General features: G+C 37.2%; 5 protein-coding genes and 2 long non-coding RNA genes across 7 annotated transcripts; 3 read left to right on the top strand and 4 right to left on the bottom strand.

Moving 5' to 3' along the window:
* Positions 1–10641: 10641 nt before the first annotated feature.
* Positions 10642–12528, bottom strand: LOC131802620 (transcription elongation factor SPT6-like). The gene has a single exon (XM_059122988.1). It carries the CDS (start codon positions 12505–12507, stop codon positions 11686–11688), a length of 822 nt encoding a protein of 273 aa, XP_058978971.1. The 5' UTR covers positions 12508–12528; the 3' UTR covers positions 10642–11685.
* An 8290-nt stretch (positions 12529–20818) lies between these two features.
* Positions 20819–23642, bottom strand: LOC131802675 (transcription elongation factor SPT6-like). Its single transcript, XM_059123077.1, has one exon. The coding sequence runs from the start codon at positions 21608–21610 to the stop codon at positions 20819–20821; it is 792 nt and encodes a 263-aa protein (XP_058979060.1). The 5' UTR covers positions 21611–23642.
* Positions 23643–35883: 12241 nt separating this feature from the next.
* Positions 35884–209614, bottom strand: LOC101901381 (transcription elongation factor SPT6). The gene is made up of 6 exons (XM_059122916.1): positions 209458–209614; positions 160040–160124; positions 114302–114507; positions 53634–53750; positions 53422–53579; positions 35884–40549 (listed from the first exon to the last, which is right to left on the bottom strand). The coding sequence occupies exons 1-6, from the start codon at positions 209494–209496 to the stop codon at positions 35920–35922; spliced, it is 5235 nt and encodes a 1744-aa protein (XP_058978899.1). The 5' UTR covers positions 209497–209614; the 3' UTR covers positions 35884–35919.
* On the bottom strand, positions 49478–51641 carry LOC131802588 (uncharacterized). Its single transcript, XR_009342276.1, has 2 exons — positions 50924–51641; positions 49478–50891 (listed from the first exon to the last, which is right to left on the bottom strand). It is a non-coding gene; the product is annotated as an uncharacterized LOC131802588 (long non-coding RNA).
* LOC131802586 (uncharacterized) lies at positions 72010–81797 on the top strand. Its single transcript, XM_059122917.1, has 2 exons — positions 72010–72434; positions 78217–81797. The coding sequence occupies exon 2, from the start codon at positions 78308–78310 to the stop codon at positions 79481–79483; it is 1176 nt and encodes a 391-aa protein (XP_058978900.1). The 5' UTR covers positions 72010–72434; positions 78217–78307; the 3' UTR covers positions 79484–81797.
* LOC131802589 (uncharacterized) lies at positions 113730–114024 on the top strand. Its single transcript, XR_009342277.1, has 2 exons — positions 113730–113820; positions 113882–114024. It is a non-coding gene; the product is annotated as an uncharacterized LOC131802589 (long non-coding RNA).
* LOC131802587 (uncharacterized) lies at positions 147809–149378 on the top strand. The gene is made up of 2 exons (XM_059122918.1): positions 147809–148577; positions 148641–149378. The coding sequence occupies exons 1-2, from the start codon at positions 147839–147841 to the stop codon at positions 148754–148756; spliced, it is 855 nt and encodes a 284-aa protein (XP_058978901.1). The 5' UTR covers positions 147809–147838; the 3' UTR covers positions 148757–149378.
* Positions 209615–288358: the final 78744 nt, after the last annotated feature.

Consider the following 288358-nt stretch of genomic DNA (forward strand, 5'->3'; position numbering starts at 1 on the left):
ATTTATTTGATCATTCCACACGTCTGAGCAATTTTAAAGAAATTCTTGAAAATGTCGATATACCAAAAATATTGATTGTCCATAAAAATCTGAACCAATAAGTCTATAGCAGAATGAATGATGCAGAATGGCATACGCCAACATCAGAATGACATTGTTTTGATAGTAGGATCTAGTGCGATTCAATTCAAACACATAAATTTGAACTGACACTTAGTATCCAAATTAATTTCCTTGCAAGCACATGAACTTGAAGGAAGCCGCCTAGATAGTAATTAAAACTCTTGGTTTAGTCACTACAAAAGACGACTGAATTTTCTTTATTTCTGGCTGTCTTTATATACATAATTTCTTAACATAATTAATTAAAATGCTATTGATAAATGCTGATATAAATTAATTGTAATGTAGGTCGGCTACTAGTAGACATTAAATGCTATGTAAGCAAAATAAATAAATGTGTTAAAGAAACTTAAAAACATTGCAAAAGTGAATGAACCAATGGCCAATGAACTAAAATAAAGAAAATTAACTGTAACAATAAAATAGTCCAAATATGTGATATAATAATGCTGTATAAGCAGTTTAAAACTTATAAATATGTAGGTGTGCTTGATTTTTGTATTTATTGTTTGTTTTGGTAACTAAATCTAAAGTATGTTTATAGAACAATAAAAAAAAAATATTTATGTATGTTTTAACATTCTCCGCCGCGTTGACATTGTTCAATGAGTGCGCCTGGGTTGGATGCATGTGGGAATGACTCCATTGTAACATCGATGAGATCTTATAGCTGGTGTAGGTATGAATTGAGATGGCTTCTTAAATTTTGTGTGGATCCTCCAACTCAGCAGGCCAAGTAAAATAAGAATGCAGCAAGCTAAAGATGCGTAGCTAACTGCATGATGATGTTGATTTGATGAGTGTATTAATTGTGGTAGGTGTTTTAGAGTTGATTCGTGCAACTGTTTTTGTATATTATCCAATTCTTCTTTATGAATCTTGTAAGAGGTGGTATTGGTATTTGTTGAAACCTTTTCAATTTCCTCTTGTTGACTTATATATTGAATGCCTTTCAATGTATGTATGTAAACTACTGGAAGCTGCAAAATGTCCATGTATCGTAACAAATTTGTTTTTTATTACGCAGTTAGGACCAATTTCCATTATTCCGGAATTTTTAATGATGATGAGGTTGGTTTCAGATCCGCATACCATTGAAGATTCAATATCGGCTGTAGTAGCAAAGATCCATTTATTTTGATGATGTAATTGACTCCAAACTGCTGTTCCAGTAATTTTGTGAAGACGGCAATTGCTAGTTGATTGGTTATTGAAGATATTGATCTCGCAAGGGTTAACAAGTGCATTTTTCTTGAGCTTTGACTGCTGATTTCTGCAAATATATACATCATCGTTTGGTTTGAGGCAGCTTGAAATATCCTCTGATTTGACAAGAATATATTCTTCTCTATGTGCATCGGTAGATATGTATTCCGTTTCTGGTTGAATGGCGATTAAGGTGTCATTTTGTATTGTTGGAACTGCAACTATTTTGAACAACTCAAAAAACTGTTGGTTAACTAAGGGTATCTTCACTTCAAAAATGATTTCATATTTTGTAACTGCCCCTTTGACACTCATAAGCTTATAAAGTTGAATCAAATTGTCACCTGATGTTGGCAAAGCATGTGAAATTGGAAGATTAGCCTTAATGACACTAATTTCTTCTTTCAATTGATGAGGAGCCAATAACAGGGGACTTATTTTTCCATGATGAGTATCAGTAAGTACATTAATGATTTCGGCCTGTGTTCTCTGTAGATTTATTGCGGATAACATTAAATGCGTTGATAGAAGTCCAAACAGTTGAGAATTTTTGAATTGGGAGGATTCTTCAGCTATATCGTTATTGTGTTTGTCAGTCATTTTCAAAATCTCCCGTATTTTTGATGAGTGTTAATCTCATCCTGCTTTATAACATTAATAGTTGAATGAATTATTGAAGTCTGATTTTTCAATAGACTGATTATGTGGTCCTTTTCGCCTTTTGCCTGGTTGATAGTCTGTGACATTTCTTCCGCATAGTCCGTATCAAGAACGCCAAAAAGTAAGTGCGCAATATTCCCAATTATGTTGAATGGAGATCTTTTTACACGTTTGTTGATGAATAATTCTTTGTCTTGTAGTAATTCATTTTTCGTCTGCTTCAGGTTGTTTACAAAAATGTTGCACATCTCATGCTGATGCATTACATGGCACATTTGCTACAACGTTTGTAAGCCGGATGCCAATGACTCTATTTCCGAAACAAAGAGATTTAAGTCATAATATACTAACATCTTCCATTCTGCCGTATTCAGTTTCATTGTTCCTAACCCTTCAAAATATAATCCCGGATCATTGTGAAATTGTGTAACTTTCAAATTGTTGCACAGGACCATAGGTATTAGGAACAATGTTAATAATACTGATAGTATTATAGGACTGTTTGCAATTCTCACTCTTTTTGCCGGAATGACATCTCTTCCATGTTCATCTGTTACCGATTTTTTCTTGTAGGAAATTGTGCTTTCTTGAGTTGTAGCTTTGTCAATTATATCATTATCATGATCTTCTGGAAACAGTGGTGCTAGTCGATGGATTGGGTTGGGGTTTTTATTTCAGCAACTCTTACAGCTCCGTCATCACCGAAAAATACGTTAAGAACTCTCCCTAATGGCCACTTCATTGGAGGTAGATTGTCTTCCTTTATAATGACCATATCTCCTTTTCTAAGATTGGACATCTTTTGCCTCCATTTGTTACGTTGCTGGAGTTCTTGTAGGTATTCTTCCGACCACCTTTTCCAGAATTGGTGCTTAATATGCGAAATTAACTTCCAGTGTGTTATCCTGGATGTTTTCGAAGTTTCTGCTCTACTATCTACCTGCGAAGTTAGAGCTTCGCCGATTGGGAAATGTCCCGGCGTCAATGCTTCAAGGCAATCTGGATTGTTTGAAAGAGGTGTGAGCGGACCCGAATTTAAAATAGCTTCGATTTCTACTATTATTGTCTCTAATTCTTCATGAGTAAGTGTTTCCGTTGAAACACTACGGACCAAGAGACGTTTTGCGGACTTCACTGCAGCTTCCCATAAGCCTCCGAAATGCGGAGCTCTTGGTGGAATGAAATGGAACTGTATGCCCTTGGAACTTGCAGCTGATAAAAGTAGCTCTTGCGCCTTGTCCGAATATAAGGTTTCAGATAATTCCTCTAAACTATTTTTGGCTCCAACAAAGTTTGTAGCGTTATCGCAGTATATATTTTGGCAGTGACCTCTGCGAGCTATAAATCGTTTAAGAGCGCCAATGAATGATTCGGTTGATAGGTCCGATACGAGCTCTAAATGAACAGCCTTTGTTGCAAAGCAGCAGAATACAGCGACATAAGCCTTTGACCTGACCTTGTAATGTATCCAAAATGGCCCACAGTAGTCGACTCCAGAGTTGATAAATGGTCGAGCAGGAACTACCCTTGTTGCTGGCAAATTTCCCATTATTTGTTGATACAGTTGTGGTCGCGCTCTATTACATTTTATGCATCTTTGAACAGTAGACCTTGCTGTTATCTTGCCTTTTATTGGCCAGAATCGCTGTCTTATTGCGTTTAACAGGGCTTGAGCTCCACAATGTTTATTTTCTTCATGAACTGTCTTAAATAGCAATTTCACCAAAGGATCATTATAAGGCAATATCATTTGGTGTTTCGCATCCATTTGTAGCATAGCATGTTCCAATCTTCCTCCAACGCGAAGAATGCCTTCATCATCCAAAAACGGTGATAAACTGCATAGCGAGCTATGCTTATTAATCTGCTTTTCAGCCTTCAATGCGTTGATATCAGCTGCAAATTCGGATGATTGTACGGCTTGAATTATTCGACGAAGGGAATCGTCTAATTCGTTGGAAGACACTGCTATATGTTGAGGCCGGTGTGCCTTTTGCATACGTGCATTGCTGGTGAATCTAAGCACGTATGCCAAAATTCTTTGTAACTTCCTGAATGAATTTTTGTGCTCGATCATATGTATTAGATGCATGTCAGAAGCTACTATTGACGTCGTAGCTGCAGTCTTTAACTCCATGCTATTTGTTATATCCTCTTGCGGAGAGAATTTGGTCGGCCATAGTTCTTCCTTTCCATGAAGAAAAACTGGACCATGAAACCATAATCGGCATTTAGAAAGATCAGCTGGCGAGAGTCCTCGGGATAAAATGTCGGCAGGATTTTCTTTTGACTTAACGTGGTTCCATTGTTCTGGCACTGTTAAGTTTTGTATGGTGGATACCCTATTAGCCACAAAAGTCTTATATACGTTGGACCTTGATTTTATCCAGGCGAGTACTATTTCAGAATCAGTCCATAAAAACATCGGATTATTCTGAAGCCTTAGGTCATTTTTCACCCTGGTAGCCAGTTGAGCTGCTACCACTGCGGCACATAGCTCTAATCGTGGTAGAGTTTGTTTTTTCAAAGGAGCTACCCTGGATTTAGCACAGATCAGACGTACAACGACTCGTCCATTTTTTCCAATAAAACGAATATAAATAGCCGCGCCAAAAGCTCTTTCCGATGCATCGGCAAACACATGCAACTGGATTTTCGTCGGGATCTCCCCACAGAATACATGTCGCGGTATCTTAAAGTTGTTGAGACCTTCCAATTCCCTTCGAAATGTTTTCCAAGTGGCACAAAGTTTTTCGGGTAATGCTTCGTCCCAATCTAATGTATGTTGCCACGGCTGCTGAATAAATATTTTTGCCTTCACCACAATCGGTGCAAGTAGGCCAAGCGGATCAAATAATTTTGCTAGTTCAGACGTAACTACTCGTTTTGATAGGATTTCATTATGATCAATGTTCGTTTTTACACAAAATTGATCTGCTTGCAGCATCCAATATAATCCCAACGTCGTTATTGTTTGAGATTCGTTGAGATCCAGGTTCACTTCTCAATCGCTATGTGGTATGTCCTTCAGCAATCTTGGTGTATTGGATGACCATTTCCTTAGAATGAAGCCGTGTTGTTTCAAGATTGTTACTAACTCCTTTTGTATTTCAATAGCTGTACTTAGGCTATCTGCACCGCCGAGACCGTCATCCATATAAAAATTATCTTTCAGCATTTGTGAGCCTAATGGATAACGCTCCATGTTCTCGTTTGCAATCTTTTGTAAGCATTTTGTAGCCAGATACGGTGCTGAACGTGTCCCATATGTGACCGTATTAAGTTTGTAATAACTGACTGGATGGGATGGATCCTCTCTCCAGATAATTAGCTGATACCTTTGATCATCGGGATGCATTAAAATCTGCCTGTACATCTTTTCAATATCGGTTGTGAAGACGAATTTTGGCAATCGAAACCTCAGCAAAATAGAAAACAATTCACTTTGTACGATTGGTCCTGTATACATTAGATCATTTAACGATTGACCAGATGAAGTTTTCGCTGATGCGTCAAATACAACCCTAAGTTTTGTTGTTGCACTATCGGGCTTAAGAACACAATGATGCTGAATAAAATATTTAGGATTTGATACGGTACACACGTCAATCTTTTGCATGTGTCCTAATTGTTCATATTCTCGCATAAATTTAATGTACTGACTTCGGATATCTTCCTTCTGTAGAAGTCGGCGTTCAAGGCTCATAAATCGGTTATAAGCCATTGCATGTGATTTCCCCAATGCTGTTGGAGATTCTTGAAACAGAAGGCTGACGATGAAACGACCATTCTGATCCGTCTTAACATGTTGATTGAAGTGAGATTCGCAAAGGGTTTCTAATGGAGACATGACCTTTTCAGTTGATTTCACTTCCTCAAGTTTCCATAATTTTTCGATAGCTTGTTCCAGTGATGTTTCACTAAAAATTGCGCATGTTAGCGCTGCTGATGTGTCGTCCGTTGACGATTGTTGAATTAAACCACCTACAATCCAGCCAAGCGCAGTATTTTGGAGTATGGGTTGATGACCATTTAGTTTTATTGTGCCTGGTTGCATTAAACTGAAGTAAAACTCAGCTCCGAGTAAAATGTCAATTTTTCCTTGAACGTTAAAATTAGGGTCTGCTAATCTAATATTCTTGGGAATTTGCCAGTTTTGTATATCCAAATCATGATTTGGTTGCGGAGGTATAATTGTGGGCAAAACAAATGCTTCCAAATTTGTGGAAAATTCAGAATTGCTTGATAACATTTGTATGTTTACCCGATGATAAGCCTTCTTCTGAATCCTTCCGACTCCGGAAATAGATAAAGAGGCATCTGCTGTTCTAAGTGACAATTTTTGTATGAGTCTTTCCGTCACAATGTTCACTTGCGAACCCGAGTCTAACACCGCTCTAAATTCGCCTGACATACCGTTAGTCGCTTTGATGATGACTCTAGCCGTTGCTAGGATTACCCTTTTCTGATCTTCTGCTGATGCCGAAGAAACTGCAGTAACGTTGACTGGTGCGATATCGATTTTTGTTGGTGGTGATTGATTTGAGGCCTTCGGCGACGGTTGAGACTTTTTTGGCAAATGTAGCAATGTATTGTGCTTATTACTACATATTTTGCAGTTGCCAGAAAAACAAGTTTTTGCTGCATGGTCCGATTTGAAACAATTTACACACAATTTATGTTGCTGTATCCATTTCAATCGCTCACCTTCTGTCATTGCCAAGAACTTCTTACAATGAAAAATTGGATGGGAGTCGTTCTTGCATAGTTTACAACTCCTGTGATCCTCCACTGATGTTACGGACGAAACAGTTTTGGTTGAACCCTTGTGAGTAGATGCCGCTTTTCCAATCGATTCCATTGATTCAAATTGCAGTTCCAAAAATGCAAACAGCTCTTTCATAGTAGGAACTTCCTTCGGTTTCGCCAGTGATTGCATGAATCGTATGTACAGAGCGTGATCCAATTTCTTTGTGATCAATTGAATCAATAGAGCATCCCAAGACGTTGTGTCGATTTGAAGATTGTTGAGGGCTAGCATGCATTCCTTTGTAGTGTCATGCAGAGCCTCGATGGAGGCCGTTGATGAAGTTCCATTTGGTTGACTCAGAATCCGCTCTACTAGAGTGGAAACAAGAACCCGCTTATTGTTATAACGTTCTTGCAGCAACATCCATGCCGTTTTGTAATTATCCTCTGTCAAGGATAGATACTGATTAGTTTGCCAGCCTCGCCAGACAAATTGGTTTTAGATACCACATTTTTTGAACACTTGGAAGAGACTGTTTGTCTACCATCTCCAAGAAAAGTTCATAGAACTGACGCCACTTCAAACAATCCCTATTGAATTGAGGAATTGTTACCTTTGGTAGTGGGAGTGAACTGTGTGCTATAATGTCACTCCCTAATTGAGGTGCAATGGTCACGGTTTCGCTGCATTTGTCTTTCAAGACTGCTAGTTTTATTAAGTTGTCTTGTACCGAATCTTCCAGTATATCGTAGTTTTCTTGACTTAATCCAATTTTCGATGGATCTTCAATCTGCTGCAATATTTCATCGTAGAGCTCCGTTATTTGATTCCATAGCTTTTTTATAGTATCTTCTTTGATGCTATAAAATTGCTTCGGCTGTTCCGCTTCGATTGTGCCCAAGCCTTGCAAGTGACGACTAAGGGCACTCATTCGAGCATTTATCATTCTGACAATCCCATCAACACGGGAAGGTATTTTGTCTACTGCGACAACTTCAGTCGATTTCTCTCTCAAGGTGGGAACTGGCTTACTTTTGGCTGACCTCAGTTTCTTCATATTCCATTGTTGAGCTGAACTTCTCTCCAATCGTTCTATATAGATTCCGAGCATTATACGGATCATTCTCTGACAATGATGGATCATCGCGAATTCTGTTTTCTGCCTTCTCAAAATTCTGCCATAACAGCCTTAGTTCATCAAGTTTGCTCTTGTAGAACTCTTCCGTTCTCCTTTCAAGAGGTGCCTTCTTTATAGTAGAGACGAATTTTTCGAAATTGCTGCCTCTTTCTTCTTGCTGAGAAATAAGCTCTTGGACGTTTGCCATTATTGTTTGTTGATTTGTCAGCGAGTAGCAGCAGTTGTTGTATGATGATTAGTTACAGGCAATTTCCTCCTGGTTTTCCTCCAGAGCTCCAAAAAGGGGGTTTTTGAAATTGGTACGCGTGCGTTACGTCCTCACACCTTGTGGATAACGTCACCAAAAAATGTTTCGGTTTAGTTACCGTCAGGACCACGTCGGGGTCACCAAAAAATGTTTTGATAGTAGGATCTAGTGCGATTCAATTCAAACACATAAATTTGAACTGACACTTAGTATCCAAATTAATTTCCTTGCAAGCACATGAACTTGAAGGAAGCCGCCTAGATAGTAATGAAAATTCTTAGTTTAGTCACTACAAAAGACGACTGAATTTTCTTTATTTCTGGCAGTCTTTATATACATAATTTCTTAACATAATTAATTAAAATGATATTGATAAATGCTGATATAAATTAATTGTAATGTAGGTCGGCTACTAGTAGACATTAAATGCTATGTAAGCAAAATAAATAAATGTGTTAAAGAAACTTAAAAACATTGCAAAAGTGAATGAACTAATGGCCAATGAACTAAAATAAAGAAAATTAACTGTAACAATAAAATAGTCCAAATATGTGATATAATAATGCTGTATAAGCAGTTTAAAACTTATAAATATGTAGGTGTGCTTGATTTTTGTATTTATTGTTTGTTTTGGTAATTAAATCTAAAGTATGTTTATAGAACAATAAAAAAAAAAATATTTATGTATGTTTTAACATATATATATATATATATATATATATATAAATATATGGATCTAAATAGAACAATAAAAAAAATATTTATGTATGTTTTAACACACACACACATATATATATATATATATATATATATATATATATATATATATATATATATATATATATATATATATATATATATATGGATCTAAAGCTAAAACTGTAGATGCATACGTTGCAATAAGCATTTTGAAAACACTCGAATTTCAGTATTCTCTGAACAAAGAAAAAAAATTTAAATCGTATGGTATCATAGCCCTACCTTGATTTTATTGTTCTATGGCTACTGCTACCAATCGAGAATACAAACGAAAAACGTACAACAAACAAAAATAAATCAGTCAGCACGATCTACCATGATCTAGTTGCCATTATTAAAACTGATATGTCAGAAGCTCCAACATCATGTAATAATAATGTACTTTACTCGTGGTTAATTTTATATGAAATTGGAGCATTTGGAAATTGAATTAAAACGTAAAGCGTGAGCTGAAGCATTTAAATATGAATATTGCTTTCCAAAGTTAGGGTAGACAAACAAAAACCCAAAAATTGATAATTAAAAAAAAACAGAAGAATTAACAGATAAATGAAATAAGGCCCAGATCTAACCCAAAAACATTACATAAGACCCACGTGTATATGAATTACAAATTTTGAAAAAGACAAAATATTATTACACACAAAATTACAACCAATGTATGGACTTCTAAATAATATATGTAAGCAAAATAAAACATATCCACTAAATACATTTAAAAACTAAATAGTTCTTATAAAAACAATATATTCTGAAGTTTAGCAAGATGAGTTGAGTATTTGTTAGTCATTGGTAAGTCACTTTTGGGGTCACACAAGTCTGATGGCTCAGAAAATACCATGGATGATTGTAAAAGTCATATGGGTAGTTAAAAAAACAATAGAGGTTAACATCTAAACCTTACTTAGTGGAGACTGTATTTGTATTTTTTAAATTGATATGCCAAAGGTGCTATATATCGAAATTACACATTCCGGCGGGATAAGCCGCAGTTTAAGACCTCAATACCATGTCCGCTCAACTAGATTGTTACAAGGCAAGGCAAGGCAACTTCAGCCATGAATGTCAATATTTAATAGTAGTTACACTCTAAGGCAAATTTCAAAACTGCATATACCGCAGCATTGCCGATTTTTAAAATGCAAATGAAGGTTTTTGGTTTTGAAAAGGGTTTTTGGCAGCACTGGTGCAAATAAATAAATCTAACCAATCACAAAATGTTTTTAATAAGTAAAATGCGACTGATGATTGCATACCGCTAAGCCGAGGATGGCGGCATTTTTCATTCATTTAATATAATCCATTATATAGAATACATCTTTCCTTTCGGGCTGTTCCTATTTTTAGATTGTTTTTATGAATATTTATGTGAGTCATGGTCTTAGCCACACTGTCATGGTTTTAAGATGTATCGATAATAACACAATAAGTCTTCAAAATTATTTTATCTTTTTGTTCACATATTACATTTTTTTTCAAATATATTTCTGCTTTTATTAAAGTTATCCTCCAGACCTGTGGTGCTACATATGGTTTTATAAACATTTATAAAACACTTTTTAGTCTTCGCTGAGAGGGGTTAGCAAAACTGTTGTTGCGCGAGGATAGAGCGCCATCTACCAGCACAGAAGTCCGCATTTATTGTCCGTTATTGCTTGTTTTCATAATTCTATTTATAGCAATGTTTGCCAAACCCCGTTTTAACCTTTTTTGGCTTTATTAAGTGGGATATTCTGTAATACAAATAAATAGAAGTAGTACACGTTTTTAATGTATATTTCTTTATTTGATACAAGTTAGTTTTCATCATATAAAGGAGTTGAATCGCCTAAATTCATAGAATGTGGTGAGGTATTCGTACGCGGAGTACTTCGAATAGACCGAGGACTTCTTGTGGTGTATGCAAGGAAACATTTTGGGCGTATCATACCCAGCGTTGCTTATTCTTGATAAAGAGTTAAGCTGGGAAGTGGACACTGGAGTGTTTGTCACAATAGGGTCAGAATAATGATCTTTAATCCATTTAAGTAGGCCATTTAGTGAATCAATTTGCCCTCTAAAACGAAACCCTTCTGGAATTACAGTTATGTATTCATGTCGGCTTTTGTTTTTGGGTAAGTATGATAGCAAAAATTTTCCAGGATAATTTGTGGATGCTGAAATAAAATAGTGTATTTTTCTGGGGTCTTTTGTTTTTTCTTCTTTCAATAACTCTTCCATCTTGTCCTTATGTCCGCCTCCTGTATCACGATAGTACTTATAAGTGAGTAGTTCTCGAGCACAAGCTGCCATGGGATTAACATGTCTTGCTATAATTTCATCCAAATCTTCAAACTCTTCGTTTCCAATCCATAGCCTTTGGCCTAAACTGAAGGCGTTTTCTTTGCCTTCCTCGCGAACATCTATGTGCTGATAAATATCATTTTTTACTTTCCACGTTACAGTTAAGTGATCTGAACCTTTACTCGATGGTCGAACAATTACTTCGCCCTGATCCATATTTTCCATTATTTTTACAACTTCGGCATAAGATTTGTTATGAAAAGAAGGATGTATAATTACCCGCTTTACATATTTTTGTTTTGTTCTAACTTGTTTCTGATCTTTTTCTTTAGAGTTGTCTACTTCTTCTTGCTCATAATCATAAAATGGATCTCGCCTTGGTCGCCATTCGTGATTTTTGTCCATTAGATCAGAAATCTTTGATGAACAATCAACTGAAAAACGATCGACATCTATTTTGATAATTCTTACATGTATTGCTTGACCGGACTGAACTCTTTCTTCAGGATTTTTAATGTGTTAATCGGATAATTTTTTAATATGTATAAAACCCGACAGACCATTGTCGAGACGAAGTTTGACACCAGTAGCTTGGCCAGGACAAGCACCAGCATCGAAATTATTCCAAACTTCCGATAATTCTGGAAAATCGTCTGTTAAACAAAAAGGACATTGCCAATTACCGGTCTCATCATTTCGAACCGGATTTGCTTGGTCTAATTGTTCTCCTTGTGGCTTACGATGAGAAATCCCTGCAACCGTGGCTAACACCATTTTTCCAACATAAAACGATTCAGGTGTTTCTTTAGTTAACATATCGAACAGTTCTTCAGAATTTGCTGAGCGATATGGAATTCTGAAGTCTTTGTACAATGAATTCAACTCAGATCTGATATCATATAGTGTTATGCTCTTGTTTCCGAAACCTTGTCGTTCGAGCCCTACAGCAAATGCATCAAGATCGAGATCTTGTGGTCTTTCGGGGCTTTCTAAAATTTCTTCTAACGCACCGGCGGGATTGGATTCTTTGTCGTCATATTCCATTGCATCAATTGCCATTTTTCGAGCCCATTCATATGTTTCCGGATGTACTCGAGATCCATCAAGAACCTCCACATATGCTTCTGTACTATCACCAAGCGAGCTTGTATCAATTTTTATAAATCCAGAACAGTTTATAAATACTTTGGGACCTAGGTGACATAATGTCATTAACTGAGTTCTGTTTTCCAATCTTTGATTTGTCTGTTTAAGAATTTTTATTAAGGCTAGCCCTTTTCTTGGACCAAGTCCACATAGGAATTGTACCATATTTAATGTGTACGAATTTTTTACAGCCATATTTATGTCCACACCTACCTCATAAGTTTGATTTATGAATTCTATGTAAAGGTATTCCAGGAGTTCCTTTTAAAACTAATCTTGCAACTAGTGGTAACGCGAGCAGAGTATTCCTGCATCAATACCGCAGAGTTGGGGAACCGGTATTTTGCGAACAAGTGAAACGGAAGGCACTTTTGAAATACCATTGCATTCGCTTAATAAACCAGGTCGTCCGAGCAAATCATTTTCGGATTCGAGTGAACAAAAGAATAAAAATTGAAGAGATTCGATTAAATATTGATGGTGAAATGATTTTACATGCCACACAAGTTGTATTGCAAACGAGGGGACAAAGAAATGCCTCAAAATTGCTCAAAGAAATAGGAAGCTCAAAAACAAAGGCTAGTAAGAATAGAAAAGCCTATTCCAAGACCAATGAAACAATTGCTCCTTTGACCCCATCCCAAGCACTCAAAATGTTCGTAGAAGCTGATCGAACAAGACGACAATATGAAATAATAAGGGCAACTAACCCGAAGCATTACCCTTGTTACAACCTTTTGTTGAAAGCAAAACAAGAGTGCTACCCACCAAAGGTGCTCTTGAGTTTGGCAATTCGGTATTGCACGCAGAAATACGTATTTTTGAAAGCATTCTGCATTTGGCATATAAATTGCCCGTGAAGAAATATGGAAAGAAAAGGACACAGGAAGAAATAGCATTAGAAGAAGAAAGGAAAAAAGAAATCCAAGAAAGATTCCGCGTGGAAACTGTGCTGTTGGTGGGCATGCCTAAAGTCAATTTTGATAATACCAATGATAGCAATACGAGTAGGAGACTTTTTAAAACACAGGATTAGTGGCGGACATAACAGGCATTAACCATTTAAAATCTTATTAGAGGCGACTTCAAGTGGACACAAAATAAATACATCAAAATTCAAAGAATATGCCTTAAACACCGCGCAACTGTTTGTGGAATTATACGACTGGCATCCCATGACTCCATCAATGCATAAATCACTATTACATGGAGTAACCATCATAGATAATGATAATAAATAATGTACTGCTTCCAATCGATCAATTGTTGGAAGAGGCTGCACAAGCTCGAAATTAACATTTTCAGTCATACAGACAGAATTTTTCAAGAAAATTTTCAAGGGAAGAATGCAACTGTGATGTTTATCAAAGATTGCTTCTTACTTTAGATCCACTCATAAGTAGTGAAAGATCGTTAAAGAAAACTTCACACAAGATGTTTTCCAGTGAAGTTATAGAACTATTAGAACCTGCCGAGCTCCACACACAATCATGCATTGAGCACGAAGAAGTCGAGATAGAATCATCTTTGAATAAGACAATTTAATCTATTTTTATTTATTTATAATTTATGAAAATAAAACGTGCTTTTGTTATAGAAAATATGTTTTTCTTGTTTACTTTGTTAAATTAATACATAATTTTTTTTAGAATAATATATTTTAAAGCCATTAATGTCCAAACATATTTTTGGCCGCCTAAATGTTTCAAATCGACCACTGTGCGTCGCTTCGATTCAAAAATGGTATTACGGAAAGGCTTGGCGTTACATATCTTAAGTTCAAGTGAGGATGAAGAGGGGAATGTATTAGTAGTGCAGCGGCGAGTGCTAAGACAGCAAACAAACATATTTGCATTGTCTGCTCAAAGTATATATTTCAATTAATTTAATTAAAATATGTACTCAGTGTGTTCTTTTAGATTTTCAAATTACTTCAGATTTAACAAGGACTGTTTTCAGCATGTGCTAAAAGAAATTTCGCCAAAGTTGCCAAGTAGGCGCTGATACAAAATACAACCACTTCACTCGGAGACCTTTTGGTCCATTGTGTTCATCCTGATTAGGAAGAGATAAAAGTAGACTAAAGATAGGAGAAGAAATAAAATAGCTATGAGTGAAGAAGTAAACAAGTAAGTACGAAATTGTATAGAGAATGGAGAGTTTAAGAGATTTGTGTCTACGGCGTGTTAACACATCGTCTTTAGTCACTTTAGTCGTTTGGCTGGCTCAGTGTCGGAGAGGGAAGATAAATCCGACAGTATTCGTCAGCAGATTCATTTCCAGGTATGTTACAATGTCCAGGGACCCAACAGAGTTGAATAAACGATTTAGTCTTTTCCAGAGCATTCCTGCAATCCAGAACCGCCTTAGATTTGATTGTTCAAGCCTTCAGGGCCGCTTGACTATCGACATATATAGTCACCGGTCCGTCCAGTTCATTGACTCTATTTGCCAGCAACTCTATGGCCTTCCTGACAGCAAAAATTTCTGCCTGAAAAACACTAGAGTCGTTGTTTAATTTGAAGTATCGTCGGATATTTAGACTTTCACAGCAGACTCCGGCCCCCGTTCCACTTTCCATCTTTAATCCATCAGTATAAATAGCTATCCCGTAAAAGGTGGAGTATCACGAGTCCAAATGTCTCTGTTAGGTATGTGAATATCAAGTGGTTCAAAGCTGTGCCTAGGTGATATATAGTCACTAGTTATAGCCTGATTTACTATACTATCCACATACTTGATAATAGCGGAGTCTCCGAATGGTTGACCCCGCCATTGACCCAGCTCATTGAGCCGCAGGGCACACCTAGCAGCTTGTTCCTCTACGAGTAAACCTAACGGTTTTAAATTGAGTAGGGTATATAGTGCGGATTGGAGTGTGTGCTTCTGTAATTAGTAGCGATGCAACTCTTTGGACTTTATCAACGCATTTCCTGAAGGTGGTTTTCCCTAGGGAATGCCACCAGAAAATCCCCCCGTAGGTTAGAATTGGTCGGAGGACAGACTCATATAACCATTTGATTATGTGTGGCTTGAGACCCCAGCTTTTTCCTATGGAGTTTTTGCAATTAAGCCCTCTTCGCTCGCTCTTCGATGTTCCTCTTCCCAGCTTCTGGTCTAGGATGGTACCGAGGTATTTAGCTTCCGAGGAAAAGCTTAGCAGAACATCATCAAGGATAGGCAGCGAAAAACCGGTATTTTCCGCTTCCTTGTGAAAAGTACCAGCTCAGTTTTTGATGGATTCACGCCAAGTCCATTGCAGCGTGCTCATCTCGAAAGTTTAACTAGAGCTGCTCCCTGCATAAGATCTGTAACAGTCTGCGGAAATTTCCCAGCAATCAGCAAGACAACATCATCGGCGTAAGCCACGACTTTGTCCTACCTTCTTCCAGTTCGATTAGAATTTTGTTTATCACCAAAAGCCAGAGTAGTGGTGATAGAGCCCCTCATTGCGGGGTGCACCTAGTAACAGATTTCCTGACAGAACACTCCCCGATGCTTGAGTTGATGATTCTGCTGCTGAGCATGACATCAATGCAATCAATTAGGAGTGGTGGTATACTATGTTCTACTAGGGAACTGTGAATTGCATCGAGTGTGCTCTTAGGTCTAAAATTAAATTAGCCGGCTTAACTCCAGTGTAGTAAAAACTCTTCATTTTTTTTTTAATTTTTTTTTCAGTGGTATGTATTTTTAACCTCATTCCGGGATACCATTTTTTGGGGACGGACCTGTAACCCTAATTTTTGACCCGATAATCCGGGTCCAAGACCGGATCCACTTACCCAATATATTATGATGGGCCTTCATGTGACCCCATAATGTGGATAGGTATTTTCATAAGCGATATAGGTATAACATATATCGGATAAGTGGATTCGGTTTTGAACCTGAACTTTCGAGTCAAAAATCTGGGAATCATATTAATAGTTTCCCGGAATCATGGTAAAAATACCTTCCTCTGGAAAAAATTTCGAAAAAAAAAAAATCGAAAAGCTTTTACTAAACTAAAGTTGTTTCAATTGGCCACAGCAGCATTGAGGTTTTCAGCATTGGGATCTTATTAGACCAGTGTCGGAAATGACTTCAATATTTCCAAATTGTTTTGCTGTTGTTATTTTCATGGTCAAATGTCAAATACAAAATTTTTTAAAATATCAACGTCGACTAAAAAATACAACGTCGTCACAATTTCTTACGGACAGATAATGCTGTAAAAACGACTTCACATCGACAATGAACGACAAAAAACGACAACCCCAATACCATTATTGTCGCCTCGACTTCATTTTGCGACGACGTCGACAACCGTAATAGGGCAGATTAATAATCTTAAATTAAAAGTCAAACAGCTACAAAAAAAAAAAAATAATAATAAAACAAGACAAATTTCATAACATATTTAGAAATTGTTATAAAAAAACATTTTTTTATATTGTTATAGCATACAAGAAATAAGTGTTAAGTCCGCACTATAGAGACTCGGGAAACAGGTACCAGTTCGCATGTGTGGCTGTCAAAAGCATTTATTCTGATGTCACGGTCGATTAATACGAGCGGAGAGCGACCATCGGCTGTTATGGCGGCCCACATCATCACCATGGCCGGCGCTTGAGTTCTGGTGGCCAACCGAAGGTGCACATTTTCATCTGACCTCTTTGGCAAGTAAACACGATCATTTTGTTTGTTTACAAACTGCTGGACAACGAATGTTTTCTCATCGGAGAAATTCGGCAGTTCACCACTTTCGGCCAGGCGAAGCAACTCTTTAGCTCATTTGAGTCTATTTTCTTTCGGTTGCGGTGTAAGTTCTTGCACTTTTTGGAATTTCATTGGCTTTACCCCGAGCTCATTTTTTAATATTTGCCGAACGGAATATTGCTATATGTTCAGCTCACGAGCCATTTATCGGCCACTGCGATGCGGGTTTCGATCAAGTTGCTTCTTTACTTTTCGAACTATTTCTGCTGATGTTGCTGTTTTCTACCGCAGTGACAAGCGATGGTACGAAACACAAAAGATTTATTCACATTTAAATGCTGGAGTGTTCTAACGATAGCCACTTGTGGCTTGAATTCCATTATGAATTACTTTTTTTTCTGCAAAATTCTCACCAAAATTGTACGCTTGTAAACTATATAATGAGCTGTCACTGGAATAAAAGCTGTCGGACGAGTGGCTTAAAAATGACAGCAGTTTGAAGTTGGTTGTAGTTTTTTTCATCTCACCCTGTATATATATATATATATATATATATATATATATATATATATATAGATCCAAAGCTTTAATTCGCTACAAAAACTGTAGATGCATACGTTGCAATAAGCATTTTGAAAACACTCGAATTTGAATATTTTCTGAACAAAGAATACACACACATAAACAAATAAAGTTGACATATTAAGCCAAGAAAAAAAATTAAAATCGTATGGTATCATAGCCCTACCTTGATTTTATTGTGCTATGGCTACTGCTATCAATCAAGAATACAAACGACAAACGTACAACAACCAAAAATAAATCAGTAAGCACCATCTACCATGATCTAGTTGCCATAATTAAAACTGATATGTCATAAGCTCCATCATCATGTAATAATAATGCACTTTACTCGTGGTTAGTTTAATATGAAATTGGAGCATTTGGAAATTTAATTAAAACGTAAAGCATGAGCTAAAGCATTTAAATATGAATATTGCTTTCAAAATTTAGGGTAGACAAACAAAAACCCAAAAATCGATAATTAAAAAAAAAAACAGAAGAATTAACAGATAAATGAAATAAGGCCCAGATCTAACCCAAAAACATTACATAAGACCCACGTGTATATGAATTACAAATTTTGAAAAAGACAAAATATTATTACACACAAAATTACAACCAATGTATGGACTTCTAAATAATATATGTAAGCAAAATAAAACATATCCACTAAATACATTTAAAAACTAAATAGTTCTTAAAAAAACAATATATTTTGAAGTTTAGCAAGATGAGTTGAATATTTGTTAGTCATTGGTAAGTCACTTTTGGGGTCACACAAGTCTGATGGCTCAGAAAATACCATGGATGACTGTAAAAGTCATATGGGAAGTAAAAAAAAAAAAACAATCGAGGTTAACATCATAACCTTACTTAGTGGAAATTGTATTTTTTAAATTGATATGCCAAAGGTGCTATATATCGAAATTAGACATTCCGGCGGGATAAGCCGCAGTCTAAGACCTCAATACCATGTCCGCTCAACTAGATTGTTACAAGGTCATGTGCAACTTCAGCCATGGATGCCAATATTTAATAGTAGTTACACTCTAAGGCTAATTTCAAAATTGCATATACCGCAGCATTGCCGATTTTTAAAATTCAAATGAAGGTTTTTGGTTTTGGAAAGTGAAGATTTTTTTTGTTATGTTTTTGGCAGCACTGGTGCAAATAAATAAATCTAACCAATCACAAAATGTTTTTAATAAGTAAAATGCGACTGATGATTGCATACCGCTAAGCCGAGGATGGCGGCATTTTTCATTCATTTAATATAATCCATTATATAGAATACATCTTTCCTTTCGGGCTGTTCCTATTTTTAGATTGTTTTTATGAATATTTATGTGAGTCATGGTCTTAGCCACACTGTCATGGTTTTAAGATGTATCGATAATAATACAATAAGTCTTCAAAATCATTTTATCTTTTTGTTCACATATTACATTTTTTTCAAATATATTTCTGCTTTTATTAAAGTTATCCTCCAGACCTGTGGTGCTACATATGGTTTTATAAACATTTATAAAACACTTTTTAGTCCTCGCTGAGAGGAGTTAGCAAAACTGTTGTTGCGCATTTATTTATTGTCCGTTATTGCTTGTTTTCATAATTCTATTTATAGCAATGTTTGCCAAACCCCGTTTTAACCTTTTTTGGCTTTATTAAGTGGGATATTCTGTAATACAAATAAATAGAAGTAGTACACGTTTTAAATGTATATTTCTTTATTTGATACAAGTTAGTTTTCATCATATAAAGGAGTTGAATCGCCTAAATTCATAGAATGTGGTGAGGTATTCGTACGCGGAGTACTTCGAATAGACCGAGGACTTCTTTGATAGTCTAGGGGAGGCCTGACTCGATTATCTTCTACGTACTGAGGCGTTGGGTGAAAGTAATCAATGCTTGGTGGCGGCATACAAAAATTCGCGGGTCAGATAGATTCTGCTCTACTCTGTGGTATCACAGGATTCACTCGTTTACGCCTCGCCCATGAATCTGAAGCTATTTGCCATTCTAAGCTCTCATTCGTACGCTGTGTTCTGTGATTTTTGTTGTCAAATCGTTGTAGATTTCCATACCTAGCGTCTTTTGAATTTCGATCATTGTGTGATTGATTGCCATAGGTTAAATGTGAAGTCGAAGAGCCTGGGCTAGGTGTATTGCTGCCGTATCGAGGAGTTTGAGATGAGTGGGGAGTGGTATAAGGAGTCATAAATGGAGTTTGGCCACTTGGAGTGTATGGTGTGTTAACATATCCACCATGAAAACCCGGTGTGCTTGAAAAATGTGGTGTATGCATGGAAACATTTTGAGACATTTGTTGCGAAGTTCTTGAATCAGTTACTCTGGGCGTATCATACCCAGCGTTGCTCATTCTTGATAAAGAGTTAAGCTGGGAAGTGGACACTGGAGTGTTTGTCACAATAGGGTCAGAATAATGATCTTTAAACCATTTAAGTAGGCCATTTAGTGAATCAAAAATTTGCCCTCTAAAACGAAACCCTTCTGGAATTACAGTTATGTATTCATGTCGGCTTTTGTTTTTGGGTAAGTATGATAGCAAAAATTTTCCAGGATAATTTGTGGATGCTGAAATAAAATAGTGTATTTTTCTGGGGTCTTTTGTTTTTTCTTCTTTCAATAACTCTTCCATCTTGTCCTTATGTCCGCCTCCTGTATCACGATAGTATTTATAAGTGAGTAGTTCTCGAGCACAAGCTGCCATGGGATTAACATGTCTTGCTATAATTTCATCCAAATCTTCAAACTCTTCGTTTCCAATCCATAGCCTTTGGCCTAAACTGAAGGCGTTTTCTTTGCCTTCCTCGCGAACATCTATGTGCTGATAAATATCATTTTTTACTTTCCACGTTACAGTTAAGTGATCTGAACCTTTACTCGATGGTCGAACAATTACTTCACCCTGATCCATATTTTCCATTATTTTTACAACTTCGGCATAAGATTTGTTATGAAAAGAAGGATGTATAATTACCCGCTTTACATATTGTTGTTTTGTTCTAACTTGTTTCTGATCTTTTTCTTTAGAGTTGTCTACTTCTTCTTGCTCATAATCATAAAATGGATCTCGCCTTGGTCGCCATTCGTGATTTTTGTCCATTAGATCAGAAATCTTTGATGAACAATCAACTGAAAAACTATCGACATCTATTTTGATAATTCTTACATGTATTGCTTGACCGGACTGAACTCTTTCTTCAGGATTTTTAATGTGTTAATCGGATAATTTTTTAATATGTATAAAACCCGACAGACCATTGTCGAGACGAAGTTTGACACCAGTAGCTTGGCCAGGACAAGCACCAGCATCGAAATTATTCCAAACTTCCGATAATTCTAGAAAATCCTCTTTTAAATAAAAAGGACATTGCCAATTACCGGTCTCATCATTTTGAACTGGATTTGCTTGGTCTAATTGTTCTCCTTGTGGCTTACGATGAGAAATCCCTGCAACCGTGGCTAACACCATTTTTCCAACATAAAACGATTCAGGTGTTTCTTTAGTTAACATATCGAACAGTTCTTTAGAATTTGCTGAGCGATATGGAATTCTGATGTCTTTGTACAATGAATTCAACTCAGATCTGATATCATATAGTGTTATGCTCTTGTTTCCGAAACCTTGTCGTTCGAGCTCTACAGCAAATGCATCAAGATCGAGATCTTGTGGTCTTTCGGGGCTTTCTAAAATTTCTTCTAACGCGCCGGCGGAATTGGATTCTTCGTCGTCATATTCCATTGCATCAATTACCATTTTTCGAGCCCATTCATATTTTTCCGGATGTACTCGAGATCCATCAAGAACCTCCACATATGCTTCTGTACTATCACCAAGGGAGCTTGTATCAATTTTTATAAATCCAGAACAGTTTATAAATACTTTGGGACCTAGGTGACATAATGTCATTAACTGAGTTCTGTTTTCCAATCTTTGATTTGTCTGTTTAAGAATTTTTATTAAGGCTAGCCCTTTTCTTGGACCAAGTTCACATAGGAATTGTACCATATTTAATGTGTACGAATTTTTTGTATGTATTTAATGTTGTATTGCAAACGAGTGGACAAAGAAATGCCTCAAAATTGCTCAAAGAAATAGGAAGTTCAAAAACAAAGGCTAGTAAGTATAGAAAAGCCTATTCCAAGACCAATGAAACAATTGCTCCTTTGACCCCGTCCCAAGCACTCAAAATTTTCGTAGAAGCTGATCGAACAAGACGACAATATGAAATAATAAGGGCAACTAACCCGAAGCATTACCCTTGTTACAACCTTTTGTTGAAAGCAAAAGAAGAGTGCTACCCACCAAAGGTGCTCTTGAGTTTGGCAATTCGGTATTGCACGCAGAAATACGTATTTTTGAAAGCATTCTGCATTTGGCATATAAATTGCCCGTGAAGAAATATGGAAAGAAAAGGACACAGGAAGAAATAGCATTAGAAGAAGAAAGGAAAAAAGAAATCCAAGAAAGATTCCGCGTGGAAACTGTGCTGTTGGTGGGCATGCCTAAAGTCAATTTTGATAATACCAATGATAGCAATACGAGTAGGAGATTTTTTAAAACACAGGATTAGTGGCGGACATAACAGGCATTAACCATTTAAAATCTTATTAGAGGCGACTTCAAGTGGACACAAAATAAATACATCAAAATTCAAAGAATATGCCTTAAACACCGCGCAACTGTATGTGGAATTATCCGACTGGCATCCCATGACTCCATCAATGCATAAATCACTATTACATGGAGTCACCATCATAGATAATGATAATAAATAATGTACTGCTTCCAATCGATCAATTGTCGGAAGAGGCTGCACAAGCTCGAAATTAACATTTTCGGTCATACAGACAGAATTTTTCAAGAAAATTTTCAAGGGAAGAATGCAACTGTGGTGTTTATCAAAGATTGCTTGTTTAATTTAGAATTGCGTTAAATATTGCTTTTTATTGACCCCTGGTTTGGTCCTTAATTATTCGTTAAAATGTACGCGCTACGGTTTATTGCAACCTTGTGCTAGCGCCTTTGACATTTTAACGAGTAATTAGTTGTCACTTGCTATGCCGCCTCCTTTAGACATCAAGTAGTATTTCGCTGTCATTCGGACAGACAACACTCGCAATATCGTTTGCACCACATATCGTTGTGCATAGAGAGGCATATTGTTGCCAAACGTAATATTGTTACCCACCAACCAAACTAGCAATAAATAGTTGACTTATAATAAGAAAAAGTCTTGTTTTATTTTTTATATTTCCCCCCTACGGTCCACTGCTCGAGGCATTCGGCGTTTCACTCCCATCGGCGGAGCCCCTCTGAGCTAAACATTGGTCAATTCGAGCCAGATTTGGATCATCGCTTGCGTATGGATACTTGGATCCTGCATAAATGTACAGTCTATTACTCCTGCATTACAAGGTACGTATAGTGCAGTGTTGTTTTTAAGTGAGCTCGCGTTATTAAATTACCGCGACACCAACAAAACATCGGTTTTGTTTGGGTACAAAGGTCGTTTTACAACGTCACCTCTTTCCCTTTTGTTTTGTTTCCCGCCAATCGTCGGCTTCTAATTTGGATGCTTGTATTCGGCAGCATCAAAATCAAAACAAAACTCAAAAATAAAATTGTCGCAAAAATCGTTTGCTAATTTTCTTTTTGTTTTGGTTCATTTAAAACAACAAAACATTCAATATTTCGTTGATACCAATAAAAACTTCGTCAGGTATTGTTGTTGCTAGCTCTTAGTTTGGTGTGCTTTACGCATAAAACAAAGATTGCAATATAATTCTTTTTGTTTGGTCTGTCCGCTTTAATATTGCATATTTTTGTTGTTACATTTATTCTCTTTTTCTCGTTGTAACAACAGTCAAATTCATTTTCTGTTTTGTTTGTCGCAAACAACAACAACACCGTTTGAACATCCACCAACATCACTGCATGTTTTGTCGTTGTTCTCTGATCACCACTTGTTGTTTGTGCTTTGTTAGATCAGTGAACGAACATAACAAACGAAGGAAGAATATTTTTGTGTATTCCTCTTTCTGTCGTGTCCGTTAGGTTGAGTAGCTACACTACGTTGGTCGGTCACCTCTATTTGTTATAGTAGTGGGTATTGAGTGTAAAATTAAAGTTATTATTAAAGTTAAAATAATATAAATACTATAGTGTATTTAATTTTTGTTGTTGTTTTCGTACTTTTGAAATTTCATTTTGACTAATTAAATAAATATAAATAAAATTGTTATTTTATTTATTTCTCTATTTTCTCCCAATTTGGTTCGGTGTTTCTTGCTATAATTATGGCCTCCTCTCCTCTACAAATTTTCATAAAAGCATCTGACGCTCTGACAGAATTTGGTGCACAAATCGGTGCACTAAAAGGTGACTATTTAGATATTAGTATATTAGAGGAAAGGAAGAGCAAGCTAGAAAAGTTATGGCAATCGGTCAATAAGTCGTTACGAAATTTAGAAAATTCAGAAAATGTTACTAAAGAATATCTGCATTTGGCAGAGTGTAAATATGTTTCTATTAACATTTACACAAGTGCAAGGACAACAATCGATAGAATAATTATAAAAAATCGTTGTACCACAAAAAATTTGTTTAAAAACGCGGATAAAAATCAAGAGCAATCGGCTCAATCTCTTTTGGTTCCTGAATCGCAGGAAAATATTGCCGCAAGTATTTCTTCTGGTTGTGATATCGTTCACAATATGGCATTGCCCCCAATTGATATTGATATTTTTGAGGGAGATTTTTCTTCTTGGCCTTCCTTTCGGGATTTGTTTAGCGCCATTTACATAAACAACTCTCGTTTGAGTGATGTCGAACGCATGTTCTATTTGCTTAATAAAACTGCTAGAGAAGCTCGGGAAATCGTTTCGCAGTTTCCTCTAACTAACCGTGGTTTTGCTTTCGCATGGAAAGCATTAAATGATGAATACAACAATATTCGATTATTGGTTTATCATCAACTAAAGTCGTTGCATAATCTTCCAATTCTTCTCAAAGAAACTGCATCGGGTCTAAAAGAGATCCGACGGGGAATAAACAGTTGCATATTTTCAATGTCGACCTACAACGTTCCCACAGATCAATGGGATCCGATACTGGTGTTTCTTTGCCTACAACGTTTACCTAAAGAAACGCAACTGCTTTGGGAACAAGGTATCAAAAACAAATTGGCTTTCTTCGTGGAAAGATTTAGACACCTTTCTTTCAGAAAGGATAAACACGCTTGTGTGTTTGGAAAATTATAGCGACAAATCGATTCCTTCGCCTAATTCTAATTCGGTTAATACTGCTAGGAATTCTCATTTCAAATGTTTATCTTCCCCTTCAATTGGAAAATCATGTCCCTTTGCCAAACAATTTATGCAATGGTCGTGGCGCTTTACAAATGCAAATCTATTTGCGGGGGACAAATTCTTAAATTTTGAACAAAAATTAAGTCGATGGCATTTCTCTCGACAAAGAGGACATGATGCTTTACTTTGCTGCTGCTGATGCTGCTTTTTTGATGTTTGCTTTACGTTTTAATTTGTTGAACAAATCTTTGGGGAATTGTGAGGTTTTGTTTGTGAGGTTTTTTTGCAATATCTGCTGAAATTTGTTCCCAATAATAAATGCGCCTTGCGTTGGCATTATCCCAGGAGAGTTAGCCGTAATAACCATTAAAAACTGTTTTTCACCATGAGTTGTAAACAGCCCAAATGGCCCGCAGACAGTTTGCATTAAAAATTATTGTATGTGGGTACATAGGGAGACTTACACTTGACGTCAAATATTGCAAACAGTGACGCGAAACCCATAGCTTTCCCTATACTGATAGAGTCTGGTTTTTGTTTTTTGCGATTTCCTCTATTATCTGCCAGCGACACACCGCCAACCAACAACCAACCACAACGAAGAATTGCAATCTTTTATTGTTGCTCTTGCTCTGCTGGCAAGTTGCAAATCTTGTTTTGTTTTCATCAGCAGGCAGATCACTTGGAGAACTTTTATGAAATAATTGCCAGCCAGCCGGGTGGATGGATGAACGTAGGACCGAAAGAGTCGGCGGGAAACCTGTTGAATAATTGCATGACATGGCGACAATTTGAACAGATGTTAGAAATGAACATTTTTTTTTAATTTCGTTCTTGTCATTTTATCGAACAATCGATCCATAAAGGGACATAAACTAGTAAATTGTACTAGTAAAAATAGTTGTTCGAAATGTGGTCAACGTCATCACACGTTATTACATCGCGAGTCATTAAAACCGAATAGTTCGATTCCGGTTTTGACTCCAAAAGCTCAGGCAAGCTCGTCAAAATCGTTGTTGTCAGCTGAAGCCCCAGTTTTTCGTCCCTCAATATGTACATCCTCCACATGGGTTGGAGTCGAAAATTCAAAAACTAAATTTGTTTGTTTGAAATCGCTTAACAAAATGTCGAAGAGGAACCTGATTAAATTCATAAAAACCAATTTATCAGATGGAAATCATAAAGGGAAATTAAAATCTGTAAACAATGTTGTAAAACGACCTCCGCATGAAATCGGCCTAGCGAATATCGTTTCGGGAAACACGTAGCTCGATTGAAGTCCGAATCTGTAACTGCAGGTTCATCTGCGGCTTCAAAATATTACATTTCGTGTAATAATATGCTTGATTGAAGTCCGAATCTGTTACTGCAGATTCATCTGCGGCTTCATATTATCGTTGTAGCGGAGATGGATCCCGAATCTGTTACTGCAGATTCATTTGCGTTTCCATTCCCTACATTTTGTTCGAATAAAAAGCTCACGCTGCACTATGCATCCAGTACCTACCATCGGAACTAAATTAGATTAAGTTTAATTGTGTTGAAACATGCTTTGATGTTTCAAGGGGGTCGGCATGTTTAATTTAGAATTGCATTAAATATTGCTTTTTATTGACCCCTGGTTTGGTCCTTAATTATTCGTTAAAATGTACGCGCTACGGTTTATTGCAACCTTGTGCTAGCGCCTTTGACATTTTAACGAGTAATTAGCTGTCACTTGTTATGCCGCCTCCTTTAGACATCAAGTAGTATTTCGCTGTCATTCGGACAGACAACACTCGCAATATCGTTTGCACCACATATCGTTGTGCATAGAGAGGCATATTGTTGCCAAACGTAATATTGTTACCCACCAACCAAACTAGCAATAAATAGTTGACTTATAATAAGAAAAACTCTTATTTTATTTTTTATATTTCCCCCCTACGGTCCACTGCTCGACGCATTCGGCGTTTCACTCCCATCGGCGGAGCCCCTCTGAGCTAAACATTGGTCAATTCGAGCCAGATTTGGATCATCGCTTGCGTATGGATACTTGGATCCTGCATAAATGTACAGTCTATTACTCCTGCATTACAAGGTACGTATAGTGCAGTGTTGTTTTTAAGTGAGCTCGCGTTATTAAATTACCGCGACACCAACAAAACAATCGGTTTTGTTTGGGTACAAAGGTCGTTTTACAACGTCACCTCTTTCCCTTTTGTTTTGTTTCCCGCCAATCGTCGGCTTCTAATTTGGATGCTTGTATTCGGCAGCATCAAAATCAAAACAAAACTCAAAAATAAAATTGTCGCAAAAATCGTTTGCTAATTTTCTTTTTGTTTTGGTTCATTTAAAACAACAAAACATTCAATATTTCGTTGATACCAATAAAACCTTCGTCAGGTATTGTTGTTGCTAGCTCTTAGTTTGGTGTGCTTTACGCATAAAACAAAGATTGCAATATAATTCTTTTTGTTTGGTCTGTCCGCTTTAATATTGCATATTGTTGTTGTTACATTTATTCTCTTTTTCTCGTTGTAACAACAGTCAAATTCATTTTCTGTTTTGTTTGTCGCAAACAACAACAACACCGTTTGAACATCCACCAACATCACTGCATGTTTTGTCGTTGTTCTCTGATCACCACTTGTTGTTTGTGCTTTGTTAGATCAGTGAACGAACATAACAAACGAAGGAAGAATATTTTTGTGTATTCCTCTTTCTGTCGTTTCCGTTTAGGTTGAGTAGCTACACTACGTTGGTCGGTCACCTCTATTTGTTATAGTAGTGGGTATTGAGTGTAAAATTAATGTTATTATTAAAGTTAAAATAATATAAATACTATAGTGTATTTAATTTTTGTTGTTGTTTTCGTACTTTTGAAATTTCATTTTGACTAATTAAATAAATATAAATAAAATTGTTATTTTATTTATTTCTCTATTTTCTCCCAATTTGGTTCGGTGTTTCTTGCTATAATTATGGCCTCCTCTCCTCTACAAATTTTCATAAAAGCATCTGACGCTCTGACAGAATTTGGTGCACAAATCGGTGCACTAAAAGGTGACTATTTAGATATTAGTATATTAGAGGAAAGGAAGAGCAAGCTAGAAAAGTTATGGGAATCGGTCAATAAGTCGTTACGAAATTTAGAAAATTCAGAAAATGTTACTAAAGAATATTTGCATTTGACAGAGTGTAAATATGTTTCTATTAACATTTACACAAGTGCAAGGACAACAATCGATAGAATAATTATAAAAAATCGTTGTACCACAAAAAATTTGTTTAAAAACGCGGATAAAAATCAAGAGCAATCGGCTCAATCTCTTTTGGTTCCTGAATCGCAGGAAAATATTGCCGCAAGTATTTCTTCTGGTTGTGATATCGTTCACAATATGGCATTGCCCCCAATTGATATTGATATTTTTGAGGGAGATTTTTCTTCTTGGCCTTCCTTTCGGGATTTGTTTAGCGCCATTTACATAAACAACTCTCGTTTGAGTGATGTCGAACGCATGTTCTATTTGCTTAATAAAACTGCTAGAGAAGCTCGGGAAATCGTTTCGCAGTTTTCTCTAACTAACCGTGGTTTTGCTTTCGCATGGAAAGCATTAAATGATGAATACAACAATATTCGATTATTGGTTCATCATCAACTAAAGTCGTTGCATAATCTTCCAATTCTTCTCAAAGAAACTGCATCGGGTCTAAATGAGATCCGACGGGGAATAAACAGTTGCATATTTTCAATGTCGACCTACAACGTTCCCACAGATCAATGGGATCCGATACTGGTGTTTCTTTGCCTACAACGTTTACCTAAAGAAACGCAACTGCTTTGGGAACAAGGTATCAAAAACAAATTGGCTTTCTTCGTGGAAAGATTTAGACACCTTTCTTTCAGAAAGGATAAACACGCTTGTGTGTTTGGAAAATTATAGCGACAAATCGATTCCTTCGCCTAATTCAAATTCGGTTAATACTGCTAGGAATTCTCATTCCAAATGTTCATCTTCCCCTTCAATTGGAAAATCATGTCCCTTTGCCAAACAATTTATGCAATGGTCGTGGCGCTTTACAAATGCAAATCTATTTGCGGGGGACAAATTCTTAAATTTTGAACAAAAATTAAGTCGATGGCATTTCTCTCGACAAAGAGGACATGATGCTTTACTTTGCTGCTGCTGATGCTGCTTTTTTGATGTTTGCTTTACGTTTTAATTTGTTGAACAAATCTTTGGGGAATTGTGAGGTTTTTTTTGCAATATCTGCTGAAATTTGTTCCCAATAATAAATGCGCCTTGCGTTGGCATTATCCCAGGAGAGTTAGCCGCAATAATCATTAAAAACTGTTTTTCACCATGAGTTGTAAACAGCCCAAATGGCCCGCAGACAGTTTGCATTAAAAATTATTGTATGTGGGTACATAGGGAGACTTACACTTGACGTCAAATATTGCAAACAGTGACGCGAAACCCATAGCTTTCCCTATACTGATAGAGTCTGGTTTTTGTTTTTTGCGATTTCCTCTATTATCTGCCAGCGACACACCGCCAACCAACAACCAATCACAACGAAGAATTGCAATCTTTTATTGTTGCTCTTGCTCTGCTGGCAAGTTGCAAATCTTGTTTTGTTTTCATCAGCAGGCAGATCACTTGGAGAACTATTATGAAATAATTGCCAGCCAGCCGGGTGGATGGATGAACGTAGGACCGAAAGAGTCGGCGGGAAACCTGTTGAATAATTGCATGACATGGCGACAATTTGAACAGATGTTAGAAATGAACATTTTTTTTTAATTTCGTTCTTGTCATTTTATCGAACAATCGATCCATAAAGGGACATAAACTAGTAAATTGTACTAGTAAAAATAGTTGTTCGAAATGTGGTCAACGTCATCACACGTTATTACATCGCGAGTCATTAAAACCGAATAGTTCGATTCCGGTTTTGACTCCAAAAGCTCAGGCAAGCTCGTCAAAATCGTTGTCAGCTGAAGCCCCAGTTTTTCGTCCCTCAATATGTACATCCTCCACATGGGTTGGAGCCGAAAATTCAAAATCTAAATTTGTTTGTTTGAAATCGCTTAACAAAATGTCGAAGAGGAACCTGATTAAATTCATAAAAACCAATTTATCAGATGGAAATCATAAAGGGAAATTAAAATCTGTAAACAATGTTGTAAAACGACCTCCGCATGAAATCGGCCTAGCGAATATCCTTTCGGGAAACACGTAGCTCGATTGAAGTCCGAATCTGTAACTGCAGGTTCATCTGCGGCTTCAAAATATTACATTTCGTGTAATAATATGCTTGATTGAAGTCCGAATCTGTTACTGCAGATTCATCTGCGGCTTCATATTATCGTTGTAGCGGAGATGGATCCCGAATCTGTTACTGCAGATTCATTTGCGTTTCCATTCCCTACATTTTGTTCGAATAAAAAGCTCACGCTGCACTATGCATCCAGTACCTACCATCGGAACTAAATTAGATTAAGTTTAATTGTGTTGAAACATGCTTTGATGTTTCAAGGGGGTCGGCATGTTTAATTTAGAATTGCATTAAATATTGCTTTTTATTGACCCCTGGTTTGGTCCTTAATTATTCGTTAAAATGTACGCGCTACGGTTTATTGCAACCTTGTGCTAGCGCCTTTGACATTTTAACGAGTAATTAGCTGTCACTTGTTATGCCGCCTCCTTTAGACATCAAGTAGTATTTCGCTGTCATTCGGACAGACAACACCCGCAATATCGTTTGCAGCACATATCGTTGTGCATAGAGAGGCATATTGTTGCCAAAGGTAATATTGTTACCCACCAACCAAACTAGCAATAAATAGTTGACTTATAATAAGAAAAACTCTTATTTAATTTTTTATATTTCCCCCCCTACGGTCCACTGCTCGACGCATTCGGCGTTTCACTCCCATCGGCGGAGCCCCTCTGAGCTAAACATTGCTTCTTACTTTAGATCCACTCATAAGTAGTGAAAGATCGTTAAAGAAAACTTCACACAAGAAGTTTTCCAGTGAAGTTATAGAACTATTAGAACCTGCCGAGCTCCACACACAATCATGCATTGAGCACGAAGAAGTCGACATAGAATCATCTTTGAATAAGACAATTTAATCTATTTTTATTTATTTATAATTTATGAAAATAAAACGTGCTTTTGTTATAGAAAATGTGTTTTTCTTATTTACTTTGTTAAATTAATACATAATTTTTTTTAGAACAATATATTTTAAAGCCATTAATGTCCAAACATATTTTTGGCCGCCTAAATGTTTCAAATCGACCACTGTGCGTCGCTTCGATTCAAAAATGGTATTACGGAAAGGCTTGGCGTTACATATCTTAAGTTCAAGTGAGGATGAAGAGGGGAATGTATTAGTAGTGCAGCGGCGAGTGCTAAGACAGCAAACAAACATATTTGCATTGTCTGCTCCAAGTATATATTTCAATTAATTTAATTAAAATATGTACTCAGTGTGTTCTTTTAGATTTTCAAATTACTTCAGATTTAACAAGGACTGTTTTCAGCATGTGCTAAAAGAATTTCGCCAAAGTTGCCAAGTAGGCGCTGATACAAAATACAACCACTTCACTCGGAGACCTTTTGGTCCATTGTGTTCATCCTGATTAGGAAGAGATAAAAGTAGACTAAAGATAGGAGAAGAAATAAAATAGCTATGAGTGAAGAAGTAAATAAGTAAGTACGAAATTGTATAGAGAATGGAGAGTTTAAGAGATTTGTGTCTACGGCGTGTTAACACATCGTCTTTAGTCGCTTTAGTCGTTTGGCTGGCTCAGTGTCGGAGAGGGAAGATAAATCCGACAGTATTCGTCAGCAGATTCATTTCCAGGTATGTTACAATGTCCAGGGACCCAACAGAGTTGAATAAACGATTTAGTCTTTTCCAGAGCATTCCTGCAATCCAGAACCGCCTTAGATTTGATTGTTCAAGCCTTCAGGGCCGCTTGACTATCGACATATATAGTCACCGGTCCGTCCAGTTCATTGACTCTATTTGCCAGCAACTCTATGGCCTTCCTGACAGCAAAAATTTCTGCCTGAAAAACACTAGAGTCGTTGTTTAATTTGAAGTATCGTCGGATATTTAGACTTTCACAGCAGACTCCGGCCCCCGTTCCACTTTCCATCTTTAATCCATCAGTATAAATAGCTATATCGTTAAAAGGTGGAGTATCACAGTAGACTCCGGCCCCCGCTCCACTTTCCATCTTTAATCCATCAGTATAAATAGCTATACCGTTAAAAGGTGGAGTATCACGAGTCCAAATGTCTCTGTTAGGTATGTGAATATCAAGTGGTTCAAAGCTGTGCCTAGGTGATATATAGTCACTAGTTATAGCCTGATTTACTATACTATCCACATACTTGATAATAGAGGAGTGTCCGAATGGTTGACCCCGCCATTGACCCTGCTCATTGAGCCGCAGGGCACACCTAGCAGCTTGTTCCTCTACGAGTAAACCTAACGGTTTTAAATTGAGTAGGGTATATAGTGCGGATTGGAGTGTGTGCTTCTGTAATTAGTAGCGATGCAACTCTTTGGACTTTATCAACGCATTTCCTGAAGGTGGTTTTCCCTAGGGAATGCCACCAGAAAATCCCCCCGTAGGTTAGAATTGGTCGGAGGACAGACTCATATAACCATTTGATTATGTGTGGCTTGAGACCCCAGCTTTTTCCTATGGAGTTTTTGCAATTAAGCCCTCTTCGCTCGCTCTTCGATGTTCCTCTTCCCAGCTTCTGGTCTAGGATGGTACCGAGGTATTTAGCTTCCGAGGAAAAGCTTAGCAGAACATCATCAAGGATAGGCAGCGAAAAACCGGTATTTTCCGCTTCCTTGTGAAAAGTACCAGCTCAGTTTTTGATGGATTCACGCCAAGTCCATTGCAGCGTGCTCATCTCGAAAGTTTAACTAGAGCTGCTCCCTGCATAAGATCTGTAACAGTCTGCGGAAATTTCCCAGCAATCAGCAAGACAACATCATCGGCGTAAGCCACGACCTTGTCCTACCTTCTTCCAGTTCGATTAGAATTTTGTTTATCACCAAAAGCCAGAGTAGTGGTGATAGAACCCCTCATTGCGGGGTGCACCTAGTAACAGATTTCCTGACAGAACACTCCCCGATGCTTGAGTTGATGATTCTGCTGCTGAGCATGACATCAATCCAATCAATTAGGAGTGGTGGTATACTATGTTCTACTAGGGAACTGTGAATTGCATCGAGTGTGCTCTTAGGTCTAAAATTAAATTAGCCGGCTTAACTCCAGTGTAGTAAAAACTCTTCATTTTTTTTGTAATTTTTTTTCCAGTGGTATGTATTTTTAACCTCATTCCGGGATACCATTTTTTGGGGACGGACCTGTAACCCTAATTTTTGACCCGATAATCCGGGTCCAAGACCGGATCCACTTACCCAATATATTATGATGGGCCTTCATGTGAACCCATAATGTGGATAGGTATTTTCATAAGCGATATAGGTATAACCTATATGATTGAATGACTTCAATATTTCCAAATTGTTTTGCTGTTGTTATTTTCATGGTCAAATGTCAAATACAAAATTTGTTAAAATATCAACGTCGACTAAAAAATACAACGTCGTCACAATTTCTTACGGACAGATAATGCTGTAAAACGACTTCACATCTATTTTCTTTCGGTTGCGGTGTAAGTTCTTGCACTTTTTGGAATTTCATTGGCTTTACCCCGAGCTCATTTTTTAATATTTGCCGAACGGAATATTGCTATATGTTCAGCTCACGAGCCATTTATCGGCCACTGCGATGCGGGTTTCGATCAAGTTGCTTCTTTACTTTTCGAACTATTTCTGCTGATGTTGCTGTTTTCTACCGCAGTGACAAGCGATGGTACGAAACACAAAAGATTTATTCACATTTAAATGGTGGAGTGTTCTAACGATAGCCACTTGTGGCTTGAATTCCATTATGAATTACTTTTTTTCTGGAAAATTCTCACCAAAATTGTACGCTTGTAAACTATATAATGAGCTGTCACTGGAATAAAAGCTGTCGGACGAGTGGCTTAAAAATGACAGCAGTTTGAAGTTGGTTGTAGTTTTTTTCATCTCACCCTGTATATATATATATATATATATATATATATATATATATATGTATATATATATATATATATATATATATATATATATATATATATATATATATATATATATATATATATATATATATATATATATATATAGATCTAAAGCTTTAATTCGCTACAAAAACTGTAGATGCATACGTTGCAATAAGCATTTTGAAAACACTCGAATTTGAATATTTTCTGAACAAAGAATACACACACATTAACAAATAAAGTTGACATATTAAGCCAAGAAAAAAATTAAAATCGTATGGTATCATAGCCCTACCTTGATTTTATTGTGCTATGGCTACTGCTATCAATCGAGAATACAAACGACAAACGTACAACAACCAAAAATAAATCAGTAAGCACCATCTACCATGATCTAGTTGCCATAATTAAAACTGATATGTCAGAAGCTCCATCATCATGTAATAATAATGTACTTTACTCGTGGTTAGTTTAATATGAAATTGGAGCATTTGGAAATTTAATTAAAACGTAAAGCATGAGCTAAAGCATTTAAATATGAATATTGCTTTCAAAAGTTAGGGTAGACAAACAAAAACCCAAAAATCGATAATTAAAAAAAAAAAAAAAAAAAAAAAAAAAAACAGAAGAATTAACAGATAAATGAAATAAGGCCCAGATCTAAGCCAAATACATTACATAAGACCCACGTGTATATGAATTACAAATTTTGAAAAAGACAAAATATTATTACACACAAAATTACAACCAATGTATGGACTTCTAAATAATATATGTAAGCAAAATAAAACATATCCACTAAATACATTTAAAAACTAAATAGTTCTTAAAAAAACAATATATTTTGAAGTTTAGCAAGATGAGTTGAATATTTGTTAGTCATTGGTAAGTCACTTTTGGGGTCACACAAGTCTGATGGCTCAGAAAATACCATGGATGACTGTAAAAGTCATATGGGAAGTGAAAAAAAAAAAACAATCGAGGTTAACATCTTAACGTTACTTAGTGGAAATTGTATTTGTATTTTTTAAATTGATATGCCAAAGGTGCTATATATCGAAATTAGACATTCCGGCGGGATAAGCCGCAGTCTAAGACCTCAATACCATGTCCGCTCAACTAGATTGTTACAAGGTCATGTGCAACTTCAGCCATGGATGCCAATATTTAATAGTAGTTACACTCTAAGGCTAATTTCAAAATTGCATATACCGCAGCATTGCCGATTTTTAAAATTCAAATGAAGGTTTTTGGTTTTGAAAAGTGAAGATTTTTCTTGTTATGTTTTTGGCAGCACTGGTGCAAATAAATAAATCTAACCAATCACAAAATGTTTTTAATAAGTAAAATGCGACTGATGATTGCATACCGCTAAGCCGAGGATATCGGCATTTTTCATTCATTTAATATAATCCATTATATAGAATACATCTTTCCTTTCGGGCTGTTCCTATTTTTAGATTGTTTTTATGAATATTTATGTGAGTCATGGTCTTAGCCACACTGTCATGGTTTTAAGATGTATCGATAATAATACAATAAGTCTTCAAAATCATTTTATCTTTTTGTTCACATATTACATTTTTTTAAATATATTTCTGCTTTTATTAAAGTTATCCTCCAGACCTGTGGTGCTACATATGGTTTTATAAACATTTATAAAACACTTTTTAGTCCTAGCTGAGAGGGGTTAGCAAAACTGTTGTTGCGCATTTATTTATTGTCCGTTATTGCTTGTTTTCATAATTCTATTTATAGCAATGTTTGCCAAACCCCGTTTTAACCTTTTTTGGCTTTATTAAGTGGGATATTCTGTAATACAAATAAATAGAAGTAGTACACGTTTTTAATGTATATTTCTTTATTTGATACAAGTTAGTTTTCATCATATAAAGGAGTTGAATCGCCTAAATTCATAGAATGTGGTGAGGTATTCGTACGCGGAGTACTTCGAATAGACCGAGGACTTCTTTGATAGTCTAGGGGAGGCCTGACTCGATTATCTTCTACGTACTGAGGCGTTGGGTGAGAGTAATCAATGCTTGGTGGCGGCATACAAAAATTCGCGGGTCTGATAGATTCTGCTCTACTCTGTGGTATCACAGGATTCACTCGTTTACGCCTCGCCCATGAATCTGAAGCTATTTGCCATTCTAAGCTCTCATTCGTACGCTGTGTTCTGTGATTTTTGTTGTCAAATCGTTGTAGATTTCCATACCTAGCGTCTTTTGAATTTCGATCATTGTGTGATTGGTTGCCATAGGTTAAATGTGAAGTCGAAGAGCCTGGGCTAGGTGTATTGCTGCCGTATCGAGGAGTTTGAGATGAGTGGGGAGTGGTATAAGGAGTCATAAATGGAGTTTGGCCACTTGGAGTGTATGGTGTGTTAACATATCCACCATGATAACCCGGTGTGCTTGAAAAATGTGGTGTATGCATGGAAACATTTTGAGACATTTGTTGCGAAGTTCTTGAATCAGTTACTCTGGGCGTATCATACCCAGCGTTGCTCATTCTTGATAAAGAGTTAAGCTGGGAAGTGGACACTGGAGTGTTTGTCACAATAGGGTCAGAATAATGATCTTTAAACCATTTAAGTAGGCCATTTAGTGAATCAAAAATTTGCCCTCTAAAACGAAACCCTTCTGGAATTACAGTTATGTATTCATGTCGGCTTTTGTTTTTGGGTAAGTATGATAGCAAAAATTTTCCAGGATAATTTGTGGATGCTGAAATAAAATAGTGTATTTTTCTGGGGTCTTTTGTTTTTTCTTCTTTCAATAACTCTTCCATCTTGTCTTTAAGTCCGCCTCCTGTATCACGATAGTACTTATAAGTGAGTAGTTCTCGAGCACAAGCTGCCATGGGATTAACATGTCTTGCTATAATTTCATCCAAATCTTCAAACTCTTCGTTTCCAATCCATAGACTTTGGCCTAAACTGAAGGCGTTTTCTTTGCCTTCCTCGCGAACATCTATGTGCTGATAAATATCATTTGTTACTTTCCACGTTACAGTTAAGTGATCTGAACCTTTACTCGATGGTCGAACAATTACTTCGCCCTGATCCATATTTTCCATTATTTTTACAACTTCGGCATAAGATTTGTTATGAAAAGAAGGATGTATAATTACCCGCTTTACATATTGTTGTTTTGTTCTAACTTGTTTCTGATCTTTTTCTTTAGAGTTGTCTACTTCTTCTTGCTCATAATCATAAAATGGATCTCGCCTTGGTCGCCATTCGTGATTTTTGTCCATTAGATCAGAACTCTTTGATGAACAATCAACTGAAAAACGATCGACATCTATTTTGATAATTCTTACATGTATTGCTTGACCGGACTGAACTCTTTCTTCAGGATTTTTAACGTGTTTATCGGATAAATTTTTAATGTGTATAAAACCCGACAGACCATTGTCGAGACGAAGTTTGACACCGGTAGCTTGGCCAGGACAAGCACCAGCATCGAAATGATTCCAAACTTCCGATAATTCTGGAAAATCGTCTTTTAAACAAAAAGGACATTGCCAATTACCGGTCTCATCATTTCGAACCGGATTTGCTTGGTCTAATTGTTCTCCTTGTGGCTTACGATGAGAAATCCCTGCAACCGTGGCTAACACCATTTTTCCAACATAAAACGATTCAGGTGTTTCTTTAGTTAACATATCGAACAGTTCTTCAGAATTTGCTGAGCGATATGGAATTCTGAAGTCTTTGTACAATGAATTCAACTCAGATCTGATATCATATAGTGTTATGCTCTTGTTTCCGAAACCTTGTCGTTCGAGCTCTACAGCAAATGCATCAAGATCAAGATCTTTTAGTCTTTCGGGGCTTTCTAAAATTTCTTCTAACGCGCCGGCGGGATTGGTTTCTTCGTCGTCATATTCCATTGCATCAATTGCCATTTTTCGAGCCCATTCATATGTTTCCGGATGTACTCGAGATCCATCAAGAACCTCCACATATGCTTCTGTACTATCACCAAGCGAGCTTGTATCAATTTTTATAAATCCAGAACAGTTTATAAATACTTTGGGACCTAGGTGACATAATGTCACTAACTGAGTTCTGTTTTCCAATCTTTGATTTGTCTGTTTAAGAATTTTTATTAAGGCTAGCCCTTTTCTTGGACCAAGTCCACATATGAATTGTACCATATTTAATGTGTACGAATTTTGTACAGCCATATTTATGTCCACACCTACCTCATTAGTTTGATTTATGAATTCTATATAAAGGTGCTCCAGGAGTTCCTCTTTTGACAACTGATCTTGCAATGAGTGATAACGCAAGCAGAGTATTTCTTCATCGGGACCACAGAGTTGGGAATACTCTAAGAGAGGATCCTGTATTTTGCGAGCTAGTGAAACGGCCTGCTTAAGTAATGTTGGATACTCCTTAAAATCAGATGCTCCCTTTTGCGAGTTCGCGTATATTTTTGCTAGTTCATTATCAATTATTTCTACAGAAATATTTGGAAATTGATCCTCATCCATTAGTTCCTTAATTATTTCTTGAACATCAGATTGAATCATTTGCGCTTCTCTTGATTCTCCTCCAATCGCTATCACATGTGGCCTTTTAGTTCTAATAAACTCTTTTAAATTATTTAAATCAGATAATTTTAATTCCTTCTCTTCAGATCTATAAGACGATTTCCTTTTTAAAATATGTGGCAATCGTAAATAATCACTTACATCACCTTCTGGTGTTGTAATTGCGCAAAAAGCAGCCTGTGAGTAATCGGGAACATATGCAAGGCCTAGAGAGCGAATACCCTTTGCCGACCCCCAATCATCGAACGTATACTCATCTGTAAAATCGGGTCTGAAAGGAGCAACTTTTAACCAGTTCGACAATTTTTTACAGCAAGTTCTGAGTACAAAATCTTTTGCCTCGGAAAGAACGATTCGCTTCAATTCCTTTTTTAAGTCAGGAATCACCATTTTCTTAAGAGCTAACTCAACGCATTCACCGCGAAGTGCATTCCATTCTTGAACAGTTTTAGAAAATTCGTCACGTTGATAAAGTTGTTTTGCTTCGTCTATATAAGATCCTGAAGTGTTACCTTCAATTTCATCAGCAATGTTTAGAATTAAAAGATTGTCTTCCTCCGCCATAAAAAGTCTAAGAAACTGTTCCCCAATCAAATCTCGAATTGGTTTATTTTTTAAGTATTTCATAGGATAGCACGGATGATTTTCATCTATCTCTTTCATTCCTTGCTTTGTAGGCCGGACATTAATTTTTGCCCGCTCAAAATAAACTTCGCGAATTGTTTTTCGAAGCAAAGGTTCCTTTGACAATTGTCTTGCAACAACAAATTTAGCTGCATGGATAACTTCATCTATGGTCATAAATTTTGGACATAAGTATTGTTTTGCTAGATCTGACGGGCTGATTACTTCTTGGTCAACTTCATGACGCTGATAACTATCTCGAATGTTTTCAGCAAACTGTTCCGGTTGCAGTCCGAAATGTTTGGCAAAGCCACATATCCCAGCTCTGCGACACATAGAATACGGTCCCGAGTCCTTAGCCTGCTTTAAATGTTCTGGTTCTTGCATATCTAATTCTTCATTATCCTCTTCATCGGATATATGATCAGTTTCTTGTGCGTCTTCATTGTTTTCTCGCCTTTTTCCAACTCTTCGTTGTTTTTTTAGTTCTCTTTCCTTTTTTCTTTCCTCTTCCTGCATTTTGGGTATTTCATGGGAATAGTACAAAAGGAAATGTAAATGAACGTCTTTTAACTCTTCCATAGTTTGTACATCTCGAAGACGTTCAAAGTCGTCATCTTTAAGAACTCGAATGTCCTCCGGTAAATCTGAATCGGTTTTTTTCATTATTTCATTAATTTGGTAATTCCGCATCTTTTCAAATAAGATTAATAATTTATTTTTCCTATTTAACAATTGACACCAACGCTCATCAAAATAATACACTTTCCACAAGTCATCTGTGGACAACTCAGGCTTGACGTACTCCTTGCGATAAAATGATATAAATGGTACCTCCAATTGTTGGTTTCTTATGAATTCCAAGGCTTGCTTTATCTTACCCACAGTACTTGGTGGTTTCCTGTTGGTTTCCCGATTTTTATCATCATTATCATGTTGCGAAACTGTGGGTAAACAAAATGCTTGCTTGTATATCCACTCTGCTTCGTTATCTAGTTCTGGAGAGCCTTCAGGAACAGGAACAACAGGAATTTGTCTTAACTGCATACGCTCAGGAATGTCAGTTTTCCGAATTTCATTATCTAGATCTGTAAAGTGTCCTCTTTTTAACTCGCTTGGTTCATACAAGTCAAATATAGTTTTCTTCGGCAACTTTTTAGTAGATTTTTTCTTCACTCTACCCCGCTCATCTTCTCCTGCTTCTTCATCATATTCTTCTCCTTCCGAATCGTCTTCATATTCGTCTTCTTCATACTTGGAAAAATCGTCATAATCAAAATCTACACCGAAAATGTCCTGTCCTTCTTGAAGTGATCTAAAAAATAAATAGTATTAAATTCATCAATGTATAGTTTAAATACATTTCTTACAAACTTATGTAGATAAAACTTTGTTTCATATTTTTGGTGTGTTTGTTTGTTAACTTTCTCATCATACAAAATAACTCATATGAAAACGGTCGTGTGATTTTTTTCCCGCCGCCTTATGAACATATGTATTATAAAATATCGAGAAACGGAAATAATATGAGATTTTTTATATAAATTTGAATGTGGAGATACATCCGAAACTATTTACAGATCATCATAACATTGGCATATATTAACGTATTTCAATAGCGATTATTTGTACCCATTGAATTTTATATTTTTATAGATTACAATGTCAATCTGACTACATATTACGTTTATCACTTATTATAGCAACCTACTACATTCTCGTGGTGGAATCAAAAGTTTCTAGAATTTGTTTAAGCAGAATGTGTTTTTATTGCCAGCCATGTTTGCAAAATAGTTAGGAAGCCTGATGTTAAAATCTTAAAAACTGGTCATCTGTAGCAGAAGCACCCAGCCTTCGGCCAAATATAGGGACGACGAGAAGTTTCGGGGAAGCCTAAGCTCTATCTAGCCTCAGAGACGGGTAGTATGATTGACCACATATTTAAATATGAGACTGGTAAGGGAAATAGGCAATGAGGTACTCATATACAAACTTACACCACGTAGCATAGGGTATTACTAACACATATAAAAGAGGTCAGTCCCTTGAAGACAATTTTTTCCGAATTTGTCTAAAAAATGGTATTTGTAATTTGTAATGAGTTTTACATTCGGTGGCGGAACATTATATATATGTCCCCGTTTTAGTATAGTCCTCATATAACGGTACCTCTCGGTGTGTGTAGTTCGTAATAGGTATATATATATATATATATATATATATATATATATATATATATATATACATATATATATATATATATACATATATATATATATATATATATATATATATATATATATATATATATATATATATATATATATATATATATGTATATATATATATATATTGATTGAGATTTATATTCTAATTGTGCCTCTTCGTGAGAGTTACATCGAAAAGGACAGGATTATCAGTTCGTGAACTGGAATAATTAATTGAGAACGATTGGTCTACTGATGAAAAAACATTTTGTACTATTACATTTGTACTCATTAACGCCGACGGGTGTGAAAACGCACCACCACCTGCACGAGCAAAGGGTAGAGATGGAGGGGGGATTTGGAATTTTTGTGCGCGGAATATGACTGACGTTATGGCATCCTACACTAAGTTTCAAAATGGTTAGTATCTTTAAAAATCAGTGGTGAGGTCATTGGTCTCTCCTTCAACTGATGCTTCAATTTAAGCCAATAAGAGAGACTTAGGAAGGAATACCATAATGACGAATTTTTAGACATCAGTTACATATATTTCCTTTAATATATTGATAAGGTTTTGGTCTATTTCAGATATAAGGGCTAAACTGCCAATCAATCTTTATGTATATTTTTTATTACTTGCGTTCTGCTTCCTGGTTAGCCGCTAGTAATTTTTTCTTAGATTCCTCCGCTACCCACAGAGCACACTTGACTTTCCCCTTCAAAACAGAGATAATTGTGAAGGCATCTTCCTTTTCATTTTTATGTGAAATTGAGGCAACATCCATTTCCTTAATATCACCTCCTGTTTCTCTCATTTCGGTTACCTCTGCTTCGCGCTTTTTCGTCCATTGTCCAATTCAGATGTTGTGTATCTGAAGTCTCTTCCTGACTCAGCATCCTTTTATTTGGCTTATAATTTAATTGGCCTATAGGCTTTGTATATATATATATATATATATATATATATTTACTCAGACTGCTAAGCAAGAAGTGCAGCATGTTTGCTTGCTACATGAGTGGAAAGTTACCGAGCTAAAACTATAGCTGCAATTGTTCCCATACAGAGGAAATTTATTTATTTATTTATTTTTCTATGACAAGTATACATATATATGTATATATGAAAGCACTAAATTAATCTACCATTAATAAAATTTGGAAGCATTACAGTCCCTCACAAAAGAGATCAATGTCGCTAATTTCCATGGTGAAATCTGACCTACAACTTGCGGTAGGTTTATTCACAGATCACTGATATGCAAAGGCTATGACTTCCAGTGGGGGCGACGATACTGAATATTATAGGCTTTTTCAAGACGAGGAGGAAACAGAGACGGTGGAGCACTTACTATACTACAGTCTAACTCTTTTTGGTGTCTCATGGGTAAGCAAGTTCTGCATGACATGTCTTCATTCTTCAGTTAGCTAGAAAATTAATATGGCTAAATACGACACATTAATCTCTTCTTCACTTCATTACTAACATTAATACTATTTCTTCTTTAATTTTCTCATTCTTGTTCTCGTCTCTTTAAATGATGCCCCATCAACAATGTGGAACTCATATGTTAATAAGCTAGATTGATGCAATGCTTAGCAGCAGAGTCATTCGTCCCAGTAATCGTGAGGAAATCAGTAGCCAATGGAACACCGCAAGGTGTTGACACATAGTTAAAATCTTATAATAAAATATATTTTTACTATGAATGCGTTGAAAATTACTTAAATGCTACGCCCCAGCTGCTAATTTAATGAATTTTTTGTGTGCGAAACTGGACATGTATACATATACAAATAACACTAAAAAAACTATGGTTCGAGCCGTCTAAAAAAATTAAAAACCGAACCAAAGTTCCAAGTTAGTGTGAACCACTACACATAATCACAATTAATAGGGCCATTAAAGAAACTAAGAAAATGCTAACTTGCTATCAAATCCAACTCATCCTGAACATCAATCTACCCACAATCATTCCAAATCCTAAAGCATCATAGCAATGGCATAAGGAAAAAAACTATGGAATTAACAAATTTCATGCACAATAACGAAATCCCAATATCTGCAATTCTGGAATCAAAATTAATATCGTAGTACAGGTTATCAAGTTATGACCCCAGGATTCCCACTCCCACGACTGAAATAGGTTATAGGATTAACCATCACCGGTAGAAGCTGCTTTACATTTACTCTGGGCTACCATCAGGAGCCTTACACGGACAAAGTACATACCGATTGCTGATTTGAAATTTAAATAAAACACATGTCAAGTTATGAAATGACCAAAAAAATATTTATTGGTAGATATTTACCACAGGACCGCACAGACTATGGCGATGAGAAGGGCCTGGCGCTAGCCACCCACTTAGTTTCCGAATCCTGGAAAATGGGCAGGGTGGTCCCGCTACTGAAGCCTGGCAAGGATGCCAGCAAAGGATAATCATACAGGCCAATTTCACTTTTGTTGCCAGTAGCAAAGGCTCTCGAGGCCTTACTCCTCCCCAGTCTCAGAGGAAGCTATTCAGTTGCTAACCATCAACACGGTTTCCGTCCACTAAATAGCACTACAACAGCATTGCGCGCCATATCCACACATATCAGTCGAGGACTCAACCAGAACAGGCCGTGCCACAGAACAGTAGTGGTGGCTCTCGACCTATCAAAGGTGGGGTGATATCTCCGAAACTGTTTAACATCTACCTTTCCGGAATTCCGCGCCCTCCAGACGGCATCGAGATCGTAACTTATGCGGATGATTGTACGATCATGGCGTCGGGTCCTGTAGTTGATGACATATGTGTCAGGGTGAATAACTATCTCGCGGAGCTTGCTGCCTTCTTCCATGCGAGGAATAGGAAAATATCCGCCACTAAATCGACGGCCACACTATTTACCACATGGACTGCGGAGATGAGAACACAGCTGAATGTGCAGGTCGAGGGGCACATTATTCCGACCACCAACTACCCCAAAATCCTTGGGGTCACATTCGATAGCATGTTCAAGTCTTCCGCGCAAGCTACAGCTATTTGCGATAAAATGAAAAGTAGGAACAAGGTCCTCAAGGCGCTAGCCGACAGCACTTAGGGTGGGGATAAGGAAACCTTGTTAGCCTCTTATAAAGCGATAGGTCGGTCTGTGGTTAGCTATGTGGCTCCAGTGTGGTCGGGGATAAGAGTGCAACGCAGTGGAAAAGTATTCAGACCTGCCAGAGTGCCGCCCTGAGAACTGCAACAGGGTGCCCCTCATGACTCCTGTGGACCATTTACATGAGGAGACGAAGGTTCTTCCCTTACGTCAGCATAATCATATGCTTTCGTTGCAGTACCTGCTTGGGTGTTATCGTAGGAGTCACACTAACCACCATATGGTGGATAGAACTCCCCCACCCAGGCGTGTCAGGAAGGACCTGCATGATCTAGAGAGAGAGGTCCAGCGATATAAGAGAGAGCCCCTCATCAGGCTATCAGGCTGTGTTTTCGTAACACTATAGTTACAAATTTTACATTTGGCAGCTGGCATATCTGTAGAATATAGCAAACAGCATGGCTGACTCGAATATTTGCATGGTGTTCTCCAAAAATGCAGGACATCGAACCATGACATCGTGAAATTGTGTGTCATTTGTGTACGTGTACTTAAGTTGAGAGAGAGAGTGTGTGTAGTGCGTGTTACTTTCGACGGTGAGGATGTGTTTTTGTGTGTTGTAATTCTGAAGTAACAAACACGGCATACATATGGAAGTGAGTACGAAACCAATAATTAAAAAATATTCTTTAAAATGACGTAGTTGAGGGCAGAGATATTAAGAAAATTTATCATTTTTTTTCCTAAGGATTGACATTTTGGATTGTTTCGTCAATAACCACGAAATGTGAACATTTTGTGTGGACCAATTCGAAGTACCTTAAATATGTTATTATTCGCCAAGAAATACTTTATTACAAAAAAAGTATTTTTTCACATATCGGAAAGACTGGTAGCGATTGCGCTTTGCCTTCATTTCGTGTTTTTTTTTTTTTTTTTTGCAATTGTTTCATTATTGTTGTTATTTTTATGGTAAAACATTTTTGTATGACACACTATTCAACAACCCCTTTTATTGGTCATTACCAGAGGGCTGCAATGAGTATGATTGAGTAGGCTTGATCACACACAGTGGAAATACAATCAAGCTCAATCAGTCGGTCAGATGCAACATGTTCATTCGAGTCACTCAAGCCTAACGAAAAAGTTGTGATCAAACATGTATTGATCGAAGTTTTGTGATCGCAATCAAACAGCTCACATGAGTTATTTGTTTACGAACTTATGATGAATTGTTCATAACGGGTCGATCATCTATAATGAGTCTGATCGGTTTTATTTATCCTAGTTAAGTGAGTGATTTGATTTGATTAAAACACAAATGTTCGAATTTGAGCGAAATCATGATTGTAATTTTACTAAGGATGTCATAACTAAAAGATGTCCCCATTAAAGAAATTGGTGCAAATTATATTTAATAAGCATACAATTTTTCCTTTTATTTGGGTTTTTGGTATGCTAGACTTCAGTAACTTATTTGGAAAAAAACAAAATTAATTTTTTTAATAAAGAAACACATCATTGGTATTTAGAAAACTAAAAATGTTTAAATATTTTTTTTTTAATTTTACAATATTGGTCAAGATTTTTCACAAACTTCGACCTTTTCGTTTACCTACACCTGTGTAGTTTCTACTTGCAACAATTTCGGTCGCACTATCACAATATTCTTCCATTTCAAATATCAAAAAAAGTCAAAATAAACTGTCCCAACTTGATTAAATGGTTGAATGAACAATGACGCTGAGCGAACTCGATTCAAAGAAGACAATCACGGTTGTGATTGCTCATTTACATTCATGTGTTCGATCAACTCATGCTGCTGAACACATCAAACCGTCTCGAACGCTCATGTTTGATTGTGAGTGAAGTGATTCAAACTGAGCGTTCGATTCGATCAGAAGCGAAAACGGTCATTTCATTCAGATCAAACTAAACGACTGCATCAACAAAAATCATGTAAGAAACGGAGTATGCTTGAATTTTTGATACTCGTTGCAGCCCTCTGGTCATTACATGTTATGACGAAGGGTTTGAGTCTGACCGACATGACGAGACATCGAGCATTTGGTTGGATGTCACGTATTGTTATGCGTTTGATCAAACAGGGCACAACATGACGAGCGTTTTCACTCCATGGCATAAATAGAGAAATATGTCACACTTGCAGCCCTTTAGTGTATACCAGGCAGGAATCTTTGCCATAAATCTATTTGCAACTACACTGGTGGCCAAAACTAAAGCAACTGAAATTATAAGGAGAATAAATGCTCTGTAACTTTTTTAAAAATTATCAAAATGAGAAAGTTTTTCTAGTTTTAAATTAGGCACTTTATTCACTTTTTACAAACTTAAAACAAAAAACCAAAATTAATGTTTATATAAAGATAAAGTCAATAAACCGGATATTGGCGTGGACAAAACAAAAGCAACTCTTTTGAACATTCTTATGATCGCTGCAATTTCAGTTGTTTTAACTGTTATATTTATCGTTTTTTCTTCCCTCAACAATTTCGCTTGTCAGAAATCATTTCTGAAAATTTTTTTTTTTTACAAAAACATGGGTTTTTTGTGTTTTTTTAAGTACTACTCAAAAAAGTTTAAAAATGGCTAGAAACAAATACTGTACTGCAAATTATCAGTGTCTATGAAAACAAGCTATCGCAGAAAATGATTTCCGAGAAATATTTAATAAATATTTCTGTGATTTCTCGTATACTAAGTCGGTTTTATGAAACTGGATCAGTAGTAACAGTCTGTAACGGATGAAGGCCGGGAAAACTTCATCCCGTTCTGATCAACAAATTGTAAAAGAAATAAAAAACAAGAGTTCAACTGAATTGGTGAGAGAGCTCGAGATCAGTGCGTAGACGAGTAGTAGCGGCTGCCCTGCATGCCCGTAAGCCATCAAAAAAACCATTTATAAAAAAAACAAGAGTTCAACTGAATTGATGAGAGAGCTCGAGATCAGTGCGTAGACGAGTAGTAGCGGCTGGTCTGCATGTCCGCAAGCCATCAAAAAAGCCATTTATAGAAAACAACGGAAAGCTGGGATGGCTTTCGGAAACGATAATATTAATAGGAAAGCAGCTCAATGGAAAAACGTTTTATTCTGGGATGAGTCTACGTTTAATATTAAAGGCTCAGACATGAAAAATTTTACGGTAAGAAGACCAAAAAAAAAAAAAAAAAAAAAAATTAAAGACTCAAGCCGCAGTGTTGCAAGGGTACAGTGAAGCATGAGGAAGTGTTAAAATGGTGTGGCGCTGTTTTTCTTTCTATGAACTTGGACCTGTCCATGAAATAAAGGAAGTTATGGATCGGTTTGTTTACAAAGATGTGTTGAACATCACGTTGTTCCTTTCCGCTGAGGAAAATATTCGGCTTATTTGGGCGTTCCAGCATGACAATGATCCCAAACATGCATCAAAACTTGTCGAAGATTGATTGCGGGAGTCAAAAATCGGTGTTTTGTCATGGCCAGCACAATAATCTGACCAAAACTCCATAGAAAACCTTTAGAGTATCGTAGACAGGAAGATCAAGGTAGATTCGGAAAGAAATAAACACAACATTTTCCAAAGAATTCAGGGTGCCTGGAAAAGCATACCCAAGGATCGGATTGAGCGTGTTATAGATTCAATACCTCGTAGGGGTGCAGCTGTTATCAAAAATAATGGATGCTATCGACTACTAGCCAAAATTGGATCATTTTAGTTTTCCATATATTATTTTTCATTCAATATTATTTTTGTATTTTTATTTTTAGTTTTTTAAAAGTGAATAAAGTACCTCATTTCAAACTGGAAAAATAATTACAATTTGTTTATTTTTGTAAAAGTTACAGGGCATTTATTGTCTTTGCGATTTTAGTCGTTTAAGTTTTTGCCACCAGGGTACATCAACGGTGACTATAGACGACGATAGACGGGTGGCCCAGAATGCGCTAAATTCGTTTACTATGGCAGTTTTGGAATGTAGGAAAACTTTGGCAAAATCTAGGTCTTCCAAATAGCAGAATGTAGATCCGAATCTATAGACATTGAAGTTGAGAATTCTATTAGACCACCTTTTTGTCAATTTTTTCGTGCGATAAATAAACATTTCTCCCGGAGGTTTCAACAAAGCTGGTTAGATGAGAGGAGGTATAATGTCTAAGAATCTTTCGCTCATCCTAATGGCGAAACCTGATCTAAAACATGCACCGGGATGTGTAGGAATCTGAAACGGTCGAACATTTACTCTGCCACTTTCCAACTCTCATCAATGTGAAAAACAGGCTTATGGGAGAACGAATAATACACAATCTATTTTCATTCTCTAACACAGAACCAGCAGTAATTTTTCAGTTAGCCAGAAGATTATAGGGACTTAAGACGACACATAAATTCTTACTCGTCAATTAAAATGTATTATTTATTTTTCCAATCTGTTTTTATGCCCTCCACCATTCTATGGAGGGTATGTTAACTTTGTCATTCCGTTGGTAATTCCTCGAAATATTTATAATATACCCTACAAAGTATATATTTATAGGTAAATTTCCATTTTTATTGATGTTTAATATAACATCTTGTTTACCAGAATTAAAAGTAGTATTCATTTTCATTTATGCCTCTGTATGTTCGGCAAAATATATAATATTCCTTAAATTGTCAACATTAATAAAACAAACCGAGTTTTTTAATTATGAAAGGATTCATAGTGCATCTTCATTTTGGTTATGACCTTTATCGTTGATATTTGTAAGGTGTAGTCGATGCACCAGTATCCAAAAATCCCATGCGCATCAATTGATATAGAAAAATTCGGGAATTGCGCACTTTTTAAATTTAAAATAATCTTATCATAGTGAACTATGTATATTTCGTGATAGCAACATTTTTTGCGGAATACATTACATACTCTTGTATAATTAACCAAAAAAGTCAAAGAATCAAAAAAATATATATAAGATTTTTTCGAGCTTTAGGCGTCATTGCAAGTTTATTTTTTATTGATTACAATAAAGTGTTCCCAATATTTCGCGTTTTCGAAATTTAATATGCGACTAGATTCCGTCGGTTTTTGATACCAATGGTAAATTTTATGTTTTAATTGACATTTTTGAAAGTCGTCAATGAATCTTCTATTGAACTTTCCCCCATAAGCGGGTACAGCAACGAAAGCATATGATTATGCTGACGTAAGGGAAGGACTTTCGCCTCCTCATGTAGATGGTCCACTGGTGTCATGAGAAGGCACCCTGTCGCAGTTCTCAGAGCAGCGTTCTGGCAGGTCTGGACATGCTTCCACTGCGTAGCACTAGTATTCGCAGACCACACTGGAGCCGCATAGCTGACCACAGACCGACCTATCGCGTTATAAGAGGTCAACAAGGTTTCTTTGGCCGCACCCCAAGTGCTGCCGGCTAGTGTAGGACCTTGTTCCTACTTTTCATCTTGTCGCAGATAGCTGTGGCTTGCGCGGATGACTTGAACATGCTGTCGAACGTGACCCCTAGAATCTTGGGATAGTTCGTGGTGGGTATTTGATTCCCCTCGACCTGCACATTCAGGTGTATTCTGTGGTAAAGAGTGTGGCCGTTGATTTCGTGGCGGATATTTTCATATTCCTCGCGTGGAAGTATGCGGCAAGTTCCGCGAGATAGGGGTTCAGCCTTTTACATATGTCATCGACCACTGGGCCCGACGCCATGATCGTACAATCATCCGCATACGTTACGATCTCAATGCTGTCTGGAGGGCGAGGAATTCCGGAAAGGTAGAAGTTAAACAGTTCCGGAGATATCACCCCACCTTGGGGAACTCCCTGTTTCACTCTACGGGCTTTTGACTTCTTGTTCCGGAATTCCACGTACGACTGGCGTCCACACATATAGTTGATTATCCAACGTTTCAAACTTGGCCGGAGGGTAGTTCTCTGCGCGTCCTCAAACAGTGTGGCATGATTGACCGCATCAAATGCCTTTGTTAGGTCAACGGCTACCAACTCTGTTCTGTCACACGGCCTGTTCTGATTCAGTCCTCTAATAATGTGTGAAAATGGCGTGTAATGCTGTCGTGGTACTATGTTGTGGACGAAATCCGTGCTGGTGGTTGGCAACTGTATAGCTTCCTCTAATGCTGGGGAGGAGTAAAGATTCAAGACTCTTAGCTACTGGCGACAAAAGCGAAATCGGCCTGTACGATTCGCCTTTATTGACATCCTTGCCTGGCTTCAGTAGCGCCATTCCATTTTCCAGGTTTCGGGCACAATGTGGCTAGCAACAAATTGAGAACTTTCGTAAAGTACTCGACTCCCGGCGTATCCTGCTGCTTCAACATTACCATTGAGATTCCGTCCGGGCCCAACGCTTTGGATGACTTAGCGTTACGGATGACATTTGCAACATCACCCATCGTACACTGTGGTGGTTCCTCCTCGGCGGGAAGAGATTTGATACGACGTAGTACTCTTCGCTTCGCCCTATCGCTCTCGGGGTGCACGACAAATTGTCGGTTGAAATACTCCGCGCTTTCGTAAAGTACTCGACTCCCGGCGTATCCTGCTGCTTCAACATTACCATTGAGATTCCGTCCGGGCCCAACGCTTTGGATGACTTAGCGTTACGGATGACATTTGCAACATCACCCATCGTACACTGTGGTGGTTCCTCCTCGGCGGGAAGAGATTTGATACGACGTAGTACTCTTCGCTTCGCCCTATCGCTCTCGGGGTGCACGACAAATTGTCGGTTGAAATACTCCGCGCACCTCTTCGGATCAGTCACCGTTACGTCGTTAAAAGTGACTGAGGTCATATTATCCTTTTTCCAGGGTTCGAAAGCGACTTAACCCTTACCCACAGCTTACTCATATCGGTTCCAATGTTGCAACACTTCAGATGGTCTAGCCACTTTTTTTCTCTTATGCTCCTGTACCAACCGGTTGACTTCCACTGTCAAATCACTGATTCTAGGATCGTTGGTACGACGGAGATCATGGTTAAGGAAAGTGCGGCGTTCAGAAGTTATGAAATCGGGCGACATGCTTATGGAGACGATTATCGAGAGATGGTCTGAGCCAAGAGAAATTACAGGTTACCAAGTCACGGCATTTATCAGACCGGGTGACACTATGGTTATACATATACATACTGGGTTTGCAGCCGCTGGCCAGAACTGGTATCTTGTTGTTTCGGGTCAATCCGGTATCGTACAACCCGCTGACGTGGGATTGCTAATTTGGCTATTAAGACGTTCATCTAGTACTTGCAGTTCTTTGTTGTTGTATTCCAGTTTTTTTATGTTTTTGTAGTTTGTTTATGTTTGCTGAAGATGCATTTGATAATTGCGAAATATTGGGAACACTTTATTGTAATCAATAAAAAAAATCGCCAATGGTCTAAAGCTCGAAAAAATCTTATTATTTATAAATGAAATAAAAAAGTTCGACAAACTACCACTTCTCACGGTGATTAAAAATAAATAATAATAAATTTGTTTTATACTTTTTTTAATTTTTTTATTAACTTATATCATTTGAGTTTCCTTACAAAGCCTAATGTACCTTAATGTACCAAAAAGCATTTTTGAAAAAAAGTAAAAAAGCATTAAGTTTGTCCGAGACTAAAAGTAAGTAAAAAAGTTCGTCATTTAACCCTCCCCTATTGGGTAAAAACAAAACATTTTAATATAAAAGTATCTGAATTTAAAAGTGTTCCGCTTTAAACTAAAAATACCAGTAAGAACGGTTGGGTAATGCAGATATATCTTCTTAAATGCCAAATGTGACTAGGATTATAAAAATATCGAACATCGGTGGGTATCGTTATTTGTGCGCTATAGGAAAACGTGGACCTAATATTCAATGTTCTGCAACCGGAGCTAGAACCGATTATGAACTCCAAAAACTAATCCGTGGGATAATATGGCTACAATTATCAAAATACCAAATTTCGGGAGGTACAAATGCCAATTTTGGAACAAATCCATAAAAAATGTGGCGAAAACAATCAAAATACCGAACATCGGGAGGTACCGTTTTATAAGAGCTATACGAAAACGTGGACTTATATGTACAATGTTACGCCGAAACATAGCATTTTATAGACAAATCCATGAAAAAAATGTAGCGAAAATTGTCAAAACAACGAATATCGGGAGGTACCGCTATATGGCGGTTATACCAAAACGTGGACCGATATATCTCATTTTCCTAAACATTTTCCAACCTAAACACAATACAAATTGTTGTGCCATATTTTGAAGCTCTACGTTATTTAAACAGTCGGACGGACGGACATCGTTAAATCGACTTAGACTTTTAAAACTGGAGGGTATATAAATAATAATAATAATAATTTAAAAAATAATAATAATTTCAAATTCGTATTTTTTTTAATTTAAATTTTGCAACAAATTTACATTTTAGAACATTAAATCAATAACACGCTTACGTAAAGGCTGAAGAAAATATCGCATCTGTATCGACCAGTATTAGTGATGACCATCAACTATCCTTCAGACTACTTTTTGTATGGAAGCTCATGGATATAATGACGATCCTGCTTCAATTGACAAATTGGAAGACAACAGTGAAACAATTATTCGTGAGTTACCGTCCGAAATGTTGAAGAGAGAATGCTGAATAATACTAAGCGGATGGACCATTTTAGGTGCACCATTTGTTTGAAATAATCTTCAAATATTTAATTATATGGATATTTTTTTTTAAGAACTTTCCTAGAGCTCTTATAATAGAATAAGAGCAATTGTAACTCTAGCGCACAGCATCCATTTTTGTGAACGCGAATAGATTTGAAACCAAATTTTTGTCCCACATTTTTTTTGTTAATTTTTTTACGATTTAATTGTCCAAGCAAATAGAAATTTATCATGTATCGACTACTTACGCATCTGTAAATATTGGTTTTCTTTTTTTCTTCTTTTCAGCAATAGGGCGCCCTTCGTCATCCACAATAAAGTCATCAGCATCAGAGTCAGTTTCTTCCTCGTCTTCTTCGAAATGTTCAGGTTCTCTATTGCTCTTTTCAGATTGTCCTTCCGCATTCTAAAGAAACAATTTTGTAATATGTTTAGTTAATTTATATTTTTCTATACACACCTCGTCGTCATCAAAGAGTTGCTCTGCGATAGCTTCCCTAGCTAAGCCTTCATCTACGTGATCGTCTTCTCCATCGCTCTCTTCCTCTTGTATTCGCCTTAATCGTTTGAAACGTTTCTATGTAATTAAAAAATTGAATCAAATATGTCAGTGCATATATTAAACGCCATTGCTTCAGCAGTTCATTTAATAATTTTTATTGAATGATGGCTGATACGGTTAAAAAAGGTCATATGAATTTTAAAGTGCTTCTAGGTACTAACTAAAAATCTGTAACCAATGGAAACTTTGCTAACTAAATTCGGCGTATTACTACACATGCGCCAATGTCTGTCTAGTTGGTGCGCGCGAGAACTCTCTATAGCAGTGTAGTTCTGGTACCTCTCCGAAAATTGGCTGGAAATTTCATTAAACATAAATTTTATTCATGCTATGCAGATTCAAATATTTCTGATAGATTGAATGTGGGATATATTAACCCACATCTTCGGGTAACTTCCCCACAATAGGTAATAATTTTGAAGAAGAAAAATAATAATTTTTAAAAATGAGAAATTAGTGTCAGATTTTCTTAAAAATTTTTTGTACCTACCCAACAAAAGTATGTAAATTACCAGCAGCGCGTGTTGACATTTTTTGACGTGTGTGTTAAAAAATGTTCTATGTTTCGGTTCGGTTAAAAATATGTGATAGGAAAAACCTCCATATTCCTGTTGACTTTACTTCAGATAATTCTGACAAAGGCGAGTTTATTTTGGGTGATGAAAGAACATTCTTTATTTTTGGAGCAGAACATTTTTCGTAAATTCATCACCGTGTCGTCCTCTGTAATAGGATGCTAATAATGTAAACAATTGAATTTCTATTTGAAGCATTGTATACTTACAACTTCCATTTTTATACCCTCCACCATACTATGGAGGGTATATTAACTTTGTCATTCCGTTTGTAACTCCTCGAAATACTCATGTCAGACCCAACAAAGTATATATATTCTTGATCAGCGTAAAATTCTAAGTCGATTTAGCGATGTCATTCTGTCTGTCTGTCTGTCTGTCTGTTGTAATCACGCTATCTTTCGAACGATATGAGATAGAAGGTTAAAATTTTGCACACATGTGTATTTTGTCAGTAGGCTGGTTAAGTTCGTAAATGGGTCATCATGTCGGTCCACGTTTTCGTATAGCACCCATATAACGGTACCTCCCAATATTCGGTATTTTGATGATTTTAGCTACATTATTAAGCGAGATTGTTTCAAATTTCGCATTTGAAGTTCGCAATAGGTTCTACAGCATGTGACACAAAATTGCACATTCAGGTCCACGTCTTCGTATAGCACCCATATAACGGTACCCCCCGATATTCGGTATTTTTATGATTTTAGCTACATTATTCTCCGGAATTGTTTCAAATTTCGTATTTGAAGTTCGTAATAGGTTCTACAGTATATGACACAAAATTGCACATTTAGGTCCACGTCTTCGTATAGCACCCATATAACGGTACCTCCCGATATTCGGTATTTTGACGATTTTAGCGACATTATTCACCGGAATTGTTTCAAATTTCGTATTTGAAATTTGTAATAGATATTAAAGCCTTTGACAAAAAATTACTTACGCAGGGCCACCTCTTTGTGTAGCACCCATATAACAGTACCTCCCGATATTCGGTATTTTGATAATTTTAGCCATATTAGTCTACGGAACTGTTTTAAATTTCGTATTTGAAGTTCGAAATAGGTATTACAGTCTATGATAGACAATTTCCTATGCAGATCCGCGTTTTCGTATAGCTCCCATACAACGATACCTCCCTATATTCGGAATTTTAATACCCCCACTATACTATGGAGTGTAAATTAAATTTGTCATTCCGTTTGTAGCTTCTCGAAATACTCAAGGTAGACTTTACAAAGTATATATTATAAATCAGCGTAAAAGTATCACAAGAATATAAATTATGGATCTGCATACAATTCTTAGTCGGTTTAGCGATGCCCGTCTGTATGTGTGTTGTACTCACGCTATCTTTCGAAAGATGATGTAATTTTGCACAAGTGCTAGTATGTAGGTTAAGTTCGGCCATGTTTTCATATAGCCCCCATATAACGGTACCTCCTAATACTGGATATTATGCCATTATAAGCCACATTTTCTAACGGTTTTTTAAACTTCATTACTTTGACTTCGCAATGGGTTCTACCTTTTGTGACCGAACATTGTCTATATAGGTCCATGTTGCACTATATAGTCATACCTATATTCAGTATTTTGACTATTTAAGCCACTTTTTCTTAGACACCTGTTCGATACTAAAATTTTAAAGGTTTTCATTTGTGAGACATCACTTTGTTTGTACGCCCTATAGCCTCATATAATTGTCACCACATAAATTTGCTATTTTACTTTTCAAATTTTGCCACAATATTCAAAGAAATTGTTTTAAATTCAATATTTTTTACCTCCAGTGGCAGAACATTAAATAGGTCTAGATATTCGATGTTTTTGTCATTTGTCAAAATAATAGCTGATTAGGTTAAAAACAGGTTCTACAGCATATACCCTTTGTTTAGGTAAATTGAACATTTCGACCATATTCGGCGAAAGTCGGTCGAAATTTGAAAAGGTTACCTGTAGCATTTATTTGTTTCGTTCGACAATATTTTCATAGAACCCTTTTATGCAGGTATACGACAATTAAATGCATTGTTATTGTCAGTAAATCTATTATTTCCAGGTAGAAGTATTAATAATTAAATGTAGGTAGTTTTTAGATAATCCTTGTTTAAGCCTAATACCTGATAATTACTATTAGGCACTGTCTACCTGCTAAGTATCTGTTCAAACATTATTACCTGAACACATTATATGTTGTATTTTGCCGTGTAATTGACCACCTGTATCGTCAAATACTAATTTTGTTTTGATCCTATTGTTAGGTAAAATTTTGAAAGGATTGTATATATATGTATGGATTTTTAGTTTGGTGTTTAGTAGTAAACAGCTCGACAGATAGAACACAGTTATAACCACGTTATAAAATATGTCACCTCAGAAGTTAAAGGTTAAGCCAACAGGCTCGTAGGCAAGATGAAGTGTATAGAGAAATAGAGCGAGAGAGTGATGTTCTCAACCGTCAAGTTCGTCGGCAGGATGAAACCTTCAGACAACTTGAACGGGATACTTTTCGTCGTTCCCAACGTAGACGTAATGAGATCTACAGACAAACCGAACGTGAAGTGGACTCACAACGTCGTAATGTTCGAAGACGCGATATAACTTATCGTATAATTGAACAAGTCCGTAATACTGAACAACGCCGCGAAGCGCGACGAGTTGCTAATCAGGACTTTCATGAGCAGAATAGGATTAGACATGGTCGTGTCTTAATTCATAGGATGAATCCTTACAACCGTGAACTTGAAAATAACCGCCAGTCCGAGAGAAGTGCTAATATTAGACAAAATCTTTCCCCAGAATCCCGCAGGGAAATGTTACAAACCGATTCCATAAGACATAGGTCAAGACAATTGAGCGAGTTCTACGAGACAATCAGGAGGGGTCCAACATAAATTTATATTTGCTGCGGAGGGCTTTGGTTTAATTCCCAAATTAAAAATATCAGTAGGATCACATTATTGCGGAAATATCTGAAGTTTTCTTCCTTGCTTCAACATTTCCATCAGAAAATAATACATATAAATTTTGCAATAAATGCCACAATATTCAAAGAAATTGTTTTAAATTCAATATTTTTTAGCTCCAGTGGCAGAACATTAAATAGGTCTAGATATTCGATGTTTTTGTTATTTGTCAAAATAATAGCTGATTAGGTTAAAAACAGGTTCTACAGCATATACCCTTTGTTTAGGTAAATTGAACATTTCGACCATATTCGGCGAAAGTCGGTCGAAATTTGAAAAGGTTACCTATAGCATTTATTTGTTTCGTTCGACAATATTTTCATAGAACACTTTTATGCAGGTATACGACAATTAAATGCATTGTTATTGTCAGTAAATCTATTATTTCCAGGTAGAAGTATTAATAATTAAATGTAGGTAGTTTTTAGATAATCCTTGTTTAAGCCTAATACCTGATAATTACTATTAGGCACTGTCTACCTGCTAAGTATCTGTTCAAACATTATTACCTGAACACATTATATGTTGTATTTTGCCGTGTAATTGACCACCTGTATCGTCAAATACTAATTTTGTTTTGATCCTATTGTTAGGTAAAATTTTGAAAGGATTGTATATATATGTATGGATTTTTAGTTTGGTGTTTAGTAGTAAACAGCTCGACAGATAGAACACAGTTATAACCACGTTATAAAATATGTCACCTCAGAAGTTAAAGGTTAAGCCAACAGGCTCGTAGGCAAGATGAAGTGTATAGAGAAATAGAGCGAGAGAGTGATGTTCTCAACCGTCAAGTTCGTCGGCAGGATGAAACCTTCAGACAACTTGAGCGGGATACTTTTCGTCGTTCCCAACGTAGACGTAATGAGATCTACAGACAAACCGAACGTGAAGTGGACTCACAACGTCGTAATGTTCGAAGACGCGATATAACTTATCGTACAATTGAACAAGTCCGTAATACTGAACAACGCCGCGAAGCGCGACGAGTTGCTAATCAGGACTTTCATGAGCAGAATAGGATTAGACATGGTCGTGTCTTAATTCATAGGATGAATCCTTACAACCGTGAACTTGAAAATAACCGCCAGTCCGAGAGAAGTGCTAATATTAGACAAAATCTTTCCCCAGAATCCCGCAGGGAAATGTTACAAACCGATTCCATAAGACATAGGTCAAGACAATTGAGCGAGTTCTACGAGACAATCAGGAGGGGTCCAACATAAATTTATATTTGCTGCGGAGGGCTTTGGTTTAATTCCCAAATTAAAAATATCAGTAGGATCACATTATTGCGGAAATATCTGAAGTTTTCTTCCTTGCTTCAACATTTCCATCAGAAAATAATACATATAAATTTTGCAATACATGCTATAAAATTGCTCAAGGCGGAAAAATACCTTCAATATGCCTTTCTAAAGGATTACATTTCCCAGAAATACCAGCTGACCTTCGTGGTTTAACACAGTTAGAAGAGCGGTTCGTTTCACCGAGAATACCCTTTATGAGAATCGTTTCCCTAGGATACAATCGCCAATGTTCTGTAAGAGGTGTCGTTGTTAACGTACCAATTCAGTTAAATACAACTGTAAATATGCACACTGAAGTTGTGCAAGTTCACCTTAAGCGTAGACTACAATACGAGCATAGTTTCATGACTGAAACGATAAGAACAGCGAAGATTTACGAAGCCGCAAGATATCTGGTAAATACGGAACTCTACAAAAAACACAACATAGTTCTTTCTAGCGATTGGTTAAATAGCATGAATAGTACAGAAGAACCCTTTATTTCTAACGTTGAAGATCTCGAGTTAGTATCGCGGTTAACCAATACCAACTTCATACAAGATGATGTGGATGAAGTGAATCCACAAGAAACCTTATTGGATAATAATCCTGTCGAGAATTTACCATTACAGAGAATTTCCATTGCTCCAGGTGAGGGACAACGACCATTAGATATGCTCTTGGATGAGGATTCTGAGGAACTGTCCTATCCTTCAATATACTTTGGTGTTAAAAGAAATTGCAGTGCTACTATTGGAAAAATTATAAAGTCTGAAGTACGGCGATATGACAGACGATGTGCACGTGTGGATAAAGTCTTATATTGCTATAAAAAATTAGAATTTTCCCGCATTAAAAGTAGCATTCCCACATGCTTGAGAAAAAAGTTGGAAAAAACAATTTACTGCTGCAGAAATTTTAGATGATCAACTTCCAAAACCTTGTGCAACATGACGATGGCTATCATATATTGAAAGGCGTACGATCGTCACCAGCTCATTGGGAAGGGGAAAAGAGAAAGGTTTTGGCCATGATTAGACAGTTTGGACTCCCGACATTTTTTATAACTTTATCCGCAGCTGAATCCCAATGGCCGGAATTAATCGTTATATTAGTAAAAATTTTGGAAGGAAAAGATATTACTGAAGAAGAAGCAATATCTTACTCAACCCAGAAAAAATATGATCTCATCCGATCAGATCCAATAACATGCTCTAGGTATTTTGATCAGAGAATAATACATTTGTTTAAATTTTTTAGGTCCAATGATGGAATATTTAAAGAGCATTATGTTATTAAACATTACTGGTGAATAGAGTTTCAACAAATAAATAAATTTATATTTTCTGCGGAGGGCTTTGGTTTAATTCCCAAATTAAAAATATCAGTAGGATCACATTATTGCGGAAATATCTGAAGTTTTCTTCCTTGCTTCAACATTTCCATCAGAAAATAATACATATAAATTTTGCAATAAATGCCACAATATTCAAAGAAATTGTTTTAAATTCAATATTTTTTAGCTCCAGTGGCAGAACATTAAATAGGTCTAGATATTCGATGTTTTTGTTATTTGTCAAAATAATAGCTGATTAGGTTAAAAACAGGTTCTACAGCATATACCCTTTGTTTAGGTAAATTGAACATTTCGACCATATTCGGCGAAAGTCGGTCGAAATTTGAAAAGGTTACCTGTAGCATTTATTTGTTTCGTTCGACAATATTTTCATAGAACCCTTTTATGCAGGTATACGACAATTAAATGCATTGTTATTGTCAGTAAATCTATTATTTCCAGGTAGAAGTATTAATAATTAAATGTAGGTAGTTTTTAGATAATCCTTGTTTAAGCCTAATACCTGATAATTACTATTAGGCACTGTCTACCTGCTAAGTATCTGTTCAAACATTATTACCTGAACACATTATATGTTGTATTTTGCCGTGTAATTGACCACCTGTATCGTCAAATACTAATTTTGTTTTGATCCTATTGTTAGGTAAAATTTTGAAAGGATTGTATATATATGTATGGATTTTTAGTTTGGTGTTTAGTAGTAAACAGCTCGACAGATAGAACACAGTTATAACCACGTTATAAAATATGTCACCTCAGAAGTTAAAGGTTAAGCCAACAGGCTCGTAGGCAAGATGAAGTGTATAGAGAAATAGAGCGAGAGAGTGATGTTCTCAACCGTCAAGTTCGTCGGCAGGATGAAACCTTCAGACAACTTGAGCGGGATACTTTTCGTCGTTCCCAACGTAGACGTAATGAGATCTACAGACAAACCGAACGTGAAGTGGACTCACAACGTCGTAATGTTCGAAGACGCGATATAACTTATCGTACAATTGAACAAGTCCGTAATACTGAACAACGCCGCGAAGCGCGACGAGTTGCTAATCAGGACTTTCATGAGCAGAATAGGATTAGACATGGTCGTGTCTTAATTCATAGGATGAATCCTTACAACCGTGAACTTGAAAATAACCGCCAGTCCGAGAGAAGTGCTAATATTAGACAAAATCTTTCCCCAGAATCCCGCAGGGAAATGTTACAAACCGATTCCATAAGACATAGGTCAAGACAATTGAGCGAGTTCTACGAGACAATCAGGAGGGGTCCAACATAAATTTATATTTGCTGCGGAGGGCTTTGGTTTAATTCCCAAATTAAAAATATCAGTAGGATCACATTATTGCGGAAATATCTGAAGTTTTCTTCCTTGCTTCAACATTTCCATCAGAAAATAATACATATAAATTTTGCAATACATGCTATAAAATTGCTCAAGGCGGAAAAATACCTTCAATATGCCTTTCTAAAGGATTACATTTCCCAGAAATACCAGCTGACCTTCGTGGTTTAACACAGTTAGAAGAGCGGTTCGTTTCACCGAGAATACCCTTTATGAGAATCGTTTCCCTAGGATACAATCGCCAATGTTCTGTAAGAGGTGTCGTTGTTAACGTACCAATTCAGTTAAATACAACTGTAAATATGCACACTGAAGTTGTGCAAGTTCACCTTAAGCGTAGACTACAATACGAGCATAGTTTCATGACTGAAACGATAAGAACAGCGAAGATTTACGAAGCCGCAAGATATCTGGTAAATACGGAACTCTACAAAAAACACAACATAGTTCTTTCTAGCGATTGGTTAAATAGCATGAATAGTACAGAAGAACCCTTTATTTCTAACGTTGAAGATCTCGAGTTAGTATCGCGGTTAACCAATACCAACTTCATACAAGATGATGTGGACGAAGTGAATCCACAAGAAACCTTATTGGATAATAATCCTGTCGAGAATTTACCATTACAGAGAATTTCCATTGCTCCAGGTGAGGGACAACGACCATTAGATATGCTCTTGGATGAGGATTCTGAGGAACTGTCCTATCCTTCAATATACTTTGGTGTTAAAAGAAATTGCAGTGCTACTATTGGAAAAATTATAAAGTCTGAAGTACGGCGATATGACAGACGATGTGCACGTGTGGATAAAGTCTTATATTGCTATAAAAAATTAGAATTTTCCCGCATTAAAAGTAGCATTCCCACATGCTTGAGAAAAAAGTTGGAAAAAACAATTTACTGCTGCAGAAATTTTAGATGATCAACTTCCAAAACCTTGTGCAACATGACGATGGCTATCATATATTGAAAGGCGTACGATCGTCACCAGCTCATTGGGAAGGGGAAAAGAGAAAGGTTTTGGCCATGATTAGACAGTTTGGACTCCCGACATTTTTTATAACTTTATCCACAGCTGAATCCCAATGGCCGGAATTAATCGTTATATTAGTAAAAATTTTGGAAGGAAAAGATATTACTGAAGAAGAAGCAATATCTTACTCAACCCAGAAAAAATATGATCTCATCCGATCAGATCCAATAACATGCTCTAGGTATTTTGATCAGAGAATAATACATTTGTTTAAATTTTTTAGGTCCAATGATGGAATATTTAAAGAGCATTATGTTATTAAACATTACTGGTGAATAGAGTTTCAACAACGAGGATCTCCCCATCTACATGGCATATACTGGTTAAATAACGCACCCAAATTAAACATTTCTGATGATGCTACATTCCAACTAGTGGTGAACTTCATTGACCGCTTCATTTCTACTGATTCGTCTTCTACTGACATTCAAAACATTATAAACGTTAAACGTCACAACCATACAAGGATTGTCAACGTGAGGCAAGAGGTCAACAATTTTGCCGCTTTCGTATTCCTTATTCTCCAATGCCTGAAAAACAAATATTGCTCCCACTTCCTGAAGATATTGATTCAGATGAATTAAACCTACATAGGGAATTAAACCTAAAATAAGTACATTGCTTAACGCAAATTTATCAAATGATGAAGTAGACGGACTTCAAATTTTTGATAAATTCTTATCCCACAGATGCATTAACTTAAATAGAGAGGCATACATAATGGCTATAAGGTCATCCATTAAAGAACCACAAATTTTCTTAAAAAGAACATTTAGGGATAAAGCAATCAATGCATATAATCCAGATATCTTAGCAATGCAAAATTCTAACATGGATATTCAGTTTGTCTTAGATGCATATGCATGTGTATCATACATCGTTAATTATATTAACAAATCGAACAGGGGAGTTTCGAGACTGATGCAAGAAGCTATGGCTGAAATTAGAGAAGGCAATTATTCCGTAAAAGACAGGCTTCCACAGATTGGAAATAAGTTCATTAGCGCATCTGAAGTATCAGCTCAAGAGGCGTCGTATAATATATTAGGCATGAATTTGTCACAATGTAGTAGTGCTGAAGTCTATATTAACACATTTGCACCTGAGAAACGAGTACGTATGATAAAATCGAAGCAAGAGTTACAAAATCTCGAAAGAGACTCAACTAATATATTTAAGACAAACATACTGGATCATTACATCCAAAGACCCGAAAATTAAAGAAATCACGCTATCAAGAAGAAGAGGATGATTTCTTTGAGAACGATGATACCAATTTGGATCAAGCTGGTGCCCCCATCCGACTAAAAAATAATTCGGGATACGTGTACAAAAGGAAAGCGCCCGCAATTATAAGATTTCCTTCTTTCAAAGTTGAAACAAATAGGGAGGACTATTTCCGATCATTGGTTATGTTGTATTTTCCGTGGAGAAATGAAGTAGATGATTTATTACAAAATGACAATGAAAATACTTGTCTCACCCACAAGAGCACCATTGAAGAAAACCGATCACAATTTGAGTTATATAAGGAAGGAGAACTTGATGAAATATTGTTACAAGTACAAGATGAAGATAATGCCGAAAACAATGACATTGCTGATAACACCTTACCTTCTTATATGCTGGATGATGAGTTTCGTGTAACATGAATACAATAATGACCGGATACTAACGATAATAGTAGATTTATAAAGTTAACTCCATTGGTCAGTGAAAGAGATCTTCTTGCGGACATAAGATCTCTAAATGTTAAACAACGTGCTTATTTGCATCATGTTTTACATAACGTTGTGGAAAAAAAACTTTCTATGAATACATAGGTGTAGGAAAAAGCCGTTTATTAAGAGCAATTTTCCAATCTGTCACCCATAGACTTAATTCTATTCCTGAAAGTAATCCAGAAATGCCTAAAGTTTTACTGACGGCGCCAACTGGGAAAGCTGCATTTGGTATTGGGGGATCAACTCTACATGCTCTGTTCTCCCTGCCGGTTAACCAATATTCGGGAGAACTTCGGCCACTTAGTAGGGACATAGTTAACACAATAATTTCAAAATTAATAAATGTAAATTTAATAATAATTGATGAAATATTAATGGTAGGATCGAGGATGCTAGGTCACTTGGATGCTCGATTAAAACAAATATTTAAGAGCACTAATCCATTTGGTGGTATTTCAATTATTGTGTTTGGCGATTTCAAACAACTTCCACCGGTAGGCGATAGATGGATTTTTAGTGAAAATACTTTTAATCCTTATGGACTAATTGTTGGTTCTAGGTTATGGGATCTTTTCCAATTTTATGAGTTGACGGAAATAATGCGTTAAAGAGAAGATTTAAGATTTGCGCAAGCGCTTAGTAGAATGTCTAATGGGGAAATGACGGCTGAAGACGTTGATATTTTTAAGTCACGAATTGTTAGTGACGTGAAAGATGTTCCAAAGGAAACTATTCATTTGCTTCTATCCAATGAAGAGGTTGAAAACGACAACATTATAAAATTGAATCAAATAGCTTCAGAGGCTTTCTATTCGAAAGCACAAGACGTTATAAAATGCAACACTTTGAATCCTGACCAAAGAATAAATATCCTAAATAACGTTGCTAAATTTAGGACATCTGAGACACAAGTTCTTTGTTTTCAATTACAATTGAAAAAATCCGCAAAATACATGGTAACCATCAACATTAACACTGCAGATGGTTTAGTAAATGGCGCAATAGCAGTTTTGATGAGTATTGATTTCGAACGTAATTCATCAAATCCAAAGACACTCTGGTTGAAGTTTTCAGATGAAAATGTCGGAAGAGAAACTCAACGAAAAAAGCCTCACAGAACAGAGCCATCCTGGACTCCAATTGATAAGTGTACCAGATCCTTTCAGTTCAAACGAAATGATCAAAATTCAATAGAGCGTTGCCAATTTCCTTTGGTCGTGGCCGAAGCTATGACAGTTCATAAAAGTCAAGGTGCGACTTATGCACAGGTTGCTGTGCACACTCGTAGTCAGATGAACGGAGCAGCCCTTTATGTTGCATGCAGTTGAGCTACAAATGCGTCTGGGTTGTTCATATTTGGATCCTTCAACCCTCCCAAAGCTTTTCAAAACTCAGACCCAGTTAAAATAGAACTGGAAAAGTTAAATAACAACAAGAAATTAAAGCTAAATTTTGATTTTATTAAATCTGAAGAGAAAGAAATTAAAATCTTTTTCCAAAACATCCAAAGTTTCCGCGCCCATAAAGAAGACATCAGTACAGACTACAATCTCATCAATTCCAATTTCCTTTGTTTTGTTGAAACATGGACTTTCCCTGGGGAATCCTGAATTGACAGCGTAACAAATGGGCAAGAAAATAGGAGAAACAAAAGTGGAATAATAATATTCAGTCGATCTAATATTGCAAAAGACGTAAGAATTATCTTAAAAAGAGATTATAGCCAGGGATCTCAGACTTTTCAAATCATTGCTCTAAAATACAGAGAGATAATATTAATGATTTTATATAGAAACTCTTAATTTTTAGAAACGACCTTTCGTCAATTGCTATTCGAGTCACTGAATGAAATAAATTGGCAACGAAACGAAAAAATAATAGTTATTGGTGACTTTAATATATGCAAGCGAAGAGCATAACAGATACACTGTTATGTGCGAAAGGAATTTTTTCCCTTCTAGACAAAAATGTGCGCACAACAAAGCATGAAACTCAAATAGATTGGGCTTTTTCTAATATACCACATGATAATATTATTTGCAAGACTTATTCGACTGCACATAGCCACCATGATGGCATAGTAATCGCGATGTAGGGAAAAACGTGTACAAATATTAAATATAGTTTTTAGATAATCCTTGTTTAAGCCTAATACCTGATAATTACTATTAGGCACTGTCTACCTGCTAAGTATCTGTTCAAACATTATTACCTGAACACATTATATGTTGTATTTTGCCGTGTAATTGACCACCTGTATCGTCAAATACTAATTTTGTTTTGATCCTATTGTTAGGTAAAATTTTGAAAGGATTGTATATATATGTATGGATTTTTAGTTTGGTGTTTAGTAGTAAACAGCTCGACAGATAGAACACAGTTATAACCACGTTATAAAATATGTCACCTCAGAAGTTAAAGGTTAAGCCAACAGGCTCGTAGGCAAGATGAAGTGTATAGAGAAATAGAGCGAGAGAGTGATGTTCTCAACCGTCAAGTTCGTCGGCAGGATGAAACCTTCAGACAACTTGAGCGGGATACTTTTCGTCGTTCCCAACGTAGACGTAATGAGATCTACAGACAAACCGAACGTGAAGTGGACTCACAACGTCGTAATGTTCGAAGACGCGATATAACTTATCGTATAATTGAACAAGTCCGTAATACTGAACAACGCCGCGAAGCGCGACGAGTTGCTAATCAGGACTTTCATGAGCAGAATAGGATTAGACATGGTCGTGTCTTAATTCATAGGATGAATCCTTACAACCGTGAACTTGAAAATAACCGCCAGTCCGAGAGAAGTGCTAATATTAGACAAAATCTTTCCCCAGAATCCCGCAGGGAAATGTTACAAACCGATTCCATAAGACATAGGTCAAGACAATTGAGCGAGTTCTACGAGACAATCAGGAGGGGTCCAACATAAATTTATATTTGCTGCGGAGGGCTTTGGTTTAATTCCCAAATTAAAAATATCAGTAGGATCACATTATTGCGGAAATATCTGAAGTTTTCTTCCTTGCTTCAACATTTCCATCAGAAAATAATACATATAAATTTTGCAATAAATGCCACAATATTCAAAGAAATTGTTTTAAATTCAATATTTTTAGCTCCAGTGGCAGAACATTAAATAGGTCTAGATATTCGATGTTTTTGTTATTTGTCAAAATAATAGCTGATTAGGTTAAAAACAGGTTCTACAGCATATACCCTTTGTTTAGGTAAATTGAACATTTCGACCATATTCGGCGAAAGTCGGTCGAAATTTGAAAAGGTTACCTGTAGCATTTATTTGTTTCGTTCGACAATATTTTCATAGAACCCTTTTATGCAGGTATACGACAATTAAATGCATTGTTATTGTCAGTAAATCTATTATTTCCAGGTAGAAGTATTAATAATTAAATGTAGGTAGTTTTTAGATAATCCTTGTTTAAGCCTAATACCTGATAATTACTATTAGGCACTGTCTACCTGCTAAGTATCTGTTCAAACATTATTACCTGAACACATTATATGTTGTATTTTGCCGTGTAATTGACCACCTGTATCGTCAAATACTAATTTTGTTTTGATCCTATTGTTAGGTAAAATTTTGAAAGGATTGTATATATATGTATGGATTTTTAGTTTGGTGTTTAGTAGTAAACAGCTCGACAGATAGAACACAGTTATAACCACGTTATAAAATATGTCACCTCAGAAGTTAAAGGTTAAGCCAACAGGCTCGTAGGCAAGATGAAGTGTATAGAGAAATAGAGCGAGAGAGTGATGTTCTCAACCGTCAAGTTCGTCGGCAGGATGAAACCTTCAGACAACTTGAGCGGGATACTTTTCGTCGTTCCCAACGTAGACGTAATGAGATCTACAGACAAACCGAACGTGAAGTGGACTCACAACGTCGTAATGTTCGAAGACGCGATATAACTTATCGTACAATTGAACAAGTCCGTAATACTGAACAACGCCGCGAAGCGCGACGAGTTGCTAATCAGGACTTTCATGAGCAGAATAGGATTAGACATGGTCGTGTCTTAATTCATAGGATGAATCCTTACAACCGTGAACTTGAAAATAACCGCCAGTCCGAGAGAAGTGCTAATATTAGACAAAATCTTTCCCCAGAATCCCGCAGGGAAATGTTACAAACCGATTCCATAAGACATAGGTCAAGACAATTGAGCGAGTTCTACGAGACAATCAGGAGGGGTCCAACATAAATTTATATTTGCTGCGGAGGGCTTTGGTTTAATTCCCAAATTAAAAATATCAGTAGGATCACATTATTGCGGAAATATCTGAAGTTTTCTTCCTTGCTTCAACATTTCCATCAGAAAATAATACATATAAATTTTGCAATACATGCTATAAAATTGCTCAAGGCGGAAAAATACCTTCAATATGCCTTTCTAAAGGATTACATTTCCCAGAAATACCAGCTGACCTTCGTGGTTTAACACAGTTAGAAGAGCGGTTTGTTTCACCGAGAATACCCTTTATGAGAATCGTTTCCCTAGGATACAATCGCCAATGTTCTGTAAGAGGTGTCGTTGTTAACGTACCAATTCAGTTAAATACAACTGTAAATATGCACACTGAAGTTGTGCAAGTTCACCTTAAGCGTAGACTACAATACGAGCATAGTTTCATGACTGAAACGATAAGAACAGCGAAGATTTACGAAGCCGCAAGATATCTGGTAAATACGGAACTCTACAAAAAACACAACATAGTTCTTTCTAGCGATTGGTTAAATAGCATGAATAGTACAGAAGAACCCTTTATTTCTAACGTTGAAGATCTCGAGTTAGTATCGCGGTTAACCAATACCAACTTCATACAAGATGATGTGGATGAAGTGAATCCACAAGAAACCTTATTGGATAATAATCCTGTCGAGAATTTACCATTACAGAGAATTTCCATTGCTCCAGGTGAGGGACAACGACCATTAGATATGCTCTTGGATGAGGATTCTGAGGAACTGTCCTATCCTTCAATATACTTTGGTGTTAAAAGAAATTGCAGTGCTACTATTGGAAAAATTATAAAGTCTGAAGTACGGCGATATGACAGACGATGTGCACGTGTGGATAAAGTCTTATATTGCTATAAAAAATTAGAATTTTCCCGCATTAAAAGTAGCATTCCCACATGCTTGAGAAAAAAGTTGGAAAAAACAATTTACTGCTGCAGAAATTTTAGATGATCAACTTCCAAAACCTTGTGCAACATGACGATGGCTATCATATATTGAAAGGCGTACGATCGTCACCAGCTCATTGGGAAGGGGAAAAGAGAAAGGTTTTGGCCATGATTAGACAGTTTGGACTCCCGACATTTTTTATAACTTTATCCGCAGCTGAATCCCAATGGCCGGAATTAATCGTTATATTAGTAAAAATTTTGGAAGGAAAAGATATTACTGAAGAAGAAGCAATATCTTACTCAACCCAGAAAAAATATGATCTCATCCGATCAGATCCAATAACATGCTCTAGGTATTTTGATCAGAGAATAATACATTTGTTTAAATTTTTTAGGTCCAATGATGGAATATTTAAAGAGCATTATGTTATTAAACATTACTGGTGAATAGAGTTTCAACAAATAAATAAATTTATATTTGCTGCGGAGGGCTTTGGTTTAATTCCCAAATTAAAAATATCAGTAGGATCACATTATTGCGGAAATATCTGAAGTTTTCTTCCTTGCTTCAACATTTCCATCAGAAAATAATACATATAAATTTTGCAATAAATGCCACAATATTCAAAGAAATTGTTTTAAATTCAATATTTTTTAGCTCCAGTGGCAGAACATTAAATAGGTCTAGATATTCGATGTTTTTGTTATTTGTCAAAATAATAGCTGATTAGGTTAAAAACAGGTTCTACAGCATATACCCTTTGTTTAGGTAAATTGAACATTTCGACCATATTCGGCGAAAGTCGGTCGAAATTTGAAAAGGTTACCTGTAGCATTTATTTGTTTCGTTCGACAATATTTTCATAGAACCCTTTTATGCAGGTATACGACAATTAAATGCATTGTTATTGTCAGTAAATCTATTATTTCCAGGTAGAAGTATTAATAATTAAATGTAGGTAGTTTTTAGATAATCCTTGTTTAAGCCTAATACCTGATAATTACTATTAGGCACTGTCTACCTGCTAAGTATCTGTTCAAACATTATTACCTGAACACATTATATGTTGTATTTTGCCGTGTAATTGACCACCTGTATCGTCAAATACTAATTTTGTTTTGATCCTATTGTTAGGTAAAATTTTGAAAGGATTGTATATATATGTATGGATTTTTAGTTTGGTGTTTAGTAGTAAACAGCTCGACAGATAGAACACAGTTATAACCACGTTATAAAATATGTCACCTCAGAAGTTAAAGGTTAAGCCAACAGGCTCGTAGGCAAGATGAAGTGTATAGAGAAATAGAGCGAGAGAGTGATGTTCTCAACCGTCAAGTTCGTCGGCAGGATGAAACCTTCAGACAACTTGAGCGGGATACTTTTCGTCGTTCCCAACGTAGACGTAATGAGATCTACAGACAAACCGAACGTGAAGTGGACTCACAACGTCGTAATGTTCGAAGACGCGATATAACTTATCGTACAATTGAACAAGTCCGTAATACTGAACAACGCCGCGAAGCGCGACGAGTTGCTAATCAGGACTTTCATGAGCAGAATAGGATTAGACATGGTCGTGTCTTAATTCATAGGATGAATCCTTACAACCGTGAACTTGAAAATAACCGCCAGTCCGAGAGAAGTGCTAATATTAGACAAAATCTTTCCCCAGAATCCCGCAGGGAAATGTTACAAACCGATTCCATAAGACATAGGTCAAGACAATTGAGCGAGTTCTACGAGACAATCAGGAGGGGTCCAACATAAATTTATATTTGCTGCGGAGGGCTTTGGTTTAATTCCCAAATTAAAAATATCAGTAGGATCACATTATTGCGGAAATATCTGAAGTTTTCTTCCTTGCTTCAACATTTCCATCAGAAAATAATACATATAAATTTTGCAATACATGCTATAAAATTGCTCAAGGCGGAAAAATACCTTCAATATGCCTTTCTAAAGGATTACATTTCCCAGAAATACCAGCTGACCTTCGTGGTTTAACACAGTTAGAAGAGCGGTTCGTTTCACCGAGAATACCCTTTATGAGAATCGTTTCCCTAGGATACAATCGCCAATGTTCTGTAAGAGGTGTCGTTGTTAACGTACCAATTCAGTTAAATACAACTGTAAATATGCACACTGAAGTTGTGCAAGTTCACCTTAAGCGTAGACTACAATACGAGCATAGTTTCATGACTGAAACGATAAGAACAGCGAAGATTTACGAAGCCGCAAGATATCTGGTAAATACGGAACTCTACAAAAAACACAACATAGTTCTTTCTAGCGATTGGTTAAATAGCATGAATAGTACAGAAGAACCCTTTATTTCTAACGTTGAAGATCTCGAGTTAGTATCGCGGTTAACCAATACCAACTTCATACAAGATGATGTGGACGAAGTGAATCCACAAGAAACCTTATTGGATAATAATCCTGTCGAGAATTTACCATTACAGAGAATTTCCATTGCTCCAGGTGAGGGACAACGACCATTAGATATGCTCTTGGATGAGGATTCTGAGGAACTGTCCTATCCTTCAATATACTTTGGTGTTAAAAGAAATTGCAGTGCTACTATTGGAAAAATTATAAAGTCTGAAGTACGGCGATATGACAGACGATGTGCACGTGTGGATAAAGTCTTATATTGCTATAAAAAATTAGAATTTTCCCGCATTAAAAGTAGCATTCCCACATGCTTGAGAAAAAAGTTGGAAAAAACAATTTACTGCTGCAGAAATTTTAGATGATCAACTTCCAAAACCTTGTGCAACATGACGATGGCTATCATATTGTAACGCCCAAAAGTCATGCTTTCGTTTTTGGGGTACATTATTATTTTAAAGACCATTTTTACTTACTTATGTTATATACATCAACTATGAATTTTATTTTTTTTGTTTGAAAATGAATTAAAATATTTAAGTTATGAATTAAACTAACAGCTACTCAGGGTCATGTAATTTAAATGTATTTGAATATTAACGGTCACACAGGTCCCCTAGTAGAAAGAAGTATACTTAAAATACAACATTGGAACCCCTGGTGGCAAATGGCGGAACTACGCAAAACTGTCAGATTGGGATCAGCTGCTGTCATGAGAAAGCAACAATCGTTGTCCAGCCAAAAAGGTATAAAAGGAGACGCATTTCACACAATCGGGATCAGTCTTCTGTTGATGGCTGGTAAGTCAAGTGTGATTGGGAGGAAGAAAAGGCGCGCAACCTCGGTTGAATTGAGTCTTAGTAAGCCAAACAATAAGCCTTGACTATTTGTGGAGACTGGACTGGACTGAACGCAGGGTCAAGTGAGGGTTGTAGCAATACTCCCTATTCTTCGGGCTGCGTTGACGGCGACTGAACGCAGGGTCAAGTGAGGGTTGTAGCAATACTCCCTATTCTTCGGGCTGCGTTGACGGCGACTGAACGCAGGGTCAAGTGAGGGTTGTAGCAATACTCCCTATTCTTCGGGCTGCGTTGACGGCGACTGAACGCAGGGTCAAGTGAGGGTTGTAGCAATACTCCCTATTCTTCGGGCTGCGTTGACGGCGACTGAACGCAGGGTCAAGTGAGGGTTGTAGCAATACTCCCTATTCTTCGGGCTGCGTTGACGGCGACTGAACGCAGGGTCAAGTGAGGGTTGTAGCAATACTCCCTATTCTTCGGGCTGCGTTGACGGCGACTGACGTACTCATCGGGCTGCTGCTGTGCCAAAGCTGCCGCCACCCGATTCGTCGTGCGCGTATTCATCAGGCCGCCGCTGTGCCAAGCTGCCGCCACTACTACTCGCCGCTGACGTATTCATCGGGCCGCCGCTGTGCCAAAGCCGCCGCCACCCTATTCGCCGCTCGCCTATCCGTCGGGCCGCCGCTGTGCCAAAGCCGCCGCCACCCTACTCGCCGCTGACGTATTCATCGGGCCGCCGCTGTGCCAAAGCCGCCGCCACCCTACTCGCCGCTGACGTATTCATCGGGCCGCCGCTGTGCCAAAGCCGCCGCCACCCTATTCGCCGCTCGCCTATCCGTCGGGCCGCCGCTGTGCCAAAGCCGCCGCCACCCTACTCGCCGCTGACGTATTCATCGGGCCGCCGCTGTGCCAAAGCCGCCGCCACCCTATTCGCCGCTCGCCTATTCATCGGGCCGCCGCTGTGCCAAAGCCGCCGCCACCCTATTCGTCGCTCGCCTATTCATCGGGCCGCCGCTGTGCCAAGCTGCCGCCACTACTATTCGTCGCTCGCCTATTCATCGGGCCGCCGCTGTGCCAAAGCCGCCGCCACCCTATTCGTCGCTCGCCTATTCATCGGGCCGCCGCTGTGCCAAGCTGCCACCACTGCTACCCGTTTATTAACATTTCGACTGAACTTTGTGATTTAGTGTTCTTCGTAAAAAGTTCTGAACGTGATTTTATTGTGTTTAGTGTAGTGTTTAGTGTTATTTAAGGAAATAAATTTATAACTTTTTAAGAAAATATTTTTGCTTCGCTCTCTCTCTCTCTTTATGTCCTAACAAATAAATTTTTGTGACGACTCTGGCCCCCGCTGAACCTACCCCAGCTTCAAAGTGAAAACACGTCGTCACAATGGCGCCCGAGCAGGGACTATAAAAGAGAGAAAGAATAAATAAATGAGTGAACAATAATTAGACAAATACAGATGAAAACCCAGTGAAAAAAAAACAGTTAAAAAAAAAAAAAAAAAAAAAAAAAATGTCAAACGAAAAGACAATGTTGAAGGTCTCCTGGGCCTATATGCTAAAGCAAGAAGACTTGGTAACATATCTTACTGAATTCAATCTTGATCCAGTTGGAAAAGTGGACGATCTCCGAAAAAGATGGGCTAAATTTCTCCACAACGACCATGAAGCCGATGTATACAGACGGCTTATAGAGTTGCAGAACAAACATGAAAGTACCAGTCCGACCAAATCGCCGACATTGCGAGCCGTCACAAAACAACCCCTTATAACCGTAACACCGTGTGGAGCAGAAGCAATAGTATTATCCCCAATAAAAACAGAGTACGCCCTTCCCCACATTTCCGCGGAAAGGTCACATGGAGAGTCAAGCACAGGGGTAACAAACGATCAAAAAGTACAGAAGATGTCGCCAACAAACCCCGAATATGGATTTCAAAAAGATTCTCCGCCCAAGCCATCCAATAATTCGTCGTTACTCGTAATTCTCGACCAAATCCGAAAATGGAATATTACTTTTGAAAATGGTATGGACCCTATTGGATTCGTAGAACGTGTAGAAGAAATGGCTGAAATGTACATCGTGGAATTGAATCAAATAATTAAAGTAATGCCAGAGTTGTTACGAGGTAAAGCTTTAATCTGGCTAAGGAACAACAACCGACACTGGACTACCTGGAACGAATTTAAGAGTGATTTTCTGAAATTCTTTTTGCCACCGAGATACTTTGAGAAATTGGAGGATGAAATTAGGAGAAGGATACAGCGTAATAAGGAGCCGTTTAAGGAATATGTACTCTCTATACAGCATCTTATGCAGCACACCAATATGACCGAAGAACAAAAATTGGAACGAATTTTTAGAAACGCGCATTCGGATTATCAATGGTACATTCGCCGTAAAGACTTTGCCACACTTTCGGAATTGATCTCCTTGGCAGACGAACTCGAAAGCATACCAAATAATTCTCGGTCAGAACAGCCTCGAAATCAACAAAACTATAATCGACGTGCGGACAACTCTAGAAATAACCTGTATTGCACCAATCAAGGTGACCAAGTGCTAAACGAAAGCTCATCCAATCCAGAAACGCAGCAGGATGAACCCCCGGCAAAGAAGAGTAACCAGAATATTACATCATTGCAATGTGAAGAATATCGCCTTACTGCAACTGTCTTAATAGAGGGGAAAGCTATTAAAGCAACTGTCGACACTGGTACCACTAGCTGTTTTATAAAAAGAGAATTTGCGAAAAAAATCAAGAAAAGGTTTACTTATTCACGGCATGAGGCAAATGTTATCCTCGCAGACGGCACCACGGTGAACATCACAAGATCAACAGTGTTACCTGTTACATTTGGAAACCAAAGCTCAGATGTTACATTTCTCATCATGCCGCAATTCAAGGAAAACATCATATTGGGATTGGAATTTCTAAAACAGTTCCACACGACCATTCACTGCGCCGGTATAAGTGTCAAATTAAGTAAGCCAACCACATCAACGGAGCATTGTACCGTGGCTATAGGAGAGGAAACCCCATCAAAAGAGGGAATAGATACAATGACAGCTACGAATAATGTATCCCCCAGACCTAAATTCTTAAACGATGAATTGAGTAAAACGCAATGTGAGATCGTTGAAAATTTTCTGGCACAGGAACTCCCTAAGTTCCAACAATTAAATGGCCTATCGTCAATAGCTGAACATAAGATTGTAATGACCGACGATCGACCCATTAAATTAAGATATGCTCCGCGAAATCCTGCAATGCAAGCCGTGATTAATGCCGAAGTGAGAAAGCTCGAAGAACGAGGATGTATAGAGCCGTCTACAAGCCCATACTGTTTCCCCATCACATTAGTCAGAAAGAAAAATGGGAATTGGAGAACTTGTATGGATTTTCGCCAATTGAATAAACGTTCTGTTCCAGATGCCTACCCTTTACCCCGCATCGACACAATACTGAATCGACTACGGGATGCCAAATACGTGAGTAGCCTGGACCTTAAAGACGGATATTGGCAAATACCTATGGCGAAGGAGAGCAGAAAATACACGGCCTTTGCGGTAGCTGGTAAAGGTCTATATCAGTGGAAAGTGATGCCTTTCGGTTTGCATTCAGCACCGGCAACCTTCCAACGGGCATTAGATAGTGTGATTGGGCCTGAAATGGACCCCCACGCTTTTGCATACCTTGACGATATCATCGTCATTGGAAAAACGTTTGAGGAACACTTGCGGAACTTGAGAGAAGTGTTCAGAAGATTGCGATCAGCTAACCTGAGAATAAACATTGAGAAATGCGAATTTTTCAGAAAAGAAACGAAGTATTTAGGCCATGTTGTGAGTAGCGAGGGAATAAAGACGGATCCAGATAAAGTTGCCGCAATAGTGGAAATGAAACCTCCAACATCGGTAAAGGAGGTACGAAGATTTCTTGGAGTAGCATCTTGGTACCGAAGATTTGTCCCACAGTTTGCAACAATTTCACAACCATTGACTAGTCTTCTTAAAAAGGGAAAACATTGGAAATGGGGTCCCGAACAACAAGAAGCATTCTCAGACCTAAAAGCAAAGTTAACTGAAGCCCCCGTTCTGGCTTGTCCGGATTTCACAAAGACGTTCATATTGCAAACTGATGCCAGCAACTATGGCCTTGGAGCAGTTCTAACACAGGAGTTAGATAACGTGGAACGTGTCATAGCCTACGCCAGCAGACATTTAAAACAGGCTGAAAAGAACTACTCAGCGACTGAAAAGGAATGTCTAGCCATACTGTGGGGCATTAGACACATGAGACCCTATTTAGAGGGTTACCAGTTTATAGTTATTACCGATCATTTGGCCCTAAAATGGTTAAATTCTATTGAAAGCCCTACAGGTCGACTCGCACGTTGGGCTCTCGAGCTACAGCAATATAATTTTTTGATCAGATACCGTAGAGGAAAACAGAACGTTGTGGCGGATGCGCTTTCGAGAACACCTTTGGAAACGTTAGACCTAGCCACAGTAGAATATGACACCAGTCCGTGCCCATGGCTAGAAAAGTTGAAGGAAACCATAACCAAGAATCCGAAGAAGTATCCAGACTATACAATCATTGAGGGAAATGTTTATCGACATTTTCCCAAGCAAATAAACGATGAAGATTGCACACCATGGAAGCTGTGTGTGCCCACCGGATCAAGGATTCAGGTCCTTAGAGAAAATCATGACAGTGTCACCGGAGGTCATTTGGGAGTGCGAAAGACTAGCAACAAGGTGGCGAACCGATATTTTTGGCCTGGTATGTTCCAGGACATCAAACGTTATGTCCAGCAGTGCGAATGTTGCCAAAAATATAAAGTCAGCCAACAGAAACCAGCAGGGGAAATGTTGATAAGAATCCCGGAGGAACCATGGGCCACTATTTGTGCGGACTTTGTAGGACCCCTACCGCGATCTAAGCACGGTAACTCAATGCTACTCGTTATTATGGATAGATTCTCAAAATGGACGGAGTTGGTTCCATTGCGGAAGGCTACGACAGAGGGATTAATAAAGGCATGCAGAGAAAGAATTATTTCTAGATATGGGGTTCCAAAAATATTGATAACCGATAACGGAACCCAATTCACTAGCAACCAATTCGAAAAATTCCTAGCAGAAATGGGTATAAAGCATCAACTTACGGCTCCTTACACCCCGCAAGAGAACCCTACTGAAAGGACAAATCGGACAGTGAAAACAATGATAGCACAAGTCTCGAAACAACATAATACATGGGACGATATGCTGCCCGAAATAATGTTAGCCATAAACACTAGTGCATCAGAATCCACTGGATATTCGCCGGCATACCTGACACAAGGAAGAGAACCGCGACTGCCCCAGGCATTATATGATCAGCTCACAACAGGAACTGGTGCTAGAATAGTCTTACCAGAAGACCGTGCCCAGGAGTTGAAAGAAATATTTAAGATAGTGCGTCGAAACTTGGCAAAAGCATCTCAAAACCAGCGGAGACAGTACAACCTTAGACGACGAGTTTGGAAACCAAAGATTGGGGAGCAAGTTCTAGTTCGTCTACATCCTCAGTCGAAGGCCGTCGAAAATTTCGCCGCCAAACTAGCGCCCAAATACGGAGGGCCGTTTGTCGTACAAAAATTCCAATCTCCAGTAATCGTTGTAGTCCGAGGAAAAGACAACATCACCCGCGTCGCGCACTTAAGTGAAATTAAGCCTTTTTATGAAGAACAAAATTAAATTGTAGACATAGAAGTAGAATGTTGATTGTAGTTCCACTTACGTTTATGTGATGCCATTTCATTATAATTTCTTATTTTATTTTTAGACATTAAATTGACAATACCCAAACTAATCAGTGTCCTAATATAAGCCCATACTTCAAAGACCATCGCAATTCTCAAAATTTCAACATCACGATGGAGCAAGATAGCCCCAACACGAAAAAATTCAAACGGGCGAAGGAGAAATTTCGAGCTCATCTGGAACAAGTCGAGGCTCAAAGGCGAAGGACAATATTTTTAGACGAAGGTCCTAGTACCAGCCGAAAGAGGAGAACAAATCAATACCGTAAGCCCAATCCGAGAAAGGGTAGCAGTCAATCCTCATCGCCCCAGCACCAAATATTTTACCGAATGTGCAGCACAACCCCGAATGACGTTCCACAGCAAAAGTGTAACACGACCGAAAACAACAGCGACGATATCGATGAAACTGACTCTTTGAACGAGGAAACCCAGCCTAGTAGTGACGTCCCGCGTACACCAACCTACGCCCCGTGTTTTGGTTCGCCAAATAGCTTTAAGCCGGCTTCCGATGTGCTCTCAACACCCACTTCAAGGTGCTCAGAAATGCCTGCTACACCGGGTAAAGAATGGTGTCGTGACTCAGATGACGCATCAACTCTTCCTCGGCCCAATATGGAGGAGTCGGATGAATCTCAATCAAATTTCGAAATGGATGAAGAATGTCGGCGTATGTTTTACGGTTACTTAGAAACCTCAGTGACTCGGCGAGCACGGTCACCCTTATCCTCGAATAATTCCTCGCTGGATGAGTCGGATAACGAAGATCAACGTTCCTCGTCTCCGCCAAAAAGGTATGGACTGGGATTTGTCCGTCAGAAAGATAGCCAATACAAATATCTCGGATTTCGCTGTTATGAGAGAACAGTTACTGTGCAGCTTTTGGTCCCCGACTCCGGGGAAAATCCAATATATGAAATAACCAACCCACCGCCGGATAATCATCGTACGCCCTCACCCACACCCGCGATAGGGGAAGAGATCAACACCGAAGATATCCATTCAATATCCAACACCTCACACAAACATGAGGAGGTTCCTACTTCATCCTCACATGCTTTCGCACATTTAGAAGAAGACTCCAGATCGACCGCAAGTAGTTTTGTGACAGTTTCCGAAGATCCTAGTTTTGAGTGGTGGACCCAATGGCAGACGCTGGTTGGTGTTCCTCCATCATCACCGCTATATAACATAACCGAACAAGCAAATCTGTTGCATAGTGATGACGTACAAATTCCATCGCAATCCAATGCTGCCGTCATATCGGACGATCACAGGTCCCCAACGTGAAGGAAGATAAATCATTACCAGGAACGCCGGGACACGTTGTCGAACTGTCATCACCATCGATATCTTCCCGATCGTCATCCTCATCCTCATCAGCCTCGTCGTCTTCATCATCATCCACAAGCCAAACGATGACACCTCAGCAGCCAACATTGTGTAGCAGTCAACCTTCCACCGATGAAGTGTTTATACCCAGTAAGGAGAATAATAGCACACCAAGTACAATCAAATTGCCAGTCACTGAAATCCCAACTGAGTCAACGCCATCGTCCTCGACAGACAATCCCGTGAACGATAACACATTTCTCGAACTGCCAAATTATCCCGAAAACCTACAAATCCGTATCGAGAAGTTTAAAAACAATTGGAAAAAGGGACACAAACTGAAGCGAATTGTTAAACAAGATGGCAAGCAGTACCGCATAATAATATCAGCAGACGGGGTAGTGAAGGTATCTCTCCGAACTTCTGCAATTGGTCTCTAACATACCTTCCTATTCGACCGAGATATAGTCGAACTAAAGTGCCCATGTCGGAGAAATAAAAGGTTACATAACACCCTAGGGCTTCCTGGCTATTGAAACCCAATAGCAATAGAGAAAGCAAATCAAGGAATCAAAAATCAGAGGGAGGAGGAGATGCCATGTAACGCCCAAAAGTCATGCTTTCGTTTTTGGGGTACATTATTATTTTAAAGACCATTTTTACTTACTTATGTTATATACATCAACTATGAATTTTATTTTTTTTGTTTGAAAATGAATTAAAATATTTAAGTTATGAATTAAACTAACAGCTACTCAGGGTCATGTAATTTAAATGTATTTGAATATTAACGGTCACACAGGTCCCCTAGTAGAAAGAAGTATACTTAAAATACAACATTGGAACCCCTGGTGGCAAATGGCGGAACTACGCAAAACTGTCAGATTGGGATCAGCTGCTGTCATGAGAAAGCAACAATCGTTGTCCAGCCAAAAAGGTATAAAAGGAGACGCATTTCACACAATCGGGATCAGTCTTCTGTTGATGGCTGGTAAGTCAAGTGTGATTGGGAGGAAGAAAAGGCGCGCAACCTCGGTTGAATTGAGTCTTAGTAAGCCAAACAATAAGCCTTGACTATTTGTGGAGACTGGACTGGACTGAACGCAGGGTCAAGTGAGGGTTGTAGCAATACTCCCTATTCTTCGGGCTGCGTTGACGGCGACTGAACGCAGGGTCAAGTGAGGGTTGTAGCAATACTCCCTATTCTTCGGGCTGCGTTGACGGCGACTGAACGCAGGGTCAAGTGAGGGTTGTAGCAATACTCCCTATTCTTCGGGCTGCGTTGACGGCGACTGAACGCAGGGTCAAGTGAGGGTTGTAGCAATACTCCCTATTCTTCGGGCTGCGTTGACGGCGACTGAACGCAGGGTCAAGTGAGGGTTGTAGCAATACTCCCTATTCTTCGGGCTGCGTTGACGGCGACTGAACGCAGGGTCAAGTGAGGGTTGTAGCAATACTCCCTATTCTTCGGGCTGCGTTGACGGCGACTGACGTACTCATCGGGCTGCTGCTGTGCCAAAGCTGCCGCCACCCGATTCGTCGTGCGCGTATTCATCAGGCCGCCGCTGTGCCAAGCTGCCGCCACTACTACTCGCCGCTGACGTATTCATCGGGCCGCCGCTGTGCCAAAGCCGCCGCCACCCTATTCGCCGCTCGCCTATCCGTCGGGCCGCCGCTGTGCCAAAGCCGCCGCCACCCTACTCGCCGCTGACGTATTCATCGGGCCGCCGCTGTGCCAAAGCCGCCGCCACCCTACTCGCCGCTGACGTATTCATCGGGCCGCCGCTGTGCCAAAGCCGCCGCCACCCTATTCGCCGCTCGCCTATCCGTCGGGCCGCCGCTGTGCCAAAGCCGCCGCCACCCTACTCGCCGCTGACGTATTCATCGGGCCGCCGCTGTGCCAAAGCCGCCGCCACCCTATTCGCCGCTCGCCTATTCATCGGGCCGCCGCTGTGCCAAAGCCGCCGCCACCCTATTCGTCGCTCGCCTATTCATCGGGCCGCCGCTGTGCCAAGCTGCCGCCACTACTATTCGTCGCTCGCCTATTCATCGGGCCGCCGCTGTGCCAAAGCCGCCGCCACCCTATTCGTCGCTCGCCTATTCATCGGGCCGCCGCTGTGCCAAGCTGCCACCACTGCTACCCGTTTATTAACATTTCGACTGAACTTTGTGATTTAGTGTTCTTCGTAAAAAGTTCTGAACGTGATTTTATTGTGTTTAGTGTAGTGTTTAGTGTTATTTAAGGAAATAAATTTATAACGTTTTAAGAAAATATTTTTGCTTCGCTCTCTCTCTCTCTTTATGTCCTAACAAATAAATTTTTGTGACGACTCTGGCCCCCGCTGAACCTACCCCAGCTTCAAAGTGAAAACACGTCGTCACAATATATTGAAAGGCGTACGATCGTCACCAGCTCATTGGGAAGGGGAAAAGAGAAAGGTTTTGGCCATGATTAGACAGTTTGGACTCCCGACATTTTTTATAACTTTATCCACAGCTGAATCCCAATGGCCGGAATTAATCGTTATATTAGTAAAAATTTTGGAAGGAAAAGATATTACTGAAGAAGAAGCAATATCTTACTCAACCCAGAAAAAATATGATCTCATCCGATCAGATCCAATAACATGCTCTAGGTATTTTGATCAGAGAATAATACATTTGTTTAAATTTTTTAGGTCCAATGATGGAATATTTAAAGAGCATTATGTTATTAAACATTACTGGTGAATAGAGTTTCAACAACGAGGATCTCCCCATCTACATGGCATATACTGGTTAAATAACGCACCCAAATTAAACATTTCTGATGATGCTACATTCCAACTAGTGGTGAACTTCATTGACCGCTTCATTTCTACTGATTCGTCTTCTACTGACATTCAAAACATTATAAACGTTAAACGTCACAACCATACAAGGATTGTCAACGTGAGGCAAGAGGTCAACAATTTTGCCGCTTTCGTATTCCTTATTCTCCAATGCCTGAAAAACAAATATTGCTCCCACTTCCTGAAGATATTGATTCAGATGAATTAAACCTACATAGGGAATTAAACCTAAAATAAGTACATTGCTTAACGCAAATTTATCAAATGATGAAGTAGACGGACTTCAAATTTTTGATAAATTCTTATCCCACAGATGCATTAACTTAAATAGAGAGGCATACATAATGGCTATAAGGTCATCCATTAAAGAACCACAAATTTTCTTAAAAAGAACATTTAGGGATAAAGCAATCAATGCATATAATCCAGATATCTTAGCAATGCAAAATTCTAACATGGATATTCAGTTTGTCTTAGATGCATATGCATGTGTATCATACATCGTTAATTATATTAACAAATCGAACAGGGGAGTTTCGAGACTGATGCAAGAAGCTATGGCTGAAATTAGAGAAGGCAATTATTCCGTAAAAGACAGGCTTCCACAGATTGGAAATAAGTTCATTAGCGCATCTGAAGTATCAGCTCAAGAGGCGTCGTATAATATATTAGGCATGAATTTGTCACAATGTAGTAGTGCTGAAGTCTATATTAACACATTTGCACCTGAGAAACGAGTACGTATGATAAAATCGAAGCAAGAGTTACAAAATCTCGAAAGAGACTCAACTAATATATTTAAGACAAACATACTGGATCATTACATCCAAAGACCCGAAAATTAAAGAAATCACGCTATCAAGAAGAAGAGGATGATTTCTTTGAGAACGATGATACCAATTTGGATCAAGCTGGTGCCCCCATCCGACTAAAAAATAATTCGGGATACGTGTACAAAAGGAAAGCGCCCGCAATTATAAGATTTCCTTCTTTCAAAGTTGAAACAAATAGGGAGGACTATTTCCGATCATTGGTTATGTTGTATTTTCCGTGGAGAAATGAAGTAGATGATTTATTACAAAATGACAATGAAAATACTTGTCTCACCCACAAGAGCACCATTGAAGAAAACCGATCACAATTTGAGTTATATAAGGAAGGAGAACTTGATGAAATATTGTTACAAGTACAAGATGAAGATAATGCCGAAAACAATGACATTGCTGATAACACCTTACCTTCTTATATGCTGGATGATGAGTTTCGTGTAACATGAATACAATAATGACCGGATACTAACGATAATAGTAGATTTATAAAGTTAACTCCATTGGTCAGTGAAAGAGATCTTCTTGCGGACATAAGATCTCTAAATGTTAAACAACGTGCTTATTTGCATCATGTTTTACATAACGTTGTGGAAAAAAAACTTTCTATGAATACATAGGTGTAGGAAAAAGCCGTTTATTAAGAGCAATTTTCCAATCTGTCACCCATAGACTTAATTCTATTCCTGAAAGTAATCCAGAAATGCCTAAAGTTTTACTGACGGCGCCAACTGGGAAAGCTGCATTTGGTATTGGGGGATCAACTCTACATGCTCTGTTCTCCCTGCCGGTTAACCAATATTCGGGAGAACTTCGGCCACTTAGTAGGGACATAGTTAACACAATAATTTCAAAATTAATAAATGTAAATTTAATAATAATTGATGAAATATTAATGGTAGGATCGAGGATGCTAGGTCACTTGGATGCTCGATTAAAACAAATATTTAAGAGCACTAATCCATTTGGTGGTATTTCAATTATTGTGTTTGGCGATTTCAAACAACTTCCACCGGTAGGCGATAGATGGATTTTTAGTGAAAATACTTTTAATCCTTATGGACTAATTGTTGGTTCTAGGTTATGGGATCTTTTCCAATTTTATGAGTTGACGGAAATAATGCGTTAAAGAGAAGATTTAAGATTTGCGCAAGCGCTTAGTAGAATGTCTAATGGGGAAATGACGGCTGAAGACGTTGATATTTTTAAGTCACGAATTGTTAGTGACGTGAAAGATGTTCCAAAGGAAACTATTCATTTGCTTCTATCCAATGAAGAGGTTGAAAACGACAACATTATAAAATTGAATCAAATAGCTTCAGAGGCTTTCTATTCGAAAGCACAAGACGTTATAAAATGCAACACTTTGAATCCTGACCAAAGAATAAATATCCTAAATAAAGTAATCCAGAAATGCCTAAAGTTTTACTGACGGCGCCAACTGGGAAAGCTGCATTTGGTATTGGGGGATCAACTCTACATGCTCTGTTCTCCCTGCCGGTTAACCAATATTCGGGAGAACTTCGGCCACTTAGTAGGGACATAGTTAACACAATAATTTCAAAATTAATAAATGTAAATTTAATAATAATTGATGAAATATTAATGGTAGGATCGAGGATGCTAGGTCACTTGGATGCTCGATTAAAACAAATATTTAAGAGCACTAATCCATTTGGTGGTATTTCAATTATTGTGTTTGGCGATTTCAAACAACTTCCACCGGTAGGCGATAGATGGATTTTTAGTGAAAATACTTTTAATCCTTATGGACTAATTGTTGGTTCTAGGTTATGGGATCTTTTCCAATTTTATGAGTTGACGGAAATAATGCGTTAAAGAGAAGATTTAAGATTTGCGCAAGCGCTTAGTAGAATGTCTAATGGGGAAATGACGGCTGAAGACGTTGATATTTTTAAGTCACGAATTGTTAGTGACGTGAAAGATGTTCCAAAGGAAACTATTCATTTGCTTCTATCCAATGAAGAGGTTGAAAACGACAACATTATAAAATTGAATCAAATAGCTTCAGAGGCTTTCTATTCGAAAGCACAAGACGTTATAAAATGCAACACTTTGAATCCTGACCAAAGAATAAATATCCTAAATAACGTTGCTAAATTTAGGACATCTGAGACACAAGTTCTTTGTTTTCAATTACAATTGAAAAAATCCGCAAAATACATGGTAACCATCAACATTAACACTGCAGATGGTTTAGTAAATGGCGCAATAGCAGTTTTGATGAGTATTGATTTCGAACGTAATTCATCAAATCCAAAGACACTCTGGTTGAAGTTTTCAGATGAAAATGTCGGAAGAGAAACTCAACGAAAAAAGCCTCACAGAACAGAGCCATCCTGGACTCCAATTGATAAGTGTACCAGATCCTTTCAGTTCAAACGAAATGATCAAAATTCAATAGAGCGTTGCCAATTTCCTTTGGTCGTGGCCGAAGCTATGACAGTTCATAAAAGTCAAGGTGCGACTTATGCACAGGTTGCTGTGCACACTCGTAGTCAGATGAACGGAGCAGCCCTTTATGTTGCATGCAGTTGAGCTACAAATGCGTCTGGGTTGTTCATATTTGGATCCTTCAACCCTCCCAAAGCTTTTCAAAACTCAGACCCAGTTAAAATAGAACTGGAAAAGTTAAATAACAACAAGAAATTAAAGCTAAATTTTGATTTTATTAAATCTGAAGAGAAAGAAATTAAAATCTTTTTCCAAAACATCCAAAGTTTCCGCGCCCATAAAGAAGACATCAGTACAGACTACAATCTCATCAATTCCAATTTCCTTTGTTTTGTTGAAACATGGACTTTCCCTGGGGAATCCTGAATTGACAGCGTAACAAATGGGCAAGAAAATAGGAGAAACAAAAGTGGAATAATAATATTCAGTCGATCTAATATTGCAAAAGACGTAAGAATTATCTTAAAAAGAGATTATAGCCAGGGATCTCAGACTTTTCAAATCATTGCTCTAAAATACAGAGAGATAATATTAATGATTTTATATAGAAACTCTTAATTTTTAGAAACGACCTTTCGTCAATTGCTATTCGAGTCACTGAATGAAATAAATTGGCAACGAAACGAAAAAATAATAGTTATTGGTGACTTTAATATATGCAAGCGAAGAGCATAACAGATACACTGTTATGTGCGAAAGGAATTTTTTCCCTTCTAGACAAAAATGTGCACACAACAAAGCATGAAACTCAAATAGATTGGGCTTTTTCTAATATACCACATGATAATATTATTTGCAAGACTTATTCGACTGCACATAGCCACCATGATGGCATAGTAATCGCGATGTAGGGAAAAACGTGTACAAATATTAAATATAGTTTTTAGATAATCCTTGTTTAAGCCTAATACCTGATAATTACTATTAGGCACTGTCTACCTGCTAAGTATCTGTTCAAACATTATTACCTGAACACATTATATGTTGTATTTTGCCGTGTAATTGACCACCTGTATCGTCAAATACTAATTTTGTTTTGATCCTATTGTTAGGTAAAATTTTGAAAGGATTGTATATATGTATGGATTTTTAGTTTGGTGTTTAGTAGTAAACAGCTCGACAGATAGAACACAGTTATAACCACGTTATAAAATATGTCACCTCAGAAGTTAAAGGTTAAGCCAACAGGCTCGTAGGCAAGATGAAGTGTATAGAGAAATAGAGCGAGAGAGTGATGTTCTCAACCGTCAAGTTCGTCGGCAGGATGAAACCTTCAGACAACTTGAGCGGGATACTTTTCGTCGTTCCCAACGTAGACGTAATGAGATCTACAGACAAACCGAACGTGAAGTGGACTCACAACGTCGTAATGTTCGAAGACGCGATATAACTTATCGTATAATTGAACAAGTCCGTAATACTGAACAACGCCGCGAAGCGCGACGAGTTGCTAATCAGGACTTTCATGAGCAGAATAGGATTAGACATGGTCGTGTCTTAATTCATAGGATGAATCCTTACAACCGTGAACTTGAAAATAACCGCCAGTCCGAGAGAAGTGCTAATATTAGACAAAATCTTTCCCCAGAATCCCGCAGGGAAATGTTACAAACCGATTCCATAAGACATAGGTCAAGACAATTGAGCGAGTTCTACGAGACAATCAGGAGGGGTCCAACATAAATTTATATTTGCTGCGGAGGGCTTTGGTTTAATTCCCAAATTAAAAATATCAGTAGGATCACATTATTGCGGAAATATCTGAAGTTTTCTTCCTTGCTTCAACATTTCCATCAGAAAATAATACATATAAATTTTGCAATAAATGCCACAATATTCAAAGAAATTGTTTTAAATTCAATATTTTTTAGCTCCAGTGGCAGAACATTAAATAGGTCTAGATATTCGATGTTTTTGTTATTTGTCAAAATAATAGCTGATTAGGTTAAAAACAGGTTCTACAGCATATACCCTTTGTTTAGGTAAATTGAACATTTCGACCATATTCGGCGAAAGTCGGTCGAAATTTGAAAAGGTTACCTGTAGCATTTATTTGTTTCGTTCGACAATATTTTCATAGAACCCTTTTATGCAGGTATACGACAATTAAATGCATTGTTATTGTCAGTAAATCTATTATTTCCAGGTAGAAGTATTAATAATTAAATGTAGGTAGTTTTTAGATAATCCTTGTTTAAGCCTAATACCTGATAATTACTATTAGGCACTGTCTACCTGCTAAGTATCTGTTCAAACATTATTACCTGAACACATTATATGTTGTATTTTGCCGTGTAATTGACCACCTGTATCGTCAAATACTAATTTTGTTTTGATCCTATTGTTAGGTAAAATTTTGAAAGGATTGTATATATATGTATGGATTTTTAGTTTGGTGTTTAGTAGTAAACAGCTCGACAGATAGAACACAGTTATAACCACGTTATAAAATATGTCACCTCAGAAGTTAAAGGTTAAGCCAACAGGCTCGTAGGCAAGATGAAGTGTATAGAGAAATAGAGCGAGAGAGTGATGTTCTCAACCGTCAAGTTCGTCGGCAGGATGAAACCTTCAGACAACTTGAGCGGGATACTTTTCGTCGTTCCCAACGTAGACGTAATGAGATCTACAGACAAACCGAACGTGAAGTGGACTCACAACGTCGTAATGTTCGAAGACGCGATATAACTTATCGTACAATTGAACAAGTCCGTAATACTGAACAACGCCGCGAAGCGCGACGAGTTGCTAATCAGGACTTTCATGAGCAGAATAGGATTAGACATGGTCGTGTCTTAATTCATAGGATGAATCCTTACAACCGTGAACTTGAAAATAACCGCCAGTCCGAGAGAAGTGCTAATATTAGACAAAATCTTTCCCCAGAATCCCGCAGGGAAATGTTACAAACCGATTCCATAAGACATAGGTCAAGACAATTGAGCGAGTTCTACGAGACAATCAGGAGGGGTCCAACATAAATTTATATTTGCTGCGGAGGGCTTTGGTTTAATTCCCAAATTAAAAATATCAGTAGGATCACATTATTGCGGAAATATCTGAAGTTTTCTTCCTTGCTTCAACATTTCCATCAGAAAATAATACATATAAATTTTGCAATACATGCTATAAAATTGCTCAAGGCGGAAAAATACCTTCAATATGCCTTTCTAAAGGATTACATTTCCCAGAAATACCAGCTGACCTTCGTGGTTTAACACAGTTAGAAGAGCGGTTTGTTTCACCGAGAATACCCTTTATGAGAATCGTTTCCCTAGGATACAATCGCCAATGTTCTGTAAGAGGTGTCGTTGTTAACGTACCAATTCAGTTAAATACAACTGTAAATATGCACACTGAAGTTGTGCAAGTTCACCTTAAGCGTAGACTACAATACGAGCATAGTTTCATGACTGAAACGATAAGAACAGCGAAGATTTACGAAGCCGCAAGATATCTGGTAAATACGGAACTCTACAAAAAACACAACATAGTTCTTTCTAGCGATTGGTTAAATAGCATGAATAGTACAGAAGAACCCTTTATTTCTAACGTTGAAGATCTCGAGTTAGTATCGCGGTTAACCAATACCAACTTCATACAAGATGATGTGGATGAAGTGAATCCACAAGAAACCTTATTGGATAATAATCCTGTCGAGAATTTACCATTACAGAGAATTTCCATTGCTCCAGGTGAGGGACAACGACCATTAGATATGCTCTTGGATGAGGATTCTGAGGAACTGTCCTATCCTTCAATATACTTTGGTGTTAAAAGAAATTGCAGTGCTACTATTGGAAAAATTATAAAGTCTGAAGTACGGCGATATGACAGACGATGTGCACGTGTGGATAAAGTCTTATATTGCTATAAAAAATTAGAATTTTCCCGCATTAAAAGTAGCATTCCCACATGCTTGAGAAAAAAGTTGGAAAAAACAATTTACTGCTGCAGAAATTTTAGATGATCAACTTCCAAAACCTTGTGCAACATGACGATGGCTATCATATATTGAAAGGCGTACGATCGTCACCAGCTCATTGGGAAGGGGAAAAGAGAAAGGTTTTGGCCATGATTAGACAGTTTGGACTCCCGACATTTTTTATAACTTTATCCGCAGCTGAATCCCAATGGCCGGAATTAATCGTTATATTAGTAAAAATTTTGGAAGGAAAAGATATTACTGAAGAAGAAGCAATATCTTACTCAACCCAGAAAAAATATGATCTCATCCGATCAGATCCAATAACATGCTCTAGGTATTTTGATCAGAGAATAATACATTTGTTTAAATTTTTTAGGTCCAATGATGGAATATTTAAAGAGCATTATGTTATTAAACATTACTGGTGAATAGAGTTTCAACAAATAAATAAATTTATATTTGCTGCGGAGGGCTTTGGTTTAATTCCCAAATTAAAAATATCAGTAGGATCACATTATTGCGGAAATATCTGAAGTTTTCTTCCTTGCTTCAACATTTCCATCAGAAAATAATACATATAAATTTTGCAATAAATGCCACAATATTCAAAGAAATTGTTTTAAATTCAATATTTTTTAGCTCCAGTGGCAGAACATTAAATAGGTCTAGATATTCGATGTTTTTGTTATTTGTCAAAATAATAGCTGATTAGGTTAAAAACAGGTTCTACAGCATATACCCTTTGTTTAGGTAAATTGAACATTTCGACCATATTCGGCGAAAGTCGGTCGAAATTTGAAAAGGTTACCTGTAGCATTTATTTGTTTCGTTCGACAATATTTTCATAGAACCCTTTTATGCAGGTATACGACAATTAAATGCATTGTTATTGTCAGTAAATCTATTATTTCCAGGTAGAAGTATTAATAATTAAATGTAGGTAGTTTTTAGATAATCCTTGTTTAAGCCTAATACCTGATAATTACTATTAGGCACTGTCTACCTGCTAAGTATCTGTTCAAACATTATTACCTGAACACATTATATGTTGTATTTTGCCGTGTAATTGACCACCTGTATCGTCAAATACTAATTTTGTTTTGATCCTATTGTTAGGTAAAATTTTGAAAGGATTGTATATATATGTATGGATTTTTAGTTTGGTGTTTAGTAGTAAACAGCTCGACAGATAGAACACAGTTATAACCACGTTATAAAATATGTCACCTCAGAAGTTAAAGGTTAAGCCAACAGGCTCGTAGGCAAGATGAAGTGTATAGAGAAATAGAGCGAGAGAGTGATGTTCTCAACCGTCAAGTTCGTCGGCAGGATGAAACCTTCAGACAACTTGAGCGGGATACTTTTCGTCGTTCCCAACGTAGACGTAATGAGATCTACAGACAAACCGAACGTGAAGTGGACTCACAACGTCGTAATGTTCGAAGACGCGATATAACTTATCGTACAATTGAACAAGTCCGTAATACTGAACAACGCCGCGAAGCGCGACGAGTTGCTAATCAGGACTTTCATGAGCAGAATAGGATTAGACATGGTCGTGTCTTAATTCATAGGATGAATCCTTACAACCGTGAACTTGAAAATAACCGCCAGTCCGAGAGAAGTGCTAATATTAGACAAAATCTTTCCCCAGAATCCCGCAGGGAAATGTTACAAACCGATTCCATAAGACATAGGTCAAGACAATTGAGCGAGTTCTACGAGACAATCAGGAGGGGTCCAACATAAATTTATATTTGCTGCGGAGGGCTTTGGTTTAATTCCCAAATTAAAAATATCAGTAGGATCACATTATTGCGGAAATATCTGAAGTTTTCTTCCTTGCTTCAACATTTCCATCAGAAAATAATACATATAAATTTTGCAATACATGCTATAAAATTGCTCAAGGCGGAAAAATACCTTCAATATGCCTTTCTAAAGGATTACATTTCCCAGAAATACCAGCTGACCTTCGTGGTTTAACACAGTTAGAAGAGCGGTTCGTTTCACCGAGAATACCCTTTATGAGAATCGTTTCCCTAGGATACAATCGCCAATGTTCTGTAAGAGGTGTCGTTGTTAACGTACCAATTCAGTTAAATACAACTGTAAATATGCACACTGAAGTTGTGCAAGTTCACCTTAAGCGTAGACTACAATACGAGCATAGTTTCATGACTGAAACGATAAGAACAGCGAAGATTTACGAAGCCGCAAGATATCTGGTAAATACGGAACTCTACAAAAAACACAACATAGTTCTTTCTAGCGATTGGTTAAATAGCATGAATAGTACAGAAGAACCCTTTATTTCTAACGTTGAAGATCTCGAGTTAGTATCGCGGTTAACCAATACCAACTTCATACAAGATGATGTGGACGAAGTGAATCCACAAGAAACCTTATTGGATAATAATCCTGTCGAGAATTTACCATTACAGAGAATTTCCATTGCTCCAGGTGAGGGACAACGACCATTAGATATGCTCTTGGATGAGGATTCTGAGGAACTGTCCTATCCTTCAATATACTTTGGTGTTAAAAGAAATTGCAGTGCTACTATTGGAAAAATTATAAAGTCTGAAGTACGGCGATATGACAGACGATGTGCACGTGTGGATAAAGTCTTATATTGCTATAAAAAATTAGAATTTTCCCGCATTAAAAGTAGCATTCCCACATGCTTGAGAAAAAAGTTGGAAAAAACAATTTACTGCTGCAGAAATTTTAGATGATCAACTTCCAAAACCTTGTGCAACATGACGATGGCTATCATATATTGAAAGGCGTACGATCGTCACCAGCTCATTGGGAAGGGGAAAAGAGAAAGGTTTTGGCCATGATTAGACAGTTTGGACTCCCGACATTTTTTATAACTTTATCCACAGCTGAATCCCAATGGCCGGAATTAATCGTTATATTAGTAAAAATTTTGGAAGGAAAAGATATTACTGAAGAAGAAGCAATATCTTACTCAACCCAGAAAAAATATGATCTCATCCGATCAGATCCAATAACATGCTCTAGGTATTTTGATCAGAGAATAATACATTTGTTTAAATTTTTTAGGTCCAATGATGGAATATTTAAAGAGCATTATGTTATTAAACATTACTGGTGAATAGAGTTTCAACAACGAGGATCTCCCCATCTACATGGCATATACTGGTTAAATAACGCACCCAAATTAAACATTTCTGATGATGCTACATTCCAACTAGTGGTGAACTTCATTGACCGCTTCATTTCTACTGATTCGTCTTCTACTGACATTCAAAACATTATAAACGTTAAACGTCACAACCATACAAGGATTGTCAACGTGAGGCAAGAGGTCAACAATTTTGCCGCTTTCGTATTCCTTATTCTCCAATGCCTGAAACACAAATATTGCTCCCACTTCCTGAAGATATTGATTCAGATGAATTAAACCTACATAGGGAATTAAACCTAAAATAAGTACATTGCTTAACGCAAATTTATCAAATGATGAAGTAGACGGACTTCAAATTTTTGATAAATTCTTATCCCACAGATGCATTAACTTAAATAGAGAGGCATACATAATGGCTATAAGGTCATCCATTAAAGAACCACAAATTTTCTTAAAAAGAACATTTAGGGATAAAGCAATCAATGCATATAATCCAGATATCTTAGCAGTGCAAAATTCTAACATGGATATTCAGTTTGTCTTAGATGCATATGCATGTGTATCATACATCGTTAATTATATTAACAAATCGAACAGGGGAGTTTCGAGACTGATGCAAGAAGCTATGGCTGAAATTAGAGAAGGCAATTATTCCGTAAAAGACAGGCTTCCACAGATTGGAAATAAGTTCATTAGCGCATCTGAAGTATCAGCTCAAGAGGCGTCGTATAATATATTAGGCATGAATTTGTCACAATGTAGTAGTGCTGAAGTCTATATTAACACATTTGCACCTGAGAAACGAGTACGTATGATAAAATCGAAGCAAGAGTTACAAAATCTCGAAAGAGACTCAACTAATATATTTAAGACAAACATACTGGATCATTACATCCAAAGACCCGAAAATTAAAGAAATCACGCTATCAAGAAGAAGAGGATGATTTCTTTGAGAACGATGATACCAATTTGGATCAAGCTGGTGCCCCCATCCGACTAAAAAATAATTCGGGATACGTGTACAAAAGGAAAGCGCCCGCAATTATAAGATTTCCTTCTTTCAAAGTTGAAACAAATAGGGAGGACTATTTCCGATCATTGGTTATGTTGTATTTTCCGTGGAGAAATGAAGTAGATGATTTATTACAAAATGACAATGAAAATACTTGTCTCACCCACAAGAGCACCATTGAAGAAAACCGATCACAATTTGAGTTATATAAGGAAGGAGAACTTGATGAAATATTGTTACAAGTACAAGATGAAGATAATGCCGAAAACAATGACATTGCTGATAACACCTTACCTTCTTATATGCTGGATGATGAGTTTCGTGTAACATGAATACAATAATGACCGGATACTAACGATAATAGTAGATTTATAAAGTTAACTCCATTGGTCAGTGAAAGAGATCTTCTTGCGGACATAAGATCTCTAAATGTTAAACAACGTGCTTATTTGCATCATGTTTTACATAACGTTGTGGAAAAAAAACTTTCTATGAATACATAGGTGTAGGAAAAAGCCGTTTATTAAGAGCAATTTTCCAATCTGTCACCCATAGACTTAATTCTATTCCTGAAAGTAATCCAGAAATGCCTAAAGTTTTACTGACGGCGCCAACTGGGAAAGCTGCATTTGGTATTGGGGGATCAACTCTACATGCTCTGTTCTCCCTGCCGGTTAACCAATATTCGGGAGAACTTCGGCCACTTAGTAGGGACATAGTTAACACAATAATTTCAAAATTAATAAATGTAAATTTAATAATAATTGATGAAATATTAATGGTAGGATCGAGGATGCTAGGTCACTTGGATGCTCGATTAAAACAAATATTTAAGAGCACTAATCCATTTGGTGGTATTTCAATTATTGTGTTTGGCGATTTCAAACAACTTCCACCGGTAGGCGATAGATGGATTTTTAGTGAAAATACTTTTAATCCTTATGGACTAATTGTTGGTTCTAGGTTATGGGATCTTTTCCAATTTTATAAGTTGACGGAAATAATGCGTTAAAGAGAAGATTTAAGATTTGCGCAAGCGCTTAGTAGAATGTCTAATGGGGAAATGACGGCTGAAGACGTTGATATTTTTAAGTCACGAATTGTTAGTGACGTGAAAGATGTTCCAAAGGAAACTATTCACTTGCTTCTATCCAATGAAGAGGTTGAAAACGACAACATTATAAAATTGAATCAAATAGCTTCAGAGGCTTTCTATTCGAAAGCACAAGACGTTATAAAATGCAACACTTTGAATCCTGACCAAAGAATAAATATCCTAAATAACGTTGCTAAATTTAGGACATCTGAGACACAAGTTCTTTGTTTTCAATTACAATTGAAAAAATCCGCAAAATACATGGTAACCATCAACATTAACACTGCAGATGGTTTAGTAAATGGCGCAATAGCAGTTTTGATGAGTATTGATTTCGAACGTAATTCATCAAATCCAAAGACACTCTGGTTGAAGTTTTCAGATGAAAATGTCGGAAGAGAAACTCAACGAAAAAAGCCTCACAGAACAGAGCCATCCTGGACTCCAATTGATAAGTGTACCAGATCCTTTCAGTTCAAACGAAATGATCAAAATTCAATAGAGCGTTGCCAATTTCCTTTGGTCGTGGCCGAAGCTATGACAGTTCATAAAAGTCAAGGTGCGACTTATGCACAGGTTGCTGTGCACACTCGTAGTCAGATGAACGGAGCAGCCCTTTATGTTGCATGCAGTTGAGCTACAAATGCGTCTGGGTTGTTCATATTTGGATCCTTCAACCCTCCCAAAGCTTTTCAAAACTCAGACCCAGTTAAAATAGAACTGGAAAAGTTAAATAACAACAAGAAATTAAAGCTAAATTTTGATTTTATTAAATCTGAAGAGAAAGAAATTAAAATCTTTTTCCAAAACATCCAAAGTTTCCGCGCCCATAAAGAAGACATCAGTACAGACTACAATCTCATCAATTCCAATTTCCTTTGTTTTGTTGAAACATGGACTTTCCCTGGGGAATCCTGAATTGACAGCGTAACAAATGGGCAAGAAAATAGGAGAAACAAAAGTGGAATAATAATATTCAGTCGATCTAATATTGCAAAAGACGTAAGAATTATCTTAAAAAGAGATTATAGCCAGGGATCTCAGACTTTTCAAATCATTGCTCTAAAATACAGAGAGATAATATTAATGATTTTATATAGAAACTCTTAATTTTTAGAAACGACCTTTCGTCAATTGCTATTCGAGTCACTGAATGAAATAAATTGGCAACGAAACGAAAAAATAATAGTTATTGGTGACTTTAATATATGCAAGCGAAGAGCATAACAGATACACTGTTATGTGCGAAAGGAATTTTTTCCCTTCTAGACAAAAATGTGCGCACAACAAAGCATGAAACTCAAATAGATTGGGCTTTTTCTAATATACCACATGATAATATTATTTGCAAGACTTATTCGACTGCACATAGCCACCATGATGGCATAGTAATCGCGATGTAGGGAAAAACGTGTACAAATATTAAATATATAATATGAAATTCTAAACATAAATCATAAACATATGATCTTCGCCTTAACAAGGCAAAGCTCAAAAATTTAAATTCTCTATTTTATTTTTCTAAAATATGTCAAAGTTTCGGATATACTTTTATGCATGATCATAAAAATGTATTTATTCGAAACATAAAATTCATATTGAGTAACATAAAGATATACTACATTCGGTTTATGTTAATTAGTACATTTTATTCACCATAAAATGCGATACAACAATTAACATATTCTACTCCTCCTCGGAATAAGCCTTGGCGTGGCGGTGGAGCTAAGTACTTTCGTAATTGGAAGGAAACTAATTATTCCATTTAGTTTAATACTGTTCCTGGTGGAGTCTCTTTTTACTTGTTAAAATTTATTTTTTATTATGAAGTCTTCCACCATTTTCAGTGATTTTCATTGTAATTTTAGTTGTTGCAATTAATTCGTTTATCTTTTTTCAGAAACAGTTTATCTATAACAACCTGTCTATTAATATTGGCAAGTAACTCGTCAGATTGGGATTCCCAGCGATAACTTTCCATGCTGTCCTTATAATATTAAGAGACCTTTTGATTTCTGCTTTATGTCTGTAGAAACATGTTTGTAGATCTCCTAGTTCGTAAATAATGAAGGATACTCTACTTACATTTCTCTCCACTATAATTTTCATACCATCAATTGATAACTGGTGGTTGTCATGACAATCAAGAATGTGAATCAATTTGAAAATTTGAATAAAAGAGTATGAAAACCAATTTCAAAATTTTAAAAACTGCGCTATTTTTTTTATTTTTTAGTGAATTTCAGGGAAGTAATATTTTGTTTGAATCCAGTTTCCTACGCTATGTCTGCTCTATTAAGTTCATTAACAATTACTTCTTGTTCGTCGATTGTCTTGAGGTCAGTTACCATTGTTCTTGTGTTTTACTTTATACAACGAAAAGATCTCTAGAGAAATTTCTTGTACTTGCCCAATTATATTATCAGTTGTTTGAGAAAAGTTCCGGTGGGTTTAGATATTTTTTTTTTAAAGTTTAGTGGTATAGTCCTTTGTGATACTTGATTTGTTTATGTCGGTGTATTATTTAAGAAAAGCTGTATGAATGGCTTTCCCCTTCAGATGAAAGATTAATCTGGTTCTTAATAGCATTTATTAGTGAATTGAATGAGGTTTTGTCACCATGTAGTGTAGAAGTCATAGCCTTTATTTTAAAAATACGATTTTGACAAAAACTTTCTTACAGTGTTGAGTATCTGCCATAACATAATTTTGGATACCTCTGGAGCTTGATCGTATTCATATCGTATAATTAAATTTGTAGTTCGAATTGATGTTATTCAATGATAGATGGTCTGTGAAGATATCTACATTAGCTTAACCGGGCTACTTTGAAAGTTTCTTCAAAGCCTAAATAATTGGGAAAATTACTTATTCATTTATGTTCTTCAGTTGTTGACGTTTTCGGAACAAAAACAATATAAAATGGATCGGTCATCTTGAAACAGAACTACACAAAGGTTGTAGTTAGAAGTGTCTGTGGTAAAGCGAAATTTACTTTTAAAGTGTGGATATGCTAACAGAACATGTTCTGTCATAAAATAATTATTAACTTTTCAACCTCAGTAATATTTATTATCATTTTACTGTGTTTTTCAATGTCTGTTAAGGGTCTGAAAAGGTTTGATATTCCGAGAAAAGTTCTTAGGCCTTTTTACGTTTTAAAAAAAGGGAAAATTATCAAAAACTTCTACTTTAGCTGGTTATTTTTTTATTCCTCAATCAGAAACAATTGCGCCCTTAAATTCGAGTTTTTGTAATGAATTCAAATTTACCGAGCTGAACCTGGTACGTAAAGTGTTTTAACTGAGAAAATCGAAATTTCGAAAAAAAAAAAATAATGTTGATGAGTTGACTAATACACTACGCGGTGTTTTCTCTTCCGTAGTTCGAAGGGAACTCATTTTATTTACTATATTTTCTTAACTTTCTTAACAATCCGCAAGAACATATGTAGATATAACTCCATATATAACTTTCATCCGCTTGAGATTTGGACCCAAAGTTCGTTTTTAGGTGCTGGTAATGATGAGAACGACATATGCCAAATTTCTTTCGAATCGGCAAGAATATAGATATAACTCCCACATTTAACTTTCATCCGATTTGAGATTTAGGCCCCTGGGTTTTGATATGAAATCTATAAGAATGATATTCGGTACGTATGTATCTGTATCAGACACAGCTAAGAAATACTTTTGTCAAATTTGGTCGAAATCGGTTTAAATCTACATATAGCTCCTATAGAGCAGTGTTGGCTTGTTTGTTCGGGATACCATAGTATTTTGTTGTTACAAAATGGTCAGGCCTAATCCCTTTATTGTTGTTTTTATAAAAACAAGGTTTATTTATTAGTGGAGAACGATGGTAATGTTTACAAGGATGTAAGGCAGGGAATACCTAGGTTACGGAAAGAGCCACCAATCCTCATCAGTTCCCTTGTTTTTTGTCTGGGATATCCTCCCCAGAGGTTATTTTAAAAATAACTTCTATGACTAAAAAACATTTTTTACCCAAGTGACGTAAGCTCAGGTATTCCCAGCCTTACCCCCTGGTAAACATTACCATCGTTCTCCACTAATAAACAATCGTTGTTTTTATAAAAACAACAATAAAGGGATTAAGCCTGACCATATATATATTGCACATATATATATATATATTGCACATATACCTATATATATATTGCACATATACCTATTGATGTAGGGTATCATATTGTCGGCGCAGCATGACTCTTGTCTTTTTCATACTCGTTAAAATATGTAGGTGATAAGGACGTATCAGATGAATCTATGTCTTGAGCCAACAATACCTTTTTATCTTTTAAAAAAGGTTATTTGATTCGTGGTTTCGCTTTAGGTTAGTGCATAAATGTTATTTCCTTCCCTTTTTCATGGTCGTAAAATATTTATCGATAATATTTAATTCACATATTACTGAAATCTAGGTTATTATCACATGTATATTGTTTCCCAAATACGCCCCAATACTTTCTTAAATAACGTTCTTTGGCGCCAATAATAATATAATGTTTGATTAAGTGTTGGCAACCCTGTTGTGATTAGTGTCAAAAAATTGTGGTGCTCCGTGCTTTTAAAAAAATTATTAGTTATATGTTTTATTAAATTAATTAATCTAGTAAACAGTGTTTTAATTTTAAAGTGTTCTATAGTGATTTTGTAACTCAAAGTGATAACAAAGACCTACAATGGTAAAGACTAGACAAAATGCATTTTGAGCAAATGGTTTGTGTCTACAATACAGAGAGTAACAGCTCATGCCAGAGGTATGTTGATATAAAAACCACAATTACAGAAACCAAAGACAAATAAAAGTTTGAAAAATCAAAAAATGTGGTTTCAACATGTTATTCCATAGACCTTTCCAAAAATTTTACAATTGCCTTAGCGGTTTAAATTGCTTAACATTGGTAACTATGTTGTTACGATATCATAACAACAGAGGTATTTTTCACAGCGTTGCCATATTTTACTCTGTCTTGTCGTATCTTTACACTTCTATGTCTTTGGTGATAATTGGTATAATGTTTTAAAATCTTGTTTTGTGTTTTAAAGTAATATCAATTTTCAAATTGTGTAGTTTTTTTTCTATCGAACGTTCCCACGCCTCACATTCCCACCCCTGCCGACCGAGGGGGCGACCACCCTTTACGAAGGGATCGCGTACACATCAAGATCCGCATCATAATGGGAATATAGTAGGAAATTGAAAACCAGCTACAGAATCTAAATTCATCAGCTAGTTTGTCAAATAATAGAAAATGTATGTTAATTGTTTAAAAATAAAATTATTCTAGATTTAATAACATCTAAACTCATACCAAAATCTACATTATAGTACACAGAATTAAAGTCAACACACATTTTACTAAGAGGTTCGCCCATTGAATAATTCGTGCGGTGAAAATCAGTATATAATAATTGGTAGTATCTACTAGATCTAAACGGAACATTAATTCTAATAGATGATATTAGGAAATCTGAAGGTATGTTACCATTTAATATTTTTAGTACAAACATGGAGTTCAACATAATACGTCTGCTTTTAAGTGTTGGCAATCTAATTAATTTCAGCCTGCTAGCATAAGAAGGCAAAACAAAATCACTATTCCAATGTAAACCTCGTAAGGCAAATAGCAGAAATTGTTTTTGCACGGATTGTATTTTATCTGAGTATATTGCATATTGAGGATCCCATACAACAGAACCATATTCCAATATAGGTCTAACAAGAGACGTAAATAACTGTTTTGTTATATATGGATCAGAAAATTCTTTGGCCCACCGTTTAACAAAACCTAAAACACCATTTGCTTTATTTACCATTGTTATTACATGGCTATTAAAATTTAATTTTGGATCCATCAAAAGGCCTAGATCGACAAATGAATCCACAGTTGATAATGAATGACCGTCAATATTATATTGTAATATCAGAGAAGAAGATCTGGAGAATCACATTTGCTTACATTTGCTTAAATTTAAATCCATACAATTTAACCTGCACCATTTAAAAAGGCTATCTAAATCGTTTTGAAGTAAACTAGCTCATTTCTCACAATTATCGAAATGAATAATTGAACATCATCTGCGTACATTAACAATTTCGAGTAATTTATGGAATTAGGTAAATCGTTGATAAATAAAAGAAAGAGGACCGGTCCAAGGTGACTTCCTTGCGGAACACCCGATGGAACGTTAATCGTTTTTTATAGATATCCTTCAAACAAAACTAGTTGTGATCTATCTTGTAAGTAAGATGATATCCATTTGACTAAGTTTGTGTTGAAATCCATATAATTTAATTTATATATTAGGAGTTCATGGTTAACCCTATCAAAAGCTTTACTAAAATCGGTATAAATTGTATCAGTTTGTTTACGCTGAACAAATCCTTTTATTACTGTTGACGTAAATTGTATAAGATTTGTTGTACGAAAACCATGCTGATATGGACTCAATATAGATTGAATTTTCTGTGAAATTACTGCAGTAATTAATTTTTCGAACAATTTTGGAATGGCACTTAATTTTGCAATTCCTCTATAATTGACACATTAGTAAGACTACATTAGGTATGCCATCCTGTCCTGGACATTTAATCGATTTTAAACTACGCAGACTATTGGACACATCATGACGTTGTAGAAAAGGCATATAAATTTGATCAGCCTGTGATAACTTATAAGGATACGAATCTTTAATTTGGCAGGAGGTACTGGAATAGGTTGTGGCAAAAAAATCTGCGAAACATTCGGCAATATCTGTGCCTGTGACAAATTCTTTATTGTTATATTTCAATACTGAGGGCTTTGAGGAAACTTTTCGTTTTAGATTAACAAAATCATAAAAAGATTTGGGATTGGATTTAAAATTATTTTTAATCTTGTCTAGGTAAAGATTATACAATCTACGAGACTCTAAAGTATATTTAGATCTAGGAACAGAGTAGTTAGTGTAGTCTATTGTTAAGCCTGATTTTTTATATTTACGAAAAAGCTTATTTTTAGAATTCTTTAAACTTGATAACTCAGCGGTTATCCATGGATATTTATTTGAATTTTTCACTCTAGTGGTTGGAACACATTCCAGTTTAAATCTATTTAAAATATCATAAAATTTATCAATTACATATTCTAAATCTTTATTGCTGTTACACAGGCACACGGAAGCCCAATTTACGGAGGAAATGAGGGTATTAAGTTTTCGAAAATTAGTTTTTTTGTAATTAAGGACAGTTTTAAATGAATCGGACTGACTTTCTTCAATTACATAACTGTGAGTCATGGAGATATATAAAGTTAGATGGTATATATCTTCAGGAGTACATATTGGAGGAATTCTGAATATATCAAAATGCTGTGTTATATTTACAAACGCCAAATCAAGAATATTGCCGTGGGAATTTTTCACACTATTTATTTGATAAAGATTTAAGTCACACAAACTATTCATAACCTCAAATGTATACTGGGTACTGTTCATCTCGGATGGCAAAGGAATCAAAGCTTCAGAATCTGGCATTGGAAGCCACCTAATGGAAGGCATATTAAAATCACCAAGGATCAGAATGTGATCGGAATCTTTCATTTTTTCAGTGATTAAATTTATTGCTGATAAATGCTGATTATAAATGTCAAGTGAAGATGAAGGGTGAATATAAGTACAAGTTACAAACAATTTAGATTTGCCAAATTCAATGGAAACGCCAACAAATTCTATATCAAGAAAATCATTTAGATCAATTAAATTACTTTTTTACAAACCACCAACTTTTTTACAAACACGATCTTTTCTAAATATTTCATATTTTGAACAAAAATTTTCACTATTTAATATAGATATTTTTAACCAAGTTTCAGAGAAAACCAATACTTTATAATTGAAACCAATACTATCTGTATATAAACTGGTTAATTTTGTATTAAGCCCCCTTACATTCTGATAGCAAATAGAAAATGGGTCATTTAGTTTTTTGGCACCGAATCTGGTCTAAGAGGCAAATGAGATAAATTATCGGATCTCTCCAGAAATTCTTTAATAAATGCCCTAGCAGGCCAAAATTCTTTTAAAGTCAACTGTACAAAAATATTTTCAGGAATAACGATTTTGAAAGAAGATCTACTTTCAGAAAATGCAGATCGGAGCTTACGACATCTCAAAGAGTAATCTCCCTCAATTTTTGATTTTATATAATAACTTATGTCATCGGCCGTTGTTTCTGGTGCAAACCTTGTTGCAAATATCATTTTCATGGCGGGAGCCATAGATAATGATCTTTGGACAGGTTGAGTTTTGCCAGTAGCAGTCTCGGGACGATCACTAGTGATAAGTGAAGGAAGTGATAATTCCTGTATGTCACGAGTAGATTGCGAGTTTTTCTTAAAAACCTCACTATCAATACTCATAACATCAGGATTATTAACTCCTTTACCTATACCGCTGTTATCTACCGGAACTGGGTGTGTAACAACACTGGCATACGACTGTTCACGTCCAGTCTCAGTTGGTTCAGTGATATTAACTGAAACCTTTTGCGTTTCTGGCCAGAAACTGACGGTGACGACACAAACTCATCTAATTCTTGGTATTTCTCAAACAATGTAGAGAAATTCTCAAATCGGAGTGATAGTGAGGAAAAATCTTTTTTAATCGATGTCAATTCCGACTGCAAATCCTTTACAAAATTATAAAAGTCTGCAGAGAGTTTCCTACATTGCACACAACACCAACGAATATCAACATTATTTCTAATTGTGTCTACGACTTTTGCATTAATCCTACCACGTTTTGCATGCCATTGATTAAGACAAAACCAACAGATAACACACAATTAATCCTCTGTAACAATATTACACAATTTAAAAGGGCACGACATTTTTTATTTTAATTATAATTATTTCTTTTTTAATACACAAGTTACAACTATATTTTTCAAGATTAGATCTGTAGCTGGGAATTTGTTTATTCATTTATTTTAATTTTTTTTAATGTTGGCAACTCTTATGAGATGACAAACAAAACAAGACGATATGTTACAACAACTAATTAGCTAATGTAACAAAAGAAAGAGGATAAAAGGAGAATGTACAACTACACAATTTGAAAATTAATATTACTTTAAAACACAAAAAAAGATTTTAAAACACTACACCAATTATCACTTTGAGTAACAAAATCACTATTGAAAACTTTTAAACACTTTTTACCAGATTAAATAATTAAATAAAACATATAACTAATAATTTTTTTAAAAGCACGGAGCACCACCATTTTTTGACACTAATCAATTCTCCTTTTATCCTCTTTCTTTTGTTACATTAGATAATTAGTTGTTGTAACATATCGCCTTGTTTTGTTTGTAATCTCATAAGAGTGTCCAACATTAAAAAAATAAAAAAAAAAAAATAAAATAAATAAATTTCCAGCTACAGATCTAATCTTGAAAAATATAGTTGTAACTTGTGTATTAAAAAGAAATAATTATAATTAAAATAAATAAAATGTCGTGCCCTTTTGAATTGTGTAATATTGTTGCAGAGGATGAATTGTGTGTTACCTGTTGGTTGTGTCTTAATCAATGGCATGCAAAATGTGCTAGGATTAATGCAAAAGTCGTAGACACAATTAGAAATAATGTTGGTGTTCGTTGGTGTTGTGTGCAATGTAGGAAACTTTCTGTAGACTTTTATAATTTTGTAAAGGATTTGGAGACGGAATTGACATCGATTAAAAAATATTTTTCCTCACTATCACTCCGATTTGAGAATTTCTCTACATTGTTTGAGAAATACCAAGAATTAGATGAGTTTGTGTCGTCACCGTCAGTTTCTGGGCAGAAACGCAAAAGGGCTGCGAAAAAGGTACCAACTAAGGGAATGTTTAGTCGCAAAGCAATAGTTTCTGTGGAGAACACTGTTCCACAACCGGTTTCAGTTAATATCACTGAACCAACTGAGACTGGACGTGAACAGTCGTATGCCAGTGTTGTTACACACCCAGTTCCGGTAGATAACAGCGGTATATGTAAAGGGGTAAATAATCCTGATGTTATGAGTATTGATAGTGAGGTTTCTAAGAAAACCTCACAATCTACTCGTGACATACAGGAATTATCACTTCCTTCACTTATCACTAGTGATCGTCCCGAGACTGCTACTGGCAAAACTCAACCTGTCCAAATATCATTATCTATGGCTCCCGCCATGAAAATTATATTTGCAAGAAGGTTTGCACCAGAAACAACGGCCGATGACATAAGCTATTATATAAAATCAAAAATTGAGGGAGATTACTTTTTGAGATGTTATAAGCTCCGATCTGCATTTTCTGTAAGTAGATCTTCTTTCAAAATCATTGTGCCTGAAAATATTTTTGTACAGTTGATTTTAAAAGAATTTTGGCTTGCTAGGGCATTTATTAAAGAATTTCTGGAGAGATCCGATAATTTAGCTCATTTGCCTCTTAGACCAGATTCGGTGCCAAAAAACTAAATGACTCAGTTTCTATTTGCTATCAGAATGTAAGGGGGCTTAATATAATATTAACCAGTTTAAATACTGAAAGTATTGGTTTCAATTATAATGTATTGGTTTTCTCTGAAACTTGGTTAAAAATATCTATATTAAATAGTGAAATTTTATGTTCAAAATATGAAATATTTAGAAAAGATCGTGTTTGTAAAAAAAGTTGTGGCGTCCTTATTGCAGTTGATACCAAATATACCACTAATTTAATTGATCTTAATGATTTTCTTGATATAGAATTTGTTGGCGTTTCCATTGAATTTGGCAAATCTAAATTGTTTGTAACTTGCTCTTATATTCCTCCTTCATCTTCACTTGACATTTATAATCAGCATTTATCAGCAATAAATTTAATCACTGAAAAAATGAAAGATTCCGATCGCATTCTGATCCTTGGCGATTTTAGTATGCCTTCCATTAGGTGGCTTCCAATGCCAGATTCTGAAGCTTTGATTCCTTTGCCATCCGAGATGAACAGTACCCAGTATACATTTGATGTCATAAATAGTTTGTGTGACTTAAATCTTTATCAAATAAATAGTGTGAAAAATTCCCTCGGCAAAATTCTTGATTTGGCGTTTGTAAATATAACACAGCATATTCAGAATTCCTCCAATATGCACTCCTGAAGATATATACCATCCAACTTTATATATCTCCATGACTCTCAGTTATGTAATTGAAGAAAGTCAGTCCGACTCATTTAAAACTGTCCTTAACTACAAAAAACTAATTTTCGAAAACTTAATACCCTCATTTCCTCCGTAAATTGGGCTTCTGTGTGCCTGTATAACCGCCATAAAGATTTAGAATATGTAATTGATAAATTGTATAATATTTTAAATAGATTTAAACTGGAATGTGTTCCAACCACTAGAGTGAAAAATTCAAATAAATATCCATGGATAACCCCTGTGTTATCAAGTTTAAAAAAATTCTAAAAATAAGCTTTTTCGTAAATATAAAAAATCAGGCTTAACAATAGACTACACTAACTACTCTGTTGCTAGATCTAAATATACTTTAGAGTCTCGTAGATTGTATAATCTTTACCTCGACAAGATTAAAAATAATTTTAAATCCAATCCCAAATCTTTTTATGATTTTGTTAATCTAAAACGAAAAGTTTCCTCAAAGCCCTCAGTATTGAAATATAACAATAAAGAATTGGTCACAGGCACAGATATTGCTGAATGTTTCGCAGATTTTTTTGCCACAATTTATTCCAGTACATCTTGCCAAATTAAAGATTCGTATCCTTATAAGTTATCACAGGCTGATCAAATTTATATGCCTTTTCTACAACGTCAGGAGGTGTCCAATAGTCTGCGTAGTTTAAAATCGATTAAATGTCCAGGACCGGACATACCTAATATAATTCTTATATATTGTTCAGAAACATTAGCATTTCCGTTAACTATATTTTTTAATTATTCACTTAAATTTGGTTACTTTCCTACTTTCTGGAAAAAATCTTATATTATACCTTTACATAAGTCTGGTAGTCTTACTAATGTGTCAAATTATAAAGGAGTTGCAAAATTAAGTGCCATTCCAAAATTGTTCGAAAAATTAATTACTGCAGTAATTTCACTGAAAATTCAATCTATATTGAGTCCATACCAGCATGGTTTTCGTAGTGGTCTTTCAACTACAACAAATCTTATACAATTTACGTCAACAGTAATAAAAGGATTTGTTCAGCGTAAACAAACTGATACAATTTATATTAATTTTAGTAAAGCTTTTGATAGGGTTAACCATGAACTCCTAATATATAAATTAAATTATATGGATTTCAACACAAACTTAGTCAAATTGATATCATCTTACCTACAAGACAGATCACAACTAGTTTTGTTTGAAGGGTATCTATCCAAAACGATTAACGTTCCATCGGGTGTTCCGCAAGGACCGGTCGTCTTTCTTTTATTTATCAACGATTTACCTAATTCCATAAATTACTCGAAATTGTTAATGTACGCAGATGATGTTAAATTATTCATTTCCATAATTGTGATAAACGAGCTAGTTTACTTCAAAACGATTTAGATAATCTTTTTAAATGGTGCAGGTTAAATTGTATGGATTTAAATTCAAGCAAATGTAAGCATATGTGCTTTTCAGATCTTCTTCTCTGATATTACAATATAATATTGACGGTCAACTGTAGATTGATTCGTCGATCTAGGCCTCTTGATGGATCCAAAATTAAATTTTAATAGCCATGTAATAACAACGGTAAATAAAGCAAATGGTGTTTTAGCTTTTGTTAAACGGTGGCCAAAGAATTTTTTGATCCATATAGACCTATATTGGAATACGGTTCTGTTGTATGGGATCCTCAATATGCAATTTACTCAGATAAAATAGAATCCGTGCAAAAACAATTTCTGCTATTTGCCTTACGGGGTTTACATTGGAATAGTGATTTTGTTTTGCCTTCTTATGCTAGCAGGCTGAAATTAATTAGATTGACTACACTTAAAAGCAGACGTATTATGTTGAACTCCATGTTTGTACTAAAAAAATTAAATGGTAATATACCTTCAGATTTCCTAATCTCATCTATTAGAATTAATGTTCCGTTTAGATCTAGTAGATACTACCAATTATTATATACAGATTTTCACCGCACAAATTATTCAATGGGCGAACCTCTTAGTAAAATGTGTGTTGACTTTTATTCTGTGTACTATAATGTAAAGTTTGGTATGAGTTTAGAAGAAATCTAGAATAATTTTATTTTTAAACAATTAACATACATGTTCTATTATTTGACAAACTAGCTGATGAATTTAGATTCTGTAGCTGGTTTTCAATTTCCTACTATATTTCCATTATGATGCGGATCATGATGTGTACGCGATCCCTTCGTAAAGGGAGGTCACCCCCTCAGTCGGCAGGGGTTCGATAAAAAAAAAAGTTCAAATGTCAGGAAATGGAGATAAGAAAATATGTCATCTTTGACAACTCAGAATAAGGCCCTGAGCTGTTACCAGATTGTACTGTTTTGTTTCCAAAGGTTTTAAAAGTGTTATGAACATTATTCCATTAATGTATTTTTTTTTAACGGACGATTTTTTGCCTCAAAAACGTGCCATCGGCCCCATAGTGCATTGCTACAAACAGAAAACCCCTTACGTACAGTTTACTAAATGTACAACTGTCGTTGATCTTTTTGTGTGCGTATCGATCGGTTTCCTGTATTTTTACCACAAACATAGATAATAATAACAAGTTAAAAAGAAAAAAACGAAACAAATTGAATTTAATTATCCTCCAAATCACAGCAGCATTCATTAATTTATTTCTAATTACGCCAATAAACCTACATAAATACATGTACATACTATACATATAGTTGAGTCGATCAGTAGTTCTGTCGCTTACTTGCTTATTGGTTGATGTCCACTCACTCACATATTGGTTGTGTGTGTTAGTTTCTTTTTCGCTTGCTCATGATAACCCAATAAGAGATTTTTTAACATACCCTGTTGGAAATTGGAAGTAAACGTAACTAAATTAAAATAATATACAGAAATGTACAGATGCTATTAGCAGTTATAAAGTGAATGCCGTCCTCGGAGTCCACCCCCCATCCATTGCAGCCGAAGAACGTCAGCTGCCTAGACAAACCAGGGTAGTTTTGGCGCAATTACGTTCAGGATGGTGTAGTCGCCTCAATTCGTATTGGGCACGAATTGATGAAGATGTGCGTGACGCCTGCCCGGCGTGCGATACAGGCCCGCACAATACGCTACACCTTTTTAATTGCTCAGCCAAACCTACCCAACTCACTCCAGAGGATCTCTGGCTACAGCCCGTTAAAGTAGCCGAATTTCTAAACCTGGAGCTGGAACCAGATTAGCAGAACACAAACACACACATGTACTACTGCTACAACAACAACAACAACAATATACAGAAATATTTTTGAACGTGATTCGGAGATTTGTTGAAACATTCTTTGAAAATAAAAATGCCTACAATCGGTCGATCCGATTTTTATTTAATAGTGATTTTTGATCTATTTTTTAAACTATTTTTTATTAAATTATTCGATATTTTTAAAAATTGTATTAATTTGCTTTTGTGGAACTTTGGTCCATACCCTACAATAGGTAGTAGTGAACCTAATAGTATTTAAGTGAATTAAATCATAAAATTTCGATATCCATCGAAAATAATATTTATATTTTTTATTTTAAAGTTTTTTATATAGGTATACTGACAATCTTGGAGCATTTATACTAACATATTTAAAATTTTTTTATCTTTGTATCAACAATTTTGAACTTTATTTGATTTTTTATTTTTTTAGGTTGTTTAAAGCAATTTTTTGATAACCTTCGTTAAATCCTGAGGAATTTTTGAAAGATTGAGTGTATTGACACTTATTTTCTTTCTGTCGACTCTAGTGAGATGGATTTAAGTTTTGAGTTGTTTGTAATTTTTAGAATTCTGGTGGATTCATTGGCACCCTCTGTTAGGGAAGTCTTGATTTTGGTCCAATTAAAAGTAAAACGGTTCTAAATCTTGCAGTTCCACCATGAGATATGGATGTTTTTGAGGGCTATTGTACACAATCAGTTGAAAATTATTTTCCCTCTTCCAATGATTGTTATTTCTACGGTACGAATGCATCCAATTAATCGAAAAAATCAGGATGTGTACTTTGTCATTTTCTGATCGAAATCAGTTAGTAACACGTCATCATCTGTGTATGAATTGCCTTCGCAAAGCACACGAAATAAAAACGTGTGATAGTAATCGATATTGTTCGAAATGTAATCCATCTCATCACACTTTATTATATAGTGTTGATGCCAATTTCAATCCTGCGGCTCCGGCGAAATTAATTGCAACAACTAGTTTTTCCGTCAATCAGTCTTCTTCTTCGATAGAACAAAGTCTACCGTCTACATCAGCTAGGTGTGTACCACATCAGACCTTTCATTTAGCTCAAAATAAATCGGTATTGTTGGGAACAGCAATGGTTTTTATTGTATACCATGGCGTGTATTCTGTAAGGGTGCTTATAGATCCAGCTTCTGAGTCCTCCTCCTTATCTTAACGGCTTCAGAATCGATTGAAAATTCCATTCCATTTCCATTGCTGGTAATCACAACTCTTGCCATGTGAAATCTAAGGATAATGCTGCTGATTTGGAAATTCGTGGTTTCTCTCCTTTCGATCTAGCGATTCTTCTCTTTTGTGGCATGGACCACAGTGGCTTAGTGATCACAAGTCTGAATGGTTAATTCGTGATCTGTCGGTTCAAAACATTACGGGTCGAGCCTTTAAAATTACAAAACGCTATGTATGTGTATTTGTATGTTTCTCAACGAAAGATATACATTTGGAAGCAGAATGAGATCTATCCACAGCAAATCTCTTTCCAGCATTGTCAGACAGCGGTACGAATTTCACTGGAGCTTCTAGAAAATGTTCGGGAACAGTTTCTTCTAACTATGCAATTGGGTGGACTTTGGGAAACTGGAGTAAAAAGTTCAACTCTCGACCTCTTTGTCCCATGTCAGATAGTTCTACTTACCTCGTTGCTTTGACACCGGGATATTTTTTTTAAAGGTGCTCCATTAGTTGCCCCCAGAGCCGCATATAGCTGAACAACTTTTATATATAGTGAACAGGTTTCGAAAAGATCAGGCTTTAGCTCATCAATTTTGTTTGAGATGAAAAGTGGAGTATCTTAAAAGTTTGCACATGCGGAGTAAATAGGAATTTACTCAACGGGACGTTCAAGAAAATGATATTGTCCTAATCACAATATAATTTTCTTGAGCGCTTTCTCCTACGTCGTGGAAATTAGCGTCACCACGGTCTGTCTCTAGTCAAAGAAGTTTGATCTGCACAAGACGCCCATGGTGTTTTAACAGGGCACGGGAAGTTGTGATGGAACGTATCAAACTTATGCCAAAAACAGTTGAAGTAGCGAGAAAAAATATGTTTCTTTTTTAAACAAAATATGTTCCTTTTACGATATTAACTACACTTGTTGATCGTTATCCTAGTTAACATTAGTTCACATGATCCTAAAATCGTATTTATTGTCGTATAGTATCAGTTATAATATGTGAATAGTCCGGTTCTGGTTGAGGTGTTCTTAGTATGTATAAATATTTTTTCAAGATGTTTGGTGGATATTTGTGACAATATAAGTTTTATATTTCGTTTTTGCCACATCAATTATAGCGAATACATCTCAACTAATTATTTCTTTCGGAAGCCACACCTTATATATATATATATATATATATATATATATATATATATATATATATATATATATATATACATATATATATACATATATATATATATATATATATATATATATATATATATATATTGTGGCGGCGGCACCCTGGCGAAGCGGTCGTGTTTCTTTTCTCGACTTCTTACAATGTAAAATGTTGAAATATGTTGAGTATGACCGATTTTTAGTCGACGATAAATATATTCCCAACGATTCATCAAGTTATCATGAGAAAGTCCTGTGTCCCGAAACACTCTCAGGTTAGTTGCCTTAAAGTAACACAAAACTTCACACAAGTCGCAATATCAGCATATTTTTCCTGTGTACTCAACCAATTCCCACATTCCTATTTTCCACGCACTATCCCATATTCCACTATTAGCATAACTGGCGTTTATCAATATTCATCACGAGCTGCTGAGCGGACAACAGAAGCCGAGTGACAGAGCGATATCACTGCAGGTGGCTTATGTGAAGACTTTCTTAGGCTAAGAAAGAACTGTAATAATCAGTTATCAACTCACCCCACATTAAAAAAGCTCATGAAAATTTCTTAATATATCTAATCAATCCGAGTATTTCGAAGGATATTTAAATCACAAATCAGAAAAGAAAATTAAACAAAATCACCCTCAGTTTAACTGCGGGGGCAAAAAATAATACAATTCAACGAAGAAGTAAAATAAGTCACAAAGCGAGATATATATCTGGAAAGACCAAACCTATTTCATTATATTCACAAATACTTTTTTCAAAGAATGAGTGGAGTATTTGTTCTTTCATATTACCTCAAATAAAATTAAATAGAAATGTCTCCGAATATTTGGTAAGCATATAACACATGAAACTGAAAAAGTAATGTTACTTTTCCACCCCTGCCGACCGGGGGGCGAACCCCATTTACGCAGAGATCGCGTACACATCATAATCCGCATCTAAATGGGAATTTAGTAGGAAATTAAAACAGCTACAGAATCTAATTCATCAGCTAGTTTGTCAAATAATTAAACATGAATTTTAATTGTTTAACAATAAAATTATTCTAGATTTAATAACCTCTAAACTTATACAAAAATCTACATTATAGTACACAGAATTAAAGTCAACACACATTTTACTAAGAGGTTCGCCCATTGAAGAATTCCTGCGGTGAAAATTGGTATATAATAATATAATATACTAGATCTAAACGGAACATTAATTCTAACAGATGAGTGTAGGTACACTTTGTTAAGCACTTCAAAATAAACTATTTCATATCATAGTTTGCATTGCTAAAACTATTATAATTTTTCATTTTGGGAAATCAAAATATGTATTAATTTTTTATTTTATTCCCGATACCCGCCACATACAACGTCAATTGGCGAAAGTCTATGAATGGTGGACAAAACAATAAGGTTGAAAGACATATAATCTTGTGAAGGAATCAATACGTCTCTAAGGAATATCATTTTGTGAAAAGCTAAATAATGTGGAAAATTCGAAGGGCAGTTGGTTCATGGAACATTAATTGAAGTAAATGAATTGTGAAAATCCAGTAAAACCGCAGGGAATAGCGTCCTGTGAATAGTCATCAATACACCTCGTGGAAAGATATTTGAAAGCGGATAAATATATTTATATCATTGGAATCCGACCACCAAGTGCATTAAAAATCAACTATCATTATTTTTTCTATTTGTCCATTACATATTCATTTCCTATTTATTGTGTGAACTCCTTCACCGAAGTATTAACATCTTAAGGTCGCCACAACAAATAGGTCAAGATCCAAACAAAAATAATTTATCGGCTAGTGACGGTACATTAGTTTCTAATTCGAATGCACAATTGGTGTCATCCAGTAGTTCTAGTATGACGAACGAGTCGAGTGGATTTGAGGTTTCTGTCGCTTCAATAAAGCTTCCGGGGCTTTGGACAAATTGTCCAGAGACATACATGGTTTATTCATGCTGAGATGCAATTCGCAACTAAAGGAATCACTTTGGATAAAACTAAAAATGAATATGTTGTTACAGCTTTACCTCAGGAGATGATAATGTCTGTTTTAGATGTTATTCGCAACCCGAGAAATAACAACACTATATTTTTCCTTAAATTGAATTTGTAGTCGGCCAGGACTTTCAACCAGGCTTCACTTGTACGAACTAGCATCTAAAACTCTATTTTACTTCACTGCTAATTTATATTTATTTTTGAAGTCAATGCTGTAACCCCTGGTTAAAGATAGATTCGTCTGTAAAATCTGGGTCATTGCGTCAAATTGCTTTGCCGTTGTGATTTTAACTCTAAATATGTGAAATTTTATCCTATTTACATATATAAAAATAAATATTTGTATGTATATATGTAGATTATTCTACTTCAAATTCATGTTATTTTAAAATTTGATTACTTTTTAATGTTCAATTCTGAATTTGGAGAAACTTTTTACGTGGTCGACAACAAAATCTTCACACATTTTACATCATTTGACTTATTAGAATGCCACTCGTGGTATGAAAAGTGTACCAGAATTTCATACAAAGCTGTAATTTATTGTATATGACACACAAATGTTGTTTTTATCCCAATATATTACAGTAGAAGATAAAAACATAATCTCCAATTATTTTTCTTACCCTCCTTTCTACTTTAACGCCCAGGTTTTCTTCGATCAAATCGTAATCGTCGTCTTCTAAGCGATCATCTAAGTCGTCATCGTCGTGTTTTTTACGTTTTTTTGAGGCATTCGAAGTGTCGGAATCTTCTCCCTCGGTTCCATCCTCCTCGATCGGATTATCGTCTATTAAATCCTTCAGTTCCTCACGAAGACGTTCTTCATCATCTATAACAAAAATTAAGACTTTTGAATTCAATAGTAACAAGTTTAAAGAAGACGATAATAATAGAATAAGCATAAACTAAAACTCATGTAAATACATACAGTAAAACGTTCTGCCCGCCCATCCATTATTGTAATATAGGTTGTATTCATTGTCACCGTTACTCTGGCTTTTGTTATTAACAATATACTTATAGATCTAGAGGTAACAGGGACAAAAGTAGTCGCATAGGCTGATGATGTCGTCCTATTAATTGCCGGGAAATTCCTGCAAACAATATCGGACCTAATGTAAGGAGCTCTAGTCACCCTATCACGGTGGGCGCGTCGCAATGGACTAGGCGTCAACCCATCAAAGACAGAGCTCGTCCTTTTCACCAAAAAACGGAAACAGCCCTGCTGGTCACGAGGAGCACTGAGGTCAACGGTCCGATGACTATATATGTCGATAGTCAAGCAGTACTAAAGGCCTTAAATTCTCTTACTATCAAGTCTAGGGTTGTTTTGAACTGCAGGGAAGCCTTGGAAAACACTGTGTTGTCCATCAAGCTTTGTTGGGTTCCTGGCCATTATAACATCACAGGTAACGAGACTGCAGACGAATTGGCCAGGCTAGGATCTGAATCAGTACAATTGAAGTAGACAACTCGGTTAAACCACCACTGTGCAATTTCCTACAGGTCATTCACAGACATTACTCTGAGAGAATCCAACAAAAATGGCTGGACGAAATGGGATGCAACATCTCCAAAAGAATCTGGCCGACCCTTTCAGAGAAGAGAACAAGATCGCTGATGTCATTGTCAAAACCTGACTTAAAACTTGTGGTGGGTATCATCACAGGTCATTGTAAGGTGAGGGCTATGACCTCGAAATGGGACAGCGACGACATTGACTATTGTAGGATCTGTCAAGATGAAGAAATCGAGACAGTCGAACACTTGCTCTGCCACTGCCCAGCACTCATTAATGTGAGACACAGACTAGTGGAAGAACTAGTGACACATGATCTGTCCTCTTTTTCTAACACTCACCCTATAGTAATCCTTCAATTAGCCAGAAGATTCAAGTGGCTAAAGGCGACACGGCAAACTCCTCAGCCGTAGATCACACTCTATAACTCTATCTCTTATCTTCACCTCTTCTTCCTAACCTAACCTTCATTGTCAAATCAAAATGGCGTTTGGTATATCAGTTAAGCGATATTCTTAAAATTGGTAAATATTTATTTAAGTTCATAAAGGTTGTCAAGTTCGGTGTCATGTGCATCTTCTCGGCATCGTTCGACTACATATAAGTATTAACCCCGAATATATTAACTTAAATAATTTATTTAGTTTGTGTACCCTGCACAACAAGACAAAGTCTTGTAAATTTCAGTAAATGCGTTGCTGATACCCTGTGAGAGATGTGGAAGAGAATTCCAAAGATGTAAGGCACCGATATAAAACTGCTACTCTGAAACCAGACTATGTCACCCCAGTGGTATAATAGTCCTTCCTCTGTTGGATCAAGTAAATTTTAATCTTTGAAAGAGGCATTTAGGTTTATTCTTAATGATCATTTAGTGTAGACATTGTAAAGATTTCATGTTAAGAAAGGCTTTGAAACTTAAACCATTTATGGAAATTGTGTATAGTGTATTGCGCTGTTATGAGCTACTTTTAATTTTCGGAAACTTATTGCATCACAATGGGCAATGAGTTCACAACCATAAAGCAATCTAGGAGCCAGATTGGTTTTTAGCAAGAAGGGAACGTATATTAAGTGGCGTATAAGAGCGTGTCAACCACAATACTGATTGTGAACGATTAGTGAGATAAGAAAAAATAGTTTTGTCGATAAGGCAGAAAAGCCAAAATATATCCGGAGTTTAAAACAAAGATTTTGGCTATCTAGTATATCGAAAGCTTTTGAGTGTCCAAGAACAAGAAAAATTGAGCCCAAACAATAGGGTCTCGTCATTAGTGACATATAATGAATTGTCAACTTGAATGGTTGGAATACTAACGACTGTTTAAATAACAAATCGTGCTTAGAAAAACATGAGGCAGAAACCTTATCATATAGGAGAATATTGTTGCGATTATTAACAAAGAACAAATCGGTGAGAGTGCTGACAGTGGAAGAAAAATGAGTAGGTTGTGGTGGTGTGTGAGACCATACAGTCTGTTAAAACATCATTATACAAACATTTTTGTCAATGGTTTCGACTTGAGGCGAAATTTAGCGATAAGGGATGTTTTTACTTCTCCCGCAGTTTTGTAAATAATTTTGCGCGTTTAGTTTTGTGACGCATATTGAGAAATATCAATCATATTCCGAAATTTGTCAATATTTTTTTGTTGTAGATACAGATTGGATCATTACTCTTATGATGCTTGATGTATACAATACTACGAAAGTTGTACACCGCATATGAGAATTAATAAATTAATGGCATCTTGACGGTGCTGGTAGTTGGCGTTTGAAAGGTTCTCACTCACATAATATTGGGAATTTGAGTTGAAACCGATTGAGTTTAACATGAGCTTATTGTTGTTCAACTTTTTGTATCTTGATAAAGACTTCATGAAAGAATTTCATTTCATTTATTTACATTCAATACAAATATAAAGCTTTAGTCTTTGAAGGGTTAATTTCCAACTTGTTAGATAACAATAGATTTGAATAGAATTGAAGAATACGATTGGAACACCAAAAAAATGTCATCTGCAAAAACGTAAGGATTACAGCTGCGAATAAAATAAGCAGTCGCGGACAGATCAGCGTTTTCTAGGGGGAGAGTCTCGGACTAAATACCCGAGTGCCTGTGATCCCTGGACTCGACGAGGCGACACTGGTGCCCCTAAACTATCCAGTCGGCGGCCTGGTCCATCGCAACGGACTCCCTATTGCTGGGGTGTTAAGTAAATCGTGCCCATCAGTATTCCAAGGTGTGCAGTCAGGGTACCGACTGTATTAGAACGGTTGCCTCGTCGATACCTGGGCACCTCGACGAGTAACAGGCTTAGTTGCCAAGTCCTTACCATGATATGGAGGCTATGTCATGGCGGACCTCGTCACCTCCACTGTCCAGATATCTTATGGAGAATCTTATTAACAACAAAACAACAAAAACCGACAAAAATTCAACCACCTCTTCGGAGGTGTCGACCCAGGACATGGCCACGGACAAGATCTTAACTTCGGGCGGGGACGTGACTCTGCAAACTTACCGAGACGTGGTATGCGAGAGCATACAGCGACAGAGCGAACAGCTGTCCGCCCTTCTAGAGAAGACCACTCTGAAGCTCAGCCAGGAGAGTGTGGTTTTGGGAATGACTCACCCCTCTCTGATGAGGAGCTCGACGTCACCGTCATACCCTCATCTTTGAGGGGTGAGTCAGTCCAAAATACTGAAAGGGACACTCAATCTAGTGCCAAGGCTAGGTCAACTCCTGTGAAAGGGGTTCCATCGGTACCTACCGGTGCGGCCAACCTCCGGGTCGAGGAAGGCGTCGTGGAAGGGGGCACTGATATTCCTATTAACCACGATGACTCCGGATCGAAGGAGGGAAAAAATAAGGTGAGGTATTGTAGAAGCTTCGTCGGTCGCGATCCCCTACAGATTACGGAGAGGGAAAAGGCCCTGATTAGGAGGAACCTAAAGGCAGTGCGGAAGTTCGAAAAGAACCACCCGGAACTGCCAAAATGTTCACTCGAAAAGGACCTTGCCTCTCTATTTACAGACCTCGCCAAGACGGTAAGTCCATCTGAGGACAAGCCAACTAACGATGCTGGGGTGGAGGGCAACACCACTCCCGACGATGGTAAGACAGCTTCGGCTGTTGCACCATCAACGAAATCAAATGAAGCCCCCCTTATCTAACGCAGGGAAAAGGAGGAACAAAAGGACGCCCCTAACGGAAATGCTGCCCCGGTGGATCCAAAGGAGGCCAAACCCTCTTCTCGTGTAACGATGAAGAGAGGACGGTCAACGGAGGAACCACACCCCGAGGCAAAGAAACCGTTAACGGGCAAACTTCCCCCTCCGCAAACTGCGTCTTCTACGCCAGTAGCTGGCAAGAAGACAGTGGCAAGACCGGTACAAACAGCCTCTGTGGACCCTAAGTCTGCTAAGGCTATGTCTGCTACCACAAACCCACAACCTTCGAGCCAGAATTCAAGGAAGAGGAAATATTCCCAAAAATTATACCCGGACAATCTCCGTGTAGCGGTCATCGACCGAGCTGAGCCGGAAGGCAAAATCAGTGAAAGTTGGTGGCTTCTCATTGAGAACCGTCTGAGGGGGCAGGTTTTCCTAGGGGATGATCCTTCTAGGCTACAGTTTGGCAGTGCTACCGTTTACAAGGGAGTGAAGGTCATCTGCTGCGAAAATGAGGAGTCGAAGGACTTTCTTGTGACCGCAGTAGCTGGCCTTCAGGGACTTGGGGATTGAAGTGCCTTTGCTGCTGTATCCCTGAAGGAAATCCCCTGCAGGAAGATATGACAGCATGGGTGCCGCCGCCCTCTGTGGACCCGTCACGCGTGCTGACAATATTGGGGAAACAAAATCCCAATCTCTGTACGGACAGCTGGCGCTGTCGAGACGCCACGGCGGTCAGATTGGAGACTCGGACGGGCAAAATTATCTTCCTTGTCTCCTTGTACCTACCCTTCGAATACCCCGACCCGCCAGGCCAAGTGGTAGAGGAGCTGGTCACAAAATTGGGTGGAAAAGGCGGTCTCATCGTTGGGTGTGATGCCAACGCTCACCACTCTCAATGGGGCAGCAGCAACACTAATGCCAGAGGTGAATCGGCCTAGTCAGCATCGTGGGGCGGAAGACGTAAGTCTGACTGATAGAATTGTAAACGCCCCCAAGATCTTGTGGGCCATAAACTCATTCAAACCTTTCAAGTCACCGGGTCCAGATGGCATTATCCCCGCTATGCTACAGCATGCGTCGACGGTGATAATACCATTCCTGGAAGTGATTTTTAAGGCATGTTTGCGTCTTTCTCACATTCCATTACTGTGGGGGGAAGTAACAGTCACTTACATTCCCAAAGCTGGGAAGCCAAGCCATGTACTTCCAAAAGACTACAGGCCTATTAGCCTCTCGTCCTTTCTATTGAAAACGCTAGAGAGACTAATAGACATAGAGATCAGATCTCTAATACCCTTGACATCGCTAAGCACTGCTCAGCATGCCTATATGAAAGGCAAATCCGTTGAATCAGCGCAACACGACGTTGTGGGTTATATAGAGAAGAACCTGAACAGCTCATGCTTCACGTTGGCGGCCTTCCTCGACATCGAGGGGGCCTTAATTAATGTTACAATTGAGGCAATTCATAGTTCTCTCGAAAGACTTAGTGTGCCACCACTTCTCATTGATTGGATTGATGTTATGCTTAGCAGCAGAATCATCAACTCAAGCGTCGGGGAGTGTTCTGTTAGGAAAACGGTCACTAGGGGTACTCCACAAGGAGGCGTTTTGTCACCACTGCTTTGGCTTCTGGTGATAAACAGTATTTTACTCGATCTGGAGCACGGCGGAACAAAGGTCGTGGCTTACGCCGACGATGTGGTCCTGCTGATTGTTGGGAAATTTCCGCAAACTGTTTCGGATCTTATGCAGGGAGCTCTAGTTAAACTATCCAGATGGGCGCGCTGCAATGGATTAGGCGTGAACCCATCCAAAACTGAACTCGTACTCTTTACAAGGAGGCGGACGGTGTATTTCTAAGCCTTTCTTCGGAAGCAAAATATCTCGGTACTATCCTAGACCAGAAACTAAGCTGGAAGAGGAATATCGAGGAGCGAGCGAAGAAGGGCTTAAATGCACTTAACTCCTGCAAAAACTCCACAGGAAAGAGTTGGGGGCTTAAACCCCATATTATCGAAGGATATATGAGTCAGTCGTCCGACCATTCCTTAAGGAAAACCACCTTCAGCAAGAAAATTGATAAAGTTCAAAGAGTTGCATCACTACTAATTACAGGTGCGGTCAGGAGCACGCCACAATCCGCTCTAGATACCCTACTCTATTTAAAGCGGCTAGGCTTATTTGTAGAGGAACTAGCAGCTGCTAGGTGTGCCCTGCGACTCAATGAACTAGGACAATGGCGGAGTCAATCCTTCGGACACTCTGTCATTCTTAAGTATGTGGAGAACGTAAGTAATCAGGCTATAGCTAGTGACTATATACTCCCTAGGCACAGCTTTGAATTACTCGACATCCGCATACCAAACAGGAATATCTGGTCCCGTGGTACTTTTAACGGTATAGTTGTCTATACTGATTGTTCAAAGATGGAAAGTGGAACGGGGTAAGTGGGGCTGGAGTCTACTGTGAAAGTTTAAGTATCCAAAGATCCTTCAGGCTAAACAGCGATTGTAGCGTTTTTCAGGCAGAAATTTTTGCTGTCAGAATGGCCATAGAGCTGCTGGAAAACAGAATCAATGAATGGGGTGGACCGGTACTATATATGTCGATAGTCTAGCGGCCCTAAAAGCTCTAAATTCTTTTATAATAAAATCTATGGCTGTTCTGGAGTGCAAGAATGCCCTGGTAAAGGTTAAGTCGGTTGTCAAGCTCTGTTGGGTTGCTGGACACTGCAACATATCTGGCAATGAATTTCCCGATGAATTGGCCAGACGCGGATCTGAGTCAGTAGATATAGAGATTGAGACCTCAGTGAAGCCACATTTATGCCACTTCTTTCAAGTGCTGCATAATCACTATCTTGGGAGTTACAAAAAATATTCTTAAATTCATCTAGTTTGACATTGGAATTGGAAGGTCACAGGCTTTGAGCGTTAATATGCGCAATGTTTAAATTCATTGAAAGAGAAGAATTTAGATTCTTTATAAAGTTATCATTAGCTATGGGACCTCAATTGATGTTAGACGTCATATAGTTGTGGACAATATTCATATGTTAGGGAGGTAGAAATTGATAAGTACATAAATAATAAAAACATTATTATAATTTTCAAGAAACAATTCAGAACAGTATTACCACGTGAATGAAAAATGGAATATAGTAATTGTAATATGTAATATTTAGCTGGTGAGATTTAAAAAAATTCAATATCATCAATCTTTTCAAGATTAAACCAGACATAAAAATGTCGCCTATGTTTAATCTGTGCTGCAAGATCGAATATTCACGTTCTACAAACTTATTCTTATAAGATAAATCATGGAATTTGACAAGGTCTCTACAGTTAACAACATTATCTTTGATTTCCTGCAGGCTTCTAGATAAATCTGCTCGAATTTTCGTAACTTATTTTTCATTTCAGCTTGGTCATCTTTAATTCACTTGCTAGTGTACGAAACGAATCTCTCAGAAAAGAAAACTGCACACGAATTTCCTTCTTAAATGCATTATCAGAGTTGGCTGGAGGATTTTCCATACAATTAGAACAAGTATATGCAATACTGCAGTTTTTGTCTAACATATTGAATAGAGCTTTTGAAACTTTTTCGCAATCAGCATGATACCAGACACTACATTTTCTGCATAGTAAGCATTTGGTTTTTTACAGTTTCCACAAGTCACAGACTCCACAAGAATAACTAATTTTTAACTCATCCCTAGTTTAGTTAAAAATTATCAATTTTTTCCAGTGGTAGGTATTTTTACCCTGATCCCGGGAAACAATTTTTTCTTGGAGAAAGGATCCGGGACCCCGGAAAGTCCGGGTTCAAGACCCCGACTAGACCCGGATCCCGATATATACAATATAGGTATCGTTGGAAAGCTTATGAAAATACCTATCCAACAAGTGATCATAGTTCGGAAGTTATAGTCAAATTATCGACTATTTTCATAAGCTTTTGACTTTCGGGTCAAAAAACTGGTGATACGTCCCCCGGGTACGTCCCCCAAGAAAATAATCGGGGTAAAAATACCTACCTCTGGAAAAAATTTCGAAAAAATCGAGGAGTTTTTACTAAACTAGAGTTGTTTCCATTTTTATGTTTTAAATATCAAGTTGCAGCAAAATTTGGTATTGAAATTCAAAGCCAGATCTCAAAAAAGGGACGACGGCATAAGTAAATTATAACTACAAAACGCGCTTATAACAACAATTTTGAACGCGTCGATTAGTTTTTTGACTAGCGGCACAAACACAAACAATGGAAGAAACGATGGTCAATATATTGTTTATTTTTTATGGCGTCTTCGGACTGAGTCAATACACAAGCCTCACAATCACAATGTAATTTTTTTAATTTGCAAATAATTAAAAAAAAAAACGTGTATGTCACAATTTGATTTCATATATCCGTGTTAATATGTGTTCAGATCTAATACAATTTGACAAAGTTTATCCACTCATTCACTTATAAAGGAATGCCATTTTCGTTTTTTAATTACGAGGAATATTCCACACGTCTACCACAGCATAGCTTTGCCAATTTTTTTTTCAATAAGGCGACATAAACTTTGACAAGAATCAATCCATCAGGCGATTTTTTTTTGGTGTTGGTATTTTTATTTTGAAGCCTTTGAATGCATTTGATTTTGGGTACGGGAATGTGGACGTGTATATATTTTGAAACACCTTATGTAGATTTTCATCATTTCCATGGAGTACGCCATTGACCCGAACCTAACAGGATAGGGGCAGATTTTCTTGCCAGAGATATTGTACTTGCTGATCCTGTACGTCTGCTTTCAGGAGTAAAATATCAGATTGCGTATTCTTAAGTTGTTTTATCTCAGCTTTCAATTGAGGAACTTCATTAAGAGCTTCCTCAAGTTGATTGTTGTTGCTGTTGTAGCAGTAGTACATGCATGTGTTTGCGTTCTGCTAATCTGGTTCTAGCTCCAGGTTTAGAAATTCGGCTACTTTAATGGGCTCTAGCCAGAGATGTTCTGGAGTGAGTTGGGTAGGTTTGGCTGTACAATTAAAGAGGTGCAGCGTATTGTGCGGGCTCAGACCTGCCTGATAGGCTTCTTGATCTAGAGGTTCTCTCTTGTAACGCTGGACCTCCCTCTCTTGATCATGTATGTCCTTCCTGATACGCCTGGGTGGGGGAGATTTATCCACCATATGATGGTTGGGATGACTCTAACTACAGACCGACCTATCGTTTTAGAAGAGGTCAACAAGGTTTGTTTGTCCGCACTCCAAATGCTGCCGGCTAGCGCCTTGAGGACCTTGTGCCTACTTTTCATCTTGTCGCAGATAGCTGTGGCTTGGGCGGACGACTTAAACATGCTGTCGAACGTAACCTCAATAATCTTGGGGTAGTTGATAGGTCAAGGGCTACCAGGACTGTCACTCGGCCTGTTCTGGTTCAGTCCTCTACTAATATGTGTGGAAATGGCGTGTAATGCTGTTGTGGTACTATGTTGTGGACGGAATCCGTGCTGGTGGTTGGCAACTGTATAGCTTCCTCAAATACTGGGGAGGAGTAAAGCCTCAAGAGACTTAGCTACAGTCGACAAAAGCGAAATCAGCTTGTACGATTCGCCTTTACTGGCATCCTTGCCTGGCTTCAGTAGCGGAACACCCGGCCCATTTTTCAGGTTTCGGGTACTATGTGGGTGGCTAGCGACTAATTGAGAACTTTCGTTAAGTACTCGACTCCCGGCGTATTCTGCTGCTTCAACATTACCATTGAGATTCCGTCCGGGCCCAACGCTTTGGATGACTTAGCGTTACGGATGGCATTTGCAACATCACCCATAGATCTAGAGGTTACGACGTAGTACACTTCGCTTCGCTCTATCGCTCTCGGGGTGCTCGGCAAATTGTCGGTTAAAATTCTCCGCGCACGTCTTCGGATTAGTCACAGTTACGTCGTTAAAAGTGACTGAGGTCCTATCATCCTTTTTTCCAGGGTTCGAGAGCGACTTAACCGTTACCCACAGCTTACTCAAATCAGTTCCAATGTTGGAACAGCAACATGTACCGTAAAGTGCTACGGTGTTGGTTGCTGTTCTGGAGACTGCGGTGGAGTGCCATACTCCGACAACGTCTCTGATGAGGACGACGAAGAAGTGGACTCGCTAGGGACTTCGTTACTACAGCAAGTCGCAACATAATCCCTTTCTCTGTAGTCCCGCAGACGCCTTAGTCCGGAACAGTTCTTAAAGTTCACCCATTCTCTACATCCATTACATCGCACCGAAACAGATCTGTGGTGGATGACGTTCGGGCAAACCGACCAGAACCAAGGTTCGGGGTTTTCCTCAATCCCGGCATGGACCGATAAAATCCGGAGCAAGCATTCCGGTATATGCTGCTTCCAATGCATAAAAATAAACAAACACAAACATGTACATACTGGGTTAGCAGCCGCTGGCCGAAACTGGAATCTTGTTGTTTCGGGTCAATCCGGTATCGTAGGACCCGCAACCGTGGGATTGTCCTCAAGCTGATGAATGCGCCCAATAGCATCACACAGTTTTATGTTCATCTCGTTGAGAATATCTATCCTCGTACTCAGACGATCACTTAATTTAACGAAACGAATCACGCTTTCGAACGAATTGAGATAGAAGGCTAAATTTTTACACACATATTTACATGAGTAAAACAACAGTTTGCGTATTCTTAAGTTGTTTTATCTCAGTTTTCAATTGCGGAACATCATTAAGAGCTTCCTCAAGTTGATGAATGCGCCCAATAGCATCACACAGCTTTATGTTCATCTCGTTGAGAATATCTATCCTCGTACTCAGACGATCACTTAATTTAGGGATACGAATCACGCTATGTAATCACGAATTGAGATAGAGGGATAAATTTTTGCACACATGTTTATTTTGCCAGCAGGCAGTTCGTAAATAGGTCATGTAGGTCCACGTTTTCATATAGCCCCCATATAACGGTACTTCCCGATATTTGGTATTTTGATCATTTTAGCGACATTTTCCTCCGAAATTGTTTCAAATTTAGTATTTGAAGTTCAAAAAGAATACTACAGCCTAAGACAGAAAATTGTCTGTGCAGGTTCACGTTTTCGTATAGCCCCCATATAACGGTACCTCCCAATATGCGGTATTTTGATGATTTTAGCGTTTTTATTCACCGGAGTAGTTTCCAATTACGTATGTAGAGTTAGTAATGGGAACCTTTGACCTGATCAATATATTTTCTTCTGGTTTTTCGTTTGGCTCGAGGTCAGAATTTAAAAAAACAGACGAATTTGTGTTTTAATATATTAATTTATTTGTCCGATATTTCGACTATCTTCGATAGTCATCATCAGGGATTTGAATTGGATTTTAACTCTTCTGTTTTTAAGTTCTCTGATGCAGCTTTTCCATCCTTTCCTTTCCAACTGTTGGAAAATTCGAGTAAAAAGGAAAGGATGGAAAAGCTGCATCAGAGAACTTAAAAACAGAAGAGTTAAAATCCAATTCAAATCCCTGATGATGACTATCGACAATTTGTTATTCAAAATGTGCACAGTGCTATTTTCTTTGAATAGGTACCAAAAAGCAATGTTTCTACACACATATCTAAGCTCAAACCCATATATCCCAACATACCAAAAAAGCTTGAAAATAATATTACAATAAGCATTTGAAGATAAGCCTTAAGCTTGAGAAAACATTGAAAAATAGTTATGTAACAAATATAGAATAATCGAAATTGAACCCTTATTATACCCTACAACACTATGTGTTGGGGGTATTATAAGTTTGATTGGGCCAAAAATTATGTAACACCTCGAAATATTGATTTCCCACATAGGAAAGTATATATGGATCTTCCTATCTCGCCGAGCTGAGTCGATCTAGCTATGTATGTCCGTCCATCTGTCCATGTTAATTTGTAATCACTCTACAGGTCGCAATCATGGCTCAATATTCACGAAATTTAGAATGGAGGTGCGGCTAGGGTCAGAATAGAACCCTTTTGGAGATGATCGCATAATATTTAGGGGTTGAAAACTGAAAAAAATCCTGATTTTGCAATTGCTCTACAGGTCGCAATTATAGACCAATCGAAGCGAAAGTCAGCATGGGGCTGGGCAAAAGCCTTACAATTTTGATGGTCCTCGGGTAATATTTAGTGGGTGAAATAGTCCATAGCATTTGCGTTAAATAAAAGTCAAATTTTCGATTAAACCGCGAATATTTTCAATTCCGGCGAAATCACAAATAGACGAACAGGTCAATTCTGACCATTCTATAGATCCCGATAGTAAATATATCGGATACATATAGCGAAATATATACAATGTGTATATACAAAGGAAGGGGATGTTAGCTAGAATGCTTATATCTCAAGAATGGCTGGACCTAATTTGACAAATTTGGTTAATTCAGAATGCCCTCTTGGTATAAAAGAATAAAATTTAAAAAAATCGCCTAAAAAGATGCCAATAATGATAATATAGATTTTGTAGTATTTTGTGACAATTTTTTTTTTCATCCTTTTTATCGCATGTGATTGTTTCATTCTGACTTATAATATTGAGGTGTATATTTTGTAATATTTTTTACACCTTACAACACAGGTTGGTATTTTATATACAGATTGCAATTATCGTCCGATCCTCAGAAGGGCTAGGCCTATTGTTTTCAAAGATGCCCGGAATATATTTAGGGGTTGAAATGGACCAACAACTAAAAATGTTCCTGATTTTGCAGTCGTTATAAAGGTCACAAATAGCGACCAAAGGACACGAAATCTCGCATGATGTTAGAGTTTAGGACATCGCTACTTTTGTGTGAAAAAATACCAACATTATTTACAGATGATATCCGAAATACACAAAAGGAGAACTTCTGGCTGAAGCCAATCGACACGCCTGAGAAGAGAGTTAAGAACAGGGTAGAATTCTAGCATTTTGGATGACCTTTGGATTAAATTTAGCTGTAAAATGGACCACAACAACTAACAGCACGACGGAGTGCGTAAATATTGGTCAAAATGCTAAGGGTAATATCTGGGCAGTGCTCCGTGACATAATTTAAAAAGCGAAATATTGCAAAATGGATTTGGACATAACATATTGTAGTGCTGTAGGGTAGGTCTGCCCCGCACGACAATAGCCTTTGCTTACTTGCTTTTAAGCTTATACTTGTAATTGAAGAATAATCTTATGAAAGTAATATTATATTAAGGTTATTTTTGTAATAGTATAAAATATTTATTTTTCATTTTTCAATTATTTTGTACAACCTAGTTGTCACTGCCTCCTGTGATCTTGATATTTAGACGCTTTCTTTTCACTTATTTCAGCTTCTGTGTCTCCCCCACTAATATTACCCTTCTATTGAATTGCAGTCGAGATTTCCAGATTTATTATTCATAATTACCTTAAGAATTCGGTCCGGAAAGATTTATCTGACAATTTTCACAAAAAATCAAAACAAATTTGTCAACAATGGACAGAAAAAAAAAACGATAGGAGAAGACTCATCGTTTTTAAATGAAATTAGCTGTTTGTTACAGAATCTGTCCAAAATTGTATATGTATGACGGGGAATTAATATTTGAACTATTTTTACATATCACTTTTTTTGTTAGCAGCTCTTGCAGGACTATATTCTTCAAATGTTTTCTGGACATTTTTCTATTTTATTTCACAAATTTTTGACAAATTTTGAAATTATTGCGGTTGCCACAATCAGCACAAGAGAACTGCCCGAAAAATTCAGCTGCACCTATTTCACTTACAGCCAAATCTACTCAACTAACGCCAGTGTCGTTGCGGACCAAACCCATACAGGTTGCATCTTTCTTGAGGCTGGATTTGGAAGCAGAACCTGATTGAGGTGAATTAGAACGGACACACCTTTGAAGTTGCTGCGGGTTCTACGACACCGGATTGACCTGAAACAACAACACTCCAGTTTAGGCCAGCGGCCGCCAACCCAGTGTATATATGTTCGTGTTTGTTTATTTTTCTGTTTTGGTCCGTGCCGGGCTTGAGGAAAACCCCGGACCATGGTTCTGTACGGTTTGCCAAAACACCATCCACCGTAGATCAGTCTCGGTTCCTATAGCGATAGGGACTATTTTGCATCGTGCTGTATCAACGTAGTCCCCAGTAAGTCCACGACCTCGTCGTCAACTTCCGAGTCGTCGTCGGAGTATGGAACTCCCCCGCAGTCTTCAGAACAGCAACCTTTACGGCAGCACCTAACGCCACATGTTTCTGTTCCAATTCCGGACAGTGCATCATTCTTGCAATTCAATTGCAACGGACTCCGAGGTAAAATTGATGAGATAGTGGATTTTATGAATCGGGGGAATATTAAGATCGCAGCGGTGCAGGAAACCAAGCTCAAGCTACAACGTATTGAGGAAAGATCACACCAGAAGTGGAGGTGGGGGATTAGCGTTCCTGTTAGCATGGGGGTAGCAGTCAAGTGTGGAACTGCCGAGGTAGAAGTGTTTAATGTGTATATCCCGCCGGTTAATAGCTGTGAACCGCGTTATTTGCCTAATATAAGCCCACTTTTGGAAGGCAATAACCGCCTGGTACTAGGGGATTTCAATGCCCACCACGAGTTGTGGCATTCCGTCCTAAGTAATGACCAGGGGGGATCAGCGTCCTAATTAATGACCAGAGGGGATGGAGCAGATTGACTGCTCCACATTTTGCACGGTAAACGATTTTGCCCCCACCCGAATAAGAGGAGTGTCACAGTACGCCAGATTTAACCATTGTGTCACCCGGTCTGATAAATGACGTGACTTGGCAACCCGTTATTTCTTTTTGCTCAGACCATATCCCGATTATCGTCTCCATCAGCAGATCGCCCTATTTCATAACCTCTGAACGCCGCACTTTCCTTAACCATGGGAAAGCGCACTGACCCGAGTTCAGAGAGTTCACCAACCTTCGCTTCAGAGAACGGCCCAATCCTTCTGATGTTCGGGTAGCTGAAAGGATTTTCCGGGACATCATCAAAGCTGCAGCCGCTCGCTATATACCTGCTGGTCTAATACCCGAAGTAAGACAAAATTTCCCAGCAGAGGCAGCGGGATTAGCGAATGAGCGTGATGAGCTCCGACGTACTAACCCTACTGATCCCAGAGTCAGTGAACTGACAGTGGAAGTCAACCGGTTGGTACAGGAGCATAAGCGGAAAAAGTGGCTAGACCATCTGAATTGTTGCAACATTGGAACCGATTTGAGTATACTGTGGGTAACGGCCAAGTCACATTCGAACCCTGGGAAAAAGGATGATAGTACAGCAGTCGCACTTAACGACGTAACTGTGACTGATCCGAAGAGGTGCGCTGACCATTTTAACCGCCAATTTGTGGAGCACCCCGAGAGTGATAGGGCGAGACGAAGAGTAATACGTCGTATAAGAGCTCTTCCCACCGAGGATGTACCTCCACAGTTTACGATGGGTGATGATGCGAATGTCATCTGACACGCTTACCCTTACCTCATATGCTTTCGTTGCAGTACCTGCTTTGGTGTTATCGTGGGAGTTACCCTAACCACCATATGGTGGGGGCTTGAGATTTTCTCCTCTGGGTATGTCCCACACGGACTAACGCGAACCAAAGTTTTCTAAATTGGAAACCTTTTGTAAGTAGCCGGCCTTCGGCCGGGGCTTGAGATTTTCTTCTCTGGGTATGTCCTACACCGGCTAACGCGAACCAAACTTTTCTAAATTTGACACATTTTTTTTGTTGTAACCCATAATGGACCCAAAAAATCGATAATTTGACTATAACTTCCGAACCGTAACATCCCCATCATGTGACCACTTGTTGGATAGGTATTTTCACAAGCTTTCAATCGATACCCATATTGTCAATATCGGGTCCAGCCGGGGAATTAATATTTGAACTATTTTTACATATCACTTTTTTTGTTAGCAGCTCTTGCAGGACTATATTCTTCAAATGTTTTCTGGACATTTTTCTATTTTATTTCACAAATTTTTGACAAATTTTGAAATTATTGCGGTTGCCACAATCAGCACAAGAGAACTGCCCGAAAAATTCAGCTGCACCTATTTCACTTACAGCCAAATCTACTCAACTAACGCCAGTGTCGTTGCGGACCAAACCCATACAGGTTGCATCTTTCTTGAGGCTGGATTTGGAAGCAGAACCTGATTAAGGTGAATTAGAACGGACACACCTTTGAAGTTGCTGCGGGTTCTACGACACCGGATTGACCTGAAACAACAACACTCCAGTTTAGGCCAGCGGCCGCCAACCCAGTGTATATATGTTCGTGTTTGTTTATTTTTCTGTTTTGGTCCGTGCCGGGCTTGAGGAAAACCCCGGACCATGGTTCTGTACGGTTTGCCAAAACACCATCCACCGTAGATCAGTCTCGGTTCCTATAGCGATAGGGACTATTTTGCATCGTGCTGTATCAACGTAGTCCCCAGTAAGTCCACGACCTCGTCGTCAACTTCCGAGTCGTCGTCGGAGTATGGAACTCCCCCGCAGTCTTCAGAACAGCAACCTTTACGGCAGCACCTAACGCCACATGTTTCTGTTCCAATTCCGGACAGTGCATCATTCTTGCAATTCAATTGCAACGGACTCCGAGGTAAAATTGATGAGATAGTGGATTTTATGAATCGGGGGAATATTAAGATCGCAGCGGTGCAGGAAACCAAGCTCAAGCTACAACGTATTGAGGAAAGATCACACCAGAAGTGGAGGTGGGGGATTAGCGTTCCTGTTAGCATGGGGGTAGCAGTCAAGTGTGGAACTGCCGAGGTAGAAGTGTTTAATGTGTATATCCCGCCGGTTAATAGCTGTGAACCGCGTTATTTGCCTAATATAAGCCCACTTTTGGAAGGCAATAACCGCCTGGTACTAGGGGATTTCAATGCCCACCACGAGTTGTGGCATTCCGTCCTAAGTAATGACCAGAGGGGATCAGCGTCCTAATTAATGACCAGAGGGGATGGAGCAGATTGACTGCTCCACATTTTGCACGGTAAACGATTTTGCCCCCACCCGAATAAGAGGAGTGTCACAGTACGCCAGATTTAACCATTGTGTCACCCGGTCTGATAAATGACGTGACTTGGCAACCCGTTATTTCTCTTTGCTCAGACCATATCCCGATTATCGTCTCCATCAGCAGATCGCCCTATTTCATAACCTCTGAACGCCGCACTTTCCTTAACCATGGGAAAGCGCACTGACCCGAGTTCAGAGAGTTCACCAACCTTCGCTTCAGAGAACGGCCCAATCCTTCTGATGTTCGGGTAGCTGAAAGGATTTTCCGGGACATCATCAAAGCTGCAGCCGCTCGCTATATACCTGCTGGTCTAATACCCGAAGTAAGACAAAATTTCCCAGCAGAGGCAGCGGGATTAGCGAATGAGCGTGATGAGCTCCGACGTACTAACCCTACTGATCCCAGAGTCAGTGAACTGACAGTGGAAGTCAACCGGTTGGTACAGGAGCATAAGCGGAAAAAGTGGCTAGACCATCTGAATTGTTGCAACATTGGAACCGATTTGAGTATACTGTGGGTAATGGCCAAGTCACATTCGAACCCTGGGAAAAAGGATGATAGTACAGCAGTCGCACTTAACGACGTAACTGTGACTGATCCGAAGAGGTGCGCTGACCATTTTAACCGCCAATTTGTGGAGCACCCCGAGAGTGATAGGGCGAGACGAAGAGTAATACGTCGTATAAGAGCTCTTCCCACCGAGGATGTACCTCCACAGTTTACGATGGGTGATGATGCGAATGTCATCTGAAACGCTTACCCTTACCTCATATGCTTTCGTTGCAGTACCTGCTTTGGTGTTATCGTGGGAGTTACCCTAACCACCATATGGTGGGGGCTTGAGATTTTCTCCTCTGGGTATGTCCCACACGGACTAACGCGAACCAAAGTTTTCTAAATTGGAAACCTTTTGTAAGTAGCCGGCCTTCGGCCGGGGCTTGAGATTTTCTTCTCTGGGTATGTCCTACACCGGCTAACGCGAACCAAACTTTTCTAAATTTGACACATTTTTTTTGTTGTAACCCATAATGGACCCAAAAAATCGATAATTTGACTATAACTTCCGAACCGTAACATCCCCATCATGTGACCACTTGTTGGATAGGTATTTTCACAAGCTTTCAATCGATACCCATATTGTCAATATCGGGTCCAGCCGGGGTCTTGATCCCGGACTTTCGGGTCAAAAATCTGGGGTCCCACGTCCGTCCCCCAACAAAAAAAAAAAAATAGATTGCCGGGAGCAGGGTAAAAATACCTACCTCTGGAAAATTTTTCGAAAAAATCGAAGGGTTTTAACTGAACTAGAGTTAAGCCGAAGAATTTTACAAGATGTAAGAGAGATAATTTGTCACTACTGTAAAAATGAACATTGGATTATAGATGCAGAAAGTGGATAGATAATAAAAATATTCGGATACTCCACACTCCAATGTTGATCTTTATTCGTTGTCAAATAAAGTTAATTTGGGCATATCTGTCAGTGATTGGTGGGTTGATAACAGGGTGAACAAAAATTCGCAAGCGAACGATTAAAAATACGATCGATAAATTCTTTATCAAACTAACTTCGCCAAATGAATTTTCGCTCTCACATTACATACGAGGGGGAGCACACAACAACGATCGCACGTTGCGTAGGTGATTGAAATCATTTGATTTGTGCGTACCCGCAGTAAACAATTGTGTTTTGTCTATAGTAATACATGTAAAAATACTGTGATACTGGAAAAATCTGTCATCTAAAGAAAAAAAAATCATCAAGTACGCGTAGAAAGACAATGTAATGTAATAATAGTCCTTAAATGTAATGTCTGGTCTACACGTTTTTATTTATTTTTTTATTAGTTTCTTTGACTTGATGTCATTTGATTTATTTTTTATTCAGTTTTTACTATAAATTACACTTTTTTATCTATCGTTTTATATTTTACAATACTTGAAGTGAAAAGATATTTTATAATGAAATGTAAATAATCATGTGATGTGTTCACACCGGTTCTAACATCTTCTATTTTCCCTTACTACCTTGTGTATGTCATTGGACTTGGGCGTTTGGAAAAAAGCTTATTGCATGTTAGAAGGGACCATAATTACAATCCACTGAAAGGCAATAGAATGAAATAACAATAGAAAATTCAATATTGTAAACAGCTTCATAATAAAACGTTATAGGGTAAGTGTGCCTAAGTTCGGCATGTCCCAGTAGTCGGCACTTTTTATTTTAAAGCCCAAATAAATGACACTATTATAACTAAATGTATATTGTATACTTCAAATATATTGTCATCTATCTTTATGTACAATTTCGCCAAGAAAAGATGATTTATTCTAATACAAATTAAATTCTTGTCTGTGAAGGTCCTCAACAATCCATATTCTTAAGAAAAGCACAGTTTAACTACACAAAAATATTATATTTTAATGAATTAATTTATTATTTTTATTAATTATTCTTACAAAAAAATTGGTATGCCGACTGTTGGAACATGTCATACCGAAAATCCTAAAAGTGCCGACTACTGGTACACTTACCCTATCTGTTTATAATAAAAAATGTGTACACACACAGGGAATGAATGTCCAACATAAAATAATGTGTTTCTTAATCGATTGCGAACGATTTAAAATACCATCTTCTCGTATGCGCTCATTTTGCGTTCTTAAAAAGCGAACGTTCGCGATAGATCGAATCGACGACGCTTGCAGCCAAGATTTTTTTACCATTTGAGTTTTTCGTTCAATGCTTATGCTCGCGAGAGATTGTAAATGCTCTACCCTCATCGCAACTTTATCGCTCGCGATAAATGGAAAACAATCGAGTTCTCGCCGTGAATAGTTGTGAGAAAGAGCATATTTTAACTGTTCTCCGCATCCTGGTTGATAACGGTGCAACTGCATGTAACCTATATGAAGGAAATTCTTATTGATTACGAAGTATTTAAGGAACTTAATTCAATACAAGCAGCTGACAAAGATACAATATAAATTTTGTCAAGAGTAAATAATCCAGAAAAGTCTTTATGATGTCACTATAAGATGTATATTATATTTCTGGTATGTCATTAAACCTTGTCTCTCTATTAGCTATATATTTATAAATCTCTCAAGTAAGTTTTATTCTTCAATAAAAGAATACAAGTTAGTTGGGAATGAAGAAACCATTTTATGTAGACGTCAGGCGCCAAATGGTACTTTATATAGAATTGATTTTTGAAACGTGATCGCAAATCAGTGCCCCTCAGTTACCGTTGAAATTTCTAGTCACCGTTATATCATAGAAGGTGGGGAGACCGAGATAAACAGCATGTACAGAAAACATTAGAAAAGGAGATGGGAATTCAAGTAAAGAACGTCAAAGAAATATGTGAGACCTGTGTTTTAGGAAGCCTATTAAGATTGCCACTCGGAAGAAGTGAGACGGGAGGACATACATATCTTGTTGTTTATAAGGAGGATTATACAAAATTTCGTGCTGCACATATTGTCAAGAACAATCTGATGTTGTATGTAGCCGGCCTTCGCTCGTTGCTTGGGGTTTTCTCCTCTGAGTGTGTCTAACAGCGGCTAACGAGCCTTTGGCTGAGTCTTGAGATTTTCTCCTCTGAGTATGTCCAACAGCGGCTAACGCGAACCAAATTTGATAAATTTGGTAAGAAGGACAGCTCGTCGGTTTTCAGGCGGAGTCTCAGAATCAATATTCGAGTTCGTGTGATCCTTGACCTCGTAAACCGAGCCCATCAGCGTTTCTAGGTTCGCAGTCAGGGTACCGACTGTATTCGAACGGTTGCATCATTGACACGTGGGAGCCTCAGGGATATGGAGGCTATGCCATGGCGGTCCTCGTCTCCTCCCTATCCGAATATCATATGAAGAACTCACAAATTAAAAAAAAAAACAACAACCACCAACGTCCAAACTGCTTCTGCCAAAGCAACGACCTTGGACCAGTCAAAGGACAGGATCTGCGACCTCATACACCAGCAGACTGAACAGTTGTCCGCCCTTCGGGAAAAAACGAAAACACTTCCCCCCTGAAACTCGTGCGAAATCACATTCACAGAATGGATCTATACCGGTCAATATACATGTCTTAGTCCCCCATTGGCAAGACGCCATCGACTAGAAGCTGGTGGAGATTCTGCAAGCAACCCTACCACCAACGAAGGCGTCGACCCGAAAGGGGCGAAAGCAAAAAGGGGATACAAAAGGTCGATAAAATACTGAAAAATAATTATCGGCCGAGACTCTGCAAAGATTACGGAGGGAGAGAATCCTGATTAAGATGAGCCTCAAGGTAGTTAGAAAGTTCGAAAAGAATCACCCACAACTACCGAGCTGTTCTCTTAATCAGGTTGCTCTCGCTCTCCTACCCACAGCCTCGGCGGTTCTAAAAGAAACAGAAACTATCCAACCAACTATCAGCCTGTATTCATTGTTTTTTTTTTTTACTTTGTGTAGACTATTTTTTGACTATTTTTGTCGACATAAAAATTGACACATAACAAAATTTGGAGTGTGTTTGTGTGCATCATCGACAAGAAAAGATTTCAACGAACCAACAGTTAATTTTGCCTTAAGGAGAACCGTGTAATGTAATCGGGAAAATATTGGTTGTCATACCCATTATTGTTGCTTATTATATATACAGATCATATTGCCTTTATTTTGGTCATCAAATATTTCCAAAAATATGTTTCCCACGTATTCAATTTAATAGTTTTTAATATATTTTGCCATTGGAAATTTTAAGTATAGCATTTAATTCCTGGATTTGCATTATGATTTAAAAGAAATTTGTTATCATTTTATTCGATTTAGTACAAAGTACAGATTTTTTCTTAATAAATCAATGATTTTTGTAATTATGTACTGAGTTGAATCGTAAGGGTTTGATTTAAAGGGAGCCTAGCATGGCTCAACTGGGGCTGAAGATACTCTCTTCTCTTAACTATCCTGCCAGCTTTTTTTCATTGTCAACAATAATGCACGTAAAAAAATATAACTAGTAGTTTTTGTGGCTATTGATGAGTAAATGCAAAATCCCACCCCCGAAGAGGTGTGCCAGGCCAATATGTCATTCATTCAAACATTTTAAAGACAGTTTTAAAATAATCAAACAGTACATACTACAGCTTTTGACGTCCAACGTGGGGCTCGAATGGGTCAAAAACAAGTTTAAATTTTGAAAAATAGTCCTGATATTTCATATACCGTAGTGTAATTTCGCTCAGGTTCTATTCTTATATGACTTTCGTTTCACTTTACTTTTAATTTCTTTGGTTTATTTTCTCGGTCAGTATAATAGACTTTGTCGGAATTTTTATGGTTCAAATGCAGTAGTGCATAGCCATAATACCAAGACGTTTATTATCCTATTGTTCTGCTAAAGTAGAATTATCATTCGGTTTTCTGTTAATTCAGATTGTGGGCGAGTCCTAATACTGATATCGACTTTTCGTGCTGAAGTGATGATAATACTTAACATCTTACTTTTTGGAACTTAAAAATATAATTAATCATATTTTTAACCGAAGTAAACCTATGTCTATAGCCCGATCTTTCAATGTCCTTGCTACTATTCCGTTGTCTATTTCCCTCCCTTCCCTCTCTCTTTTCCCCTTGTTTTTTATTCATTTTCAGTTTACTTGTTTGATACTTAAAGAATCAAACTCAATCTCATAAAATATACATAAGCAGTTATATGAAAACACATTCTGATTGCTCAGTATGAGGCGCCAAAATAATTAAAGAAGCTAAGCAACTAAATTCCGCTGCTACACAAAAAACTGTATCGTCCATTACCACAAGATCTTCATAAAAAACTACATGTTTTGATGCGTATAGAACCGAGGGGTCATTTTGACGTAAATCGGGTTCTAATCCTTCTTCAGATTCTTTGAGCTTTCAAACAACTCTAACCATAGAAAATGTCAAAGAAATAGTAACTTCAATAGAAAGAATTCAGCAAGCACAGCTTGATCAATCCCTGTCAAGTCAAATATCCTCATTGGTAGAGGATGTGGATCCCAGAAAACAAAAAATTTCAAGAAAAATCGTCAACATATAAGAAACAAATCGGAATAATCGGTATTTGTATATGTGAAAATCGACAACAAATCGAAAACGTGTAAATTACTAAACTAAAGCATATTTTCTTGGTTTATAAGAATACAAAGATTTATTTCATCTTAAGAACAGAAAATGAATATGTATAACTATGCGTTTCAATAAAAATTGACACAAATTCAGTTTTGTATAAAAAATATAGAGTTCACATTTTTCCTATAATATAATATAACATAATATAATATAATATAATATAATATAATATAATATAATATAATATAATATAATATAATATAATATAATATAATATAATATAATATAATATAATACAATGTAATATAATATAATATTACGTGCACAGCGCTACGTGTTAGGAACGGGTAATTATTTTGCTAGTTAATCAGGTAGTTATGTCTGTATATAGTAATTGTTTATATTGAACTCTAAGTACGTTACTATTTGTATATGTTTATACAACACATTTTGAGTAAGCCTTAATCTTGAATTGTAAATATTGTCCAAAATATTTTCAAATATCTGACAAAGAATTATTTTTTCTTTATTTAATTCATACTTAGTACTAAAGCCTCCAAGGTAAATTAATTGTATTAATAAGGTACTCAATACAAAGTAGGAAAATTAAAAATAACTTATTAATAACTATCACATTATTAAAAATCAAGTTATAAATGTTTCCCCAGCCAAAACTACAAACAAAACGTCCACTTCTTCGTCGTCTTCATCAGAGACTTCGTCCGAGTATGGAACTCCATCGCACTTCCAGAACAGCAGCCAACACCGCAGCATCTAACGCCACATGTTGCTGTCCAACTCCGGATTGAGCATCATAGATTAGATAGTGAAATTTATGAATCGGAGGAATATTAAGATCACCGCTGCAGGAAACCAAGCTGAATGAAAATTACAGCGTACAACGTTGTTATGGTTGCAACGTACTAAGGAAGGATCGCACCGGATATGGAGGTGGGGGATTAGCGTTCCTGTTACACCATTCTGTTCAGTACAGACCTATCTCGCTTGAGCTAGTCTCTAGTGACCTATATATGGAACGTATGGGGATAGCAGTCAAGTGTGGAACTGCCGAGGTAAAGGTGCTTAATGTGTATATCCCGCCGATTAATAGCTGTGAACCGCGTTATTTGCCTGATATTAGCCCATTATTGGTAGGCAATAACTGCCTGGTACTAGGGGATTTTAATGCCCACCATGAGTTGTGGCATTCCGTCCTAGGTAATGGACAGAGGGGATCAGAGCTGGCAGAGCAGATTGACTGCTCCACATTCTGCACGGTTAACGAGGATGCCCCCACCCGAATAAGAGGAGAGTGTCACAGTTCGCCAGACTTAACCATAGTGTCACCCGGTCTGATAAATGACGTGACTTGGCAACCCATCATTTCTCTTGGCTCAGACCATCTCCCAAAAATCGTGCCCATAAGCCGGTCGCCCGATTTCATAACCTCTGAACGCCGTACTTTCCTTAACCATGGGAAAGCTCACTGGCCAGAGTTCAGAGAATACACTAACCGCCGCCTCAGAGAACTGCCCAACCCTTCTGATGTCCGGGTAGCAGAAAGGATTTTGCGAAACATCATCAAAGCTGCAGCCGCTGGCTATATACCTGCTGGTCGAATATCCGAGATAAGACCAAACTTCCCAGCAGAGGCAGCGGGATTAGCAAACGAGCGTGATGATCTCCGTCGTACCAACCTACTGATCCTAGAATCAGTGATTTGACAGTGGAAGTCAACCGGTTGGTACAGGAGCATAAGAGGAAAAAGTGGCTAGACCATCTGAAGTGCTGCAACATTGGTACCGATTTGAGTAAGCTGTGCGTAACGGTTAAGTCGCTCTGGAACCCTGGAAAAAAGGATGATAGGACCTCAGTCACTTTTAACGACGTAACGGTGACTGATCCGAAGAGGTGCGCGGAATATTTTAACCGACAATTTGTCGAGCACCCCGAGAGCGATAGGGCGAAGCGAAGAGTACTACGTCGTATCAGATCTCTTCCCGCCGAGGAGGAACTACCACAGTTTACGATGGGTGTTGTTGCAAATGTCATCCGTAACGCTAAGTCACACAAAGCGTTAGGCCCGAACGGAATATTAATGGTAATGTTGAAGCAGCTGGATACGCCGGGAGTCGAGTACTTAACGAAAGTTCTCAATTTGTCGCTAGCCACCCACATAGTGCCCGAAACCTGGAAAATGGGCCGGGTGGTCCCGCTACTGAAGCCAGGCAGTCGCCAGTAGCTAAGACTCTTGAAGCTCTACTCCTCCCCAGCATTAGAGGAAGCTATACAGTTGCCAACCACCAGCACGGATTCCGTCCACAACATACACGCCATTTCCACACATATTAGTAGAGGACTGAACCAGAACAGGCCGTGCGACAGAACAGTGTTGGTAGCCCTTGACTTATCAAAGGCATTTGATAGGTCAATCATGCCACACTGTTTGAGGACGTGCAGAGAACTACCCTCCGGCCAAGTTTGAAACGTTGGATAATCAACTATATGTGTGGACGCCAGTCGTACGTGGAATTCCGGAACAAGATGTCCAAAGCCCGTAGAGTGAAACAGGAAGTTCCCCAAGGTGGGATGATATCTCCGGAACTGTTTAACATCTACCTTTCCGGAATTCCTCGCCCTCCAGACGGCATTGAGATCGTAACGTATGCGGATGATTGTACGATCATGGCGTCGGACCCAGTGGTCGATGACATATGCGAAAGGCTGAACCCCTATCTCGCGGAACTTGCCGCATACTTCCACGCGAGGAATATGAAAATATCCGCCACGAAATCAACGGCCCACTCTTTACCCCATGGTCTGCGGGGATGAGAACACAGCTGAATGTGCAGGTCGAGGGGAATTCAATACCGACCACGAACTACCCCAAGATTATTGGTGTTACGTTCGACAGCATGTTCAAGTCGTTCGTGCAAGCACAGCTATCTGCGACAAGATGAAAAGTAGGTACAAGGTCCTCAAGGCGCTAGCCGGCAGCACTTGGGGTGCGGACAAAGAAACCTTGTTGAACTCTTATAAAGCGATAGGTCGGTCTGTAGTTAGTCATCCCAACCACCATATGGTGGATAAATCTCCCCCACCCAGGCGTGCCAGGAAGGACATAAATGATCAAGAGAGGGAGATCCAGCGTTACAAGAGAGAACCTCTAGATCAAGAAGCCTATCAGGAAGGTCTGAGCCCGCACAATACGCTACACCTCTTTAATTGCACAGCCAAACCTACCCAACTCGCTCCAGAAAATCTCTGGCTACAGCCCATCAAAGTAGCCGATTTTCTAAACCTGGAGCTGGAACCAGATTAGCAAACTCCTGCATGTACTACTGCTACATGAACAACCAGGAAAAGGCCAAAAGAAAAAAATGAACCAACCATTTAAAAAAGAGATAATAAATGCTCAAAACAACGAAAATAAAAATAATTGGGATAAATACCCTTCTATTAGAATTTCCCTTCTATTTTATTCTTTCCGGATCAATTTTATACCCTCTACCATAAATAGTATGGAGGGTATATTAAGTTCGTCATTTCGTTTCTAACTCATCGAAATAATAGTTTTAGATCCAACAAAGTATATATGTATTTCATCAGGTTAAAATTCTAAGACGAATTAGCCCTGTTCGTATTTGAAGTTCGGGATCGGTACTACAGCCTATGACAGAAAATTACTTATCCAGCACCCCGTCGTCTTCGTATAGCCCCATATAGAGTTAATTTTTCAAATTCCTTCCAAATGTTAAAGGGTATAAAAAATTAGACCCGGCCGAATATAGCTGCTTTTTTACTTTACGATTGAAATTATTTTAAATTAATATCAAATGGCTTCAATATTTAATTTGCAAGTTCTATATAAAATATAAATAATATAATATAATAATATAACTATTTTGGTCAATTAATGTTTGTGAAGTTGTTGAGGAAAAAATAATACCATTCGATGCTTTTTATGAAGCTGTAATGGATTTGGTCGATCGTTTTTTGCGACAACAATCCTTACAACAATGCAAAAGTTCTTCATCGGCCAGATTTATTTCCGCTGAATGTCCTGCTGAAGATCCTAAATTGTTGAATGTAGTTGTAGATGTCGATGTTAATGTAGATGATAGTCCTTCTAGAAATATTGGACCTCGCCCATTAAGACCTTTTCATATACATTTGGAAAACTATCGGAAAGCTAGGGAAAGGATTTTCAACGAAGAACCCCGTACATCTTGATCTACTAATAGAATACAGCAATTTTGGAAGGAGGTTAAAAAGTTGAAATATTATTTTGTCATTTCAGTCCTTGGAAGACCAGGCGATGTTCCTCCTTATGCGGAGGTGATTTTGCTAGAACAGAATATAATGGATCTTTTGGACACGGGTGCCTCGGTATCCTGCTTAGAATCTCAAGCCGCATTACATTTTTTCTTGGAATATCCCTAAAATTTGCACACCGCTGTCAGTCAACGCGGCGGATGAAAAATCTCAGTATATCTTTGGTGTATAGGAAGCCAGACAAAATCGGTTGTATTTAGAAGTCGAAAACTAAATGCTGTTACCTACGATATATGTTCACCTACTTCCACACATTGAGGATATATTGAGTTTTCTGCTAAGGCGGAATATATATCGGGCTTTGACCTAAAATATGCGTTTGACAGATACTACTGGATGAATTGTCGAAAGGTAAGACTACTTGCAAAGTACCTGCGAGGCCGCTATACCATTTCAAGATCATGCCCGTTGGCCTCTGTAATGCCCTGCAAATCATGTGTACGCTCATGTACAGGGTACTTCCGACGGTTCTCAGGACTGAGGTTTTTGTCTAACTAGGCGATCTTCTAGTGGTATTTACAACATTAGAAAGGCATTTACTGAAGGAAGTGAGACCACCCTTGGGTGAGACAGGTAGTACTCAAAAAGTTTTCCAGAAGCTATAAGTGGATTTTATAGGACCATATCCTAGATCCCGATCTGGCAATATAGAAATATTTTTTATCCTGAATTTTTTAAATCAGCCGTTTACGGCTGACGTCATAATAAAGTGTTTAGAGGAGGAATTATTTCATACTTTCGGAGTTCCAGTGAAGTATGTGAAGTTTCTGATAATGGAACTCAGTTTAGAGCAAAAAAAGTTTAATCAGCTCCTGGTTTTTTTAAATACATTTTAATTATTAATTAAATACATTTTAATTATTTTAATCCGCTAAGTATGATTTTGGCGGGGGTATTATAGCGGGGCATGTAGATTACCTCAAGTTGCAGAATTTTTTATGCCACCCCAGACCATAAGGTTTGACCTCTCGGAACCAGTGTTAATTAGCAATACATATTTATATTTCCCTAAAATGTAGTCCACTTTGTTGATCTTCATTGCATTCTTTTATTTATAGATTTTGGCAATGTAGTTTTTTTATTGTTGACCTGTTGTATATGAATAACTTTCCTTTTGACTTGAGATCAATTAAAAACGTTAGTGTTTTATTTTTATAATTTTGATTTTTATTTCCCGATATTTCGTCTGTCTTCACAAGTCATCTTCGGAAAAAAAAATTACAAAAATATAAAACATTTAACAGAAAGGATAACAATAATAATATACAATTTACTTTTATTGAGAAAAGCAACAGTCTTGTTTTACCGTCTATGCTAAACTAAATTTTTGTCTGTCATGCTTTTGACCTATGCTTCAATAAATATGTGCCCAGTGTTCAGTATCAGTCTTATAATTGATTCTAACATCGGTTGGTATGTTTACAATATTTAACATTTCTAGGGTAAAACACCTTTCATAATTATTTTCTTGTGTCTGTATTTCAACGTCTTTGAAATTTGGTTTATGGCCTGTCATCGTGCAATGCGCCGTCTTTTATTCTAGTGGTTTGCTTGTTTTTTGATCTGACTTATGTGCAGATAGTTTATGTTTGCTTTAGTTGTAACCATGCATATTTTATTTTATGTACTACATTCCCCTTATCTTCTTTTTTATTTTCGCTAAATAAATAGTTGACTTTATTTTAGATTTAAAGGCTAATTAATAATTTTCCTTATCATAAATATTAAAGTTGCAGAATTGCTCCGAAAGTTCAGGTATGTTTGTATAACTTTTTTATTGCATCCCTCTTTTTTATTTTATTATTGTTTTTGCTCCTCGTATTTGATCGTCAATAGTGTTTTTTCGGGAAGTCATTGTTTTGAAGGACATTACGTATTCGCTCTTCCTTTTTTTATAAAATTTACGACTGTATTTTTATTCGTCATGGGTATTTTGAGTAATAATTAATAAGTCGTCCGGAAGCTGTCGGATTTTGACCACAATCAAAAATAAGTTCATTGCCCTTTCTGATATAAGGGCGTCTAAGTAGGCTAGCTTTCCTTGTTCTTCGGTTTCGTGGGTAAACTGACATGTCTATCAAAGGATTTTAAAACATTTAAAGTACTGCCAAACTCCGTTTTCTTTACAATACAAAATAGGTCGTCAACACAACAATTTCTCCATTGTAGCTTTCAATAGCTCCTCCATTACGATGAACGCAATCCCATAGGAAGTCCCTTTTTCTGTTCATACATTTTGTCATTATACATAAAATATCTTTACTCCTTAAGAAATAGAGTCAGTATTTCAATGAAGAGGTCCTTCGGAATTTGTGTATGTGTTTAATTGTTTGTATCTTTGTAGTTTTTTCCCTGAAGATGACTGTCGAAATATCGGAAAATAAAAATTAAAATTATAAAAATGAAAGACTGGTGTTTTTAATTTACCAAAATAAAGTTATTAAAAAGATTTTGGCAATGCTAGCTTAGAATTCTTCTTTCTGTCACATTGCTTGTTGTTACATCGATTGCCATCACATATATTCACTTATCGATGCTGAATGTTCTGCCCTATGCTTTTAAAATTGTGTCCTTTGGTTTTTTCATCGAACGGGTAGGTTTCAGGGGGTAGATGTGGGAGATCGAGTACACATCGAGTACCAGCTACAGAATCTAATTCATCATGTATTTTAATTGTTTAAAAATAAAATTATTCTAGATTTAATAACTTCTAAACTCATACCAAAATCTACATTATAGTATACAGAATTAAAGTCAACACACATTAATTCTAATAGATGAGTTTAGGAAATCTGAAGGTATATTACCATTTGATATTTTTGGTACAAACATGGAGTTTAACATAATACGTCTGCTTTTAAGTGTAGGCAATCTAATTAATTTTAGCCTGCTAGCATAAGAAGGCAAACAAGAGCACTATTCCAATGTATACATCGTAAGGCAAATAGCAAAAATTGTTATTGCACGGATTCTATTTTATCTGTGTACATTGCATACTGAGGATCCTATACAACAGAACCGTATTCTAATATAGGTCTAACAAGAGACGTAAATAACTTTTTTGTTATATATGGATCGGAAAATTCTTTACCCAGCGTTTAACAAAACCTAAAACACCATTTGCTTTATTGACCATTGTTATTACATGGCTATTAAAATTTAATTTTTGATCCATCAAGAAGCCAAGATCGACAAATGCATCTACAGTTTATAAAGAATGGCCGTCAATATTATATTGCAATATCAGCGAAGATTTGGAGTATGTGCTTCTCCAGATCTTCTTCTCTGATATTGATATTGCTTACATTTGCTTGAATTTAAATCCATACAATTTAACTGGCACCATTGAAAAAGGCTATCTAAATCGTTTTGAAGTAATCTAGCTTGTTTATCACAATTATGGGAAATGTAAATTATTCATTTCATCATCATACATTAACAATTTCGAGTAATTTATGAAATTAGGTAAATCGTTGATAAATAAAAGAACGAAGCCGGTCCAAGGTGACTTCCTTGCGGAACACCCGATGGAACGTTAATCGTTTTGGATAGATACCCTTCAAACAAAACTAGTTGTGATCTGTCTTGTAGGTAAGATGATATCAATTTGACTAAGTTTGTGTTGAAATCCATATAATTTAATTTATATATTAGGAGTTCATGGTTAACCCTATCAAAAGCTTTACTAAAATTAATATAAATTGTATCAGTTTGTTTACGCTGAACAAATCCTTTTATTACTGTTGACGTAAATTGCATAAGATTTGTTGTAGTTGAAAGACCACTACGAAAACCATGCTGGTATGGACTCAATATAGATTGAATTTTCAGTGAAATTACTGCAGTAATTAATTTTTCGAACAATTTTGGAATGGCACTTAATTTTGCAACTCCTTTATAATTTGACACATTAGTAAGACTACCAGACTTATGTAAAGGTATAATATAAGATTTTTTCCAGAAAGTAGGAAATTGACCAAATTTAAGTGAATAATGAAATTACTGCAGTAATTAATTTTTCGAACAATTTTGGAATGGCACTTAATTTTGCAACTCCTTTATAATTTGACACATTAGTAAGACTACCAGACTTATGTAAAGGTATAATATAAGATTTTTTCCAGAAAGTAGGAAATTGACCAAATTTAAGTGAATAATTAAACAATATAGTTAACGGAAGTGCTAATGTTTCTGAACAATATATAAGAATTATATTAGGTATGTCCGGTCCTGGACATTTAATCGATTTTAAACTACGCAGACTATTGGACACCTCCTGACGTTGTAGAAAAGGCATATAAATTTGATCAGCCTGTGATAACTTATAAGGATACGAATCTTTAATTTGGCAAGATGTACTGGAATAGATTGTGGCAAGAAAATCTGCGAAACATTCAGCAATATCTGTGCCTGTGAAAAATTCTTTATTGTTATATTTCAATACTGAGGGCTTTGAGGAAACTTTTCGTTTTAGATTAACAAAATCATAAAAAGATTTGGGATTGGATTTAAAATTATTTTTAATCTTGTCGAGGTAAAGATTATACAATCTACGAGACTCTAAAGTATATTTAGATCTACCCGCTAGCAATGTGGACTAGTTCGGCACCGTATACTCGTCGATTCTTAGGATTACAGTAACTAGTTCCACTTAAGACCCCTCACAGTGCAAACAACTGTAAACTTTAACATGGGGATGTCATACGAGGTAACCAATTGACTCCTTTTGCATTACCTGTAGATGGTATTGTACTAGTTCCAGGTTTACAGTCATATACCAGAGACAAAAGACTAACCCCTAACTATTCAAAGTGATTCTTGTTCGTAGAGATCTCATTCAAATGTTCGTTTAACTTGTCTGTTGGTTGGTTTTTTATTTATGCACAACTGTCGCCTCTTCGTTTACTTGGGGACGAAAAGGTGTCAATTGGTTCCATTCGCATTACTTGGGGACACATTTGGTACTAGTACGGCTTATAACTAGTACAAGACTGACGAAATTTAGTTAATTGGAATTTTCATTGCTAGCGGGTAGCAACAGAGTAGTTAGTGTAGTCTATTGTTAAGCCTGATTTTTTATATTTACGAAAAAGCTTATTTTTAGAATTTTTTTAAACTTGATAACTCAGGGGTTATCCATTTCATCATTTTGGATAAGAATTGCAGAAAAATACTCAAAGAGCTGAGAAACTAAGCCGTCAAAGTGATGTAGTAGTGAAGAGCTCAATGCAAAGCAACAACGACGACCAAAGGCGAAACCACGCAAAGGCAGCTAAACTCAAAAGTTCGAGTGAGTTTAGTGAGAGTGTGTAACGTGCTCAAAGAGAGCAAAGGAGAAAGCATGAATCAAAGGAGATGCAAAGGTATACTCAAAAGTGTGAGTGAGTAGGACAACGATAGTACATCAAGGAGATTGAAAGCAAGACATAAAGAGGGGAACCCCGAAGAAGAAGTTTAAAAGGGAAAAGTCAACGTTGATATTTAGGGCGTGCGGCTTCTAAAAAAGAAAAGGAATAGTTCTAGATTTGCTGAAGTAACGAATTAAAAAGGAAAATACACATGGAAAAGTATGAAGGTGAAAATAAGTTCGTTAAAGGTTGCGGAGCTAGACAAATTATTACTGGCAAGAAGCTTACCACGAACAGGAAATAAATCCGAGAAAATTGCTAGACTCATGGCTTGCAATGGAAATGACGAAGTGGAAGTTGAAGATTCAGAGTCACAGGAGTATTTCCATGGATTTGATGAAGCTGAGACGGGTGATGATTCTCTAAAAAGTCAAATGCGAGAGCTAAAGGATATAATGTTGACTCTAGCAAGAAGTGTGCAACAGTTAACAACACTTTCAACAGAAAGGGCTATTACGTCAAATGCAGGGTAAATTCGAGGGATACAGAACAGCAAGTTCCAGCTGAAGTAATATCAAGACAATCTGGTTCCGGAACATCTGGTTGTTTAAAGGATTACATTGTAATGATACCAGACTTCGATCCAATTAAAGGAAATGTTACAGCAGTCCAATTCATTGACAAGGTTGAAACGTTGCAAAGGCTTCATGGATGGTCAGATGAAACAACTTTGTTTGCAGTTCATCATAAAATGAGTGGTGTTGCTAAAATGTGGATAGATGCTTTACCAGCGGTTGAAACATGGAAAGAGTTCAGACAACAATTTTTAAAGGATTTCCCAAGTCGAGTAAGTGTTGCTGACATTCATCGTGAACTTATAGCTAGGAAACGAAACTCGAATGAGTCTTTGGTGGAATATTATTACGCAATGTTGGCCATAGGGAAAAGGGGAAGCGTAGATGATTCATCAATACTGTCGTACATCATAAATGGTCTCAATGATAGCAGCTTAACAAGAACACTTTTAGCTATGAACCCGCAGACATGTAGTGAATTATTAAGGTCGTTGGAGAATTTGACCATACAAACGTATGCAAGGAAGCAAACAATGAATGACGAGGATGACAAAACCGCAAGTGTCTCAGGTGGAGCGCTACCCAAGGGAGTAAAATGTTTCAATTGTAATAGGTTTGGGCACATCTCAACTAGTTGCCCACAACCATTGAAGGAGCCGAAGTGTAGTAAATGTGCAAAGATTGGTCACGATGCATCGCAATGCAAAGGTAAAGGTACAACTGTGGCAGCAATGACAGAAGAGTCTAAGGATTACTGCCCACCGGTTATGAAAGATGTTACGGTCAATGGTAAGACACATGAAGGTTTTGTGGACACTGGAAGCGACTTTACCTTAATGCGGAAAGCTGTAGTTCCAGAGGGTTGCGATATGGAAGTAACGTCAAAAAGAATGAAAGGTTTGGTGGATCTATTGTTGAAGTGGTGGAAATGTTTGGGGCTAACGTTGTCATCGACGAGGAGAGTTTAATGACTACCATTTATGTAGTGCCGAATGACTTGATGCGGTATGACGTTCTCTTAGGAAGAGATGTATTGTGTAAGAAGCAAACAAAACTTACAATTGAGCATGGTGTCTTGAAAGTAAAGTCAACAATGCCAAGTACATTTAATGTCGGAGAAAGTCTGGATGAGCATCAAAAGGAAAAATTAGACCAAATACTGTCGTCATTCAAGGACTGTTTTGCTGAAACCCTTGAAGACCTTGGAAGGTGTAAAAATACACAAATGGAAATAAGTTTATCTACGGACAAGCCTGTAGTTGGTAAAAGATACCAAGTTCCATTTTCTCAAAGACAAATTCTGTCAGACATAATTGACAAGTTGCTTCGATGTTGTATTATTCGCCCAAGTGATTCGCCCTATGCAGCATCAGTATTGCTGGTCAAAAAGGCGAACGGTGAAAGTCGTATGTGTACGGATTATCGAGCATTAAATGAAGTCACCATCAAAAAGCAGTACTCGATGCCAGTGGTTGAAGAACAACTTTCGTTGTTATCTGGAAATAAGTATTTTACAACGTTAGACATGACATCAGGATATTACCAGATACACGTCAAGGAAGAATCCAAGATATTCACGGCGTTTATAACACCAGACGGTCTATATGAATATAATGTAATGCCTTTCGGATTAACAAATACACCGATGGTCTTCCAGGAAATGATAACCCAAATAATACGTAAGTTGAAACATCGGAGAAACATCATAAGTTATGTGGATGAGGTGATAATCCCGAGCTTGACGATTAGTGAAGGACTCTAAGTACTAGAAGAGTTCCTAACCGCCATAAGAGAAGAGGGGTTGACGCTAAGGCCAACTAAATGTTCGTTCCTTCAGGAAAGTGTAAGTTTCCTAGGTCATACAGTGAGTGCTAATGGTATACGCCCTGGAGAAGAGAAGACAAAATGCATTAAAGATTTCCCAAGACCCGAAAGCGTATCAGATGTGCGCAAGTTTATTGGCATCACTAACTTCTTCCGCAAGTTCGTGCCAAAGTATATCCAAATAGCCACGCCACTTACGAGACTAATGAAAAAGGATGCTGTATTTATCTGGAAAGAACCTGAGGAGAATTCTTTTATTAACCTGAAGACCAGAATTACAACACAACCAGTTTTGGCTCTGTTTGATCCAAATAAGGAACACGAAGTACACACGGATGCTTCTTCTATTAGTTTGTCTGGAGTATTGTTGCAGTATGAAGGTGAGGAACTGCGTCCAGTTTTCTACTACAGTCGTAGGTGTACTGAAAGTGAAGAAAAATATGCCAGTCATGAACTCGAGGTATTAGCAATTGTTGAGACGCTTGAAAGGTTTAGAATTTACCTACTCGGAAAGTGCTTCAATATTGTCACAGATTGCAATTCCATAGCAACAACAAAGGCGACGTCTCCATTACCCCCTCGTATAGCTAGATGGTGGTTTAAATTGCAGGAGTTTGATTTTACCATTACTCATCACTCAGGTGCCAAGATGACTCACGTGGATGGGATGAGCAGAAGTCCAACGTTACCATCTAGTCAATCCCGAACAGTAGCGGAAAAGGTTCTGGCACTCACAACGAACATTAACGACTGGGTCTATCAACTGCAAATGTCGGATAAGAAGCTGAAACACATCTTTGAAGTTCTCAATGGTAATTTACAAAACAAGGCAAATGAAATTAAGCAGATCAAAGCGGACTACGTCATAGAAAATGGGAGGCTATTTCGCAAAGTCAACAATATGAAACGTATGGTGATTCCAGAAAGAGTCCGGTGGCGAATAACTAAGGCTTGTCATGATGATTTGGGACACTTCGGTGAAGAGAAAACTCTCCAAAGGCTTCAACGTGATTTCTGGTTCCCGAGAATGAGACGTTATGTAAAATCATACATTCAGTCATGTCCGGAATGCTGCTACAACAAGGTAAAAGGAGGCAAGGCAGAGGGTGAACTACATATTGAGGAAGTCCTACCAATTCCATTCAGAAGTATCAACATCGACCACATGGGTCCCTTCCCAAAAAGTAAGAAAGGAAATCAATATGTATTCTTGATTGTCTGTTCGTTCAGTAAGTAAACCATTATAAAGCCAACCAGGAATACAAAGACTGCTCCGGTTATAACAGCGCTGCGAGAAGTTATGTCGATTTTCGGACAGCCACGAAGAATTGTATCGGATAAGGGAACGGCGTTCACGTCTAAAGAATTCCAACAGTTTGTGGAATACAACGGAATACAACATGTACAAACAGCAGTCCGAACACCAAGAGCCAATGGCCAAGCCAGCGGATCAACCAGACAGTTTTGAATGCGTTGAAATGTCTAGTAGGTGATACAAAAGAATGGGACACTGAGACAACGACGATACAGTGGAGTATTAACTCGCAGCTGAATGCGACTACAAAGTTCAGTCCAAATGACTTAATATTCAACTTTAGTCTCAGAGATGTCAGTTACAATAGAATTATCCATGCGGTTGGTGATGAAGAAAGAGAGAATTTCGATGTTAGGGTAATTCAACAGCAGGCTGTTGCTAACATCCAGAAGCAAAAGGAAAAATGGAAAGCAAGATTTGACAGCCGTCATTCCAAGCCAACTCAGTACAAGGAAGGCGATTTGGTGGTGATAAACACGGTACCGCAGCCTACAGGAGAATCACATAAGTTGGATGCGCGGTATAAAGGACCATACATCGTCACGAAAATTATCAGAAACGATCGTTATCTGGTAGAGGATCTGCCGGATTTAAGTTTGAAGCAAAGGAAATATTGCGGTGTTATGTCGACCGATCATATGAAGCCCTGGTGCTATGGTGATCCAAGTCTCGAAATCGAAGATAAAGATGAGTCTGATGATAGTTCGCCCAGGAGGGACGAAGAGTCAGGAGAGGCCGAATTGTCAACTATCAAAATGAGTTTATGAGTCAGTCGTCGTTGAGCACTGACCGAGAGCGGACGCATCTAAGGAGCGTAGAGCATATTACATTTTAAACTTTGTATTTATTCCCAGAATTACTTTTATTTTTAAATAAAAACCATGTTGACAATTTTAAATCTATTTAAAATATCATACAATTTATCAATAACATATTCTAAATCTTTATGGCTGTTACACAAGCACACAGAAGCCCAATTTACGGAGGAAATGAGGGTATTAAATTTTCGAAAATTAGTTTTTTTGTAATTAAGGACAGTTTTAAATGAGTCGGACTGACTTTCTTCAATTACATAACTGTGAGTCATGGATATATATACAGTTGGATGGTATATATCTTCAGGAGTGCGTATTGGAGGAATTCTGAATATATCAAAATGCTGTGTTATATTTACAAACGCCAAATCAAGAATTTTGCCGAGGGAATTTTTCACACTGTTTATTTGATAAAGATTTAAGTCATACAAACTATTTATAACTTCAAATGTATACTGGGTGGGTACTGTTCATTTCGGATGGCAAAGGAATCAAAGCTTCAGAATCTGGCATTGGAAGCCACATCATTTAGATCAATTAAATTAGTGGTATATTTGGTATCAACTGCAATAAGGACACCACCACCTTTTTTACAAACACGATATTTTCTAAATATTTCATATTTTGAACATAAAATTTCACTATTTAATATAGATATTTTAACTAAGTTTCGGAGGAAACCAATACATTATAATTGAAACCAATGCTATCAGTATATAAACTGGTTAATTTTTTATTAAGCCCCCTTATATTCTGATAGCAAAAAGAAAATGAGTCATTTAGTTTTTTTGGCACCGAATCTGGTCTAAGAGGCAAATGAGCTAAATTATCGGATCTCTCCAGAAATTCTTTAATAAATGCCCTAGCAAGCCAAAATTCTTTTAAAATCAACTGTACAAAAATATTTTCAGGCACAACGATTTTGAAAGAAGATCTACTTACAGAAAATGCAGATCGGAGCTTATAACATCTCAAAAAGTAATCTCTCACAATTTTTGATTTTATATAATAGCTTATGTCAACGGCCGTTGTTTCTGGTGCAAACCTTCTTGCAAATATCATTTTCATGGCGGGAGCCATAGATAATGATCTTTGGACAGGTTGAGTTTTGCCAGTAGCAGCCTCGGGACGATCACTAGTGATAAGTGAAAGAAGTGATAATTTCTGTGTGTCACGAGTAGATTGTGAGGTTTTCTTAGAAACCTCACTATCAATACTCATAACATCAGGATTATTTACCCCTTTACCTATACCGCTGTTATCTACCGGAACTGGGTGTGAGGAGGGTTGTATCAGTGATATTAACTGAAACCGGTTGTGGAACAGTGTTTTCCACAGAAACTATTGCTTTGCGACTAGTTGGTGCCTTTTTCGCAGCCCTTTTGCGTTTCTGGCCAGAAACTGACGGTGACGACACAAACTAATCTAATTCTTGGTATTTCTCAAACAATGTAGAGAAATTCTCAAATCGGAGTGATAATGAGGAGAAAATCTTTTTTTATAGATGTCAATTCCGACTGCAAATTCTTTACAAAATTATAAAAGTCTGCAGAGAGTTTCCTACATTGCACACAACACCAACGAACACCAACATTATTTCTAATTGTGTCTACGACTTTTGCATTAATCCTAGCACATTTTGCATGCCATTGATTAAGACACAACCAACAGGTAACACACAATTCATCCTCTACAACAATATTACACAATTCAAAAGGGCACGACATTTTATTTATTTTTATTTTAACTATTTCTTTTTTAATACACAGGTTACAGCTATATTCAAAGACCTAAAATGGTAAAGACTAGACAAAATGCATTCTGAGCAGATGGTTTGTGTCTATACTATATATAACAGCTCGTCGCAGAGACACGTTAATATAAAAACCACAATTAAAGAAACGGATAAGAAATACAAATTTGAAAATTCCAAAATTTTACTTATAAAATTCTATTACATAGACCTTTCCGAAAATTTGCATATTGCCTTAGCGGTTTAAATCAGTTAACATTGGTAACTATGTTGTTATGTTATCGTAACAACAGAGGTATTTTCACAGGGTCACCATAATTTGACTCTGTCTTGTCCTATCTTTACACTTCTATGTCTTTGCTATATTTCTCAAGATTAGTTCTGTAGTTGGAATTTTTTTATTTATTTTATTTTTTAAATGTTGGCAACTCTTATGAGATGACAAACAAAACAAGGCGATATGTTACAACAACTAATTAGCTAATATAACAAAAGAAAGAGAATAAAAGGAGAATGTAAAACTACACAATTTGAAAATTGATATTACTTTAAAACACAAAACAAGATTTAAAAACACTACAAAAATTATCACTTTGAGTTACAAAATCAATATTGAACACTTATGGTGGCACACCGCCCTCCGGCCAAGTTTGAAACGTTGGATACTAAACTACATGTGTGAATGCCAGTCATACATTGAATTCAGAAACAACAAGTCAAGCATCCGTTGAGTTAAACAGGGAGTTCCCCGGAACTGTTTAACCTCTACCACGCCCTCCAGACGGCATAGAGATTATAACGTAAGCAGATGATTGTACGCTCGTGGCGTCCATTTTGACATTTGCGATAGGTTAAACGTCTACCTTGTTGATATTACCGCCTTTTTCACTGCGAGGAATATGAAGATATCCGCCAATAAATCGACGGCCATACTTTTGACCACATGGACTGCGGAGATGGGGCTACCCCAAGGGCTTAGGGGTCACATTCGAGAGCCTCTTCAAGTCGTCGCGCATTCCACAGCTATCTGCGACAAGATTAGAAGTAGGAACAAGGTCCTCAAGTACCTGGCCGGCAGTACTTGGGGAGCTGATAAGGAAACCTTGTTGACCTCTTACAACGCGATAGGCCGGTCTGTGGTAAACTATGCGACTCCGGTGTGGTCCGCCAACGTCAGTGCTACGCAGTGGAAAAATATTCAGTCCTGCCACAAGGCCGCCCTTAGAAACGCAACAGGGTGCCTCCTAATGACACCTGTCAATCACCTACATGAGGAGGCGAAGGTCTTACCGGTGCGAAAGCATAACAAAATGCTGTCAATGCAATACCTGCTTGGGCACGTTAGGAAAGACCTTCATGATCTAGAGAGTGAGGTGCAGAGGTATAAGAGAGAGCCTCTAGATCAACAGGCCTATCAAGCAGTACTGACTAGTATTTACTCTAATGCGGTCTCAGAAGCCATTGAAGGATATAGAGTGAATACTGTGCTGGAAGACCATCCCCTCCCGTCGCAGCTGAAGAACGAGAGCCCCGACACCCGAGTAGTTTTGGCACAATTACAATCCGGATGGTACAGCCGCCTAAATTCCTACTGGGTATCTAACCAAAGTGGGGTGATATCTCCGGAACTATTTAACCTCTACCTTTTCGGAATTCCTCGCCCTCTAGACGACATCGAGATCGTAGCATATTCGGATGATTGTACGATCATGGTGACATATGTCAGGGTGAACAGCTATCTAGCGGAGCTTGCCGCCTTCTTTCACGAGAGGAATATGAAAATATCCGCCATTAAATCGACGGTCACAATATTTACCACATGGACTGCGGAGATGAGAACACAGATGAATGTACAGGTCGAGGGGCACATAATTCCGACCACTAACTACCCCAAAATCCTAATCCTCATTCGATAGCATGCTCAAGTCTTCCGCGCAAGTCACAGCTGTCTGCGATAAACTGAAAAGTAGGAACAAGGTCCTCAAGGCGCTAGCTGGCAGCACTTGGGGTGCGGATAAGGAAACCTTGTTGTGGTTAGCTATGCATCTGTTTAATTGCCCAGCCAAGCCTACCCAACTCCGACATTGAGGACTAACCGGATTAATCAGTCTATAAACAACGGAACACGTTAACAATGTTATAACAACAACCACCAACAAGGCCAACTCGACATACCTTTTATCCATCCAATGAATTAAGCTAAGACTCAATGACAGGGAAAATTCTGGTACCACTACCAACCAATAAAATCTTATTATTTAATCTCGATGGGGGAACACTTTGATAATTCAAGTGACCATACCAAAGCTTTGCATACAAATCCTCAAATACGTATGGCCGTATTTGAGGTCTTCTCTGCGAGAAATATAATATATAATAAAAATAAGTTCGGCTGGAACGAACTATGCTTTGTACTTCAGTGACCATCATCTTCAGCTCAATTACAGACTTTTTAAGTTTAACCACATCACGCCTTACGTCAAACATACATGTTCATTGTTATCTCATAGACAAAATCAAATTATCCTACAGTTTCCGCACAATCCCACGGCAGCGGGTTCTACGACACCGGACCATGGTTCTGTACGGTTTGCCAAAACACCATCCACCATAGATCAGTCTCGGTGCGATGTAATTGATGCAGAGGATGGGTGCATTTTAGAAATTGTTCCGGTTTAACCCGGTTGCGAGACTATAGCGATAGGGACTATGTTGCTTCGTGCTGCACCAACGTAGTCCCCAGTGAGTCCACGACCTCGTCGTCAACTTCCGAGTCGTCGTCGGAGTATGGAACTCCCCCGCAGTCTCCAGAACAGCAACCTTTACCGCAGCACTTAACGCCACATGTTGCTGTTCCAATTCCGGACAATGCTGTTCTTGCAGTTCAATTGCAACGGACTCCGAGGTAAAATTGATGAGATAGTGGATTTTATGAATCGGAGGAATATCAAGATCGCAGCGGTGCAGGAAACCAAGCTGAATGAAAATTTTAGCTTACAACGTTGCAATGGTTACAACGTATTGAGGAAAGATCGCACCAGAAGTGGAGGTGGGGGATTAGCGTTCCTGATACACCATTCTGTTCAATACAGACCTATCTCGCTTGAGCTAGTCTCTAGTGACCCGTACATGGAGTGTATGGGGGGTAGCAGTCAAGTGTGGTACTGCCGAGGTAGAGGTGCTTAATGTGTATATCCCGCCGGTTAATAGCTGTGAACCGCGTTACTTGCCTAATATAAGCCCACTTTTGGAAGGCAATAACCGCCTGGTACTAGGGGACTTCAATGCCCACCATGAGTTGTGGCATTCCGTCCTAGGTAATGACCAGAGGGGATCAGCGTTGGCAGAGCAGATTGACTGCTCCACATTTTGCACGGTAAACGAGGATGCCCCCACCCGAATAAGAGGAGAGTGTCACAGTTCGCCAGACTTAACCATTGTGTCACCCGGTCTGATAAATGACGTGACTTGGCAACCCGTCATTTCTCTTGGCTCAGACCATCTCCCGATAATCGTCTCCATCAGCAGATCGCCCGATTTCATAACATCTGAACGCCGCACTTTCCTTAACCATGGGAAAGCCCACTGGCCCGAGTTTAGAGAGTTCACCAACCTTCGCTTCAGAGAACTGCCCAATCCTTCTGATGTTCGGGTAGCTGAAAGGATTTTCCGGGACATCATCAAAGCTGCAGCCGCTCGCTATATACCTGCTGGTCGAATACCCGAAGTAAGACCAAATTTCCCAGCAGAGGCACCACTGATCCCAGAGTCAGTGAACTGACAGTGGAAGTCAACCGGTTGGTACAGGAGCATAAGCGGAAAAAGTGGCTAGACCATCTGAAGTTTTGCAACATCGGAACCGATTTGAGTAAACTGTGGGTAACGGTAAAGTCACTCTCGAACCCTGGGAAAAAGGATGATAGGACAGCAGTCACATTTAACGACGTAACTGTGACTGATCCGAAGAGGTGCGCTGACCATTTTAACCGCCAATTTGTGGAGCACCCCGAGAGTGATAGGACGAGGCGAAGAGTACTACGTCGTATAAGAGCTCTTCCCGCCGAGGATGTACCTCCACAGTTTACGATGGGTGATGTTGCGAATGTCATCCGAAACGCTAAGTCATCTAAAGCGTTGGGCCCGGACGGAATATCAATGGTAATGTTGAAGCAACTGGATACGCCGGGAGTTGAGTATTTAACCAAAGCCCTTAACTTGTCGTTAGCCACCCACATAGTTCCCGAAGCCTGGAAAATGAGCAGGGTGGTCCCGCTACTGAAGCCTGGCAAGGATGCCAGCAAAGGCGAATCATACAGGCCAATTTCGCTTTTGTCGCCAGTAGCAAAGACTCTCGAGGCCTTACTCCTCCCCAGTATCAGAGGAAGCTATTCAGTTGCTAACCATCAACACGGTTTCCGTCCACTACATAGCACTACAACAGCATTGCACGCCATATCCACACATATCAGTCGAGGACTCAACCAGAACAGGCCGTGCCACAGAACAGTTGTGGTGGCTCTCGACCTATCAAAGGCCTTTGATACGGTCAACCATGCCACGCTATTCGAGGACGTTGAGAACACTACCCTCCGGCCAAGTTTGAAACGTTGGATAGTCAACTATATGTGTGGACGCCAGTCGTTAGTGGAATTCCGGAATAAGAAGTCCAAGCCTCGTAGAGTGAAACAGGGAGTTCCCCAAGGTGGGGTGATATCTCCGGAACTGTTTAACCTCTACCTTTCCGGAATTCCGCGCCCTCCAGACGGCATCGAGATCGTAACTTATGCGGATGATTGTACGATCATGGCGTCGGGTCCTGTAGTTGATGACATATGTGTCAGGGTGAATAATTATCTCGCGGAGCTTGCCGCCTTCTTCCACGCGAGGAATATGAAAATATCCGCCACTAAATCGACGGCCAAACTATTTACCACATGGACTGCGGAGATGAGAACACAGCTGAATGTGCAGGTCGAGGGGCATATAATTCCGACCACCAACTACCCCAAAATTCTTGGGGTCACATTCGATAGCATGTTCAAGTCTTCCGCACAAGCCACAGCTATTTGCGATAAAATGAAAAGTAGGAACAAGGTCCTCAAGGCGCTTGCCGGCAGCACTTGGGGTGGGGATAAAGAAACCTTGTTGACCTCTTATAAAGCGATAGGTCGGTCTGTGGTTAGCTATGCGGCTCCAGTGTGGTCGGAGAATACAAGTGCAACGCAGTGGAAATGTATTCAGACCTGCCAGAATGCCGCCCTGAGAACTGCAACAGGGTGACTCCTCATGACGCCTGTGGACCACTTACATGAGGAGACGAAGGTTCTTCCCTTACGTCAGCATGCTTTCGTTGCAGTACCTGCTTGGGTGTTATCGCGGGAGTCACCCTAACCACCATATGGTGGATAGAACTCCCCCACCCAGGCGTGTCAGGAAGGACCTGCACGATCTAGAGAGAGAGGTCCAGCGATATAAGAGAGAGCCTCTAGATCATGAAGCCTATCAAGCAGGTCTGAATAGCATTCATACTGATGCAGTCGCAGAGGTAGTCAATAATTACAGTATGAATGCCATACTCGGAGTCCACCCCCCATCCATTGCAGCTGAAGAACGTCGGCTGCCTAGGCAAACCAGGGTAGTTTTGGCCCAACTACGTTCAGAATGGTGAAGCCGTCTCAATTCGTATTGGGCACGAATTGATGAGGATGTGCGGAACACCTGCCCAGCGTGCGATACAGGCCCGCACAACACGCTGCATTTGTTTAATTGTCCTGCCAAGCCTACCCAACTCCGTCCAGAGGATCTATGGCTACAGCCCATAAAGGTAGCAGAATTCCTAAACCTGGACATTGAGGAAGAACCAGATTAGTCAAAAAAAAAACAACAGAACGTGTAAAACTGCTACAACAACAACAGTTTCCGCAAAGCATCGGTCATAAAATTAAATTTATCCGTCCTCAGATCAAATCCAAAATTTCCGAATTTAAAATAAACATAAACTTTGTAGGGTCTAACGTCAGTACTTCGGAAGGTCGAAGTTAATATACCCTCCATAGTATGGTGGAGGGTATAAAAAAATGTAATCTGTTACAATAAATATATCCCTAGGCTAAGTCGACGAGATTCTGGAAACCTAAGACACTCGTTTGGTTGATGTATTAGATTCTGAATATGCCTAACAAATGGGTGTGACAATAGAAAAGGTGAATGAGGAACAACATATGGAACTCCTATGGCACGGAACATCCACCATTATATATTTGACAACATAAAGAGAAAGATAAAGGTACTAGTCTAAGGAGTACAAATCTCTCACTTCTTATATTATCTGTAAATCTCTAAATTAAAGCATATAGAAGACAACATAATCGACGCGTTTGAAGAACGGATTTCTACGAATTGATGAAAACTTTTTAATATAAATGTCAATAACAACCAGCAATATTATTCCCTCAAAAGGGCCCGCATAGTGAATGGATACAATCCTATTTATAATTTCCATATTGTTTTTAATAACAGTGTGCGCTTAGACACAAAAACATACCTTCTTCATCTTCCTCGCTACTGTCTGCCATCGCTTTAAGATTTTTACTTCTTCTCTTTTCGTTTACGTCCAGATCCTCTTCTTCCTGAAAAGACAAATGATAAATAAAATAAATCATACCAAACCAATAATTAAAAAAAAAAAAAACAAATACAGGTATTAAATAATTAAAAGAAATATGAACAAAAAACATGCGAGAATTCAGATTTACATCTATTAGATTTTAATGATATTACAGAAGACAATTAAGAATTCCCTTTGAGAATTTATACGGTGTTGTCAAAATGCAAGATGACTTACGATAAACAAAATCGTAGAAACAAAAATTATTGCACACAAAAAGATCATGAAGCTAATTTCAACGAAATCTGTGTACACTTTTAGATGAAATGAACTGCAGATTTGGTCATATTAATGCACAAAAATAGAAGCAATAACGTTTTTCTACATCATTTCTCAATTGTTGGTTTTAAAACACAATACACAGCTTAATGACTAAATATATAATTTTTCTAATTTCCATTGCAATCGCCTCAATGAATGCTGATATTCTGAAGCCAGGAACTAATTATTATTTAATTATTTGATTATAGATCACGATTTCGCATTATTATAGAATCGCGTCAATTTTATCTCGGACTCAATATTTTTTTCCGAAAGTTCCCACGCCTCACATTCCCGCCCCTGCCGACAGAGGGTGCGACCTCCCTTTGCACAGGGATCGCTGGCACATAATGATCCGCATCATAATGGGAACTTAGTAGGAAATTGAAAACCAACTACAGAATCTAATTCATCAGCTAGTTTGTCAAATAATAAAACATATATTTTAATTGTTTAAAAATAAAATAATTCTAGATTTAATAACTTGTAAACGCATACAAAATTCTACATTACAGTACACAGAATTAAAGTCAACACACATTTTACTAAGATGTTCGCCCATTGAATAATTCGTGCGTTGAAAATCAGTATATAATAATATAAAAATATAGTAATGCGTAAATTCTTAAAAAAAAACTTTTTTTTGGGAAAAAATATCTGCTGAAATAAAGAAACTGATACAAAGAAACAGATATTTGAAAGTTGAAGATCACAGCCAACCCCAAAGTCGTTCGAAGTCGGCATCGCCGAGAGTTTCACATAATACAAACTAAATATTTGATAAATCAAATTTATAATTTTTTAGCGTTCAGAAAAGGAGGTGAAATTAGAAACCCGTTATATAACATTTACAAAAAGTACTAAATGATACCAAATTTGCAATTTTCATACGTTTGATTATGTGCTTTTTGTTTTAAATTTGATTTTAGTTTCACACTCACATTCGTATGACCTCCCTTTAATCGCAAGAGACGTTATGTACGAACGCGTTTTATTTTTCGTTACTAATGAAAGGTGTCTTTTCATAAGTAAAGCAAAATAAATAATATAAAAGCAAACAGCACGCTATTTAAAAACTCAGGAAACAGAATCTAAAAAAAACCTTCTAAAAATTCCTTTTTATTAAGAATTTTTGCAAATAGTTTTTTTTTCTTCTTTACCCTCTTTTTCCCCAAGTACACAAATCGGTTTGTTATAGTATTAACAACAACAAGTGCACGTCACTCTCTCATATGGATGAGAGAAATGTAAGTGAGAACGGGCAAAACGTATACCATAAGTTGACTTCAACAGATTTCAGCTCAATCGCGCCAAAACGTCACGAAAACTGGTATCTTACAGCTAAACCCCAAAGCCGTTCTAAATAGGCATCGCCGAGAGTTTCTCACGACAACAATTTGCCAGGTGATACTACTCCTAACGAAACAAGAGAAATGTCATATAAACAAAATAATGTAAACACGCCCAAAATAAATTTTATAAAGGTGCTATCATACGATGCGATTGCACATCAAGAACCTATCGCTTCAAGTAAGCATGCGTCTCTTGAAAAAAAAAAAACAAGAAGCAAAACAAAGATCCTCCAGGTCTTAGAAACGAAGCGAAAGGCTAGTTCTAGAACTCCAACCAAGAAACCAAATGCTAAAACCCAAAAGTATATAAATAATGACCGCAACAACAGATTCTCAATTCTCGGCTCGAATAACGAGACTTATGAAATAATACAACTGGTTAGATCCCAAAAACCTCCCCCACTATATCTTCGCGAAGAAACTACAAACAATATCGTGAACAAACTCTCCCAAATGTTTAGTAAACCTAATTTTCACGTGGTATCTCTTAAGAGAGGAAATCTCCAAGAGACGAAAATACAAACTTATACTGAGTCGCATTATAAGGACCTAGACCGTTCTCTGAATTCTAAGAAGAAGAATTATTTCACCTATCAGATCAAGAGCTCAAAAGGACTAGTCGTCGTGATTAAAGGGCTTCATAGTTCTACACCCATAGAGGACATAAAAGATGCTCTCGCAGCAGAAGGATTCGAAACAAAGTCTATCATCAACATTTTCAATAAAGATAAAGTTCCGCAACCTATGTTTAAAGTAGAACTAACATACGAATCTTCGCAACTAAAGAAAAAGGCTTCTTTCACTGCCTTTACACGGTGCAATTTTTAGCTGGCATTTTTATCAATTCTCTTTTAAAATTTCTGCGTAAATCTTCGCGCCTTTACACGGTGGCATTTTACGATAATAGTGCTTGGAATTTTTTCTGACATTTTATTTTATTCCGTATTTCGTATAGAGCTAATTGTTTGTAACAGATATTTATAAAGAAGTGATTAAAAATTAAATGTGTGAATCTAAAGAAGAAATGATGGAAAAAGTTATTGAGGTGTCAAATATTGCATCACATCACAATAAAAGAAACGCATCAAAAATTACAATAAAGAAACGATATGAAATGTCAAAATCATAAAAAATTCGGAAGAAGCAAAAAGAGAAATGCAAAGAAAATGGCATGTAACCCTGTGCGGTGGCTTATCGTGCCGTATTTTCTTCTATCCTTGTCTCTCCACACCTTTTACCAACAAAAAAATGGCATGGTTAAAAAATGTCACCGTGTAAAGGCAGTGTTTGTAATCGCGGTGTGAAAATAGAAGAACCTCAATGTACAAACTGCCAAGAATATGGGTATACCAAAACGTATTGCAAATTGTTATCGGTATGTGTTACTTGTGGTGACCTCCATAAATCATCGGAATGTCCACATCCCAAAACTGACCCAAGCGTTGCGGTGGAAATCATACTGCAAACTACAGAGGATGTCCTGTATATATCCACTTAACAAAATCTAGCTTAGCCACAAAAAAGCCTGCAAGCTACCGGGTACGGGAAAATCCACAATTTAATATCAAAACAACTGAGTTCCCTGAGTTAAAAAAGAGGAATGAAACCACCGCTCCTAATTACATTCTCCCCTCACAGAATATACAATACTTATATTCTGATACTGTGAGAAATAACTCACCCAAGCTAATCGTCACCATGAATTCTTTTATGACAAGTATGCAAAGTATTATGCAAGAAATTGTGAGAAATCAATCTATGATAATGCAAATAGTTTTAAAACAAAAATATATAAAATTCGAATCTGTTTTTGGAACGCAAACGGCTTAAGCCAACATAAACACAAGGTCGAAAACTTTATTCACTCACTCAACGTACACATTTTACTGGTGATAATTTCTAATAAAATTCAGCATTACCCCATGCCAGAATATAAGTTTGACCGCCTACAAGCTGCAACAGTTGCACTATCTTTAACGAATGCAGCTATATCTGCAATATATTGTCCTCCGAGACATAGTATATAGAATAAACGGTTACAGTACATACGACACTAAACACCCTAGTGGGAGAGCTTGCGGTGATAATTTCTAATAAAATTCAGCATTACCCCATGCCAGAATATAAGTTTGACCACCTACAAGCTGCAACAGTTGCACTATCTTCAACGAATGCAGCTATATCTGCAATATATTGTCCTCCGAGACATAGTATAGGCAAAGACGAATTCGCTCACTTTTTCTTATCTCTTGGTAGTAGATTTGTTGCAGCTGGAGATTATAATGCCAAACACACCTTCTGGGTATCTAGACTTATTACATCCAGAAGTAGACAGCTTTTAAACTCCATTTCGTTCGCTAAACTGGACGTGTTATCTACTGGCCAGCCTACTTACTGGCCTTCAGATCTACAAAAACGTCCTGATTTAATTGACTTTGCGGTAACAAAGAATATTAAGAGGGAACAAATGTCCGTGGTACCCTCGTTTGACTTATCGTCAACCATTCCCCAAATATAATAAAAATTTCCCCGGATTATCTACCAAATAAATATACAAACTGGATGAAGTACAAAAAATATGTCAGTACAAATGTGAATTCTAACACTTCCCTAAAGTCCGGAGAAGAAATTGACTGAAGGAAATATATGGCAACCCTCATTAAGCAACATGAATGCTGTTGTAACTTCTTTCTTTTCTCTTGCATTCATTCTCTCGTAAAACTTCAGTGTGTAAAGAAGCATAAAATATTACTTTTAATTTCAATAAATCTTTGGAAATATTTAAAGAATAAAAACAAAGTTTTATCAGGTTATGGGCCCAGTCCACGCAACACTGGAAAATTGGACGTGAACAGTCGTATGCCAGTGTTATTACACACCCAGTTCCGGTAGATAACAGCGGTATAGGTAAAGGGGTAATTAATCCTGATGTTATGAATATTGATAGTGAGGTTTCTAAGAAAACCTCACAATCTACTCGTGACATACAGGAATTATCATTTCCTTCACTTATCACTAGTGATCGTCCCGAGACTGCTACTGGCAAAACTCAACCTGTCCAAAGATCATTATCCATGGCCCCCGCCATGAAAATGATATTTGCAACAAGGTTTGCACCAGAAACAACGGCCGATGACATAAACTATTATATAAAATCAAAAATTGAGAGAGATTACTTTTTGAAATGTTATAAGCTCCGATCTGCATTTTCTGAAAGTAGATCTTCTTTCAAAATCGTTGTGCCCGACAATATTTTTGTACAGTTGATTTTAAAAGAATTTTGGCCTGCTAGGGCATTTATTAAAGAATTTGTGGAGAGATCCGATAATTTAGCTCATTTGCCTCTTAGACCAGACTCGGTGCCAAAAAACTAAATGACTCATTTTCTATCTGCTATCAGAATGTAAGGGGGCTTAATACAAAATTAACCAGTTTATATACTGATAGCATTGGTTTCAATTAATTCAATTCAAGTTTTCTCCGAAACTTGGTTAAAAACATCTATATTAAATAGTGAAATTTTATGTTCAAAATATCAAATATTTAGAAAAGATCGTGTTTGTAAAAAAGGTGGTGGCGTCCTTATTGCAGTTGATACCAAATATACCACTAATTTAATTGATCTAAATGATTTTCTTGATATAGAATTTGTTTGTGTTTCCATTGAATTGGGCAAATCTAAACTGTTTGTAACTTGCTCTTATATTCCCCCCTCATCTTCACTTGACATTTATAATCAGGATTTATCAGAAATAAATTTAATTACTGAAAAAATGAAAGATTCCGATCGCATTCTGATCCTTGGTGATTTTAATATGCCCTCCATTAAATGGCTTCCAATGCCAGATTCTGAAGCTTTGATTCCTTTGCAATCTGAAATGAACAGTACCCAGTATACATTTGATGTTGTAAATAGTTTGTGTGACTTAAATCTTTATCAAATAAACAGTGTAAAAAATTCCCACGGAAAAATTCTTGATTTGGCGTTTGTAAATTTAACACAGCATTTTGAGATATTCAGAATTCCTCCAATATGCACTCCTGAAGATATATACCATCCAACTTTATATATCTCCATGACTCACAGTTATGTAATTGAAGAAAGTCAGTCCGACTCATTTAAAACAGTCCTTAATTACAAAAAAACTAATTTTCGAAAACTTAATACCCTCATTTCCTCCATAAATTGGGCTTCTGTGTGCCTGTGTAACAGCCATACAGATTTAGAATATGTAATTGATAAATTTTATGATATTTTAAATAGATTTAAACTGGAATGTGTTCCAACCACTAGAGTTAAAAATTCAAATAAACATCCATGGATAACCCCTGAGTTATCAAGTTTAAAAAATTCTAAAAATAAGCTTTTTCGTAAATATAAAAAATCAGGCTTAACAATAGACTACACTAATTACTCTGTTGCTAGATCTAAATATACTTTAGAGTCTCGTAGATTGTATAATCTTTACCTAGACAAGATTAAAAATAATGTTAAATCCAATCCTAAATCTTTTTATGATTTTGTTAATCTAAAACGAAAAGTTGCCTCAAAGCCCTCAGTATTGAAATATAACAATAAAGAATTTGTCACAGGCACAGATATTGCTGAATGTTTCGCAGATTTTTTTGCCACAACCTATTCCAGTACATCTTGCCAAATTAAAGACTCGTATCCTTATAAGTTATCACAGGCTGATCAAATTTGTATGGCTTTTTTTACAACGTCATGATGTATCCAATAGTCTGCGTAGTTTAAAATCGATTAAATGTCCAGGACCGGATGGCATACCTAATATAATTCTTAAATATTGTTCAGAAACATTAGCACTTCCGTTAACTATATTGTTTAATTATTCACTCAAATTTGGTCACTTTCCTACTTTTTGGAAAAAATCTTATATTATACCTTTACATAAGTCTGGTAGTCTTACTAATGTGTCAAATTATAGAGGAATTGCAAAATTAAGTGTCATACCAAAATTGTTTGAAAAATTAATTACTGCAGTAATTTCACAGAAAATTCAATCTATATTGAGTCCATATCAGCATGGTTTTCGTAGTGGTCTTTCAACGTAAACAAGCTGATACAATTTATACCGATTTTAGTAAAGCTTTTGATAGGGTTAACCATGAACTCCTAATATATAAATTAAATTATATGGGTTTCAACACAAACTTAGTCAAATGGATATCATCTTACTTACAAAATAGATCACAACTAGTTTTGTTTGAAGGGTATCTATCCAAAACGATTAACGTTCCATCGGGTGTTCCGCAAGGAAGTCACCTTGGACCGGTCCTCTTTCTTTTATTTATCAACGATTTACCTAATTCCATAAATTACTCGAAATTGTTAATGTACGCAGATGATGTTAAATTATTCATTTCCCATAATTGTGATAAACGAGCTAGTTTACTTCAAAACGATTTAGATAGCCTTTTTAAATGGTGCACGTTAAATTGTATGGAGTTAAATTTAAGCAAATGTAAGCATATGTGCTTCTCCAGATCTTCTTCTCTGATATTAAAATATAATATTGACGGCCATTCATTATCAACTGTAGATTCATTTGTTGATCTTGGCCTCTTGATGGATCCAAAATTAAATTTTAATAGCCATGTAATAACAATGGTAAATAAAGCAAATGGTGTTTTAGGTTTTGTTAAACGGTGGGCCAAAGAATTTTCTGATCCATATATAACAAAACAGTTATTTACGTCTCTTGTTAGACCTATATTGGAATACGGTTCTGTTGTATGGGATCCTCAATATGCAATATACTCAGATAAAATAGAATCCGTGCAAAAACAATTTCTGCTATTTGCCTTACGAGGTTTACATTGGAATAGTGATTTTGTTTTGCCTTCTTATGCTAGCAGGCTAAAATTAATTAGATTGCCTACACTTAAAAGCAGACTTATTATGTTGAACTCCATGTTTGTACTAAAAATATTAAATGGTAATATACCCTCAGATTTTCTGATTTCATCTATTAGAATTAATGTTCCGTTTAGATCTAGTAGATACTACCAATTATTATATACTGATTTTCACCGCACGAATTATTCAATGGGCGAACCTCTTAGTAAAATGTGTGTTGACTTTAATTCTGTGTACTGTAATGTAGATTTTGGTATGAGTTTAGAAGTTATTAAATCTAGAATAATTTTATTTTTAAACAATTAACATACATGTTTTATTATTTGACAAACTAGCTGATGAATTAAATTCTGTAGCTGGTTTTAAATTTCCTACTGAATTCCCATTATGATGCGGATCATGATGTGTACGCGATCCCTCCGTAAAGGGTGGTCGCCCCCTCGGTCGGCAGGGGTGGGAATGTGAGGCGTGGGAACGTTCGAAAAAAAAAAAAAGGAAAGGAGAGAAAAATGAGTGCACCCGTTCTTCAAATAGATAAATTGGATGAGAACAATTATGACCTATGGTCAATCCAGATGAGGAGTGTTCTTATCCATGCTGGTTTTTGGAAGATAGTAAATGGAACAATCAGGAAGGCGATGAAGCGGCAAAGGCCAAATGGGATGCCGAAGACGAATAGGCCCTAGCATCCATTTTCCTGGGAGTTAAACCAACACAGTTGGCTTATATAAGGAATTCTAAAACTTCAAATGAAGCTTGGAAAAAACTGGAGGAGGTTTATATGCCGAAAGGTCCCATACAAAAAGTTTCCTTATACAAAAGGTTGTTAAATTTGAAGATGATGCCAAATGGTAATGTAGTGCAACATTTAAATGAGTTCTCGGAAGTATACGAGAAATTGCATTAAACCGGAATTGAGATTAAGGAGGAGCTTCTAACAATTATGCTTATGTCTAGCCTTCCCGAAGAATTCGACAATTTTGTGATCGCAATGGAAACCCGCGATGATCTTCCCACTTTGTCATCCCTAAGACAAAAGTTGCTCGAGGAGGGAAAGAGAAGACAAGAAAAAGAGGAAGAGACAGCAAATCAAAAGGCATTTGTCGCACAACCTGCAAACTCCAAAACGGGCAAGAAGAAGCAAAACAGCAAAAAAGGTTTCCAAGGAAAATGTTTCAACTATGGATTAACGGGACATTATGCGAATAAGTGCGTAAAGGAAAAGAATAAAACGCAGGCGATGACGATGTTAGCGGTGGCAGAGACAGCGGCGTTAGACAGCGAGAAGTGGTATATAGACAGCGGTGCGACGTCACATGTGTGTAGAAAAAGAGAAATGTTGGTAAACTTCAAAGTTCACAATGAAAGAATTACACTTGCTGGTGACCATTACATCAATGCCATTGGTAAAGGCGACGTGAACATATCATATGGATGAGAGAAATGTAAGTGAGAACGGGCAAAACGTATACCATAAGTTGACTTCAACAGATTTCAGCTCAATCGCGCCAAAACGTCACGAAAACTGGTATCTTACAGCTAAACCCCAAAGCCGTTCTAAATCGGCATCGCCGAGAGTTTCTCACGACAACAATTTGCCAGGTGATACTACTCCTAACGAAACAAGAGAAATGTCATATAAACAAAATAATGTAAACACGCCCAAAATAAATTTTATAAAGGTGCTATCATACGATGCGATTGCACATCAAGAACCTATCGCTTCAAGTAAGCATGCGTCTCTTGAAAAAAAAAACAAGAAGCAAAACAAAGATCCTCCAGGTCTTAGAAACGAAGCGAAAGGCTAGTTCTAGAACTCCAACCAAGAAACCAAATGCTAAAACCCAAAAGTCTATAAATAATGACCGCAACAACAGATTCTCAATTCTCGGCTCGAATAACGAGACTTATGAAATAATACAACTGGTTAGATCCCAAAAACCTCCCCCGCTATATCTTCGCGAAGAAACTACAAACAATATCGTGAACAAACTCTCCCAAATGTTTAGTAAACCTAATTTTCACGTGGTATCTCTTAAGAGAGGAAATCTCCAAGAGACGAAAATACAAACTTATACTGAGTCGCATTATAAGGACCTAGATCGTTCTCTGAATTCTAAGAAGAAGAATTATTTCACCTATCAGATCAAGAGCTCAAAAGGACTAGTCGTCGTGATTAAAGGGCTTCATAGTTCTACACCCATAGAGGACATAAAAGATGCTCTCGCAGCAGAAGGATTCGAAACAAAGTCTATCATCAACATTTTCAATAAAGATAAAGTTCCGCAACCTATGTTTAAAGTAGAACTAACATACGAATCTTCGCAACTAAAGAAAAAGTGACAATTTCATGCAATTTATATCCTTAGGCTTCTTTCACTGCCTTTACACGGTGCAATTTTTAGCTGGCATTTTTATCAATTCTCTTTTAAAATTTCTGCGTAAATCTTCGCGCCTTTACACGGTGGCATTTTACGATAATAGTGCTTGGAATTTTTTCTGACATTTTATTTTATTCCGTATTTCGTATAGAGCTAATTGTTTGTAACAGATATTTATAAAGAAGTGATTTAAAATTAAATGTGTGAATCTAAAGAAGAAATGATGGAAAAAGTTATTGAGGTGTCAAATATTGCATCACATCACAATAAAAGAAACGCATCAAAAATTACAATAAAGAAACGATATGAAATGTCAAAATCATAAAAAATTCGGAAGAAGCAAAAAGAGAAATGCAAAGAAAATGGCATGTAACCCTGTGCGGTGGCTTATCGTGCCGTATTTTCTTCTATCCTTGTCTCTCCACACCTTTTACCAACAAAAAAATGGCATGGTTAAAAAATGTCACCGTGTAAAGGCAGTGTTTGTAATCGCGGTGTGAAAATAGAAGAACCTCAATGTACAAACTGCCAAGAATATGGGTATACCAAAACGTATTGCAAATTGTTATCGGTATGTGTTACTTGTGGTGACCTCCATAAATCATCGGAATGCCACATCCCAAAACTGACCCAAGCGTTGCGGTGGAAATCATACTGCAAACTACAGAGGATGTCCTGTATATATCCACTTAACAAAATCTAGCTTAGCCACAAAAAAGCCTGCAAGCTACCGGGTACGGGAAAATCCACAATTTAATATCAAAACAACTGAGTTCCCTGAGTTAAAAAAGAGGAATGAAACCACCGCTCCTAATTACATTCTCCCCTCACAGAATATACAATACTTATATTCTGATACTGTGAGAAATAACTCACCCAAGCTAATCGTCACCATGAATTCTTTTATGACAAGTATGCAAAGTATTATGCAAGAAATTGTGAGAAATCAATCTATGATAATGCAAATAGTTTTAAAACAAAAATATATAAAATTCGAATCTGTTTTTGGAACGCAAACGGCTTAAGCCAACATAAACACAAGGTCGAAAACTTTATTCACTCACTCAACGTACACATTTTACTGGTGATAATTTCTAATAAAATTCAGCATTACCCCATGCCAGAATATAAGTTTGACCGCCTACAAGCTGCAACAGTTGCACTATCTTTAACGAATGCAGCTATATCTGCAATATATTGTCCTCCGAGACATAGTATATAGAATAAACGGTTACAGTACATACGACACTAAACACCCTAGTGGGAGAGCTTGCGGTGATAATTTCTAATAAAATTCAGCATTACCCCATGCCAGAATATAAGTTTGACCACCTACAAGCTGCAACAGTTGCACTATCTTCAACGAATGCAGCTATATCTGCAATATATTGTCCTCCGAGACATAGTATAGGCAAAGACGAATTCGCTCACTTTTTCTTATCTCTTGGTAGTAGATTTGTTGCAGCTGGAGATTATAATGCCAAACACACCTTCTGGGTATCTAGACTTATTACATCCAGAAGTAGACAGCTTTTAAACTCCATTTCGTTCGCTAAACTGGACGTGTTATCTACTGGCCAGCCTACTTACTGGCCTTCAGATCTACAAAAACGTCCTGATTTAATTGACTTTGCGGTAACAAAGAATATTAAGAGGGAACAAATGTCCGTGGTACCCTCGTTTGACTTATCGTCAACCATTCCCCAAATATAATAAAAATTTCCCCGGATTATCTACCAAATAAATATACAAACTGGATGAAGTACAAAAAATATGTCAGTACAAATGTGAATTCTAACACTTCCCTAAAGTCCGGAGAAGAAATTGACTGAAGGAAATATATGGCAACCCTCATTAAGCAACATGAATGCTGTTGTAACTTCTTTCTTTTCTCTTGCATTCATTCTCTCGTAAAACTTCAGTGTGTAAAGAAGCATAAAATATTACTTTTAATTTCAATAAATCTTTGGAAATATTTAAAGAATAAAAACAAAGTTTTATCAGGTTATGGGCCCAGTCCACGCAACACTGGAAAATTGGACGTGAACAGTCGTATGCCAGTGTTATTACACACCCAGTTCCGGTAGATAACAGCGGTATAGGTAAAGGGGTAATTAATCCTGATGTTATGAATATTGATAGTGAGGTTTCTAAGAAAACCTCACAATCTACTCGTGACATACAGGAATTATCATTTCCTTCACTTATCACTAGTGATCGTCCCGAGACTGCTACTGGCAAAACTCAACCTGTCCAAAGATCATTATCCATGGCCCCCGCCATGAAAATGATATTTGCAACAAGGTTTGCACCAGAAACAACGGCCGATGACATAAACTATTATATAAAATCAAAAATTGAGAGAGATTACTTTTTGAAATGTTATAAGCTCCGATCTGCATTTTCTGAAAGTAGATCTTCTTTCAAAATCGTTGTGCCCGACAATATTTTTGTACAGTTGATTTTAAAAGAATTTTGGCCTGCTAGGGCATTTATTAAAGAATTTGTGGAGAGATCCGATAATTTAGCTCATTTGCCTCTTAGACCAGACTCGGTGCCAAAAAACTAAATGACTCATTTTCTATCTGCTATCAGAATGTAAGGGGGCTTAATACAAAATTAACCAGTTTATATACTGATAGCATTGGTTTCAATTAATTCAATTCAAGTTTTCTCCGAAACTTGGTTAAAAACATCTATATTAAATAGTGAAATTTTATGTTCAAAATATCAAATATTTAGAAAAGATCGTGTTTGTAAAAAAGGTGGTGGCGTCCTTATTGCAGTTGATACCAAATATACCACTAATTTAATTGATCTAAATGATTTTCTTGATATAGAATTTGTTTGTGTTTCCATTGAATTGGGCAAATCTAAACTGTTTGTAACTTGCTCTTATATTCCCCCCTCATCTTCACTTGACATTTATAATCAGGATTTATCAGAAATAAATTTAATTACTGAAAAAATGAAAGATTCCGATCGCATTCTGATCCTTGGTGATTTTAATATGCCCTCCATTAAATGGCTTCCAATGCCAGATTCTGAAGCTTTGATTCCTTTGCAATCTGAAATGAACAGTACCCAGTATACATTTGATGTTGTAAATAGTTTGTGTGACTTAAATCTTTATCAAATAAACAGTGTAAAAAATTCCCACGGAAAAATTCTTGATTTGGCGGTTGTAAATTTAACACAGCATTTTGAGATATTCAGAATTCCTCCAATATGCACTCCTGAAGATATATACCATCCAACTTTATATATCTCCATGACTCACAGTTATGTAATTGAAGAAAGTCAGTCCGACTCATTTAAAACAGTCCTTAATTACAAAAAAACTAATTTTCGAAAACTTAATACCCTCATTTCCTCCATAAATTGGGCTTCTGTGTGCCTGTGTAACAGCCATACAGATTTAGAATATGTAATTGATAAATTTTATGATATTTTAAATAGATTTAAACTGGAATGTGTTCCAACCACTAGAGTTAAAAATTCAAATAAACATCCATGGATAACCCCTGAGTTATCAAGTTTAAAAAATTCTAAAAATAAGCTTTTTCGTAAATATAAAAAATCAGGCTTAACAATAGACTACACTAATTACTCTGTTGCTAGATCTAAATATACTTTAGAGTCTCGTAGATTGTATAATCTTTACCTAGACAAGATTAAAAATAATGTTAAATCCAATCCTAAATCTTTTTATGATTTTGTTAATCTAAAACGAAAAGTTTCCTCAAAGCCCTCAGTATTGAAATATAACAATAAAGAATTTGTCACAGGCACAGATATTGCTGAATGTTTCGCAGATTTTTTTGCCACAACCTATTCCAGTACATCTTGCCAAATTAAAGACTCGTATCCTTATAAGTTATCACAGGCTGATCAAATTTGTATGGCTTTTTTTACAACGTCATGATGTATCCAATAGTCTGCGTAGTTTAAAATCGATTAAATGTCCAGGACCGGATGGCATACCTAATATAATTCTTAAATATTGTTCAGAAACATTAGCACTTCCGTTAACTATATTGTTTAATTATTCACTCAAATTTGGTCACTTTCCTACTTTTTGGAAAAAATCTTATATTATACCTTTACATAAGTCTGGTAGTCTTACTAATGTGTCAAATTATAGAGGAATTGCAAAATTAAGTGTCATACCAAAATTGTTTGAAAAATTAATTACTGCAGTAATTTCACAGAAAATTCAATCTATATTGAGTCCATATCAGCATGGTTTTCGTAGTGGTCTTTCAACGTAAACAAGCTGATACAATTTATACCGATTTTAGTAAAGCTTTTGATAGGGTTAACCATGAACTCCTAATATATAAATTAAATTATATGGGTTTCAACACAAACTTAGTCAAATGGATATCATCTTACTTACAAAATAGATCACAACTAGTTTTGTTTGAAGGGTATCTATCCAAAACGATTAACGTTCCATCGGGTGTTCCGCAAGGAAGTCACCTTGGACCGGTCCTCTTTCTTTTATTTATCAACGATTTACCTAATTCCATAAATTACTCGAAATTGTTAATGTACGCAGATGATGTTAAATTATTCATTTCCCATAATTGTGATAAACGAGCTAGTTTACTTCAAAACGATTTAGATAGCCTTTTTAAATGGTGCACGTTAAATTGTATGGAGTTAAATTTAAGCAAATGTAAGCATATGTGCTTCTCCAGATCTTCTTCTCTGATATTAAAATATAATATTGACGGCCATTCATTATCAACTGTAGATTCATTTGTTGATCTTGGCCTCTTGATGGATCCAAAATTAAATTTTAATAGCCATGTAATAACAATGGTAAATAAAGCAAATGGTGTTTTAGGTTTTGTTAAACGGTGGGCCAAAGAATTTTCTGATCCATATATAACAAAACAGTTATTTACGTCTCTTGTTAGACCTATATTGGAATACGGTTCTGTTGTATGGGATCCTCAATATGCAATATACTCAGATAAAATAGAATCCGTGCAAAAACAATTTCTGCTATTTGCCTTACGAGGTTTACATTGGAATAGTGATTTTGTTTTGCCTTCTTATGCTAGCAGGCTAAAATTAATTAGATTGCCTACACTTAAAAGCAGACTTATTATGTTGAACTCCATGTTTGTACTAAAAATATTAAATGGTAATATACCCTCAGATTTTCTGATTTCATCTATTAGAATTAATGTTCCGTTTAGATCTAGTAGATACTACCAATTATTATATACTGATTTTCACCGCACGAATTATTCAATGGGCGAACCTCTTAGTAAAATGTGTGTTGACTTTAATTCTGTGTACTGTAATGTAGATTTTGGTATGAGTTTAGAAGTTATTAAATCTAGAATAATTTTATTTTTAAACAATTAACATACATGTTTTATTATTTGACAAACTAGCTGATGAATTAAATTCTGTAGCTGGTTTTAAATTTCCTACTGAATTCCCATTATGATGCGGATCATGATGTGTACGCGATCCCTCCGTAAAGGGTGGTCGCCCCCTCGGTCGGCAGGGGTGGGAATGTGAGGCGTGGGAACGTTCGAAAAAAAAAAAAAGGAAAGGAGAGAAAAATGAGTGCACCCGTTCTTCAAATAGATAAATTGGATGAGAACAATTATGACCTATGGTCAATCCAGATGAGGAGTGTTCTTATCCATGCTGGTTTTTGGAAGATAGTAAATGGAACAATCAGGAAGGCGATGAAGCGGCAAAGGCCAAATGGGATGCCGAAGACGAATAGGCCCTAGCATCCATTTTCCTGGGAGTTAAACCAACACAGTTGGCTTATATAAGGAATTCTAAAACTTCAAATGAAGCTTGGAAAAAACTGGAGGAGGTTTATATGCCGAAAGGTCCCATACAAAAAGTTTCCTTATACAAAAGGTTGTTAAATTTGAAGATGATGCCAAATGGTAATGTAGTGCAACATTTAAATGAGTTCTCGGAAGTATACGAGAAATTGCATTAAACCGGAATTGAGATTAAGGAGGAGCTTCTAACAATTATGCTTATGTCTAGCCTTCCCGAAGAATTCGACAATTTTGTGATCGCAATGGAAACCCGCGATGATCTTCCCACTTTGTCATCCCTAAGACAAAAGTTGCTCGAGGAGGGAAAGAGAAGACAAGAAAAAGAGGAAGAGACAGCAAATCAAAAGGCATTTGTCGCACAACCTGCAAACTCCAAAACGGGCAAGAAGAAGCAAAACAGCAAAAAAGGTTTCCAAGGAAAATGTTTCAACTATGGATTAACGGGACATTATGCGAATAAGTGCGTAAAGGAAAAGAATAAAACGCAGGCGATGACGATGTTAGCGGTGGCAGAGACAGCGGCGTTAGACAGCGAGAAGTGGTATATAGACAGCGGTGCGACGTCACATGTGTGTAGAAAAAGAGAAATGTTGGTAAACTTCAAAGTTCACAATGAAAGAATTACACTTGCTGGTGACCATTACATCAATGCCATTGGTAAAGGCGACGTGAACATATCATATGGATGAGAGAAATGTAAGTGAGAACGGGCAAAACGTATACCATAAGTTGACTTCAACAGATTTCAGCTCAATCGCGCCAAAACGTCACGAAAACTGGTATCTTACAGCTAAACCCCAAAGCCGTTCTAAATCGGCATCGCCGAGAGTTTCTCACGACAACAATTTGCCAGGTGATACTACTCCTAACGAAACAAGAGAAATGTCATATAAACAAAATAATGTAAACACGCCCAAAATAAATTTTATAAAGGTGCTATCATACGATGCGATTGCACATCAAGAACCTATCGCTTCAAGTAAGCATGCGTCTCTTGAAAAAAAAAACAAGAAGCAAAACAAAGATCCTCCAGGTCTTAGAAACGAAGCGAAAGGCTAGTTCTAGAACTCCAACCAAGAAACCAAATGCTAAAACCCAAAAGTCTATAAATAATGACCGCAACAACAGATTCTCAATTCTCGGCTCGAATAACGAGACTTATGAAATAATACAACTGGTTAGATCCCAAAAACCTCCCCCACTATATCTTCGCGAAGAAACTACAAACAATATCGTGAACAAACTCTCCCAAATGTTTAGTAAACCTAATTTTCACGTGGTATCTCTTAAGAGAGGAAATCTCCAAGAGACGAAAATACAAACTTATACTGAGTCGCATTATAAGGACCTAGATCGTTCTCTGAATTCTAAGAAGAAGAATTATTTCACCTATCAGATCAAGAGCTCAAAAGGACTAGTCGTCGTGATTAAAGGGCTTCATAGTTCTACACCCATAGAGGACATAAAAGATGCTCTCGCAGCAGAAGGATTCGAAACAAAGTCTATCATCAACATTTTCAATAAAGATAAAGTTCCGCAACCTATGTTTAAAGTAGAACTAACATACGAATCTTCGCAACTAAAGAAAAAGTGACAATTTCATGCAATTTATATCCTTAGGCTTCTTTCACTGCCTTTACACGGTGCAATTTTTAGCTGGCATTTTTATCAATTCTCTTTTAAAATTTCTGCGTAAATCTTCGCGCCTTTACACGGTGGCATTTTACGATAATAGTGCTTGGAATTTTTTCTGACATTTTATTTTATTCCGTATTTCGTATAGAGCTAATTGTTTGTAACAGATATTTATAAAGAAGTGATTTAAAATTAAATGTGTGAATCTAAAGAAGAAATGATGGAAAAAGTTATTGAGGTGTCAAATATTGCATCACATCACAATAAAAGAAACGCATCAAAAATTACAATAAAGAAACGATATGAAATGTCAAAATCATAAAAAATTCGGAAGAAGCAAAAAGAGAAATGCAAAGAAAATGGCATGTAACCCTGTGCGGTGGCTTATCGTGCCGTATTTTCTTCTATCCTTGTCTCTCCACACCTTTTACCAACAAAAAAATGGCATGGTTAAAAAATGTCACCGTGTAAAGGCAGTGTTTGTAATCGCGGTGTGAAAATAGAAGAACCTCAATGTACAAACTGCCAAGAATATGGGTATACCAAAACGTATTGCAAATTGTTATCGGTATGTGTTACTTGTGGTGACCTCCATAAATCATCGGAATGCCACATCCCAAAACTGACCCAAGCGTTGCGGTGGAAATCATACTGCAAACTACAGAGGATGTCCTGTATATATCCACTTAACAAAATCTAGCTTAGCCACAAAAAAGCCTGCAAGCTACCGGGTACGGGAAAATCCACAATTTAATATCAAAACAACTGAGTTCCCTGAGTTAAAAAAGAGGAATGAAACCACCGCTCCTAATTACATTCTCCCCTCACAGAATATACAATACTTATATTCTGATACTGTGAGAAATAACTCACCCAAGCTAATCGTCACCATGAATTCTTTTATGACAAGTATGCAAAGTATTATGCAAGAAATTGTGAGAAATCAATCTATGATAATGCAAATAGTTTTAAAACAAAAATATATAAAATTCGAATCTGTTTTTGGAACGCAAACGGCTTAAGCCAACATAAACACAAGGTCGAAAACTTTATTCACTCACTCAACGTACACATTTTACTGGTGATAATTTCTAATAAAATTCAGCATTACCCCATGCCAGAATATAAGTTTGACCGCCTACAAGCTGCAACAGTTGCACTATCTTTAACGAATGCAGCTATATCTGCAATATATTGTCCTCCGAGACATAGTATATAGAATAAACGGTTACAGTACATACGACACTAAACACCCTAGTGGGAGAGCTTGCGGTGATAATTTCTAATAAAATTCAGCATTACCCCATGCCAGAATATAAGTTTGACCACCTACAAGCTGCAACAGTTGCACTATCTTCAACGAATGCAGCTATATCTGCAATATATTGTCCTCCGAGACATAGTATAGGCAAAGACGAATTCGCTCACTTTTTCTTATCTCTTGGTAGTAGATTTGTTGCAGCTGGAGATTATAATGCCAAACACACCTTCTGGGTATCTAGACTTATTACATCCAGAAGTAGACAGCTTTTAAACTCCATTTCGTTCGCTAAACTGGACGTGTTATCTACTGGCCAGCCTACTTACTGGCCTTCAGATCTACAAAAACGTCCTGATTTAATTGACTTTGCGGTAACAAAGAATATTAAGAGGGAACAAATGTCCGTGGTACCCTCGTTTGACTTATCGTCAACCATTCCCCAAATATAATAAAAATTTCCCCGGATTATCTACCAAATAAATATACAAACTGGATGAAGTACAAAAAATATGTCAGTACAAATGTGAATTCTAACACTTCCCTAAAGTCCGGAGAAGAAATTGACTGAAGGAAATATATGGCAACCCTCATTAAGCAACATGAATGCTGTTGTAACTTCTTTCTTTTCTCTTGCATTCATTCTCTCGTAAAACTTCAGTGTGTAAAGAAGCATAAAATATTACTTTTAATTTCAATAAATCTTTGGAAATATTTAAAGAATAAAAACAAAGTTTTATCAGGTTATGGGCCCAGTCCACGCAACACTGGAAAATTGGACGTGAACAGTCGTATGCCAGTGTTATTACACACCCAGTTCCGGTAGATAACAGCGGTATAGGTAAAGGGGTAATTAATCCTGATGTTATGAATATTGATAGTGAGGTTTCTAAGAAAACCTCACAATCTACTCGTGACATACAGGAATTATCATTTCCTTCACTTATCACTAGTGATCGTCCCGAGACTGCTACTGGCAAAACTCAACCTGTCCAAAGATCATTATCCATGGCCCCCGCCATGAAAATGATATTTGCAACAAGGTTTGCACCAGAAACAACGGCCGATGACATAAACTATTATATAAAATCAAAAATTGAGAGAGATTACTTTTTGAAATGTTATAAGCTCCGATCTGCATTTTCTGAAAGTAGATCTTCTTTCAAAATCGTTGTGCCCGACAATATTTTTGTACAGTTGATTTTAAAAGAATTTTGGCCTGCTAGGGCATTTATTAAAGAATTTGTGGAGAGATCCGATAATTTAGCTCATTTGCCTCTTAGACCAGACTCGGTGCCAAAAAAATAAATGACTCATTTTCTATCTGCTATCAGAATGTAAGGGGGCTTAATACAAAATTAACCAGTTTATATACTGATAGCATTGGTTTCAATTATAATGTATTGGTTTTCTCCGAAACTTGGTTAAAAACATCTATATTAAATAGTGAAATTTTATGTTCAAAATATCAAATATTTAGAAAAGATCGTGTTTGTAAAAAAGGTGGTGGCGTCCTTATTGCAGTTGATACCAAATATACCACTAATTTAATTGATCTAAATGATTTTCTTGATATAGAATTTGTTTGTGTTTCCATTGAATTGGGCAAATCTAAATTGTTTGTAACTTGCTCTTATATTCCCCCCTCATCTTCACTTGACATTTATAATCAGCATTTATCAGAAATAAATTTAATTACTGAAAAAATGAAAGATTCCGATCGCATTCTGATCCTTGGTGATTTTAATATGCCCTCCATTAAATGGCTTCCAATGCCAGATTCTGAAGCTTTGATTCCTTTGCAATCTGAAATGAACAGTACCCAGTATACATTTGATGTTGTAAATAGTTTGTGTGACTTAAATCTTTATCAAATAAACAGTGTAAAAAATTCCCACGGAAAAATTCTTGATTTGGCGGTTGTAAATTTAACACAGCATTTTGAGATATTCAGAATTCCTCCAATATGCACTCCTGAAGATATATACCATCCAACTTTATATATCTCCATGACTCACAGTTATGTAATTGAAGAAAGTCAGTCCGACTCATTTAAAACAGTCCTTAATTACAAAAAAACTAATTTTCGAAAACTTAATACCCTCATTTCCTCCATAAATTGGGCTTCTGTGTGCCTGTGTAACAGCCATACAGATTTAGAATATGTAATTGATAAATTTTATGATATTTTAAATAGATTTAAACTGGAATGTGTTCCAACCACTAGAGTTAAAAATTCAAATAAACATCCATGGATAACCCCTGAGTTATCAAGTTTAAAAAATTCTAAAAATAAGCTTTTTCGTAAATATAAAAAATCAGGCTTAACAATAGACTACACTAATTACTCTGTTGCTAGATCTAAATATACTTTAGAGTCTCGTAGATTGTATAATCTTTACCTAGACAAGATTAAAAATAATGTTAAATCCAATCCCAAATCTTTTTATGATTTTGTTAATCTAAAACGAAAAGTTTCCTCAAAGCCCTCAGTATTGAAATATAACAATAAAGAATTTGTCACAGGCACAGATATTGCTGAATGTTTCGCAGATTTTTTTGCCACAACCTATTCCAGTACATCTTGCCAAATTAAAGACTCGTATCCTTATAAGTTATCACAGGCTGATCAAATTTGTATGCCTTTTCTACAACGTCATGATGTATCCAATAGTCTGCGTAGTTTAAAATCGATTAAATGTCCAGGACCGGATGGCATACCTAATATAATTCTTAAATATTGTTCAGAAACATTAGCACTTCCGTTAACTATATTGTTTAATTATTCACTTAAATTTGGTCACTTTCCTACTTTTTGGAAAAAATCTTATATTATACCTTTACATAAATCTGGTAGTCTTACTAATGTGTCAAATTATAGAGGAATTGCAAAATTAAGTGCCATACCAAAATTGTTTGAAAAATTAATTACTGCAGTAATTTCACAGAAAATTCAATCTATATTGAGTCCATATCAGCATGGTTTTCGTAGTGGTCTTTCAACGTAAACAAGCTGATACAATTTATACCGATTTTAGTAAAGCTTTTGATAGGATTAACCATGAACTCCTAATATATAAATTAAATTATATGGGTTTCAACACAAACTTAGTCAAATGGATATCATCTTACTTACAAAATAGATCACAACTAGTTTTGTTTGAAGGGTATCTATCCAAAACGATTAACGTTCCATCGGGTGTTCCGCAAGGAAGTCACCTTGGACCGGTCCTCTTTCTTTTATTTATCAACGATTTACCTAATTCCATAAATTACTCGAAATTGTTAATGTACGCAGATGATGTTAAATTATTCATTTCCCATAATTGTGATAAACGAGCTAGTTTACTTCAAAACGATTTAGATAGCCTTTTTAAATGGTGCACGTTAAATTGTATGGAGTTAAATTTAAGCAAATGTAAGCATATGTGCTTCTCCAGATCTTCTTCTCTGATATTAAAATATAATATTGACGGCCATTCATTATCAACTGTAGATTCATTTGTTGATCTTGGCCTCTTGATGGATCCAAAATTAAATTTTAATAGCCATGTAATAACAATGGTAAATAAAGCAAATGGTGTTTTAGGTTTTGTTAAACGGTGGGCCAAAGAATTTTCTGATCCATATATAACAAAACAGTTATTTACGTCTCTTGTTAGACCTATATTGGAATACGGTTCTGTTGTATGGGATCCTCAATATGCAATATACTCAGATAAAATAGAATCCGTGCAAAAACAATTTCTGCTATTTGCCTTACGAGGTTTACATTGGAATAGTGATTTTGTTTTGCCTTCTTATGCTAGCAGGCTAAAATTAATTAGATTGCCTACACTTAAAAGCAGACTTATTATGTTGAACTCCATGTTTGTACTAAAAATATTAAATGGTAATATACCCTCAGATTTTCTGATTTCATCTATTAGAATTAATGTTCCGTTTAGATCTAGTAGATACTACCAATTATTATATACTGATTTTCACCGCACGAATTATTCAATGGGCGAACCTCTTAGTAAAATGTGTGTTGACTTTAATTCTGTGTACTGTAATGTAGATTTTGGTATGAGTTTAGAAGTTATTAAATCTAGAATAATTTTATTTTCAAACAATTAACATACATGTTTTATTATTTGACAAACTAGCTGATGAATTAAATTCTGTAGCTGGTTTTAAATTTCCTACTGAATTCCCATTATGATGCGGATCATGATGTGTACGCGATCCCTCCGTAAAGGGTGGTCGCCCCCTCGGTCGGCAGGGGTGGGAATGTGAGGCGTGGGAACGTTCGAAAAAAAAAAAAGGAAAGGAGAGAAAAATGAGTGCACCCGTTCTTCAAATAGATAAATTGGATGAGAACAATTATGACCTATGGTCAATCCAGATGAGGAGTGTTCTTATCCATGCTGGTTTTTGGAAGATAGTAAATGGAACAATCAGGAAGGCGATGAAGCGGCAAAGGCCAAATGGGATGCCGAAGACGAATATTCCCTAGCATCCATTTTCCTGGGAGTTAAACCAACACAGTTGGCTTATATAAGGAATTCTAAAACTTCAAATGAAGCTTGGAAAAAACTGGAGGAGGTTTATATGCCGAAAGGTCCCATACAAAAAGTTTCCTTATACAAAAGGTTGTTAAATTTGAAGATGATGCCAAATGGTAATGTAGTGCAACATTTAAATGAGTTCTCGGAAGTATACGAGAAATTGCATTAAACCGGAATTGAGATTAAGGAGGAGCTTCTAACAATTATGCTTATGTCTAGCCTTCCCGAAGAATTCGACAATTTTGTGATCGCAATGGAAACCCGCGATGATCTTCCCACTTTGTCATCCCTAAGACAAAAGTTGCTCGAGGAGGGAAAGAGAAGACAAGAAAAAGAGGAAGAGACAGCAAATCAAAAGGCATTTGTCGCACAACCTGCAAACTCCAAAACGGGCAAGAAGAAGCAAAACAGCAAAAAAGGTTTCCAAGGAAAATGTTTCAACTGTGGATTAACGGGACATTATGCGAATAAGTGCGTAAAGGAAAAGAATAAAACGCAGGCGATGACGATGTTAGCGGTGGCAGAGACAGCGGCGTTAGACAGCGAGAAGTGGTATATAGACAGCGGTGCGACGTCACATGTGTGTAGAAAAAGAGAAATGTTGGTAAACTTCAAAGTTCACAATGAAAGAATTACACTTGCTGGTGACAAATACATCAATGCCATTGGTAAAGGCGACGTGAACATATACACCAACGATAATGAAATTAGACTTGAAAATGTTTTATACTCTCCTGAGTTGCAAGCTAATTTTATATCTGTTAACAAAGCAGTTGACAGAGGTTCGACGGTGAATTTCAATGAAAAGAGAGCATCAGTTAAGAAACCAGATGGTGATATTCTATTGCAAGCAGAAAGAAAAGACAATATGTTTGTATTTAACAGCAACTCGCGTGAGAAATTGTTCGCTACGGATAACAACAATTTGGTGTGGCACAATAGATATAGCCAACTAAATTTCAGGAGCCTGAATGACTTGTCCAGAAAAGGTGTGGTAAAAGGCATGAGGATAAATGGAAACGTCATGACAAATTGTGACACATGTATGGTCTGTAAATTTCACGTATTCCCTAATCAGTCTCAGACGATTTCGAAGGAATTGTTGGAACTTTTCCATTCAGACGTGTGCGGTCCATTTGGAACTACTTCGGTAGGAGGATCGAAATATTTTGTAACATTTATCGACGACAAGTCCAGAAGAATATTTGTTTACTTTATGCGGTCGAAATCGGAAGTATTTGAAAAATTTAGGATGTTTAAAGCTCAAGTAGAGAAGCAGACTGGCTGTAAGATAAGATCACTACGTTCGGACAATGGGCGGGAGTATGTTAACTCAAATTTCGATTTATATCATGAGAAAGAAGGCATTACACGACAGTTGACGGTTCCCCATACACCATAACAAAACGGGGTAGCGGAGAGGGCCAACCGCACCCTCATTAAAATGGCCAGCTCGAAGATGGTGTATGCTAATGTGAAACCAACTTTGTGGGCAGAGGCAGTGAACACGGCTGTATATATTAGGAATATGTGTCCTACTAAGCAGCTGGAAAACAAAACTCCTTATGAAGAATGGTGTGGAAGAAAGCCCAACCTGCAACATTTCAGGATCTTTGGGGCATGTGCTGTTGCCTTGGATAAGTCTGAGAATAAATCTAAATTTAATGCTAAAGGCAGACGATACATAATGGTTGGTTATTCTTTAACATCTAAGGCGTACCGTCTGTATGATGTGGATAAAAATAAGGTCATCGAACGTCGGGATGTACTTTTTGACGAAAATAGTTTTGGCAAAAGCAGTGAGTCAACTTACCCTGAAGGATTTTCTCCGACCGATACATTTTTTGATTATCTACTGTCAGACCAAAGTAATTCTGATGGCAATGGAAGTGTCACAGGTGATAATTCACAAGAAAGCCAAAATAGACCTGACAGTGAAAATGATGATAATTCCGAGGATGATATGAGTGACTTTGAAGGCTTTACTGATGGGCTTGAAACAGAAAATGTTGGCGAGTCCAGTAATGAATTTATATACCATGCTGTCGACGAAAACATTCCTAATACGTTTGAACAGGCAATGTCTGATGGTAATAACAAAACTTGGTCAGTGGTGGATCTCTCAAGGGGACAAAAAGCTATTCCATGTAAGTGGGTCTATGCCATAAAAAGGAATGTAAATGGTGAAATAGAGAGGTATAAAGCCCGCCTAGTAGCCAAAGGCTGCCACCAACGACTTGGAATTGATTTCCAAAATATTTTTTCCCCTGTTGATCGCTACTCAACAATCCGTATTTTATTGGCTTTGGCTGTGAAAGAAAAATGTTCTTACATCAAATCGATGTCAGTACTGCATATTTAAACAGTGAACTCCAGGTGAAGTCTACATGCACCAGCCAAAAAGTTTTAAGGAAAATATTTCGCCAACCAAGGTACTACGTCTCCATAAGGCGATAACGAACCCTGTCTATATAAAGGCATGAGGAAAAACAAACAAGTGTTGTCGCCGTTTACGTGGACGATATAATTATAGGCTGCAAAGAAAGATTGATTGTTTTGGATATCAAAAAAGAATTGGCAAGTGCGCTCGACGTCAGTGATAAAGGTCAGTTACGCCATTTTCTGGGTATGGAAATCGAAAGAGAAGGTGAGACGGGTATGATAAAATTAGGACAAAGCCAATACATACGTGATCTATTACGACAATATGACATGGAAGGTTGTAAATCACTGCAAGTACCCTTGGAACCTGGTTATCAGGTAAATTGTAATGATAATAACGAACGTGTAGATCTAACCGATTACCAATCCCTTGTCGGAGCCCTGATATATTTAGCCACTTCTACGAGACCTGACATCTTGCATTCAGTGTCAAAACTGGCTCGAAAAGCTGATATGATTGGCCTTAAACATATTCTGAGATACTTGGCAGGATCGGTCGACAAGAAAATACTATATCAACCTAATGGAAGTAATCTAGAAGGTTACGTGGATGCGGACTGGGGTGGTAACCGAGTAGACCGTAAATCGTATACCGGATTTATATTCTTAATTCGTGGATGTCCCATATCATGGGAATCTAGAAAGCAGAAGTCAGTCGCACTTAGTAGCACAGAGGCTGAGTACGTGACGTCGTCCGAAGCAGCAAAAGAGGCGTTATATTTAAAGCGTCTTATGGAAGAATTAGGCGCATTGAATAACAAATACGTAACTCTACACATAGACAATCAAGGGGCATTAAAATTGGCTGAAAACCCAGTTTACCACAAGCTTTCAAAGCACATAGACTTAAGGTTTCACCACATCCGAGACTTAGTCCAGAAAAATGAAATAAAAGTAAAATATTGTCCTTCAACAAATATGGTTGCTGATGTATTCACCAAAAATTTGTCTAAACAAAAACATTGTAATTTTGTAGATTTAATGAATCTAAAATGAGATCTTTCGTAAATGTAAAGCATCATTCATGTTGAGGAGGAGTGATGGAAATATATGGAGGGCTCACTGCTATACCGAACCAAGTCATGAAAAATAAAAAATGCCGAAACTAGTGCCAATGTCCCCGCATATGGCAACTCTGTTTACTCTGTAAAGCACAATGTCAAAAAGTGTTTCGTTCCAAAGATAACGTTAAAAAACCTAAGTCCACGACTGTCACTTTCGTTTTTATTCGAAGCAAAAATGAACCAAGTCAGTGTGTTTCACTTTGAATCAGCGTATATATAGATATCAGCAATGATTCAATGTCGATTTAGTGATGTCCATCCGTCTGTCTGTCCATCTGTGAAAATCACTCTAGCTTCCGAGGCGTTTGTAGTAGGTTGATAAAATTTACTCAGATGTGTGTTTGGTCTACAGGGCTTTTGGTATTGGAAATGATCGGTATTTTGATGACTTTAATGACATTATTCACCAATTTTTTTCATATTTCGTATTCGGTATTATGATGTTTTTGCGATATTATTTACCGGATTTTTTCAAGTTTCCTATTTGAATATTGTAATGGACTATGACAAAACTTGGCTGTGCAGGTCCACATTTTCGTATATACCCCCATATTACGATAACTCTCTATATTCGGTATTTTTATGATTTTTAAAAGTATTTTTTAATATCCAAATCCTTTCCAAATGGTAGAGGGTATTCAAAGCTCGGCCCGACCGAACTTACTGCTTTTTTATTTGATATACTTTTTCCTAATACACATTAAATATTAGTATGGGCACAATTACAATCGTACATTATTCCATATTCATCTCATGTTTCCGGTTGAGAGAAATATTTAGATATAGCAAGTTGTAAAGAATCATCGACTTGTTTCGCAAGTTATGACAGATAAAGGCATTGAAAATTGTGACCCCTTGTGGGTGATGTACCGGAAGGGGTTCGTAGATATATTCCATCTTCACAACAAATATTGTGTTAGCGAAAATGTTTGTATGTGTGAAATCTAAAGGGAGTTGGATGATTATTTCGCTTTCTTTCAGTTTTTTTTTTCAAAATCTTGAACCCTGTGTGGGAAGGTACCAGAAGAAATGGTCCGATCTCTACCATCTTTATAACAGATCTTGTGTTGAAGGAAATTTTGAAATATACGCAATCTGAATGAAATCGAATAATATCGCGTCTTATGAGCTTCATGGATATTCAAAATGTTGACCCTTTGTGGGGATGATACCAGAGGTAGTGGAGCGATATATTCCATATTCACAGCAGAGCGTGGATTAATAAAAATATTCTGATCTGTGTAATTTGAACACAATCGGAAAATTTCATCACATTTTATAAGAGTTATAATTATTCAAAATTTTTACCCTTTGTGGGGGAGGTACTTGTTGGAATGGACCACTGGAGCACTGACCGAATAAGGATAACTGTCGAATATGTGATGAACTTAACATGAAAATAAAATTCGATGAAGACGAAAATACAAATTTAATTTGGCAAAAGGAACTTCACTTAAAAGCAGCACAGCTAGCTCGAGACTCACTGAATACAGAAGTGCCATCTGATGAGCACTATTTCTGTACTTTCGACATTCAAAAAGCATTGCCTTTTCCAAAGCTATCAACATCAGTTGCTTATTACAAGCGAAACATCAACTATATTTTGTCATAAAATGAACAATTTATTTTTTTTTTTTTGACTTGGTTCGCTTTAACTGTAAAACCTTCAAATTTTATTCAGAGTAATAACGAACCAAAGCAGGTTTTTTGTTTTTGAATATTTTTTTTTAGTAATATATTTAAATTATTTTTCTTTTAACTTTATATCATTAGTTAATTTTGAATATAGACTTTTACATTTTCTTTTGGTAGACTAAAATATTGCTTCCAGAAATTAATTGCAGTACATTTACTTTACCTCTAAATATCTTGGAATTATGTTTTTATGACTTAGTTCGGTATAGCTGTGAGCCCTTCATATGGCAACCCTCATTAAGCAACATGAATGCTGTTGTAACTTCTTTCTTTTCTCTTGCATTCATTCTCTCGTAAAACTTCAGTGTGTAAAGAAGCATAAAATATTACTTTTAATTTCAATAAATCTTTGGATATATTTAAAGAATAAAAACAAAGTTTTATCATTGACAATGCAGTTAAAATATTTAGTCAACACCGCTGTCAATGTTGTCATTCGAAACACGTGTCTGATAAAAGGAGGGCCAGAAGAGAATGGCAGAAGCACCGCTCACCTAGGTTTCGGGAAAACTAAAATAATGTAAAAAACTCTTAAAACAAGCACTCAGATGAAGAAGATGAAATGAAGAGCGAAACTTAAAAATATTCCTAAATAACCTGGATCCCACAGAGAGAACGGACTACAGCTTATGGAAAGCCACAAAACACTTGAATAGACATATCGCCCACGAATCTCCAATTCGCCTTGAAAATGGGACTTGGGCAATAACTACAGAAGAAAAAGTAAACGCATTTGCCAAACACCTTGAATCTGTATTTACCCCAAATCCCGGACCATCGACAGTTGTTCAACCTCTAATTGACGACATTGTACCGAATCCAATACGATTTTCTCTAAAAGAAATCGAAAGTTCTATAGCCTCTATGAAACTAAAAAAATCCCCGGGTAAAGATAGAATTACTCCAAACATGATCAAGAAATTACCAACACCGGCCGTTAAACTATTGTAATTTATATTTAACAGCATTCTTTGAGTAGGGTCCTTCCCCTCTGTATGGAAAGAATCTGAAATAGTAATGATTTCGAAACCCAGCGAGTCCACTTCTTCGTCGTCCTCATCAGAGACGTCGTCGGAGTATGGCACTCCACTGCAATCTCCAGAACAGCAACCAACACCGCAGCACCTAACGCCACATGTTGCTGTTCCAACTCCGGATTGTGCATCATTCTTGCTTGCGTTATTTGCCTGATATTAGCCCATTATTGGTAGGCAACAACCCCCTGGTACTTGGGGATTTTAATGCACACCATGAGTTGTGGCATTCCGTCCTAGGTAATGACCAGAGGGGATCTGCGCTGGCAAGCGAAGAGTACTACGTCGTATCAGATCTCTTCCCGCCGAGGAGGAACCACCACAGGGTGATGTTGCAAATGTCATCCGTAACGCTAAGTCATCCAAAGCGTTGGGACCGGACGGAATCTCAATGGTAATGTTGAAGCAGCTGGATACGCCGGGAGACGAGTACTTCACGAAAGTTCTCAATTTGTCGCTAGCCACCCACATAGTGCTCAAAACCTGGAAAATGGTCCGGGTGGTCCCGCTACTGAAACCAGGCAGGGATGCCAGTAAAGGCGAATCGTACAGGCTGATTTCGCTTTTATCGCCAGTAGCTAAGACTCTTGAGGCTTTACCCCTCCCCAGCATTAGAGGAATCTATAGAGTTACCAACCACCAGCACGGATTCCGTCCACAACATACACGCCATTTCCACACATATTAGTAGAGGACTGAACCAGAACAGACCGTGTGATAGAACAGTGTTGGTAGCCCTGGACTTATCAAAGGCATTTGATACGGTCAATCATGCCACACTGTTTGAGGACGTGCAGAGAACTACCCTCCGGCCAAGTTTGAAACGTTGGATAATCAACAATATGTGTGGACACCAGTCGTACGTGGAATTCCAGAACAAGAAGTCCAAAGCCCGTAGAGTGAAACAGGGAGTTCCCCAAGGTGGGGTGATATCTCCGGAACTGTTTAACCTCTACCTTTCCGGAATTCCTCGCCCTCCAGACGGCATTGAGATCGTAACGTATGCGGATGATTGTACGATCATGGCGTCGGACCCAGTGGTCGATGACATATGCGAAAGGCTGAACCCCTATCTCGCGGAACTTGCCGCATACTTCCACACGAGGAATATGAAAATATCCGCCACGAAATCAGCGGCCACAGTCTTTACACCATGGTCTGCGGAGATGAGAACACAGCTAAATGTTCAGGTCGAGGGGAATCTAATACCGACCACGAACTGCCCCAAGATTCTTGGGGTCACGTTCAACAGCATATTCAAGCCGTTCGTGCAAGCACAGCTATCTGCGACAAGATGAAAAGTAGGAACAAGGTCCTCAAGGCGCCAGCCGGCAGCTTTTGGGGTGCGGACAAAGAAACCTTGTTGACCTCTTATAACGCGATATGTCGGTCTGTGGTCAGCTATGCGGCTCCAGTGTGGACTGCGAATACTAGTGCTACTCAGTGAAAGCATATCCAGACCTGCCAGAACGCTGCTCTGAGAACTGCGACAGGGTGCCTTCTCATGACACCAGTGGACCATCTACATGAGGAGGCGAAAGTCCTTCCCTTACGTCAGCATAATCATATGCTTTCGTTGCAGTACCTGCTTGGGTGTTACCGTGAGAGCCATCCCAACCATCATATGGTGGATTAATCTCCCCCACCCGGACATACATGATCTAGAGAGGGAGGTCCAGCGCTACAAGAGAGAACCTCTAGATCAAGAAGCCTATCAGGCAGGTCTGAGTGGCATTCACACCGATGCAGTCGCGGATGCTATTAGCAGTTACAAAGTGAATGCCGTCCTCGGAGTCCACCCCCCATCCATTGCAGCTGAAGAACGTCAGCTGCCTAGACAAACCAGGGTAGTTTCGGCGCAATTACGTTCAGGATGGTGTAGTCGTCTCAATTCGTATTGGGCACGAATTGATGAAGATGTGCGTGACTCCTGCCCGGCGTGCGATACAGGTCCGCACAATACGCTACACCTCTTTAATTGCACAGCCAAACCTACCCAACTCACTCCAGAAGATCTCTGGCTACAGCCCGTTAATGTAACAGAATTTCTTAACCTGGAGCTGGAACCAGATTAGCAGAACGCAAACACATGCATTTACTACTGCTACAACAACGATACCGGATTGACCCAAAACAACAATATCACAATTTTGGTATGTATGCTTGCTCGGGATTATTTCGCCAACAATTGTCCGTGCTGGGATTGAAGAAAACCGTGGACTAAGGTTTTCTACGGTTTGTCAAAACATTATTCACAATAGATCAGTCTCGGTGCGATAAAATGGGTGCATTTTATGAACTGTTCCGGTCTAATTCGGTTGCGAGATTGGGGCGATAGGGACTATGTTACGTCGTGCTGTAACAACATAGTCCCCAGCGAGTCCGAGTCTTCTTCGCCAACTTTCAGTCGTCGTCAGAGTATTGAACTCTCCCGCAGTCTCCTGAACAGCAACCAATGCAGCAAAAATAATTCAAATTCAGATAGCGTTGTTACCCGAAGTAGCCCAGATGCAGAACCAGTGTTGTTGTGTTTCGAGTTTAAAGGAAAAAATGTGACTTGTTGTTGGGTGTGGTACCAGTGAAGCATTATGGTGTAAACTGTGTGGTTCAATTATATGCCTTGTTGGATGAAGTTTCGTTGGTTACTATGATCGATAGTTCGTTCGTTCGAGACAACTTGGAATTTTGAGTTGGTATGGGGGAAAGTCGTCACAGGAAAGTGGTAATTGATTTTCATGTGAGTGGTGAAAAGGGAGAAAATATGCTTTAAAAATGTTTATGGTGTTCCAAATTTCAAGTTTGTCATCCAAAGTGTGCTAAATAAGAGTATTTATGTTCCAGTCCAGTCATACAGCAATGTTACGCATAAGTTGCGCATCGGATTTGATCATCACAACTTGGGTTTTCGTCTTGTTAGTATTGAGATAGAAGCTATGAGATATCCTCGCAAGTTTGTGAAATACACCAGTCAGCTGGTTTCGAATTGCGATTTTTTCTTCGAATTCAAAAAAGGTGGTTGTCCTCCAGAGCCACAACCACCTTTTTTGAATTCGAAGTAAAAAATCGCAATTCGAAACCAGCTGACTGGTGTATTTCACAAACTTAACTCAACTAGGTAGGGTATTTTTGAGATGGAGGGATATTGTGTGATGGTTCAGCTGAAGTGCAGTTTTCCTCAGAAAAGATTCTAGGTATGTACTGGCATCCTGGTGACGACACATTTAAGTTTGAGTTAAAGTTTCATCGAGTGAATCCGCACATCATAAGTGGAGAAAGGTATCCCACAAAGCGAGAATTGTTATTTGTTGTTATGTCGGTATACGATCCTCTGGGCCCGTTAAGTCACTTCGTGGTAACTGCTAAATTGTTGGTGCGTGAAGTCTGGAGCTTAGATTATAGTGGATTGTAGATATTTCCCAATATATTGCATGACATGTGCTTAGATATTACTTCAGAATTTTTATGCCCGAATCAATAAAATTGCTCATTTTCGATGATGGGGTGAAATGGTGAGATTGAGGTGTCATTTATAACACCCAAAACCAATGCTTGATTTGCAGACTGCCGTCGATTTGCTGGAGTAATTCAACAACTGTCATCAATTGGATAAATTCCAACAACATTTAGTTAGATAGATTTCATGGATGGCCCGATACGATTTTAACTTCCTGTGATAAGTCTTGTGAAGAGCTTCGGCCCAAACATGTGCTACTGTTCAGTAAAAATGTTGTTATTTTAAACGTTTTTCATCCTTTCTCAGAATCTATAACATGGAAGGGTGTGAAAGTTGTTTGACGGTCGCTGAATTAAAGGATGTCGAAACTGTACTTTGCTGCCTGTCTCAACGTGAAACGTAAATTCAGTACACTCTTACAACACAAACCAAGATAATAATAAGCCAACAAACGAAAACGCAGCAAAAGAATCATAATTAAACAAATTTTCATCATTTTTTTCATCAAAATTCATCAAATTTGGAAAAGATCTCAAAAAATGCGAATACATCGACTTCATCAAGTAACCCAGCCAAGATTACGTCTAGGAGACCTGAAATTGTAGATATGGACAACGTTTCAATGTCTCCAGACATACTTTAACACTATGCAATATCTTATTATTAACATTTCTAATTATTATTTTTTTTCTCTGGATCTGAATTCGAACATCATAATTCTGCAATGGAACATGCAAGGTTTTATTTGCCATAAATTTACTTTACAAATAATTATTGCGTTGCACAAACGAAGCGTTATAGTTTTAAAAGAGACCCACATCACTGACCAAAATATGCATCTATTATTTCTTCCAAGTTACAAAGTTTATCATCACAACAAAAACTATAACTACTCCAAGTCTGGAATAGCTATTTTTGTTAAAAATAATATTTATGTTACCAACGAGACCATTTCATCTGGAAACCTATTATTTCAGTCAATAACATTGGACCATGAGTATCCTCTTCACATAATAAATATCTATAAAGAGTATGACATAGCTATTTCGCCAGATATAGTTAATTCTATTAACATACCATCTATGTGTCACACCCTTTTACTGGGTGATTGAACGTCCAGAACAAGTCTGGAATAGCTATTTTTGTCAAAAATAATATTAATGTTACCAACGACAGTATTTCATCTGGAAACGGCTTCTCCGAAAATCAGCTAATGAATCGATTCCAATTAGTCGCCGACCAAAATATAAAATAAGGCCAATATGGTTTAATAATGAATTGTCAAGGTTTATTCGCATTAGATAAAGAGCATGGAGAATATTCAGAAGAGTTAGGAATGCTGAAAATGGTCTATATTACAGAAGAGTGTGTGTGTGTTAATTACACGCGAATGTAAATAAGCTAAAATATTGACATGGAACAGATTTATAGACTTTCTTGGTCCAAATATGGATGTTCGTTGTTTAAGTATGAAGATAAACATCTTAGGAGATCCAAAATTTGAAAGATTTTCTAGCATTCACGTTAATAATAAAAATCTCACCCACCCCAAAGATATTGCCAATGCGTTCGCCTCTTTTTGGAGCTCCATAAGCTCGGATGAATCGCGTTTGACCCTTTCATTTGCTTATTAAAGCATTCCTTTGCTCATTCTAAAACAAGGAAAAAATCCAAATTCTTTACAGGGCTATAAACCCATATCTTTACTTCTTTGAAAGATTTTTGAAAAACTTTTGGCAAGGCGTTTATTACATTACAGCCAAATTCGTTTCTCCACAATCCAACATGTCTTCATCCACATCACGGTGAACATACACTGTGTCACAACCTGGAGTGTACATAACGTAAAAATATAAGCCGCATAAAACACAGCTTGGTTATCTCAGCGGATTTAGAAAAGGCATTTGGCCGTGTAGTATACACCAGTATACTCACCGAACTCCATAATTGGGGAGTTCAGGGTCAAATCATCGCATTAATACGATCTTTTTTTTTTATCATTTCGACGTATGCTAGTAAGAGTCGATTGCTATTTTTCTAATTCTTTGCCTTTGGATAATGGTGTACCCCAGGGTTCGCTATCTCAGTTATACTTTACAATATATACATAAATTCTTTATGCAGGGCGCTTGAAAACGTATTTGCAATTTTATCAGGCTTCCCACAAGACGGGGAAGTAAATTTAAATATCTTTAACCGTTCAGTACAATGTTAGGCTAGAGATGTAGGAGCCGTGATCCCTTCTAATAAAATAGACCTTCTTTACATATGTCGCAGGAGAAAATGTCAACTTAATTCAATATGCCTCGATCAAAACACTATCAACATTCATCATCGAATGAGAATTTTGGGACTGTCATTCAGCAGAAATTTGTTATGGAATGACCTTACAAAATGTTACAAGCCAATTTAGGAAAGAGCAACAACCTACTTTGGTTGATTTCTTCTAAAACAAAAGGACCTTACATTGATACATTAATTAACATAACATATGTAAATCTTTAGTGTATGGGACAATTGCTCATTGCATTACAATCTATGGATTCACATCCAAAGCAAATATTTTGAAACTGAATGTTGCCATAAACAAATGTTTTAGAACTGCCACAGGGCTTCTTCATTCTACACCTCAAGAAGCACTTTATATAGAGAGAAATTACATATTTTGGAACAATTCTCTTTACGTAATCATGGGCTCCATAAAACATTTTGGAGATATGATAAGGCAAACAATAATTCATGTATAAACTCTAATGGCTAAATCTTGACACTTTTTTCAAACTTGGAAATACCTCTGCCTTCCAAACCTAGCGCAAATCTTATATCCAGCAGTAATTTCGTTTCAATTAACACTACTTTATCTTCACACTTAAAAACTCACACCAGTGAAGAGCGCTATAAACAACTCTTTCTGCCTTAAGCCCGGACACGATCCTTTACACAGACGGTTCCTCAAATGGATATTCTACATCATATGTAGTAATCAAGCAATTGACAACGAACAATTTCTCAACGATTTGCAAAACAAGATTGCCAAGCAATACTGGTATATTCACAGCAGAGCTGAGTGCTGTAAAACCCGCCATAATCCACGCCAAACACTATATAAAGACGTTAATTGGTATCGATAATTTGAGTGTCGCCAAGGCACTTCAACACAACAAAGGAGGAATCTACACTGATATGGTGACGATCCCAAACACTATGAGATTGTAGTTTTATGGATACCATCACATTCAGGTATTAAGGGAAATGATTTGAATGATAAGATGGCAATAGAAGCATTGGTTATGATTTCTATAGCAGAAATTCCCTGTTTTCATTTCACCTTACTGCATCTTTATAAAACAAAACTACGCGGGAGTAATTCAATTATGTGGCAATCTTCGTCCAATTTTCTTAAACGAGATAATTCAACAATTCCAAGGATTAGCTATAATCCTGATTTATCTAGATCCGATTGTATTTTCCTAGCCCTACTCGGGTTAGTAAATGCTTATTTAACACTACGGCGCCTCCCTTCAATATTTTGTAAATGTTATTTTATAAAATATTTTGTAAATAAATAATTTAAAAAAATGTTCCAATTTTTCGTCATCTTCCCCGTATGCCCTGCATATGATGTTATCTTATCTTGTACAGATGAACTTTTAGGCCCAGGTGCCCCATAAGGATGCCTGTTACCTCCCTGATCTCCTTCTTACCTTTAATAAAAAGGATCGCCCCATAGGATTTTGGCGATATTCCCTACGCCCTCATTGTTCCATAGGGATCTGTGGGTGTTTTTTGCCAATGTCTTTAGCACCACAAGTTACGCATTTAAAGGCAATGGATTGTCTACGTTTATTGTTGCTAATACCCTGACTTTTTTAGCGTCACCTCTAAGTTCCGTATGATCTGGTACCCATATAAAGCGTACTAAGCCGTGTTGAGAGTAGTTGTTGATTGAAACTATACATTCCGTTTTTGGAGTTACTGTTTTGGATGTTATAGCTTTGATAGTTGTCTTACTGTCCGTTATGACGTTAACGGTAGCCGATCTCGTGTTAGCATTAAGCCAGTTCCATCCGGACATCCGCTTGAAGGATCATATAGTGATCGGGCGGGCAAGCGGAAAGATATTTCGGTATTTGGTCCTTCAATAGAACGTCCCAGTACCGCTCTGCACTGAGCCGTGTGTATAACAACAGTTTCCAGTCGGCATTTGTGGTAGAAATCCGTCGATCCACGAGTCTCTGGTAGGGATTAATGATTCACAAGAGGCAGCTACAATTGTTTCAGATATCCGGTCCGGTACGAAGTTTTTTTTTTTTGCTTATCTACTCGTCCGTCGCCCTGAGCCATAAGGCCGCGACGGCCGCTTTATACCGAATCTGAATATCTATTGGGTGCACACAAAAATAATTGTCTCTAATACCCTAGTTGGTGTTGTCCTCAGATGCTTAAGCAGAACATTCGTTGGACTTCCTGTAGTATTTCGGACTATTGATGCGTATGTTAGAACAGGTCTATTTTCGCTTTTGTATAGCCAGTGTGTCATATTTGGATTGAAACGCCACGAAACCCCTTTTACACGTTGCCTAAAATCTATGAGCTTTGTTTGCTCTTTCTTGGATGTGGTCTCTTATGTTAACGTTCCTTATGTTAAGGTCAGTTTATCCATATCTTTACTTCCCGTTCTTTGAAAGATTTTTGAAAAACTTTTGACAAGGCGTTTATTACATTACAGCCAAATTCGTTTCTCCACAATCCAACATGTCTTCATCCACATCACGGTGAACATACACTGTGTCACAACCTGGAGTGTACATAACCTGAAAATATAAGCCGCATAAAACACAGCTTGGTTATCTCAGCGGATTTAGAAAAGGCATTTGGCCGTGTTGTATACACCAGTATACTCACCGAACTCCATAATTGGGGAGTTCAGGGTCAAATCATCGCATTAATACGATCTTTTTTTTTTATCATTTCGACGTATGCTAGTAAGAGTCGATTGCTATTTTTCTAATTCTTTGCCTTTGGATAATGGTGTACCCCAGGGTTCGCTATCTCAGTTATACTTTACAATATATACATAAATTCTTTATGCAGGGCGCTTGAAAACGTATTTGCAATTTTATCAGGCTTCCCACAAGACGGGGAAGTAAATTTAAATATCTTTAACCGTTCAGTACAATGTTAGGCTAGAGATGTAGGAGCCGTGATCCCTTCTAATAAAATAGACCTTCTTTACATATGTCGCAGGAGAAAATGTCAACTTAATTCAATATGCCTCGATCAAAACACTATCAACATTCATCATCGAATGAGAATTTTGGGACTGTCATTCAGCAGAAATTTGTTATGGAATGACCTTACAAAATGTTACAAGTCAAATTAGGAAAGAGCAACAACCTACTTTGGTTGATTTCTTCTAAAACAAAAGGACCTTACATTGATACATTAATTAACATAACATATGTAAATCTTTAGTGTATGGGACAATTGCTCATTGCATTACAATCTATGGATTCACATCCAAAGCAAATATTTTGAAACTGAATGTTGCCATAAACAAATGTTTTAGAACTGCCACAGGGCTTCTTCATTCTACACCTCAAGAAGCACTTTATATAGAGAGAAATTACATATTTTGGAACAATTCTCTTTACGTAATCATGGGCTCCATAAAACATTTTGGAGATATGATAACGCAAACAATAATTCATGTATAAACTCTAATGGCTAAATCTTGACACTTTTTTCAAACTTGGAAATACCTCTGCCTTCCAAACCTAGCGCAAATCTTATATCCAGCAGTAATTTCGTTTCAATTAACACTACTTTATCTTCACACTTAAAAACTCACACCAGTGAAGAGCGCTATAAACAACTCTTTCTGCCTTAAGCCCGGACACGATCCTTTACACAGACGGTTCCTCAAATGGATATTCTACATCATATGTAGTAATCAAGCAATTGACAACGAACAATTTCTCAACGATTTGCAAAACAAGATTGCCAAGCAATACTGGTATATTCACAGCAGAGCTGAGTGCTGTAAAACCCGCCATAATCCACGCCAAACACTATATAAAGACGTTAATTGGTATCGATAATTTGAGTGTCGCCAAGGCCCTTCAACACAACAAAGGAGGAATCTACACTGATATGGTGACGATCCCAAACACTATGAGATTGTAGTTTTATGGATACCATCACATTCAGGTATTAAGGGAAATGATTTGAATGATAAGATGGCAATAGAAGCATTGGTTATGATTTCTATAGCAGAAATTCCCTGTTTTCATTTCACCTTACTGCATCTTTATAAAACAAAACTACGCGGGAGTAATTCAATTATGTGGCAATCTTCGTCCAATTTTCTTAAACGAGATAATTCAACAATTCCAAGGATTAGCTATAATCCTGATTTATCTAGATCCGATTGTATTTTCCTAGCCCTACTCGGGTTAGTAAATGCTTATTTAACACTACGGCGCCTCCCTTCAATATTTTGTAAATGTTATTTTATAAAATATTTTGTAAATAAATAATTTAAAAAAATGTTCCAATTTTTCGTCATCTTCCCCGTATGCCCTGCATATGATGTTATCTTATCTTGTGCAGATGAACTTTTAGGCCCAGGTGCCCCATAAGGATGCCTGTTACCTCCCTGATCTCCTTCTTACCTAGTAATAAAAAGGATCGCCCCATAGGATTTTGGCGATATTCCCTACGCCCTCATTGTTCCATAGGGATCTGTGGGTGTTTTTTGCCAATGTCTTTAGCACCACAAGTTACGCATTTAAAGGCAATGGATTGTCTACGTTTATTGTTGCTAATACCCTGACTTTTTTAGCGTCACCTCTAAGTTCCGTATGATCTGGTACCCATATAAAGCGTACTAAGCCGTGTTGAGAGTAGTTGTTGATTGAAACTATACATTCCGTTTTTGGAGTTACTGTTTTGGATGTTATAGCTTTGATAGTTGTCTTACTGTCCGTTATGACGTTAACGGTAGCCGATCTCGTGTTAGCATTAAGCCAGTTCCATCCGGACATCCGCTTGAAGGATCATATAGTGATCGGGCGGGCAAGCGGAAAGATATTTCGGTATTTGGTCCTTCAATAGAACGTCCCAGTACCGCTCTGCACTGAGCCGTGTGTATAACAACAGTTTCCAGTCGGCATTTGTGGTAGAAATCCGTCGATCCACGAGTCTCTGGTAGGGATTAATGATTCACAAGAGGCAGCTACAATTGTTTCAGATATCCGGTCCGGTACGAAGTTTTTTTTTTTTGCTTATCTACTCGTCCGTCGCCCTGAGCCATAAGGCCGCGACGGCCGCTTTATACCGAATCTGAATATCTATTGGGTGCACACAAAAATAATTGTCTCTAATACCCTAGTTGGTGTTGTCCTCAGATGCTTAAGCAGAACATTCGTTGGACTTCCTGTAGTATTTCGGACTATTGATGCGTATGTTAGAACAGGTCTATTTTCGCTTTTGTATAGCCAGTGTGTCATATTTGGATTGAAACGCCACGAAACCCCTTTTACACGTTGCCTAAAATCTATGAGCTTTGTTTGCTCTTTCTTGGATGTGGTCTCTTATGTTAACGTTCCTTATGTTAAGGTCAGTTTATCCATATCTTTACTTCCCGTTCTTTGAAAGATTTTTGAAAAACTTTTGACAAGGCGTTTATTACATTACAGCCAAATTCGTTTCTCCACAATCCAACATGTCTTCATCCACATCACGGTGAACATACACTGTGTCACAACCTGGAGTGTACATAACCTGAAAATATAAGCCGCATAAAACACAGCTTGGTTATCTCAGCGGATTTAGAAAAGGCATTTGGCCGTGTTGTATACACCAGTATACTCACCGAACTCCATAATTGGGGAGTTCAGGGTCAAATCATCGCATTAATACGATCTTTTTTTTTTATCATTTCGACGTATGCTAGTAAGAGTCGATTGCTATTTTTCTAATTCTTTGCCTTTGGATAATGGTGTACCCCAGGGTTCGCTATCTCAGTTATACTTTACAATATATACATAAATTCTTTATGCAGGGCGCTTGAAAACGTATTTGCAATTTTATCAGGCTTCCCACAAGACGGGGAAGTAAATTTAAATATCTTTAACCGTTCAGTACAATGTTAGGCTAGAGATGTAGGAGCCGTGATCCCTTCTAATAAAATAGACCTTCTTTACATATGTCGCAGGAGAAAATGTCAACTTAATTCAATATGCCTCGATCAAAACACTATCAACATTCATCATCGAATGAGAATTTTGGGACTGTCATTCAGCAGAAATTTGTTATGGAATGACCTTACAAAATGTTACAAGTCAAATTAGGAAAGAGCAACAACCTACTTTGGTTGATTTCTTCTAAAACAAAAGGACCTTACATTGATACATTAATTAACATAACATATGTAAATCTTTAGTGTATGGGACAATTGCTCATTGCATTACAATCTATGGATTCACATCCAAAGCAAATATTTTGAAACTGAATGTTGCCATAAACAAATGTTTTAGAACTGCCACAGGGCTTCTTCATTCTACACCTCAAGAAGCACTTTATATAGAGAGAAATTACATATTTTGGAACAATTCTCTTTACGTAATCATGGGCTCCATAAAACATTTTGGAGATATGATAACGCAAACAATAATTCATGTATAAACTCTAATGGCTAAATCTTGACACTTTTTTCAAACTTGGAAATACCTCTGCCTTCCAAACCTAGCGCAAATCTTATATCCAGCAGTAATTTCGTTTCAATTAACACTACTTTATCTTCACACTTAAAAACTCACACCAGTGAAGAGCGCTATAAACAACTCTTTCTGCCTTAAGCCCGGACACGATCCTTTACACAGACGGTTCCTCAAATGGATATTCTACATCATATGTAGTAATCAAGCAATTGACAACGAACAATTTCTCAACGATTTGCAAAACAAGATTGCCAAGCAATACTGGTATATTCACAGCAGAGCTGAGTGCTGTAAAACCCGCCATAATCCACGCCAAACACTATATAAAGACGTTAATTGGTATCGATAATTTGAGTGTCGCCAAGGCCCTTCAACACAACAAAGGAGGAATCTACACTGATATGGTGACGATCCCAAACACTATGAGATTGTAGTTTTATGGATACCATCACATTCAGGTATTAAGGGAAATGATTTGAATGATAAGATGGCAATAGAAGCATTGGTTATGATTTCTATAGCAGAAATTCCCTGTTTTCATTTCACCTTACTGCATCTTTATAAAACAAAACTACGCGGGAGTAATTCAATTATGTGGCAATCTTCGTCCAATTTTCTTAAACGAGATAATTCAACAATTCCAAGGATTAGCTATAATCCTGATTTATCTAGATCCGATTGTATTTTCCTAGCCCTACTCGGGTTAGTAAATGCTTATTTAACACTACGGCGCCTCCCTTCAATATTTTGTAAATGTTATTTTATAAAATATTTTGTAAATAAATAATTTAAAAAAATGTTCCAATTTTTCGTCATCTTCCCCGTATGCCCTGCATATGATGTTATCTTATCTTGTGCAGATGAACTTTTAGGCCCAGGTGCCCCATAAGGATGCCTGTTACCTCCCTGATCTCCTTCTTACCTAGTAATAAAAAGGATCGCCCCATAGGATTTTGGCGATATTCCCTACGCCCTCATTGTTCCATAGGGATCTGTGGGTGTTTTTTGCCAATGTCTTTAGCACCACAAGTTACGCATTTAAAGGCAATGGATTGTCTACGTTTATTGTTGCTAATACCCTGACTTTTTCACCTCTAAGTTCCGTATGATCTGGTACCCATATAAAGCGTACTAAGCCGTGTTGAGAGTAGTTGTTGATTGAAACTATACATTCCGTTTTTGGAGTTACTGTTTTGGATGTTATAGCTTTGATAGTTGTCTTACTGTCCGTTATGACGTTAACGGTAGCCGATCTCGTGTTAGCATTAAGCCAGTTCCATCCGGACATCCGCTTGAAGGATCATATAGTGATCGGGCGGGCAAGCGGAAAGATATTTCGGTATTTGGTCCTTCAATAGAACGTCCCAGTACCGCTCTGCACTGAGCCGTGTGTATAACAACAGTTTCCAGTCGGCATTTGTGGTAGAAATCCGTCGATCCACGAGTCTCTGGTAGGGATTAATGTTTCACAAGAGGCAGCTACAATTGTTTCAGATATCCGGTCCGGTACGAAGTTTTTTTTTTGCTTATCTACTCGTCCGTCGCCCTGAGCCATAAGGCCGCGACGGCCGCTTTATACCGAATCTGAATATCTATTGGGTGCACACAAAAATAATTGTCTCTAATACCCTAGTTGGTGTTGTCCTCAGATGCTTAAGCAGAACATTCGTTGGACTTCCTGTAGTATTTCGGACTATTGATGCGTATGTTAGAACAGGTCTATTTTCGCTTTTGTATAGCCAGTGTGTCATATTTGGATTGAAACGCCACGAAACCCCTTTTACACGTTGCCTAAAATCTATGAGCTTTGTTTGCTCTTTCTTGGATGTGGTCTCTTATGTTAACGTTCCTTATGTTAAGGTCAGTTTATCCATATCTTTACTTCCCGTTCTTTGAAAGATTTTTGAAAAACTTTTGACAAGGCGTTTATTACATTACAGCCAAATTCGTTTCTCCACAATCCAACATGTCTTCATCCACATCACGGTGAACATACACTGTGTCACAACCTGGAGTGTACATAACCTGAAAATATAAGCCGCATAAAACACAGCTTGGTTATCTCAGCGGATTTAGAAAAGGCATTTGGCCGTGTTGTATACACCAGTATACTCACCGAACTCCATAATTCAGGGTCAAATCATCGCATTAATACGATCTTTTTTTATCATTTCGACGTATGCTACTAAGAGTCGATTGCTATTTTTCTAATTCTTTGCCTTTGGATAATGGTGTACCCCAGGGTTCGCCTATCTCAGTTATACATTACAATATATACATAAATTCTTTATGCAGGGCGCTTGAAAACGTATCAGGAATCGATTTTGTAGGAGTATACGCTGATAACATAATTGCAATTTCATCAGGCTTCCCACAAGACGAGGAAGTAAATTTAAATATTATTAACCGTTCAGTACAATGTTAGGCTAGAGGTGTAGGAGCCGTGATCCCTTCTAATAAAATAGGCCTTCTTTACATATGTCGCAGGAGAAAATGTCAACTTAATTCAATATGACTCGATCAAAACACTATCAACATTCATCATCGAATGAGAATTTTGGGACTGTCATTCAGCAGAAATTTGTTATGGAATGACCATACAAAATGTTACAAGTCAAATTAGGAAAGAGCAACGACCTACTTTGGTTGATTTCTTCTAAAACAAAAGGACCTTACATTGATACATTAATTATCATAACATATGTAAATCTTTAGTGTATGGGACAATTGCTCATTGCATTACAATCTATGGATTCACATTCAAAGCAAATATTTTGAAACTGAATGTTGCCATAAACAAATGTTTTAGAACTGCCACATGGCTTCTTCATTCTACACCTCAAGAAGCACTTTATATAGAGAGAAATTACATATTTTGGAACAATTCTCTTTACGTAATCATGGGCTCCATAAAACATTTTGGAGATATGATAACGCAAACAATAATTCATGTATAAACTCTATTGGCTAAATCTTGGCGCTTTTTTCAAACTTGGAAATACCTCTGCCTTCCAAACCTAGCGCAAATCTTATATGCAGCAATAGTTTCGTTTCAATTAACACTACTTTATCTTCACACTTAAAAACTCACACCAGTGAAGAGCGCTATAAACAACTCTTTCTGCCTTAAGCCCGGACACGATCCTTTACACAGACGGTTCCTCAAATGTATATTCTACATCATATGTAGTAATCAAGCAATTGACAACGAACAGTTTCTCAACGATTTGCAAAACAAGATTGCCAAGCAATACTGGTATATTCACAGCAGAGCTGAGTGCTTTAAAACCCGCCATAATCCACGCCAAACACTATATAAAGACGTTAATTGGTATCGACAATTTGAGTGTCGCCAAGGCCCTTCAACACAACAAAGGAGGAATCTACACTGATATGGTGACGATCCCAAACACTATGAGATTGTAGTTTTATGGATACCATCACATTCAGGTATTAAGGGAAGTGATTTGAATGATAAGATGGCAATAGAAGCATTGGTTATGATTTCTATAGCAGAAATTCCCTGTTTTCATTTCACCTTACTGCATCTTTATAAAACAAAACTACGCGGGAGTAAATCAATTATGTGGCAATCTTCGTCCACTTTTCTTAAACGAGATAATTCAACAATTCCAAGGATTAGCCATAATCCTGATTTATCTAGATCAGATTTTATTTTCGTAGCCCTACTCGGGTTAGTAAATGCTTATTTAACACTACGGCGACTTCCTTCAATATTTTGTAAGTGTTACTTTATAAAATATTTTGTAAATAAATAATTAAAAAATGTTGCGATTTTTCGTCATCTTCCCCGTATGCCCTGCATATGATGTTATCTTATCTTGTACAGATGAACTTTTAGGCCCAGGTGCCCCATAAGGATGCCTGTTACCTCCCTGATCTCCTTCTTACCTAGTAATAAAAAGGATCGCCCCATAGGATTTTGGCGATTTTCCCTACGCCCTCATTGTTCCATAGGGATCTGTGGGTGTTTTTTGCCAATGTCTTTAGCACTACAAGTTACGCATTTAACGGCACTGGATTGTCTACGTTGATTGTTGCTAATACCCTGACTTTTTTAGCGTCACCTCTAACTTCCGTATGATCTGGTACCCATATAAAGCGTACTAAGCCGTGTTGAGAGTAGTTGTTGATTGAAACTATACATTCCGTTTTTGGAGTTACTGTTTTGGATGTTATAGCTTTTATAGTTGTCTTACTGTCCGTTATGACGTTAACGGTAGCCGATCTCGTGTTAGCATTAAGCCAGTTCCATCCGGACATCCTCTTGAAGGATCGTATAGTGATCGGGCGGGCAAGCGGAGAGAGATTTCGGTATTTGGTTCTTCAATAGAACGTCCCAGTACCGCTCTGCACTGAGCCGTGTGTATAACAACAGTTTCCAGTCGGCATTTGTGGTAGAAATCCGTCGATCCACGAGTCTCTGGTAGGGATTAATGTTTCACAAGAGGCAGCTACAATTGTTTCAGATATCCGGTCCGGTACGAAGTTTTTTTTTTGCTTATCTACTCGTCCGTCGCCCTGAGCCATAAGGCCGCGACGGCCGCTTCATACCGAATCTGAATATCTATTGGGTGCACACAAAAAGAATTGTCTCTAATACCCTAGTTGGTGTTGTCCTCATTGAGCCGCAGATGCTTAAGCAGAACATTCGTTGGACTTCCTGTAGAACAGGTCTAATTTCGCTTTTGTATAGCCAGTGTGTCATATTTGGATTGAAACGCCACGAAACCCCTTTTACACGTTGCCTAACATCTATGAGCTTTGTTTGCTCTTTCTTGGATGTGGTCTCTTATGTTAACGTTCCTTATGTTAAGGTCAGTTTATCCATCTATTCCTTAGCATATGGTTTATCCAGTCCCTTAGGGCCCGGTCGACCTGAAAATTACCTGAGGATTAGATGAATGAATCTGTGCTGACGTTGTTGAACGCGCCTTCGATGTCAATGCATACTGCTAGTGTGTACATCTTTTTATCAAAGGTGCTCTCGATGTGGTGCACAACCTCGTATGAAAACCGCATTTTCCACTGAACGTAAATTTTATAACATTTTTAACATATCTTTCGAAGAATGTATTCCTAAAATCGAAAAAAAATGTTTATAGTGCGGTTGTAAGATTTAGAAGATTTTCCAAAAGAATTTTAGTTTTATGTAATTCTTTTGTTCCTCTTCTATTGAGCTTACGATCTCGTCACTTGGGTAAAAAATGTTTTTTGTCATAGAAGTTATTTTTTAAAATAACTTCTGGGGAGAATATCCCAGACAAGAAACAAGGGAACTGATGAGGATTGTTGGCTCTTTCCGAAACCTAGGTATTCCCTGCCTTACCCCCTGGTAAACATTACCATCGTTCTCCACTCATAAACAAACGTTGTTTTTATAAAAACAACAATAATGGGATTTTGCCTGACGATTTTGCAAAACAAAATACTATGGTATCCCAAACAAGCAAGCCAAACACTGTTCGAAAAAAAAAACTTCAAAAAAACTTTACTAAAAACTCTAAGGACAAACTTTTTCCAAAATATAAGAAATATGGGTCTGACAATTATTCAATTGCTAGATCAAGATATGCTACAGAAGCTCGTAGATCGTACAAAGATTATCTAAATACAGTTAAAAACAATTTAAAATGTAATTCAAAGTCCTTTTACGATTTTGTAAATTTAAAAAGAAAAACATCCTCCAAACTTTGTGTATTAAATGTTGATAATAATAAACATGTTCCCTATACTGAAAATGCTGAATGTTTTGCTAAGTTGTTCGCGTCTGTCTATTCTTATGTAAATAAATAAATTAATTTATGCATGTGTGTCTTCTTTTGAATATAAAAATTGTTGGGGAAATATTCAAAATCAGTTGATACATATTTCAACGTATGTGTGAAAAAAATTACACTTTTGTAGCAAAAAAAAAAACTAGAGAAATAAAAAAAATAATTTTGAAAAGGAATCTAGATCTTTCATTCAATTTTTGCGTTTTTTGTTTATATATTCAAAATAGATGCAACAAGTTGTTTAGTTTATTTGATAATAAACAATTAGTTGCATTTGTTTTATAGCAATTCTGACATACTATCCATACAGGTAGGCCCGTTACTTGCAAAATTTTCCAACAGCCTACCTTCTCTTCATTGTACTATACATGCATTCATACGCTTCAGATTTTACTGTCATAAAAATGTTTTAAAGAAATCGTAGTCGGCATTCCAAAGCAGGGGTAAAAATTCTTTGCCAAAGGGTTGGTAAAAGTGTAAATTTTTAATCAATGGGATAGTAAAAGTTAGATTTATATTTTTGGTAGAAATTTTTGTTATTTTACTTGGCCTTTAAAGCAAGCATAGTTTTTATGTGAGTTTTCAATTCATCATTCAATCAATGTAGTACCAACATGGCTAGGTATCCAAAAAAGTTGTAGGTTCTTTAGCACATTTTATTGATCAAGGGTAAAGTAGGATGCTTAACTTTAAAACTAACTGGTAGCACTAAAATTCACAGCTAATAGTTAAGGCTTTGTTTGGCTTTTAAAACTTTTAAAGCATATTGGTCTACGATGGATGATTTCTGGAGTGCAATTTTATTTGCGAGTGATGGTTGATATTACAGTTTAATTTACTAGCTTAATACTATGTGCATATATTCTCACTCGGATGCAAACATGGCAAAGTGACTTAATAAAATTGACATTTTGCTTAATATTGATGTTTTTACTAAGTTTGGGTGTTGATATAGGTGAATGTATTCGATGAAAGGAAATTGATGATTGATGATTTTGAGTCAAAGATTTTGTCAAAAGGTTTTCCTAGGACTTGAAATTTAACATTTATACAGTTGTGTTTCCTGCAAATACGTATTATTTCGAGTAGAATTATAAACGAGTACTATGAGTTCTACTTGGCATTTTCACAACTCAGACTATATATTGTACAGTGAAATTATAAGAAAATTTGCACCGAATTGGGAAAAAGTGCTAAATTGGTAAAAAATAATCACGGTTTTTTATTAACAATTATTTTTATGCTACATATTAAGTTTAAAATTTATTTTGTTCAGAGACACATAACCAGTTTGATCTGGAATTATTCTAACTTCGACACTTCCTAAAAATTAAGTATAATTAAGTATTAAGTATTTTCATAGGTTGGATAGGTATTTTCATAAGGTTTCAAACGATACCTATATTGTCTATATCGGTTAAGTAGATCCGGGTGCAGCCCAGTCCGCCCCCAAGAAAAAAAATAGTTTCGCGAAATCAGAGTAAGAATGCCCACCTCTGGAAAAAAAAATTCGAAAAAATCGAAAATTTTTACTAAACTAGAGTTGTTCCGGTTGGCGTGTACTTTCCTAGCACATTTGCTTCAACTAAGTGAGCCTGGTGGAAAACACATTTCTTGGTATTTCGTTTGGATAACTTAACCCACTTGCTGCGATGGTACCACTTTCAGTCATATGTATTCTCATTAAAGGAAAAAATATATGGGCCTAAAATGTTTAATAAAAAAATATAAAAGAAATGTATCCTCAACAAATGGGCTAAGATTATTTAGATCTCCTAAAGGTATTCTTTTTAACCTTTTACGGCATTTCTCATACGGCAGTAAATTTTTTAATCAATAAACCTGAACACCGAAATCATGCAAATTATACAATTTGAAATGTATATACAAGAATATTTTTAAATAATCAATACAATGTGAAATTCAATAATTTTACAATTACCTCAGACTCCTCGGCTTCTGAATCTATAAAGTCTGCCATTTTCAGTTAAATATCCACTTAACACGTGCCAATTTAATGTACAAATCTTGCTGTATAAATTTACTTAAAGCGAAAATAGAGAAAATAAAACAAAAATATTAAAAGTATTCAGTTGCAAAGTAACCGGTATTGATACTTACCTAATACGAAAAAAGTTCAATGTAAAACTGTGAGAAATGAAACACTGCGCTTTAGGTCATTTTTAGAGTCGCTTAATGCTAGGAACCAAGGTAGATCTAACAGGTAACCGCATCGGCGAATTGCTACAACAAAGCAACTTTTGTGGTCCCCTCAAATGTCAAAATTGGCATCTAAGGCGAAAAACATAGATTCGCCATGACATTTAAAGGTTGCGGCAAATTTGTTTCAACCAATCAGAAACGAGGTGTTTGTTTACATTTTATTTTGTGTGCCTCTCGTCGTAAACGAACGTCGCAATAAAAGTTTTTATTGTAAAACAAATAAGAGTAAAATAAGTATTAATTGTAGTATTGCGATATTTTTTAAACCAAGAAACTTATAATGACTATATTTTACTGGTTTAAACCGAAAGTTTTTCGGAACTGCAAATGACAAGAGTCGAATTCTTGCACTACTTCCCGTGATGTGCTTTGGGAATCTTAGATGTTGAGGCTAACTTAATTCTTAAAGCTGCACTCCATTCTAACCTCCTTCTTTCATTTTCTTTTAATTTTTTTTACAGGTTTCACTCTTAACTTGGTCTTAAATTATTTGAAATATTATAAAAAGGTACTTTTAGGGAAGACAACATAAACAAATTTGTTGTTGCATTCATTTAGGGCGAATTCTTCATTACAACAAAATGTTTTGACATTTAATGGTGCCGTCAGCTGGGCTGATGCGATTACCTAGTACATCTACCTTGCTAGGAACATTATTGGAGCGAACGACGAATTTTTCGTATGTTCGTCGTCAAAAATAAACAAGTTAAAAGGCACTAAGTTCGGCCGTGCCGAACTTTTAATACCCTCCACCATTTGCAACGAATTTGGAAATTTTTAAAAAATAAAATCCTTAAAAGATTCTGTTAAAATTTAAAAAATATCGAATATAGCCGTTATATTGGGGTCTATGCGACGTGAACATACATAGGCATTGTTTGTCATAAGCGGTGAATAATGCTAGGAACACAATTGGAGCGAACGACGAATTTCGCCCTACGCGGCGACAAAATGAGCCGCGAAAATTCGTCGTATGGAACACAATACCGACGAAATTATAAAACAGCTGATGAAGTTGTTTACTTTTTGCTCATTTGTTGACTACAATGAATTATACAAGAACACATAATTCTTTACGTTCTCTATTATAATTTCACTTATGTCCATCTTCTCTATTATAAATTCACTGATATCCATCTTCACTCAGGCGCAAGTACACAAATAAATAAACAAATTAATTATGTTTTTTTTTATACGAGTAACAGATAGTAGAGTGACCATAACAAATTTTAAAGTAAAAAGTAACTTTATTTACTAAAACACATAAAATTCGTACAAGTATGGCCACCTTGTACTGTTTTGTTCGCCGGTCGCCGGCGTATGAAATAGAAATAAAGCTAATTGAGTTCGCGGCGACCGACGAAATTTTCGCCGGTGCCGTGATTGTGTGCACTTCCATATACACATATGCAAGGTAGATGTACTAGGTAATCGCATCAGCCCAGCTGACGGCACCATTAAATGTCAAAACAAATTGTTGTAATGAAGAATTCGCCCTAAATGAATGCAACAACAAATTTGTTTATATTGTCTTCCCTAAAAGTACCTTTTTATAATTTTCAAATAATTTAAGAGCAAGTTAAGAGTGAAACCAGTAAAAAAAGTAAAAGAAAATTAAGGAAGGAGGTTAGAATGGAGTGCAGCTTTAAGGATTAAGTTAGCCTCAACATCTAAGATTTCCAAAGCACATCACGGGAAGTAGTGCAAGAATTCGACTCTTGTCATTTGCAGTTCCGGGAAACTTTCGGTTTAAACCAGTAAAATATAGTCATTATAAGTTTCTTGGATTAAAAAATATCGCAATACTACAATTAATACTTATTTTACTCTTATTTGTTTTACAATAAAAACTTTTATTGCGACGTTCGTTTACGACGAGAGGCACACAAAATAAAATGTAAACAAACACCTCGTTTCTGATTGGTTGAAACAAATTTGCCGCAACCTATAAATGTCATGGCGAATCTATGTTTTTCGCCTTAGATGTCAATTTTGACATTTGAGGGGACCACAAAAGTTGCTTTGTTGTAGCAATTCGCCGATGCGGTTACCTGTTAGATCTACCTTGCACATATGTGTTTTATTTTTGACGACGAACATACGCCGCGAAAAAATTCGTCGTTCGCTCCAATTGTGTTCCTAGCATAATGTAGCTATAATCACCAAAATATCGTATATAAGGAGGTGCCGTTAAATTGGAGCTGTGCAAAGACCTGAACCAGCATAGACAATTTTTTGTCACAGGCTGTAGCATCCATTACGAACTTCAAATACCACATTTCAAAACAATTTCGGTGGGTATTGTACCTAAAATCGTCAAAATACCGAATATGGGGAGGTACTGATATATGGGGCCTATACGAAGACCTGGACCCGCACAGACAATTTTCTGTCACAGACTGTAGTATTCATTACGAACTTCAAACACAAATTTCGAAACAATTCCGGTGACTAATGTCGCTAAAATCATCAAAATACCGAATATAGGGAGGTACAGTTATATGGGGGCTATACGAAGACGTGGACCTGCACAGACAATTTTCTGTCTTAGGGTGTAGTATCCATTTTGAGCTTCAAGTACCAAATTTGAAACAATTCCCGTGAATAATGTCGTTAAAATCACCAAAATACCGAATATCAGGAGGTACCGTTATATGGGGGCTATACGAAGACATGGACTTGCACAGACAATTTTCTATCTTAGACTGTAGTATTCATTACGAACTTCAAATACCAATTTTCAAACAATTCCGGTGAATAATGTCACTAAAATCATGAAAATACCGAATATAGGGAGGTACTGATATATGGGGGCATTACGAAGACGTGGACCTGCACAGACAATTTTCTGTCTTAGGGTGTAGTATCCATTTTGAACTTCAAATACCAAATTTGAAACAATTCCAGTGAAAAATGTCCCCAAAATCATCAAAATACCGAATATAGGGAGGTACCGTTATATGTGGGCTATATGAAAACGTGGACCTACATCGAGGAGTTACAAACGGAATGACAAAGTTAATATACCCTCCATAGTATGGTGGAGGGTATAAAAGCATATGTGTATATAGAAATGTACACAATCACGGCTCTGGCGAAAATTTCGTCGTTATTTCTATTTCATACGCCGGCGAACGGCGAACTAAACAGTACAAGGTGGCCATACTTGTACGAATTTTCTGTTTTAGTAAATAAAGTTAGTTTTTACTTTAAATTTGTTATGGTCACTCTACTATCTGTTACTCGTATAAATAAAACATAATTAATGATCTAAAATTTGCATAGTTCCTAGTGTATAATTCGCATATGCTAATTTGCAATAAGTTCGAAATATATACTACTATCCAGAGAACGGCCCTTGTAAGCCATCACCCACACCAAATATGCCTAATGAGCTGTTTTCGCGCGTAATATACAAGTTAAAGGATTTTACACGATCGCGAATAAAAAAATTAATTCCAAGGCGCTTCCAACTGCGCCTGATTAAATAAAACACGGATATTTAATTTTTTAACAATTATAACAATTCACACTTTAATGATACTCAAGATAATTAATTACATAGAAGATATTAATATTTAATGAACTGTACTCGAAATAGCCAAAGCCAAGACTGCCGGTTGCCTTCCAACTTTGTTGGCTCAATGGTTCTATTGATTCCGTTCGACCAACACGCGCCAGTATGCAGGTGCTGATACTGCAGAAAGAATTTCTCATCGCTTGCAATATCGAAATTGGATCGGAAGCGCGTGTAGCAATCAAAATGAAATGAGCTTAAGTTGCAGAAGCGACAGTGTCGCCAATGTCGTTAACTCCTCCCTCCTTAAATATCTGCGTCCCGCAGATCTGCGAATCTATAGGGGGCAGCTGAACACGTAGCTTTGGGAGATTTAGTTTCCTCGTTTGCTGATACCACAACCAACCAATGCAAAGAGAGATGGAAGCAATGAACATAACATTAATGCCAATGGTACTATTAAATCTCACTCCAAACTGGTTCAATCGGTTAATGTTATTGAGGCCTATTTCATGGACATACTTTATGTCAAGCAGCAGGTCTTTATGTGTAATATTCGATAGCACCGGAGGTAATACCATGTTTCCATTGGAAACCGAACAACGTTGTTCGCTCTCAGAATTAGGTACACGAATTAACCCGTTCATACGGCACGATTCGTAATTCATAGTAAAATAATTCCTTTTTTCAAAAAAATTGTTTGTTGATTTTAAAGGGAATGTATACGAAAATACATGAAACTCTCACTTATATGAATATAAGAAATTATTGTTTTTCTCCCAAAAATTTATTATATAATTAATTTTACAATTTTCATTCACGTTTTCAACTTTTTGTGTAAATGTTGACATTTTGAACATATTTTTGTGTTTTTCCATTTTTAAATTATGCCGAAGAGACACTTGTCAAACATTTTTTCTGCCGATAGAAACATTTTGAAAATATTGACTATTTTGTTTGCAGTTTTCCGTAGAAATTTTAACTCGTGGACCAAATGCGTACCTCGAATGAGAGAGAAAACAAAATTTGGCTTTCCTTTTCACTGCAAATTTCAGATCATTAAGCTCGTCTCGAAAGAGAAAACGAACACATAAATCATAAAACATATGACCTTCGCCTTAACAAGGCAAAACTCAAAAATTCAGCCGAGCCTGGCTGTGGGATTTGAACCGCGGACCTCGGTGTGCAGCCAACTAGAAGTTGCCGTCTCTACGTTCAGAGCCATTAACCCGTCTTCCTAAAGCAGCACTAAAACAAGTGTATGCATTGGAAGCAATGTAGTTGTTGTGGACAAAAAATCCATCACTACAAAAACACAAAAAAAAAAAACTTTGCTGTGAAAAAGATCTGCCAATAGAACTTGAGTCGAACCTGGAGAGTTTCTAGTGTATAATTCGCATATGCTAATTTGCAATATGTTCGAAATATATACTACTTTCCAGAGAACGGCCCTTGTAAGCCATCATCCACACCAAATATGCCTGATGAGCCGCTTAACCAACGGCGAAACGCGTCGCATAGTGGTGAGTGTGTGATAGTGTCTATCTGGCTTTCCTTTTCACTGCAAATTTCAGATCATTAAGCTCGTCTCGAAAGAGAAAACAAACACACAAATTTACTTTCGTTTGAATGTACATACGCCATTCAACATTGTAGTTTTCATTCATAATTTTCAGTCTTCCCAAAAATTTTTAAAATTTCATTAAATTTTTCTATTTATAATTTTTAAATGTCATAATTTATTTTTTCGATAAATGCTCTCATTTGTTAGGGATGGGACATATTTTTTCGTTGTTCTGAGAGTGATTTGATTTGAACAACGTACAAATATGAGTGTTCGCTCAGGAAATTTTGTGTAAGGCCTGAACCTTCGTGATTGACTTGCTCGAGTAAGTATGATTCTTGATTACCACCGATTCATTTGAGAGTTGCAGAAGGTAAGTGCCATTGAGAAACTCAGTTTTCCCATTCAATTCAATCAAACCCCTGTAGTTTGTCATGTAGATAACGTTGTCTGTCAATAACGTTACGATTTCTTCTTGATAACCTGGTTCGTCTTCTGCCCAAGCTCTTCATTAATTCTGTATTGTTCATTATTATTTATGATGATATTTTCTCGGCTCCGTAGTATATTGTTCCAGTCTGTTGAATCGGGACTTCCAGCAAGCCATTTCCACGCTGATCCGATCCAATCTATTGACCTAAGCGTTCTTCTTTGTACATTCATCAACTCATTAAGACGTTCCTGCATCTGCAATATATGGTATAAGATGAATTCCTTGTTTTTACTCGGCGGGATGTGTCGTTCAATAAGAGATGAGATATTTGCTGCAGCATCCATGTATTGTTCCAAGTTGATGACATGTATTATCTTGAAGTTACCATTGACTATCCATCCATTACCAATTTTTAATGAAACCAGCGATGTTTTGTACTGGTAGATTTGTAAACCGTTTATAAAACCAATCAGGTTGAATGCAATGAGGAAAAATGACCCGAGATGCATAACCATAAAGAAATATAATTTCTGGAAATAGTATAAGGTAATTATGTCAATAGGGATGAGGCGGTGATATGACTATGAAATGTGTTAATGATAATTAGTTAAATTTAGATTTTTGTATATGAAATATATATATATATATATATATATATATATATATATATATATATATATATGAAATATATATATATATATGAAATATATATATATATATATATATATATATATATATATATATATATATATATATATATATATTTCATATACAAAATCTAAAATTAACTAATTATCATTAACACATTTCATAGTCATATCACCGCCTCATCCCTATTGACATAATTACCTTATACTATTTCCAGAAATTATATTTCTTTATGGTTATGCATCTCGGCATGAGGAAAAATGACCCGAGATGCATAACCATAAAGAAATATAATTTCTGGAAATAGTATAAGGTAATTATGTCAATAGGGATGAGGCGGTGATATGACTATGAAATGTGTTAATGATAATTAGTTAAATTTAGATTTTTGTATATGAAATCAATGGTAACTTCAAGATAATACATGTCATCAACTTGGAACAATACATGGATGCTGCAGCAAATATCTCATCTCTTATTGAACGACACATCCCGCCGAGTAAAAACAAGGAATTCATCTTATACCATATATTGCAGATGCAGGAACGTCTTAATGAGTTGATGAATGTACAAAGAAGAACGCTTAGGTCAATAGATTGGATCGGATCAGCGTGGAAATGGCTTGCTGGAAGTCCCGATTCAACAGACTGGAACAATATACTACGGAGCCGAGAAAATATCATCATAAATAATAATGAACAATACAGAATTAATGAAGAGCTTGGGCAGAAGACGAACCAGGTTATCAAGAAGAAATCGTAACGTTATTGACAGACAACGTTATCTACATGACAAACTACAGGGGTTTGATTAAATTGAATGGGAAAACTGAGTTTCTCAATGGCACTTACCTTCTGCAACTCTCAAATGAATCGGTGGTAATCAAGAATCATACTTACTCGAGCAAGTCAATCACGAAGGTTCAGGCCTTACACAAAATTTCCTGAGCGAACACTCATATTTGTACGTTGTTCAAATCAAATCACTCTCAGAACAACGAAAAAATATGTCCCATCCCTAACAAATGAGAGCATTTATCGAAAAAATAAATTATGACATTTAAAAATTATAAATAGACAAATTTAATGAAATTTTAAAAATTTTTGGGAAGACTGAAAATTATGAATGAAAACTACAATGTTGAATGGCGTATGTACATTCAAACGAAAGTAAATTTGTGTGTTTGTTTTCTCTTTCGAGACGAGCTTAATGATCTGAAATTTGCAGTGAAAAGGAAAGCCAGATAGACACTATCACACACTCACCACTATGCGACGCGTTTCGCCGTTGGTTAAGCGGCTCATCAGGCATATTTGGTGTGGATGATGGCTTACAAGGGCCGTTCTCTGGAAAGTAGTATATATTTCGAACATATTGCAAATTAGCATATGCGAATTATACACTAGAAACTCTCCAGGTTCGACTCAAGTTCTATTGGCAGATCTTTTTCACAGCAAAGTTTTTTTTTTTTTTGTGTTTTTGTAGTGATGGATTTTTTGTCCACAACAACTACATTGCTTCCAATGCATACACTTGTTTTAGTGCTGCTTTAGGAAGACGGGTTAATGGCTCTGAACGTAGAGACGGCAACTTCTAGTTGGCTGCACACCGAGGTCCGCGGTTCAAATCCCACAGCCAGGCTCGGCTGAATTTTTGAGTTTTGCCTTGTTAAGGCGAAGATCATATGTTTTATGATTTATGTGTTTGTTTTCTCTTTCGAGACGAGCTTAATGATCTGAAATTTGCAGTGAAAATTAAAGCCAGATAGACACTATCACACACTCACCACTATGCGACGCGTTTCGCCGTTGGTTAAGCGGCTCATCAGGCATATTTGGTGTGGATGATGGCTTACAAGGGCCGTTCTCTGGAAAGTAGTATATATTTCGAACATATTGCAAATTAGCATATGCGAATTATACACTAGAAACTCTCCAGGTTCGACTCAAGTTCTATTGGCAGATCTTTTTCACAGCAAAGTTTTTTTTTTTTTTGTTTTTTTTTGTTTTTTTTTTGTTTTTTTTTTTTTTTTTGTTTTTGTAGTGATGGATTTTTTGTCCACAACAACTACATTGCTTCCAATGCATACACTTGTTTTAGTGCTGCTTTAGGAAGACGGGTTAATGGCTCTGAACGTAGAGACGGCAACTTCTAGTTGGCTGCACACCGAGGTCCGCGGTTCAAATCCCACAGCCAGGCTCGGCTGAACCTTCGTGATTGACTTGCTCGAGTAAGTATGATTCTTGATTACCACCGATTCATTTGAGAGTTGCAGAAGGTAAGTGCCATTGAGAAACTCAGTTTTCCCATTCAATTCAATCAAACCCCTGTAGTTTGTCATGTAGATAACGTTGTCTGTCAATAACGTTACGATTTCTTCTTGATAACCTGGTTCGTCTTCTGCCCAAGCTCTTCATTAATTCTGTATTGTTCATTATTATTTATGATGATATTTTCTCGGCTCCGTAGTATATTGTTCCAGTCTGTTGAATCGGGACTTCCAGCAAGCCATTTCCACGCTGATCCGATCCAATCTATTGACCTAAGCGTTCTTCTTTGTACATTCATCAACTCATTAAGACGTTCCTGCATCTGCAATATATGGTATAAGATGAATTCCTTGTTTTTACTCGGCGGGATGTGTCGTTCAATAAGAGATGAGATATTTGCTGCAGCATCCATGTATTGTTCCAAGTTGATGACATGTATTATCTTGAAGTTACCATTGACTATCCATCCATTACCAATTTTTAATGAAACCAGCGATGTTTTGTACTGGTAGATTTGTAAACCGTTTATAAAACCAATCAGGTTGAATGCAATGAGGAAAAATGACCCGAGATGCATAACCATAAAGAAATATAATTTCTGGAAATAGTATAAGGTAATTATGTCAATAGGGATGAGGCGGTGATATGACTATGAAATGTGTTAATGATAATTAGTTAAATTTAGATTTTTGTATATGAAATATATATATATATATATATATATATATATATTTTTTTTTTTTTTTTTTTTTTTTTGATGCAATTATGCAGTAATATGTGAGATTTCTTTATGAGCCAGAATATGGATAGTTCCTTGGTTTACTTTGAACGCTAAATAATGATCTAATACCATGCTGCCGTCGCATCTGTAGCCCGTGATGCAACTCGCCAGACCATGGTTTAGTGCATCATCCGGAAGCTAACCGATCTGAGCTGATTTACTTATATATTTTTGCATTGTGTATACAATTTTTACATTTATTCATTCTTTCTTTTCTTTGTGTTATTTCTTTCATATTATCTTTTTTTTTAAAGAGCAAAGAGATACATTTAGTTTTGGAAACTGACCTTTTTCTCGAACGTACCATGGGGACTTCGTATTGGTCCGGTTTAGTCGGGAGCAAGCATGCCTCCCCCAACCTACTGGGGTACGATTTATCCATCCCACTTACAGGAAAGCTCTAGTTAATGGTAGTTATCCTCAACTATTCATTATTGTCTTATGTTCATAATTCTCAATGGACTCGTACAATTTGTTCCATTTTATTTTTTTCCTCAATGGGCTCATACAATTTTTTTAATTCTCAATGGACTCGTACAATTTGTTCCATTTTACTTTGTTCCATTTTATTTTATTCATTTTTAATACGTAATCTTTTTTGTACTTATATGCAAGATGTATACTTTACGTGAACGAAACAAAAAGGATCAAAAATAATTATAAAGTTAGATTTTTCTTTGGACTTTTTCTATTCAAATCTTTTATATGTTCTTTGTGAATACTTCGTCCACTCCTTGTCAACACCGTTACTCTATTGTCTTTTTCAACTATTTCTTTTCTATATAGCGCTTTGTTTTTCCCTTTGATGGTTTTAATAGCTACATATATACTATCTCCTTTTCTATATTTTTTTGGGCACTGCCTTTTTTTATTCATTTTTGCATTGCGATTTGCCATGTGTTTTTTAAGTAACTGCCTGAGGTCCGTATTAACTTTCTTTTGTTCAGATAAAAGATTTGCATAATTCGCTTTGCCATTTCTATTAAAAAATAAGTCACATGGTCTTTTCTTTTTTGTTGAATGGATAGTATTATTGTATCTATCTACACATACTTCAATTAATTCTTTTACTGATAGATTCGGATATTCAACTCTTAGACATCTATAAATTTCAATTATTGTTGAATGTAGTCGTTCAAACTGCCCGTCTACTTCACTTCTTTGTACCGGCGTTAGATATAATTTAATACCCAGGGATTTGATTAATGATTCAATCAAGGGGCTTAGGAAGCTACGTTCATTATCAGTAACAAGAATTTTTGGCACTGTGAAATAATGCAAAACTTTAATTATTTTTTTCTGTACTTGGACCAACGATGTATCCTTAATAGCAAAGAATTTAGCGAATTTGGTAAACTTGTCTATACAAGTAATGAATTTTTGTTCCTGAATTTCCATGATGTCCATGTGGAGGATTTTGCAAGGAAATTTAGGATCAGGTGTTTCTTGACGATGTATTTGTGGAGGTTTTCTGTCGTACTTGCATCTATTACAAACGTCACAGCTAGCAACGTATTTCCTGATGTTAGCGCGCATATGCGGAAAGTAGAATTGCTCTAAAATTTGTTCACCATTTTCTCTGGGATTACGATGAGCTCTTCTATGTTCGGTTTCTATTATTTCGAATTGACGTTCTTTTGAAGTTATATCTGTAACTAGTTTCTGAGCAATTCTCACTTTATATTTTGAGAAATGATCGATATAAACTTCTTGTAAGTCACCAAGAAGACCTTCTGATTCTTTTATTCCGTTAAGGATATTTGGTCGAAGTTTTTACTTGAGCAGGGTTATAAGTTTTTCCTGAGACCAATTTTTCGAGGAAATGAAATGTCTAGTATACCCACGGTGTGGTTCTTCGATCGCTGTCATGTCCATTCCCGTTCTTAATATAATCTGATTCCTAAAGACGTTTATAGGTACCTCCACATGGGGTATCAAGTCAGAGGCATCTTGTTCTGCACTGTGAACTGTTGCCATTGATGAAAGATCATCTTCTCGACCCTCTGAAGCAGTTAGAGTTTCATCTGAGTTCGTGCTCATTCCCCCCCTCGCCGTTTCAGTAGAAGCGTGATATAAATGATGTGAAGCGGTCTTTAACATTGAAAGAGCATCAGCCACATAGTTTGATTTACCAGGTTTATAAATCAACTCGTGGTTATATTCCTCTATACGTGCCTTCCACCGTTTTAATTTGGCATTAAAATTCCTATTCCCTAGTGCAAACGTCAAAGGCTGATGATCAGTATAGATCCTGATTTTCTTTGCCCCGTATAAGTAATTTCTGAGATTATCAAGGGCCCATACAATGGCCAGCATCTCTTTCTCGTTCGTGGCATAGTTTTCCTCAGTTTTATTGAGAGACCGAGATATGTATGCTATGGGTTTATCCTTTCCCACTTCGCCTTGTGACAGAACGGCACCTAACGCGGTATTAGAGGCATCCGTTGTTAAGTTAAAAGGCTTCTCAAAGTCAGGGAAAGATAGTAGCTCTGCTGTAGTTAACATAGATTTCAGTCTATCGAAAGACTTTAAGGACTCGTTATTTAGTGTAATTGGCACCTTTTTGGATTGACTGGCTTTTACTTGGGCATATTGCCTCTTGTAAGATTTGTAAGGGGTTTTGCGACTTTAGCATAATCTCGAATACATCTCCTATAGTAGGAAGTCATTCCTAAAAAGCTTTTCAAATCTTTCAAGTTCGTGGGGGGTAACAAATTTTCAATGGACTTTACCTTGGCTGGATCCGGTTTGATTCCCTCAGAACCAACGATATAGCCAAGAAATTCCACCTCCGATTTCATGAAATGTGTTTTATCAAGATTCACCTTAAGATTAGCCTCGCGAAGTCTCCCAAAAATAATTTCTATATTTTCTCCAATTACTATTATATCGTCAATGTATACAAAACAGAGTTTTCCTATATACTCACGGAGGACATCATCTATCATCCTCTGAAATATTGCAGGCGCATTCTTAAGGCCAAAAGGCAATCTTAAGAATTCATATTTACCGTTGAAAAAGCAGTCTTTGGGATGTCCCTTGATTTCATGGATATTTGATGAAAGCCTGACGTAAGGTCTATCGTTGTAAAATACTTTGATTTACCTAGACTAGCTAAAGTCGACGTAATGTCCGGAATTGGGTAGGTATCTGAAATTGTCACAGCATTTAGGCGTTTAAAGTCCACTACCATTCGGTATTGTTTTTCACCATTAGGTTTAGGTTTTTTGGGCACTACCCAAATAGGTGAATTGTAAGGACTCTTTGAAGGTCTTATAACTCCTTCCGAAAGTAATTCCTGTATCTGTCGTTCTACCTCTTCCCTCAAACAGACTGGGTAAGTATAACTTTTAGTATATATTGGTTCTTCTGTAGTTGTCCTTATTTCTGCTTGAACGTTTGTCGAGGCAAGTTCGCTACCATCAAGTGGTCCAAAAAGTGGTTTGTATTTATCAATGAGGCTTTCTATTCTTTTACTGACCTCTGGTGCATACTCTTCGCCTAATACATAGTTTGATTCATTTGTTACTTTTTCTTTTAATGGAATTTTAAAACAATTTTTCAAAACTAAAACATTCTCCTTTCTATCAACTAAAGCACCTATCTCTTTAAGGGTGTCGTCTCCTATTATACCATCAAAGGTTTTAAGCGTTGGCAAAACATAAAACTCAACGGGCTCACTTATCCCTAAAAATTTAAAAAATGGTCCAATTACTTTCCTATCTATATTAATATCTCCTCCCACTGATCGAACTTTTATTGGTTTTTCTAATGGTATGCTACCATGTGATAAGTGTGGGTTGCAAAAGTTCTTGTTAGAACCCGTGTCGATCAAAAAACATAAAGTACCGCCATTAACAGAAGGGTATTCTATATAGGGTAAGCTTGATGGCCTTCCCCCATAAAATTTACTTCGCCTACAGTTTCTTCCTTACAAGAGTCTCTCTCCAGGCCATTTTCAGCCATGAGGTCCTCGTCAGAAAAAGTTTCTATGTGATAAAGTTTTGCCTGTTTATGCCCTGTTCTTTCTTCATATGCGCCTCTTTTTTCAGCTGTCCTAGGATGGTTAATGTAATTTACCCGACGAGATTGTATTGTCCTATCAATATCCATTGGTTCGTGTTTTATGGCCGGATACCGTGGAGGTAACGCTGGCTTATTATAATTCGCATGTTAATTTACCCGAAAGTTAGAATTATTGTTATTATGCTCCCAATTTCTAGGCTGAGAATTTCTATGCAGCCATCCCGATCGCTTAGGGAATGATTTTGGAGGTCTTGAAGGCCCAGGACGATAAGTCGTTTCTGTGGAGATTGAATCATAAGCCTTCGTCTTCGAATAAATTATGTTTTTTCGCATGGTCAGATTTTGTAACTCCAAACAAGCGGAATACGCTTCAGGCAACGTTCCTGGCCGCTGTATTATAATCATACGGGAAATCTCCGGTTTTAATCCGCGTATGAATATGTCTAACGCTCTACTCCTGTATGTTCCTACTAAGGCTTTGATCGTTTCCTCACTGTGGGACTCTGTTTTTAATTTATTAATGATGAGTGAAAGTTGATGGTTGACTGTCGAATAAAACTCATCTACGCTTGAGGATCCCTGAGACAGCTGGTTGAGCTGATGTTCCAGAGTTTGAATATCCCGTTTATCAGCGTAGTGCAGGGAAAGTATTCTTTTTATTTCCGTCCAATCACTGTCAAACACATTGTAGGATACCAGGGCTGTGTCGGCAGCGCCCGTAACTTTTTGACGGACACTTTGTATAATTGCTCGATAAATGGGTTTGTCCCTAACTATTTCAAAGTCCTTCAGTATAGTTTCCACTGAATGAACCCAGGAAATATACTGAGTGGGATTGCCTTCAAAGGTTCTTAACTCTTTCACACTATCGGGGAAGCGACTTATATCTTTCAACTCTGATTCAGTCCGCGGTCGTTGAAGAGATCCTTCGTCGGTGACCAGTGGTGGTATCGCGTCCACCTGCCTATGTCTCCCAAAAATAATTTCTATATTTTCTCCAATTACTATTATATCGTCAATGTATACAAAACAGAGTTTTCCTATATACTCACGGAGGACATCATCTATCATCCTCTGAAATATTGCAGGCGCATTCTTAAGGCCAAAAGGCAATCTTAAGAATTCATATTTACCGTTTGCCGTTGAAAAAGCAGTCTTTGGGATGTCCCTTGATTTCATGGATAAATACTAAAATACTTTGATTTACCTAGACTAGCTAAAGTCGACGTAATGTCCGGAATTGGGTAGGTATCTGAAATTGTCACAGCATTTAGGCGTTTAAAGTCCACTACCATTCGGTATTGTTTTTCACCATTAGGTTTAGGTTTTTTGGGCACTACCCAAATAGGTGAATTGTAAGGACTCTTTGAAGGTCTTATAACTCCTTCCGAAAGTAATTCCTGTATCTGTCGTTCTACCTCTTCCCTCAAACAGACTGGGTAAGTATAACTTTTAGTATATATTGGTTCTTCTGTAGTTGTCCTTATTTCTGCTTGAACGTTTGTCGAGGCAAGTTCGCTACCATCAAGTGGTCCAAAAAGTGGTTTGTATTTATCAATGAGGCTTTCTATTCTTTTACTGACCTCTGGTGCATACTCTTCGCCTAATACATAGTTTGATTCATTTGTTACTTTTTCTTTTAATGGAATTTTAAAACAATTTTTCAAAACTAAAACATTCTCCTTTCTATCAACTAAAGCACCTATCTCTTTAAGGGTGTCGTCTCCTATTATACCATCAAAGGTTTTAAGCGTTGGCAAAACATAAAACTCAACGGGCTCACTTATCCCTAAAAATTTAAAAAATGGTCCAATTACTTTCCTATCTATATTAATATCTCCTCCCACTGATCGAACTTTTATTGGTTTTTCTAATGGTATGCTACCATGTGATAAGTGTGGGTTGCAAAAGTTCTTGTTAGAACCCGTGTCGATCAAAAAACATAAAGTACCGCCATTAACAGAAGGGTATTCTATATAGGGTAAGCTTGATGGCCTTCCCCCATAAAATTTACTTCGCCTACAGTTTCTTCCTTACAAGAGTCTCTCTCCAGGCCATTTTCAGCCATGAGGTCCTCGTCAGAAAAAGTTTCTATGTGATAAAGTTTTGCCTGTTTATGCCCTGTTCTTTCTTCATATGCGCCTCTTTTTTCAGCTGTCCTAGGATGGTTAATGTAATTTACCCGACGAGATTGTATTGTCCTATCAATATCCATTGGTTCGTGTTTTATGGCCGGATACCGTGGAGGTAACGCTGGCTTATTATAATTCGCATGTTAATTTACCCGAAAGTTAGAATTATTGTTATTATGCTCCCAATTTCTAGGCTGAGAATTTCTATGCAGCCATCCCGATCGCTTAGGGAATGATTTTGGAGGTCTTGAAGGCCCAGGACGATAAGTCGTTTCTGTGGAGATTGAATCATAAGCCTTCGTCTTCGAATAAATTATGTTTTTTCGCATGGTCAGATTTTGTAACTCCAAACAAGCGGAATACGCTTCAGGCAACGTTCCTGGCCGCTGTATTATAATCATACGGGAAAGCTCCGGTTTTAATCCGCGTATGAATATGTCTAACGCTCTACTCCTGTATGTTCCTACTAAGGCTTTGATCGTTTCCTCACTGTGGGACTCTGTTTTTAATTTATTAATGATGAGTGAAAGTTGATGGTTGACTGTCGAATAAAACTCATCTACGCTTGAGGATCCCTGAGACAGCTGGTTGAGCTGATGTTCCAGAGTTTGAATATCCCGTTTATCAGCGTAGTGCAGGGAAAGTATTCTTTTTATTTCCGTCCAATCACTATCAAACACATTGTAGGATACCAGGGCTGTGTCGGCAGCGCCCGTAACTTTTTGACGGACACTTTGTATAATTGCTCGATAAATGGGTTTGTCCCTAACTATTTCAAAGTCCTTCAGTATAGTTTCCACTGAATGAACCCAGGAAATATACTGAGTGGGATTGCCTTCAAAGGTTCTTAACTCTTTCACACTATCGGGGAAGCGACTTATATCTTTCAACTCTGATTCAGTCCGCGGTCGTTGAAGAGATCCTTCGTCGGTGACCAGTGGTGGTATCGCGTCCACCTGCCTATTTTCTAGACGCTCTCAAACTAGCTTCTATCGTCCCTATCCTGTTTTCTATCGACTTCATCTGTTCCATAAACCGATTTATGGCTCCAGTCATGGTCGTTACCGTGGCCCTAAGTTCCTCCATTTCTAATTGTTGACAAGGGGGAGAAATGAAAATATTCACGTACCTGTTATGTCCTTTATGAAGAAGGTCCTTCTTGTTTGCACTTCACTTTACTTTTTTTATAGAAAAAAAAATCTTCTTTATATTTATCCTTTCTTAATTTTCAATTTATTTCTGTATTTAACTTCTTCTCTTCTTTTTAAATAAAAAACTTCTTTATATCTCAATTTTATTATTTTTTAATTTTCAATTCTTTTTATGAAGAAGATCCTTTTTGTTTTCACTTCACTTTACTTTTTTTTTATAAAAAAAATCTTCTTAATATTTATTCTTTCTTAATTTTCCATTTATTTTTGTATTCAACTCTTTCTCTTTTTTATATATAAAAAACTTCTTTATTTCTCAATTTTATTATTTTTTGAATTTTCAATTCTTTTTTGGATTTTATTTTTCTTTAATTTTCAATTCTTTTTTTGAATTTTTATATTTTGGTGAGCCTTGGCTAGGCAGCGCGACGCGACCGTTTAAAACCCTTTTACTCCTCACGGAAGGACCGTATTTCTCCGGTTTGGAGATCCACTTTTATGATCGTGGATACCTACTGAGGTACGGTTTACTTCACTTCCGCCTCGGTAACCTACGGTTATATGTTTCGGTTGGATAACTATCAGGAATACCGGATTAGCGAAGGAGGAGTTAGATTTTGTGAATTAATTTATAACTCACAGGACCACTAAGCACTTAAGTCAGGGTCCCTGCTCGGGCGCCAGTTAAAGGATTTTACACGATCGCGAATAAAAAAATTAATTCCAAGGCGCTTCCAACTGCGCCTGATTAAATAAAACACGGATATTTAAGTATCATTAACTTTAATGATACTCAAAATAATTACTTACATAGAAGATATTAATATTTAATGAACTGTACTCGAAATAGCAAAAGCCAAGACTGCCGGTTGCCTTCCAACTTTGTTGGCTCAATGGTTCTATTGATTCCGTTCGACCAACACGCGCCAGTATGCAGGTGCTGATACTGCAGAAAGAATTTCTCATCGCTTGCCATATCGAAATTGGATCGGAAGCGCGTGTTGCAATCAAAATGAAATGAGCTTAATGCTAGGAACACAATTGGAGCGAACGACGAATTTTTTCGCGGCGTATGTTCGTCGTCAAAAATAAAAACCATATGTGTATATGGAAGTGCACACAATCACGGCGCCGGCGAAAATTTCGTCGGTCGCCGCGAACTCAATTAGCTTTATTTCTATTTCATACGCCGGCGAACGGCGACAAAACAGTACAAGGTGGCCATACTTGTACGAATTTTATGTGTTTTAGTAAATAAAGTTACTTTTTACTTAAAAATTTGTTATGGTCACTCTACTATCTGTTATTCGTATAAAAAAAACATAAATAATTTGTTTATTTATTTGTGCACTTGCGCCTGAGTGAAGATGGATATCAGTGAATTTATAATAGAAAAGATGGACATAACTGAAATTATAAAGAATTATGAGTTCTTGTATAATTTTCATTGTAGTCAACAAATGAGCAAAAAGTAAACAACTTCATCAGCTGTTTTATAATTTCGTCGGTATTGTGTTCCATACGACGAATTTTCGCGGCTCATTTTGTCGCCGCGTAGGGCGAAATTCGTCGTTCGCTCCAATTGTGTTCCTAGCATAAGTTGCAGAAGCGACAGTGTCGCCAATGTCGTTAACTTACATTATGACAATTATTTTAACAATTTTAATATACTTTACAATTCTCTGACTCATTGTAGTCAACAAATGAGAAAAAATTAAACAACTTCATCAGCTGTTTTATCAGTCAGTTGTTTTATAATTTCGTCGGTTTTGTGTTCCATACGACGAATTTAGGGTGAAATTCGTCGTTCGCTTCAATTGTGTTCCTAGCATAAAATTCGACGTACTCAGACGACGTTTTTCACCATACCATGGTAGAAAAATACAGGTAGACGATTGGAAACAATGATATGTCAAAAAAATTTAAATGTTTTTTTTTTTTTCAATTATAAGTAGATTTTTATATGGCTTCTTATACGACTTCATTCGGTGGTTATTATAATTCTCGTTTTTTTTTTTCAATTTTTTTACAAATTTAAATATTTTTTCATTCAACATTTTCAATTCCAGAATTGTTTGGACAGTTCATTGTCCCAACAGCTGTGTCGATGCGTCTACCTATATTCATATACCATCCACCATTTCATACACCATTCAATTTAAACCCATGCATTCATATGAGAGTTACCCAAATACGTCGACCACACAAAATTTCAAGGTTTAACATTTTCAACATTGACAATTGAACAATTTATTTTTTGTGTTGAAAATATAAAACAATAATATAAGAATTTAAATGTTTTAATTTGAAAATTTTTTAATTGTGGGAATCTTGTAAGGTATGAATTTTTGAAACATTAGTTGTGTTCCAGTACTTTTTTAGTAGTAAAACTAGCAGAAGAGAGAACACTTCAAAATGTCATTCTCAATTAGGTGTGCTCAAAAAATAAGGGAACGGAAAATTAGCAGAAATGCGATAAAATGTCAAAATTCCAAGAGTAAATAGTCGAAATCGGACTCGTGAAACCTTCCTGAAACGGACGCCAAAATTTAAAAAGAATTAGTATTGAAGACTATACGTTAAAATTAATAATCTATAATAATAATTAATAATCTTATTCATCATTCAGCCAGTCCTCTTCACTACTGGAATCATCCAAAAGTGCTCCATATTTTCTCTTTTTGTTTTTTTGCACTACAAATATTAGTTTTTCCTTTAGTTTTTAAGTTGTTCATTTCTTTATTTTTGTTATGACGCGGGAACATTGAAATGTATTAATACATTTTTCAACCTTGTTAGCCCTGCCAATTAAATGTCAAATTCACAATTTGCACATTTCTGCTCGGACAAATTCATGTAGCTAAAACAAGCAGAAATGTGCACCACTCAGCGCCATTTTTTCTCGAGAGAGCTGCAAGTTTTGCTAGTTTTTGCAGTACGGGAACGCGTTGTAGCAGAATTAGTACTAATTTGTAGGTTCTGGAACACAACTATTATTATTTGGTAGGTGTTAGGACATGGACCATACGTATTTAGGTAATACTAACGTAAAAACATTTTACAACAATGGGGAAGTTGTAGGCTACGTCGAATTTTAGGTAACGCAACTAATAGGTATTTTATGGAGTAAATCATGGTAGAAAAATACAGGTAGATGCATCAATGCTTGGGAGCATTGATATGTTAAAAAAATTAATTTGTTTTCAAATATCAGTAGATTTTTATATATATTATATTATATTTTTATATACTAGTTTTTCAACAATTTTTACAAATTTAAATAATTTTTCATTCAGCATTTTCAATTCCAAATTTGGTTTGACAGTTCAATGTCCCAGCAACTGTTTCGATGCGTCTACCTATATGCTTCTACCATGGTGTAATTATTTCAGGTAGAAGCAAACTCTAGCTGATTTGACTCTATACTAATACTTGTGTAATATATCCAGCTGAGTGTTACCAGACGCGTTCACAGGTTGCGTATAGTGGAGCGCATGATAGATATATCGGGAAGCTGCGATTTTTTAAAATAAGCAGTCACGGACAGCTCTGCGGATGCCAGGGGAGGAGTTTCGAATCCATTGAATGGGCGGGAGTTGACACTGTTAACTTACCGAGACACTGACCGACCTACAGCTGTCCTCCCTTATTGCAAAAAACCAGAATCCTGAGGCTCAGCCAGGAGAGCGTTCCATCTGGCTTTGGGAATGATTCACCTCTCTCAGATGAAGAGTTCGACGTACCCTCATAGCAGAAAGATGAATCAAACCATAAAGCTGCAGGGAATGCTCAAATTGGCGCCCAGGAGAGGTCAATTCAGGACGCAGAGAATCCATCGGCCTTTTACGATGCGGTCAACCCCCAGACGCAGGAAGCCGTCGCGGAAGGTGGCTTGGAGGGGAATTCACTCACCAACAACCCTAACAACCACGATGACTCCAGCTGAAAAGAGGGGAAAACAAGAAGGGGGTACAAACGGTCGGAGATAGAAAAAACCATATTCAGGGCGAACCTTAAAGCGATTCGGAAATTCGAAAAGAACCATCCGCTATTGCCAAATTGTTCCCTTGAGAAGCCGTTTGCCTCTCTCCTAACCGATCTTATCCAGAAGGCGAGTCCAGTTGGGGACAAACCTTCTCAAAATGGCAGTGTGGAAGTCAGTACTATTGTTGGAATAACAGCATCAGCTGTTGCACCATCAACAGAAGCCCAAGCTGCTTCCAACGATACAAACACAAAGAAGCGCAGGAGGCGAAGAGCGAATAGGATGGAACCCGAAGGAGCCGCGACCTGGGTGGAACCAAAGGAAACCAATCCCTCATCTCGTCCAACGATGAAGAGGGACCGTCAACGCAGGAACCACACACTGAGGCGAAGAAACCTTCAAAGAGAAACCCCTCTACTCCCGTTGTCAGCGAGAAGTTAGTGGGGGAAGATCCTGAGAGGCTACAGTTCGGCAGTGTTTATAAAGGAGTGAAGGTAAAAACTTCCTTGTAACCGCAGTAGCTGGCTTTTGCTAACTTTGGGAGGGAAGCGGGATAGCGGCTGTATCCCTGAATAAAATAACCTGCAGGAAGATGTTATCAGCATTCGGGGGACACGGCTCGTGAGCTTATAATACGGAGGGAGGAGGCCTGGTCATAAAGGTATTTTTCACGGAGCTGGAAAGCAAGGGCAATCTCGTAGTTGAATGGGATGCCAACGCCCACCACTTTCAATGGGGCAGTCAGGACACCAATACCTGAGATGAGTCCATTTTTGATTTTATTTTTAAACATAATCTCAAGATATGTAACAGGGCTTATTAGGCTACTTTTCAAATTAAAAATTAAAAATTATAAACATGAATGTATCGCTAATACTGAATTGAAAGATTTCCATCGAATGCTCCTTCTGAGATTACCGGAGGATAATATACCAAATCTCAGTAGAGGGACTTCATCAGAAACCTCAGAGGAATCCAAAAAAGGCTCGATGGGACAAATTCGCGGAGCATACTGAATAGAGAATGAGATCTGCAACCTCTTCCTCAATCTTGGATGACTCCGCAAATTCAATAACAAAGATTCTAATTGATTGATATGAGAAAACTTGTCCTCTTACATCCCCTGGCAAGAGATGCCAACCTGTTTGGTGGTCCAAGGACCTAGCTAAACTTTGGAAAGTAAGTATACGTTTATATAATAGGGCCAACAAGACCAAACTGAGTACGGACTAGGAGAATCTGTTTTCAACAAGTACAACAGCGAGATCAAGAAGGCCAAAAGATCATCGTGTGTGAGCTTTACTGAGTCTGTAGAGGATGTCAATGAAGCTTACAGATTTCGTAAAGTTCTTTCAAAGGACACTAAATCCATTAGATATATAAAAGGAAGCGATGGAATCAGGACTGACTTTGGTCTAGAGACTCTCAATCTGTTAGCCAGCAGCGCAGATGCGAGAATTGAACGATCGGCAGAGCGACATAATCAACCCTGTGTGGCAGAGGATGTGAGCTGATTGATAGGATTGTAAGCACCCCAAATTCCTATAGGCGATATACTCCTTCAAACCTTTCAAGTCACTGGGACTGGACGACATTATTTCCGCCTTGTTACAGAATGCATCGAGGGGAATAGTGCCAACACTGGATGTGATTTTTAAGGCAAGTCTGCGTCTCACTCACATTCCATCACTGTGGTGGGAAGTCACGTACTTCCAAAAGACTACATGCTTATCAGTCTTTCGTCCTCTGGAGAGACCATAGTAAAATTACGAAGGTAAAATCATTTCAAACATCTCTGCATTTTCTACAATTTACCTTGTTCAATTTCAATGCAAACGGAAAAGTTTCCCATCTCTGATTTGTATGGATACAATGGATTTGTATTTATAAATTGTGACAATGAGGTGTTGTCTAATGAACAATTTTGAAAATAAAATTGTAAATTGTAAATATTATTCCATGACTTTACTTTCTTAATTCTACCATGGGAGAGATCAGATCTCTACTACTGTTTATGTCGAGCAATGGGGGAAAAAGAAACAATAAGAAATAAAACAAACAAATGGGATTAATTTCTTTTCTTGCAAAATTTGCTGGTTTATTGAATAGCTTTGATGTGTTTTTTCAACAATAAGGTTACCTCTTTTCAATATGGTGTGTTGGCGACAGTGGCCGTGATGGGTATTGCTTCAAAGACTAAAGACAAGTGAATGCAGAGGTTCTAGGTGATCGCAGAAGATCCCATGTCTGTCTACTAATACAACTACTTCCAATGAGAGCATGTGTAACAAGGTGAGGTTACCGACAATAACAAATGCCCAGCGACGATCCGCTCACTACGGTCTCCGCCAGGGGAGTTGTAGAGGAGATGCCTGTGCGCCAATCAGCATCCGTGATTGATCGAGCAAGGGAAGTTGAGGGGCAAAGTATCTAACTTATACATTGCCGCCCACCTTGATATACATGTATGTGTATCAACTAAATAAAGCTCAAAGGAATTATGTTATATATTAATTCATTTGCAATAAGGTTTACAAGTTAGGACGTAAGTTCAGTTTATTTGTGAGCATTTTATTCAAATCATTTTAATTCATATAATTAGATATTTATACCGCGGCAATTACAAATTGACGGGCCGAAATTACCCAACCAAACGGGGTATATTTCGCAAACAACAAACTTAATTATGTAACACGACTAACTTGACGACTGGTCGCCTAACAATACCCTAAGCAGTTTGGACGTCTACAACGCGAACCTTACTCTCTTTACCAGGATTCGTCTACTAAATAAACAAACTCTTTCTTTAAACCTAATGGAAAACTGATGCGTCAATGCCTTACGTTTTCTATACTGATTGCATAAACTCAATGGCGATTCTTCAACAAGGGGTTCTGGCAGAGCAGGAAGGGGGGCACCTATAAGAAAGTTTGTGTTGAAGCGAATTTTTGCGTTGAAGCGAATTTTCATTCCATAAAAATGGACTCATAACATTCTGAGGCGAATCACCAATTTTCAGGCTGTGAGGAAATTCAGAACGTATGGGAAGTGGGACAACGTAACGACACTTCGAGTTTCTCGTAGTTGTGGACCGGAAATTGTCCTCGCAGAACTTGTCTGATGACGAAAGTAATTTGCGTTTGGGAACCTCCTGAAGTTCCCCAAATCGCAGAATATTTTTATTGAGGCTGTCTTCCTCACTAAAGCTCAAAGTAGTCGTAAAGACCTGCAAGGGTGAGGAGGTAATTGGACCCGAGAGGATCAAACCAAAGACGGTATTTTGCACCATTAGAGAACATAATATATTTTCTTGTACCCCAGACAACAATATTTGCGGATATAAGTCTGCACCCAACAACATATCTACCGAACGACAGTCATAAATGTTTGGGTCAGTCAACTGGAGATTTGGCAGAGAATGAACTAAAGCTGGGTCAACAGAAAAGGATGGAAGGTTACTAGAAATCTTGGGGAGAACAAAAGCATCGGTTTTCAATAAAATTGAATTACTTAAGCGATAACTTATACAAATTCGACAGTTTTTCCTAGTAGTAACGGAAGACGAACCATTTACACCAGAAATGGTTGCAAGAGTGGATCGAGACGATAACATTTTATCTATTTTAAAGGTTCTCAGTTATAAAACTAGCCTCAGACGCAGGGTCAATGAGGGCTCGAACAGGATAAGAATTTCTTTCGTGAACAATATTTACAATGGCGGTACCGAGAAGGACTCGAGAGTTATGCGATGTGTGAAACATTTGACGGTTTTCTACAGTCAGATTTGCACCAGTGGATGTAGAGGCAACATTATCTGAATTAGAATTGGAATGAGTGCTTGGGACTCGGACTGTAGGCGAAACAGTTAAAGAGGAGCTTATGCATGAGGGTATGATGTTTTTCATGACATACATAGCAACTATGTGCACTGGGACAGTTACTAACCGAATGACCTCTTGACAAACAATTGAAACACAAGCCATACTTTTTTACAACAGTAATTTTTTGATCGAAAGACATCTTTTTGAAACGATGACAAGAGTAGAGCGCATGATTTCCATTAGGGCATACAACACAACGATGTTTTGAATAAGATTTTACTGTATCAGGGGAAGTTTTCGCCAAATGTGCCTCAACGTTGCGTTAGTTTGGGGATTTTGATGAATCTATACCTTTTATGTCCCGCAAACAGGCAAGCGTCTGAATTCTCTCCGTGAGGAACAAATTGAGCTGAGACCATGACAATAAGGAAGACTTATCTGTGAGACTCTGTTCCCAGAGTGTCACCGTAAGTTTTGTCAGACGCTGAATACAAATAAAAACTAAAATAGGATCCCAATATTATAATTCTCGTTTTTTTTTTTTCAATTTTTTTACAAATTTAAATATTTTTTCATTCAACATTTTCAATTCCAGAATTGTTTGGACAGTTCATTGTCCCAGCAGCTGTGTCGATGCGTCTACCTATATTTATATACCATCCACCATTTCATACACCATTCAATTTAAACCCATGCATTCATATGAGAGTTACCCAAATACGTCGACCACACAAAATTTCAAAGTTTAACATTTTCAACATTGACAATTGAACAATTTATTTTTTGTGTTGAAAATATAAAACAATAATATAAAATTTAAATGTTTTAATTTGAAAATTTTTTAATTGTGGGAATTTTGTAAGGTATGAATTTTTTAAACATTAGTTGTGTTCCAGTACTTTTTTAGTAGTAAATCTAGCAGAAGAGAGAACAGTTCGAAATGTCATTCTCAATTAGGTGTGCTCAAAAAATAAGGGAACGGAAAATTAGCAGAAATGCGATAAAATGTCAAAATTTCAAGAGTAAATAGTCCAAATCGGACTCGTGAAACCTTACTGAAACGGACGCCAAAATTTAAAAAAAATTAGTATTGAAGACTATACGTTAAAATTAATAATCTATAATAATAATTAATAATCTGATTCATCATTCAGCCAGTCCTCTTCACTACTGGAATCGTCCAAAAGTGCTCCATATTTTCTCTTTTTGTTTTTTTGCACTACAAATATTAGTTTTTCCTTTAGTTTTTAAGTTGATAATTTCTTTATTTTTGTTATGACGCGGGAACATTGAAATGTATCAATACATTTTTCAATCTTGTTAGCCCTGCCAATTAAATGTCAAATTCACAATTTGCACATTTCTGCTCGGACAAATTCATGTAGCTAAAACAAGCAGAAATGTGCACCACTCAGCGCCATTTTTTCTCGAGAGAGCTGCAAGTTTTGCTAGTTTTTGCAGTACGGGAACGCGTTGTAGCAGAATTAGTACTAATTTGTAGGTTCTGGAACACAACTATTATTATTTGGTAGGTGTTAGGACATGGACCATACGTATTTAGGTAATACTAACGTAAAAACATTTTACAACAATGGGGAAGTTGTAGGCTACGTCGAATTTTAGGTAACGCAACTAATAGGTATTTTATGGAGTAAATCATGGTAGAAAAATACAGGTAGATGCATCAATGCTTGGGAGCATTGATATGTTAAAAAAAATTAATTTGTTTTCAAATATCAGTAGATTTTTATATGTTTTCTTTTACGACGTCATTCGGAGGATATTATAATACTAGTTTTTCAACAATTTTTACAAATTTAAATAATTTTTCATTCAGCATTTTCAATTCCAAATTTGGTTTGACAGTTCATTGTCCCAGCAACTGTTTCGATGCGTCTACCTATATTCTTCTACCATGGTGTAATTATTACAGGTAGAAGCAAACTCTAGCTGATTTGACTCTATACTAATACTTGTGTAATATATCCAGCTGAGTGTTACCAGACGCGTTCACAGGTTGCGTATAGTGGAGCGCATGATAGATATATCGGGTAGCTGCGATTTTTTAAAATAAGCAGTCGCGGACAGCTCTGCGGATGCCAGGGGAGGAGTTTCGAACTAAATACCCGAGTACACTAAATCCCTGGACTCGACGAGGCGAAGCTACTACGTAAACCGTACCCATTGGCGTTCCAAGGTTTGCAGTCAATACTACTATAATTGAACGGTTGCCTCCACAGTCAAAAACTTTAATGGAGAATAACGAACAACAACAACAAAACCAAACTCTGGCCCAACTTCAACTGCCTCATTGGAGCTATCGACCTAGTACACGGACATGAATCCATTACTGGGCGGGAGTTGACACTGTTAACTTACCGAGACACTGACCGACCTACAGCTGTCCTCCCTTATTGCAAAAAACCAGAATCCTGAGGCTCAGCCAGGAGAGCGTTCCATCTGGCTTTGGGAATGATTCACCTCTCTCAGATGAAGAGTTCGACGTACCCTCATCGCAGAAAGATGAAGCAAACCATAAAGCTGCAGGGAATGCTCAAATTGGCGCCCAGGAGAGGTCAATTGAGGACGCAGAGAATCCATCGGCCTTTTACGATGCGGTCAACCCCCAGACGCAGGAAGCCGTCGAGGAAGGTGGCTTGGAGGGGAATTCACTCACCAACAACCCTAACAACCACGATGACTCCAGCTGAAAAGAGGAGAAAACAAGAAGGGGGTACAAACGGTCGGAGATAGAAAAAACCATATTCAGGGCGAACCTTAAAGCGATTCGGAAATTCGAAAAGAACCATCCGCTATTGCCAAATTGTTCCCTTGAGAAGCCGTTTGCCTCTCTCCTAACCGATCTTATCCAGAAGGCGAGTCCAGTTGGGGACAAACCTTCTCAAAATGGCAGTGTGGAAGTCAGCACTATTGTTGGAATAACAGCATCAGCTGTTGCACCATCAACAGAAGCCCAAGCTGCTTCCAACGATACAAACACAAAGAAGCGCAGGAGGCGAAGAGCGAATAGGATGGAACCCGAAGGAGCCGCGACCTGGGTGGAACCAAAGGAAATCAATCCCTCATCTCGTCCAACGATGAAGAGGGACCGTCAACGCAGGAACCACACACTGAGGCGAAGAAACCTTCAAAGAGAAACCCCTCTACTCCCGTTGTCAGCGAGAAGTTAGTGGGGGAAGATCCTGAGAGGCTACAGTTCGGCAGTGTTTATAAAGGAGTGAAGGTAAAAACTTCCTTGTAACCGCAGTAGCTGGCTTTTGCTAACTTTGGGAGGGAAGCGGGATAGCGGCTGTATCCCTGAATAAAATAACCTGCAGGAAGATGTTATCAGCATTCGGGGGACACGACTCGTGAGCTTATAATACGGAGGGAGGAGGCCTGGTCATAAAGGTATTTTTCACGGAGCTGGAAAGCAAGGGCAATCTCGTAGTTGAATGGGATGCCAACGCCCACCACTTTCAATGGGGCAGTCAGGACACCAATACCTGAGATGAGTCCATTTTTGATTTTATTTTTAAACATAATCTCAAGATATGTAACAGGGCTTATTAGGCTACTTTTCAAATTAAAAATGGGGAGGAGGTCATTGATCTCACCCTTATAAACATGAATGTATCGCTAATACTGAATTGAAAGATTTCCATCGAATGCTCCTTCTGAGATTACCGGAGGATAATATACCAAATCTCAGTAGAGGGACTTCATCAGAAACCTCAGAGGAATCCAAAAAAGGCTCGATGGGACAAATTCGCGGAGCATACTGAATAGAGAATGATATCTGCAACCTCTTCCTCAATCTTGGATGACTCCGCAAATTCAATAACAAAGATTCTAATTGATTGATATGAGAAAACTTGTCCTCTTACATCCCCTGGCAAGAGATGCCAACCTGTTTGGTGGTCCAAGAACCTAGCTAAACTTTGGAAGGTAAGTATACGTTTATATAATAGGGCCAACAAGACCAAACTGAGTACGGACTAGGAGAATCTGTTTTCAACAAGTACAACAGCGAGATCAAGAAGGCCAAAAGATCATCGTATGTGAGCTTTACTTAGTCTGTAGAGGATGTCAATGAAGCTTACAGATTTCGTAAAGTTCTTTCAAAGGACACTAAATCCATTCAAAGGACACTAGAGACTCTCAATCTGTTAGCCAGCAGCGCAGATGCGAGAATTGAACGATCGGCAGAGCGACATAATCAACCCTGTGTGGCAGAGGATGTGAGCTGATTGATAGGATTGTAAGCACCCCAAATTCCTGTAGGCGATATACTCCTTCAAACCTTTCAAGTCACTGGGACTGGACGACATTATTTCCGCCTTGTTACAGAATGCATCGAGGGTAATAGTGCCAACACTGGATGTGATTTTTAAGGCAAGTCTGCGTCTCACTCACATTCCATCACTGTGGAGGGAAGTTAGAGCAATTTATATTCCCAAGGCGGGAAACCGAGTCACGTACTTCCAAAAGACTACATGCTTATCAGTCTTTCGTCCTCTGAAGAGACCATAGTAAAATTACGAAGGTAAAATCATTTCAAACATCTCTGCATTTTCTACAATTTACCTTGTTCAATTTCAATGCAAACGGAAAAGGTTCCCATCTCTGATTTGTATGGATACAATGGATTTGTATTTATAAATTGTGACAATGAGGTGTTGTCTAATGAACAATTTTGAAAATAAAATTGTAAATTGTAAATATTATTCCATGACATTACTTTCTTAATTCTACCATGAGAGAGATCAGATCTCTACTACTGTTTATGTCGAGCAATGGGGGAAAAAGAAACAATAAGAAATAAAACAAACAAATGGGATTAATTTCTTTTCTTACAAAATTTGCTGGTTTATTGAATAGCTTTGATGTGTTTTTTCAACAATAAGGTTACCTCTTTTCAATATGGTGTGTTGGCGACAGTGGCCGTGATGGGTATTGCTTCAAAGACTAAAGACAAGTGAACGAAGAGGTTCTAGGTGATCGCAGAAGATCCCATGTCTGTCTACTAATACAACTACTTCCAATGAGAGCATGTGTAACAAGGTGAGGTTACCGACAATAACAAATGCCCAGCGACGATCCGCTCACTACGGTCTCCGCCAGGGGAGTTGTAGAGGAGATGCCTGTGCGCCAATCAGCATCCGTGATTGATCGAGCAAGGGAAGTTGAGGGGCAAAGTATCTAACTTATACATTGCCGCCCACCTTGATATACATGTATGTGTATCAACTAAATAAAGCTCAAAGGAATTATGTTATATATTAATTCATTTGCAATAAGGTTTACAAGTTATAGGTTAGGACGTAAGTTCAGTTTATTTGTGAGCATTTTATTCAAATCATTTTAATTCATATAATTAGATATTTATACCGCGGCTATTACAAATTGACGGGCCGAAATTACCCAACCAAACGGGGTATATTTCGCAAACAACAGACTTAATTATGTAACACGACTAACTTGACGACTGGTCGCCTAACAATACCCTAAGCAGTTTGGACGTCTACAACGCGAACCTTACTCTCTTTACCAGGATTCGTCTACTAAATAAACAAACTCTTTCTTTAAACCTAATGGAAAACTGATGCGTCAATGCCTTACGTTTTCTATACTGATTGCATAAACTCAATGGCGATTCTTCAACAAGGGGTTCTGGCAGAGCAGGAAGGGGGGCACCTATAAGAAAGTTTGTGTTGAAGCGAATTTTTGCGTTGAAGCGAATTTTCATTCCATAAAAATGGACTCATAACATTCTGAGGCGAATCACCAATTTTCAGGCTGTGAGGAAATTCAGAACGTATGGGAAGTGGGACAACGTAACGACACTTCGAGTTTCTCGTAGTTGTGGACCGGAAATTGTCCTCGCAGAACTTGTCTGATGACGAAAGTAATTTGCGTTTGAGAACCTCCTGAAGTTCCCCAAATCGCAGGATATTTTTATTGAGGCTGTCTTCCTCACTAAAGCTCAAAGTAGTCGTAAAGACCTGCAAGGGTGAGGAGGTAATTGGACCCGAGAGGATCCAACCAAAGACGGTATTTTGCACCATTAGAGAACATAATATATTTTCTTGTACCCCAGACAACAATATTTGCGGATATAAGTCTGCACCCAACAACATATCTACCGAACGACAGTCATAAATGTTTGGGTCAGTCAACTGGAGATTTGGCAGAGAATGAACTAAAGCTGGGTCAACAGAAAAGGATGGAAGGTTACTAGAAATCTTGGGGAGAACAAAAGCATCGGTTTTCAATAAAATTGAAGCACTTAAGCGATAACTTATACAAATTCGACAGTTTTTCCAAGTAGTAACGGAAGACGAACCATTTACACCAGAAATGGTTGCAAGAGTGGATCGAGACGATAACATTTTATCTATTTTAAAGGTTCTCAGTTATAAAACTAGCCTCAGACGCAGGGTCAATGAGGGCTCGAACAGGATAAGAATTTCTTTCGTGAACAATATTTACAATGGCGGTACCGAGAAGGACTCGAGAGTTATGCGATGTGTGAAACATTTGACGGTTTTCTACAGTCAGATTTGCACCAGTGGATGTAGAGGCAACATTATCTGAATTAGAATTGGAATGAGTGCTTGGGACTCGGACTGTAGGCGAAACAGTTAAAGAGGAGCTATTTGTAGGTACCGATCGATTAGGTTTATGCATGAGGGTATGATGTTTTTCATGACATACATAGCAACTATGTGCACTGGGACAGTTACTAACCGAATGACCTCTTGACAAACAATTGAAACACAAGCCATACTTTTTTACAACAGTAATTTTTTGATCGAAAGACATCTTTTTGAAACGATGACAAGAGTAGAGCGCATGATTTCCATTAGGGCATACAACACAACGATGTTTTGAATAAGATTTTACTGTATCAGGGGAAGTTTTCGCCAAATGTGCCTCAACGTTGCGTTAGTTTGGGGATTTTGATGAATCTATACCTTTTATGTCCCGCAAACAGGCAAGCGTCTGAATTCTCTCCGTGAGGAACGAATTGAGCTGAGACCATGACGATAAGGAAGACTTATCTGTGAGACTCTGTTCCCAGAGTGTCACCGTAAGTTTTGTCAGACGCTGAATACAAATAAAAACTAAAATAGGATCCCAATATTATAATTCTCGTTTTTTTTTTTTTCAATTTTTTTACAAATTTAAATATTTTTTCATTCAACATTTTCAATTCCAGAATTGTTTGGACAGTTCATTGTCCCAGCAGCTGTGTCGATGCGTCTACCTATATTTATATACCATCCACCATTTCATACACCATTCAATTTAAACCCATGCATTCATATGAGAGTTACCCAAATACGTCGACCACACAAAATTTCAAAGTTTAACATTTTCAACATTGACAATTGAACAATTTATTTTTTGTGTTGAAAATATAAAACAATAATATAAAAATTTAAATGTTTTAATTTGAAAATTTTTTAATTGTGGGAATTTTGTAAGGTATGAATTTTTTAAACATTAGTTGTGTTCCAGTACTTTTTTAGTAGTAAATCTAGCAGAAGAGAGAACAGTTCGAAATGTCATTCTCAATTAGGTGTGCTCAAAAAATAAGGGAACGGAAAATTAGCAGAAATGCGATAAAATGTCAAAATTTCAAGAGTAAATAGTCCAAATCGGACTCGTGAAACCTTACTGAAACGGACGCCAAAATTTAAAAAAAATTAGTATTGAAGACTATACGTTAAAATTAATAATCTATAATAATAATTAATAATCTGATTCATCATTCAGCCAGTCCTCTTCACTACTGGAATCGTCCAAAAGTGCTCCATATTTTCTCTTTTTGTTTTTTTGCACTACAAATATTAGTTTTTCCTTTAGTTTTTAAGTTGATAATTTCTTTATTTTTGTTATGACGCGGGAACATTGAAATGTATCAATACATTTTTCAATCTTGTTAGCCCTGCCAATTAAATGTCAAATTCACAATTTGCACATTTCTGCTCGGACAAATTCATGTAGCTAAAACAAGCAGAAATGTGCACCACTCAGCGCCATTTTTTCTCGAGAGAGCTGCAAGTTTTGCTAGTTTTTGCAGTACGGGAACGCGTTGTAGCAGAATTAGTACTAATTTGTAGGTTCTGGAACACAACTATTATTATTTGGTAGGTGTTAGGACATGGACCATACGTATTTAGGTAATACTAACGTAAAAACATTTTACAACAATGGGGAAGTTGTAGGCTACGTCGAATTTTAGGTAACGCAACTAATAGGTATTTTATGGAGTAAATCATGGTAGAAAAATACAGGTAGATGCATCAATGCTTGGGAGCATTGATATGTTAAAAAAATTAATTTGTTTTCAAATATCAGTAGATTTTTATATGTTTTCTTTTACGACGTCATTCGGAGGATATTATAATACTAGTTTTTCAACAATTTTTACAAATTTAAATAATTTTTCATTCAGCATTTTCAATTCCAAATTTGGTTTGACAGTTCATTGTCCCAGCAACTGTTTCGATGCGTCTACCTATATTCTTCTACCATGGTGTAATTATTACAGGTAGAAGCAAACTCTAGCTGATTTGACTCTATACTAATACTTGTGTAATATATCCAGCTGAGTGTTACCAGACGCGTTCACAGGTTGCGTATAGTGGAGCGCATGATAGATATATCGGGTAGCTGCGATTTTTTAAAATAAGCAGTCGCGGACAGCTCTGCGGATGCCAGGGGAGGAGTTTCGAACTAAATACCCGAGTACACTAAATCCCTGGACTCGACGAGGCGAAGCTACTACGTAAACCGTACCCATTGGCGTTCCAAGGTTTGCAGTCAATACTACTATAATTGAACGGTTGCCTCCACAGTCAAAAACTTTAATGGAGAATAACGAACAACAACAACAAAACCAAACTCTGGCCCAACTTCAACTGCCTCATTGGAGCTATCGACCTAGTACACGGACATGAATCCATTACTGGGCGGGAGTTGACACTGTTAACTTACCGAGACACTGACCGACCTACAGCTGTCCTCCCTTATTGCAAAAAACCAGAATCCTGAGGCTCAGCCAGGAGAGCGTTCCATCTGGCTTTGGGAATGATTCACCTCTCTCAGATGAAGAGTTCGACGTACCCTCATCGCAGAAAGATGAAGCAAACCATAAAGCTGCAGGGAATGCTCAAATTGGCGCCCAGGAGAGGTCAATTGAGGACGCAGAGAATCCATCGGCCTTTTACGATGCGGTCAACCCCCAGACGCAGGAAGCCGTCGAGGAAGGTGGCTTGGAGGGGAATTCACTCACCAACAACCCTAACAACCACGATGACTCCAGCTGAAAAGAGGAGAAAACAAGAAGGGGGTACAAACGGTCGGAGATAGAAAAAACCATATTCAGGGCGAACCTTAAAGCGATTCGGAAATTCGAAAAGAACCATCCGCTATTGCCAAATTGTTCCCTTGAGAAGCCGTTTGCCTCTCTCCTAACCGATCTTATCCAGAAGGCGAGTCCAGTTGGGGACAAACCTTCTCAAAATGGCAGTGTGGAAGTCAGCACTATTGTTGGAATAACAGCATCAGCTGTTGCACCATCAACAGAAGCCCAAGCTGCTTCCAACGATACAAACACAAAGAAGCGCAGGAGGCGAAGAGCGAATAGGATGGAACCCGAAGGAGCCGCGACCTGGGTGGAACCAAAGGAAATCAATCCCTCATCTCGTCCAACGATGAAGAGGGACCGTCAACGCAGGAACCACACACTGAGGCGAAGAAACCTTCAAAGAGAAACCCCTCTACTCCCGTTGTCAGCGAGAAGTTAGTGGGGGAAGATCCTGAGAGGCTACAGTTCGGCAGTGTTTATAAAGGAGTGAAGGTAAAAACTTCCTTGTAACCGCAGTAGCTGGCTTTTGCTAACTTTGGGAGGGAAGCGGGATAGCGGCTGTATCCCTGAATAAAATAACCTGCAGGAAGATGTTATCAGCATTCGGGGGACACGACTCGTGAGCTTATAATACGGAGGGAGGAGGCCTGGTCATAAAGGTATTTTTCACGGAGCTGGAAAGCAAGGGCAATCTCGTAGTTGAATGGGATGCCAACGCCCACCACTTTCAATGGGGCAGTCAGGACACCAATACCTGAGATGAGTCCATTTTTGATTTTATTTTTAAACATAATCTCAAGATATGTAACAGGGCTTATTAGGCTACTTTTCAAATTAAAAATGGGGAGGAGGTCATTGATCTCACCCTTATAAACATGAATGTATCGCTAATACTGAATTGAAAGATTTCCATCGAATGCTCCTTCTGAGATTACCGGAGGATAATATACCAAATCTCAGTAGAGGGACTTCATCAGAAACCTCAGAGGAATCCAAAAAAGGCTCGATGGGACAAATTCGCGGAGCATACTGAATAGAGAATGATATCTGCAACCTCTTCCTCAATCTTGGATGACTCCGCAAATTCAATAACAAAGATTCTAATTGATTGATATGAGAAAACTTGTCCTCTTACATCCCCTGGCAAGAGATGCCAACCTGTTTGGTGGTCCAAGAACCTAGCTAAACTTTGGAAGGTAAGTATACGTTTATATAATAGGGCCAACAAGACCAAACTGAGTACGGACTAGGAGAATCTGTTTTCAACAAGTACAACAGCGAGATCAAGAAGGCCAAAAGATCATCGTATGTGAGCTTTACTTAGTCTGTAGAGGATGTCAATGAAGCTTACAGATTTCGTAAAGTTCTTTCAAAGGACACTAAATCCATTCAAAGGACACTAGAGACTCTCAATCTGTTAGCCAGCAGCGCAGATGCGAGAATTGAACGATCGGCAGAGCGACATAATCAACCCTGTGTGGCAGAGGATGTGAGCTGATTGATAGGATTGTAAGCACCCCAAATTCCTGTAGGCGATATACTCCTTCAAACCTTTCAAGTCACTGGGACTGGACGACATTATTTCCGCCTTGTTACAGAATGCATCGAGGGTAATAGTGCCAACACTGGATGTGATTTTAAAGGCAAGTCTGCGTCTCACTCACATTCCATCACTGTGGAGGGAAGTTAGAGCAATTTATATTCCCAAGGCGGGAAACCGAGTCACGTACTTCCAAAAGACTACATGCTTATCAGTCTTTCGTCCTCTGAAGAGACCATAGTAAAATTACGAAGGTAAAATCATTTCAAACATCTCTGCATTTTCTACAATTTACCTTGTTCAATTTCAATGCAAACGGAAAAGGTTCCCATCTCTGATTTGTATGGATACAATGGATTTGTATTTATAAATTGTGACAATGAGGTGTTGTCTAATGAACAATTTTGAAAATAAAATTGTAAATTGTAAATATTATTCCATGACATTACTTTCTTAATTCTACCATGAGAGAGATCAGATCTCTACTACTGTTTATGTCGAGCAATGGGGGAAAAAGAAACAATAAGAAATAAAACAAACAAATGGGATTAATTTCTTTTCTTACAAAATTTGCTGGTTTATTGAATAGCTTTGATGTGTTTTTTCAACAATAAGGTTACCTCTTTTCAATATGGTGTGTTGGCGACAGTGGCCGTGATGGGTATTGCTTCAAAGACTAAAGACAAGTGAACGAAGAGGTTCTAGGTGATCGCAGAAGATCCCATGTCTGTCTACTAATACAACTACTTCCAATGAGAGCATGTGTAACAAGGTGAGGTTACCGACAATAACAAATGCCCAGCGACGATCCGCTCACTACGGTCTCCGCCAGGGGAGTTGTAGAGGAGATGCCTGTGCGCCAATCAGCATCCGTGATTGATCGAGCAAGGGAAGTTGAGGGGCAAAGTATCTAACTTATACATTGCCGCCCACCTTGATATACATGTATGTGTATCAACTAAATAAAGCTCAAAGGAATTATGTTATATATTAATTCATTTGCAATAAGGTTTACAAGTTATAGGTTAGGACGTAAGTTCAGTTTATTTGTGAGCATTTTATTCAAATCATTTTAATTCATATAATTAGATATTTATGCCGCGGCTATTACAAATTGACGGGCCGAAATTACCCAACCAAACGGGGTATATTTCGCAAACAACAGACTTAATTATGTAACACGACTAACTTGACGACTGGTCGCCTAACAATACCCTAAGCAGTTTGGACGTCTACAACGCGAACCTTACTCTCTTTACCAGGATTCGTCTACTAAATAAACAAACTCTTTCTTTAAACCTAATGGAAAACTGATGCGTCAATGCCTTACGTTTTCTATACTGATTGCATAAACTCAATGGCGATTCTTCAACAAGGGGTTCTGGCAGAGCAGGAAGGGGGCACCTATAAGAAAGTTTGCGTTGAAGCGAATTTTTGCGTTGAAGCGAATTTTCATTCCATAAAAATGGACTCATAACATTCTGAGGCGAATCACCAATTTTCAGGCTGTGAGGAAATTCAGAACGTATGGGAAGTGGGACAACGTAACGACACTTCGAGTTTCTCGTAGTTGTGGACCGGAAATTGTCCTCGCAGAACTTGTCTGATGACGAAAGTCATTTGCGTTTGGGAACCTCCTGAAGTTCCCCAAATTGCAGAATGGTTTTATTGAGGCTGTCTTCTTCACTAAAGCTCAAAGTAGTCGTAAAGACCTGCAAGGGTGAGGAGGTAATTGGACCCGAGAGGATCCAACCAAAGACGGTATTTTGCGCCATTAGAGAACATAATATATTTTCTTGTACCCCAGACAACAATATTTGCGGATATAAGTCTGCACCCAACAACATATCTACCGAACGACAGTCATAAATGTTTGGGTCAGTCAACTGGAGATTTGGCAGAGAATGAACTAAAGCTGGGTCAACAGAAAAGGATGGAAGGTTACTAGAAATCTTGGGGAAAACAAAAGCATCGGTTTTCAATAAAATTGAAGCACTTAAGCGATAACTTATACAAATTCGACAGTTTTTCCTAGTAGTAACGGAAGACGAACCATTTACACCAGAAATGGTTGCAAGAGTGGATCGAGACGATAACATTTTATCTATTTTAAAGGTTCTCAGTTATAAAACTAGCCTCAGACGCAGGGTCAATGAGGGCTCGAACAGGATAAGAATTTCTTTCGTGAACAATATTTACAATGGCGGTACCGAGAAGGACTCGAGAGTTATGCGATGTGTGAAACATTTGACGGTTTTCTACAGTCAGATTTGCACCAGTGGATGTAGAGGCAACATTATCTGAATTAGAATTGGAATGAGTGCTTGGGACTCGGACTGTAGGCGAAACAGTTAAAGAGGAGCTATTTGTAGGTACCGATCGATTAGGTTTATGCATGAGGGTATGATGTTTTTCATGACATACATAGCAACTATGTGCACTGGGACAGTTACTAACCGAATGACCTCTTGACAAACAATTGAAACACAAGCCATACTTTTTTACAACAGTAATTTTTTGATCGAAAGACATCTTTTTGAAACGATGACAAGAGTAGAGCGCATGATTTCCATTAGGGCATACAACACAACGATGTTTTGAATAAGATTTTACTGTATCAGGGGAAGTTTTCGCCAAATGTGCCTCAACGTTGCGTTAGTTTGGGGATTTTGATGAATCTATACCTTTTATGTCCCGCAAACAGGGAAGCGTCTGAATTCTCTCCGTGAGGAACGAATTGAGCTGAGCCAATGACGATAAGGAAGACTTATCTGTGAGACTCTGTTCCCAGAGTGTCAACGTAAGTTTTGTCAGACGCTGAATACAAATAAAAACTAAAATAGGATCCCAATGATCCGTGACAATGTCATAGACTGACATAGCAGATAAACAACCGTTTATGCCTCTCTGTAAAGATTTAAGACCTGAACTCGTTTCATGAGCTAACGATGGAAGATCGAACAGAATTTTTAAATGACTATTGACTAGAATTCTTTCGTTGTCATAAGCATCCCTAAGAGCTTTCCAAGCCAGAACAAAACTTTTATGCGTGAGTGGAAACTTCGACACAATTTCCCTAGCCTCACCTTGTGTTTTTTTAATCAAATGACACAACATCTCAATATCAGTTAGTCGGGAATTATTAATGAACATTGCAGAAAATAAATCCTGGAACGTGGGCCACGACAAAAAATCTCCGTGGAAATCATCTATATCGCACGGCGGTAAATTAAGATTATGCATGGTGTCGGAACCACAAGGCGGTAAACTCCAATTTGAAACTGAGATATCAGAAGTACTCTGAATATCTGGATAAGCCATATTGGATTAAGGCGGCAAACTGTTATTCAGTATATTGTTTGGATTGGTAGTACCTGACTGTGAAGTATTCGACCTATTGCATGACCGCGCCACAGAAACCTGACTTTGGACATTCTGGGGGGTACTAACACGAATTTCAGATGGTGTGGAAGGAGGTGTTTTCGCAGACCTTAGTTTCTGCAACATTTCAGTTATTTCCGACAAACATTCAACGTAGTTTTCTCTAGTGGACTGATATTTTTCATCAGCAGAAGCAATTCCGTCTGAGGTAGTACCCTCAACGGTTATCAAATAATCAAGATACCTTTCATATTTATCTTTGACCTTATACCACAAGTCCTGAAGTTCGGTATTTCGAATTTCTAAATTGAAAACCGTGTGAGTTTCTGCTTTAATCTATTTAAAAGCAGCAAATTTTACTACATTATTGGAGGCCCGAATAAATTGAGTTAGTGGAGTTGCAGACATGGTTTCGGAGCTCGATTTCAAGAAATACTATGAAAATATTCAAATAGAGTGAAGCAAATGACGCAAAGTCTTATTAAAAGCATCCAAATAACTGTAAAAGCGAAGAAAGTTTCAAAGTAAAAGGCGAAATATTTGAAAAATCCCAAAGGAAAACTAATTTGGCGGAGAAAAGATTGAAAAACTTCCCAAAATTGACCAAAGAAATAGCAAAAAGGAACAAAAAGGTTATTTAGAACGAAATGTATTACGAAAATGCAGATAAAAATGAATATAAATATCTAAATAATGATTAAAATATATTTAAATTGGCGATATTTATCAAAAATACTGAAAAAGTTCGAAAAATAAGAAAAAATTATAAATTGTCGGTTTGTGCCGAGTGTAGGGTGCACGTATTTCCAACTGACAAATATTGATATGTACACACCAACGAATAATTTCTTTAAAATAAGCAAAACATTTTTACGATATGTTACGAAAATATTGTATTTTTGTCGCAAAGGAGCACAATGATATGTACATATAATATGCCGAATGTAGGGTGACAAAAAATTAAAAAAAAGTCCAAAAACACTTTATTATTAAATATTATCAAAAAAAAAAATAAAATTATTTTTTTTAAAAATTTTATTTTTTAAAATTCAGAATTTTTTTTCACTTGAACCCACTGTGTATTGGTGAATATAGAATACCACACAAAGAAGAAGAATAAAACACAAGCAGTGTTTGATGGTCGAACGGGGACGGGGGTGGGTTAACTACCACACTATGAGCTAACCGACGACAATAATCGCAACGGATATCGCACAAAAGAAAATAAAACACAAGTAGCGTCAGCAGAGCGCTCAGTGTGTGTGGGTAAGCAACTGCCTCGCTACGAACTAACCAACGACGACGAACCAACAGTGAGAGTTGGAGAAATAAATAAGTTGTATAGTTGTTATAGTTGTTGGTTAGTAGACTGACGCTAGAAAAAGGCGCTTGGAAGGGTATTATTGTTATTGGAATATTACAAACAGACCAACGAAAATTAACAAACAGTGTGTGTTGGGGCGAGGTACGGGGGGATTTAGCAAGTGTTGGTATGTTTGTATGTTAATTAGAAAGAACGGCACTTGCAATGTGGTGATTTTATTCTCGTTAAGAGTAATACCGAATTGGTGAGATGTAAAAGAGATCACTCGACAATGCAGATATGTGTGGAGAATATTGCAATAACCGAAAACAAAATTATGCACACTACAGCGGCAGGTTATTTTATAAACAGAAATATATTTCCTTTTGAAAAATTCGAATTATTGAACACAAATTAACCGGGAAATTCGATTATTTCGCAATAAAATGGAAAATAATGCGAATAAATCTCGATTTAAAGAATTCTTTAATACATTTTTCAGCAAATAAAATTGTTGTGGACTGTAAATTTAAAGATACCGCGACTAAGGGTAAAACAAAGGCGACCAGTACCGCGAAGCAAACAAAAACTTACACTTTTTCACTTGTTTTTCAAAAAATAAAGCAATCTAAGCTCACAAAACAAAATTCACTGAACTTACGTACCTTTTTTGATGTTGATGATGATGAATAGGATGATGTTGATGCGGTGGTGCGATTAATGAGGGGGAATGTATGTTTTGGTGTTGATTCCTTTGCAAAAAGAGAACAAAAAACAGCAAATAATAGCCAGGCAAACTTCTCAACTTAGCAAATCCGGCTCGAAGGACCAAAATGTTTATGTAGAGCAATGGGGGAAAAGAAACAATAAGAAATAAAACAAACTAATAGGATTAATTTCTCTTCTTGCTAAATTTGCTGGTTTATTGAATTGCTTTGATGTGTTTTTTCAACAATAAGGTTACCTCTTTTCAATATGGTGTGTTGGCGACAGTGGCCGTGATGGGTATTGCTTCAAAGACTAAAGACAAGTGAACGCAGAGGTTCTAGGTGATCACAGAGGATCCCATGTCTGTCTACTAATACAACTACTTCCAATGAGAGCATGTGTAACAAGGTGAGGTTACCGACAACAACCAATGCCCTGCGACGATCCGCTCACTACGGTCTCCGCCAGGGAAGTTGTAGAGGAGATGCCTGTGCGCCAATCAGCATTCGTGATTGATCGAGCAAGGGAAGTTGAGGGGCAAAGTATCTAACTTATACAACTACCATTGACTTCATTAAGCGATGCTCAACATGCTTATATGAAAGGAAAATCTGTTAAAACAGTGCAGCATGACATCGTGCTTCACTTTGGCAGCCTTTGCCGACATAGAAGTAGCCTTCAACAATGTCACACTTGAGGCAATTTATGATTTCCTTACAAAACTTAGTTTACCACCAATCTTAATTGAATCGGTTGATGTTATGCTTAGTAGCAGAATCATCATATTATGCATCGGGGAGTGCTCCGTCAGAAAATCGGTTACTTGGGGCACCCCGCATGGAGGGGTTCTATCACCATTGCTCTGGCAATGGTAGCTTTTGGTGATAAACGGCCTGCACCAGACGGAACAAAAGCAGTCGCTTGTCGCGATGTAGTTCTGCTGATTGCGGGTACACTCTTGTAAACTCTTTCTCTCTCTCTCTCTCTCTCTCTCTCTCTCTCTCTCTATATATATATATATATATATATATATATATATATATATATATATATATATATATATATATATAAGTTAAGTATTTTGGGTATTTGTATGGTGTTGTTACACCTTCTTTATTCCAGTTCTCTTATCAAACTAACTTATTAAGATACTTAAAGCTATGAATAAACTTATAATTATTGTTTTCTACTGCTGACTCTGCGCCTTTTTGTGGTGTATTATATTGCAATACGTTGAATAAATGCTCGTATGTTTGGTGTTGGCTAAGCAATGATGATGAATATAATTGCTGACACTGTGCCTCGTGTGGAGTGCTGCATTGCAATATGTTGGACGAACAATTATTATAGTTCGCCTTCGTTTGACCAAAGTATTAGGGTGGGACAATGGAGATTGTGTTAACTCCTCCCCTACTTAACTAAGGGCCGTCCTCGGGTCTTTTGTAGTTATCAATGACAGCTTCAATAACATCGCGTTTTAGTGTTCGTCTTCGACACAATTTGAATGAAATATAAAGACTGATAATAAAGCTTATAAGTCCAGAGACCGCCCACCGCCCACCGGCCCACCGGTTATTGTCCTGTTCTTCACGACATCGATGTGTTGTAAGTTTTCAAAATTTAATCTTTGAAGATACGGCAGGCTCAATATCTCTTGATGACTTGTGATATTAACTATAGTAGATAAAGCCGACGACGGCACCATCTTCAGTACCATCTTCTGGTTTTTGTATATGGAGTCATTAATACTGATTTCATCTTCAAACGTAATTAAATATGTAGCGGTAATTATTGTTACGGTTCCTTCTGGGTTTTTTATAGTGGCTCTGTTGTCGTTTATTATCATGACGCCATCATCGACAATCTCCAATGGTTCAAGATGACTTGGTCTTGTGCTGCAGTGTGCTATAGTACCCGAATGAAGCTGTTGAGCACAAGTTGGTTGAGAATATTCTTGACAAAATGATGAAGTTAGCGTTGAGGTACAGTTTCCTATTGCAATTATACGATTTCCACAATTAGCGACGCTGTTGGTTGGACGGGGTGCATAATTATTTTCTTACATACTGATTTGGGCTTGGGATATTTAATAAGAAAATGCAAAATTTCATTATACAGTTGGCTCTTAATTAGTGATACTTCTAGCAAGTCTGTTACAGTTGTATTTGTTGAACTTATTTGTAATAATTCATTTGCATCATCGGAATCTAATAGCGTAGGATTAATTACATCTGCTTTTACAAGAGTGATTGATAGCATTAATGTTTCGATTTCCGCAATTGTAATTCTGTTTCGAGCAAGTAGTATTTCGTATAAATACCCTGTATGAATTTGTTCAGGTTTTGCGTTTCCAATAATTTTGTTGACAATATCTGTTAACTTATTTATCTGATCCTGTGTTTTAGAGTTGATTGAAACCTGTTTGTTAATTGAATTTATAAGTTCCTTCTGTCGAAATTTCTGTTCCTCAAAGTCGTCAAAATCGGGAGTCCCCGCTATTATTATCAGTGCTGTGCATTATTTCTATTTAGTACGATCTGTTGAGCTTTTGAAATTTTTTCTTTAATTTCCTCCCTTAATTCGGATGAGGAGAATTGGAAAATATATATCGGTCGTTTGTTGGTTATTGAGTGAATAGTCCGATTATATTTTATGGTTGCTAGTAAAATAAGGTCAACTGTGCTTTCCATTTTCTTTTCTAATTTGAGGCATCTAGCTATTTCAGAAAGTGTGCTATGAAAGCGCTCGACTTGTCCATTTGATGTGCTATGAAGGGGAGCAGCGTTTTCCACTTTAACATTAAATTGGTCCCGTAACAGGGACATAATAGTCTCAGATTTTAGTGAAGGTTCGTTGTCATAGTAAATATTTTCAGTGTGTGGAAAAATATTCATTAGTTGTATAATCGGGCCTTTTAAATCTATTATTGTACGAGATGGAATATGTTGAACAACCGCAAACTTTGAAAATTTATCGATGCATGTTAGGAAAAATTTTTTATCCGTTGAAAATACGTCAATATGAAGCATTTCGCCTACGTAAGATGGTGTTGGGGTTACCCCAAGCTCATGTTTCATAGGGTGTCTGTCGTATTTAGCCCTCGAATAGATTTTACAATTTGCAGCAATTTCATTTGCCAACTTTGCCATTTTTGGAAAATAATAATCAGAAAGTATCTGCTTAACATTTTCCTGAGCTGCCCTATGGGCACGGTTATGTTCGATGGCAATAATTTCCCTCCGTTCATTTTTATCAAAAATGTCCCTAGTAGCGGGAAAGTATCTCACCAATTCATGCTGAATACAGGCTAAAGTTGGCGGATCGCAATGTATTGCATTTACGACATTTGGACTGATCACTGATTTTACTTCGTTTAGCAATGTTTCCCTGCTTGTGAAGTCAATCATATGTCGAGTCTTCTCAGTAAAGACAATAAAATTTCTTTTAAGTAGGAAATTTGCCTCCCCGAGGCAATTTGGTTACTAAAGCAATTAACCGGTTTTTCTGTAGACTCAATGGTATAGGTCAAAGATATTTCGCTGTGTACCGTTGCGAGATCTGAGTGATTATCCTCTTCCAAAGTATTCAATATTGAGACTCGAAATGTTTCTCGGTGCGCATAGATTCTACATTCAGAGTATGGATGTTCTGTCGTGAAAGGGCGTCCGTCACATAATTCTCCTTTCCAGGTTTATAAATAATTTTGGCATTATGTTCGTCAACAAATGCTGCCCACCGTTTTATCTTAGCATTCGGGTTTCTATCAGAGACTGAAAATGTAAGTGGTTGGTGGTCTGTGTAAATATTTAAATATCTTACTCCATATAAAAAGTTCCTCAATTTTTGAAGAGCCCAAACAATGGCTAAGAGCTCTCGCTCGTTAGTGGCATAGTTTTGCTCTTTATCTTGAAGGGTTCTGAAAATCATGGTGATTGGCCTCCCCCTTGTGAGAGAACTGCTCCCAGACCCAATGAAGAGGCGTCTGTTGTAAGATCAAAAGGTTTTTTGAAGTCAGGATAAAGAAGCATAACTTCTTCAGAAGTAAGGATTTCCTTTAATTTACTAAAGGTCTGCATTTGCTCTTCATTAAAGTTTATTTTCACCCTTTTTGATTGAGAAGCACTAATCTTGCCATTTTCGCCCTTTAGAATATCTGTTAGCGGCTTGGCGATAGATGCGAAATCTTTAATAAAGCATCTGCAATAACTTGCCAATCCTAGAAACGACCTTACGTTGAAGAGTGTAGAAGGTGTTTCATAATTAAGGATGGCCTTTACTTTTTCCGGGCTCGTTCTGATGCCATTTCTGGACACAAAAAACCGAGGTATTCGACACTTTCCCGAAAGAAATGTGATTTTTCCCGGCCTCGTATAATCTCTCCAGTACTCACTCAATATGTTTCACATGGTCTGGGGGCATTCTTCAGACCAAAAGGAAGACGGCAAAATTCATATTTTCCATTTCCAACTGAGAATGCAGTTTTTTCACGATCTTGTTCAGATAGTGTTATTTGATGGAAAGCTGATTTAAGGTCAAGTGTCGTAAAAAATCTTGCTTTGCCAAGATTTGAGAGAATAACAGGTATTTGGGGTATTGGGTATTTGTCATCGATCGTAATGCTGTTCAGTTTCCTGAAGTCTATAACTAATCGTTTTTTGGAATTACCGTATTCATCCTTGCCTTTTTTTATCAACAACCCAAACGGGATTATTGTAGGGTGATCTGGAAGGCCGTATTATGCCGTTATGCAGAAGTTCTTTTACTTCATTGTTAGCAAAATCTGCTACACCCATGGGATATGGGTATAGTTTTGTATAAACGGGATCACTAGAATTAGTTCTAATGGTAGCTACAATATTCGTATTATAGGAAGTGATTCTTTGGGGTTTGCAAAAACACCCGAAAATTTTTTTTTATCACTTCCTTCAATTTTTCCGCAACGATTTGAGGTATTTTCATGTCCTCAACTTGTGTAAAATTTACATTTACGCATTTTAAAAATTGGATCTTTTCGATCCCAACTATAGTTTTAAGTTCCCTACTTTCAAAATTCAACGTTGCACCTGACTGTGTTAATAGATCCAGGCCAATTATACCATCAGGCCAATTGATAGTGATGGTAAGTTAAAAAAAATACTATTGGTTTGAAAAATATTTATGGTACATTTTTCCTTAATTGCTGTGAAACCATGAATAGATTTCACTATGAACGGGTTGGCTACGGGAATAATACCTTTTAAACCTTTTATAGGTTTTATATAATTCTTCGAAGCCCCCGTATCAATAAGCAATTTTATGATTTTCCCTGCTACTTTTCTTTCTATAAATGGTAGCAGGGAGTTGTGCCTAAAAAATTAATCTAGTCAAATTCATCCCCAGCATCGATTTCAATATCGTCTGCTTCGGTTTCTGCCATTTGATGGTAGTCTTGACCACATACGGACTCATCTTGAGAAATGTGATTAATTCTCTGATGTTTTAGCCAAGTGTATTTTGCCGTACCACTGTTGGGTCTTTTCACGGCCTGCCAATTTGGTCGATTTTGGAACGGCTGTGGTAGGTTCTGATTTTGATCGTATTGATTCTGAGGTAAGCCCTGTGTAGATGGCTTGAATTTAGTTGATTGTCTGAATCGCATAGATTGATCGACCTCCATGGGTTCTATTTGATTATTTTCGTTCTTGTTTGAACGATTTGAATTTCTTTTAGAAAAGTACGGATTTTTACTTTGACAATTTCCGTGTGCGAAATGTGTTTCATACTTATACTTATCTTTGTCCTCCCGTGATTTAGCGAAGTTTGACGCGAATTGGTATCTTTCCCGATTTGACTCAACCTCTTGGGCCAATGCCAATGCTGATGGTAAGTCGGATGGCCGAGCGAATGAAAACGCGTAACGCATCCATTCTGTATTTTTCGTTCATACAATTTGCGACAACACTTTCACATGACATAGTGGTTTTGTTGGTAAGTAATGTCAGTTTCTTTTCTACTTCATCATAGAATTGTAGTAACGTCATATTACCCTGACGAAGAGTGGACAACTCTTGCTCAATTAAGTAAATTGGACGCTTATCCGAATAAGTAAAGTCCAGTCGGGCAATAACAGCCTTAAACTGTATTGAATGAAGATAACACCATATCGGCTTGACCCTTTATTTTATTTCGAATTATTGCTACTGCCTGATAGTGTTTAGAACTTCCATCGTAAGGCTCGAACAACTTATAAGCTGTATGAGCAGCCTGGCGCCATGAAACGTACGTTTCATGCTTGCCTTCAAAGTCTGGTAAGGATTTTACAACCTCTAAGGACTCATCACACCGATTTTCTTTGTTAATTTCAACGTCCTTATAAGGCACAACATCAGGAGTCGATAAAGATAATTTTTCAAGTTTATTATCAATATCGGAAATTTGTTTTTCAAATTGCTGTCTTTGAACTTTCAAAGCCGCCGAAATGGCAGAGTCAACAAGCACACGTATGCTTTCTGCGGTAGTTGCCATTATATTATTATTGTCAGATCTTTTGTCTACAGGAATTTGATTGAAGGAATCTATTATAAATTCTACTTCTTGGTCAAGATCGCGATTATTCATTAATATCAGAAAAAAACGAACAGGTTTTTTTTTTAAATTTCAGGAATTTCAAAAAAAAAAAAAAAACAAGCGGAATTAATTTTAAATATTATCGAAACCAATTTTTGCTAGCAGCCACTCACTTCTTATTAAGATCTTTATGATTCACTATATAATATTTATCATACACATTTTTCCGAACACTCGATTTGTGTTATTTAATATTAATTTTAATAATAAATGTACTATTCAATATTTACTATCTTACAATCGTATAAGTAGAGACTCCATTTTATGTTGTGGGTGTCCTCTCCGCTGATGATGTTGTCGCCGTTGTTATTGTTGTCCTCTTGTGTTTCTTATTTCTACGCAGCCCAGACTGATTTCGAAGCCTGGTGACGCACCTTCTTTCCAAGTTTTCACTTAATGTTTTAAGTTTTTTATAAGCTTATTTTATATTTATTTTTTAACCCTGTTGGGCGCCAGTTAAGTATTTTGGGTATTTGTATGGTGTTGTTACACCTTCTTTATTCCAGTTCTCTTATCAAACTAATTATATAATTATTGTTTTCTACTGCTGACTCTGCGCATTTTTGTGGAGTATTATATTGCAATACGTTTAATAAATGCTCGTATGTTTGGTGTTGGCTAAGCAATGACTCTGCTGACTCTGCGCCTTTTTGTGGAGTATTATATTGCAATACGTTAAATAAATGCTCGTATGTTTGGTGTTGGCTAAGCAATGATGATGAATATAATTGCTGACACTGTGCCTCGTGTGGAGTGCTGCATTGCAATATGTTGGACGAACAATTATTATAGTTCGCCATCGTTTGACCAAAGTATTAGGGTGGGACAATGGAGATTGTGTTAACTCCTCCCCTACTTAAGTAAGGGCCGTCCTCGGGTCTTTTGTAGCTATCAATGACAGCTTCAATAACATCGCGTTTTGCTGTTCGTCTTCGACACAATTTGAATGAAATATAAAGACTGATGATTGAAATAATGCTTATAAGTCCAGAGACCGCTGGACCGGTTATTGTCCTGTTCTTCACGACATCGATGTGTTGTAAGTTTTCAAAATTTAATCTTAGAAGATACGGCAGGCTCAATATCTCTTGATGACTTGTGATATCAACTATAGTAGATATAGCCGACGTCGGTACCATCTTCAGTACCATCTTCTGGTTTTTGTATATGGAGTCATTAATTCTGATTTCATCTTCAAACGTAATTAAATATGTAGCGGTAATTATTGTTACGGTTCCTTCTGGGATTTTTATAGTGGCTCTGTTGTCGTTTATTATCATGACGCCATCATCGACAATCTCCAATGGTTCAAGATGACTTGGTCTTGTGCTGCAGTGTGCTATAGTACCCGAATGAAGCTGTTGAGCACAAGTTGGTTGAGAATATTCTGATTTCATCTTCAAACGTAATTAAATATGTAGCGGTAATTATTGTTACGGTTCCTTCTGGGTTTTTTATAGTGGCTCTGTTGTCGTTTATTATCATGACGCCATCATCGACAATCTCCAATGGTTCAAGATGACTTGGTCTTGTGCTGCAGTGTGCTATAGTACCCGAATGAAGCTGTTGAGCACAAGTTGGTTGAGAATATTCTTGACAAAATGATGAAGTTAGCGTTGAGGTACAGTTTCCTATTGCAATTATACGATTTCCACAATTAGCGACGCTGTTGGTTGGACGGGGTGCATAATTATTTTCTTACATACTGATTTGGGCTTGGGATATTTAATAAGAAAATGCAACATTTCATTATACAGTTGGCTCTTAATTAGTGATACTTCTAGCAAGTCTGTTACAGTTGTATTTGTTGAACTTATTTGTAATAATTCATTTACATCATCGGAATCTAATAGCGTAGGATTAATTACATCTGCTTTTACAAGAGTGATTGATAGCATTAATGTTTCGATTTCCGCAATTGTAATTCTGTTTCGAGCAAGTAGTATTTCGTATAAATACCCTGTATGAATTTGTTGACAATATCTGTTAACTTATTTATCTGATCCTGTGTTTTAGAGTTGATTGAAACATGTTTTCTAATTGAATTTATAAGTTCCTTCTGTCGAAATTTCTGTTCCTCAAAGTCGTCAAAATCGGGAGTCCCCGCTATTATTTTCAGTGCTGTTCCCAAGATGTTAATACTTCTCGCGTGTCTGCGGTGAACATTTTTTTTTGTGGTAAGGGGTATGATAAGCAACATCATCAAAGTCCTAGAATTTGTTTAAAAGAGTTGTTAATTATAATCGGATTATTCAAATTTTGAATTATCTTATGTTGTCCTTGTGGACCACCCTGCCTCTAATAAGAACTGTAGTTCCTAGATCGGCTTCTATTGTTTCTTCAGAGTATAACGGGGTCAATTTGTTTCCTAGCCTTTTGTTGTTTTTCACTAGTACGGACTCACCAACTTCAAATGTTCTATTTTGCCTGGAGGCATTGTTTCTATTTAGTACGATCTGTTGAGCTTTTGAAATTTTTTCTTTAATTTTCTCCCTTAATTCGGATGAGGAGAATTGGAAAATATATATCGGTCGTTTGTTGGTAAAATAAGGTCAACTGTGCTTTCCATTTTCTTTTCTAATTTGAGGCATCTAGCTATTTCAGAAAGTGTGCTATGAAAGCGCTCGACTTGTCCATTTGATGTGCTATGAAGGGGAGCAGCGTTTTCCACTTTAACATTAAATTGGTCCCGTAACAGGGACATAATAGTCTCAGATTTTAGTGAAGGTTCGTTGTCATAGTAAATATTTTCAGTGTGTGGAAAAATATTCATTAGTTGTATAATCGGGCCTTTTAAATCTATTATTGTACGAGATGGAATATGTTGAACAACCGCAAACTTTGATAATTTATCGATGCATGTTAGGAAAAATTTTTTATCCGTTGAAAATACGTCGATATGAAGCATTTCGCCTACGTAAGATGGTGTTGGGGTTACCCCAAGCTCATGTTTCATAGGGTGTCTGTCGTATTTAGCCCTCGAATAGATTTTACAATTTGCAGCAATTTCATTTGCCAACTTTGCCATTTTTGGAAAATAATAATCAGAAAGTATCTGCTTAACATTTTCCTGAGCTGCCCTATGAGCACGGTTATGTTCGATGGCAATAATTTCCCTCCGTTCATTTTTATCAAAAATGTCCCTAGTAGCGGGAAAGTATCTCACCAATTCATGCTGAATACAGGCTAAAGTTGGCGGATCGCAATGTATTGCATTTACGACATTTGGACTGATCACTGATTTTACTTCGTTTAGCAATGTTTCCCTGCTTGTGAAGTCAATCATATGTCGAGTCTTCTCAGTAAAGACAATAAAATTTCTTTTAAGTAGGAAATTTGCCTCCCGGAGGCAATTTGGTTACTAAAGCAATTAACCGGTTTTTCTGTAGACTCAATGGTATAGGTCAAAGATATTTCGCTGTGTACCGTTGCGAGATCTGAGTGATTATCCTCTTCCAAAGTATTCAAAGATTGAGACTCGAAATGCTTCTCGGTGCGCATAGATTCTACATTCAGAGTATGGATGTTCTGTCGTGAAAGGGCGTCCGTCACATAATTCTCCTTTCCAGGTTTATAAATAATTTTGGCATTATGTTCGTCAACAAATGCTGCCCACCGTTTTATCTTAGCATTCGGGTTTCTATCAGAGACTGAAAATGTAAGTGGTTGGTGGTCTGTGTAAATATTTAAATATCTTACTCCATATAAAAAGTTCCTCAATTTTTGAAGAGCCCAAACAATGGCTAAGAGCTCTCGCTCGTTAGTGGCATAGTTTTGCTCTTTATCTTGAAGGGTTCTGAAAATCATGGTGATTGGCCTCCCCCTTGTGAGAGAACTGCTCCCAGACCCAATGAAGAGGCGTCTGTTGTAAGATCAAAAGGTTTTTTGAAGTCAGGATAAAGAAGCATAACTTCTTCAGAAGTAAGGATTTCATTTAATTTACTAAAGGTCTGCATTTGCTCTTCATTAAAGTTTATTTTCACCCTTTTTGATTGAGAAGCACTAATCTTGCCATTTTCGCCCTTTAGAATATCTGTTAGCGGCTTGGCGATAGATGCGAAATCTTTAATAAAGCATCTGTAATAACTTGCCAATCCTAGAAACGACCTTACGTTGAAGAGTGTAGAAGGTGTTTCATAATTAAGGATGGCCTTTACTTTTTCCGGGCTCGTTCTGATGCCATTTCTGGACACAAAAAACCGAGGTATTCGACACTTTCCCGAAAGAAATGTGATTTTTCCCGAGAAATTCTCATATTGGCCCCGTATAATCTCTCCAGTACCCACTCAATATGTTTCACATGGTCTTCTTCGGTTTCAGAGAAAATAATGACGTCGTCGACGTAAACATAGCATGACTTTCCAATTTGTTCTCTCAGGACATCGTCGATGGCCCTTTGGAAAATGCTGGGGGCATTCTTCAGACCAAAAGGAAGACGGCAAAATTCATATTTTCCATTTCCAACTGAGAATGCAGTTTTTTCACGATCTTGTTCAGATAGTGTTATTTGATGGAAAGCTGATTTAAGGTCAAGTGTCGTAAAAAATCTTGCTTTGCCAAGATTTGAGAGAATGATAGGTATTTGGGGTATTGGGTATTTGTCATCGATCGTAATGCTGTTCAGTTTCCTGAAGTCTATAACTAATCGTTTTTTGGAATTACCGTATTCATCCTTGCCTTTTTTTATCAACAACCCAAACGGGATTATTGTAGGGTGATCTGGAAGGCCGTATTATGCCGTTATGCAGAAGTTCTTTTACTTCATTGTTAGCAAAATCTGCTACACCCATGGGATATGGGTATAGTTTTGTATAAACGGGATCACTAGAATTAGTTCTAATGGTAGCTACAATATTCGTATTATATGGAAGTGATTCTTTGGGGTTTGCAAAAACACCCGAAAATTTTTTTTTATCACTTCCTTCAATTTTTCCGCAACGATTTGAGGTATTTTCATGTCCTCAACTTGTGTAAAATTTACATTTACGCATTTTAAAAATTGGATCTTTTCTATCCCAACTATAGTTTTAAGTTCCCTACTTTCAAAATTCAACGTTGCACCTGTCTGTGTTAATAGATCCAGGCCAATAATACCATCAGGTCAATTTATAGTGATGGTAAGATAAAAAAATTACTATTGGTTTGAAAAATATTTATGGTACATTTTTCCTTAATTACTGTGAAACCATGAATAGATTTCACTATGAACGGGTTGGCTACGGGAATAATACCTTTTAAACTTTTTATAGGTTTTATATAATTCTTCGAAGCCCCCGTATCAAAAAGCAATTTTATGATTTTCCCTGCCACTTTCCTTTCTATAAATGGTAGCAGGGAGTTGTGCCTAAAAAATTAATCTGGTCAAATTCATCCCCAGCATCGATTACAATATCGTCTGCTTCGGTTTCTGCCATTTGATGGTAGTCTTGACCACATCCGGACTCATCTTGAGAAATGTGATTAATTCTCTGATGTTTTAGCCCAGTGTATTTTGCCGTACCACACCCAGGATGTCATGCTGCACTGTTTCAACAGATTTTCCTTTCATATAAGCATGTTGAGCAGCGCTAAATGAAGTCAATGGTAGTAGAGATCTGATCTCTTCCATGGTTTGCATTGTTAAATTTCAATGCAAACGGAAAAGGTTCCCATCTCTGATTTGTAAGAATACAATGGATTTGTATTTATAAATTGTGACAATGAGGTGTTGTCTAATAAATAATTTTGAAAATAAAATTATAAACATATGAATCCATGACTTTACTTTCTTAATTATACCATGGGAGAAATCAGATCTCTACTACCATTGACTTTATTAAGCGCTGCTCAATATGCTTATATGAAAGGAAAATCTGTTGAAACAGTGTAGCATGACATCGTGGGTTTTATGGAGAACATGAATGTCTCGTGCTTCACTTTGGCAGCCTTTGTCGCCATAGTCACAATGTCACACTTGAGGCAATTTATGATTCCCTTACAAAACTTAGTTTACCACCACTCTTAATTCAATGGTTTGATGTTATGCTTAGTAGCAGAATCATCATATTATGCATCGGGGGGTGCTCTGTCAGGAAATCGGTTACTTGGGGCACCCCGCGTGGAGGGGTTCTATCACCATTTCTCTGGCTGTTGGTAATAAACGGCCTGCACCAGACGGAACAAAAGCAGTCGCATATGCCGACGATGTGGTTCTGCGGATTGCGGGTACATTCTTGCAAACTCTTTCAGATATTATACAGGGAGCTCATGTTAAACTTTCCAGGTGGACACGACGCTACAGATTAGGCGTGAACACATCTAAAACTGAGCTCGTACTATTTACAAGGAAGCGGAAAATGTCAGATTTTTCAGGACTTAAAACCTTTAAGTCTCTTTGTAGAGAAACAAACTGCTAGATGTGCCCTGCGGCTCCATGAACTAGGTCAATGGCGGAGTCAGTCCTTTGGGCACTCTGTCATTCTTAAGTATGTGGAGAACATAAGAGGTCTGCTTTTTAATAAAGATGAAAAGTGGAACGGGGGCTGGGGTGATCTGTGAATCCTTAAATATCGACTTCAGCGTTTATTAGGCAGAAATCTTTGCTATCAGGAAAGCCATGGAAGTGCTGGAAAAAATAATCATCGAATCGAAAGTTAGGCGTCCTTGAAGGCTCGTAATTCTTTTACAATCAAAACACGGATCGGAGTCAGATTTGGAAATCGACAGCCCAATAAAGCCTACATTATGCGACTTTTTCCAAGTGTTGCACAAGCACTATCTTGGGAGATTCAATCAGAACTGACTGACTGGATAATGTCTCCAAAACAAAAAAAAATGGCCAGTGATCTCCGAGCGAAGATATGGGGGATATACGATATTGTGGAACTCATTGTGTAGAGTTTCAGACAATTCCATTGAAACATGTGGCTAAAATCATCAAAATACCGAATATGGGTGGGTACCGTTATATTGATATTTAGCAATCATTTTGGAACTTTTCCTGCAACACATACATGAATCAGTATATATAGCAACCCTGTCGTGTGATAGTTGATTTTATTTTGGCGCTCTTTATTGAAAACTAATAAAAAGTATTTTTCAAGTATTTAAACTAATTTGTGTGACAAAATTAATATAAATTCATAGATAAGTATATATCTTACGAGCATACCTGTTACTGATTTGGTTTAGTGTGTTTTAAGCATATTAGTGTAATTGGAATTACACTTGTTTCAATTGTCCAAATTAGAATTGTCTTCTTCTTTTTGTAATTCCCTTTTCCTACATTCAGTCTTGTTACCAAAAAGAGTTGTAATATTACTTATTCTATTACCGTTCTTCTTAAAATTTGCTCGTTTTAATTCCCGATACAGTAAATTGTGTCATCTGAGTACGTGATTTTGTTTCTTTACTTTCAACATTAAATCATATTTTCTGTTTTTAAGTATATATTCTTGAAACTATTGGAACAATTGAGTGTTGGTTTTGCCTCACATGGCCACATGCTCATTTTGCTGGAATTGAGGTAAATGTTGCTGAGGCCCTCAATTCAGATGGATTAAGGTGGTGTTTCATTAAATGCCATAATATTAGCGCAGAGTTTTATAATTTTTCGAAAGAAATATCTGCGGAAATTTGAGACATTAATAGGGATATTTGGAAAACTTACATTCGGGACATTCGTAGGTCCCGATTTAATACAATTTTCGAAAAATTTCCTAATTTAAATGAATTAGTTTCCTCACAATCCGTATCTTGTCCGAAGCATAAAAGGACTGCTAAGAAGTGTTCAATTAATGTTGTTTCTTTTGGCGTACAACACGCTTCAGATTGTATATTAGTTCCTCAGACGGCTTCTGCGAACTAAGGAAACTGTAGAGCGAACTCATATGCAAACGCTGCGAACGAAGGAGACCCGCCAAACACGGGTGCAACAACGGAGGTTACTGAAAGGTATTTCCACCCCCACTCTTAGGAGTAAGAAAACTTTTAAAGATATGTCAACTCTTATGAATGAAGCGAGTACATCTACACCCTCTCATCGGAAAAAAGAATCTAAGGCAACCCCCATCAACGCACCTAAGGCGGCTTGTTCCAACTCAGTTGCGAAATCTCTACAAGTTAGAGATAAACCATTATCTATGGCTCCAGTTATGAAAATGGTTTTTGTATCGAGATTCGCACCAGATACATCTGCTGAGGGCATAAGTTCTTATATAATGTCGAAAATCGGAGAAGATTACTTCCTGAGATGTTACAAACTACGTTCGTCATTCTCAGAAAGTAGATCTTCTTGTAAAATTGTTTTACCTCAAAATCTTTTCCATACCGTAATTACGAATGAATTTTGGCCTGCTAAGGCATTTGTAAAAGAATTTGTTGAAAAATCAGAAAATTTAGCTCATATACCTCACTTAACAGTTCCTGCTTCAAAAAACTAAATAATGATTGATCAACCTGCTCGCTTATAGACTGACAGTTTTGCATTTGAATGCAACATTTTACATTTTCCGAAACTTGTTTAAAACCATCTATATTGAATAATGAAATTTTATGTCCAAATTATCAAATATATCGCAAAGAGCGTATAAATGAACAATTTAGTTGTACTAAGTGATTTTAATGAAATTGAATTTATCACCATAAATGTCGATTTGGGCAAATTTAAATTTTTTGAAGAACTTCTTGTCCCCACCAGATAAATTTTGCGAGGATCTTTTCAAATTGACTACAACAAGAACAACTGACGGTAAATACATTGTTTATTAACCTTTTAAAGAGACCAATTGTAATGACATTCCAGGTCCAGTGCTATTGCTCAGTTCCTTAGGAACGAAGCTCGATTCATGCGAACTCCCGAGTTAAAGAAGGAAACTGATCGAGTCGTTCGGGTATACTGTGACATATGTCATATGAGCTTTATTCCCCATTCCAACATTTCATCCGGTCCTATTTATTATTTACCTCACCATGCCATCATCAAACCTGAAAGCGCATCTAAGAATGTTCGAGTAGTATTTAATGCCTTCTCTCCTTCTTCCATCGGGTTATGTCTTAATGATATTCCTCATACGGGTCCGATTCTGCAATCAGACTTATCCAATTTAATATTGAGGTGGAGATTCTTTAGATTTATTTTCAATACCGTCTTTGGGAAAATATATAGGCAACTCCTAATTCATACAGGCCATGCTAAGTTCAAGATGATCTTATATCGTTCAAGCCCAGATGAGGACATTCAAGACTTTCAATTACAGACAAAATTCTGGCAATTCCAGTACTGCTTCAAGTAACTGAGGATGTTCGTTCAGAGCTTCCTAGAAATTGTATTCATTGCTACCGATATAAACCAAAGCTGATTATCTAAATAATGGGAAATCTACACACCGATAGAGTGAGAGCTTTACGTCCTTTCTTAAAAGTAGGCGTAGATTTTTGTGGTCCCGTTAAGGTTACATTGAAAATACGCGGAAGACCATCTATCAAAATGCATATTGCCGTCTTCGTTTGTTTCACGTCCAAAGCGGTTCACCTAGAATTAATATCTGATTTGTCATCTGATGCTTTCCTTCGTTCTATTAAAATGTATACCGCACGCCGTGGGCTCCCCAGAAGATATGGTGCGACTACGCAAACAGGGAATTATCAGACAGAGTTTTTCACAGTGGAACTCCCCAGATTGGGTTGTTCCCAAGAAAACTGACGCTAGTGGGAAGCAAATATGGCGTCTTGTTGTAGACTATAGGAAACTTAATGAAAGAACCAAACCTAGGCATCCTAAGGTATTAGTAGTGCCTTTCTTCAACTTTAAGGCTGTTTCCTGTTTGTTCTTTGGAGGATTTGGAGGATTCCGCTAGCAAGATCCAAAGTTCATAAAAACATAGATCTTCTTAGCATCCTCAAGAATTTTATTTTTGTTTGGTATAGGATAACGGTCAGATCCTTCAACGTTGAAGGCAGACACTATGAATACCTTGGGATGCCTTTTGGCCTTAAAATGTTCCTTCGACGTTTCAAGGGTAATGAATGTCTTGTATACTTAAACGATATAGTAATTTGCTCCAGATCCTTACAAGATGATGAAATTCGTATGTGAAGCGAATATATCCCTGCTTCTTGCAACTCAGGTTTCCTGATTCTTCTTCAAAGATTTTCTGTACATACACCTTGACATTATCATCCACTTATTCATATATGTATACGTTCTGCTTTTAATGTTCGAAACATGTCTTCTCTGCTTACCCGGAATTTTCGCTTTCCCCTTTTACTTACTTCAAATTTAACCATTGTTGCAAGCGGTAAGAATTCGATTCAAAAGCATAAAATTCTCTTTCAATAAAGGATATTTTTGTATTGTTTAATTCAACTCTCTAATCCTATTGTGTTTCATTTTATTCTTTTTTCTCCTTATGCAACCCCAAATTTATCAGAGAGTAATATTGTGTTTCCAGCAATATTTCTTTTGTATTATTAAAAAGCGCAAATATTTTCAATACATAAAAATGCGTTTGCGTTGGCAAAATATTTAGTGCATTCCGTTTCTATACGCGAGTTCGATGGAAGAGTGTTCTTTTTCAGTTGAAACATTGAACCTGTGCTTAATTTCCTTTTCTGTTTCTTTCGTTCCACACATGATACAAGTATAAGCATGGTACAATGAATTCAAGGTAGGGCAGAACTACCATATGATTTAAATTTTTTTTATTTTTCTGGCTTAATATGTCAACTTCATTTGCTTATGTGTGTGTCTTCTTTTCAATAATAAAAAATTGTTTCAAAATGCTTATTGAAACGAATGCATCGACAAAATCTACAGTTTTTGTCACGAAATAAACCATAAGAGATATATAGAACATGATATTGGAAAGAAATTTTGACCATTCATTCAGTTTTCGCGGTTTTAAATTATTTATTCAAAATCAATGCAACAAGTTGTTTGCTTTTTTATTGTTTTGATAGCAATTCTGACATTACAAGCCAAACAGGTAGACCTCTATACTTGAAATTTTTTCAAAGTTGACCTACCTTCTCTTCATTGTACCATGAGTATAAGGTTCCCCTTTCAGCTCTGCTGATTACCAAACGATCTTTCAATTAAATTTGAACTCGCTGCAACCAAAACAAACTTCAAAAGTATGGTAGAAGAATACAGGTAGTTGCATCGCATAGCTGCTGGGACAATGAACTGTCAAACCAATTTTTAAATTGATTTGTTGAAAAATGCATATCATAACAGCCTCCGATTGTTGTTGTATAAGGAAAAGTATAAAAATGTACTAATTTTTGAAATAAGAAAACATTTAAAAATTTTTGTATATCAATGTTCCCAAGTGTTGTATTCTTCTACAATGCAGCAGAGTTGTTATACCATGGTAGAAGAATATAGGTAGATGCATGGCAGACATACAGAATGTAGAACAAAGCTACCCCCTAAATTTTTTCTTTGGGTGCCCCTATTCTGTCAAAACATAGACACAGTTTGCACATGTGTATTGTTCTGAATAAAACGAAAAATATTTTGAAATTATTTCAAATTGAAGGATAGTATAAATGCATATTTTTCACGTTAACGCGTAAAAAATGTATAATTTTGGGATGAAACAGTCCTACTATCTTGGATTCAATTTTGTTGAGAAATCCCAATAGTCCATTCAACATGTTGTGGTTTTCCGCAATATATTTTTGTGAACAAATTGTTGGTAAACAAAACTAATTGTTGCATGTTTAAGAAATCTATTGACATAATAAGGGTCCACTACAGAGTTGCATTTTTCTAGTTTCCTTGAAGTTGAACAACCTTTCTTATTGAGCGATGGGTAGATGCATCAACGCTTGGGAATATTGATATGTCAAAATTGTTAATATGTTTTATCAAAAATAGGTAGATTTTTATACGTTTTCTTATACGACGCAAATTGGAGGTTGTTACGATATGCATTTTTCAACAAGTTGTACATATATCATAATTTTTTCATTCAATATTTTTAATTTCAAAGCCGGTTTTATAGTTCATTGCCCCAGCAGCTGCGTCGATGCGTCTACATGTATTTTTCTACCATGTGTTATACATACAAGAAATTGACAACAAACATATTCGCCATAAAATTCTTCTGTAAAGACGAAAATATTTATTTTCGCTTCAAGCATGAATTTTGACATTTCATCTGATAAAATAATAGCTGTTTTTAGATTACTTTGCTCGAAGGAAGACCTTATAATTGGGCCATGGTTCTACCCAAGGTAGATCTACTAGGTAGTCGCATCACCCCAGCTGACGGCAATTGGGCCATGGTTCTACCCAAGGTAGATCTACTAGGTAGTCGCATCTCCCCAGCTGACGGCACCTTTAAATGTCAAAAGAAGTTGTTGTAATGCTGAATTTGCCCTAAATGAATGCAACAAAAAAAAAAAAAAAAACAAAGTATGTTTATGTCTTCTTCACTAAAAGTAACTTTTTCTAATATTTCAAAATTTAAGAGCAAGTTTTGAGTGAATTGTCAGTAAAAAAATAAAAATTTGAATTTGTCGAAGCCATCGACCTCAATCTTAGGGAAACCAATTAAACAAAGGTTCCTTCATTTAGCAAATCTTTGATGGCATCCAAGCCGCTGCCACGAAGGTTTGCAGCATTGTATGGGTCCATGCAACCCCTTTATGGCCTGACTCTGTTGTATAGCTATTTTACCTTGCTGCTCCAACTTTTCACCAGAGCTATGACTCAGTTAGTCTTATCCAAAATCCGCAGCTCCACCAGCCTTCTGTAGTCTGTGAAAAATCTTTGTATTGTTTGGGGAATTTGCATCGGCTCTGCTACCAAGAGAGGTTTGGTATCCACCAAGTGGCTACTAGCTTAATTGCTGGGCATTCTTAAAGGGCTTTTCCTGGTGACGATATTGGTGCTATATTCTTTCTTTAAACCATTTGATTCGGAACGCTTGCTACAGTTGTGCCATGTGCTGTTGTGGGCTTGTTTAAACATTTCGAGGGCTAACTATTAAGTTGGGGCTGTTGCAATAGTCGCCGAGAGTCGTAATTACTCTCCTTAATTTCCACACATAACATAAAATGTAAACAAACACATCGTTTCTGATTGGTTGAAATAAATATGCCGCAAAATTTAAATGTCATGGTGAATGTATGTTTTTCGCCTTAGATGCCAGTTTTGACATTTGAGGGTACCACAAAAGTTGCTTTGTTGTAGCAATTCGCCGATGCGGATACCTGTTAAATCTATCTTGGTTATACCCATGGTAGAAATACCAGGCAGCAACATAGGCGAATATTACAACAAAGCAACTTTTGTTCGAACTTGATATGTAAAAATTGTAAGCTAGGCGAATTTACTTGACATATAAAATTTGAGCCAAATTGTTCTGCACCAATCAGAAAATGTAAAATTGAAACATTGAAAAATTTGGTTTATTTTTCAATTTATATTAAATTTAGGCCGGTCTCGATGTAAGAGAACTCGATAAAAGCAAGTGGTATATAAATATTGGGATGAATACCGCGTGAAATGATAATCTCAGTTGGAACAAATTCAAAAAGAATTCGGAGAACTCAAAATAAGGCAAGAAGTCATCAACCCATCAAAAAAGTACTCACTATATGGTGGATTTGTATGAGCTTTTTGTGCGATGTGATTGTAGAAATTTATAAAACTTTCAGCCCTAGATAGCTAATTTTTTCAAGACCCAACTCGTGACATTTGAAAGTATCTAGAGTTCTTCACAACATCAAATCCTGGATTTTTTAATATTTGCAGTTCTCAAATTGTGGATTTTGAAATATTTTCGAGGATTTAAAGAAAATGTCCGAGCCCCAAATCATGAATTTTAAAAACATTCTTCCGGCGTTAAATCGTAGATTCTAAAGAATATTTCCGAGTCCGACATTGTTGAATTTTAAAGAACTATTTCATGAGAGTAATCATTAATTTCTCAAAATTATTGTTTTTCAAATGAATCGAATTGTTTATTTAATGTCTTTAAGACTTCAAGTCGGAGGAATTTAAGGTATATAAAATCACTGACCGTCCATATGTCTTCAATTTAAGATTAGTCAAATAAACAATTTTAACATTGGCATCATAAAAATGCAGAATATTATACTATATGTTTCTATCTCAAATTGGATGTTATAAAAATGATACGATCGCCTTTAAAAATATACAGAATCATTTGCGCTAAATTATTTCAGGGTAATTTTCAAAATTATGCTTTCCGTTTTGAAGCAATTATCACGTGAATGCTCTGAAACTTCTATGTCTTAAATTGTGGCCTTAAATAATGAAAACACAAATAGACGGTCGGACAGACATCGCCCAATCGACTCCAAATGTCTAATACGGATTTCATCCAAAAGATCTAGAGTTCAAACCCATTATTTCGATGAGGCACATTTTGACCGTATAGCCGAGGTAGTATTTGGCTGAGAGTATTCTAAGTTTATTTATTGTTACTGTTTGAAGTGTGAATTCTATGGCGAATTCAAATTACAACAATTTTTTGACATATCAAATTGATACCAGCTGGCGTGAAAGGGTTACCATGGTTCTACCTATTACATATTAGTCATATGACCTTTAGTACTTCATAGTATTCAACAATTATTCTACCATGGTTCTACCTATTACATATTATGCTAGGAACACAATTGGAGCGAACGACGAATTTTTTCGCGGCGTATGTTCGTCGTCAAAAATAAAATACATATGTGTATATGGAAGTGCACACAATCACGGCACCGGCGAAAATTTCGTCGGTCGCCGCGAACTCAATTAGCTTTATTTCTATTTCATACGCCGGCGACCGGCGAACAAAACAGTACAAGGTGGCCATACTTGTACGAATTTTATGTGTTTTAGTAAATAAAGTTACTTTTTACTTTAAAATTTGTTATGGTCACTCTACTATCTGTTACTCGTATAAAAAAAAAAAACATAATTAATTTGTTTATTTATTTGTGTACTTGCGCCTGAGTGAAGATGGATATCAGTGAATTTATAATAGAGAATATGGACATAAGTGAAATTATAATAGAGAACGTAAAGAATTATGTGTTCTTGTATAATTCATTGTAGTCAACAAATGAGCAAAAAGTAAACAACTTCATCAGCTGTTTTATAATTTCGTCGGTATTGTGTTCCATACGACGAATTTTCGCGGCTCATTTTGTCGCCGCGTAGGGCGAAATTCGTCGTTCGCTCCAATTGTGTTCCTAGCATTAGTCATATGGGTATAGGGTTCACCAATCCAAAAGTCGACCTTTAGTACTTCATAGTATTCAACAATTATTTATTTGAATAAAACAACCGAAAAATAAATATGTTCGAACTGATGTAACCGGTTGCTAGTTACAACGGTTACATCAATTCGACCATATTTATTTTTCGCTTGTTTTATTCAAATAAATAATTGTAACATGGTAGAAGAATATATGTAGACGCATCGACACAGCTGCTGGGACAGTGAGCTGTCTAACCAATTTGGAATTGTTGAATGAAAAATTATTTAAATTTGCAAAAATTGTTGAAAAACGTGGATTATAATAACCTCCAAATCACGTCGTATAAGAAAACATATCAAAATCTACTTATGCCATGTTTACGTTACAACTTTTTGTAGGGTTAACCTACTTTGAGAGGATTTATTTGAAGTAAAAGTAATGGGTATGACAATTTAAATCCAAATCCAGTGGGTTAACCCTCATATATATAAACGTACTATTACATTTGAAAAAACATTTACAATTTTTTGACATATCAATGCTCCCAAGTGTTGATGCATCTACCTGTATTCTTCTGCCATGAATTGTAATCATTATAATATAATTCTTCCACAACTGGTTAAACATTATTTTGTTTACTATTCTAAAATCTTTCGAGTATTATCCATATATTTTCAAGAAAATGTTTTTTTAATATATTTGTGAAAAGCAGCTATTTTAGCGACGAATTGGCATCTAAATTGTTTGATTAATTTTGTGAAGAAAAAATCCTAAAATTACATATTTTCCAATTTTTAACCTCTCCTGGTGTAAATGTTATCAAAGTATAAATTTTTTCGCAATAAATTAGATTTTTCCAAAAACAAAAAAAAAAAAAAAAAAAAACGCTTCTTTAATTCTATTTTTGTTTTTTTTTTTTCTAAGCGATTGGTAATTGTTCATTTCAGTTGATTTCTACCTATATCTGGTTCGAAGTAACTTATTCCAAAATGTCTCTTGGATATTAAAGTCTCGGATATTAGTGATAATCTCCTTTCAGTCAAATCCACTCATTCTATCAATGTCTACATTGAAGAAATCAAGTCCATATGGGTAAAAATGAAGTCCGAGTACGATACATACATCCGATATCGTGAACCCGAGGGCAATGGCGACGAAGACTCGGGTGATGAAGACACAGCTTCTGAACTAGAAACCATTCGGGCTAAGTATAAGACAACATACCTTACTTACTGTAAGTGTATATCCTAGTTGTCTCAGACATCCGAGGAATTACAATCGGCTTCAATTCCAAAAGAGTCTCTCGTGACTCACATTCCCAGATAGGTTCACGGATGTGTACATAAAAAATCCTCGTCTTCAGTTAAGAAATTATTTAATTTAGTCCACAGAACAAAAGGCGATCCAAAAGCCTCTTCAATCCCTGTTAAAATCAGCGAATTTTTGTAAACGGCCAGCTTAATGTTTCATCTAATCTACCTTGACCTTTCGGACAAGTCCAGTATTCCACGGTGGCGGAACTGGATATATTCCTGACTACTAGATATCGCACTCTAGAGTCTTATTCGAGATTCGAAAGTGTCTTCCAAGTTTTAGTCATATGGAAAGTTCGTCCGATACTAAGTCCAAAACGTTCAAAAAATTTAGTTCCTCCCTTCTGTCAAAACGAAGGTCACATAATTAGAAAGTGTCCAAAATTTTTGAAGATAAATTCTGATTCTCGCTCTTCAGAAATCAAACGTCAAGGTTTGTGTCTCCTTTGTTTTTCAAAAACACATTCCGTGAAGAATTGTCAAAGCAAGTATAGCTGTTACACATGAGATAAGAGACACAATACTTTTCTGCACAAGATTCCAAGCAATCCGTCTCTCGTACCATCAGCACATAGCACTACTCCGAGCTCAAATCTCAATCCCAATTCCGCTCCTTTTTCCAATTCTGAATTCATGCGCTCTTCGATTCTGGTTCTGAGTGAACTTTTATTTCAGAATGTTGGCTTGGTTCGCCATTTCACCACAATTTCGAATTTACAATTACTGCTTTCGTAATTCTTAAGCATTTAGACAATCTTCCAAGTCGTTCTATTCCGACTTCTTTATTCAAAGATATTCGGACTATTTCGTTGGCTGACCCGAACTTCTACAAAAGCTCACAAGTTGGCCCACTTTTTGGCAGCGATGTGCTGCCAGCTCTAAAGGTTTCTAAATCAAGATCAGGTATATGTGGCTCCCTTCTGGCCCAAGGGACAGTTTTCTGGTAATCTTGACGGGTCCCATATGTAAGAATTCGTCCATGGTCGTCAACATAATCTCCAAATTTTACGAAATCTCTTTGCATAAAGAGATTTCACGCTTTTGGGTGTGGAGAATATTCAAAGGAAGAACTTTTTGTCTCCACCCGTTAAATTTTGCGAAGATCTTTTCAAATCGACTACAACAAAAACTACTGCCGGTAAATACATTGTTCATTTACCTTTTAAAGAGACCAATTGTAATGACATTCCAGGTCCAGTGCTATTGCTCAGTTCCTTAGGAACGAAGCTCGACTCATGTGAACTCCCGAGTTAAAGAAGGAATATGATCGAGTCGTTCGGGAATACTGTGATCTACGCCATATGCGCTTCCAACGTTTCATCCGGTCCTATTTATTTTTTACCTCACCATGCTACCATCAAACCTGAAAACGCATCTAAGAATGTTCGAGTAGTATTTAATGCACCCTCTCCTTCTTACAGCGGGTTAAATCTCCATGATATTTTTCATACGGTTCCAATTCTGCAATCAGACTTAACGATTTTAAACTTGAGGTGGAGACTCTTTCGCTTTGTTTTCAATGCCGACATTGAGTTTTCAATGCCGACTTCTGCCAATTTTATATATGTATTTATTGTTTTGAATATGAAAACAAAATATTTTCAAAACCAGTGATTGGAAGACACGTACATTGCGGCTCACGCATTAAAACTATTAACCAGCTTTGCCATGAAATTGAAAGATTGAGCAGTTTAGCCATATTTTTGAGAGAAAATCCAGGCATTTCATTCATTTTTCGCGCTATTAAACTTATTTTAAAAATGAGAAAAATATGAAAAAATGAAAACTTATTGTATATAATTTTGTATAAGTCTGACAGGAAGCGGGCATAGCCTCGGGGCTGTATTAATTGTAGTTTTTCGAAGCTGTTCTACCTCCTTATTGTACGAATATATTAGGTTACGATGGGAAGCTCCTTTAGACTCTTTCTTTTTCACTGCCAAACCATTTTCTTATTCGTCCACATATGCCACAAGTGTACTTCTGTCGCATACAGCGAAATTGCTCGATCTAGCCGGTTGGTTATCTGCATGTGTGGTTTTAGTAAAAATTATGATGCAGAAAATTTGGGCTTCTGGTATCGGATGGGATGATTTATTGCCTAGTGATATCGTTACGATTTGTTGAATTTCCAAAACGATTTCCGTCCATTGATAGAATTCGAATTCCACGCTGGATAGATTTCACTCCTATTAGCAATATTCAATTTTACGGCTTCTGTGACGCGTCGGTCTTGTACATTCGTATATCTTCTGGTGCACCTGATTGGACGCACTCCAGATATTCAGAAACGAAAGTAGCTCCAGTGAAAACTCGGTCCATTGCGAGACTTGAGTTATGAGAAGCCGTGCTTCTGACTGAAAGGTGGCTCGAAACTCCTTGGCTGCTCGAAAATTGAGCATGTGGTGTGCAACCGTTGCTCCCATTCAGGACGCAAGTCTTAAAAAGAAGTCCATTCACCTAAGATCTACATATTTTTTATGTTTTTTTTTTTCATATTTTTCAGGTTCATGGATCCTTCCCGTAAGTTCAAGTTCGCAGATTCAGTGAAATTTGCATTTGAAGAAATTTCCATGTTGTTGTCCCCCTTTGAAGCTTGCCTTAATTCTAGACCATTATCACCAATTTCCCAGGATCCTACTGACTTCGCCTTATTCGGACATTTCCTTATTAGGACTTCTATTCTGGTTCCCCTCGATCCTCAAATTGATACTTCAAACACTCCCATTCTCAATCATTAAGAGAAACTTAAGTCCATTCACCAAATTTTCTGTTCGAAATAGAAAAAAAGAATACTTGCGTGTGCTCCAGAAGCGCAATAAATGGTAAACTTCCGAGCCTAACGTCAGCGTCGATTCTTTAGTCACGGTCATCGATCACAATCTTCCACCCAATCTTGGTGACCCAACGGGGAACTATAGCCCGGGCCGTCACGAAACTCGTCATAATATCCGCCCAAGATTAATACTTTTAGCGTCCGGCATGTTCTTGCCTTGTTTGTAAAAATCGCCTTACGCTGCGCCTCTGCAGAAAATTTCTCGGAATGAGCATTTCGAGTCGTGTTAACGCTGTCGAGAAATTTAAATACAGCAGGAACTGCTGTATATGGCACATGAAATTCCAATGGCAGTGGCTTCTCATCGCAGAGTTGAAAGAAGTGAGGCACCAAATGTTGCTTCAGCCGTCGGCTGAACGCACCCAGCGTCTGCGACTTCGGCGGACCGATTCTATAAAGCTGACCACTCTAACTTTGGACAATAAGTCATTATGTCCTTTGACTTTAACATCCAGGTTCGATCTCGAGCGACATGTCGAAGTAAAGCTAAGAGTGAATAGTTGTTTTAACATCAAGACGCTTTCTAAAAATCCACCCGCCGACTTCAAAGAGTATTTTATTAATTTATGTTTGGCAGATTCAAACTTTTTCGATCGATCCACAGTCGACATTATTATTGGTGCCACATTTATATTAATTTTTATATATAATTATGCGTTCTGCTTTCATGTTCGAATCATGCCGTCTATGCTTACATGGACTTTTCCTTTTCTTCTTTCACTTACTTACAATTTAACCATTGCTGCAAGCGTTAAGAATTCGTTTCAAAAACATAAAATTTTCTATGGTTTGAGTGTTTTAGCTTTTTGACCTTAGGTTTCATATACAAATTAAAGCAAAATTATTTTATTAAATATATCAAAAAATATGCATTTCAATTTCATATTAATTCACAAAATAAGATAAACTTACAATATAATTTTTAAGACGAGTTTACATAGAACATAAACTACACTACTTAAAAATTAATATCACAGTTTTTTTTTTTACTTTATTGCCACTCCATAGCACGAACTTATGTTCTCAGTATCTTCTTTTAGGTTCATCGTCTTGTCAATATGTTGTTATATTCTAAGACTCTCAATCATTAGTCTTTTCATTTCTATTTTCTCTTTGTCTAATATTTCTATGCTATCAAAGTCTGGTGAGTGGCCAGTGTGATAGCGCTGTTGTCTCCTTTTGTTTTTCTATGTCCGACTTGTGTTCGCTCATTCGTGCGCTTAGTGATCGCTTTGTTGTTCCAATGTACATTTTGTTACAGCTTTCATTTGACTTGCCTTTACATGGAATTTTGTAAACAACGTTGTTCTTTGTTGTTTGTCAATAGGTGTTTTTGTGTTGTGTGCTTAACGTTGTGTTGGATTTATATGCAAAGTTAATGTTGTTGTTGTTAATGATTTGTCGCAGTTGGTTGTTGTCAAATAACCCAGGATATAAGTTACACCGTAAAAACTTTTTGGTTCTGTCTTTTCATTATCCGCCAGTGTTTTGACATATCTCTGTAGTTTTGTTTTAATTTCGTCAATTAATGTGCATATTGCTTTATATGGAAAACTATTGTGTTTTAGGATTTTAAAAATTGTATCAGTGTTCTTATTAAGGAAATTTGCGTCACTAATGTTAAATATTCTAGGTATGAGATTTTTGGCAGTATTAAGAATTTGTGTTTTCGGCTGTGTTGCATGATAGTTAATCTTTCTACCAGATAAAGTGTTTTTTGTGTACCAGTCGAATTCTATGTTTTGGTTATTTCTTATTAATCTTGCATCTAAGTATGATATTGAGCCTTCTCTTTCAGTTTCCATGATAAATTGTATTTTGTTGTGGTATTTGTTCAATGTGTTCAGAATTTCATCTGATTCGTCTTTTTTAATAATTGCTAAAATATCATCTACATATTTGACTATGTATTTGACATTTATGTCCTTACTTTGTAGCTCAGCTAGTGTGTCGTCAAGTAGTTTGTCTAAGACTATGTCCGCTATTGTCGCTATTCTTTCAATAAAGGATATTTTAATATTTTTAATTCAACACTCTAATCCTATTGTGTTTTATTTCATTATTTTTTCTTCTAATCCATCCCGAAATTCATCTGGGAGCAATATAGAATTTCCAGCAATATTTCTTTGATTTGGTTCCTAATCGCATTCGTTTTCTACATGAAAACTATCGACGAATGTCTGGTATTAGTTATATAAATCGGAGTTCCTAAGCAAGAACGATCCACAGAATTGACTCAACAATACATATAAAGAGTTCAATTATGTTAAGGTATGTAGATAAACAACCCAATTCTTCGAAACTCTGACTTTTCTATACCATTTATATTAACAACTGAGGCGAGTAATTCTACTCTGGGTGCAGAACAGTCCCAGATACATATCGGTAGCGGTAAACCCATATGTTTTGCCTCTCTTACCTTATCAGAAACAAAATGTAATTACTCAACTATTGAAAAATAATTGTTAGCCATAGCCATATGGGCTTCGAAACACTGCTGCCATAACATTTTTGTTTGGTACTTACTTGGTTATTGAGTTTAAAGAAACCTGATCAGATGACACTGTCACACACTAAAAACTGTCCGATAAGCAAAAGGCCAGATTATATTCCCTTTATCTTTTAACGTAAAGTTTACTGAATTAATTTTGCTATATTTTATATTGATAATATGATAATAACAGCAAAATATATTTAAATAAAGATATGGACAACGCAAATCACTTATTTTATATTGAAGAACTGAATTATAAATTTATTTCGCGAAATTAATTACAAATTCGTTTTGTTTATTATTTTCAACCTAAAATGAAGATGCCATTGTGAAAAAAATGCTGTGACTACCAGTTACTTTTACATAAAGCTTGTCATATCTCTGTAAGGAATGCATATAGTTTAAAGGGAAGATGTAATAATGAGGGTCCGATAATGTGAACTTTATCCTTCACTTTTCCTAAAGTAAGGGATAATAAAAGTGGAGTATGAAGGCAAGAACGGGCCCTTCTTCTTAAAAGGAAATATTATACCCTTTTTCTAAAAAACATAATTATTAATAAATAACTGCAATAAATTCCAAACTCTTAAATATAATAGAAATCTCCTAGAAATTAATTTGTAATCAAAGTGCAGAATTCTCAAGTAACATTTTAAGGGTTTTTATAGGCAATATAACATAGTTTTGTATGACACTTCATATGAAAAAAACAGCAGTAACGGACTAGACGAACAATCGCAATCAATACAGAATAACTTAGATTAGAAAAAAATCAAGAAGAAGACTGTTTCACGGACGAACGCAGCATGATTATCTGCGTAAACTTAACGAATTTCATGATTTTCCTTATCCTTTTATTAAAGAGAATTTTGAAAAAGAAATACAGAGCCGGACTGAGAAACCTAATAGAGACAGACATGCACCTGAAAACTATAGAATCGATGTAGATATTTATAAGAAGGTGATTGAACCTTTTTTGATTTGAAACAGTTCTTTTTGTTTTTTTTTTGTTCATTTTATTAAGTTTTCAGGAAAGTTTTTTTATAGTCATAAAATTGGTAAGTAGTAGGAATTCACAGGGAAGTTTACAATTTCAAGGGCAAGTTTATTATTACAAATGTAAGCGTAAGATTTCACAGGTAGGAATTTTTTGAAATGTAAGTGTTTTCTCAAAGATAAGTATTTTATTTCAAATTAAATTGTATTATTTTAGTTTGTATCATTATAATTTCACTTTTAATATTTTTCTTTCACTTTACGGCTCGTATTGATCGATCTAATTATTAAACTTCGAATGACATTCTTGTTCTCGTCAAAGCCACCAGCAACTTGTTTTGTGCTATGACTTTTCCAATGCTGAATGGAAAAGAGAACAGAGACTTGTAAATGGACAATAGTTTGGTACCGCTTGCGTATACATGTGTGTGTGCATATTAAATGCATACCGCTATGGTACTGTGGTGCACCAAATAAATAGCACCCACACTGTTGGGCAAAAAAATAGCAATTTGTAAAAAATGTTGGATACATTCATGTACATGGCTCCCCCGCCGTGATATCTGTGAATAAAATGTGTTCAATTAGGGGGCATATTTATATTGGGCCTGAAAATACAGAGCCTAGTTTGGTCTGGAACGCCTGGACATCCGGCAGGAGTGAAACCTTCTTGTCGAATGGCCGAGTAGGTATCTGCGCCTAATTCCAAGTCTGTTGGAATGTTGCTGCGAGGGTCTGGATCAGCGAGAGCTTGTTGCGTAAAGTAGGAAGTTGGGTCTTCAAATAAAGGGTCCGAATAGGGTCACCTGTTATCAAAGCATTTACTTTAAATGCCCATGTGTTGTTTGGGTTTCTGGCCATGATTTTAAACGCCGCAAATCGGCGATTTCGGTACATAAATGATAGAAGGTCAAGTCTCTGGAAAGCGGAGTATGCAACTCTTGACATGGTTGCCGATTGGCAAACAACGCTCTTACTGTCTTCCAGGTGTCAACTGTTTCAACTACAACACGAACCAAGGCGGTTGAAACAAAAACTAAATCCCAGGAAAATGACGGTATTACTACGGGCGCAGGCTGGAAAGTGCTGTCTAGCTGTGGAGACCCATGGAGGAGGGTGTGGTGTCGATGGTCACATCTTCGACAACCGGTTTAACTTGCACAATCTGGTGCCAAATGACTCCTTGCGGCAGTACCTTCTTCTCTCCACTGAATCATACCGCTGGTACGATGTTTGTTCTAGGAAACTGGGGCACGTATTTATGGCATGGTCGTCCTGACATAGCCCAATGAGTACTGCCAGAAACTAGGCTGCTGTCGCCTACTCTCTCGCTGCCAGACCTGCTTCTCTGTTGTTGCCTTCATTGTTGGTGATGCTGCGGCTCGCTATTACGCCTATTTGGTGAAACTTGTTGTTGTTGTGGGCGAGTTTGTTGCTGACGCCTGCTTGGGGTATCACTTTCTCTACTTCTCCTTCCCAGTCTAGATTTGGGAGGTAAGCCGTCATTTGTGAAACAAAAATAAGAGAGAGGAGTATCAAGTTTTTTTAAGGGGGTCAGACTAGTCAGTCGGTAAATTTGACAATGCGTCCCAACCTCCATTCTGTTAGTGACAACCGATCATCCTTTATTACCACTAGATCTTTTTGATATTTCCATTTGTGTCTTCTATGAACTTTACTTAGATATTCATTATTCCATGGCAAAAGAGTTGGGCAATAACTTATAGTCGTTTCCAGCGATTAATGTACGAAATATCAGAATCGGAAATGTCAGGTTCTGCTGGTTCCCCAATGAGAAAATGGGCTGGCGTTAAGGGAGCAATTTCATTAGGGTCGTCCCTAGCAGAGCTCAAGGGTCTTGAATTGAGACTTTCTTCTATACGAATCAGTATGGTAGTGAATTCTTCAAATGCATAATTAAGATTTGGGAAGCTTTTCCGTAAATGAGTGTTAAGCTGAAGTCATGGCTAGGCATATTTTGTGACATTTCACAAAGGGAGTACAAAGTCGCACTAAAATCCTGCCGTCGTTGTCCATTATAACTTGACATTAATATGCCTAGCCTTGACTTAAAGCTTTTTATGTACTTGCGCCCTTAAAGGATTTAACGCCGGCTTCCCACAATGGAGCGCCCGGAGGAATAAATTTCCAATCTAAGTTTTAATCCTTTTTAGGGATTTAGCGGCACCTACAAAGTTCGTGCCGTTGTCTGAATAAATACAAGAGGGACTTCAACCTATAAATCGAGCGAATGCTGCTAAAAAAGATTCGGTGGAAAGATCGCTGGTTGCTTCTAAGTGAATTGCTTTAGTAGTAAAACATATGAAAAGGCACACGTATCCTTTTGTAATAAGACAAGCACGACCTGTGAGGTTTTTTATATTAAAGGGACCTTCAAAGTCAACCCCAGTATTGTAGAAAGGTCTTGCAAGTGAAGTACGCTCGGGCGGAAGAGAAGCCATAATTGGTTTTGATTGTATTTTCGATATAAAATGCAAATTTTGCAATTGTGAATCGTTTTCTTGATTAAGATTTTTAATTTGAATATACAGAATTCAGAATGTAAGATGCGAGTCATGAGTTGAGTCCCCCAAGCAAAGTTACTTTATGTGTAAATGCGACCAATAATTGCGACAATTTTGAAATGTAGGGTTACAAAATGGAGTGTCTTTTATTATATGTTAACGCAGGGGATTGCACAAGGCGTCCATTGCATCTTATAAGACCATCTGTGTCTAGATACGGATTTAAAGTAACAAGACTGCTGCTTGATGGATGTTTTGCTTTTCTTTTTAGTAATTCGTACTCGCTTTCAGAATAGTATTGCTGGGTAACCATGATAACTAGACTCCTAGTGTGTCGAATATCTTCTTGACAGAATTCGGGACAAGCCTTTAATGTCGTTTGGAATAACGCATAACAAATGCATACGCTCTTTAGGCTCGGTGTAACCTTGATTTTTAAATGATCTTTGTTTATAAGTTCTTCTTTGGCACTACCAGTAATGGTTGTAAGTGTCAATACTTTAGCTGGTTCCTTTTCTTAATTGATGGCTTTCATTATGTTATTCGAAGGCCAACAACCTTTTTGGGTATTTTCACTACTGTGGTCCATGCCACCACAAATTATGTTTTTGAAAATCGGACGGTGAGCATCCATAACTTGCTACATGCGCTGGATTAGCCTCAAAATTAACATGACGCCATCGATCCATTCCAACATTTTCTATAATTTCGGAAACTCTGTTTCCTACAAAAGTGCTCCAGTGGCATGGTGGTTTTTTAAACCAAGCTAAAACAATTGTGAAGTCTGTCCAAAAACAAGATTCAATATTCGAAATTTGAAGATTTGTTATTATGGAGTGGGCTAATTTTGACAAAAGTACAGCTCCGCAAAGCTCAAGTCGTGGCAACGAAATCTTTTTAATTGGCGACCCTGGTTTTTGACGCTAAGAGGAATGTGTCAACACTATTATTGACGTTTTCAACAAGAATATACAAGGCGGCAGCATATGCACTCTCTGACGCGTCACAAAATCCATGAATTTCGGTTTGATTACAGGGAGTGTATTTGATCCATCTTGGAATAGTAAGAGTGTCTATTGATTTTGCGTTTATGACGAAATTCTGCCAATTTGTTAGTGTCATGGGTTTAAGAGTGTCTTCCCATTCGATTTTGTCTAACCATATCTGCTGCGCAATTAACTTGGCAACCACATGATTCGAATAACTTGGCAATTATAGATAAAACTTCCCTATTTGTATAATTGAGCTGGTGATCGATAGAAGGCAATGTAACCGAAAAACAATATCCATTTTCAGATAAATTTAGCCAATTGAGGGGTAAAAGTTGATTCTCTGGTAAATCTTATTATTATTTTGGGCTCATTTAAAGTCCATTTTCTAAGCTGAAAATCTGCCGAGTCAAAGGCCGCAATTAGTTCTTTACGTGATTCAATTGCTTCCTAAATCGAATGGTCCCCCGCGAGGACGTCGTCCACATATAGATTTTGTAAAATAACTTTGGCAGCTTTGGCAGAGTATGCGAAGTGCCAAAAAGGGTGCGCAGTTCACTCCGAAAGTGACTGTCAAAAGTTCAAAATCTTCCACAGGGTGGAAGGAGATTTCCTAAAGAGAATTATTTGATATCGAGTCGGTTTTCTATCCAAGAAAATCTGACGGTAACATCAGCGTTGTAAATGTATTAACTATTTGTAGAACAAGGCCTTGCTGCAGTATTGACCCAGCGTAAAGATTATCATTTAAACTTCTTTTATTTGAAGAGGGCCTTGAAGCATTAAAAACTACAAGAAGTTTCGTAGTTAACCGATCTGCTTTGATGACTGCATGGTGCGGTAAATAATAATTTGGGATATGATCTATTTCCTCAAGTGAAAGTTTTCTAATATGTCCTAAATCTATGTATTCTTATATCGCTTTGTCATATGAGTGTTTGATTTCAGGAGTCTTTGAAAGTATTTTCTCCATTCTAAAGAATGGTCCATTCTAAAGAATTTCGAGAATTTCCTAACTCCTCACGATTTTCAAAGGGTAGTGTAACAATATATCTCCTATCTTTATTTTTAGTTGTTTTTAGGTAGTTTTGTTCACAAAAGGAGTCTTCTTCCGACCTCAAAACTCTTTTTAGGAGCTCTTCCACCTCCCGAAAACGTGTAATAATTTTTTCTATGGAAGTTGTGTTGAACAGGGAAATGTTATGAATATTTCTATTGGTTTCGGGTATTGGACCGCCTTTTATCCAAAAATTTTTTTTTTGTTTTTTTTTGCTAAGAACGAACCATACGATTTTATAGGAGCGTCTATTGTAAAAATTAAGGGTCCTATTACCATCCCCATGAAAAGATCGACAGGTTGAATTGTATGGAATTTAGGGTCTGCTAAGTTAAGACCTATAATATTTGTAAGTTTAGTCTTTTCAATATTTTGTGTGGGCAAAATTGACGGGAGGGTCTTCAAAACTGGCGCCCATACATCTAACTCAAAACAGACGAGAAAGGAGAGTGAAAAGGCAAGCTTTTGTAGAAGCTTCCGAGACCATTTTGTAAAGTCCCGTCGATTTGGAGTGGAAAAAACCGTACCGAGCGTTATGAAAACAAAAGAATGCAGGTAAACGAGCAGATTAAAAGTCTGTTTAACCTACCCCACGTAACACATGATTCTAGTAGCACAATTCAAAAACTTCAATGTACCATTAATAGTTGCAATCAGACTTTAGAGACTCTAGAAGTTGAGGTAAAAGGCTGGGATCCAATCCCTATCTATCTTTGCTCCTCTAAACTTCCGCGATCTTTCTTAGAAGAATTAAAAAATATAAAAACGCTGTCTACGTTGGAACAACTGAATAATTATTTGACACACAAATTTAAAACCTTAGAATTTGCAAGAAATATTAGACCCACAAACACAAAATATGCACAACAAAAACCAGAATTTAATAAAAAAAATTGAAATTTACGAATAGCTTTTAGATCAATACAGGGTCTAATTCCCAGTCACAAGGAGGTGAACCCAATAAACAATCTTCGAATCAACCGTCAAGGACTTAAGTCACACAGAATTGTCATCTTGGTCAAGTGTAAAAAATGGTTGTCGATCTTGTAATATGAGACACCATTCAATGCTACATAGTGGAATAGAGAACCATCAAATAAGCCAAAATAGCAACTTAGTTAGAGATGAAGTACGCCCTAGTACTAGTGTTTCAGCTCTCACCACAACAGTACAGTCCACAGAACCAGCAAATATTACAGCCCTGACACTACAAGAACATAGAATTTTTGAACATAATACTAGCGCAACTATGATTTTCACTGCAATTGTGCAAATACAAAATAGAGGACACTCATATGATGCCAGAACAATTATTGACCCTGGATCTCAATCTTCATTTATCTCAGAAAAACTTAAAAACAAATTGAATTTGCCAACTAAGAAAAACCTTGTTCATGTTACGGGACTTAACCAAATGGTCCCAGAAGCTTCTACAAAATCTTGCCTTTTCACTCTCCTTTCTCGTATGGACCCTAGTTTTGAGTTAGATGTATGGGCGCCAGTTTGAAGACCCTCCCGTCTATTTTACCCACACAAAATATTGAAAAGACTAAACTTACAAATATTATAGGTCTTAACTTGGCATTCAATATTATATTGCTATACTTAGAATATGCTTGTGAAAATGATTCTTATTTCATTTTTATCCAAAATTATATTTTATTTGGCTAAAACAATGTCTTCGGCTAAGTACGAAATGTGGTCATTAAGTAATTATATGGTTAGATTTTTTGATCTAAATAATGTAATTAGTCAGATTCTGAAATCTTTCTATGACTTAGGTATTCAAATTATTCTTGTTTTTCAGTGTAATATTAATGTTCTCTCTGTTTATCTCTAATATTTTAATTTGATTATAAATTTTCTGAGCATCTTGGTCATCTCATTTAAGACTCTTAATATTTATAGGGCCAGTAAGTTGCCCTTTTTCTAATGATACAAAGTGAAAGTGATATGTATATATATATATATATATATATATATATATATATATATATATATATATATAGAAAAAAGAACAGTGAAAATTTTACAAATTGAAAAAGAGACAAATGGACCAATGGTTGGGTATTTTAACCACTGTGGTCCATACCACCACAAATGATGTTTTTGTAAATCGGACACTTGCTACATGAGCTGACGCCATCGATCCATTCCAACATTTTCTATAATTTCGGAAACTCTGTTTCCTACAAAAGTGCTCCAGTGGCATGGTGGTTTTTTAAGCCAAGCTAAAACAATTGTGAAGTCTGTCCAAAAACAAGATTCAATATTCGAAATTTTGAAGATTTGTTATTATGGAGTGGGCTAATTTTGACGAAAGTACAGCTCCGCAAAGCTCAAGTCGTGGCAACGAAATTTTTTTAATTAGCGACCCTGGTTTTTGACGCTTAAAGGATTGTGTCAAAACTATTATTGACGTTTTCAACAAGAATATACAAGGCGACGGCATATGCACTCTCTGACGCGTCACAAAATCCATAAATTTCGGTTTGATTACAGGGAGTGTATTTGATCCATCTTGGAATAGTAAGAGTATCTATTGATTTTGTGTTCTTTACGAAATTCTGCCAATTTGTTAGTGTCATGGGCTTAAGAGTGTTATCCCATTCGATTTTGTCTAACCATGTCTGCTGCATAATTAACTTGGCAACCACAATTAGCGGTGCTAGCTAACCACATGGGTCGAATAATTTGACAATTATAGATAAATCTTCCCTCTGGTGCTGGTGATCAATTAAAGGCGATGTAACCGAAAACCAATCTCCATTTTCAGTAAATTTTGCCAATTGAGGGGTAAAAGTTGATTCTCTGGTAAATCTTATTATTATTTTGGGCTCGTTTAAAGTCAATTTTCTAAGCTGAAAGCCTGCCGAGTCAAAGGCCGCAATTAGTTATTTACGTGATTCAGTTGCTTCCTGAATCGAATGGTTCCCCGCAAGGACGTCGTCCACATATAGATTTTGTAAAATAACTTTGGCAGATTTAGGGTATGTGTATCATCATCTAATTGCATGAGTGTTTGAAGTGCCAAAAAGGGTGCGCAGTTCACTCCGAAAGTGACTGTAAAAGTTCAAAACCTTCCACAGTTTGGAAGGAGATTTCCTAAAGAGAATTCGTTGATACCGAATCTGTTTTCTATCCAAGAAAATCTGACGGTACATTTGCGTAACATCAGCGTTGTAAACGTATTTAAAAAAAACTCCATTTAACTATTTGTAGAACAAGGAACTGCTGCAATATTGGCCCAGCATAAAAATTATCATTTAAACTTCTTTTATTTGAAGAGGGCCTTGAAGCATTAAAAACTACAAGAAGTTTCGTAGTTAACCGATCTGCTTTGATGACTGCATGGTGCGGTAAATAATAATTTGTGATTTGATCTATTTCCTCAAGTGAAAGTTTTCTCATATGTCCTAAATCTATGTATTCTAATATCGCTTTGTCATGTGAGTGATTGATTTCAGGAGTCTTTTTCTCCATTCTAAAGAACTGTGGCAGAGCTATATTTCGAGAATTTCCCAACTCCTCACAATTTTTAAAGGGTAGTGTAACAATATATCTCCTATCTTTATTTTTATTTGTTTCTAGGTAGTTTTGTTCACAAAAGGAGCCTTCTTCCGACCTCAAAACTGTTTTTGGGGGCTCTTCCACCTCCCAGGAACGTGTAATAATTTTTTCTATGGAAGTTGTGTTGAACAAGGAAATGTTATGAATATTTCTATTGGTTTCGGGTATTGGACCGCCTTTTATCCAACCAAATACTAAGAACGAACCATACGTATTTATAGGAGCGTCTACTGTAAAAATTAAGGGTCCTATATCCATCCCCATGAAAAGATCGACAGGTTGAATTGTATGGAATTTAGGGTCTGCTAAGTTAAAACCTATAAAATTTGTAAGTTTAGTCTTTTCTTCAAATCTGGCGCCCATACATCTAACTCAAAACTAGGGTCCA

Source organism: Musca domestica, unplaced genomic scaffold (assembly GCF_030504385.1).
Source record: "Musca domestica strain aabys unplaced genomic scaffold, Musca_domestica.polishedcontigs.V.1.1 22, whole genome shotgun sequence".
NCBI classification, from domain to species: Eukaryota; Metazoa; Arthropoda; class Insecta; order Diptera; family Muscidae; genus Musca; species Musca domestica.

Excerpts from the sequence above, each read along its gene's own strand:
- LOC101901381 (XM_059122916.1), bottom strand. The coding sequence starts at position 209,496 with ATGGCAGACTTTATAGATTCAGAAGCCGAGGAGTCTGAG. Across the intron at positions 114,508-160,039 it reads TAGCGAGGAAGATGAAGAAG|ATGATGAAGAACGTCTTCGT; the intron begins GTATGTTTTTGT and ends TTTTTGTTATAG. Across the intron at positions 53,580-53,633 it reads AACTCTTTGATGACGACGAG|AATGCGGAAGGACAATCTGA; the intron begins GTGTGTATAGAA and ends TTGTTTCTTTAG.
- LOC131802620 (XM_059122988.1), bottom strand. The coding sequence starts at position 12,507 with ATGGCTGTAAAAAATTCGTACACATTAAATATGGTACAATTCCTATGT.
- LOC131802586 (XM_059122917.1), top strand. The coding sequence starts at position 78,308 with ATGGAGCAAGATAGCCCCAACACGAAAAAATTCAAACGGGCGAAGGAG.
- LOC131802675 (XM_059123077.1), bottom strand. The coding sequence starts at position 21,610 with ATGGTACAATTCCTATGTGAACTTGGTCCAAGAAAAGGGCTAGCCTTA.
- LOC131802587 (XM_059122918.1), top strand. The coding sequence starts at position 147,839 with ATGATACCAGACTTCGATCCAATTAAAGGAAATGTTACAGCAGTCCAA. Across the intron at positions 148,578-148,640 it reads GAAAGATGTTACGGTCAATG|TTCCAGAGGGTTGCGATATG; the intron begins GTAAGACACATG and ends GGAAAGCTGTAG.